Below are 288,358 nucleotides of genomic sequence, written 5' to 3'. Positions count from 1 at the left end.
GTGTGTGACTCTGCAGATACCCTTTGCTTACTAATCCAGTCTTGGGTTTTTTTGTGACAGCTTTTGTGTGATAGAGACAGTCTTCAAATTTCTTCCATGGTATATAAATACGTTTCCATGTGTTAACATATTGTACTTTCTTTAAAAGCATTATGCCAATTATCTTTCAGTGTTTCATGCAATGCTGTATGCCTTAAGTATATTCACTATCAGTAACCATAGCAACCATTTGTTCTCCTTCTTGGATTGCAGTTTCAAGGACATTTAACACTGCTAATATTTCTGACTTTTTTAGCACAGTAAGAGTTAGCTGTAGAAGCATTCATTGTATGTCATTGGTAGAAACCCTGGCCAGTGTTATATAATTTATTTTCATCCTCCCATCATGAAGCCTTTCCAAAAAAATAACCTTCATAAGTATTCTGCCAAGGTTTGCATTTCCTTTCTAATTCTCACTGTCCATAATTATATTTTGTACTTCTAAAATGATTGAATTATGTTTCAAAGGATACCTTTCTGTGTCAAAGATGCTATATGTTAAGCTGATTTTGGGTTAGATATGTAAGGCATCTGAGTTTCCTGAAAAAATATTTTTTTAGAGCAGAATGAGATCTTCATATCTACATCAGGGATGTCAAACTCAAGGCCCATGGGTCAGATCCAACCTGTGGGGTGGTTAGATCTGGCCCGCGGACCTGCTCTGAAAACAGCAAAGGACTGGCCCACGGTACCTCTGCCAGTAAAAATGGAGCTCAGGAGGACCATGTGCAGTCCTCCTGGGCTCCATTTTTGGCCTTGACAGCCTGCTGAAACACTCTGCCAGTGAAAATGGAGCTTAGGGAGGCTGTGTGTGGCCTCCCCAAGCTCCGTTTTTTTGGCAGGAGCCAATTCCGGCAAAAAACAGAGCCTGGGCAGGCCATCATGGCCAAAAGTAGAGCCTTGATGAGTGATGTAGAGCTGGCCATGCCCACCCTGGCCACACAACCCGACCCTCAGAGGTCAAACACAACCTGATGTGGCCCTCAATGAAATCAAGTTTGACACCCCTGATCTATCTGAATATCTCCCCCAGTAGCGTCCAAAGCAATGCAAGGACTCTTCGATTTATGATTTTCAAACTAATCCTCAACTCTGTATTCAGTATTAATTTCAAAATATGAATGTCCTTAAATTGCTTTTCTCATTTGCCAAGCTCTTTCTACTGAATCCCTAAACAAGCCTGGCTTTGACTTCCCATCTGGTGTGGGGATTAATTCAAATCCTGATTATTAAATGTTCCCCAAATGTCATCCAAATAAATTATCTGCTCTTCCCTCTCTTCCCCCATTTTTGCCTGTTGCCCAAAATCTTACCATGCAATTGTGAAGTTGAGGATTGTTTATCAACCTACTTCTGAAATCCTCCAGATAATCTCCCTTTCACAGAATTTCAAGTGCACCTGATTTCCAGATATATCATTATCACCTGGTCAGCTTCTTTCATTACATAAGAAGTTGTGAATGCTCCAACACTGGAGTTTTTAAGAAGAGTTTGGACAACCATTTGTCCAAAATGGTATATGGCTTCCTGCTGGTCTAGAAGACCTCCAAGGTCCCTTCCAACTCTGCCATTCTGTTATTCTGTTATAAATGATGCTGCATGGTGATTTGTAAAGCCAGGTCTACCCTAACAGAATTTTGGTGACTCCAGATTATCTGAGATGTGAAGTAATTTAGCTCTAATGATTGGAATTTCAGTATACATTACCCCCCTTATTTTCATTTTTCTTACATTGCCGTATACTAAATAGAAATTATTCCCCAAGTATATATTTATCCTCACAATTATCCTCACAGTGGATTCTAAAACCCCATGAACGGCTCACCAAGCAACCCAAAACTTTTTGCGGGGCTGGAAAGGTTTTCCATTGGTTGTTGTTGTTGTTCCTTTATATGGCTTACTTATTTTGATGGAATAATAGTATTCTTCATATGAACTTAAGAACATTAATCTAAAAGTGGCTACTTTTTGTCTTTTTGTTGTTTTATTCAATTGTAGTAGGCCACCTAGAACTGCTTGTGTGTGATGGGCAGCCATATAAAATATGTGTATGAGACAGACAGACAGACAGACAGACAGACAGACAGACAGAGACAGAGAGAGAAAATCTCACTTCTTCATGTGATTCTCTGCATGTTCTACTCATATTAAGGCATCTTGACAGGCTGACAAAGTTTGGAATTGTTCTGATAATTGTAGCAGAAGAACCTTTTTCTCCATTAATTTTCTATTTGTTGTTTAGCAGCCTGTAATTTACCTCCTGACTAATTCAAGGTAGCAGCTAAGAGAGAAACCAAATTGGCTTCCTTATTTCTAGACTACTTGAATTTTAAATAGTCAACAATTCTTTCTTTAGCTTCAATGAGAGTTTGCATTTGCTCCACCCATTTGAAAATTATTGCCCCATTTGAAAATTATTGCTCCAGTCATGCATTGATCTCCTGGTTGACACTGACATGGAGGAAAAAGATCAAAAGATATAAGCAGCCGGGCACTTTGATATATGGAAATCAAGACAACTAGCTAAGCAAGAGTTAATTATTTTGGGAGAATATATTTTTTTGCAGACTTGCTCAGCATATGACTTCTTCTAGTCGTGTTGGAATATTGAGTTCATAAACAACATGATAAATAGTCTAATGAAGTACATGTAATCTCTCTAAAAGCCTATGTCCATGGAAATAGAACAGCATGGCATGACAGACTAAATGTGCCAAAGACCAGAAGAAGATCAAAATATGATCTTTCACAGTTATTATTCATAACTGATGGATAAAAAGTAACCAAGACAAGAGCTTCCATGATCAAGAACTGCTCCAAAACAGTAGACTCCCTTCCTGATCTACATTCTAAATTGTAATTATATCCCATCAAAAGATTGAATCCAAAACCTGAGATAATTTAAATAATATCTCTGCTTTCATTTATTGGGGAAAGTGTATTTACCTGTGATGTGTATCTCTAATTAGTTTTCTGAAACTGAAAAATTTACTAAAAGAATAATAGTATGCAGGCTTTGATTCAAGAAACAGGTGCAATTTTTGTATTGCCTACTATTACTACAGGAAGCAGTAGTAATACCCACTAGAGACAAGGATCTGAGATGGAAGAATAAAAGTTTTCTGTGTTTTCTCATTCTGAAGAGTCACTGACATGTCTGATGACTTCTCTTTTGGCCTGTAACCACCCTCATTTCTCATAGGACACCTTACTTGTCCAGACTAAAAAAATCTACTGAATTATAGTGTGACCACGGCCTGCATCCTTCAGTATTAAATGATACATCTCACTTGCAGTCAATCAGTGTTCCTTGTACCTTCTGTTGAGGCTTCACAGCTGAGGAATGGCTGAGTGGATGACCTGAAATTTTGGTGATTGCTTGCTTATGCAAACACACACCTTTCAAGAAAACAGGAGCATTTTGGACACATGAATGACTTACAGTCAATGACAGAGGACACGCTGTTAACTCCTAGCTTTATTCATTACAATGCAGCAACCGTTTGCTTCCTCACATGAGCATATGCACATATGTCCCTTTCAGTCCTATATACTCATCACACTCCACCAGAATAACTCATCAAGATATCTATGGGGAGCAAAGAGGTTAGGTCACTATCCAGATGGCTGTTACTACAAGCGCACCAGTGTGCCTACCGTCCCTGTCCTATTGTTTCTTTTTATTCATACCCATTTCATGAATTAATATCCATGTTTATACTTATACCTGTTATCTAATAATTGCTTGACAAATAAAATAAATAAAAATAAATAAACGGGATGTTTTCCAATCAGATGCTTATCCGCTCTTATTTTCTTTAGCACTTCTTTCACTCTCCACCTCAGTTATGTTCTTATTAGCTACTTGGTATGTAATTTTCATTAAGAAGCCAGCTTCTAGTCTGGTCTGGTTTCAGATGGAGTCACTCACTGGTTTTTGCCTATCTGAGACTGTATCCTTAGATTGGGTGATTGCTTTGTTTGCTTTCTTGCCTTGTTTATTGTTTTTCTCAGGCCATTGCCTAAATGCCATGCTATTAAATTCAGAAGTCCGTACATTTTACAACAGATTCATAGTTGAGGTGCAGGGGAACTGTTGCTATCTTATTAGACAAATATTCTGGTTTGCTACCCTAGGAAATCTTCAAACTAATTATATATTGTTTGAATATATCACCTTTCCTAAGCAAAATATGTGGTGCATCTGTTTTAGGCTATACAAAGCAAATTCCCTTTCCTTTTTCTTTCCCTTCCCTTCCCTTCCACCAAACAGTATCTTGCAAGTTTGCTTTCAGTTAATTAACAGCTATAGCTCCAGAAAAGATCAAACAAGTCAAAAACAAAACAAAACCTTAATTTATGGTAATTGTATGTTCGAGTTCCAGCTACAAACGCTAAAGAATTACTTTGTGAAAATTGATTTCCTACATTTTCTTTCCATAGGTTTTTAGATGTTTCCTAATCTGGGAGTGGACAGATTATTTTTTTCCTAACTAAGAGAGACTGGCCAGGAGGAAGAGTCACATGGAGAATTAGTCCGGAATCCCTACAAAAGTGGGCACAAGACAGCAAAATTTGACTTGCTCTTGAACATTATCTAGTCTTACCCAGTGCAAACTGTCAGTCTAAGGAGATTCCAGTTAAAACAGCTAATTGATCTCTTCCCCTGTGGATCTGGTTGTTGGTGCTTGACAGATCCCTTTTCATGCTGTACTTTTGCATTGTATTTAATTTTTGTACCTTATTTTAAATTGGAAAAAATATGTTGAAACCTTTAAGATCAAAGAGAAAACAAGTTTTACAGGTTTTATTACTAATGCTTATAGTGAGATTCTCCTCACAGACAGTTTCAAGACACCTTAAGTAGCTTAATATGTTAAATGGATTCATATACAAAGAAGCCAATGCTCCAAAAGAGATATTCACTTTGGTGTCTCCACGAAGAATATAGATAGGCTCAGCACTGGAAATTCTGGATAAGAATGAAATCATGGTTCACTTGCTTTGGCTTATTTAGGGCACCCAGATTTTCCAATAAGGCTCTTGAAGAAATCAGTGATGAATCTGTAAGAAGAACAACAAAGATGATTAGAGGACTGGAAGCCAAAACATGGGAAGAATGGTTGTAGGAATTGGGTGTGTCTAGTTTAATGAAAAGAAGGACTGGGGTGACATGATTACAGTGTTCCAATATCTAAGGGGCTGCCATAAAGAAGAAGGGGACAACCTATTTTCCAAAGCACCTGCAGGCAGGACAAGAAGCAATGGATGGAAACTAATAAAGGAGAGTATCAACCTAGAACTAAGTAAAATATCCTGTCAGAACAATTAATCACTGGCACAACTTGCTTCCAGGAGTTGTGAGTGTTCCAATCCTGGAGGTTTTTAAGAAGAGATTGGACAACCATTTGCCTGAAATGATATAGGGTTTCCTGCATGAGCAGAGGGTTGGACTAGAAGACCTCCAAGGTCCCTTCCAACTCTATTATTCTGTTATTCCCTGGAGGTTAGGATAACAGAGCCTGATCATTCATGAAAACATTTGATGATTTTGACCAGGTTATGTGCTCTGTAAAATATACTACTGGTTGCCTACATCAAAGCTCCTGTGAGTGAATGAAATAGATCAATGAAACTCTCCACACTCACTCTGAGTATATTAAAGAAATCATAAACAGTTTTTTCAGTTTTTTGAAAGCTGGCCCTAGCTTTAGCAGCTCAGTCTCCAAAGGACAAAATCAAATTGTCTCCTTCTCCTTGGAGAAGAACCATATCATCTCATTTAATCACTGGGTTTACATCTTCACAATAGCTGGAATCCATCTGTGACTGAAAAGCCCCAACTTTAGTTCTTGGCTGTTCTATTTTAAAAGCAATTCAGGGCACAGAAATGGAAAGATTTTTACCTCAGACTCAGGAGATCCACTGCCAGTGAAAAACCAAGTGTCATTCAGTATTAAGCTACTTTATATGCTTTTAAGTCTATTCACAGCCCCAAATTTGTTCTTTTGTGCTGAATAATCCATTGCACCATCTTTAAAGTAATATATAATGTACCATATGAAAATCCACAGTAATTTTTTATGTGGTAAATCAAATGCACAGGAGATTGACCTATGAAAAAAATAAAACTTTCTTGCTCATACAACTGAATGGAGCCCTGGATATCCGACCTAAAATCCTACCCTGACCTTAAGTTGAAAATACATTCGCTATGGTAGACTAGAGCATGGGAACAATACATGATATTCATTTTTAAAAAGCTATTTATTTTCCATCCGTTGTGGGGATTAAATTTTCCTTTTACCAATGCACTATAGATGAATGTTAGGCAAAACAGCAATGGAGTGAAAAATTAATATTTCTAACTGTGCATTGGCTGCTTACAATGAGATTAGTTTCTATATCCACATCTTTGGGGCATCTTTTATCCTGTACCAGGAAAAAAAACACCTGCCTGCAAAAACAGCTGCTTTTTCCCATAGGATTGGGCACGGAATAAGCATATATAAATGTTCCATTGCAATGCTTTCCACCCTTCCAGTTCATGCATGCATGAATTTAAGTGGTATCAACTCTGCCAGGAACAAAATAAGTCAGAGCAGGCAAGAAAATAAAATTGGTTTGGGGGTTGAGCAGAGCCATTGTTTAAACTCTCAGAGAAGCCTAACTCTCTGAAGACCTTACTAGACCGCTAAGTGCTTAGTTTATGTTGGCTCCTACTTAACATGACATCCCTGCATTTCAGTGTGGATTTTTAAGTGATGGAAAAATTAATCCATTAAAAAAATAGAGGTGAAACTATTAATGCAAGGAGGTTTTTTTCTTAGCCCCTTTGGGTAGTTTGAATTTGTTTCTCCAGCTCTTGTTCCTTTCGAAGCCAAATAAAGCTCAATGTGAGATGGCCGTAGTAGCCAATGATTTATATCACTAGCAGTAAAATAAAGAAAATTAAAAACAAACAGCTAACCAATTTAAAACTATTTAGAGAAAAAATATCAGCGTTGCAACTGTCACAATCAATTTCACCATGCCCATATTGAATGAACATTGCATGTTTCTTAAATGGTAAACAAGTAAATAAGCTCACCACACAAGCTCTAAACAACAGGGAATTCACCTTAGAGCATGTTTACTAAGTGGACACACCGTGCAACCTCTACTAGAGAAATCCAAAAACGATTTTTACAGGTCAGTATTTCTCCAGTTATTTGAATGGGAGAACAAAAAGGCATACAGAAATTCAGCTAAACTGCTTCATCCTACATGGGGTCAACATATTTGTTGTCCCATTTATGTGGCATTGTCATGGGGTAGGTTTCATCACAATAATATGCATGGACATCATTGATGCACTGGCTTTGGCAAGATCGGATGTTTATTTTATTTATTTATTTATTTATTTTGATTTGTCAATCGCTTACAAGATAATAGGTATGAGTATAAACATAGTTATGAATACATGAAATGGGTACATATAAGAAAAATAAAAGAAACAATAGGACAGGGATGGTAGGCATGTTGGTGCACTCATGCACACACCCTCCTTTCTTGGGAAAGAGGTGAGGTCAATAGTAGACAGTCTAAGGTTAAAGTTTTTGAGGTTTCGGGAAGAAACCACAGAGTCAGGTAGACTGTTCCAGACATTGACCACTCTGTTGTGAAGTCGTATTTCCTGCAATCAAGTTTGGTGCGGTTAACCTTGAGTTTGTATCTATTGTGTGCTCTTGTGTTATTATGGTTGAAGATAAAGTATTCATTGACAGGTAAATCATTGAAATGTATGATTTTATATACCATATTTAGATCAGATCGAAGACGGCGTAATTCAAGGTTTTCTAGGTCTAGAATTTCAAGTCTGGTGGCATAAGGTATTCTGCCACAAGTAGAGGAGTGGAAAACTCTTCTTGTGAAATATTTCTGGACTTTCTCAACTGTGCTAATATCAGATACGTAATGTGGGTTCCAGACTGATGAGTTGTATTCAAGTATTGCTGTAGCAAATGTTTTGTATGCCCTAGTTAGTAGTGTGATATTACCTGAGAAAAAGCTACATAGGATTAGGTTAATAACTGTTAATGCCATTTTGGCTATATAGTTACAGTGGGCTCTAGCACTTAGATCGTTAGAGATGAGTATTCCAAGGTCCTTTACAGAGCTTGGATCTTCAACAAGGTCTTGACTATTCAGCTTGTATTTTATTTTCTGATTTTTTTTCTCTGATATGTAAGACAGAGCATTCATTTGTTGAGATTTGAAGTTGCCATTTGCTCCATCCAGTCACATGAGCACCAAGCCACACCCACCACCCAAGCCACACCCACAGAACTGGTTGTTAAAAAATTTGAATCCCACCCCTGGAGAGGGAGAGGGATAAAGGGAGAGATAAGGATATGAGTAGAGGTAGAGGAAGAAGTAGAGGAAGAAGTAGAGGAAGAGGTAAAAGTAGACATAAAGCTAGAGATGGGGAGAAGGAGAGGGATAAAGGGAGAGGGAAAGAGATAGAGAGATAAAGACAGAAGCAGATTGAAATGTATTGGTCCAGAGTGTTCAGACAAACTCTAGCAAATATTTGTTCTGTTCCTGCTATTTCCCAATAGTTTTTGAAAGTTATTCTAATTTCCAGTTTAATTTACATTCATCACAGTCCCTGCATCCAGATTAGAGCAAGCACACAGACTGCATATACACATAATAACCTGATGTTTTACGTCAAACAATATCAAAACATTAACTGGCAAAGACAGGAGAAAAGGTAGGCAAAAGACAGGAAAGAAGAGATAAACAAGAGGAAAAACATAAAAAGAGCGGAGGACTCAATATCCACAAATGGCATCTTCAATATGTCCTTATCAAAAATGCACAGAACATTGCAGAGTATTGGAAACAATATTCTCACTAATGAAATTCCTTTTACTCTAACCCTTTCGTATATGAAACAGTAGCAGAAGAGAGATTTACTACAGGCAGTTGTTTATTTATTATATAATTTCATTCTTACTTTTCAGTATCTGCCTAATTTTTATATTCATGTCCAGTCGCCTTTTCATGGGTTTTTTTTTTTTCATGTTTTGCCTTTCTTGTTCAAATATTTTCCTAATTTCCAGTTGCACTTTTCTCCCCTGTTATCAGACCTTAATTTTCATTATGATTATTTTTCTGTGGAACGTCTTCTCTAGAGCACACAGCTATTTGGTTTCTCAAATATGTCACTCTTTTTGGTTAAGAGATAAGTGTAGATATATTTCAAACAAACATTATAAAGTAGCTTTTCCTTGCTTCATTTTGATTGGCATGGGATCACAAAAAGGAAAAATAAATTCCAACATTTAGCTGACTTGTTTGGATTCAAGCCCAGATTTTTTTTTCTTTTGCTGTAAAACAATAGTCATATTTTGATTCTATTACTTTGTCCTTTGCAAGGAATGTTGGTTGAATGTCGGACAAACTTTCAATCCAATTGCTAAGTCCTTATCCATTATTTTCTTAATAAGAAGCTCATCTGTGTGGCCAACTCTTTTGTGTCGCTTTGTATTATTATTCCTGCATCCTTCTGTCCAGTGGTGGAATTCAATTTTTTTTGCTACCGGTTCTGTGGGCGTGGCATGGCTTGGCGGGCATGGCATGACTTAGTGGGCATGGCAGGGGAAGGTTGCTGCAAAATCCCATTCCTTCCCCACCCCACTAACCTGCTTTCCAGCTCTGTTCTCTTGTGCAAGACAACAAAAGAAAACCCAGCCAGATCAACTGGGACTCTGTAGGCAGAGAATAGATGGGGGTGGGACCAGTCAAAGGTGGTATTTGCCGGTTCTCCAAACTACTCAAAATTTCCGCTACCGGTTCTCCAGAAATGATCAGAACCTGCTGAATACCACCTCTGCTTCTATCCTGTTTGCTTTAGGTTGGACAAAATCCATTGTGTTTTCCTTTCAACATGACTTCTTTCGTAACAGCATAAATTTAAACAGACCTTCACACCCTCTTAATATACATTTATGTAATTTCCATCCTTTTCAGGTACATAGTATGCTGCTTAAAATGAAAAGTATTTTTAGTTTCATGATGATTTAGCTGTTGTTTCATCTTAATATTGCTCTTTCAGCATGCAATATCAATATTCCCTGTGCTAACTATTCCTTGGTAAGATTCTGCTTACCAGGCTTATAATCCAATACTTTGACTCAAGGGGCCACTGGCTGTTCAGCAAAAATTGGGTTTTCCTTTCAGGATCATGTTCAAGGATTTTATTTTTCTCTGTACAAGCTTCATTTTTCTTTTAGATTATTTAATTTTGTTAACTGTTTCTACTGTATAGGTTTTAACTTCATAAAATCTTCATTGTCATTTAACATTTCCCATTCCATTACAGTAGTAACAGTCTAAATTTTTCCTTTTTAAAGGATCCCCTTCAACTGTATGTTTAAAATGTCTCCAGTCTGGCAGTTACATTTTGAAAAGAAATGTTGTCATAAAGTTTGATTGTCTTACTATATAAGCTTTCTTGTACTGATCTTAACAACAATTCCTGGATGAAATTATCAGAAAGGTTCATAGAGGCTCGTTTTTGGGTCTCCTAAATTAGACAAATATTTGGACTTCTCTACTTAGTTTCATTAAACTTCCATTTCAGATTTGCTTGTTTTCTGAACATTAAAATATTATTGCTCATACCTACATATGTCTGTCTCAATTCATCCCAGATCTCCTGCCCTGAAGTACTGTTTTGAATCAATTTATAGATTCTTGAATTTAACATTACTTCAGAATGAAGTAATCTATATTTTTTCATCCAAGACATCCCAGCTGGATACGTGTTCTCACAAACATTGGAGAGGGACAGCTTTTCAAAGAATGCCTCCATGTTCCAGATCCTATGTTTTCCATCTTCAAGCATAAGAATATCACTGCCATTTTCACAATGTGTTTACTCTGAATTCGATTACTTATTTAATCTAGTGCTTGGAAATAAATTGTGTTTGGGTGCTTTAGGAATGCTATGAAATGTTCAGTGTTTAGTGTTGATTTTCTGCTGAGCCCATAACTTTTGGGGGATCTTTGGTGTTCATTGAGTTGGATTATTTTCTTGCAGACATTTGATTACTATACTAGGTAACATCTTCAGTAATAGAAAGAGTGGGTTTGCTCTTTTTTTATATACTAGTGGTTTGCACTATCAGTGTTGGGGAATGGGTTCTTGGTGGTTCTTTGATTAGACTGTTGTTTACTTTTGTTTTTTGTTGTTTGTTTGTCTGTCTGAGCTGCTACTTCCCTGATCGGGGTATTGTTTACTTCTTGATTGTTTGTTTAATGTTAATCTTGGTGTTAATCTCTGCTCATCTGAATGTTGATTGCTGGTGAGGAGTTGCTTAGTCTTTTTCTTTCCTTCAAGTTTGTTTCCAGTTTAGTTTTTACCCAATTAAAATAGCACTCTATTACCAAAACTTCAAGGTGAACCAGGAAATGTGACTTTTATTCTAAAATTCTAGTAACAGACTATTTCCCCGCTGCCTCTTAATGGGAACTAGAGAGAGGTCTGAGTCATTTATTCACATTATATTCTTGCCCTTTTATCTAACTATTGCCTTGATGGCAGCTTTTTCCCTGTCCCTCAAAGTTATTCCCTCTTTCTTCCACCTCTATATTCACATCAGAACAAAACATGTATCACTGCTAGCAAAAATATGGCTTAAGTTTTATTAAATATAAGAAAACGCTGAAGCAATTGATTAAAAATGGAATTAAAAAAATTAAAAACAGGGATTTAAGGGACATAAATGACAGACAATAATTTGCATTATTTACAGCTACCAAAATGCACAGATCTGTCCACAACCACTGCAAAAAAATACTATGTATAATTAGCATATCCCAAGGAGTTGCCTTTGATTGTTTGGGGTTTAATCCTTTTTATATACATAGCAGTAGCAAAATAGAAATGGAAAGTAAGATAGAAGGTGATCCTTCTTCTATTGTGCAGGAGGAAAGGAAAAAAATTCATGGATCTTGTTTATGTATTCCATATATATATTTCTGAAATATTTTTATTTGAGACTGAGATTTTTATTTTCTTGCTTTCTTTGCTATATTTTATAGTTTCTTATATGACAAATTTCCTGCCTGAAAAGGACACGAGAATATTCTGTCTCCCATTCATAAACAGAAATTTTCAGGAATATCTTAGTAAAATAAGAGTTAATACAACACACAAGATGCTGCTCTGTTCCCTAAGGCAGTCATCACGTTATGCTTAACTATCATCAGTTAAATGTCATTATTTATGTACGTACATATGTATTTATTTCTTTATACATCAAATTTATATGGCTGCCTATTGCACAAAAAGTGACTCTGGGAAATATACAAGTAATAAAACAAATATATAAAAACAATTATTATAAAAATATTTTTAAAAACTCAAAGTATAAGAAAGACTGAATGTTAACCACAGCAATGGTGCTGATAACCGCAAGTTATCACCAGTCCCCCCTGGGACCCTTAGGCTTGATGACATAGCCAGGTTTTAAGGGACTTTCAGAACATTAATAGGAATGAAGCTAACCATCTGGGAGAATGTCCCGGATGGTGGGTAAAGAAGGCCCGCTTCTTGGGACCCACCAAGCATAGGTTTCTAATTGACAGGACCTTAAGCATGCCCTCTCTGCCATTGTCTCTTGGTTTGTTTGTGGTCTAAGGCAGTGGTGGGATTCAAAAACTTTTATCACCAGTTTGGTGGGTGTGGCTTGGTGGGCGCACTTTGCATGCATGCACACACTTTGCGTGTACGCGTGCGCCAAACATGCACTTTGTGCAGGTGCAGAGGCGTTTGCACAGGCACAGAGCCATTCCAACTCACCTCCTGCGAGTCTGCACTCTCCCAGTTGCTTTATCAGCTGCTGCGCAGCACTCTTCTTTGCCACGCAAAGCAACTGTGCTTCAAAAGCAGAAGATAAAGGTGAGTATGGAAGCCCAGGCAGGTGGGTGAGCCCAACAGCAGAGTGGCGGAGAGAACCGGTTCGGTCTCTGCTGCTCATTGCCGCTACAGGCTCGGCAAAACCAGCCAGAACCAGTAACATACCACCACTGGTCTAAGGGTCTTTCAGCACAAACAGCTCAGAAGCCATTTATGGCCTCACAAGGTTTTGAAAGGAGATATTAGGACCAACTGAATGGAATTTTTCTATAGAGAAGAGAGGAGAGGAGAGGAGAGGAGAGGAGAGGAGAGAAGAGAAGAGAAGAGAAGAGAAGAGAAGAGAAGAGAAGAGAAGAGAAGAGAAGAGAAGAGAAGAGAAGAGAAGAGAAGGATGGATGAATGAGAAACTTTCAAAATCCAGTGAAGTGTTACTTATCTCAACCCAAACAACAGGAGAAATACCACGTTTATAGTATGTGTGAGAGAGAACTAACTTATTAAAAATGATAGAACTACACACACACCCCACCCCAGGATATTGTAAATATTTTATAATGCCACAAATAAAGTATTATATTGTCTGAGGAAAAGCTGAATACTTTTCAGCATAGAATGACGCAAGACAAAAAAAGTATCAATATTATATTAAGAAGCCAATCTGGTGACACTCATTGAGTCAGACAGAAATCTTAAACCTGACCTATCTAACAAACTACTTGCAAGGCTGATGTCTAAGGACAGGGACAGAAGGTCCTCGTATTAAGCCATTGCTGATTGATATGTTGCATGCCAATTAGCTTTTGTTAGCAAAGCCAACCAAGCTTTATGACCATGCAAGAAATCAAATAAATGTATCTATCATGGTCAACATAGGATGCTGAATATTCAACACACAAGAATGTGGACAAACAAATGCTGACATTTTCAGACCCAGAAATTTTGTAGAGGTATATGAATGTCACCTTTCATAAAAATATTAGCACCTATAATAATTGCTCCTAAATAGATTAATAGTTTTTTTCTTCATTCTGCCCGTCTAAAAAGCTATGGGCTGTTTGAAGAAAGTATTCTAAAAGAGCTAAAAAGAAATTATGAGGCAGAAATTTAAAAATGGTTCCTTCCACATTAAACGGAAAAAAAAGTGAAGCCATGAAAATCTCCACTGCATTAGTTTCAATGTAGTTAAGCCATAACAGCATATTTAATATGCTTCAAGACCCAGAAAAAAAAATAAGTTGTGTGAAGTGTACACAGATGTCATCTTCTGTGTAGAAAGCATCTTCTTTCTCCTTCTTCTTTCTACCTGAACAAATTACTTGGATTAGTAATTTGCTGTCATTTCTCTTCTGTTTTCTGTCAAAACATTACTCAGTTGTTATTCAATTTATTCTGTATGCATGTTTGATGTCCTTATACTTCCTTCCTTTCCTTCTATTAGCTTGGGCTATCCTGAACATCTTAACTTCACAGCTGATTAAATGTAGTTGAAAAAGCATAATCATCATACTGGAAGACATAAGTAGAACGTATGTCATGACACTTCAAGGAAGTAATGCATTATTTTTGACACTCTAAACAGTCTGCATATGCTAGCATGATTAATCATAGTGTCCCTTCAGTGAAAATGGGCATCACCCTTTCTCTCTTTCATTAGCTAATGTTGTTGATTTATGTACACACTGTACTTCACATTTTGACGTAAATCCACACATTAATTACCTAAGCTTTGGTGTGTGAAAGAGAGGAAAGCAGGTTTCTTAGGTTTGGAAAAATCTCATTTTCCATGAAATACAAAGATTAAAGAAAGCAGAAATAGATTCTGGAAAAAATTACTTTTCTCATCATATGCCTCTGAAACTAACATCAAATATAATTTTCATATTAATTATAAAAATGTATTCTACCTTTTCATTCCAATAAAATATGCAGCTCAGTAATGCTATAAACTAGCTGTAAACAAAAAATCTACTAACCAGTGAAACCAAACAGAAATTTTTAAAATACAAAAATCACAGTGTAAGCATAGGTTTCTGTGGAAAACTTAGTTCCATTGACTTCAGTGAAGTTAATTGGACTGAAGATCCAGGAAAATAAAAAGCAAAGTTAAAAGCACACACAGTGAGGAACTGAATACAAACAAGTTTTAAATATAGGGATACTTTCTGGAAAACTATATTTTAGGTGAATATGGGAAGATATTCCCAGATTGATTAATTTTCAAAAGACAATGTTTCACTTATATCTCCAGAATATCTCTTAACAGCAGGATGTTTGCAATGTAGGAATCATAAGTAGCTGAGGGGAACTACATTTATTCAATTGCAGAATGGAAAAATCTCTTGAAAGTCATTTTTTAAGAGTATGGGAGAGTAACCAAAGAACTTCAGTGAAAGATAGAAGTCAAGAGGCTCCATTTGATTCAAATTGTTGATGGTGATTTGTTCCCATTATGTTTCAACACTTAATTGCAACATATTCAATCAGGCTAAAATGTACAGTTTTAAAGAAATTTACCTATGAATAAACACTGATGAGATTTTACTTCTAAATTAATATGCATCATATGGTGTTTTGTAGGCAATAAACACTACTTGTGTCATATGTCCAGAAATACATTAGCCAGAGTAAAATGGATCAAATGGCAGTGTAATATGTTCTGGAAAACTTATACAAGATTTAGTTAATAGCTAATGGCTAATTATTCCAATCTTTAAATCAGCCCCATACAAATTCTGAAATAATGAACTAATCCAAATATATGTAAGGAATTATTAACCTTGGCCATATATATCTTCTACAGAAATGCAAATAGCCTTTGAAACTAATCACAGAATTTGTTCCCCCCCCCCCAAGATATTCTAAAATTTCATATGAAATGTTATTTTAAGAAGCCCCTAAACTGCCTCACTTAGTACCTGATTGCCTACATTCAGGAAGAGCAGATTATTATATGCTCTGAAAAGCTTCTCCGGAGTGGCAAATCTACAAACTAATCAAGCTATCAACAAAATTTCATATTGTAAAAGTCAAGATGTTCCATTTGATTCAAAATGAGGCCAGAAACTACACAAAGTAAGGATTTCTCAGCTTCATCCAAAATGTTAGCTCATTGCACTAAGCCATAATTCATGAAGAAAACCACACTTGATACTTGAGTTGATACTAACCTTAAGTCATGGTTTACAGTCCACCATGATGAGATTCACACACATCAGATTATCAAAGCCAAATCAGTCAATTTATCCCAAACTTTTTGTTCCTGTGGCTTCAGTTAGGCTAAAAAAAAATTATCTCTCTCCTTGAGAAGACTTGAGGAATCTAATTTGGACACTCTTTGACTTGGAGTCTAGCACACTATTGTTGCCTCTTTAGTCTCTATCTGTTCTTTGCCTGAATACATACTGGAGAATTTGGAAAACATGACTCCCAGAGGGATATAGCCCAGAGGGCAGGGATTCAGTTTTTTTAACAACTGGTTCTGTGGGCGTGGCTTGGTTGGTGGGTGTGGCTTGGTGGTCATGTGACTGGGTGGGCATGGCCAACTCGACATCACTCATGTCAAGGGGGGCTTCTCCTCACCTGGCCTCTCATGACTGTGGGGATGCTGCAACAGTCATAAGTGTGAAAAATGGTCATAAGTCACTTTTCTCAGTGCCATTGTAACTTTGAATGGTCACTAAATGAACTGTTGTAAGTCAAGGATTACCTGTACAAAAATACAAAAAGCTTCTTTGCTTGCAAAAAGCTGCCCTAAATACCAATCATTAGATTAAAAATACCTGCAAGCCAGAGTTACAAATCAGGCAGGGTGCCAGAGCACCTTGAGGAATGAAAACAATTAAAATGCAGTGATAACTATCAAGCAGCCATCTCTTGATCATAAAGTGAAACCCTTTAGCAGAGAGGTCATTTAAGCTCTCCAGAAAAAGCCACACCCAGGAAAAGCAGTCCTTAGATCTATTTGCACCACTTAAAGATACCAGTTGGTCTCACTCACCTCACAAGATATCCTAAGGAAAGCATCCAGATTTAAGGAAAGGTCACATGCCCCCCAGAAAGGCAGTAAAAAAAAAAAAAACAGTGCCAAGCTTGCATCCTGCCTCTTGGAAGTATTCCCCAAAAGGACAGTGCCAGATACCAGTAAAGCAATGAAGGAACACCCGCTCCCCAGATAGAAAAAGAAACCATGAGGCAGGAAAAAAATTCAAACGCAATACAAATAATTAAATCACAACAGTAGCTGTTGCTTGTTGAAGCTGAATAGGGAAAATTATCCCATCAATAAATACAGGATTAAACATCACCAAGCACAGAATTAACCTTCACCAAAAACCAGTTTTAGACCAAAACTCAGAAAGGGTATGTAAACTCACGTTTGAATGTCAATCCTTCTAGCTAGCCAAGATGCCTTGCTGAATGTCACTCATCTTGGTTCCCTGTCACTAAAAGCTTTGCTTCATTATTCAATTACTATTTCTTCAAAGTGCTGATTGTCCAGGGAAGTATTTCCTCCCAACAGCAGTGTAAAAATCTTAAAACAACTCTTCCCCTTTAAGAAAGCCAAGCCTTGGAAGCTCCAGAGACAGGAAGTCTAGGCATTCTGGCAAGAATGTAATAAGGGTGGAAAAAAACCGAAAGGAGATTGCTTCTATCTACCGGCTCTCCAAACCGCTTAGAAAGTTAACAAGGGGTTCTATAGAACTGGATAGAACCGGTAGAATCCCACCTCTGCTTTAGGGTATTGTTTCTGGGGTTCTAGTGTGGGAGATGCTCGGCTCAAGCTGAAATGCTCTACTCCACCTTACATAGCTGTGGGTTTAGCAGCTTCAGAAGATATAAGAGATTTCTCCTTTTTGCACCAATTACAAAGGATACAATTTCTGGCTCCTATCCTTAAAAATGTACATATAAACGTACACTTGGAATAGATTGGAGCCTACTTGCAGACATGAATTTTGAATAGAAAATATTTTTTCATATATTCTTAATTGATGAGATAGGTCAGCATTTTCTACTGGTATAACTGAATCTGGATACTTAAGTAAATGGAAAGAAGTTTCTAAATTCAGACACTAGTTGCTTCTAAAGTGTTGGATCTGTGCCATCAGTGGATAGTTGCAAATTGTTACTTACAAAATGGATCTTTGAATTCCTTATTACAGAGAGCCAGAAATGAATGATGGTTGACATCTTCAATCCATAATAGCCCAGAGGTACTATGCATGCTACTCATAAAAAAAGTCTTTGTAACCTCCAGAGAATAAGTACAAGACCAGGTATAATGAACCTGAAATGGACAGACCAATGCTATGTTTCTCATTAGGGATTGACTGGTTCCTTTTGCCGTATATATGCAACCATTTAGATTGATATTGATTTTCCCTAAGTGCACATTTTCAAAGAGATGAATGTAATTGCTTAGCAACTTTAACATTAGCCCTAGTGCTTTAAAGAAAAGGAGAGTGGAAGAGAGAAAGAGAAGGGGAAAGCAGAGAACCAGAACTCACTAAGGGTCATTATAACCTTTAAAACTAATCATCTCTCATACCCCATACACAGAGAGACAAAGTTTCTCAAGTTTTCAAAAAAGAACCAGCAAGGAAATGTAATTAAATTGTTCCTGGGGATATGCTGCATTTAGAAAGAGCCCTCCTGCCCAAGTAAACCCTCCCCCTAGAACCAGGAAACATTAGGTATTGTATGCAGATAATACAGAATCTATTCTTTACTGTATCTGAATATGGGGAGGGGAGTCTTTGTGATATTGATCTCTCATTCCTTTGTTGTATGCCTTACCTATTGCTTGGAAGACAGTGTATGGAAGGTTTATCAAAATAAATCTCTATGGCCTTCAGCATAAGGTGGCCAACTTTTTTACAATGAAAAGGAGTACGCAAATAAATTGAAGAAAAAAACACAAAGCCACTTGTGCGCGGCACACTCTTGCATGCAAGTACTCTTGCGCGTGCCGCACTCTTGTGCATGGCACACTCTTGTGCACGGTGTACTCTTGCACATGGCACACTCTCTAAAAACAATAATTCTCCTGTGTGGAGCGCATGCATTTCATAATCGCGTCTTGCCGCACTGTACTGAGCCTTGACAAATCGTCATGTCAAATACAAATACGTCACATCACACACAATGGATCGGATCACCATCGATCAAATACGGAGATTTACAGATTAGTCTTCAAATACCAAAAAGGAGGACATGTAGGAGGACACTTTTTGAGGGAGGACAGAACTTACAAAAGGAGGACTGTCCTCCCTAAAGGAGGATAGTTGGTCACCTTACTTCAGCATAAAAAATTCTTACATGCACATGATACATTCAGCCTGCAGGCCATGAGTTTCACACCCCTGTCTTACATGTTCCAAAGGACTCTTATCTTTCAAGAAGGCTGTGAAGAACTGGCTCCCCGCAGCCCCTGAGCATTAGGTGAGGATGGGAGTTGAAACCAGAAAATGTAGAGTTTGTGTGATGATGTTAAGGCACGATGGTGAGAAGTCTGATGTTTTTTGTACAGTGTGGGGTCATGTTTTAAAGTATTTACATTTTTATAGGTTTTTATTATGAGATACTCAGTTATTGGTAGCCATACAGTAATACAATAGTTAGCAGATAGATAGATGTATAGACAAGTTGGTAGATGATAGATAGATAGATAGATAGATAGATAGATAGATAGATAGATAGATAGATAGATAGATAGATAGAGGATGGATAGATAGGTAGATAGATAGATGATAGATAGACAGATTAAAATATTTAATATCCAGAAAACAATTTCTCAAAGAATCAATTACCAGCCAATTGTAGCTCAATACACAATTTTGAAATTTGCATTTCCATCATATCTAGAAAATGCCAGGCTAGGGGAAAAAAATGAACTACATTTTATTTCCCTTTTTCCTTCTTAGCAGCTAACCACAAATTTCCCTTTCTTTCACAGTTTTTCTTTGATATGAAAAGTTTTCTCCTAATAGGAGTTAAACTGATCAACTGCAGTGCAAGACATGATTTCCCTCATCTTATTTTTTATTCCTAATGAACCCTGAAATAAAGCAAGCCTTCTCAGTTATCCTGCTGTAATAAGGAGATACTTCATCATGTAACTGGGTTCTCACATTCATTTAGGCCAAAACTAGACAAGCCACATTATGATTCATTGCAACACAACCTTTCATTCATACAAAAGTTTCAGTGAAGTCCATGAATCAAAATTAAAAGCTGGAATTTGTTTTTCATCACTTTGGAATGTCTTGCCTAGAAAACACTGATTTACTCCCTTTTTACTGAATGTTAGGAACTAGAAATAGTTATTAAGCAAATTTGCTGTTGCTTCAAATTATTTTTATTTAGGCTTTAATGCTCCCATGTTTAGATTTTTAAAAAATATTTTTAAACATTAATTACTTTTATCTTACTTTAAAAAATTAAGGTAATTATGAAAATGGAATATTTCAAAAGAAGGCCAGATTAACATATTAGAGGCTTTGAATGAACAAAAATTCAAGTACAGTCTGTAATCATCTGCCCTTTTTGCTTTGGCCTCTGAGATCCATCCATTTTGCTTCATTGACTGGTGTGACCATCATTTCATTTATTTTCTAAATGGAAAAGTCCTCCCCACCCCTGGCAATTATAGAAGAATTAGCAAGTTATCTGGGTTCAAGTCTGTAAATAGGCCAAAAAGGTTTCAGAGTTATAACAACATATAATAAAAAGCAATGCCCTGTCTTTCTCTCTCTCATTTATATAACTTTCTAATGCTATTTCTAATGAAATATATAATCTAAAGTGTTTTTCCAGCACATGAAAACACACACGTTAACTTTCTAATGACATTGCTTAAATCCACTTATAAGTGGATTTAAAACCTAAAATCCATTATCTGCCCAAGAATTGATGTAGATTATTATCCTTAAAATAGCACTGGTTGAGATGAATAAAAAGTGAGATATAATATTAAAACTGTTAGCGTGCAAAAACAAATGAGTATTTTGCCTCATTAACATTTAAAGCATAATTTTATTCTCATTTGTGCTAGAGGAATTAAAAAAGAAAAGCAGTAACTGTCATTCCCCATATCTCATAAATTAAATCGTTAAAAACAGTAGTTGCTAAAAGGAATTATAAACACTCTTTTTCATTATTCCTATGTAATATGAAATGATGGAGAAATTTTAATTAGCCAACAGGAACGTGCTGTTCTTTTCATGATGTTATTTTGAAAAATGAAGTTCAAGTTTGTTTGGAGATTTTTTTGAGAATTACTCATGAATTTTCTTCAACATGGGAGACAAATAATATGGAAAACAGATGCACGGGAAGTTAGCAGTGACACCACTTTTAAGGACTATAATTATAAACTTTGCCCATTGAACTTATAAATGACTTTAGTCCCAATGTGATTTGTCTTCTGCAAGCTGGGTATGATTTTTTTTTCTTCTGTAATGGCAAAATAACATTGCACACATAAGTTGACAGATGGAAAAGCAAGGCAGAACTATTTCTCATCCATCTTCTCTTGCCTGAGAAAGCTTTCTGTAATGTCTCGGAGACATGTCAAAGACTGAGGCATCATTATTCAGTGCCAAGCACTATCTTACACTTAGGATAACCTACATTTGGACAACTCAGTGAATCAAATCTTCCATACCAGATTGTTTTAACAACTACCAGTACTTATAAATCACCCTAAGTCTCCAATCTTATAGCTCCTACAAGAACATCTCAAAGGACACAGAAGAGAAGAGCTCTTCCATTTTAAGCCTTGAGATTGCTCCCCTTCAGAAAACTTTAAGAGGTTCCAGGAGGTACCTTCATAAAATGGCTGAAATATTTGACATTGCTGAAAACAGTAAAAAGATGGAAAGCTGGGACAAATCAGGAGTAGGTTTGAGTGAATGGTCCATCCTTGGAAAGTATACCAGCTTTAGAACTATCATAAGAAATTCTATGTGGAAAAGCAGAGAAAAATTTGATGAGAACATGAAAATGGGAGAAGGTTAGAAAGTGTCTCTTTTCCTATATCATCCATATGAGTGGCATATAAACATATAATTTCTCCTTCCTTCCCTGTTCCTTGGAAGTGCTTAATTTTGGCTAGGCATTACATTGATGTTTTTCTTTACTTGGTAAATAAATAGCAGACCAGTCCTCCTATTCTCCATCAAGCACACTTCATGTATCCCGTTCAGCCAAGCCCTGCTGGGTAAGATACAGTGATCTAAAAACACAAAATTCAGCAAAAAAAAACAACCTATCCTGGTATCCATGACAGTGCATTACAGAACACTTATTCATCACAGGCAGTGTGGCTGTGCTGAGGAAGAGCTATGTAGAAAACACAAAATGGATGCACTAAAGCTGCTCAGATATTACAGAGAAACTGCTGCTGAAACTATATGGTGACATCAGGATCAGCCCCACTTTTAGGCACAGCCCCTTAAATGCTGTTTCTCAGCCCTGCTTCCCCCAACACACACACACACACACACACACACCAATTGTTCCTCTCAACTAAAACACAGAGCTGTAAGTACCATAAGGTCTATCTAGATCTACCTAAGTAGATCAACTACCTCCAATACAGTGGAAGATATTGATTGTGCTTTCTCCAGTGATGAATTAATCCAATCTAATCAGCTTCTCCCCATAGATGGCAACACAAAGTCCCAGATGCTCCAGTGCTAGCAATGGCATACGCATATTGTAGAAATGTCATAGAAATACTGTGGCAATAATCTCTGCTAGACAGGTACAGCATGGGAACAGCCACCTTGCAGATTACACTCACCTGTAATCATTATTGCCTTCTTCAGTTCCACATACACAAAACATGCCAAGCTTGCCTGATATACTCATTCCCTAACTTTATACACAATCTGGGCCAACAATTATACATTACAGTCTCACACATTTACACATTCTCATAGGATGATTGCACTTCCATGAAAGAGAGAGAGAAAATAGAATATATGAAAATCAGGAGTTTTCTCTCTTTCTCACCAATCACCAGGTACTGAAAGGCATGATGAAAATCTCCTCCCCCAAAGATAAACAAAATGTTTGCAGATATATTTTCCTTGTTCTACCCATTCTGAATTTCCAAGCTTAGTATTATTATCTACAGTGTAATCTGCTATCTTCAAACAGGAAAATATGCTGCCCGAGGAATGAAAATAATCTGTCTTTTTTTCTAATATGTAAGTGCCATGTTTAATCAAAGGATCAGGATTATGCAGTAAATTGCATTTCAGAAGATTTATTGTTGAAGCCTATACACAAGAATCTAGTCAACTAAATGTTAGCACTAAATTGTAAATAAGTGTCAATGGAATTCAAGAAGGATTGGGCTTGGACTATTTGTGGCAATATAACAACCCTAAATTGATGATTTGCTTAACTCCCAGCTCTGCCTCCTCTTCTCCTACACTCAGTACCAGTGGTGGGATTCAACTTTTTTTACTACCGGTTCTATGGGTGTGGCAGGGGAAGGATACTGTAAAATCTCCAGTCAGAGGTGGTATTTGAAGATTCTCCAAACTACTCAAAATTTCCACTACCAATTTTCCAGAACTGTCAGAACCTGCTGAATACCACCTCTGGTCAGTACCTACAGAGAAAAATATAAGCTGTGCCATCAAAAAGCTCATTTGGTAGGAAACTGCAGCAGAAATATATGGTCTTCTTTGAAACAAGAGTTTAAGGCCCACTGGGGAAAGACAACCCTTCCCCCCACCCAAAAAATCCCAGTTTTTCCAAAAGTTAAAACATAAAAATAAACTTTAAAAAAGGGAGACTATAACTACCACACATGCTAATAGAGGCAGCTCTGGATAAAACCACCTAAATAATGGCCAGACGATTAATTATTGAAAAAGTAAATTCAAAACGATCCCCTCAAAAAAAAGCCTACCTGTTAAGTTTGAGCAATGAGAGGCTGAACCAGAGCATGAGTGCAACAGTACTTTATTTTACAAATAAAGGGCTGACCGTGCTTGCCAAGCCTGGAACTGGCTCGCAGCAATCAGCAACCAGTTGGACCCCGCAGCCTGCTTTTATAGCTGGCTGCTGGGGAGCACCAACCAATGGGAATGGGGGAATATCGCCCACACAAAGTGAGTGGACCTGAGTGAGAACTCCTTAAGTCCTCAGGACATAACACCCCTTCCCCCCAGATGCGAACACGCATAGTCCTTGAGGTAGATGGGGGGTTTGTGTTGGCGCCCGGAGCGGCGCAACTCGGGAACATTGTCTGACTGTTCGGTATCAGTCTGTGACGGTTGAGCTGGCATAGTGTCGCCAACACTCTCTCTGGACTGGGCATCCTCGGAAACCACCGGGTTGGTTTCTGGGGTCAAGCTCTCGTGGGTTGGATCCGGTTGGTCAACTCTCTGGGCGCTGTTGTCCGAGTTTGGGCTGACCGGAACGACCGCTGGCGCAGACTGGTCACTGGGTGCGGTGTGGCTGGGTGGCGGATGAGACGGTTCCCCTTCGACTGGAGACTCTGGATTCTTGTTTGCGAGGTTGCTGAGGCACCTTCTGAGTTGGTCTATGTGTCTCCTCCAGACGCGACCATCCTCCAGCCTGACTCTATACGATCTCGGCCCGGTGACGGCGATGACCTCGCCCGGAATCCAAAGTGGGTCCCCAGCGAAATTCCTTGCGAATATCGGCTCCTGTAACATAAAATGTCTAACCCCGAAGTGGAAGCGAGGGGAGAGTCAGGGCAGTATTGTGGGTGCAGTCTATCTAATACAGTCCTCAGGCGCCGGCCCATCAGAAGTTCCGCTGGGGACTTATTGGTGACTGCACAGGGGTTGAGTGCTGGCTCATCAGGAACCGTGAGAGTTTGTGGTGCCAGTCATCTCTGCCAAACCTAGCGAGGGCCTCTTTGGTGGTCCTGACGGCCCTTTCAGCCAACCCATTACTCGCAGGGTGGAATGGGGCTGTTAAAATGTGGCGAATGCCTAGGTTGGCTGCAAAACGGCTGAATTCTACTGATGCGAACTGTGGGCCATTATCGGAGACCAAGGAGTCGGGTAGTCCATGTGTAACGAACAGGCGCGTTAACACGTTGGTGATTGCTAGTGTGGTGGTCGTGGATAGCTGCGCCACGTCTATCCATTTGGAATAAGCGTCCACGACCACTAGGAACATCTTTCCATGCACGGGCCGGCCAGATCGATATGGATTCTAGACCAAGGGCGCTGGCGCTCTCCCATCTGGTAGGGGTGGCGATGGGGGAGCAGGACGGGATTCCTGGCAAATGCTGCAGGAACTTACCCAATTGACAATGTCCTCGTCTAGACCCGGCCACCACACGTGGCTGCGTGCCAACGCCTTCATTCTCACAATGCCGGGTGTCCCTCGTGCAACGCCTCCAGGACTCGGTGCACGCAGCGAGGTCGGAATGACCACTCGAGTGCCCCACAGTAGACAACCCTGCAAACTGGACAGCTCCTGCATGCGAGTCTTAAAGGGTGCGAATTTGTTATCAACATTGCCTCCCGGCCACCCCTCCTCACCCAGTCGAGCACCTGGGCGGCGTTTGGTCTGCCTTGGTTTTGGCGGCGATGTCAAGGGCGGTGATGGGCAGGTCCAACTGGGTGATTTCAAAAATGGCATTGACAGGAGCTGGGTCTTCAGCCGGAGCGGGTAAGGGGCAGCGACTGAGCGCGTCAGCGTGGGATAGAGTTTTGCCCGGGCGGTGGATAAGTTTGTATGAGTAGGCCGCTAGGAAAAGTGTCCACCTTGTCATCCGAGGAGAGGACTTGAGGTGTCTGTTTGTCGCCGGCCAGTAGGCCCAGGAGGGGCTTATGGTCGGTGACCAGTTCAAGAAGTGGCCAAAAGGAATTCGTGAAACTTTTTCACGGCTGCAACAGCTGCTAGGGCTTCCTTGTCTATTTGGCTGTAATTTCGCTCCGTGGCCGAGAGCGTCCTGGAGAAAAAGGCGATGGGGGGCCTCGGCGCCATTGGCGAGTCGGTGACTAAGGACCTCCCCAATTCCAAAAGGGGATGCATCTGCTGCCAGTACTAAAGGAAGGTTGGGGTCGAATTGGATGAGCACTGCCTCTGGCGTAAGTAGTGATTTGACGGCGTTAAACGCCTGGTCTTCTTTGTGCCCCCAGTGCCACGGTGACTTTTTGTCTAGTAATCTGTGTAGGGGTTCGGCTACTGAGGCTTTATGGGGCAAAAAGGATGCATAAAAGTTTAGGAGCCCCAAGAAAGCTTGTAGCTCCGTTTTGGAGGTCGGTGTGGGAGCTTCGTGGATCGCCCTGACCTTGGACTCCAGGGGTGAATGCCAGAGGCGTCAATTTTATAACCCAGAAAGTCCACCTGTCTAGTGGCAATGGCGCATTTTTTTTTTTAACTTGAGGCCATGCTGTCTGAACCTCTCTAACACTGCTCGCACTCTCTGGAAGAGTTGGGGTCTGTCCCTGGCCGAGACCAAGATGTCGTCAGTAGGGTACTACACCAGGGAGGCCCTGTAAAATCCGCTCCATGAGGGATTGAAAAATACCCGGGGCAACACTTACGCCAAATTGGAGACGCTTGCATCGGAAGGCACCCTGTGAGTGACGATGGTCTGAAGTTCCGCTGTTTGGTTATCAACAGGGAACTGTTGATATGCTTGAGACATGTCCAATTTAGCAAAAATACTGCCCGGTTCGAATGTGTGCAATAAGTGCTGAATGACGGGCACGGGGTAGGCGCTAACTTGTAAATATTTATTGATTGTTGTCTTGTAGTCCGAGCAAATTCTCAGGCTACCATCTTTTTGAGGGTGTGACAATGGGCGTCTCCCACTTGGCGAAATCTGTTGGCTCAATGACCCCTTGTTTTAGTAGTTTATCCAATTCAGCGTCTAGTTTTGGTCGAATAGCAAATGGAACTCTACGTGGTTTTAATCTGATTGGGACTGCCTGGGGGTCAACGGTGAACGAGATGGGGGTTCCATTATAACACCCCAGCTCCTCGCTGAACACATCTGCGTAGTCAGCGAATAAGGAGTCAGTGTCTGAGGTTGAGACAGCATGGACTCCTATTAACCCTAGGCCGAGGTGGGGAAACCAATCGAGCCCCAATAAGGTGGGTAGATTGCCGTTAACTACCACTAGAGGTAGGTGGCCTTTAAAAGCTCTAAAACTGACAAAGAACTTGCCTCTGCCGATCACGGGAATGGCCTTCCCCTGGTAGTCCTTCAGACCGAACTGGCATCTCTGAAGCCGGGTAGTAGATAGGCTGGGGTGGAGTCTCTTGAGGGTGTTCCACGAGATTATTGAGAGCGCTGACCCTGTGTCCACCTCCATGTGGCACGGTTTACCTTCTAGGGAAACGGAGAGAGAAATTTTACTAACAGTGTGGCAAGTACGCCTGGCAAGGCGGTGCGTGCGACAGTTTAATACTTGCCTCTGTGGTCCCGAGTGCGAGGACGGGGTCTGTGTGCCGCGCTTTGGGGGCTTGGCAGACTCTCGCAATGTGCCCCCTCTTATGGCAGTTGTTGCAAACGGCTCCTTTAAACTTGCAGGTGGCCCTTTGATGTGATCCCCCACAGGCTAGGCACAGCGTGATGTGCTTGGGTGGACCGGTGTATTCTTGTTTGGCCCCTACCTGCGACCGTCTGTCATTGGTGAGGCGATGGACATCGTTCTCATCATTGTGGGCTTCCTCCGCTTCCACCTCTTCGGAATGGACTGGGAACGATGCTAGCTTGGCACTTGGGCCCTGAATTTCGGTGGCTGAGTTCGTTGCTAGCTGGGCTGCTAGGGCCTCCTCTACCGCTTGCGCAAGGTTGAGGTCTTTTTTGGCTAGCAGTCGCCTCTGTAGGTTGAGATCCTTGACCCCACAAACTAATTGATCGAGGAGCATGTCCTCCAGGTATGTTCCAAACCCGCAGTGCAGGGCTGCTGTTCTGAGGGCGGCCATATATTGATTGATGGTCTCCTTACTTGATTGCTTCCTCATACGGAACGTGAACCTCCTGGCGATTTGTGAAGGCCTGGGAGCGTAGTGGTTAGTGAGGATCTCAAGCAACTCGGACCACGGAACGTTTTTCAATTCTCTTGGCGCTACGAGTGCTGCGGCGGTATCGTAAACGGTGGCTCCGCAGTAGATTAGGAAATAGGATTTTTTCCGATGCTCTCCCGCATCCGCCAGGCCGACCGCATCGATGTAATGATTGAAATGGTTCTTATACGATTCCCACTTCTCTTCGTCTGGTTTAAACGCTGGGAATACTGGGTTGGAACTCATGGTGCTGGAAAGGCTGGGCTACCTGCGGAAAAAATCTCTCTGGGACTACGAGCGCTCGTGAGTTACTAGTGATATCAGCTCTGGAGAGGTTTTTTGCTAACCTCTCTTTCTCTCTCTGGGTTACCACGTTGGCTGCTAGCCGTTGGAGGTGTCTAGAATCGCGCCAAAAAGTGGGCGTTAGTGACTCTCTACAGCGCTGTGCTGTGATTCCTACTGGTTCGAAATTCAAATGACACCCGTTTGAATTTCGCGCCAAATCAGAGCGGCTGCGGCTCGCAGCGCTTCACTTTCCCGTAGCGGGGCTAACAAGCGGCTACAGACGCTTCTAACTTTTGACTCAGACCGCTTTCTCTGGCTGCGGATCTGCGTTTGCTCTTTTTGATCGCTCGTTTAGTTAGCTGACCGCTCTCTCTGGCTGCGGATCAGCGTTCCCCTTATCGCCAGCCGATCGCTCTCTCTGGGCTGCGGATCGGTGGCTAGTGACTCAGCGGTTGCAAGGTGCATCTGGTAGCCATCCCATCCTCGTCGCCAGTGTTAAGTTTGAGCAATGAGAGGCTGAACCAGAGCATGAGTGCAACAGTACTTTATTTTACAAATAAAGGGCTGACCGTGCTTGCCAAGCCTGGAACTGGCTCGCAGCAATCAGCAACCAGTTGGACCCCGCAGCCTGCTTTTATAGCTGGCTGCTGGGGAGCACCAACCAATGGGAATGGGGGAATATCGCCCACACAAAGTGAGTGGACCTGAGTGAGAACTCCTTAAGTCCTCAGGACATAACACTACCAGTTTTGCCAAAAGTAAGATAAATATGCAAAACAGGAAACTATAGCTAGTGCTAAGAGAAGCAGCTCTGGATCAAAACCTACTAAATATAGCATGAAGTTTTAAATGGGTATCTTCCTTCACTGGGTTTGAAGGTAGTAGTTACACGTTTTAAAATTTGTCGCCTTTCAAGACAACTTGGAAGTTCATTGTGAAACAAACTTGGAATCAATGAGTCATAGAGTTGAAAAGGAACTTAGAGGCCACCTTCTTAGTTAAGATCCACTGCAGTAGGGGTGTCAAACTCACATCATCACAGTGGTGTCACATGATGACACTTTTTCCCACTTCCCTAAACCAGGCGTGGGCATGGCCAGCACATGACGCATCCAGCCCACAGGCTACGAGTTTGACAGCCCTGCACTATAGCATCCCTGGTGGATATATGTTTATTTTGGTTTGAACACTCCAGCAAAGGAAAAGTCATGTATCAGCTTGTTTCACTGGCTGACAGCTCATACAGGAAGTAAAATATTCCTGACATCAAGTTTGAACTTCCTTGTACTTTTAACCCATAGCTTCTGGTTTGCCCACTTCCTATTTTTGTTTGTTTAGATTCTTTTGTGTTTAAAAATTTTGTTGATCCCACAAACTTTCAACTGTGTGTGTGTGTGTGTGTGCGTGTGCACGCACGCATGTATGTGTGTGTGTGTGTTTAATTGGCTTACAGCCAATTTAATTGAGTTTTACATGTCATTGTTAATCAGTTCTTTCCATACAGCAAAATTCCCACCCTGAGTTGCCTTCTGTTGAGAGAGTTGCAGTTTTAAAAACTCCTTTAAAAAAAAACAGCTTGATTGCTTCTGTATCTTGAAGTGGTTCAAATTGCAGGTCTTAAGTGTGAATGTCAGTGGCAGATATTATCACTTGCTAATGGCTGCACATTAAGCTAGACAGAAGCTGCTCTATTAGAGGCCTCATAGATTAACAGAAAAAAGACATTCCTGAAGATAAAAACCTTGATTTATTCAGAGCAAGATTTAGAGGCAGAAGTCTGGGTTTCTTCTTAGCAGAATAAACACAAAAATGCCCAGTTGCAACAGAGCTGCCTTTTGAAGTGAGTGAAGAAATACACATTGCAGCCTCCCTCATAAGAGTAGACTCTAGCATCACTTCAGTTTCCAAATGAAAGAAAAAATAGGTTGGAGAGGTCTTTAGTCCTTCTAGTATTATTCACAGTGACAGGTTGCAGTTCTTCAAGGATGTGGACAGATCTTTTTTTTTTCAATTCTTCATTTTTCCAAGAATTGAAACTTATCCCTGCGGCAAAGTATAGGCTTAGCCACTAAGCTATTGCACTACAGAAAAAAAATGTACACTATATCTCAAACCTGGCTAGAGTCTGAATTCTTTGTAAACCACCAATATGGTGTCAGATTCCATACCAAAAGGACAGTCAATCCAACTAATCTTTTCAAATGAAATTTTGTGCCACACAGCTTCCTGTCTACATCAGGACTTCAATTACCCATAAATCCACAAATAATATGGGAAAGTCATTTTCTCGGCCTCAAAGAGCCGTAACCAAGGTCAAAAATAGATAATCATATCTTTCCTAAGTATAGTCAGGCTCACAGTGTAATCTCATAAACAGGCAAAACAAAACAATACACTACAACAGCTCCAAAGCCAGAGGTTGAAACCTTCCTTATTTTCTCTAGTTTTCTGATTTTACACAGCCTTAGCTAGCACTATGCACTTTCGAACTCAACAGGCCTTAGATCTGAGTAGATACTGTAAGCACAAACTTTACTATAACTTGCCCACATTGCCAAGTTTGGGTTGGTTGATTGTTTTATTTAATATATATCCTATAGTTCCTTTGGTTCTAATATTCAAGGGGGTTATAAAAATAAAAATTTAAAAATACAGAGGATAAAACATAGCAACGATGCAATTAGAAGTAAAATCAATTATTAAAATAAATTGCAAAAGAACACTGTTTTGACATCTTTCTAAAATACTGGAGGAGTCAGCTGAATGCTTATCCTTAGAAAGCACATTTCATTTCCTGGGGATTAAGCAGGAGAGGGCCTTTTCCTTTATACCAGCTTGTTGAGCCTCTATAGCCAGAGTCATTTTCTTAAGGGCTTTTCCCATTGATCTACAGTAAGTAACCAGAACAGATGATCCAGCAGATAAAAAGAACTTCATTTAGAACTTCAAAAGTCAATATTATCATCTTAATTTGTGTCTAGTAGGCAAGTGACAGGGAGTACAGGTATCATATGATCCATCAGTCAGCAGCCTGGCTGAAGCATTCCCACCAATTGAGTTTCTGCTGTTTTTCAAAGAGAGTTTCACATAAATCTCACTATAATGATCAAGATAGGTTAAAGCCAAGACTGGAAAGATTGCAGTTTGCACACTAGCCATAACTGGGCAACCATGCACCTCACTACAGTTGCTGCATACAGATCCACTGACAAGCTCATAACAGGTAGTCCTCAAGTTATGACCCCAATTGAGCTCAAAATTTATGTTGGTAAGTGAGATAGTTGTTAAGTGAGTTTTGCCCCATTTTACTTTCTTTCCACAGCTGTTAAGTGAATTGTTGCAGTTGTTAAGTTAGTAACATGGTTACTAAATGAATCTGGCTTCCCCATTGATTTTGCTTGTCAGAAAGTCATAAAAGGTGATGACATGACCCCAGGACACTGCAACGCCATAAATATGCAACAGTTGCCAAGCTTCTGAATTTTGATCATGAGACTATGGGGATGCTGCAATGGTCATAAGTGTGAAAAACAGTCATAAGTCACTTTTTTTCAGTGTCGTTGTAACTTTGAACAGTTGCAAGTTGAGGAGTACCTATATTTGTCAATCATGTGGTTAAAAAAATCTTTGACCCTGGAGGTGCAATAAAATAAATCAATGAATTTTAGTTGAATTTTGCATTCATTGTGAGATTGCACAGGTATTAAGATAACTATGATTTTAACTACAAGTTGCACAAGCGTTATCATAATATCAGATATATTAACTGTAGATTCACGAAAATATCCATTTTCAAAGTTCAGCAAGAACTATAGAGGCACTTTTAGTTCACAGCTAAGACAAATCATCCATAGAAGGATGAAGAGAAAATAAACTTTGTACTTTGGAAGAAGGGAGTTAGATTGCAGCTTTTTCTAGAATACTAACTGGGTCTATCATGCTTTACAAAATTGTTGGGATGAATCCAGAGTAATCACTCTTTAGGATTTCCAAATGATTTATTTCAATGGACATGGAATTCAAGAAATAGAAACATATTTTTGTTTTGACTTCTGGAGGGAAAACACATCAAGTGTGGTTTTACTATCTGCTACAAAACTATAAATAGAAAATACTTGGTGCAGCAAGAAGTATTTGTTTGTGTTCTTTTTTCTTTTTTGCTCAAATGTTGAAATGGCAGAGTTTAATCTAGAGAAATGCCTCATTTTTATTCTGATGCAGAGAAGTGTACAACTAGTCCTTCTCTAGAGAATGGGACATAACATGAAAGCTGTTCAATGAGCCCGGTTTGGTGCATGTGCAATCCAAAGGGGTTGGACATGCTCAGTGCAAATTAAGCTTCAGTCTGGGTAGCTGAATGACTCCACATTTAATTTTCTGGGGCCAGAATCTGGAGCCAGAAAAATGCCAGTTCATGCACAATGAAAACGGTCAAAAATATAAGCTATTTTGGCTTCTGTCTGACAAAAGCTTTACTAAGTGTTCAAGAGGTATCCTCAGACTCTCGGAAAACTTCACCCTGCTAATCACTGATGGTGAATGATAGTTGGAGAAGTTTCCTTCCCCGTGCAAGCTCCTAGGAAGAGCAAGAACACCTTGTTATTCAGAATGGCATTTTTCTGTGGAACAACCTTCCACAAAAAAATCTCGACACTCCACCCCCTGTGACCCTTGCCCTTAGCCTTAAAACCCTTTTAGCTTGACTGAACTGATTAGTGTAACATTGAATAATAATGAATTGAATAATCAAATAATCTTCCCATGGGGAGGGATAGATTTGTTTTTAATTGCATTGTTATTAACCCAATTTATGGAGGTTAAGACACACATTACTTCATGGTGTTAGCAGCTGAAATGGCCTTGTAAAAGCCTAGTAAAATAAATAAATATTCAAAAGAACATATATTTAAGATATGTTATTGGTAGGCCTAGAAATACTATAATTTCTGGTTAAAATTTATGAAAGGTTTTGACATTATTTCTCTCCTATTCTGCTTTTCTGTCATTTTTTTTTTATTGTACCCTGCCATGAATCTTTATGGAGCGTGGAATATAAAACTAAAGTTAATAAATCAGTCAACCATCCAATCAATCAATCAACCCACCATCAACCAATAACAGCCAGCCCCTCACACAAAGTGATACCAGTCCAAATACTGAGGCTTGAATTATGTTATTAGCTACAGTAATCTGACAAAAAACTATGCATGAATCCTGATAATATTAGTTATTATAGGACCAAAGTGTTTTTCTATGGAACAAAAAAACCTGTTTTTTTCCTTTGGTTCAGCTGTGCCTAATAAAAGAAAAATAACTTATTTTTAAAATGTCCTTCACTTCCAAGTAATTGGTTTCTTTATTCTGTGGTGATACTTAACCACATTATGATTTTTTTTTCCATTGCGAGTGACAATTATATGTGCCCTGAGCCAAGTGGAAAAAACAGGCTTTGTTCTGCCTTTGCATCTGTTTCCCTGGCAGCTGTTTTTATGGCTGATTGTAGAGCTAAATCTGCTACCTTTCTTACTCTTAGAGATTGTTTAAATTAATTGTCCTCCTGCTGGTGGTTGTGGTTGTTGTTGTTATGTTTGTCATACAGTCGGCCAGATGTTCAGACTGGATTTGGCATTTTTGTCTACTTATCCAGTCCTTTCTAAGGACCTGGGATAGACAGATTTCAATGTTGAACGTGTTACTGGTATCACTGCAGAATGTAAGCTGTTCTCAGTAAAGCTATAACTAATATTATCAGGATTCATGCATAGTTTTTTGCAATTGACTGGTGGTGAATTTGTCAAATCCATTTTTTATTTATTTTATTTTATTTATTTATCAGAAAAAAGATGGGATATCTAATCTCCATATAAATACAAAGCCTTATCTTTGTGTAATGTATTTCTGGATTTTTTTCCCCTAACATTAAGTTTGTTTATCTATATCATGGGTATATTTTTTGAGGAAACTATCTCATCCTAGATGGCCTCTCTGTGAATAATCAAATATTTTAGATTCAAGATACAGAAAATCAGTATGAAGGAGTTCAATAACATACAGTATTATATCATCACAACTGTGATGAGAAAAACATGCATTTAAAAATAATGATAATTACAAAACATGAGGATCAGAGAAAGATACTGTATTATGTGCATAGAAAGAAAAAGATAGTTGCAAATAGAGTAGTCAAGAAAGTAAGGTATGGTTGGTTTTAATAGGCAGCACCTGGAACAATTGTGATGAAAATGTTTTTAAAAGTTGAATTGAAAATAGGTTAAAAGGCTAAACAAGGAGGTTCCAGCAATAGAATCAGTTTAAGAGCAGTTGGGAGTATATTTGGATAGTGTTTGTTTTCATTATTGTAAAACCTCATGCTCTTTCTTTTAGGATTATGGTAAAACGGATACAGAATATTATTTTATTAATCCACTGCAGATGTTTTAACAACAAATAAAAGATTTATAAATTCACTTCTTGTCCTCATTCAAAGATTAATTTAAATTAAATATTAAATCATTCCTGGTGGATATTTCTAAATTCTCTTGATATGCTGGAAATTTGGGAAAGATGGCAAAGTCATGAAATTGAAATAATATTATGTACTGGTGTCCAAGACCTGAAAAGGAACCTCATTCCTGTTCTAAAGAATTAAAACTGTATGGATAAGGATTATGGAAAGCTGTGACCTTCTAAACTTTACAGAAATTCCACCAGTTGGGAAACAAGAAGATCTAGAAAGTCCATGACTCTGAAATTGAAATTCTCATTTTTTCCTTGTTTCATTCAAGTTCTATAATATTCTATACATTCTAGTGGTGCATTGTCTATGATATTGTTCAGATGGTTTTGGGAGGAGATCTTAATTCTCTTCAGGAAGTCAGTTGAATTAGTTGCCATTTTTAAACTAAGAACAAGGCAAGATAAAAAAAATATTCTCCATTTTATGTCCAGAGGTTATTTTACATTTACTGCTTTTTTGTTACTCAAGCACTTTTGAATTGTTTAATTAAAACCTAATATATTTAATGAAAAACTATTTATTCTATGGTTCTTGTTACTATTGTAATTGCCTAGTGACTCAAATCACCTCTTCAATAAAATTATAACAGAAACATGGATGGACGTAGCCTGACAAATGCTGGACAATGTGGAAATGCAAAGGATGAGAAAAGGACAGATTCACGTTGTAGCTGTACTGATTGTGAAAATCCTTTGAAACATGTACAAAAGGGGAAGATGTGCATAATAATGACATGATGATCAGACTGACTATGTGACATCCTGATTTTTCTACTGTAACTTATTGTCCTAAAATCTATTTATCCAAAACCTATCTATCTATCTATCTATCTATCTATCTATCTATCTATCTATCTATCTATCTTTCTTTCTTTCTTTCTTTCTTTCTTTCTTCTTTCTTTCATCAAGCTCAGAACTAAAATGATACGCAGTGATTCTCCCAAGCTGAGTTTATTGTTTCATACTGATAGATCAAATTTTGCCAGATTCAGCACTCTATTATCTACATCTACAATACACTCTGTCAACTCTTAGAAAGGGGCTGTCTTTATCACCTTTCTCTTACACATAAATTCTAAACTGAGTTGCTTTTTAGTCCTCTAGAATGCATTTCCTCCCTCCTAGAAATCCACCTCCTTATTATATCCTTCCCTCCCTCCCTCCTTCTTTCTTTTTTTTCTTTCCTTTTCTCCTTCCTTCTTTACTTCTCTTCAGGACTACAAACGTCTGATGTTCTCATTCTGATTGGTCACCTTCTATAGTCATTTGACATTTCTGGTGTTTGAATGGTCCTTCACTTTTAATCATGCTTCCCTATTTGACCTTCCTTTCCAGATATCCATGTCCTCCTTTGCCTTCAAATATCTGATAATCCTAATCTTCCATTACTTTCCTTCTCTTCTTCCTGGCTGAATGTGTGGTGTATGCTGCTGACTACATAAGCAAAAGAGAGACTGGGTTTACCTACTTCCTATCTCAGCATTGCAGTAGATGAGAGAATTCATTACTAAAGCATCAGGGGCTTTGAAGCATACATAAAAAGAATTTAAAATGTATTGCATTTTCTTACCACTTACAGTACTTAAGCCATTCAAACCTAGAAAATCAAAATGGTTAGCTAAAGTAAACTTCCTCACTGCCTTGTGACTCTGAATGCAGAAGAGTTAGTTAATGGGTTTGTTTGTTTGTTTGTTTGCTCAAATTGAATTCCTGAAACAGGCTTCAGAAAAGTGAAGAGGCAGCCTTAAAGTTCTGTGGAAAAATTCCCTAATGAATTGGATTAAAATTCCCATCGTTCCACCCAGAACAGCCTTTTCTCCAAGGATGTGTTACTCTTCAGAGAATGTATTCAGAGAATTGTAATGCCCTGGATTATAAACACATACATCTGGAAAGCACCGGGTTGGAGAAAGCTGCTGTATCAAAGTTTTAAACAACTGATAGTGGCAAAACAGATAACTTGTAAACAAATATTATGTATTAGCTGTCCCTTTCTTTGTAAATGCAGGAGGTTTTCATGTCACATACATTTGAGAAAGTTTTTACTTTATTATAATTGTGCTTTGAAAATCCAAGAAACCATTCCCAAGGCTCCTACCACAAAGATTACACTTTTCATGGTGGCTGTATGGTGACCTGAGGGCTTTGGAGGAACCAGCTTCCTTGGCTACAAGAATAGAAAAAATGTTGACATAAAACAGAAATTGGAGAAAACAGTTCAGAGCAAGCTATGTCGCCATCTTGTTGCAGAATGTTTGGAGGAAATTCACTGGAACAGCATTGCCAAAAAGGCTTTAAGAGTTATTGACTTTATTTTGTGAAGCTTCTTCTCTGACAACATTGAATTGTTAACTAGAGCAGCAGTCACATAAGAAAATTTTGGTGGGCTGCAGAGAAATCTCACCCCCAGAGCGCCCCCCAAAGCAATTAATCCAGGCTACACAGAAACACAAGGCTGCGCCACTCACATGGCCCATGAGAACCCTCCCTGCCCATTCATTCCTTACCTGGCAAACCTGCCTGCTAATTTGCTATTTTTCTTTTTTCCAACCATCATCTGTTCTGCAGTGCCGGGAGATTTAGATTAGCTAGGAAACAGAAAATGGTTGGATTTCTTGTTTTCTAGATAGTCTTTAGATCTTCGGCTCTGCTTTTAAGCACAGCCAAACCTCCCTTAGGACTGAAGGTTCTATTATTCAGTGCAGACTCACGGCAAGCAAATTTTATGTGACAGACTGAGCTAGCTGATGGCAGATAGATAGATCACTGAATGATTCTATGAGCAACTCAATCTGCCTACCTGCTTTGCCTGATTTTAGGTAAAAATTGCTCTTTTTTGTATAAAAAAATTCAACATTTATATACATGGTGTGTTGTGAGTTAATTTTGTGAGTTTCTTTGCTAGCAAATTTTATAAGTTTGCTTGCAAGCAAAATTTATGTGACAGAATGAGCTAGCTGATGGCAGATAGATAGATCACCAAATGATTCTGTGAGCAACTCAGTCTGCCTACCTGCTTTGCCTGATTTTGGATAAAAGTTGCTGTTTTTTAATAAAAACAATCAATATTTATATAAATATTTATGATATTTACATACAAGCCATGCCCAGCCAGTCACATGATCACCAAGCCACACCCACAAATTAGGCCACACCCACACAATCAGTTAGTGATCCCTGGGATTTAAAATTATGAGTTTGGTGGTCCCTGAGGTCCAAAAAGTTGGCGACCCCTGTTCTAGAGCATACAAAACCTTTCCCAGACCAATTTTCAAATACAGCTTATCTGCCTGGAAGCCACGCTGTATATCAGACATTAACACAATTGAGTGGGTTCAGAGGTATTTCTCAAGAAAAGGACTCTACTCCTCCACTCACAATAGAATTTCCTATGCCTCCAGGCTCAAAATTTTGGGCCTGCACATTCTAGAACTGAGCCGTCTGCAGTCCGATCTAATCATAGTTCACAAAATTGTCTGCTATAACATATTGCCTATCAACGACTTCTTCAGCTTCAGTCACAATAATACATGGGCAAACAACCAAGATAAACTCAAGGTAAACTGTTCCAAACTCGATTGCAGAAAATACGACTTCAGCAACAGAGTGGTCAACGCCTGGAATGCCTTACCTGACTCCATTGTTACAGCCTCAACCCCTCACAGCTTCAACCTCAAACTGTCTACCATGGACCTCACCCCATTCCAAAGAGGTCCTTAAAGGGGACATGAATAAGCGCACCAGTGTACTTACCGTGCCTGTCTTACTGTCCCCATTTATCTGTAGTTACTTCCTTTGTTCTTGTTTATGTTCATACTTATACTTGTTATCTTGTACATGTTTGACAAACAAGTAAATAAATAAATGTAAGGAATAAGGGTAAACCTAAAGCACGCTACAATATAGGGATTCCAATGAAAATAATAGTCATTGTATCTATTGTGGAGAGGGGAGATTTTTCATATCAGAAATCTTGATCAAGCACTGTCACACCAAAAGATATTCATTCTAAGGCACTGTCCAGAATTGAACCAAAGATGCTTTTTGTTTGCTATTTAGGAGTTCTAACACACTTAGCCACTGATGACTCTTAGTTTGTTCCTGCCAGAAGACAAGACAGCATGCTGCTTTAAATCCAATTCACAACACAAACTTGGAATTTCAATGGCTTTCTTTCCCATTTCATGGAATAAGGAAAAGCTTCCAACCTCCCCAGAATGAGAGGCAAATTGCCACAACATGACTCAGAACACTAGTACCAAAGCAAACCCAGTACATGTTTATGGGGCAGATACTTCAGCTTAGTGTCATTGCCTTAGGTATGTTGCCTGACATATTTATAACTTCAAGTTGGGCTAAATTGGCATGATAGGAACATACACCACTTTGTCCTGGGAGTAAAAGTAAAGCTTTTCCTCTGGCGCTGGGACTCCAGCAACCTAGATATTTATCTGAATCCTAGTATAAACACTGAACTTTTATGCTTTTCTTTCCTTCCCTGGTGAGCAATCAGATGTGTTCAGTAAACTGAAGAGACCCACAGTCAGATCCTCAGAAACCAAAGAAATATCCCCTAAGTCACTCTTGGGGATCAAACTCAGAATCTCCTGTTTAGCAGTCAAGCATGTTAACTGTCTAGGGAATATTGTCAGTTGTGGCACCGGTGATGTGGAAAGATAAGACACCAACTGATGGCATCAATGTTACTGAGGTAAAAAAATTCTCTTTTTAGAATGATTGTGAAGGAGGGGCGGTGTTGGCACCCTAAGGTTTGGTGCCCTCGGCCAGAGCCTACTCAGCTTTAGGCTAAAGGCAGTCCTACATACATATACAGGTGAAACTCAAAAAATTAGAATATTGTGCAAAAGTTCATTTATTTCAGTAATGCAACTTAAAAGGTGAAACTAATATATGAGATAGACTCATTACATGCAAAGCAAGATAGTTCAAGCCATAATCATTAAGATGATTATCGCTTACAGCTCATGAAAACCCCAAATCCACAATCTCAGAAAATTAGAATATTGTGAAAAGGTTCAGCATTCTAGGCTCAAAGGGTCCCACTCTAATCAGCTAATTAAGCCATAATACCTGCAAAGGGTTCCTGAGCATTAAAATAGTCTCTCAGTCTGGTTCAGTAGGAATCACAATCATGGGAAAGACTGCTGACCTGACAGTTGTGCAGAAAACCATCATTGACACCCTCCATAAGGAGGGAAAGCCTCAAAAGGTAATTGCAAATGAAGTTGGATGTTCCCAAAGTGCTGTATCAAAGCATGTTAATAGAAAGTTATGTGGAAGGGGAAAGTGTGGAAGAAAAAGGTACACAAGCAGCAGGGATGACCGCAGCCTGGAGAGGACTGTCAGGAAAAGGCCATTCAAAAGTGTTGGGGACTTTCACAAGGAGTGGACTGAGGCTGGAGTCAGTGCATCAAGAGCCACCACACACAGACAGATCCTGGACATGGGCTTCAAATGTCGTATTCCTCTTGTCAAGTCGCTCCTGAACAACAAACGTCAGAGGCGTCTTACCTGGGCTAAAGAAAAACAGACCTGGTCTGTTGCTCAGTTGTCTAAAGTCCTCTTTTCTGATGAGAGCAACTTTTGCATCTCATTTGGAAACCAAGGACCTAGAGTCTGGAGGAAGAATGGAGAGGCACACGCTGCAAGATGCTTGAAGTCCAGTGTGAAGTTTCTATAGTCTGTGTTGATATGGGGAGCCATGTCATCTGCTGGTGTTGGTCCACTGTGCTTCATTAAGTCCAGGGTCAACGCAGCCATCTACCAGGAGATTTTGGAGCACTTCATGCTTCCTTCCACAGACAAGCTTTATGGGGATGCTGACTTCATTTTCCAGCAGGACTTGGCACCTGCCCACACTGCCAAAAGCATCAAAACCTGGTTCAATGACCATGGGATTACTGTGCTTGATTGGTCAACAAACTTGCCTGACCTGAACCCCATTGAGAATCTAGGGGGCATTGCCAAGAGAAAGATGAGAGACATGAGACCAAACAATGCAGAAGAGCTGAAGCATCTTGGTCTTCCATAACACCTCAGCGGTGCCACAGGCTGATAGCTTCCATGCCATGCCGCATTGCCCCGCTGCAAAAGGGGTCCCAACCAAGTACTGGGTACATCTGCATGCTTATACTTTTCAGAGGTCCGATATTGTTCTAAGTACAATCCTTGTTTTATTCATTGCATGTAACATTCTCATTTTCTGAGATTGTGGATTTGGGGTTTTCATGAGCTATAATCCATAATCATCTCAGTTATAACAAATCATGGCTTGAACTATCTTGCTTTGCATGTAACGAGTCTATCTCATATATTAGGTTCACCTTTTAAGTTGCATTACTGAAATAAATGAACTTTTGCACGATATTCTAATTTTTCGAATTTCACCTGTATACATACCTTTCAGTATTGGTGGTGTATATATAGCCTTCAAAGCAACGAAATATCATGCTTGGATTGTTAGTGTATTAATATGGCTCTTGCTTTTGATATGAAAAACTATAGCCATAATCATCAGAAAGATATCTTGTATCTGGCAGAGCTGAATTAATAAATCTAGCCATCCTTGACATCTGCAAACTAATTAGAGAGATGTGCTCCCTACCCAGGCCCAGCTATGATTGTAAAATTATGGGATGGTGGTTAAAGGTCTTCATTGCCTCTGCCTTTGAACTTCATTCAAAATTCTAATCTCAATTACGATATAAAATCAGAATGTTAATCATGTTTTCTTTCTGCTTTGGAATAATAAAAAGACGTAGGTGTGCCCTGTTCAGCTGTATCCATCTTTTTAGCATCAAAAGATTTTGTTTCCAAGGCACCACTGGGGATCGAACCCAGGATCTCCTGTTTACTAGACAGGTGCTTTAGCCAACTTAGCCATGGTGCCTCACACTATAATTTAGGCCACTCACTCTAAAGATAGGAGAAAGATGCTGCATTAGCAAAGTATGTTACATTTCAGGGCAAAAGTTCTTAAGACTGGCTGACAAAAAAAATTCTTAATATAGCAATGTGCTGTTTGCCTCGCAAGCATGATTCAACTTTGGAATATAAGAAGTCTTGGGTTCAAAGCCCAGTCCACTGAAGGAAGGATTCAGTTCTTTTTGATTTCTAAGAGATTTGCTCTTATTTTCCATCTGAAAATTATTTGGGGGGAAGGTGAAGCACTTCCTTCAGCCTCTAAATAGATAAACAAGGCATCATCTGCAACCTAACTCAAGATGTCGTCTCTATGGAGATTCAAGATGTCCTGTCTATGGAGATGAAAAAAGCACCTTTGGGTCAAGATCAGGGGTGTGATTCTGCCAGTTTGCACCTATTCACTAGATTCAGTTGTTAACATTCTAAGCAGTTCGGAGAACCAGTTGTTAGAAGAAATTACTGGCCTAATCCTGTAAGGAAGGCAGGAAGGAAACATTCTGGTGTTACTTACAGAAACTGCCTCTCTGTTAACCCTTATTGCATTCTTAGAAGGACTAGACTTCCTCTCTCAGGAACTTCTCTGGAGTTTTTTCCCCTCCTTTGCTGGTACTTTGCTTGTGTGGAGTGACCATTCAAAGTTACAATAGCACTGAAAAAAGTGACTTATGACCATTTTTCACACTTATGACTGTTGCAACATCCCCACAGTCATGATAGGCCAGCGAGGAGATGCGTGTCCCGATGTGAGTTATATTGGGTTGGCCACACCCAGCCAATAACATGACCACCAAGCCACAGTCACCACCTAAGCCATGCCCACAGAACCAGTTGTTAAAAAAATTGAATCCCACCCCTGGTCAAGATATCCTGCTTATAATTTACTCAGCCCAGCTAAGCTGTAGTTCTGTTGTTTTACAGCCTTTCTGTGGCCTATGGATCAGCAGCACAGTTTCAAGCTAGAAGTGATAGCATGTGTAGGAAGAAATGTCCATCTGGGTTCAGTTCCAAGTAGACACTGGAAACATGGAAGTTTGGAAGGATGGTTTAATGGTGAACAGGACCACATAGGTTGGAAGTCCTGGGTAGCTGACCACATGAATGAGAGAGAGAGATTTATACCCTCTCTTGGGCCTTGCCTTTGAGCTTCCTGTTCCTGTGGCAAGGGCAGATATTCTACTGGTTGCTGTAGGGGCCGTGTGCAAATCCTAGGAGTTTGTCTGAGATAAGTCTGGATGAACTATGCTGGGTGATATAATATTCCCAGCTGCCTTGTGGTGAGCTTTGCTGCTAGAGGATTAGAGAGCTAATCCTATTATGTCCTGAGGGTCATGTCTTAATCCCATCAGCCTGGAGCTGAATGTCTAATTGTCTGGTAGATAGGCTGGCCCAGTCTTAATGTGCACCAAATATCTGCTGGGGGCTGGGAACTGCTCTTTGTCTTTAAAAATCTGTTTCTCCTTTTCTCATCCAGGGAAATATAATATTCTGCCTTTTTAATATTTCCTAAAATATTTCATTCTTCTAAGAGGGGTGGGTGCTAACTCTCTTCACATGTTTAACTATGTTTGTTAAGTCCACAACATACCTGACTTGAATTTGAACCTCAGAATGAACCACCCATTTTTTTAATAGATTTATTTCTTCTTTCAAGAAATGACAACCAGCTCTCTGGGAACTTTAGAAATGTGCACCAAATTATTGAAGTCAGACTGGCTCCCCCTCCAGATATCAAGGTCCAATGGCTTTGTGCAACAGCTGGATCAGCATTATCCACCCATCTTTCAACTGGCAGAAAATCTCTGCTCCCATGAAATTTGATGTGCTTGTTTCAGATCTCAATCCTGTTTCCATTGGTTCTAAGCCATTATAGGGTCCCAACTTACCCCCAGAATAGTCAACGACAAAGGTCAAACAGATTTTATACACCTTGAGGTTTGGTTTAGACAGTATTAAGGATGAGGAAGAAAATACTACTTTAACATCAATACAGCTAAAGATAACTTGAAGTCATCTTATTGTGAGATCAAAATATAAATCCTTATACAGTTGAGTGGTCTTACAAATTTAATAAAATAATGTCATAAGAAAAGGGAATGCCAGGGCACATTTGTGCCATGGTTAGGAAAGACCCAAATCCTAGCTTGTTCCTTGCTTTGTCCATATGGCAAAACCTGCCCATTCCTTGCAGGTACAACCATTTGGCACTTTTTTTCTGAAAAAGAAGCTTGCTGGTAAATTCCATTGAACCAAGAAATCTATAGTCTGAATTTCTGGTATAGATTAGGAGTTTGGAAATTATAACCCTTGGGATGTTACTAAATTGCAGTTGCCAGCAATGCCCCAAATTTATATTGCAATAATATCTGGAGCCTTTCCCCAGACTTGTCATCCTCTAGAATTGTCAGCAACAGCCGCACTGCCTGAGGAGTCTGGGATTTGAAATCCACACATTGGAAGGGTATCTAATTTGGGGAAGGATCCTTGGTGCTCTCTGAGCAAATGTTTCATTACCCTAACTAGGTAACATCATCAGCACTAGCAAGATGTTACCTAGTTAGGGTAATAAAACATCTGCAAGAAAACAACCAAGCTCAGAGAGCACCAAGTTCCCCTCATTTCAACCCTGAGCTACAAATATTCTCCTGTATTGGGGAAGGGCTTTGAAGATCACAAATCCTAACTCCTGAACTGCATATATGATTCCCACTTAGGATGATTTGATTTCTTGCATCCTAAACTAAGTTTGTTCCCACTGTAGGAAGAATATTTTGCTTCATGACGAGGCTCATATTTTCCAGTACAAATATAGCAAAGTGTTGTTGTTTTTTAACTAATAACAGAAAGAAGCACAAGTGGGGAAAAAAAGAACCAGGCTCTGAGATTTTTGAGATCAGCTGTATTATCAAACTGGTTATCCATGTTGCTCATCTAACAGGCTCTGGCCAATTCCCACTAGAACTGTAAGGAAGAGCTGTTTGGAGCAAAGCAGAGCTAGCCAGCCATGATCGTATAGTGGTTAGTACTCTGCGTTGTGGCCGCAGCAACCTCGGTTCAAATCCGAGTCATGGCATCAAAGGGCAAGTGCATGAATTTTTTAAAATCTATTTCAGGAAAAAGCTAAAGACTTTCTGCAAGCTGTATTCATATGTAGCCACGTTACTGGAACCTAAAGCATAAGTTCTGAATACATTGGTTTGAGATTGTATCATTACATTAAAAACATTTATATGTTGCTTTTCTGCTCATTATTCTGGCAGCAGAGAAGTTGAAGAATAGTTCTTTATTTGCACATCATCCTACATCTTTACCAGTGTGTAATGTACACATGTAACAGTACACAGTTTTAAAATTCATATAAAAAGTTGTCAAGTCATTAATATACCATATTCAACTACAAAATATACTTAATATAGATTGAGTTTATATATATGTAAAATGGCAGTTAACAGTAATAACCAATGTTATTGAGCTTTTAAATTACAGAAATATGCCTTAACCATATCAGTGGTGGGATTCAATTTTTTTTTTACTACCAGTTCTGTGGGCATGGCTTGGTGGGTGTAGTGTGGCTTGGTGGGTGTGGCAGGGAAGGATACTGCAAAATCTCCATTCCCTCCCCACCCTACTAACCTGCTTTCCAGCTCCGTTCTCCTGTGCAGGGCAACCAAAGAAGACCCAGCCACTCAGGAGGCAGAGAATAGATGGGGGTGGGGCTAGTCAGAGGTGGTATTTGCTGGTTCTCTGAACTACTCAAAATTTCCGCTACCAGTTCTCCAGAACTGGTCAGAACCTGCTGAATACCATCTCTGAACCATATCTATTATTCCAACCACTTGTGATTAGTTCAACCACTTATTCCAAAGCATCTTCTTTTCTTTATAAATTAATGTTCCATTCAGTGTGCAAATTGTCAAATACACATTTTTTGCATTTGCATGACTTTTCCAAAGTCATTGCATTCTTCATTTTTCATCTATGTTCCCAAAGAATTTTTTTTTTTTAAAAAAAATCACTTACGGCATATTTTTGTAGAGATGCAATTTGATTTTCCAGTACAGGTAGCCCTCAACTTACAACAGTTCATTTAGTGACTGTTCAAAGTTACAAGGGCACTAAAAAAGTGACTTATGAGCACTTTTTACGACCATTGCAGTATCCCAATGAATCAAAATTCAGACACTCAGCAACTGATTTATCTTTATGATGGTTGCAGTATTCTCGTGTCATGTGATCCCCTTTTGCAACGTTTAGACCAGCGAATATTTGAAATATTTGAAACCAGATTCACTTAACAAATATGTTACTAACTTAATAACTTCTGTTAGTGTTTGGGGATAAACCCCCAAGCAGAGTATGCAGCAGCAGTCAAGCCAGGCAGGCAAATGAGAGAGAGAGTGGGCCCAAGAGTATACACACACTGGAGACAAAAACACTGTTTGTGGTTTTAAAATAGTTATTTAATTCACACAGAGATTAAGAAGTGTCATTCAGTCCATATATCATTATCCAGTATATCCATCCAGTTATCAAGTCCATTAACAGTAAATACAATGTCTTTATCTGCTTGTAAATCTTCTCCTCCCGATACCTTTCTCTCAAAGACAACGCTGAATCCTCAGCTCACCAAGCAAACAGTCTTTGTGTTCAGTTGAAATGGTATCTGGCACAGTAGCCTCCAAAATAAGCAGACAGACGTTCCAACACAGCAGGCAGCAGACCAGGAACAGAACCAGGTGCATCCAGAAGCAGGGTCTATTACGTTTCCCTTCCTACCTATATTACTGCCTGCAACCGCACCCACAATGACATTGCAGTTTCTTGTGCTTAAAGCTACAAGACACTTAATCCTAGGTTTACATATTTATTCAACCCAAACCTGGTTGGTGTATCCATATACCCAACATTCTCCCCTTTTGGGTGATATAAATATGTAATGCCTTTACATTCTAAACCCATATTTTTCACAACTCTCTAGATGCTTAATAGCACCTTGGGCTTTAGTAAAATGATCAGCTACATTGTCCTCCGACATGCAGTACTCCAGCTGTATCAATTTACTCTGTACAGATTGTCTTACATTAAGATACCTCAAATCTGTATGTTTACTTCTCGTTTTAACTGCAATATTAGTGGCCATTTGAATTGCTGCCTGATTATCTTCATGTACAACTATAGGGTAATTTACAGTTATACCCATATCCTTCAACATTTGTTTGTACATAATCAACTCGGTACACAATAAAGATAAACAGGAGAATTCTGCCTCCATAGTAGACAAACTTATATGCTGTTGCCTTATTGACTTCCAGCCTATTAATGTCTTACCCAGCATTATGGCTGTTCCTGAAGTCGACTTTCTAGTATCTCTTTCTGCTGCAAAACTAGCATCTGCATAAGCACTCAATATGAGATCACTTTTTGGTTCTAAATACAGTGTATAGTGTAATGTTCCTTTAAGATATCTTAGGATTCTTTTCAATGCTATCCAGTGACATTGAAGCGGATCATTATTGTGTCATGCCAGCTGATTAATACTAAAAGCAATATCTGGCCTTGACCAATTGCTAATATATGATAAGCTACCAATCAAAGATTGATATAATGCCTTATCACATTTGGGACTTTGTGTATCCATTTTGCAAATATCCTGACTCATTGGAGTCTTTGCAGGCTTACAAAGTTCCATCTTATAATCTATTAGCAATTTAGATTTCTTATCTTCCTGAGATATCTTAAAACCTTTCTGTGTTCTCAGTATATTCAATCCTAGATATCTCTTTATCTCCCCTAATTGCTTGATTTTTATTTTCTTGGCTAATGATGCAATTATTTCATTTGCTTCATCATTAGTCTTAGTTATCAGAGCAATATCATCAGTAAACAACAATAATAATGATATCTTCCCATTTTTTTCTCTCTTAAATAGACATGGGTCGGCTAAACCAGCTTTAAACCCTATATTGGTCAGTTCCTTTACAATATACTGGTTCCATTCATAGCCCGATTGTTTAAGACCATAAAGGCTCTTCTTTAATAACCAACAATCATTATCATTATTATTGTCTCCTTTAATTCCATTAGGCCTTTTCATATACACAGTATGTCTTAGTGGAGCATGCAAGTAAGCAGTTTCCACATCTAAATGGTTAACTATATATTTCTTGCTTGCTGCCCACACTAATGCTGCCCTTAAAGTTGCTGCTTTCAGACTAGGTGCAAATACTTCATCATAGTCTTTTGCACTTTGTCTAAAGCCTTGGGCTACTAACCTTGCCTTATGGATTGTGTTTCCATCCTTATCTGTTTTTATTTTAAAAATCCATTTGCAGCCAATGGGTTTTTCATTACTAGGTAATCTCACGTTTTCATATACTTGCATATCCTTCAAAGATTTCAATTCCTTATTAATAGCTGCATACCAATTTTCTTTCTCTTTAGAAGGATATCTTTTAATCTCATCCATAGTACTTGGGATTCTATTTTCCTGACACACTGTATTAGCCTGGTATCTATCAGGCGGTCTAGAAATACGTGTAGTCCTTCTGGGTATTACTGGGCTTGGTTGAGTTACTACCTGTTCCTCATCCTCAGCTATTTCTTCCTCTAGGGGCTGTACTTCTTCCTGTACTTCTTCCTTTACATTATTTTTAAAGTTACAGGGATACTTAATGGGATTTCTATAGGATTCAATAATCACTTCTTTATTGTTATCCTGCTCTAACTTATCCCATCCTACGTGCTCTAGAAATTGGGCATTGGCACTACATAACACCTTAGATGTGCCTTTCTCCCAAAATCTATATGCCCTATGGTTAGCTTGGTAACCAACGAAGAAAAATTGTTTAGCTCTGTGTTGCCCTTTACGCCTGAGTTGTGTAGGGATATGCACCCATGCTGGTGCACCAAATGTGTGCAGGTAACTCAAATCAGGCTTCCTGCCATGCCACATGGTGAATGGTATTTCACCAGTGGTTGAGTTAACCACGTTATTTAATAAATGATTAGCACACATTGTGGCCTCCCCCCACAAAGAATCAGGTAACCCAGAATCAGTTAACATAGTACGGGTCATCGCCTTTCAATAAATGCATTGTGCTGTGGTCTGTATGGTGCAGATGTCTTATGAGCTATTCCAGCTGCCTTTAATCTATTCTGGAATTTGCTATTAACAAATTCCATGCCATTATCTGTCACCAGGGTTATAATTTGCCGTTTGGTTTTTCTTTCAGCAAACCTTAACCAATTGAAGAAATGTTGATATGTTTCAGTTTTGCTTTTCATTAGGTAGCAAAACCCATATCTAGAGTAATGGTCCATAATGCTCAGTATATATCGAGCACCCCCCATACTGGGTTTCTTTGGACCTATAATGTCTGCAAATACTACTTCTAAAGGTTCTTTAGTTTTGAAACCATTTAGCCTATTTGCAGGCAATATTTTACTCTTATCTTCACAACAGACATTACAACGCAAATACTTATCACAGGGTTTTAACCTTATTCCTTCAGATAACTCTACTGTACGTTTTAGCATTTTAAAATTTACATGCCCCAAACGCCTATGCAATAAATGGATACATTCATCATGAGGCTTGATATTGTTAAATACAGTTTGTGCCTCCCCTTTCTTACTGTCATGTAAGACATATAATGTTCCATTTAAAGCTGCAGTTACCTTTTTGTTATCTCTTTCCAGTATGCACTTATTATTCTTAAATGTAACTACATATCCTAGTTTATCTAATACTCTTACAGAAAGTAAGTTCATCTTTAACTGTGGTACATATAACATTTTTATATTCTGGTTTAAACATGGACAATAAGCAATACCTTCACCCTTGGCCTTGAGGTGCCAACCATTGGCAAGTGATATACGTTGAGAGCTTGTAGACATTTTTATAAACTTTGTCTTATCTCTCGTGATGCAGTGGGATGCTCCACTGTCCACCACCCATAAATCATTCTTCATATCACAATTTCCAAACATGGCCAGTTCAAAGGATTTCTTTGGCTTCTTTAAATTCTGGCTTTTTACTTTTCTGCAGAATCTTGCCAAATGTCCTCTGCCTCCACAATTAAAACACTTTTTAATTGTGTATGCCGTTGAAGATAACTTCTCTTCTTCCGGGTGCTTTACTTTACACAGCTGGTTTCTTTCCAGCCTTGAAGATAATTTCTCTTCTTTATTAGGCTTATTTTCTCTCAGCTGGTCACGTTCAAACCTTCTTCTGGCTTCTTCTAATAGCCTGCCGGTAATCTCAGTTACTGATAAACTGTCTTTTGGCAACACCTCTAATGCAGTCACAAAATCATCATAGCTTCGATCCAAAGAAGACAATATGATGTATACTTGTTGCAACTCATTAAATATAAGCTCTTTTTCTTGCAATTCTTGAAAAATGCTTTTCATACAGTTTAAATGAGTTAACATGTCTCCATTTATCTCAAGATGTGTTCTAAACAGCTTCCGTGTAAGATTGATATAAGCTCCTACACTGTCTCGAACATAAATCCTTTTGAGATTCTCCCAGCAGTCTGCAGCATTTTCCACTCCACGGATATGAATGAGTTGCTGGTCAGACAGGGTGAGACCTATGATGCACAAAGCCTGTTCATTCTTTTGTTCATAATCCTGTATCAGTTTATAATCCTCTTCATCATTGGGATTTAAATTAGATACATCTGGTGGGTTTGTTATTATGTTCCACAAACCTTCTCTTCGTAGAAGTAAACTACATTTCATTGACCATGAAACATAGTTTGTTCCATCTAGTCTGGCTATCATGGACAGACTTGGCAAATTTACTTGTGCCATTGCTCTTGTGAAAAATAACTATTTAACAAACAGTTTGTATTTACAGTAATGTGCAACTCACACCAGCTCTCACTGCTATATCCTGGTTAGTTAGACTGTGCACTCTGCTGGGCCCATAACCAATGTTAGTGTTTGGGGATAAACCCCCAAGCAGAGTATGCAGCAGCAGTCAAGCCAGGCAGGCAAATGAGAGAGAGAGTGGGCCCAAGAGTATACACACACTGGAGACAAAAACACTGTTTGTGGTTTTAAAATAGTTATTTAATTCACACAGAGATTAAGAAGTGTCATTCAGTCCATATATCATTATCCAGTATATCCATCCAGTTATCAAGTCCATTAACAGTAAATACAATGTCTTTATCTGCTTGTAAATCTTCTCCTCCCGATACCTTTCTCTCAAAGACAACGCTGAATCCTCAGCTCACCAAGCAAACAGTCTTTGTGTTCAGTTGAAATGGTATCTGGCACAGTAGCCTCCAAAATAAGCAGACAGACGTTCCAACACAGCAGGCAGCAGACCAGGAACAGAACCAGGTGCATCCAGAAGCAGGGTCTATTACGTTTCCCTTCCTACCTATATTACTGCCTGCAACCGCACCCACAATGACATTGCAGTTTCTTGTGCTTAAAGCTACAAGACACTTAATCCTAGGTTTACATATTTATTCAACCCAAACCTGGTTGGTGTATCCATATACCCAACAACTTCAATGAGTCACTTTACAAATGTATCAAGAAAGGTCATAAAATGGGGCAAAACTTACTTAACAAATGTCTCACTTATCAACAGAAATTTTGGGCTCAATTGTGGTCATAATCCAAGGATCACCTGTATTAACTTGCGGCTTCTTTGAGTCTTCCTTCTCTTGGAAGAGGGCTCATTCCCACACAACAGGAGGGGAATTGGTTGACATGCTATTCCTACCAGATTCCCATGGTCACCACCATGCATTCTGAACGAATTTCTTTCACTTTTCCATGAAGCTGTAACAATCTTTCCACATTTATCCAGATTACAGGATTGTTGCTTTAAGAGGCAGCCAGAATGGTGAATTTTGGATTAAGTAAAGCTAATTCATCCCCGTACTGTTTCATTGACACTGCTGCTTTAGAGAGAAGTGACATTGAATTCCCGTAGGAAAAGATGTAACTTTGCAATGATTCTCTCTACATCATTTTCATCAAGTTGTAGACCAGGGCCATGAAACATATCATGGATACATTGGAAAAATTTGTCCTTGTTTAGAATTGCAAATGTAGTCCTCAAATGTTTTTTAAAAGTCTTTTTCCCATAATATATTTTTTTAATCTCACCCCTTTCCTAAGTGAGCTCCCCCTTTCCTAAGTGACTTCACCCCTTTCCTAAGAGGTCTGTAGGGGGCATGCATAAGCGCACCAATGTGCCTACCATCCCTGTCCTATTGTTTCTTTTATTTTTCTTATATGTACCCATTTCATGTATTCATAACTACGTATATACTTATACCTATTTTCTTGTAAGTGATTGACAAATCAAAATAAGTAAAATAATATAATAAAATAAATCTGTTCCAATTCTCCAACCTGTGTTCTGATGAATAGAAATATATTCCCCAAAGCACCTGAAGGCAGGACAAGAAGCAATGGATAGAAACTAATCAAAGAAGGGGCCAACCTAGAACCAAGGATAAATTTTCTGACAATTAGAACAATTAATCAGTGGAACGGCTTGCCTCCAGAAGTTTAAAACACTGAAGGCTTTAAGAAGAGATTGGATAACCATTTGTCTGAAATGATATAAGGTTTCCTGCCTGAGCAGGAGGTTGGATTAGAAGACCTCCAAGGTATCTTCTAACTCTGTATTCTGTTATTTCTAAAAATCCTCTATCCCAATTCAGTTCTATTGGGAAGGAACAAAATTCATTGGCTATGCCAACACGCGCCACACATGTGAATTTATTGAAGCCTGGTATTCTACCAAAGGAGCAAAGAATAAGCATATTGAACTAAGTCCAGCATATGAATATGTAAGAAATCAAATTGTTCGAATGACCAATCAACAAGAAAACCAATCAGCTGCTCAGAATTTAAATGTAGCTGCAAATGAACAGCCGATCACATGACCAGCTGGCCACACTGGCACACAAGACATTTATAAACTAAGGAGAATAGGAAAATCCTGGTGATGATGTTACCTACTCTGGTAAGAAAACATTCAGAAACTAAATTGAAAAAAGCTTGGAGAGCAAACCACTGCCAAAAGAAAAAGTATCCTCTATTGTTTATTTCTTTTTGTTTCCCTCAGGATATTCATCCTAATCTGTCTATTGCCTCTAGTTATTATTATCTAGTTATGTGAAGTGTCCAATCACACTTGGCCAATAAAGTATTCTATTCTATTCTATTCTTTTTCTCCCTTGATTGGCGTGATTATGCCACATCTCTCCAAGAGGACAGTTTTCTTGTTCTAACCCAGAAAGACATATGTATCATCTGCGTATTCTAATGACTTAAATTAACCAGAGCTCCTGGTGTGTCTTTTTAATCTTCCTCCATTTTCTTTAAGTCACTGGGATGTAAAAGAAGGACACAAATCCTTTGATCTTATATTTTCATTCAACTGAGGCTTCAGTTCCAAAATGAGCAGGGGTCACTCTTTTAGAGCCCGGGGAATATCTCAGTGATCTTTCTTCTTCTGGAAGTTATAAGTATGTCCATTTTTTCCTAACCCTCCAATTTTAATTCTATTCTATTAAACTTAGAAGTTTTTTTCTGTTTCTGCTCTTTTTCTTGCCCCTTGTCTTCTCTGTATCCATTCATTATCAATGTCCCTTTGTCACTGTTTTTATATGATTTTTTCTTTTCCATTCTGCCTTGACTTTGTTAATAATGAGCTTTTAAACAAATACCCCACTTTTTCTGTTATTAGCTACATTTCCTACATTAAAGTAATACTGTGTTAATTCTAATGAATAGCTTAAGAAATCAAGAGGTGACTGTTTAATAGGTTGTCAATTTATTTCTGTGCATTCAGCTGACTGTAGTCTGAGCTATTTTCAATTATTTTTTCAAACTTCTTTCTGTAATCTGAACAGCTACTCACAGGAAAGTCAATCCAATCATGGTTGCACAGTAGTTAGTATTCTGTACCATGGCTTCAGCAACTTTGATTCAAATCTTAGTTGCTGCACAGACTGTTTTTCCTGCATAAAGACTTTTTCTCTCATCTATGGAGATTCTCAGTTATCCAGGTTGTGGTTGTCCCAAATGTGCTTTTTTCAAGAGGCAACTGGACTTTTTTTTTTCCCTTTGAAGACATTTTGCTTCTCAACCAAGAAGTTTCTTCAGCTCTGACTGGATGGTGGAGAAAGGTAGGATTTATACTCCTTGCAGACAGCTGGTCATTTGCATTCTTTTAGAGAGTTGTTGGACCCACCTGGAGGCTTATCTGTGTCATATTTTGGACAGAGAGGACTGTGGTTTGAAACAGGAGTCAAAGCGGCCATCTATGTCAAAACTGAACATGCCTCTCTCAACAGAGGGAGAGGCATACGACATCTTCTATCTCCAGTCTATAACAGAGTCCTTTCAACAGTTCCCAGAAGGCTCCACACCCATTTTCACTACTCAAGTGACCCATACAGATAAACCTCCAGGTGGCCTCAACAACATGCTAAAATGACCAGCTGTCTGCAAGGAGTATAAATCCTTCCATTCCCCACAATCCAGTCAGTGCTGAAGAAGCTTCTTGAACAAGAAGTGAAATGTCTTCAAAGAAAAACCAGACAATACAGTTGTCTCTTGAAAAAGGACCTTTGGGGTGACTTTTTCTCTCATACAACTTTATGTTCCTGGGACACAATGATCTTGTTCTGTGTTTGCCATATTCAGTAATTTTTTTAAAAAAAATAACATTATTTTTACTCAGTTCTGTAGAATGAATATTTTTAAAACTTTTCTTTTAAAAAATTAAGCACAGAGGAACTTCACAGTTGGTTCATAAAGACAAGAATAGTGTTAGAGGTACAGTTTAAAGGCAAATCTACCCCACGGATGGACATTTTCTTCTATTCATTGTCATCCCTTTGAAAATTCAAAATCTGTCCATTTTGTTCTATTTCAAGTCGAAAGTAAAGTGTTCAAGTCAAAAGTAAAGTGCTTGTGCCAGCTCTCAGTTGTCCAATATGCCTGCTGGACTTAAGTTTCTTCTCAGCAAAGCCCTGCACTCTGGTTACTGTGCACAGCCAGGAAAGGGAAAAAAGATCATACTTGAAAAACTTTGCTGGGTTTCAAAATAGGAATATTCTTCATATTAAGCAAGAGTTAAAATCACCACTGAGAAAAACCTGTGCTAAAGGTTGCAACAGGCTACTTGAGGAAAAGCAGGGAACATGCAAAAGAGGAATGTTTATTTAAAGCTAAATTTTTTATCTACACACATATGTATTTTCATGCTTTAATGTGTATATATGCCTTATGAGAAAAAACTTCTTAATCTCAATTTTAGACAGTAAAACCAAATAGCTGACTTGAAGTTTTATTGATTTGCAGCCATAGACTTTTCTGAACAGAAGTCAGAATTTATGTGCAAACAAGAGTATATCACTGATTACATATGTCATCTTGCTGCTTACCTTATTAGGAACAGGCAATGGTTAACTCAGGAAAAGGACAGCTTTGTCCTTGATCCACATAGTTATTTCTAACTTGTTTCTTTCCCTAAGGATTTGACAAAAACCCAAATGAACAAAGAGAAATTGCTTCTAATGTATGTGTGACCTGTGCTCCTTATTACATCTTCCCAACCCATCCACATTTTATTTCTGTGTCTCAAAACTGCTATAGCACTTAGACTTATATACCACTTCACAGCCCTCTCTAAGTGGTTTACAGAGTCAGCATATTGCCCCCAACAATCTGGATCCTCATTTAAGCAATCTCAGAAGGATGAAAAACTAAGTCAACCTTGAGCTGGTCAGGATTGAACTGCTGACAGAAGAATTAGCCTGCAATACTACATTCTAACCATTGCGTCACCAGGGCTATGGTGATGACATGTAGCTGATTCTGTTATGTACTCTATGAGTTTTAGTCCTGCAGGCTGATTTGCATGTAATGCAAATTTATCTAATTCTAGACAACCTCTGGCCCATTGGGGAATTCTTTCAGAGATATTTCCTTATCTAAATAGAGAAACAAAACCACTACAGGCAGTGTGCTATAATTTGGGTTTTTAAATTAAAGAAGAAAATATCCATGTGATTGTATTTGAGTGCTGCATGAGTCTGGAAAGGCACATGGTTATGTGCAAGAGATATGTGAGTTAGGGAGGGCACATAAACAGGCAGTATGAGTCAGGAAGGGTCCATGGAGTATGTGTGAGAGGTGGGTGCTGTGTGGGTAAGGGTAGAACACACCTGGGAGTAGCATGGATCAAAAAAGGTGTATGGGAGTTAAGGAAAATTATAAGAGGAGCTGCATGGGTTAGTTAGGGCATGCAAGTGGCAGTGAAAATCATAAATGGTGTGGGAGGGGTTGTGGCAGAGGATGCGTGGTACCATGCTAGTGGGAGGAGGTCACATAGGGGGTGGGTGTAGGTGAGGAAGGGTGCCTGGGGATGCTTGGAGGTGCATGAGAGTTGATGTGCAAGTCAGGGATGATGTCTTTCCCATTCCTTTTGTGAATCAATGAAAATTATTGAAGAGTAAGTACTGAAGAATTGCTTTTTAAGCACTTATAGACCCACAGTCATATACTGCTCTTTCCTCATTATTTAAAAGGGATTCATTGCATAGTATAACTTCCTTCTGCTTATATATGTTGTATTGTAGTTTGTGCAATAAATCCGAATTGCCTCCATTTTGATGAATTGTCCCATTTGTTTGTTTTGGCAAGGATCCACGAAACAAATTTGAATAAATTTGGTTCACTGGTTGGGATCTGACATTAAATATCTGAGGTAATGATGGATTTGCCCTTGAAAAATCACAGAAAGATTTCCTCCATTGTTTGTTGGAAGGAATATTTTGGCACCAAAAACCATCATTTGGAAGACGCAGTTGTATTGTCTGATGTTCTTCCTGAACCCATTTGCATTAAGTTAATCACTGCTATAAAAACTGAGTTCTTTAGGTAAAGGTTGCAAATTGTCTATATTGACATTTTCCATTCGTGCAGCAAAAATTGGTGGTTTCTTCGGGAAATAGGGGTGCATGAAGGTGACATCAGATTTTGGTCCTGGAACAAACATCAGCAGAAACATTACATTCTACAAGTCATACATTTTGCTTCACTCTTTCTCTTTCAGGTCATGCTGTTGAAAGTGGTATCGTCATGCTAAGGAACTCTCACAATAATTAATGTTTTCCACATGTTCTCAAGTTGATCTTCTCTACCCTCCTCCATCTTTCCTTGTATCCTCATTCTATACTTTTTCTTCTGAATCTGGTAAGATGCAGCCCTTTCATCTTCCATTTCTTCATCTCTTCTCTTTGCCACAACCTAAAGATGTTTGGTGTCATCTCCTGACCACGATGCCCCCTCTCCTCTGTTTCTATATGGCATAATAATGCTGATGGTATTTTAATTTAATTACTTTTTTTCTATCACAATGTTGCACATTGCCATTCTCACCTCAGAACAGTTTAGAATCCATGCCAGCCTCGTTGAGACAATTTAAAAGTAGAATCATGAGACCTACTGAGGCCTAGGATCGAACCAGTCTACTGAATTCTGGTAGCCAAAGCTGCTTCATTTTCAAAACGTTAAACATTCTTGAGGAGAGGAAGGACTCGGTTCCCAACTCTAAGCAGAACACTTGTCTTAGCCATTTTCAAGCAGTGGTGAGCTCAATTTTTATTGTGAGTTCAAATCCTAGGCAAATCCTATCCACAGTGGTGGGAGGAAAGCAAAGAACAACTTCAATTGTCTAGTAAAACTCATCTAGGGAAGTTCTTTGAACAACTGAGTCATGATGACACAAATAACTACAAGCCCTATCTGATAGATACTGCATTGTAATAGCAACTTTAATTTGAGTTTGAATCACAATTTCTCAGGTTTTTCCTCCTGGAATTCATTCTGCTAGGACATGGGTATCAAACTCGCCACATCACATTGCCATCACATGATGTTTTACAACGTTTTTCCCATTCACGGAGCTGGGGTGACTGTGGCCTCCGCATAACTTATTTATGCTACTGGAAGTCTAGGTCTCTTTCCAGAAAGAAATAAGGAAGAAATATCTGTGTTTCTAGATCACCTCCACTCACACAAACAACTCACCAGAATATAAACTGATAGCAAACAGCACTCCTTACCAGGACTGATGATGTTTAACTTACCTAGCTAGGATAATGAAATATCTGCAAAAAAACAAGCAAGTTCAGAGAGCACCAAGAACTCCTCATTTCATTTTTGGGAAGAAACAAAACATCTGTTTTCCTGCTTTAATAACTATCAACTGTTGCAACTATGCAACACAGGCATTTGCATCAAAGCCACAGTGACCTGAAGAATGGCATTCCTCTTCATCAGAATAAACTCTGTATCATAATTATATGCGCAGTCTATGTAAAATGCTGTGAGGTAGAACTCTATGCTTTAACCACGATTCATGTGATTTGAGTTCATACGAATAATTATCGTTAAAAATGGTCATCATGGGTAATAAGGGTAATCAGGGGTAATGAAGGGTAATGAGGGGAAATCATTATAAATATCGAGTCCCAGGAAACTCGGGTTAGATTCAACTTTATTTTGTTTGCTTAGCTATTACCTCGGACTCCTTGAGGAGGAAGGAATAAACAATAAGCTTTTGTGTTACGAAGCGAAGAGTGTCTCATTTTCTCCCTGCATTTGTGCCAAAGAGTAGCTGAGAGGAAAGTTGGATCTCTTACATCCTATAATATTTTGTTACCTGTGATATTATAGCTGAAGGTACTGCTGTTGATGGAGGTTTTGAGGACATTTCGGAGGTGGATGTGGATAATGCTGTTGCAAGGGTTGGCGTGGTGCCTGAGCAGCCATCAATTCAGTTGGATGATAATGTGGTGTCTTTGGAAAGTGGACAAACAGATAATGCGAGATGTGAAGAGGATCCTCAGCCTGTGGTAAGGCCGAAAATCTGGAAGAACGGAAAGCAGGATTGGAGTTGAGAGACAATATGAGGGGAAAAGTTTCACAAGGGAAACCTCCTACTTTTATGCTGCTGACCTCCGGAACGTTTGAGAAGTGGAGAAAATGACGGATTGCTGATGAAGATGAATGTAGTACTTCTACGACCAGTTTAAATGCTAGTACATTAGAACTGCTCCGTGTCAAGTATGGTGACTTAAACATTTGTGGCTCTACTCCCCCGACTGTTTGGGAAAGTCCAGGAAGGGGATTTAAATGGAAGACACATCTTTCTTTAGTTCAAGTGCCAGAGGTAGCAGGGAGATGAGTAGGAGGAAGTCAAAGGGAGCATTTTCTATGGAAGTAGATGAATCATTAGCAGATGTAGTAGGAGTATCAGGAACTCGGAGTAAAACCTCTAAACCAGCCCCAGGTTCCAGGGTTGAATTTAGGGAGGCGCAAATGGGGAATAGACAAACAATTCACTCCTGGGGTCCATCAGGCACATCTGGATATTGGCCCCAAAGAATGATTTGGGGTGGTCCTCCTCCTATAAACACTTCCTTTGATGGGAACCCTGATAGATTAGCATTATTTTTAAGCCAAATTGTGAACCACCTAGAATTATATTCAAATTGCTATCCTTCTCAATGGTCTATTATAGTTGTGATAACTATAGTGTTAACAGGTGATGCTGCTGATTGGACTGAAGAGTTGTATAGTGTGCATGCAAAGGAATTGATTGATGTTGTTTTGTTTTTGGATGCACTCAAAGTTCAATTTGAAGATAGGTCAAGGATACATCAATATGAAGAAGCATTAATGTCATTGAAGCAGGATGGGAGGCCTGCTGTGGAGTATGTCAGAGAATTTCAGAAATTAGCAACTAGGTTGCACACCTGGCCAGAAAAACTATTGATTAGAGAATTTAGATCTGGTTTAGATAGAGGATTGAGGCAGGCTTGTCTTTATAGGGGGGTTCCCCAGAAACTAGGGGAATGGTATAAAACAGTTGTGGAGTTGGATGAGGGACTGAGGGAGTTCTGTCCTACGTTTGGAGTTGCCCAGCAGTAACAGATATTCAGTAATCTGGACTATTATAGACTTATTTTCAAAACAAGCTCACTTTATACCATGTAAAGGATTACCTTCGGCAACAAAATTAGCCAACCTGTTTATAAAACATGTATATAGATTACATGGCACACCTAGAAGGATAATTTCAGATAGAGGTGTGCAATTCACAGCACAATTTTGGAGAGTGTTTGTACACCTTTTAGGATGCTCTCAAGGTCTTAGCTCTGCATACCATCCCAGTATCAATGGCGCTGCTAAAAGAGCTAATGCGATGGTTGAAAGGTATTTGAGATCATATACATCTTATCAACAGCGAGAATGGGCTGATTTACTTCCATTTGCTGAACTAGCATATAATAATGCTATACATGTAAGCACAGGATATAGCCCATTCCAAGTAGTAAATGGGATAGAATTTGTGCCAATCCATGATTTACAATGTGATGAACAACAACCCATAAATGTCCAAATGTGGTCGAAAAAAGTTCAGGATAGTTGGGATAAAGTAAAAGAGACTCTCAATAAAACAGACTAGAATATAAACATCAAGCAGACAAGAAAAGAGTATAAAGCATTCAAACCTGGAGCTCATGTTTACCTATCAACTAAATATATAAAATTACACCTAAATAGTCAAAAATTGGGACCAAAATATATTAGACCTTTCCAAATTATGAAGGTGATAAATCCCGTAACTGTAAAATGTAAATTGCCACCACGGTTACATCGAATACATCCTGTATTTAATGCTAGTTTACTTAAGCCTGTAGAACACATTGATATACCTCAACTTGAGGAATCTGTAAAAGCTAAAGATGTAATCCATGCTGAAATTGATAAAATTCTAGACTCGTGGATATGTAGAAAAGTGTTACAATACTTAGTGAGATGGAAAGGATATCCTGAAACAGAAGCAACCTGGGTGAAAGTAGCAGATGTGTGTGCAAATAGACTGATAAGGCAATTTCATACCAAATATCCTGATAAACCTGGACCACAAGTAGAGACATAATTAGTGATATAACGTATATTGTTTTATAGACTGGTTCCTGGTAGAGGGGGATGCATATCGTGACTATGCAACGCATGCGTTTGCATCGAAGCCACAGCGACCTGAAGGATAGCATTCCTCTTCATCAGAATAAACTCTGTATCATAATTATATGCGCGGTCTGTGTAAAATGCTGTGAGGTGAAACTCTATGCATTAACCATGATTCGTGTGATTGAGTTCATACGAATAATTGTCATTAAAAACGGTAATCATGGGTAATAAGGATAATCAGGGGTAATGAAGGGTAATGAGGCGAAATCATTATAAATATCGAGTCCCAGGAAACTAGGGTTAGATCCAACTTTATTTTGTTTGCTTAGCTATTATTTTGGACTCCTTGCAGAGGAAGGAATAAACAATAAGCTTTTGTGTTACGAAATACTGAAGCGAAGAGTGTCTTATTTTCTCCCTGCATTTGTGCCAAAGAGTAGCTGAGATCAACTTTTCTATTACCATAAGAAGTACCTCCTATACGTGAGAGGGACATCAGTCACTTTATAGCTCTCTTGGGTTCTTTTAAAAAGGTATTCACTATGAGAGTACCCTGACCTCATTAAACCTCATCTTTGCTAACAATATTGTCCTCTTCATACCAATATACATATCATATGAAAATCTACAAGGAAGAATGCCTGTATACAGTACATGTAGTTTGGTTTCTATGGGAGTAAGATGCCTGCCCTGTCAGGAATTTGTTCCAGGAACCTGGTCATATGTATTTACAATTACAGGTTAGAAGGCTTTTCCTCTGCAAAAATCTGTGCTATTCACATAAATGTCCTCAGTGGCTAAGAAAATTTGAGTGACTTGATGTAAGGTGGGGCTAATTGAAAATACTCAATAAATGTTATTTTGTGAGTGCCTTAATATGTTCATTCCTTGATGAAAGCATATAGACATTCATAATGTAGTCCATATTTTTGTGTAAACATTACATTACGAAGTAATGCTGCACATTTTACTGAGCTAATACCCTTAACAGACTTGAAGGCTTTCTTGCTTCCATAAAAATACAGCTTTTTTAACTATACAGTTTAAGGTAGTTGTAATTACTTAATATTTGTGCAGTCAGCTGTATGGTGTACAGAATAGAAGTGAAGTAATGTTTTGATTATCATATTCCAATTATTTGTGTGATGGAATAGGGCTTAATTTTGGCTATATTTTGATGTGCATCACACCCATTACAACAGATTCAAGCAAAGAAGTATTCATAATAGTGCTTGCATAGCTGAAATAATGGCTTCTGTTTTCAGAAAATAAATCTTCCACCCATTTGTCTTTTTACCAAATTGCATTGTACTTAATTGTAAAGTGCTTCATAATAAAAATAAACCAGAACACTATAATTGTATGCAGTTTATATAATAGTTAGTCAAAGGGAAGGGGTGGTGCATTTATTTTGTAAATTAGGAGAAATCACCATGTAATAGAATAATAATACTACACTTTATATTAGCCCAAAGGCTGAGAAGTAATTAAAAGAATAAAGCAAAGTTAATCTGGTTGCCTCTAAAGGAAGTAGGTTAGATCCTAAATGGGACTGTGAAATATTGAAACCATGTGGGCATTCTTGGTTTTTGGGATGAGCTTGCCCAATCACTAAATTATTGCCATGGGGAACACAATAAGAAATATAATAAGATATTAGAATATTATCTGCCAGCTCTACTAAACCACCTTTCTGCAGTATAAGCAACATTTCAGGCAAAACACTGGGCTGTAGTTACTCAACCTCCATCTTGCCTAGGAAAGGCTAAATAGCCTGATCATCATTATCATCAACACTTGATTTTGCAGGTTCTCAATTTTTATTTTCAAACAATCAAAGCTCAAAGTGATGTGCTATGTGTTTTGCATACATCAAAGAGGGCAGTATCAAATGTTCCACTCCTTGGATTTACCAGGATGATAAAGAGTTTAAGGGACTTGGTTGCAAAGAAGGCATCGAGGCACTGTCACCCAAATGAACCAAGTAGGTACATTATTTGGCTAGTCTTAGAAGGAAAACAATTCATTGCACTTGCATTACTTCTGAATATTTTGGATTGCTAATAGAGGCCATTGTCACCATGGCTTTAAGCAGATAAGTATTGCTTTGATAGATATTTAGAACTCTGGTTTATTCTAATCTCTTTATTTTTAGACTTGATGCTTGAAGCTAAAGAAAAATATTCTTACTGATGTATCTCTTTTAATTATTATATTGAATTGAGAATTAACTATTATATTGCATTGAGAAACTATATATCTTCCACTATTTTCTCCAATGTGATTTTAAAAAAATCATTTATAATTATGTCTTCCAGACAAAAGGAATAAGCTGTTTCCCAGAAAAAGACAAATACCATCAGTAAAATAATTATTATTTTAGCTATTTGAACTTACGAGATGGGTTTATATAGTACAATTAATCCAAAATCTTGGTTAACAAAATATAATTGTTATTTTCACACATGTTCCCAATGAAATAAATATATTATGAATCAACGTAATGGCCCAATTCACATAAAATGTTAATATTTGTTGGGTTCCCATAGCTTATCAATCTAACTGTATTTTAACCTAGTCTAGCAGAAATCTAGCTAGGGAGTAACATCAACCAGAAGGTAGAAATGCTTTCTGACATTGGCCTGTCTGGGCCTAGACTCACAGTATTTCCACTATATTTTGCCTAAAATTATGGTTGAAGGTGATGAGGATGAGATTGTTGGTTACTTCATCATTATTAGAGATTTTAGAGATTCCAGAGCTCTATACAAATAGAGTAATTCAGTTTAATTAAATTACCTAAATAACACCACACTCAGACTTTATACTTCTGAAGAAACTGTGAAGCGTAGAGAAAGACAATGAAACTTAGAGAAAGTAAGCGAGAAATTGCAGCTAACTGTTGATGTCTGGTCAATGGTTCTGCAAAAAATGAACATGGTGCTGATTTCTGGAATTTTTCGAATCTTCCTGCCTACTTGAGTGAATCTCTCTTTTTTTCAATATTTATTTTATTCAAAAGATTAAAACACAAAATCTAAAAGAAAAAATAAAACAGAGACAAAACTAGACAAAAACATTTTAAAAAACAAAAGACAAAATGGGCTTGGGGTGGTTGAATCATACCACAAAGAACAGAGAGCAAAAAATATATCAGTAAGAAATGGAGATATTTTCATTTGTATCAGGATTTCTGTGAGAAGTTCAAGCATCAATGCCATGTGATTTGGTGCAAGAGACAGCAAGAGAGAGTAAATATGAGGCAAATGATTGTCTATGTGATGTGCCATATTATTGCATACATATGTCATGCTAGATCTTTCTTCTCCAGTAGTCTCTAGTTGTTCTGCCCAAAGCAAAATGCCAAGCATAAAAATATAAGTTATCTACATAAAACATCTTGGTAATTATGACAAGAATTCTCTTTCAATCTAACCTATTTTACAAGGTTGTGTGTGTGTGTGCAAGGAGTTCATAAAAATCTGTTTTTGTTGTAATATTTAAAGCAACTTCGCATTACAAGAACTACATCCTTGAGGCATTGTACAACATTGAGATACATGTCGAACTTTCATCACAATGTGCTATACCTTGGTTAGCAAACACCTTGGTTAGCAACAATTCACAGTTACAATGGTGTTGAAAAAGTAACTTTGCAACCAATCCTCACATTTATGACATTCACAGGTCTGTAAAGTTAAAAAAGCTGAAGTACAGGCATAAGCACAGTTGCAGTTTCATTTAACAACTGCTTCACTAAATATCCAAGTTGCCGGTCCCCATTGTGGTTGCTAAACAAGGACTACCTATACAATATTGCTTTCATAAATGTAACCCCCTTGTCTCCCAATGCTGCTGGTGGTATTTTTCTCTGTACAGTGATGATATCTCATTATTCTCAATGGTTAGTCTTAATGACTAACTTTTAACATGTTGAAGCAGAGCCAAGGATATGTTTATATCTCCCATCCCTTAAATAAATTAGAAGAATAATGGCTGGCTTAACTACTGCGGTTTTGTAGAACTGCAGATGCTTGTCCAGTGTACAATTTTTCAATATATCAGGATCAAGTGTCCTGAAGTGATAGCAAATCCCTGTTTGCTTCTCTATGATTATTTTCTCTGTGATGTCCTCTGCAGATTGAATTGTGTGGAAGCCAGGCCAAATTAGTCCTGCTTAATATGGGATAGATTCTATAAAAAATTATAAGTCTCGTTCTTCAAAAGGAGACACGAAGGACAAAAGATTTATTTCTAAGGGGGAGAAAGGATGCTGATCAACAGAAAAATGCTATGAAATAATAACCAAATAAATACATTCAGAATATACTTTAAAATATGAGAATTAGCCTAGCTTGGAGTAAATTAACAATAAGCAACAAACTGAACAATGAGTAGGCCTGAACCCAACAAATTATCATTCTTTTATCAATTTTTCAACTAAATTGTGCTTCACATTTTCACCATAAAACTGAGGTTAAGTATCTATTTGGATCAAATAATTGTGACTTGATATTATCCCTTTTCTAAGGACAAACCTCCATTTCTTTCTGTGAATTAATCCCTAATGGATAAAATCATGCTCGGGCTTATTACATTCATCCTGAAGATTGAAATGAAATTCAACTTATCTGAATCAAATTTTATTGTATTTGATTTTGTTATTTCTTTATGTCCCGTCTTTATTGTTTTCCCAATCAAATAAATTGCTTAGGGTTAAAATCTAGCAATTCTAAACTTTATAGCTGCTTTAATTTCTTTGACAATTTAAAAAAAAATAATATTACAGAGTTAACAGCTAAGGTCTTTTAAGGTCTGTTCTCCATAAAAAGGCACAAAAGCACAAAGAATGAATTATAAATGCTGGAAGTTAATTGTTAATCCTTATCAAACATGATCAAAAATCAAATGTCATGCAATGTAATTTGATGGATGTTGAATATTGTCTCTCAAAATAGCTTAAGTATCTATTATTAACCATTATCCAATACTGTAAAAATAAAGGCTTTGTTACAGTGGATTCAAATTTTTTTACTACTGGTTCTGTGGGTGTGGCTTGGTGGGCATGGCAGGGGAAGGGTAGTGTAAAATCTCCAGTCATAGGTGATATTTGCTGGTTCTCTGAACTACTCAAAATTTCCACTTCCAGTTCTCCAGAACTGGTCAGAACCTGCTGAATACCACCTCTGCTCTGTTAAGTCTGGGGCATAAATAATGACACCACTAATGTACTGATATCATACAAACTTTATCCTTTCTGTATGTGTACCATGATATCACACACTCACATCAAAGGAATGGTGCTTGCATCACAATGATGCAATGCTGAGTTAATCACTTAGTTGAAAGGGTTGGATCCTGTGGATATCTCTGCTGTCAAAGGTCATATTTTCCTAAAATAAAATAATGAAAAATAGTAAATCTATTCATAGTAAAGAAATACTAAATAGTAAATCTATTTCTAAAGTTAGACACGATTATATCAGAATACCAGATGTCCAATGAATTTTAAGGAAAGCAAATTTATTACCAGGACATTCTTACCAGTCCTTAGATGGGAAGAATAGGTCCATTATATTGGCTTCTTTTCCATAGACATGGTCAATCATTCCTTAGTTGTCATCTAATAGAATACTCATTTACATGTCATTATATTCCGAATACTGTAGAGTGACATAGTGGCCTAGAGGTAAAGTTGCTTGCCTCATACTTAGGAGGTTGAGACTTCAATCCTAGGCAGTGACCGATGTTTTTCTCTCTCTGGGTGCAAAGAGAAAATATGTTGGACTACAACTTCCAATTCTCTCTCTATGAAATGACAATTCAGTTGTAAGGGGGCTGTTAAAACCAATCTTCATCCTTCTCCATAGAATATGGTGCCACCATGAATTTTAAAATATGCCTATTAGATGATATTAAATCATATAATACTTCTAAGCCTTTGAAGGTTGGAACTAGGTAAAGTTTTTTTATACTGTATTTTACTGATGTTATGGTGATATTATTCTAACCACTTTGTCATACTGTTTATTTCTTCTTTTGTCTTTTTTTAAAATCAATAAATGTGTTAAAAAGAGGCTCACAGAGTTCTCTTATATCCTAGGCTTACCCATATTGAACAGCAGCATCAGTTGCATAGCCTTGGCTAGATTCATCAGTCTCATTCCTTTTTTCAGTATGTGACATGATTATAATAAATCGTCAGGAAAAGAGTTTTCTGTGGTACTAGTTTTCCTTTTTAATCCCAGTGGTTTAAGGCAATCAGTAAAGTGCAAACTGATTTAAGTAAGCAAAAGCTCTAACTCAGAAAAGTGCTTCAGTAATGGTCAATAGCCTTTCAATAAAGTCTTAAATGGAGTCTGAACTCTAGATTTTTAGTCAGATATTTCATTCTGTGAATGGATTTACACTTTAAAACAAATAATGTGTTTAAGTACAACCCTGCCTTGGGTGATTTAAACTCAACTGAATCTCTATTTTTGCATGGATTATTTTCACTGATGCATTATTCATAGCTAAAAATATGCATAGCAATAGCCTTAATAATCAATTAACATTTTCTACCCTTGCTTTTTCTATAAATGCTGACAGAGAATACAAATAGCATTTCATGTATTTGTCCCTTGGGGAAAAATACTTTGCATTATCATAAGTTTTAGCACCCTTTTTCCTTGTTATCCATACTACATAATTAAATTAACCTCAAATAATGAGATCTAGGGCTTAGATCAGAATGCAGAAGAACCACATTGTCCTTAGTTCAGATTATTCATGACTGGAAAAATATATAACATCAGTGAGCTAGTATGGTTTATTCTGAAGATACTTACATTTGATTCAGAATTCTCAACATACCGGCTAAGGAAACCTGAGTAGTGAAGTTCACACATCTGGAGGCTGTCCAGGCTGAAGGATGAAATAGAAGATTAGATTCAGAACAGAGAACAAAAATTCAAGTTATATGAGCTTCATGTATTGCCTGTAGCTTCCTTATCTGAGTCATGCTAAAAGTACAGGCTCCTTCAACACAGGGTAGAAAAGAAATATGATAAATAAATATATTATTGCATGTCACTGGGAAGGAATTTTGGTATATGTAAAATACAGTTTAAAAATGTATTCCCCTTCAGATGTTACTGAATTACAATTCACAATTTTACCTACTCTTAACTATGCTAGCTGGGACTCCTGGAAGCTGTGATTTCAGCATCTTTGGAAAGCCATGAATGGTGAGGCACCACAGCTCTGAAATCTTGGCATCCATTATTCAATATTCTGGTCTCAAAATAACTGTCATTCTTTAATACAAAATTAAGGATACATTTAATGGCAGTCTTCAAAACTAAGATCAATTCCTCAGTCTAAACGAAGCCATTTTTTTAAAAAAAAATAATTGGCAAAAAAACCCATGTCTTACATTATTATCATTTTGGCCTCAAATTAAATATCAGGGAGATGTTAAAAATCCAAATTCACTTTTACTCTCAAGGGCAATCTAAAGCACTCTAATGTATCTGCAATCATTTTTCAGCTTTTAAATAGATGTATCAAACCCAAAGTGCTAGGGGAAATACTAATTAAAATTTTGCTTCATTACGCATTTTTCCCCTTGGAAAAAATCAGATTTGGTTCATATTTTGAAGAGAAAACAAACTAGAATGGAAAATATTAAAGGACCTTTCAATATTCCTTGTTCAAGATTAAAGTTTCATGTCTGGTTGTGAATTAGGGTATTTTTCTTATTGGTTTTAATTTAAACTATTTTTCAGATTAACACTTTAAATGATTGCATAGATTTTTCAGCTGAATCTGTTGTTAAATTTCAGATCAAAATATATTTATTTAACTGTTTATCCCATTTTATTGTCACGCAAATAGCCTTGGGGATCTTTTCTCAAACAAAAGTTTAGAAATCTTTGAAACAAATAGCATAGCATTTAAAAATATAGCTTGATTCTTACTTCTGTGTGCATTGAGCATTTTACACCTGAAAACTATCATATGTTGCATTTTAATTCTCAAATTCTCATCTTCGGTACATGTGAGGATAGTACTCCTTAAGCCGCTACTCATGCAATTATTTGTGAACCATTGTTGTCTCTCTTGAAATCACCAAAATACAGTTGTGAATTCCATGCTCTCTTCCCTATGATCAACAATAGCATGGTGGTAATCACAAGTCTCCATTTTATGAACTATCAAATTGAATATAGTGGAATGTTTTCATTATGTATTAAAAATCACCAGCTGCTTTGGAGACTAATACTCAACTTTAAGAAAGAAAGCAATATTAAAGTCAACCTGTTGATGACCTAATTATAGTAAAGTGATCTCCTGATAGAAATCCAGTGGAAAGATATCAGCTTGTCGAGGTAGTCCAAATAACAAACACTAATCATGAGTATTACCATTACTTTTGTTGTAAAGTAACAGTAGCAGAATCTCATGAATCTGAAATCTCTCCCCACTTACCTTTACAGTCCAAGAAACGGGGTAGAGGGCATCTTCCAAGACAGTTGTCATATTGTCAGGATAATGATTTAAGAGCTGACCAGCTGTTACAATGATGTAATAGTGGGAATGAATCAGCAAGGTTTTGAGGCTGATATCACTTTAAGAGCCTGTAATAAGAAGAGGCCCTGTTGGGTTGTATCTCTGTGTGTATGTGTGCTTCTGTGCTGTAATTGCTGATTGCTATTTGTTTGAGGTCTGACTAAATAGCAATAGCAATAGCACTTAGACTTATATACTGCTTTATAGTTCTTTACAGCCCTCTCAAAACAGTTTACAGAGTGTCAGCCTGTTGCCCCCAACAATTTGGGTCCTCATTTTACCCACCTTGGAAGGATGGAAGGCTGAGTCAACCTTAAGCCTGGTGGGATTTGATCTGCCAAATTGCAGTGGGAGTACCTTGCAGTACTGCATTCTAACCACCACCAAGGCTCCATAAAGTATATGTATGTATATATTCCTTGTAAATAAAACCACAATTTAAAATACAAACCTCTGTTTACAGTATTTGTTCCTGGGTTGTCTCACATAGTCATACTGTGTGCACTCTGGCACATATCCTCATTTCTTCTATGGCTTAAACTGCCTCTTCCTGACTCTTGCCTAGTCTGCAGCTGCTCCTCCTCCTCTTCCTGTCTCTCAAGGAGTTTTTTTACTGAGCAATTACAATGCTAGTAGAGTCTTTAAATCATAGAAGTTAGAAGAATCATTCTGATACTCTTTCTAACATTTTCTTTGTTTCACAGGTTAAAAATATGTTGTTATAAGCATCTCTACATAATCTCTCCAAGACATCATCACACCATGCTTCTCACATCACTATTTGCTATGCATTCATAAACAAAATAGGATGTGAGTTCCTATGCCTTCTCTCAATCATCTATTAAGACATAGACCCAGTGGTGGGATTCAACCAGTTCACACCACTTCGGCCAAACTGGTTGTTAAATTGCTGGCTGGCCCCTCCCTGCTCCAACCCACCCCTTCCAGTCTCCCCGCACCCCAAATCATGCTCGATTTTCTTCCTCTTTGCTATTGTTTCAGAATGCACTATCCTTAATTTCTTTTTCAAGAAGTTCCAATGGCTTGCCTTCAAGATTGTCTTCCCATGACATTTTCCTTACTATTGCTCGATTGGTTAAAATCCGTTTTTCTAAACTTTATGGTTTCTGTTTGACTGAGTTTTTTTAACCAAGCTTTTTGCTAAAATTAAAAACTCTTAACAACTCTTAACAACCCAAAGTTCCCACCAATTTAATATATTTAATCAATCCTTCCCTGTAAGTAAGGACCAAATCCAAAGTAGCAAATCATCTAGTACCATTCTCAATATTTTGAAAGGAGAAATGATCACTAACATAATTCAAAAATGTATCTGACATAGTAAGCTTAGCAAGATTAGTCTTCAACAAATACTCAAATTATTGAAATTTCCACTGCAATTGTTTCAGCCTTCAGTTATCTGTTTTCAAAAATTTTCTACATAATTTGCTGGTCTATAGCAGATTCCTGGCAAGGCATTTTTTTTGCCAGCTTGCTGCTTTATCTGAACTCACATGACTATTTGTGTTATCATCAGTTCAATGGATCTCTATGTATCTGCTCAGTTCATTTTTAATGTGCAGTTATCTCCTCTATTGACTTCACTCTTTCTTTGAAACAAGGGGTACCTATCAATCTCATTGTTCCACTGGTTGATTCATCCCACTATTTCTGTAACCCCTATTATAACTTATTTGACTTGGTGCCTCATGACATCCAGCTCATGTTGCTTTATGGTACGTAGAACGCCTGAGACATTTGCCATGCCCTCATTCCTTCTGTGGCCTAATTTGCTTCTTATCAACTGCTACCTAGTCGTGTCCTCCTCCCCTTCCTCCTCCTCCTCCTCCTCCTCCTCCTGCTCCTGTCTTTAATGTGTGGGAAGTAGTGTCGAGATGTTTAATATGAAGGATTAGATTCCCTGTGTTCTATCTACTGTTTCTTCTACTCAATTCTAATTGTTAGGTTAAAAGTGAACTGCAAGAAAGAATGTTGCTTCAATACTACACAGAGTTCCTACATAGTTCATTGGAGTCAGTACAATGATCCATTTTATCATTCAGGGTAACTCATAAGCTTGGCAGAGGAGAGTCAGTCCTCCCTTACTACTCCCTGAAAACTAGAACTTGAGATACATACATTCTCCTGTGTCCATGTCAGTGGTGGGATTCATTTTTCTTTTTACTGTCGGTTCTGTGGGCATGGCTTGGTGGGAATGGTGTGGCTTAGTGGGCATGGCTTGGTGGGCATGGCAGGGGAAGGATACTGAAAAATCTCCATTCCCTCCCCACTCCCGGGGGAAGGTTGCTGCAAAATCCCATTTCCTCCCCATCACACTAACCTGCTTTCCAGCTCCATTCTCCTGTACAGGGCAATAAAAGAAGATCCAGCTGATCAACTTGGACACAGGAAGTGGAGAATTGATCGGGGCAGGGCCAGTCAGAGGTGGTATTCCGAACTAATCAAAATTTCCACTACTGCTTCTCCAGAAGTGGTCAGCACCTGCTGAATACCACCTCTGGTCCATGTGTTCTGCCAGTTTGGTCTGCTGGTTAAAGCACCAGATTAGAAAGCAGGAGACTGTGAATTCAAATCCTACCTGAGCCATGAAAGCCAGCTGGGTGACCAGTTACTTTCTCTCAACCCAGCCAACTCACCTAGTTGTTGTGGAGAAAATACAGTAGGAGGAGGAAGCTCTGAAAAGAAAAATAGGTAGCCATCCTAAAAAGGAAGGGAAAGCAATGTTCATAACTCAGTTGTTTTTAGTTCCTTTAAGTACACATAAGGAATAGAAGTACACATTAGTACTAATTAATACATAGCACACATTAAAGGGGAGGTATGGCAATTGCTAATACACATCTCTTCCCTGGTAACATCAAATCAAAGAAGATGTTCCTATCCTCATTTTACTTGTCTGTGGTGCATTTTCTTTCACAAGATAGTAACAAGAGTTCTGTGGGGAATCCTATCTTCTCTGAGACGCTTAGTTTGAATCTTGATTAACAAGTTCTAAAAATTGGTTGTGCTAACCAATACTCTGTTATGTTTAGAGAGGGGAGGGTTGACACAAAATTGGATATTTTTAGACATAAACAAACTAGTCAAGGATATTTTTTGAGGGGGCAAGCACCAAGCACCTTTGCTTAATATCTTGGCTCATAGTTATTATTATTAAAGTAGGAATCTAGGGGTAAACTTTGCAGGTCATCACCTGTTGGGGGCTCCAGGGCTCTAAAGGGGCTGCTGTTAGGCCCCATTTTTGTACCCCTGCTCTAGAAAAAGATCGAGCAAAAGAGGAGAAACAAATTGGTCAAATTAGAAGGATGTTTTCTTTAATTATATATTGCCAGGAGAGAAAGAAATAGTGAAAGCAAAATACTTCTGAATATTTTAAAAGTTTCACAGTTATGTTTTTGCCCCCTGTAGTTTTGTTTTTCCCAACACAAACGTTGTGAATATAAGCACTCAGGGCAGCTGCAGAAGAATTAAAAAACAAAAGAAAACAAAATGGATTATGGGAAAGTACAAAATTGAAGGCAAATGTCAAGATACTGTGTTTATTCAAACCAGCTCTGACCTTAGATTTAAAGCTACTTTTCTCAAAGCTTCAAAGAAAACCATCATCCAAGGATCTGCAGATCTGCCAATTTTTGAAGAAAAGCATGTTGATTCTGTCCCTGTACTGAATTCTCTTTCCTCCACCACCCTGAGCATCAGCTTCTAAAATGGGATAGAATAATAATAATAAAAAATAATAATCATTAGAAGATCTTCAAAAAATACTATTTGCCTGCAAGCAAGAACTGGTGGGGCCATGAAATAAAGAAAGTAATATAAAATGAAGAAGTTAAATTACTCTGGGACTTCAAGCAAACAGACACCTGCCAAATAACACCCCAGACTGAACAATTGTCGATAAGAAAAACAAAAGTGTTTGGATTGTGGACAGGACAGTGCCTGCAGAATAGAAGAGAAAGAACTGGAGAAGATAAGAAAAGACAAAGGCCTCAAATATAAATATTATTGGGAAAAAGGCAAGGGTTGTACCTATAGTAATAGGTGCCTTGGGTGCAATCTCAAAATAACCGGAGCACCACTTGAACACCATCAGCATTGACAAATTCACCATCAGTCAGTTGCAAAAAGAAGTGTTATCAAAAACACCATCAAACATCAATCTCTAGCTAACCCAGGTCCTTGGAAACAACTCAATCGATGAACAAGAATGCCAAATCCAGGCTGAACATCTGGCTGTACAACAAACAATAACAATAATCCCTGATGTGTTCACATCTGTATTTGTGCAGGTAAATAGAGACAGAGGAAAGACAGCAGAGATAGATAAATCCTCATATGTCCTTGATTCCAACTAGCCTTCTTCTTAATAGGCAAATAATAAAAATAACACACTCCATCCTCAAAAACCAGTCAACGCTTGAAGAGATATTGAGGTGTGAATCAACACCTGGGTCACGGTCATCAGGCAGTTACTGACCTGATCCTGATTTTCACACAATATCAGGATTCACACATATGCTAAGCCACATTATGATTTCTTTAATTATGGTTTAGTTTGTAATGAGATGAGAACCCAGATGGTTGGGTTTTATTCAAGTGGTTTGGTCAAATTGTGGTTTATCACTAACCCAGCATAAGGATGTTTTGTTTCAATCAAGCAGGAAAAAAAATAAGCAGTCAAAGTTTTAAAACTGCACTGAATTCCCATTTTCCTTTGTTTATCCTTCTCATTTCTAGATTCCAATCATTTTCCCTGTTCCTCTTTCCCTTTCACCCAGCCCCCAGCTATTGTTTTATCTGTATTTTCCTGAAAATAAGACCTGGTCTTATCATTTTTTTGTCGCCAAGGTAAACACCACTTATTTGGGGGGTAGGTCCTATTTTCAGGGAAACACAGTAATTATTTTCTCCAAAAGACACATTAACACTTATTTTCTGGTTGGGTCTTATTTTGGGGGAAATGTGGTACTAGAGGCATCCGTCTGGCTGATTATCCTAACTGGGGCTTATTTGGAGGGATAGGGTTTATATTACAAGCATCCTGAAAAACCATGCTAGGCCTTATTTTCTGTTTGGGTCTTATTTTCGGGAAAACACAGTAATTACAATCTTAGTTTAACTTATCTATATATCTAAGAAACCTTACTTGTCAGGTCCTGGGCCTTTTGCCAATCCCTACTATGCTTGACCTGTCATACTTACATAATTGGGATGGACCATGGGTGACTACTTCTCTCATCAACATAGTTACTGGTGAGAAATGATGGGAGTTGAGTGACTGTTCAACAAAAAAGAGTCTCAGAAGAACCCACAAATGGAAACTCTCTGGTTGCAAACAATTCTGAAACACAATGTCCTTTCCTCATTTGTTGCCCTTTCATTGTGCCCTCATCTTCTTCCAAAGCATGTGTTAAGCTGACCCATTAGCTCCTTCTGCTGCTTTCAGATCAGATTCAAACAACAATGCATGCAATTTGTCAAGTTTGGTCTTGATATTTAATCTTCATCCCATGTTTTCCACTGTTCTCTTTGACTTTTATTGCAATAACTTGTAAATCGTTCACGTTTTCAGCCATCGGAGCAATGGCACCAACGCTACCATCATTTATTGATGTTTCTTCCTTACAGTTTAAAAATTGCACTCATCATCTTCTGATCTGGCTTCTCTCAATAAATAATCAGCATAAAGTTTGCATTAATAAGGAAAAAGTATAGAGCCTTCTCCTTTGCCAAGCAGGAAACATGGTCTGTTTCCAACTCTGGCTTCCTGACCTGTGAATACAGATCATACATGGAGATGTTCTAGGGTTCCCATTTTTCTGAGTACCCTCCCCAGCTTGTATGAATGACATAATTAAAGGCCTTCCTATAAATCAATAAAGTACTCATTAACTTCTTTTTGGTATTATTTGGCTCCCTCAGCTATCTAGCATACAACAGTCTTGCGTTCTTTGATTTTTCCTAGAATCATTCTGTTTATAACAGAGTTGGAAGGGACCTTGGAAGTCTTCTAGTCCAACCCCTGCTCAGACAGGAAACCCTATATCATTCCAGATAAATGGTTGTCCAATCTCTTCTTAAAAACCTCCAGTGTTGGATCACCCACAATTTCTGGAGGCAAGTCATTCCACTGATCAATTGTTTTAACTGTCAGGAAAATTCTCCTTAGTCCTAGGTTGCTTCTCTACTTGATTAATTTCCATTCATTTCTTCTTGTCCTGCCTTCAGATGCTTTGGAGAATAGATTGACTCCCGTCTTCTTTGTGGCAGCCCCTTGAATATTGGAACATTGCTAACCCCAGCTTGATTTGAACAACATAATTAAAGGCCTTCCTATATTAATCAATAAAATACATGTTAACTTCTTCTTGGTATTATTTGGATCCCTCAGTTATCCAGCACACAACAATCCTGTGTTCTTTGAACTTTCCTAAAACCATTCTGAGTATCTCTAATAACCCATAGACAGACTTACCTTCTGCTTTGCAAGGCAAGGTATTTTAACAGTCAAAAACATATTTCCTCCCCTGTGAAAGTTTTTTTTACTCTGCCCAAAGCTCTTTTGTACACATATTTTTGAAGAAGACTATACAATTATGCTGAAATGGGAGACAGACATAGCATTAGCAATTTCTCTCAAATCAATATGGTTAACACTGCCCCAGTTGCACTGGGCATAAAAAAAAAAACACATAAGCAAATGAAACCAGCAACTGCCTTGATACGTCCTTTAAAAGCATATAAAATCCACTGAATATCTGCTGTAGGGAATAAGGAGACGTGAGGCACTAAAGCTACCCTTTTATTTATATGAAGAAGAAAGCTGTGAGGCATGCAATGAAAGCCATCTATTTTCCTTATTTTTGAAGAACACGTACATCTCCACCTTACAAACAGAACGGAGAAAACATTTTTTTAAAACCAAGTTTAAAAAACCCTCACAAGATAGGAATGGCATTATATTAGCGATGTTACAGCTGTTAACTTTTAGGTCTTTTTACAGCTCAACCAAAATTTTAATGTACTCTACTGTCACAGTAGGAATCAGTTTGCCCCTATTCAACGTTTTACTATTGCTGATTGTATTGTTTTTCATCATAATTTTTATTAAGAATTTTGATCATACTAATACAATCTAACATAAATTTGAAGAAGATGGACAGGAGTAAAAAATGCCGAGAAAAAGAAAGAAAAAAGAAAAAGAAGGGAGAGAAAAGTAAGAATATAATAACAAAAGAGAAAATAAATAACAATAGCACTTAAACTTTTATACCACTACCTAGTCTTTTACATCACACCTGTCTGCTGTGATCTGTCACCTAGGCAAAAAAAGGAAAATCAGGCAAAGAACGAGCCAGAACGCCATGCCTATGATGACATCATACGAAGAGATGACTTGGCCTCACAGAGAAGTAACAGAGAACTATCACTAAGGTGTGGAAGGTTAGACTTAGCAGCCAGCGGTGTGTACAAATTCAGTGACAAGCCAGGCAGAGAATACCTACTATGGAAGTCTATTTTCACAAGCACCGCCCAAATTGAACAGTTGCTTCCCGGTGAAGGACTTAAATTTCTGTTGGCATGGCTAGGACCACGATCTAGCTACATGGTGAAAAACATTTACACAGACTTATTTAACGACCCAGACACTGCTCTAAAATGAGCGTGGGATGCTTTGAACCGGAAATATGGGAAAGACACATTGATGGAATACTCGCTCCTAGAACAACTTTACAGTTTCCCATGTATCGCCATCCATGAAACCCGAAAACTCGAGGACTTGTCCAACATCCTTACAGAGCTGCAAACAGCCAAAGAATGTTCTGACTTACCAGGACTGGCTTGCCTTGATCTCTTCATAACACAAGAAGCAATCATCGCCAAACTCCAAAAAGAAATATTAGAATGATGGATTGTTTTGTCCGACGCCTTTCTGCAAGCCGCAGACGAGACCCACCCTTTGCCTTTCTCCAAGAATTTGTCTTCCTGCAAACAGAGTCCTGCAACAGCTTCAGAAATCTTCGCCTCAGACGCAGAGTTTACCAACCTAACAGAGACCGCTACCGCAATTCTGGACCTCTCCAGCCTCTACTGCACATCTCTACAGATCATCACCGAAGGTCAACACATAACACAGGAGACGTGACCTCATCCGTACACAGTGCAGGAGAGACCTCATCAGATACAACCCGATTTAGATCTACTACTTCAACAAGAAACCAGTTTTGTCCTATGCACTACACTCGTCACTCGCTGAACAACTGTAATGGGTTTGCAGCGAAATCGATGACCCAACAAAAAGAATTGCTAAGAGAGTACCAATACTGCTACAAGTGTTGCAAATCCAAACATTTGCCCAAATACTGCACAACCAAAGTGCAATGTCAATGTGCAAAAGTGACCAGCATCCGACCGCACTTCATCCAGACACCGAGCCACTACGGTAGATACCTCGTAACCCTTCTTCAGACAAGGAGCCGCAACATAACACAGAAGCATTCAGGGATCCTTGACTGACTGACAAACTGCAAACAAAACCAAGCGTGAGTGTCAACTGTACAGCACTGTGTGCTGACTCGCCACACCCTCATTCGTGTCTTCCCATCTGCTTAGCCAAAGTGTACCTTGAAGGAATTCTGAAACCGCTGTGAAAATGTATGTGCGGGTAGACACTCAAAGCACCTGCACCGTGGCCAAACTGCATTTTTGACCTCTTTGAGGTGCAACAGAACAAACTTCCTTTCACTGTATCAATGGGTCATGGACCAAGAAGCATGGCGGGGAGGAGAGATACTGGACTCTACATAGAGTCATTGGATGGAAGTTCCCGATTCCCACTACCGCCCGTATTTGAATGCGATGGGGTACCGAACAACTGCAGTCAGATCACGACACCTGAGGTCATAAATAGCATGCCTCACCTACAGCACCTGGCTCATCACTAGATCTGGAGGCTGATATCCTACTCTTGCTGGGGAATAATGCCCCATGCACCTTTCTCTTCTCCGAGTCAGTCAGCGGCCCTGTAGATGGCCCAGTGGCCATCAAATCTCCACTAGGATGGGGGAATCGTAGGAATTGTCAGTGACACTCAGATGCAGGCTCCAACCCAGGCAAATGCCTTAGCACCATCCATTCCAACAGCCTTTCGACGCCCTTTAGCACCATCGAAAACCAGAATGCCGTTACAGACTAAACAGCTGCCAGCAATCAGTACATTTTCACCAGGACACCCTAAATGGCCACCAGCAACCACCAGACATCCACTAAGATGCTCTACACAACTATATGCCTCCGCAACACCCTTTCCAACAGCTTCCCGATGCCCTTTGACACCGTGGAAGCAAGAGTACCATTCCAATCCTAAAAGACCACCAGAAGCGACCACTAGGCTTTCACCTTTGCCTCCAAGAGTTCCTGAACACCCTAAAAGGCCACCAGAGGTGACCAGCAGAGTTGCACCAAGAGGCCGAACTTGAAGTTTGAACCTCAAGCTTTGCATGCTTTGCTTTGTTTGATGCTTTTTTAACGTTCACTGTTTTTCTCTTAGTTATATAGCTAACTGTTTATCTTAGTTGTATAGTGATATGCTATTCAGTTAGTATTACTGTCTACTGATTATAGTTAATTTTTTTCTCTTCTTTTAATAGTGGAATTTATAATTCCAGGTGGGGAGTGTGCTGTCCTAGCCAGTTTACGGGAATTGGATAGTTACTTAGGAATTATGAGCTGTCCCCTTAAGGGAATGCATCATGATAAATGTAGTTAAAGGTATTCTGGGAAATGTAGTTCATGTCACATGGCCACATCTGTAATCCTGATTGGTCACTAAATTGACCCTCGAGGGGTTGGGGGAGGTTTCCCTCCATTCTTGCCTGGACTCATGAACTGATAGTAGCTTTTTCTACTTCTACGAAATGGGTTAGGAGATAAGCATCTTTTACTGCAAGGCTGATATACAAAGGATTGGTCATTATAGAAGAACTTCATCACAAATGTGAGTCATGAAGATACCTGATGACCCAATAAATGTTCTTTGTTATGGACATCTTGTTGAGTTATCTATCTGCATCTGTATAGTTTATGAATCCACCTCTGTACGAGATACAAAAAAAATCAGTTTGGTGTCAATGTGATATGATGTGAATGCCACTGCTCTCATATACACCAAACTGATATATAGTCAAGAGAATGGTACCTGAAAGTCACCTTTTAGCACAAAATTGCGTTGGAGTAAGCAAAACGGTAACACCAACCTTCAGGTAACAAAATTAGTTTCAAAGTACAGAGATGCAAAATCTTGCTGACATAAGCATTGGATTAACAGGTATGAAGGTGAATCCTTTGACAGTCAATAACTTGAATGTGACCCTGTGTTCTGACTTAAATTTATGTGTAAATTTTAATGTACACTGTTGACATTATATAAGTAAAACTATTCAACTCTTTTTTTCATTCTGAGTTACCTCTAGTAACAGTGCTATCCTTCTTTCTTTCCTTTCTTCCTTTCCTTTCCCTTTGCTTCTTTTTTCTTCCCTTTCTTTCTTTTCTTTCTTTCCTTCTTTCTTTCATTTCTTCTTCATGCCTGCTTATAAACTGGCTTTGCACAATACAGAAGCACACAACTACTTAAGAAGTGTTTCCAGCAAATATGCCAAACACTTTATTCCTTAATAGCTGAGTCAACTGGAGGAAAGGGCATGAACACCAGGCACATTGCTTAATTTTCTGGTCTTTAAAAGAAATATTTAGATTTTAGGTTCCCTAGAAACTTGCAATGCTACAGACGAATAAATGCAAAAAAAATGAGTTTCGTGGCATAGCATAGGTTGGGAAGTTTCTTTCGGTGATATGCCCTAATGACTGAGCTATCTGGAAGAAAACCTACTACATTACTGATTAGAAATTTATAGTGTCACCAGCCATCGCTATGGCAATAAATCATAGATACAGACAAGCTTTATATCATCATGGATAGGTGGTGATAAATCATTAGTCAAGAAGAGTCATGCATCAAATCAAAAAACAATCCCGAGAATAGAGATTTCTGGGCCAGCACTATCAGGTCTCAAAAATGTTGAAAGCTCGTGACAGGTAATTTTTGAAAGGTGGGGAAAGGAGGCAAAAGATTTGAATACCTTCCCCTATTTGCACCTGCTTAACAACAAGAAGCTTAAACATTGCATCACATGCTCCTTCTCACCATATTTTAGTTAACTCAGATTTCAGCATGGTACTAATTAATGATAAGTGTCAGCCCAAGGCATTTGAGTTAGTGTCCAAATGCCATCCTTTGCATAACCGGGCAATATTTCTTCTCTTCGTTCTGTGTTTCTCTTCATGCCTGAAGCAGTTTCTTCCAACTTGTTCAGCTGTGAAGCTGGAATTTAGTGATAAAAGATCTGAATAACTTACAGTTTTTATATTTCCAAAGCAAGAACAGTTATTACTGTACTCATTAATCCCAGCAGGCCTTTCTACAAAGTAAAATCTTTCCTTTTTTTTTCTTTTTTCTTTATCTGACATACAATTGAATGAATTTGCCCTCTGAAGTAAATTTTATTGAGTTCAATAGGCCTCTATCTAAGTGTTCAATCCTCAGTATTGGAGCATCCATCTGTATCTTTTCTTTTCCATTTTTAATCATACAAGCTGCAGCATTGGGTTTTCAGTCGCAATTCAGCAACAACTTCTCACAATAGCATTGACTCAGAGAATGTATCATCCTAATAACCTTTCTTTTAGTTTCCTCTGACCTCTATCAGTTTGTTCAAGGCCCATCAAATAACCACAGACTTCTGTTTATATTGATAGCTGGCCTGTGAGAAATGTTCCAGCTGTTTAGGTCAGGAGATGGAAGCTAGTGTGTACTTAAAATTCAGTACATTTCCCCTCTCCTTGATAAATGAAAGCCCATCTCTAAAGGTTTACATTTATTTTGTACGCAAGTTACTGTGCACTGATTTTTAAGAAAACATGGTATTTAATTATTATAGACAACACTGCTTGGACCTGCTCATAAGAGGTCATAGCAATGTCCAGGAGTGGAAACCACAAACATCTAAGACTGGATTCCTCCTCTCTGCTATCCTTCAAAATTAGCTCTTTCCAAAATTAGGGAACCCAAACTTAAAAAGACACTGAGGGAAATACTATATGGGACAAAACAACCAGACTTGAGGATCCAATAGATTCTAATTCTCCAGGATCTGAAGCATCAATATAATTTAGGTTCCTTCAGGGATTCCCTTTATATTGAAAAATGATTTATCATAGAAGAAAACAAATTTTAGAAGTTCCTTTCCAACCTCCTACTCTCCAATTAAATATTACCAAGCCTTACATTCCCACAGAGTATATTGAATTAGAGCAGCATTGGTAACTCCTGTAAGGATACTTTATGATTCCTATAGGAAATTATGCATATTTCCTATGAGGAAGAATGGATAATTAGCCTGTGGGAATATCTTTCAATGTCTAAATTTGTATTTCAAAAGTAAACCTGACACAAAATTTAATTCAATTTGGAAAGCATTTTTGGACTTTAATATATGGGTTTGCACCGCTTCCCAAAAAATGACTTTCTCTCAACTTAAAGTCTTTCATTGTTCAAATAGAAATTATTGTTATGCTTCATCTTATTTTATGATATATACTGGTTGACTTATGGCTGTTGATATTCATATATTGCTTTGTTTTCCATTAGAATAATTGGTAGCTCATATAACATTGTAGTTTATACAGCTATCTAAACCAATTAATGAAATTTTGAAAATGTTAATGTAATTTCATGATGGTGCAAACTTGTTTATTTACTTTATGTTTCTTCTCGTCTTCTACTTCCTCACCTCCTTCCTCCCCCATCTATTTCTTCTCCAACCCCTTCCCTTTTTAAAAAGATCTGCTTTTATTTCCCTTTCCTCCATTTTTTAAAAAAATGATTAATTAAAAATAAAATCAAAATACATGTAAAATAATCACTGTGGGAAGGATTTTCAAAAGATAGATATAGAAGAAGCACAGCAAACACTTCCCAGGAGGATCTTTAACTCTGTCAGTCAAGACCTGTTGCTAGCCCAGTGAAGAAAAACTTCCAAACAGAAGAGGCGGCTGCTCTTCCAATTAATTGCAGTCTGCAATTTCAAAAAGTTATTTGGAAAGGCATTTTTGGAGAGTAATAATGTGCATAAAAAAAGTCTTTGATAGAAGTTGTTTTTCCATGTGGATATTCCCAGGGCCTATGACCAGCATCTACTCTGGATTTTAATTTATATTTTCATCTGCCACAGTTAAAATGTGAAATTGCTTTTTCTGCTCCTATACCCAAGCAAATCCCTAAGCTTATGTGAAAGGAAGGAAAATGTTTCTTTTTAATATTTTGAGATATGTTTTTGTGAACAGATGTTTGAATTATTATCTTGCAGAGATAATTGCGAGATGGCACTTGGGAATGAAGCCATATGGACTAAAGGACATCCATGTTGCCAGAATTTTTTTTTAATTTTAATTATCTAGTTAGACTTTGTTAATCTGCAAGTAAGCAAAGATCAAAGTATTTTAACAGTGTCTCATTAACACTTTGACATGCTTGTTTTTGTTCCTACAGTTTTCTTTAATCCATTACCTTTTGTCCTTCAAATTTAAACCTAAGAATCTATTTAATCATAACAGCAAATTAGCACAGTAAAAGCCCAGGACTGGCTGGTTTTTTGTATCATTTCATACAAATATCAGAATCCAGAACTGATATCCAGTGTTCACTCATCTTTTTTTTTAATTGACAATCCAGAGACTATTGGAAATCTGCACCACAATATTATTTTCTGAGGGATCTCTGATGCTCTCTGAGCTTGCTTGTTTTCTTATAGATGTTTCATTAGGTAACATCATCAGTGTACTGATGAGGTTACCTAGGTTGGGTAATGAAACATGTGCAAAAAGAAGAGAGCACCAAGGACCCCTCATTTCAACCCTGAGTTACAAATATTCTCCTGTATTGGTAATGTTATTTTCTGTCTTTATATTTCAGAGCATGATTTTTATATACCTTTTTAGATAGAACACTACTGCAGTGTCAGCTTGTCAAATGTACACTAACAAACATTATAGAGAGCGGGAAGAACAGAATAATGTAGAAGCTTCATCACCATGAATTAAAATATTCCTCTCTGCTTGCTGTTGAGGGTGACAGTTGTTATCATTATATTTTCAAAAATGCTCCTTAAATAGCATCTTAATTGCTGTCATTTCCTGTTTCTACAGATAGGAATAAATAATTGCTTCCTTAATGCGAAAGAACGTTCTATGGCCATGACATTTTGGCTAGAGAGATGAGCATGATATAATGGGAATGGACTTGAGAGACAGGACAAAAAGACACAGCCAAGAGAATGGTCAGATAACTTAGCCCAAAGCAAGAATTTGGATGGGGCAAGAAACTCAGAAGTGACTTTCTCTAGTCTCTTGAACTATAAAGGGCTGGAGGGAAACAACACTTTCAAATTGGCAAGATTCTGTTAATGTAATCATGCAATAAAGTAGGATTAGCTCATCTGGCCATGTTTCCTTCTGATCTATCACACCAGGTCATCAGTCTTGCAAGTCTGAAAATATATCCCTCCCTCCACTCCCTTTATAGCCCAAGAAACTTGTGAGGGTCCTATTTTGCCAAGTGTCAAGTAGAAGCCAGATGCCAGAAAATGGTTGTTTGGAGGGTCCAGAGACAATCAAGGAGAGAAGCAACTTAGAACTAAGGAGAAATTTCCTGACAATTTTAGAAGTGGAAAATCAGCGGAACAACTTATCTCCAGAAGTTGTGAATGCTCCAACACTGGAAGTATTTAAAAAGATGTTGGATAACCATTTATCTGAAGTGGTATAGGGTTTCCTGCCTAAGCAGGGGGTTGGACTAGAAGACCTCCAGGGGTAGGATTCTACCAGTTCGCACCTATTCACTAGAACTGGTTGTTAACATTCTAAGCAGTTCAGAGAACCGTTTGTTAGAAGAAATTATTGGCCTAATCCTGTAAGGAAGGCAGGAAGGAAACATTCTGGTGTTGCTTACAGAAACTGCCTCTCCTTTAACCCTTATTACATTCTGTCTTCCTGTCTTCCTACTTCCTGTCTCAGGAACTTCTCTGGAGTTTTTTTTCCCTTCTTTGCTGGTATTTTGCTTGTGTGGAGTAACCATTCAAAGTTACAATGGCCCTGAAAAAAGTGACTTAGGACCATTTTTCACACTTACGACTGTTGCAGCATCCCCATAGTCATGAGAGGCCAGGCAAAGAGATGCGTGGCTCGATGTAAGTAATATTGAGTTGGCCACACCCAGCCAATAACATGACCACCAAGCCATGTCCACCCAGTCACATGACCACCAAGCTATGCCCACCAACTAAGCCACGCCCACGAACCAGTTGTTAAAAAATTTGAATCCCACCCGTTTATTATTCTATTCTATTCAACAGACACACTAATGAGTAAGGAGAATTTTAAGCATTATTGTTTCATTATAACAAGTAAATTAATCAGAAACATGAAAAAGCAACATACCAAACAAGAAGCTCTCCCTTTGCTAGGAGTCTTATTTCATGAATCTTCATATCAGAGATATTCCAAAGCCATTGATGCACAGCACTGAGCACTCAAGATTGTGCAAGGGCTCCATCTTAATAAGCAATTTTCAGGGCTTTTCTTAAAAGTTGGTATCAAGGTTTCATGGCCTGCCTTCCCTTATCACAAGATTGCAAGATGTGACCATAGCTAGATAACTCTGGAATGAGATCGAAAGCTTATGTGAAGATTCTCCCCCTTTTTAGCAAGAGTGGAAGAAAACAAACGGGTTCAGAATAAATTAGTGCTATTTTTTTTCCTAAAATGAAGGGAAGTCAAAATATGTTACTAACTTCTCAAAACAGAATGATCTTCTGCAATGTCAGTAGAAGTCACTTTTGAGGCACTTGTCCTAGCCACGTTCTTGCCGCAGGCGAAGTTAGGTTTTACTTGACCATTCCCTTGCCTGTGTCTCCTTGCCCTTCTCCCAAGGTCATTCGCATATGCCATTACATGCTGCCTGATAAAACAGTGCTGTATCAAGTGCTATCATTGTAATTCCATTTCTTAGTGAAAAAAGAAATGCAACACACGTTTGTGTATAGGAAGGAAGGAAGGAAGGAAGGAAGGAAGGAAGGAAGGAAGGAAGGAAGGAAGGAAGGAAGGAGGGAGGGAGGGAGGGAGGGAGGGAGGGAGGGAGGAAGGAAGGAAGGAAGGAAGGAAGGAAGGAAGGAAGGAAGGGAGGGAGGGAGGGAGGGAGGAAGGGAGGAAAGTAGGAGAGAGGGAGGGAGGAATGAGGAAGGGAAGAAGAAAGGAAAAGAAGATATACAGAAAATTTCAACTCCAAAATGAAGCAAGCCTATTCCTTTCCCAATATCAGTCTTTTATCTGACAACTACGGTAAATGCCATCCAAGTGAGCTAAATATTCAAATGCCATTGCAATTGTACACAATCAAATAAGTAATAAATAATTCCATCTGGAATTAATTTTTACAAGCAACATGCTTACAAAACTAATGTTGTGAAACTAGTATGTGAGAATTTGACTCCAAAAATAACTGTGAAATTGAGAGCAATACTGGAGATTAAGAAACTGGCTGGACAGTAGAAATAAATAACAACAGAAAGGGAGATGACACAAGAGGAAACAAAGATAGGAAGAATGACTATTGAAATATTCATATATCATTGCTTTATATTGTTTCATATTGTACCCTATCCAGGGGCATGAAGGAGTTGGGCAACCTATAATTTTTTTTTTAAATGCATAAATAAAGCACATTTAGGGGGTGGGGGGGAGTTACAAATCCCTACTCAATGTATGGGAAAACTAACTTCCTTATATGACACAATTGAAGTTGGTAAGATATACATTGGGAAAAAAATTGATAAAGTGTTATTTGAGGGAGATTTTGGATTTAAACCAAGCCATATCATTCAGAAATCATTACAATATAAGTGAGGCACATATCTATGCTTAGAAGTAGACCTTGTATCAAATAAACAATTTGGTACTCTCCATATGTTTGGATTTCAACTCATATCAGACGTTCGGTTATCATAATTGGGCACAATCCATTGGGGGCAGAAAGACCACGTGACTTCCATTGGATTGGGCCCAATGAGAGGGGGTATTCAGCAGGTTCTGACCAGTTTTGGAGAGCCAGTAGCGGAAATTTTGAGTAGTTCGGAGAACCAGCAAATACGACTTCTGACTGGCCCCACCCCCATTTATTCTCTGCCTCCTGAATCCCAGCTGATTTCCTGGATCTTCTTTTGTTGCTCTACACAGGAGAATGGACCTGGAAAGCAGGTTAGTGGGGTGGGGAGGGAATGGGATTTTGCAGTAACTTTCCCCCAGGAGTGGGATGGAAATGGAGATTTTACAGTATCCTTCCCCTGCCATACTCACCAAGCCATGCCCACCAAGCCACGCCACACCCACCAAGCCACACCCACAGAACTGGTAGTAAAAAAAAATTGAATCCCCGCCCAATTATGATTTACGGACGTATTAGAATTTCAAGTAACTGATTAAGCAGTTGTTTCCACACTAAGTTTTTATTATGCGGATGCCTCACCTCATTTGTGTAATTTTATGATTTTGGGGGCCAAATATGAAATCTTCCAAGTGCAAAAATATTCTGCTTTCCAATCATTTCTTCTATGCTTTTCTTTCTAAACTCACTCCCTGGCAAAGCTGATTTACAAGAAAGAGACAAGATAAAGACACAGTGCCCATCTTTGATAATCTACAGAATCTCTCTGGAAATCACCTACTTTTTAATTTATTTATCTATCAATTTAGTTGTTAGCTTGAGCAGCGGAAAAAGTTCAGTTGGAGACATTTTTCAAATAAGCCAGGAACTGACGTTTTTCCTGAAGCTGTTGAAAAGCTATGCGGAGAAAAGAAATAAATATTATTATTATTATTATTATTATTATTATTATTATTATTATTATTATTATTATTATCATCATCATCATCAAATTTATGTGCTGCCCATCTTGCAGTTCAAGGTGACTCTGAGCAGGCTTACAGCAAGATCAAACATGCAAACATCAGACAATTGTAAATATAAAAACAGACTAAAGTTATAAAAATTAAAATAAGCTTTGAAAAAACCCCAAGAATTTGCAAGGGAGAGGTGGGGTGCCTTCTCTGTTACTTGCACCAACTACCTCCAGCCAACAGCTTCTCCTTTGTGACCCTGTGCAAGCAAGTTTTAAAACTTTTCCTGAAATGAGTCTAAACGGTAAAGAATAATTAGTTCTAGAATCGTACATGTTGGGAGATTGTTTATACTAGGTTTAAATCAGTGGCATTAAAAAATGAAAACCTAAGTACAAACTAATAAATCTCTGTAGAGATGACTGATTGATTTCGGCTCACAAACTGGCCAACTGGAATTTTTCCATACTAGCCTGTCCAGAAGAGCAGAAGGGCAATTATGAATTTCTGAAAATCTCTTTCCCCCACTACAGTAATAATTCTGCTGACAAAATTAATGTCTGTGCAGAGCTGGAATAAAGCTTACAGAAAGATTGTTTAGGTTCTGGGCAGGAACGAAAAAATGCAGTTCTATTTTTCCAAACAAAAGAGAAAAAATGACAAAGCTAATATAAGCCCAGAGTCAGAGAAGGTTGGAAAGCTAACCAGCTGCCTAGAGAGGTCTGTGTTATTCTTCCTGATGAGCAGATAAAATATTTTTATTCAGGCAACCCTTCAATGCCTGGGCTGTTTTGCTGGCTGATGTTACTTGTTTTGTTAATGAGTTGCTTTAAATTTTGTTTTTAACTGTGCTTTTTAAAAAAAAAAATTCATTCAATTGTTGATGGCTTTGAATGCCATTTGTTAGACTAAAAGCAAACTATTAAATCAAACAGACGTAAGCCAGTGGGATCAGGAAGAGCATTGCTGGATGCCACAGATGGCAGTGCTTTTGAAGAGAAAGCATGTCAATATTTAGTTCTATTCCAGACTGGCCAACCTCCATGTTATAATTCCCCAAATACAACATCCAATACTGAACATCACATGTGGAGAAATTTATCTCGCCAGTTTTCTTTTCATTAGAAAGGGCAATCGCCTATGGCATTAACCACACTTTCTCTCACGCACATAATCATGGACATGTTTCCTTAGGGAATTAATAACTCAGTTCTCAGGAAGAAATGGCCCCATTTCCATCAGGAGGTTCATTCAGTCTGTTAATAGCAAGTAACTTGATAGTGGCCTGCTGGCCAGTCTTAGCTGTGATTGGAACTGCAACAAGAAGACTATCTGCCCTTAGTATTGGACTAACAGCTGCTTCCTGTGACAAAGCTTTCATGTAGGGGGGAAAAAAACGCATGAAACTGCTTCAGGGTTGCTGCTAGTCAAACAGCCATCTGTTTTTAAGTGGGTTGTGCAGAACTAGGAAATCATTCAGTTTCACTTTCTACCATATTCATTGCCTAATTAAATTCATTCTGATCTACGTGCAAACATTCTGGTAACTGCTGTTCAAAACAATAAACTAACCCAAATTCTTCTCCATCTGGACTGATCAATTAGGTACTTATTTCCTTCAGGAAGAATATCAAGGGACCTATCCTTACTATGCAGCATCTTGTTAGGGAAAAGAAAGAATGCTCTTCCAATCCAATATTACAACTCAATACAGATTCTATTCAGCCTTTAGAAGTTAAACAGGCAATCTACCTGGAGAGACACATTGCAAAAAAGAAGTTGAGACTTTGGAAAAAGTGCAGAGAAAACCAATTGGGATGATTAAAGTCCTGGGGACTAAAACATATGAAGAATGGTTGCAGGAACTGGTTATGAGAACTGGTCTGGAGAAAAGAAGGACTAGGGATGACATGATAGCAGTATTCCAGTATTTGAGGGGCCGCCACAAAGAGGACGGGGCCAATTTATCTTCCAAAGCACCAGAGGTCTGGACAAGAAACAATGGATAGAAAATAATCAAGGAGAGAAGCAACCTGGAATTAAGAAGAAACTTCCTAACAGTGAAAATAGTTAACCAGTGGAACAGCTTGCCTCCAGAAATCATGGGTGCTCCATTACTAGAGGTTTTTAAGAAGAGACTGGACAATTTGAATAGAATCTCCTGCTTGAGCAGGGGATTGGATTGGAAGACCCAGAAAACTATATAGGAAACTATAGACCAATCAGCCTAACATCAATACCTGGGAAGATACTGGAAAAGATAATAAAAAAACAGATCTGCCAACATCTAGAAACAAGTAAAGTAATAACTAGCAGTCAGCACGGGTTTGTTAAAAACAGATCATGCCAAACCAATCTTATTTCATTCTTCAACACAGTGACTAAATTAGTAGACCAGCAAAATACTGTGGATATAATATATTTAGATTTCAGCAAGGCATTCGACAAAGTAGACCACTACCTACTTCTTACTAAGCTAGAATAAAGTGGAATAGATAGTACCACCACCAGATGGACTCGTAACTGGATGGCAAACTGTACTCAACAAGTAGTCCTTAATGGGTCTAAGTCTACATGGAGGGAAGTAAGCAGTGGGGTGCCACAAGGTTCCGTCTTAGGCCCAGTACAATATCTTCATTTAAATGAGGGAATAGAAGGGGAACTTACCAAATTTGCAGATAATACTAAGCTGGCAGGAATAGCTAACACCCAAGAAGATAGGCTCAAGATACAGATGGATGTTGACAGACTAGAACACTGGGTCGTATCTAACAAAATGAAATTCAATGTAGGGAAATGTAAAGTCCTAACCTTAGGCAAGAAAAACCAAAAGTACGCAAACAGACTGGGTGAAACCAGGCTCAATAGCAGTAACTGTGAGAGGGATCTTGGAGTCCTAGTGGACAACCAGCTAAATATGAGCCAGCAGTGTGCAGCAGCAACCAAAAAAGCTAATGCAATCCTAAATTGGATTAACAGAGGGATACAATCAAGATCAAGGGAAGTACTAATACCACTCTATAAAGCCTTAATAAGACCACACCTAGAGTACTGCATCCAGTTTTGGTCACCACATTATAAAAAAGATGTTGAGACTCTAGAAAAAGTACAGAGAAGAGCAACCAGGATGATTAGGGGAATGGAAGCTAAAACATACAACGAATGGTTGCAGAAACTGGGCTTGGCTAGTCTAGTAAAGAGAAGGACCAGGGGAGACATGATAGCGGTCTTCCAATATTTGAGGGGCTGCCACAGGGAGGAAGGGGTCAAGCTATTTTCTAAAGCGCCTGTAGGCCAGACAAGGAATAATGGATAGAAACTGAACAAGGAGAAATTTAACCTGGAAATAAGGAGAAACTTTCTGACAGTGAGAACAATCAACCAATGGAACAGCTTGCCCTCAGAAAATGTGGGAGCGCCATCACTTGAGACTTTCAAGAAGAGATTGGACCGCCATTTGTCAGAAATGGTGTACGGTTTCCCATTTGGGTGGGGGGTTGGACTAGATGACCTACAAGGTCCCTTCCAACTCTGATTATCTGTAAGATCTCCAAGGTCCCTTCCAGCTCTGGATTGATTGATTGTGTTAAGTTTGAGCAATGAGAGGCTGAACCAGAGCATGAGTGCAACAGTACTTTATTTACAAATAAAGGGCTGACCGTGCTTGCCAAGCCTGGAACTGGCTCGCAGCAATCAGCAGTCAGTTGGACCCCGCAGCCTGCTTTTATAGCTGGCTGCTGGGGAGAACTGACCAATGGGAATGGGGGAAATAACGCCCACACAAGTGAGTGGACCTGAGTGAGAACTCCTTGAGTCCTCAGGACATAACACCCCTTCCTCCCAGATGCGAACACGCATAGTCCTTGAGGTAGATGGGGGGTTTGTGTTGGCGCCCGGAGCGGCGCAACTCGGGAACATTGTCTGACTGTTCGGCATCAGTCTGTGACGGTTGAGCTGGCATAGTGTCACCAACACTCTCTCTGGACTGGGCACCCTCGGAAACCACCGGTGGGTTGGATCCGGTTGATCAACTCTCTGGGCGCTGTTGTCCGGGTTTGGGCTGACCGGAACGACCGCTGGCGCAGACTGGTCACTGGGTGCGATGTGGCTGGGTGGTGGATGGGACGGTTCCCCTTCGACTGGAGACTCTGGATCCTTGTTTGCGAGGTTGCTGAGGCGCCTTCTGAGTTGGTCTATGTGTCTCCTCCAGACGCGACCGTCCTCCAGCCTGACTCTATATGATCTCGGCCCGGTGACGGCGATGACTTCGCCCGGAATCCAAAGTGGGTCCCCAGCGAAATTCCTGGCGAATATCGGCTCCTGTAACATAAAATGTCTAACCCCCGAAGTGGAAGCGAGGGGAGAGTCAGGGCAGTATTGTGGGTGCAGTCTATCCAATACAGTCCTCAGGCGTCGGCCCATCAGAAGTTCCGCTGGGGACTTATTGGTGACTGCACAGGGGGTTGAGTGCTGGCTCATCAGGAACCGTGAGAGTTTGTGGTGCCAGTCATCTCTGCCAAACCTAGCGAGGGCCTCTTTGGTGGTCCTGACGGCCCTTTCAGCCAACCCATTACTCGCAGGGTGGAATGGGGCTGTTAAAATGTGGCGAATGCCTAGGTTGGCTGCAAAACGGCTGAATTCTACTGATGCGAACTGTGGGCCATTATCGGAGACCAAGGAGTCGGGTAGTCCATGTGTAACGAACAGGCGCGGTAACACGTTGGTGATTGCTAGTGTGGTTGTCGTGGATAGCTGCGCCACGTCTATCCACTTGGAATAAGCGTCCACGACCACTAGGAACATCTTTCCATGCACGGGCCGCCAGATCGATATGGATTCTAGACCAGGGCGCTGGCGCTCTCCCATCTGGTAGGGGTGGCGATGGGGGAGCAGGACGGGATTCCTGGCAAATGCTGCAGGAACTTACCCAATTGACAATGTCCTCGCCTAGACCCGGCCACCATACGTAGCTGCGTGCCAACGCCTTCATTCTCACAATGCCGGGTGTCCTCGTGCAACGCTCCAGGACTCAGGTACGCAGCGAGGTCGGAATGATCACCGAGTGCCCCACAGTAGACAACCCTGCAAACTGGACAGCTCCTGCATGCGAGTCTTAAAGGGTGCGAATTTGTTATCAACATTGCCTCCCGGCCACCCCTCCTCACCCAGTCGAGCACCTGGGCGAGCGTTTGGTCTGCCTTGGTTTTGGCGGCGGTGTCAAGGGCGGTGATGGGCAGGTCCAACTGGGTGATTTCAAAAATGGCATTGACAGGAGCTGGGTCTTCAGCCGGAGCGGTAAGGGGCAGCGACTGAGTGCGTCAGCGTGGGATAGAGTTTTGCCCGGGCGGTGGATAAGTTTGTATGAGTAGGCCGCTAGAAAAAGCGTCCACCGTGTCATCCGAGGGGAGAGGACTTGAGGTGTCTGTTTGTCGCCGGCCAGTAGGCCCAGGAGGGGTTTATGGTCGGTGACCAGTTCGAAGAAGTGGCCAAAAAGGAATTCGTGAAACTTTTTCATGGCTGCAACAGCTGCTAGGGCTTCCTTGTCTATTTGGCTGTAATTTCGCTCCGTGGCCGAGAGCGTCCTGGAGAAAAAGGCGATGGGGGCCTCGGCGCCATTGGCGAGTCGGTGACTAAGGACCGCCCCAATTCCAAAAGGGGATGCGTCTGCTGCCAGTACTAAAGGAAGGTTGGGGTCGAATTGGATGAGCACTGCCTCTGACGTAAGTAGTGATTTGACGGCGTTAAACGCCTGGTCTTCTTTGTGCCCCAGTGCCACGGTGACTTTTTGTCTAGTAATCTGTGTAGGGGTTCGGCTACTGAGGCTTTATGGGGCAAGAAGGATGCATAAAAGTTTAGGAGTCCCAAGAAAGCTTGTAGCTCCGTTTTGGAGGTTGGTGTGGGAGCTTCGTGGATCGCCCTGACCTTGGACTCCAGGGGGTGAATGCCAGAGGCGTCAATTTTATAACCCAGAAAGTCCACCTGTCTAGTGGCAATGGCGCATTTTTCTTTTTTTAACTTGAGGCCATGCTGTCTGAACCTCTCTAACACTGCTCGCACTCTCTGGAAGAGTTGGGGTCTGTCCCTGGCCGAGACCAAGATGTCGTCGAAGTAGGGTACTACACCAGGGAGGCCCTGTAAAATCCGCTCCATGAGGGATTGAAAAATGCCGGGGGCAACACTTACGCCAAATTGGAGACGCTTGCATCGGAAGGCACCCCTGTGAGTGACGATGGTCTGAAGTTCCGCTGTTTGGTCATCAACAGGGAACTGTTGATATGCTTGAGACATGTCCAATTTAGCAAAAATACTGCCCGGTTCGAATGTATGCAATAAATGCTGAATGACGGGCACGGGATAGGCGCTAACTTGTAAATATTTATTGATTGTTGTCTTGTAGTCCGAGCAAATTCTCAGGCTACCATCTTTTTTAGGGTGTGACAATGGGCGTCTCCCACTTGGCGAAATCTGTTGGCTCAATGACCCCTTGTTTTAGTAGTTTATCCAATTCAGCGTCTAGTTTTGGCCGAATAGCAAATGGAACTCTACGTGGTTTTAATCTGATTGGGGCTGCCTGGGGGTCAACGGTGAACGAGATGGGGGTTCCATTATAACACCCCAGCTCCTCGCTGAACACATCTGCGTAGTCAGCAAATAAGGAGTCAGTGTCTGAGGTTGAGACAGCATGGACTCCTGTTAACCCTAGGCCGAGGTGGGGAAACCAATCGAGCCCCAATAAGGTGGGTAGGTTGCCGTTAACTACCACTAGAGGTAGGTGGCCTTTAAAAGCTCTAAAACTGACAAAGAACTTGCCTCTGCCGATCACGGGAATGGCCTTCCCTGGTAGTCCTTCAGACCGAACTGGCATCTCTGAAGCCGGGTAGTAGATAGGCTGGGGTGGAGTCTCTTGAGGGTGTTCCACGAGATTATTGAGAGCGCGGACCCTGTGTCAACCTCCATGTGGCACGGTTTACCTTCTAGGGAAACGGAGAGAGAAATTTTACTAACAGAGTGGCAAGTACGCCTGGCAAGGCGGTGCGTGCGACAGTTTAATACTTGCCTCTGTGGTCCCGAGTGCGAGGACAGGGGTCTTTGTGCAGCGCTTTGGGGGCTTGGCAGACTCTCGCAATGTGCCCCTCTTATGGCAGTTGTTGCAAACGGCTCCTTTAAACTTGCAGGTGGCCCTTTGATGTGATCCCCCACAGGCTAGGCACAGGGTGATGTGCTTGGGTGGACCGGTGTATTCTTGTTTAGCCCCTACCTGCGACCGTCTGTCATTGGTGAGGCGATGGACATCGTTCTCATCGTTGTGGCCTTCCTCCGCTTCCACCTCTTCGGAATGGACTGGGAACGCTGCTAGCTTGGCGCTTGGGCCCTGAATTTCGGTGGCTGAGTTCATAGCTAGCTCGGCTGCTAGGGCCTCCTCTACCGCTTGCGCGAGGTTGAGGTCTTTCTTAGCTAGCAGTCGCCTCTGTAGGTTGAGATCCTTGACCCCACAAACCAATTGATCGAGGAGCATGTCCTCTAGGTATGTTCCAAACCCGCAGTGCAGGGCTGCTGTTCTGAGGGCGGCCATATATTGGTTGATGGTCTCCTTACTTGATTGCTTCCTCATTCGGAACGTGAACCTCCTGGCGATTTGTGAAGGTCTGGGAGCGTAGTGGTTTGTGAGGATCTCAAGCAACTCGGACCACGGAACGTTTTTTAATTCTCTCGGCGCCACGAGTGCTGCAGCGGTATCGTAAACGGTGGCTCCGCAGTAGATTAGGAAATAGGATTTTTTCCGATGCTCTCCCGCATCCGACAGGCCGACCGCATCGATGTAATGATTGAAACGGTTCTTATACGATTCCCACTTCTCTTCGTCTGGTTTAAACGCCGGGAATACTGGATTGGAACTCATGGTGCTGGAACGGCTGGGCTACCTGCGGGAGAAATCTCTCTGGGACTACGAACGCTCGTGAGTTACAAGTGATATCAGCTCTGGAGAGGTTTTTGCTACCCTCTCTTTCTCTCTCTCTGGGTTACCACGTTGGCTGCTAGCCGTTGGAGGTGTCTTGATTCGCGCCAAAAAGTGGGCGTTAGTGACTCTCTACAGCGCTGTGCTGTGATTCTACTGGCCCGAAATTCAAATGACACCCGCTTGAATTTCGCCCAAATGCAGAGCGGCTGCGGCTCGCAGCGCTTCACTTTCCCCGTAGCGAGGCTAACAAGCGGCTACAGACGCTTCTAACTATTTGACTCAGACCGCTTTCTCTGGCTGCGGATCTGCGTTTGCTCTTTTGATCGCTCGTTTCGCTAGCTGACCGCTCTCTCTGGCTGCGGATCAGCGTTTCCTTGTTGCCAACCGATCGCTCTCTCTGGGCTGTAGATTGGTGGCTAGTGACTCAGCGGTTGCAAGGTGCTTCTGGTAGCCATCCCATCCTCGTCGCCAGTGTTAAGTTTGAGCAATGAGAGGCTGAACCAGAGCATGAGTGCAACAGTACTTTATTTACAAATAAAGGGCTGACCGTGCTTGCCAAGCCTGGAACTGGCTCGCAGCAATCAGCAGCCAGTTGGACCCCGCAGCCTGCTTTTATAGCTGGCTGCTGGGGAGAACTGACCAATGGGAATGGGGGAAATAACGCCCACACAAGTGAGTGGACCTGAGTGAGAACTCCTTGAGTCCTCAGGACATAACAGATTGATTGATTGATTGAGACATTAATTTCTTCTGCATCTATAATCCCACCAGGCATGACTCTCCTTAGTGTCCATGTTACCAAGAGAGAATGGGAGACATACACTTGGACATTTAGAAAGTCTACATTCTACATAGTGACTGTATGATCACAATGTTTCTTCCAGAAATCCCCAAACCACACACTTATAACTGTTTTAAGTCATTCTGTGAATGTTTTTCATATCCATCAGGATTTCATAAGCAAAATCTGGAATCATATAGCATCCTCGAGTGAAAGCCTACCATATAAATGTCCCCAGCATTGTATACCTGAGGGATTGCCTTGTCTTCTACCTGATTTCAATTATTACATTTGAAAAGGATGGCCTTTTAATAATTCACTGAGTAAGCAAAAAGAGAAAGCTAATTTTGTCAGCAGAGGAATCCTAAAAGCTTTGTGCTTAACTAAGTTGAGACACCTGAGGTGGAAGCAAGAGGTAGGATGTTTCTGCTGATGGTGCCATGAAAACCAAAATAAAAATGAATGGGCAGAAGCTTGCAGTTGTGGCCTGTAATGCTGTGTCATGTTTGTGTTCCTTCCAAGAACAATCTGCATATAGTTTGCATCAGTTCTTGAAGAAAAGGCCAAAGGAGATACACTTTATGAGATAGAGAATGAAGATTGACCAGATAAAGAAAAGAGGTTCTATATTAAAAACTGAAATTATTGATCATAAGGAAGATAATGAAAGAAACCAGTGAACAAGATATTTTGCCTTGAATAATTTTCAGGCTCTTGCATATAAAATAGTATCTAAGCCGGGCTCCCCAAACTTGGCAACTTTAAGACTTGTGGACTTCAACACATAGCTGGCTGAAGAATTCTGGGAGTGTCTACAAGTCTTAAAGTTGCCAAGTTTGGAGACCTCTGATCTAAGCCTTTTGGGGGGATTTATGGGTGACAGGTTGTGGAACCATGGGCAGGATGGGAGAAGAAAGGAAGAAGAATATGACTATGCCAGGCAAAAATTTGGGATTCACTATAAAGAACTGAGGAAAATGAAAGGTTACCAACTGACCTATCAACTAATGAAGTATGCTATTTACTAGCAGTAAAGTTCATTATAGATTTAATTTATCCCCAGTAAGACAAATTCCTTTCTGTTAATATATGTGGGAACAAATGATACTGCCAAAAAAAAGAAACATTGCAAACATATCAGCATGGACTTTAAAGACCTAAGGAGGAAGTTTAGGGAATTCAAATAGTAGTTCATCCATCCTTTTAGTGCATGGAAAAAGCCTGAAAAGAAGAATGTTCCACATAAATAACTGTCTGGGGAAATGTAGCTAAAAGAGATTTAATTTTCAGAACTATGGTCTGAATTACCCATGTGATAAACCTCTGACGGGTTGCAGCTCACAAGGACTGGTAAAAAAAAAATTATGTCTGGTTGAAGCATGAAGAGTTTGAGTAGAAGGGTTTTAAATTGAATCCTAGGGGTAGGAAATATAAATCCTAAAGTAAAGATCTCAGATAAGGATGTATGTACCATAGAAAGACATGGGAATGTCACAGTATACTTTGGCCTACTAATCTGCTAATTGAAAAAAATCAGAAAAAGCTTTGGCTTAAAAGTTCATGACCTTCATAACTATACACCATCTCAGAGCACAGGAAACAATTGAAATCAGCTTGAACTTTTACAGGAAAGCAAACATGATTTCATAGATAAAAGAGTCTTAATGGGATGAATTCCATAACTGGAATACAACAGTTGAAGAAGACACTGTAATTTGTTCAGCAGAAACACAGAACAGGGAAGAGGACTTCCATTGGATGTTAAAAGTGTCCATTGTCAGCTGATAGGTTCAGGGAATGAACTTGGAATTTTTATAAGGACATAAAATACAATAGAACCTCTGATCATGAATGTTTCTGACCATGACCAAATAGGGTTCTGACCAAAAAATTCACTTTTTTTTTACAGCCGATTTCCCCTTTTGCGCCATTTTTGTGTGTGTGTGTGTGAGTGCCAAATTTCCAAAATTAGGTTCAGGTCACAACCAAATTGGGTTGGAACCAAAGTTATGGAATGAATTATGGTCATGACCAGAGGTTCTACTGAAAGTGGAAGAACAAATTCAGGTATCCCTCAACTTACAACAATTCATTTAATGGCCGTTCAAAGTTACAACAACACTGAAAAAAGTGACTTCTCTCCGTTTTTCACGGTTATGACCTTTGCAGCATCCTCATGTGATCAAAATTCAAGATGCTTGGCAAATGGTTCATATTTATGACTGTTGCTGTGTCCTCAAAGTCCTGTGATCCCCTTTTGCGACCTTCTGACAAACGAAGTCAATGGGGAAGCGAGATTCAACTGGGTTGAAAGATAACAACTGGGTTACTAACATACCAACTTCAATGATTCGCCTAACTGTGGCAAGAAAAGTCGTAAAATGGGGTAAAACTCATTTAACAAATGTCTCAGTTAACAACAGAAATTTTGGGCTCATTTGTGGTCGAGGACTACCTGCAAAATTAATATGGTACGTTTTATTGCCTGAATGATAAGGAAAAAATGTGGTGGTGCCTTCCAGAATACAGATCTATCAAAGAGGAAAGGGGAAATTTAGGGGAAATTTAACCTAACATCTATTGGGAAGAAAACCTTGCTAAGCATGGTCCGACCAGAAAATTCCCAACTTATCTTACATGCAATTTTCTCTGTAGAAGTTCTTTTTATAAGGAACAAGAAGATCAGCTATCCCTGAGCTGGAACCTAGGGATAGGGAAGGCTTGACTGAGGAAATGTAACCAGCAGAAAATTAAGGGGAACTGACCATTTATTTTAAGGGGAACTAAAGCTGAATTTTTTTATTGTTCAGTCACTCAATCACGTCTGACTTTTCATGACCCAATGGACGTCATTTCAATAGAACTGTCTGTCAAGAATTGCATCTTTGAACTTTTGTAACCTTAAGCTTATGTCGTTTGTGACAGTGTCTAGCCACCCTGGCATCTTTTTCAATGGCTGCATTTACTCAAACACATATCATCACTTTCAAATAATAATAAAAAAAATAGCCTAGATTCCAAAAAACTTTAAGACCAAAGAAAAGCGGATTGTCTGGCAAGAATATTTGCCAGAGAAAACAGCTGAAGAAGGGTAGAAATTCTTTTTTAAAAAGACATCAAAGCCACTATTGCAACAATTCCAAAGAAGAAAGAACAAAAAAGAACAGTGGAAGCTGAATAGAATAGAATAGAATAGAATAGAATAGAATAGAATAGAATAGAATAGAATTCTTTATTGGCGAGGTGTGATTGGACACACAGGGAATTTGTCTTTGGTGCGTATGCTCTGGGTGTAACTACAGAAAAAATAAAATACATTCATCAAGGAGCATAAGATACAACATTTAGTGAGTCATAAGTTATTAATAAGCAATCAAATCATACTAGGAAATAAATAAGACAATATAAATTGTAAAGATACAAGCAGCATGGTTATACTCATAAGTGGGAAGAGATAGTAATACAGTCTTAGTAAATAATTTGACAGTGTTGCGGAAATTAGTTGTTTAGCAGAGTGATGGCATGTGGGGAAAAACTTTCCTTGTGTCTAGTTGTTCTGGTGTGCAGTGCTCTATAGCGTCATTTTAAGGGTAGAAATTGAAACAATTTATGTCCATGATGTGAGGGCTCGGTAGATATTTTCACAGCTCTCTTTTTGACTCATGCAGTATACAGGTCCTCAGTGGAAGGCAGGTTGGTAGCAATTGTTTTTTTTTTTAATTATCCATTGAAGTCTGTGTCTGTCTTGTTTGGTTGCGGAGCCAAACCAGACAGTTACAGAGATGCAGAAGGCTGAGACAATAATTCCTCTGTAGAATTGAATCAGCAGCTCTTTGGGGCAGTTTGAACTTTCTGACTTGGCACAGAAAGAACATTCTTTGTTGTGCTTTTTGATGACGTTTTTGATATTGGGTATCCATTTTAAGTCTTGAGATAGGATCGAACCTAGAAACTTGAAGGTCTCTACTGTTGATAATGTGTTGTCTGTGGTGGTAGTATAGTAGGATTTCTCCTAAAATCTACAATCATTTCTATGGTTTTGAGAGTATTTAGTTCAAGATTGTTCTGGTTGCACCACAAGGCTAGTTGTTCAACCTCCCATCTGTATGCAGATTCACTGTTGTTCAAATGAAACCAATTATTGGTCTCCAATGAGACAAACCTCAAATGAGACCAATCACCAGTATGGTTATAGTTGAGATCACTGCAAATCTGAAGATTAAAGAGGGACATGGAAAGATAATCAAAGAAGAATATATACAGATACCCCAGAAATATGGGTAGAGTGTATAAATTCAGAAATACAAAAAAGGAGAATAACAATAAGGATTTGATAGCTATTAGGGTATCCGCAGCCAGGCTATAAAAATTCAGTCAACCCCTTGATAGCAGCAAATACTTCTAAATACACATAGGTCTTAAACTATGACTACAATAAGAACCAGAACTTCCATCACTAAGTGATGTGATTGGTGAGCCATGCCTGATTTTACAACTTTTTTTTGCTATGATTGTCTTTGCTTGTCAGAAAAACTCGGAGAAGGTTTCAAATGGAGATTATGTGACCCTTGGAACTGTAACAGTTACAGGTACCGGTCATAAGTCCCTCTTTTTTGGCATTCAACTTTGAATGGTTGTTAAATGAATGGTTGTAAGTCAAGGACTACCAGTACAGGAAAGAAGGGAAAGGAAAGAAAAATATACTAGCTACTCAATAAAAATGGGGGGGGGGGCGGAATGCTAATAACAACAAAAAAGACAGAACCATTTGATTTTTATTTTGGTTCAATCTTCTTCAATGCGAAAATATTGTTGCAGTAGGAAATTGTGTAAAACGGGATAAAAAGATGGGTTTGAAGCTTTAATTAATAAAATGTATATAACTTATATATAACAATTTTTGAATAAGTTGGATCTTGAGATAGAGGTAAATTGCATTATAGGAAATCAAATGAATTAGCTGATGGTCTGGTCAATATTTTAAGGAACCTGGAGACTAACTGAGAGCCAAATAACTGAAGAGGTGCAGATGTTGCCCTTTTCTTTGGTGGTGGGTAGAATTACAAGAAATTAGAGAGCAGTCAGTCTACTATTGATATCTGGGAGATTTTATTGTATAACAAAAAGTAGTTAATCTGTAATTACTTTGAAAAAAAAAAACCCAATGCAGTAATTACTAGACGTCAATGTGGATTTGTCAAGAAAAGATTTTTGTGAGACTAATCTTGTCTATAGCATTTTTGTTCAATAACTTCCTTAGCAGATTGTGAAAATGCTCTGGATATGATATATCTTCATTTCAACAAAGCATTTGACAAAGCACTTCATGACATTCCAATTAAGCTGAACTGAAGGGCATGACAATGAATGGGATACATCTTACTTCACAAAAACCCTTACCACAAGAGTTGTTTGATGGACTGGAATAAGGTATGTACTGAATTTACTGCTGCAAGGTTCAGTTTGGGATTCTTTACACTTCAATATTTTTATTAATGATTTGGAGGAACAGCTAGGGCAAATCATGTCAATCAAATTTGCAGATAGCACAAAAGTAGGGTAATATTGACAGGTTTTAGAGAATTCAAGTACCAAAATAATAAAATTTGACAATGTTAACAGAAACAAAGATACAAGCTAAAATAAACAAGAACTAATATATGGTGGAAAAACAGCTTACTAATAATAATGGGGAAAGATAACTTGAAATAGTAATTGAATGGAAACTGAATATGAGTCAAGACTGTAATGGGGCAGCAAAAAGGCAGCACAAATTTAGGCTAAGTTAGTAAAAGTATAATTTCAAAACCACAGTAAACAATTATTGCATCTTATTATGTTTTAGTGAGATCGGAGTAACACACCATAAAAAAGTTTCAGAGAAATTGGAACAAGTTCAGAGGAAAATAGCAAAAATTATCAGGAAACTTACAAATTAAGTCCTGTGAAGAGAGATGGAAGAAGCTGGCCCATAAAGAGTTGAGAAACTCTTCTCAGAAAGGATAGCACTTTTATAATACAAGAAAGATGTTACAGAGAAGTAATGATTTGTCCCTTTGTTGGAAGTTAAAACCCACCCCCTCTTAGAAAAATGAAATATTTTAGGATATACTAAAAAGGCAGAAACTCAGCCCCTCTCACCTTTGTTAGTCCAGTCTATTCTACATAACAAAGATCTACCTCCTTCAGACAGAGCCATTTAATTGTCCTTCATTGCACCACCCACCAAACTTAGCACACAGACAATCTACAAAGCTAGCTTTAACCTCTGTCAGCAACCAATCAGGATACTCTTCCTGTGCCCCAGGAAGTTCAAAGCCCAGAGAGGGCAAAAAAACCCACAGACTCTCAGCATTTCCTCTCTTTTCAGCCAGGATCTCCAAGCCATGTGGTCCTGTTCATCAATAAACCATCTTTCCAAGCAGATTCTATGTGTCCAGTGTCTTTTTTTCCCCACTTGGAAATGAACCCAGAAAGATATTTCTTCCAACACCTTGTTGCAGAATTCAGGTCACAGTATAATGGAATGTATACAAGAAAGCAGAAGTGTATTTGTAGCACAGGGTTGAACTGTGGGGTCCTTGGTGCTGTCTGAGCTTGGTTATTTTTCTTCTAACACTGATGATGTTACTTAATTTGATAATGAAACTACCAAAGACCTCACAATTACAGTAAGATATATTGCACTCAGTAGAGTGTTCAGAAAGTCCAGTTGCCTCTTTGCACCAACCATGACCTGGATAGTTGAGCATCTCCATAGACATTCCACTCAATAGTTGAAAAAAATTTTCTCGGTAGGTAGGTGGAGTAACCCATCAGATTGGTAGTCTCCTTTTCGCTGCATCTGCTCAAGCAGAGACTAGCAATCTATCAGGGATGATTCAATATATATATTTGTCTTGAGCAAGTAGTAGCTCTTTTCAACTCTGATTTTGTATATAAAACCTTGAACAGAGCTAGTCAAATTATAAGTACCCTTCTCTGCTTCATAACCACTTCCATCTTGCAGCTTGCTCTTGAGTAACACTTTTATTGAATACTTTTCTTGTTTTATTCATCAAATTTAAAAAGGACTCCAGACAGCTCTTCTATGTCTTTTAGCATTATTCCTATCAATTAAAAAACAGATAAGAAATGGATGAAACAGTTGTACTAAGTTTTTTTTGTTGGTGGTACTAAGATTTACCTACCTGGAAGAATCCTTGGAAATCAATCAAATTCAGAAACATTATATTTTTCCAGAATCACTACAAAACATAATTTTTAAAACACTAAAGGAAGTTTTTATGTAGTACTTTATATGGAAATGTGTTTATTATTGGACTATAAAACAGAAACTAACATCATCTTATTGTATGTATGTCTAATATACATCGATATTATTATATTTGTTTGGTGTATAATTTTTTGTCATTGTTAATTTGTTTTGTTATTCCCTTTTCTCTTTGTTTGTATTTTAATGTTTGATGCTGTAATCTAATAAAATTTTATTTTAAAAATAAAAAACAGAAGAACTTTAAAAAAAGCTTTTTTAGTGAAAAATAAGCGCAATCATACCACTTGTCCTGCTTTTAAAAAGTCTCTCCAGAAAAAATTAAATTGTATGGCTTGCAGGGCAAATAAAAATGATTCTCCATAACCATAATCATAAATTGTTAAACATGCCAATTATATAGAAAAGAAAGCAGCTCTGCAGACAGTCTGTCTAATAGGTTTACTCCAGTCAATATACATGTAGCCACACAAAATTTTGTTTTTATTTTCATTTGGGTATTAGCTACATCCATTAAAAGAAAACATTCACAGAATATCTACTATGTTCATGATCTCAACAATGCAAATATAATAACTGAATATTGACTATCTGCCCTCAAGTGCTTAGCTGGAATGACATTAATCTCATTTTCATTTCTGTGCATATGAAGGTTAACATTAGAGTGCAGGGAGCTTTATATTATTCATAGCTTCTACTGCACTGTGAATACAAAAATCTTCTATCAAGCATTTTAAGCTTGGCCCACCATTAAGGAAGAAGTTGTTGTTTGCCGACAGAGGAATAAGTAGCAAAGTATATCAGTATGTTTACTCATACCAAAACTCTGAATAGGTTTGCCAGATGTTGCTGAAGCAATTAATCAGCACTGAAAGGATATTTACCATCTATCTTAGAGACAAAAACAACAGTTTCTTCTAACCAGATAAGCAATTATCTGAAGCAACATCTTGGTTAAAACCGGAAAACCAAAGTTAATTCCACCTTTACACTCCAGAATCAACTATTGGAAGATACTCAGTTTGTCTTTTGCAAGCTACCTTTATCTTTTTAAAACAGAGTAACAGCTGACTTAGCATTTGTAACCCACAGGGCCTCCAAATATGTTGCAAAACCCCATGTTAGGACAGGCTGAGTGAGCTAGATAAGTTAGTAGATCAAAATCCTAAAGCTGGATTCCTGTCAGGCACCCAGAACCATAAATACGGTTATAGATGCTCTTTTGATACCCATCAGTCTCCTCTGTATATTAAAAGGATTTTTTTTAAATGGGAAGCTGCCATGCTGCAAACCAGCAGCATCTTCTGTGTAAGTTTCAAGCGGATTCTATTCAATAAACTTCCTTAAAACTTCTTTTTTAAATAAGGGCATTTGCATCTCATATAGTCCTAGAAAAAAAAAAGACAAAAGTGATCTGAAGTATAAGGTCATGTACTTTAGAAGAGGAAATCAGATGGGGCAACCGATCTCCTTTGATCCCAAGTCATTTTGCCAGAAGACCCATAGGATGATTTTACAAGTACAAACTTGTTCAAAATTAATGTATTAATGACCAAGGTATTAATGCCTGTCTGAAGGGCTTTTTTCCCCACCCACCCCCAATCTAGATGGGTACAATTGGCAGACCAAACATATTTGTAGAAGACCAGCTTTTTGAGCAGAGGTTGCAAGTCCAAAAAGCCCTCCAAATTTTGCACTGGTCCCAGAGGTAAAAATGCAAGCCCATTCAGCACTTTAAGGTGAAAATAACCTGAGTCCCCAGTTCCTGGTATAAAGACCCACAGCCACTGCATTTAATGTACATATGTTGTAAAATTGCAATCTAAACTGAGTACTGAACACTATCTATACTGCTTAAAAGTTGTCCAATTAGAGGATAGAGCTCTTTAAATGAAGTATATAATTTTAGATGATCCATCCCACACGTGGCAAATTGTTGGAATCGCTATGCAGAATAATCCAGCTAGTTGGAATAACCCTGGGATAAGTAACCCAATAAATCTTGAGCATTTTGTGATTGAGATTTCTTATATTATTGCACAGAAGGGAAAAGTTGTTTTCAGTCAATAAGCTCTTCATCACCTGATAGATACCATTGTACATTTATGCTTAAAGAGTATTATCTGTGATAGTATCTGGCCATCTTGTCTTTTATCTCCCTCTTTTGCAATTGTCTTGTATTTTTTTCAAGCATCAAGATCTTCTCCAGTCACTCCTGACCTCAGAATACTACACTTAAGCATTATTTTCATTATTAGTCAGCAATCTACTTTATCTAAAACTGAACAATTTGTTCTTTTTGCAGTTCAAGCCATCTAACCAGTTCAAATCAGTTCAGTTCATAATGCTATGTGGTTGTTAAATTATTCTGCCACATCTTTAAAAGTAACAGTGATCATTTCCTTCTTATGCAGAGAATGAAAGCAGGCACCCAACTACCTTCCAATTGCATCCTACCATCACTGAATTCAGGAAGTGATGAACATTTCCTTTATTATGTATCATGTAAAGTATTGCCTACCTTTCTTGGCCTAAATATTAACTTTAATTTTGGTAAACAATGCCAATAAATTCTTGTTGGTTTTGTTGATGTTCAACTGTTGTCATATTCTGAGTACAGAAATTTTTTTGCCTGTGTTCGTGTTGGCCAAGAAAAATGGATTGTTAGTTATTCCCTCCTTTCCTCATTAAAAAAAATGGCATGTTTATATCAGATTTCCAGCAAACCTGCAATAGTACTTCTTGGCTTGAGTTGTGTTTTCATCACTCGGCAAGTGACGTACGGCTCTACAGCTCTATTTCTCCTTGTATTCAGAAACAAGACTGCAGTTGTGAAGAACTAGTATCCAGTTATGGTAATGGAAAGAATGAAGGCTAGCAAGCTGAAAATATGTTTGCTCAGGCATCCTATGAGTTCTATGGAACATATTCACAATCAGGTTTCTATGGGCGTCTGCATCAACTAGCAATTGTACATATAAATCATGGAGAGAAATAAGGTACTTGTTTTCCTTCTTTGAATTTGTTCAAGAGGAATAACTTTTTTAAAAAAAAGTTGCAGTTTTTTCAACTCTATGGAACCAAGTTTCACCAAAACAGGAGAACCTTGTCTCAAATATGTTATTAAGCTTAAAGTACTAAACTAACTAATATTTAAGAAGAGAATTTCAAAAACAAGATGCACCCATTTTGGCTCTTCCTTAAAGTGATTTCAGTTCCAGCCACAAATTTTCATCTAGCCCAACTGAACATAGCAGCTGGTTAAAGTTGGAATTAAGAGGACTGTTCAATAAATGAAGGAAGATATTTTCTTGATAAATCCAAGTATTTTTAGCCCCTTTGTAAAAGCCGGTATCAGTGCTATATATTTCAACCAAAAAGATACAAATAAAAGCTTGTAATTATAGACTGATAAACCATCAGATGGATTCGTGTTGATTATAACTTTATATCACTTTTTTAAAAAAAGGCCAACTATAATAAATATTTGCAGCAGCATTTCAGCCTCATATGATCCTTTCAAAAAAAAAAACCAACTAGGAATGATATGCAGAACTAATTTAGATGAGGATGTTGTAACATCTTATAATATAATCCTTCAAATAAATGAAAATTAAATACAAAATAAATTAGTCCCTGTCATAAATGCTGGATGAGAGATACCTCAAACTAACAATACTTTAAGAGTTCTGCCAGTTTCTATAGATTATCAATTTCTAATACATTATAACCATCTTTTGTACATTTGTAAAATTTCTGGGTTACCTCAAAGCAACACAAGGTTTAAACTTTATAATAATTTATAAATTTAAAGCATTATACTAAGAGGACAAAAATACCCTTTAAATTTAAAAAAAGAAGAGCAGAACTAACCTCTCTGGAAAACTCAAAGAACAAACCAGCTGAAAACTAAATATATAAATTTTCATCCAGTTTTACTTCCAATACATTGCCCTCCTGAATCCTTCTGATATTGGAATATACAAATGGGCCTCATAACATTGACAAGTATACACATGTACTCTTTCAGGTATTTTGCCCTCCTATCATTTCAGTCTTTATTGGTAAAAACAAAGGTTTTGAATTTTATCTAGGATAAAATCCAAGATAAATTAGTCTTGATCCAAGACTAATATAATACAGTCAGTAAAATACTATCAGAAAGCAATATGGCCACCGCATATCATTTGGAGTTTCCAAATTTTTTCAAGGGCAGATTCACCTCATAATAACCACATATCTATCAGAGTTTGGGTGGGAACACACATCTCTCTGAGAAATAGTCTAACAAAAGAAATACTTGTGTGGCCAGCTATTTAAGCGGCAGAGACAAGAAGGTAGCTTCTGCGCTATCTGTTAGGAGGAACACTCTATTCAACCTGTCCTGAGAGCAAGACCAGAATGAAACAGAAGCAAGTGTCTGGTATTTATCATCCAGACAGCAAATGAATTCTGATTTTTTTTTAATTGCTTCAATCTGTTCTTTGCAAATTGCTTTGAAAAAAATCACTGCACTGAAAGGTGTAATATAAATATCAATCTTTACTATATATTACACCTGATTTTACACACAGTAGTTTCATTTTTATAAGCTGGTAAAAATATTTCAGAAATGCACAGCTGTTATGCTTATAACTTCTCTTTAGCATTTGTATAACTTTCAGGACAAGGCTTCACCTTGTTCTAAAAAAGCATGGTGAAATTAGGCTGAAATCTGAGACTATGCAGTAGTCCAATTTGGACAATTATATTGCAGTTTAAATAAACCAAAAATATTCAGGAAATGTTTGCCAAAACTACTAACCCTTCCCCCTTCAATATGCTTGGAAGAAATCATGGTTTGTTAGAACTGGTGCTGGAAGTTCTAGTTATCAATGTTACAAGTCATCAGCATACACTAAAGTTTGGGTTCAAATCCTGCTTTTCTCCATACCTGATAAAATATTTTCCCAAAGTAGACAAAAACTGTGAACCATGATTAAACAATGGGTTTCTGCAACTTGTTTAAAACAAAAAGGGTCCAACAACCATCTCAACAGACTAAGCCAAGAAACAATAATTCAATGTAGCAAGTGAAGAGAGAATAAATATGAAATCAGACATTTCCCAGATCCAAATCTAGTGTTCACTATAGTTTTTATGTCTCATATTTCTCTCATACAACCTGTTCTATCATTACACAAGAGAACCATCCCATAGTAACCCTGATTGTTTCTGTATTTAACTTTCTATGGTATGCTACAGCATTATTGTTAAACAGCTGAATTATTATTCTAGTTTCTAAAAAATGCAACAAAGGCTTAGCTGCAAAGTTTTCTAAGATTTCCTATTTAAGACATTTAAATGTAGGCACAGCCTGCCACAGTTCTCCCATTCCTAACCACATAGACACAAATCAAAGGTGAGTATGTAGCACCACCTTCTGTTCGATACAGGACAAGCACATATTTACTGAGGAAAACAGCAATTCTAAGCCACTGAAAATCAAGAAAGTAATCTTTGTTGTCTTATAACTTTCAAGCTGCTAAAAAATAAGTTATAATGGCCAGCTGTTCCAAGCATTAAAACAGGGGTCCCCAAACCTGGCAACTTTAAGACATTGCTGGCTGAGAAATTCTGGGGGTTGAAGTCCACGAGTCTTAAAGTTACCAAGTTTTGAGACCTCTGCATTAAAAGATAAGTTGGAGCATGAAGGAGAAAAGGGTGTACGATTTCCCAGCATTAAAAAAAGGGATCAATTAATATAAATTGGGCCTTAGTGGTCTACTCCCATTAGCAGAGAATAATTTTCAATATTTATAAAAATAAAACATACAATACATAAAAATAGAATCACTAACCATTAATTAGCTAAGCTGGTTGTGCAAATTGTTCTATGATAACCTCGTTATGCCTTCTTTCAATTCAACCATTCAACTAATAAGTCCAAGAAAACTTTCCAATAGGAAGGGCCAGGACAAAAACTAGATTTGGTTACATCTAATTTAATTCACGTACAGTGAATTTCATTACTCCCCAAATATTGAACAGTTTTTCTCATCTGTCACATTAAAAAAAATATTGTAATTTACAGGCATTTTAGAAGCTGCGGTCAGGACTTCACATGTCCCTCAGCTGCGTATTATTAAATTAAAGATGGAGAACACCTGGCCCATTTACAAAAGCCCTTTTAAGCAGCTGCTCAACCCAGCTGTAACAGCTTACCCACCCTAACAAATGTCAGTAAAAACACATTAAAGAGTGAATAAAGATAAAATGGGTGGTGTTCAAAACAATTATCAGTACTACAAAATTTTGGGGAATGTATAAATAACTGGAAATAAACTATAAAAGGAAGAGAGAACTATAAGGCGGGGGCAGGGATCCTTGGTGCTCTCTGAACTTGGTTGTTTTCTTGCAGATATTTCGTTACCAAACTAGCACTGATGATGTTACCTAGTTTCGTAATGAAACATCCACAAGAAAACAGCCAAGCTCTGAAAACACTAAGGACCCTTCATTTGAACCCTGAGCTACAAATATTCTATCAGAGAAACATAAATCTAAAAAATAAATATATACAATAAGCGAAGGATTTTGAAGCAACAGTCAGTTTGGCCTGCTTGGTTGTGGTGAGGGGAAATGTCAAAATCTGCAAAATGGCAGGTGCAGTGATACAATCTGCATCCTGCCTGTTTTGTACCTGTGCCGATATCATGTAAGTGTAAAACAGGGATAGAGTTGAGATCACAATGCCATGCCTACCATTTTAGTTCTTGAATCTTACTCCTTGCAGGTGCCAACGAACATAATAAATTATTTCATAATGCTGACACCTTTGTTGCCATCTTGCCCCACAACTAATAACTTATAATACAATTTCAAGAAAGTTTTCTATGACCTGTGTTACAGAATTTGTTCTTAACAAATGAGCATAGCTATCAATTGTTCCTGTCACAAGCATATAAACATTATCAGAAACAGGGTGATAATTATCAATTGTTCAAAATGTATTTTGAAAGGAGCAACTCTCTCTCTCTCTCTCTGTTTGTGTGTGTGTGTGTGAGTGTGTGTGTTCTCTAACCTTGTGGGTTGGTTTCTGAATATTTTGCTACCAGGCTAGGTAACATCTTCAGTGGAGTTTAGGGGATGTTAGTGTTCTTCTGTTTAGAAGGGCTTCAGGTGCGGGTGTGTCAAGTGAGGGTCTTGTGATGGGCCAGCTGTGAGTCATCAGTGAGACTTGGGACGGGTCTTGTGATAGGGAAGTTACATCAGATCAGGACCATTGGGAGGTGAACTGCTGGTGGGAAGGGGGGTTGCATGGGTTGGTTGAGGGTTGGTGCCATCTCTGGTTGGCTGTGCTGTTGATTTGGATTCTGAGGGGTTCGTAGGCTGGTGATAGGTCCATGTGTCTGTTGATGGGAATTGCTTGTGGAGTGCCATCACAAGACTCACTGATGACTCACGCTGACGCATCACAAGACCCTCACTTGACACACCCACACCTGAAGCCCTTCTAAACAGAAGAACACCGACATCCCCTAAACTCCGCTGAAGATGTTACCTAGGCTGGTAACAAAACTCTCGGAAGCAAAAATTACAGTCAAAACTGACAGATATAGCAGCAAAGCCTGTTGCAGCCATTGTCTCAGCAACACTGCCATACTTTAAGGAACTTGCTCAACAATAAGCCGTCACGCAAAAGGTGGAAAAAAGAGAGCTTCCTGCCATAAGGAAAAGGAAAGCAACTTTGGCTGGTCTTAACACCAGAAAAATAAGGCAGGATGTATGCAGTAAATCTCCCCATTTCTAGAACCAGAACTACTAAAGAACATTCCCAGCCAAAGGATTAGCAGTTCTGAACAAGATACTTTTGCATTAAGAAAGAGTAGACATTTTCAAAATGAGATTTAAACAACACAAAAAAATTGCTGCTGGGAGTTTTCAGTATGAATCCTGATAATGAAATTAGAAATCCCATCTACACTACCTTCAATATTATTCATAAAGCTTTCATCTGCAGACTCAAACATAAATATTGGAATATTAATTTTAGAACCATACTGAAGTGCCCAGTGATTTATAACTTACAGAGTCACACGCCTAGTAAAGCACACACAGAACCAGTAGGTTGTTAATTTATGCATGTACTAGTAATGAGAAGTTGCCTTTATTTTATCCCATTTGATCAGTTTTTATGAATTGGTACTTTTTTCAAACAGTAACGCATTCTAATATTGCCTTTTCTCAAAACTAGGATTTCTTTAAAGTTTACAGTCATGATCCTCAACAACTAAGATTTTAAGTCTTGGTACAAAATGAAAAAAAAAGAATATCCATAATTTCTTTTTAATGAAAAGTTTCATTAAATGTAATATTTGTTACAGGAGGTATATAATTTATACTTTGGCTGAAATGTAAGTAACTATTCAAATTACGGTTCATTAAAAGAGACTGAACAGTCCACGAACAGAAAAAAAGGAACAAAATTTAGTCTTCTTTTTTTTTTTCCTTTAGGTCCATTATAAAATAAATGTTTTAGTTTGATCTTCAAGGGCTGCTTTTCTGTGGCTGAACAGAGCCAAAAATTAAATAAACGAAGAAGGATCAAGCTGAGCTAGTGCAATACCATGCTTCAGCTACAGCAGTTTGCCATCTGATTACGGGGACAGCCTTCAAACAAGACGCCTTCAAAAAGAGAGGAGGGTTTTGTGGATAATTTCAATGCACTCTCTAATCTCGTCTTCCTTGATCACTAGTGGGGGAGCCAACCGGATTATATCTCCATGTGTCGGCTTGGCCAGCAGTCCATTGTCACGGAGTCTCAGGCACACTTTCCAGGCGTCCCAATCTTCAGAAAGATTAAAAAGAAAAAGATGGACCATTTTTCATTAGAATCCAAATCTAACACAATATGAAGCACACAACAAATACTGTGTTTCCCCGAAAATAAGATCCTGTCATATGGCCTGAGAGTGGACCGTGGACCGGGGGTTGGGCACCCCTGCTTTAACATAATGTGATGAAGGTGTGAGGGTAGTGGGAGAAAACCATCTTGTCAACACCCTGATTCCCATCCAAGAAAGATGGAAGGACTCAGTGAATATTTGGGTGTTGCTTTAGAACTGGTCCTGCAAATCTTCCTTGAGAGAATGATGAGATGGATTTTTTTTATCGCAGTGAAGTAAGGTAGCACAATATAATGATCATTTTACCTTTAGTTTCCCGAATAACAATAGCATTCAACAATCCTTTCCCTCTGACTTGAGTGACAATATCTGATGGAGTCTTCATCAGCTCATTTCTCAATATGCTGCCCATGATGTCTGCATTTTTAACCAATTCTTCTTCTTCAATGACCTAAAACAATTTTAAAATAGTTGAAAAGGATGAACACTGAGGATATCATAATGATTTCAATACGAAGTTTAATATGGAACGGCGCTATAATAGGCAATCAAGAGATTTCCAAAATTATGCATGTCTTCTTTCAAAAGATATAAAACAAACTATGTAGAATTACTCTGCAGCATTTGTTACTGTCTCAAAATCTGCAGGTTTCTAGTTACCTAAATATTCCAGCATATTAACAGATGTTTTCATGAAAGCCTCAAACCCTTACTTGCATACCTCAAGTGCTGCCATGGCAACTCGGCAGGCCAGTGGGTTCCCTCCATATGTAGAGCCATGTTCACCAGGTTTTATAGTGAGCATAATTTCATCATCACACAGAACGGCTGACACCTATGAAAGTAGCATGATTGAAAAAAATTTTTTAGAAATGAAACGTTACTTTGCTTTCCAACATCCTTTCAAAATATTTTGATGTCTACCACCTAAACACCTACTGTATACAGCTAAAGGTAGCAACATAGAGCAGTTCCTTTCTTATGTTAATTCAATGTTTTGTTGCCATATTGCTTCCTGTAAAATGCTAATGCTGCATCTGCTTTTAGCAATATCTTGGAAAAGTGTCTTGGATCAGCAGTGCTAAAAGTTTCTCCAATTATTTCTGCTGCATCCCTAGCCAGTGCCAGCCCAAGCCAGCCACTATTTATTTACGTTTTCAATTTTTATATGCTACCCATCTCAAATCCATGCTTAGCACAACAGTGTTAAAAGAAAATCTGAAAAAACAGTCAGACACGTCATAGAAACAGCAGCTGAAGTAAAAACAGTCTCATAAATCACCAGTCAACATAACCAAAGTACGGGTTCAGCCCCACCTCATGTCCTTCAATTCTTTAAGATTTTATGAAAGGCCACCAGGGTCAGAGACAATCTAATCTCTCAGGGAATGATATTCCAAAGGGCAGGAGCCATGACAGAAAAGAATCTCTTCCTGGCCTCCACCAGACAGCATTCCTTAGCAGATGGATCATAAAGAATGTTCCATCATTTCAATCCCTCCTGTTCAACTCAAGGCTGTAGTTCATTTCCAAGTTACCCTTGGAAGCCCAAATGATTCACCAAGCAAGATTTTGATTTAATGCTAGGCTTGGAACTAAGTCCCATTGAGTTCAAGGAAGCTTCTCCTCATGGATTTGTCTCAGAAGTTACAACCCTTCACACAGGTTCCCGCTCTTTTTGAATTCAGATGTATGTATCTATTTTGCCACAAATGCACGTCCATCAAGGATAACAGACTATCTCAGTCCCTATAAAACTAAAGACATACTTAAAATTCTTTTCTAATAAATTTGATCTTATTTAAATCCATGAAACTTGTAAGCTCCCTATTCATGTTTTCTTTCTCTCTCTCTCTCTCTTTTTGCCTTTTTCTTTGTTCATCTTTCTTTTCTTTCTTTTTCCTTTCTAAAAAGTGTTTCATGAAAATAAAAAATATATAATTCTTTAAAAGCTACCTTTGTATATACTGAAGCTCTTTCTCAGTATATAGGAAAGATTTGTGAAAGTCCTGCCATGCTATAACAACTTCAGGGTAATGTAGTTCAGCATTCTACAAATTATTCTTGTTATAATTAATCTTTTCAAAAATTCAAAAACAAATTCAGAGTACGTAAAAAAAAAACAGTACTTACAGGATAAACACCTCCAGACAGTGCCTTTCCAAGCAAAACAAGATCGGGTCTAACGTTTTCATGATCAACAGCTAACATTTCCCCTGTTCTGGCTAATCCAGTCTGAATTTCATCAGCAATAAAGAGCACCTGTTAATTATAAAGAGAATAAAACAATAGACTCCTTTAGAAATTAAAGAATTAATATTTCTTCAACAAGCAAGTTTACTTTAATATTCCAAACAACTCTATTTCAAGAAGCTAATACAATCATATCACAAAGAAATATATCTGTATTGCATAATTTTTAGTGAGGGGAGGCATCCTGGAATCACCACCTTCAATATTCAATTTTGTTTCTGTCTGTCAGTTAATCAATACAACTACCGATGGCTATAGACCATATTCTATTGATTTATAGGGTTAAATTAATACTATTAGAGCTGTACAGTGGTTCAGATTTGTGAGGGGAAAGGTGGTTTGGAGGTTGCATTTGTCTGCCTGTTATACCTGTTGGCAACTGCTTAAGAAAACTGCATCTTTTATGTGGCTCACATGGCAGCAGTCGTGACCACTTGCACCAAATCATTTTTTATCTTTCAAAAACTGCCACATGGCCTAACATCTGCTGGTTAAAATCATATATTTCAAAATAACATATCCCGTTTATAAATTTAACTGATCCCATCTGTATACTGTATACAGACCATTCCCCTAACAGCAGAAAGAGCAAAAACATGATGGAAGCAGAGAAAGGAACAGAGGATGAAAAAGGGAAAACAATACCCAGATGGATAGGGGAGGGGAAGGAAGGAAGGAAAGAAGGGGGGGAGGGAGGGAGGGAGGGACCTAAAAGACTAATCTTCAAAAATACTTATGCATTTCATTAGAAATAGTGTGAAGTCCTTTATAGCTCCCGCTAACCCTTTGTTTTAACTGTATAGAAGTTGATAATATGTGCAAATTTTTATCTGAGCCACTATTATGCAGCTAAATCTAAGAAACCTATTTAATATAAAAATGCCAGTAACATTCAACCATGCTATAACCAAAAGTAAACAAGTTGTTAAAATAGCCCTGTCAACAAAATGAGTTAGTACAGGCAGTTTACTAGTTGATTAGAAATGGGTTAAACTCCAAGCTTAACACATAAAGCATACTCTTCTGTCTGCTTCAGATAGGCACAGAGCAGATAAGATAGTAGAGTTGAGTAATGTTTCACCTTTGAGAAAAAGATTCCAACAGAACAACACAAACATCACTACTGAGAAAAGGGAACACTGTTTTTTTTTTTCAGAATGTGTTATACTATTAACTCCAAGGCATTTTGTTTGTTATTTTATACCTAAAAATGTAAAATTTTTATACTTTAAGGCCTCAGAAGCTTTAGGGGAAAGTTTTTAAAAGTTGCCATCAAATTATTAACTCTGATTAAAAGAAAAAGGGGAGATTATAAAATACATAGGGAATACTGTATTAATGGTATTTAATCAAAGGTTCTGTCAATTTAAACACCCCGAAATTAAATTAAAACCAATTTTAGTTTTATGTTCTCACCCTATCCACGTTTATATCCTACCTTTACCTAGTTTTGAGAATGCATCCTCCAGCCCAGAAATAGCTATGTTGTAGCCCAGTAATGGGCTTTTAACTCTGAATATAATAACAAAATCCAAAAAATATATCATTTTAGATATCACGGAGTACTGCCAGGCGATATTCAAATGTAATAGCAATAGAGAATTCCTTCTGCTCTAAAAGAAATTATGGTGTTGGTTAATTAAAAAGCTTGGCCACTTCCTAAGTTTTAAGTATTCTCATTTTAGAACATCTGACAAAGTGAATTGTTAGTTCATGGAAGTTTATGACTTTTTATGAAACTTGCTAGTCTGAAAAGATGTTACCAGATCTCTTCTGATTTTTGGCTACCATAGACCGACATGCTCTCTTACAATGCCTTTTTGGTACAATCACTTACGTTGTGCTTTGTGCAAAGTTCTCGCACTCCTGTGAGATAACCTTTATCAGGAACAACCACACCAGCTTCACCTTGAATCGGTTCTACCATAAAAGCTGCAACATTTGGATCTTGAAGTGCACGCTAAAAGGACAAACACATTTGTAGAGTAATCAGAATCATTAAACACAACTCAGAAGAAGGGAGATTCTAGTCTTGGATAAGAGCTGCAACCAAGACATACTGAATCTTATTTCTGAATAGCTGAATTCTGAACAGCTCATACCAGATTCTTTTAAATGCAGATTTCATTCAGTGCAAACACACAAGCATATGTCATCATCCATGTAAAGAATTTGATTTTGTGGCACTTTAAATTAACAACAGGTTGAAATGTTCTCAATGTGAGAAATGCAAAGAATAGCTTTATAAAATGAAATGCTCTTGGGGGTGGGGGGGGAACTGCATTAGTTTAAACAATACCTGAAAAATACTGTATATGCCAATGGATAGCCCTTAACATCCTTCTTCTCCAGTTCTCAGTAGTAAATTTTTGAAAGGCACATTTCTCCCTATACTAACTTTACCAAAAGTTGAAATTTTAGTTAGGAACAAGTGAAACTTGTAATAAAAAGGTGGCCCTTCACTTTTGCCTCTCTTTTTCCTCAATCTCTGTTTCATGTACTTTTTGTATCTGCTTTGCCTTATTTTCATTTTGCTTTACTCTCCTTTGTGCTGGTATTATTCATCCTCCCTGCCTTCTCCCCAAGTTGAGAGCCAGCATCTCAGTCCCTCACCATGAATCACATTCAAATTGGCGTAGGTTTTCATCGCCCTGTCAGCTAGGCAGCATCGAGTTTCTACACCCTGAAGCCCAACACTGACCATATTCACATTGTTCAACAGGTTGCACCTCATCCTCACATCCTTTCCTTCTTTCAACCTATATTATGTATACCCAGTTCACCTTTACAATTCTGAAGTGCTTGCTTCCATTTTTAAACATTTTACTGAATTCTACAGTACATACCAATATAGCAGAATCCTTTTTGTCATATTTGGCTCCAAAGCAACTGGTGTAGGAACTATTTGGATCGTAGAGAGATTTTTCTCATTTGATAGGCAGGAAGGGTGGAGTTTTGTGCATAACTCTTATTACAGAGTATTATAAAACTATTTTCTGTAACTAAGCCATGTGCTTTTATACGGAAGCAATTAAATTCTATTGCCAGTCCATGAGAAAATTCATTCATATGCAAGTCCACATCTTATAAGCAGGATCACAGGGCTGTCAATCTCCCAGCCCGTGGGCTGGATGTGTCAGGTGCTAGCCACACCCACACCCAGTTTAGTGAAGGGGAAAAAAGTCCCAATACATCACGTGACGCCGCTGTGATATATTTGACACCCCTGGCTCAAAGGAACCTCCATGTGTACTCAAAACCAGTTCTGTAAAAGTTATTCCAGTCTTCCAGGACAGCTTCCATAAAACAAAAGTACATTTAGCTAAAAATCTTGCAATACAGATTGGGAAATTGTGAGGTACCTCAAGAGCAGGCAAATCATTGTAGGGAATTACTTCAAAACCTGGCATAAATGGTCCAAACCCATCATAGCTGGAAGGATCTGTAGAGCTTGAAATTGCTGATAATGTTCTTCCCCAGAAATTACCAGCTAGTAGAGTGAAAAATAGAAGAGTACACTAAGAGAAGTATCTATATTTACTGTTGAGTTATGTTTATGCAGATAAGGAAAGATATGAGTAACTATTTGTTCAAAAACACATTGTCACCTTTATTGTGGATAAATATAGATCAAGTTCCTCCATCTTGATTTCCGTCAGAATTTTACTATATTTGTTTTAATACCATGCTACATCTAACACTATTTAACCTACATTTTTTGTTTCCAACTATAACAGAATGCTACTATCTAATATAGACTCATAAGAAGGGGCAATCACCTTTACCTTATAAACACCTTGCAATATAATAACACCAAGGTCATGAATGGCAAACGATAGCAGCTAAAAGTTGATGGTGACTGAATGCATTCAGTAACAACCTAACTTGAGCAGATCCCAAAGCAGCCTTGACCATTGTTTTACATATTATAATTTTGAACTTTAAATTATAGGTCCATCATAAACCTCCAGCACTACTATTATTATAAAAGAGAATTCTTCTGATTTGTTAACCATACATGCTTCTTAAGAATTTCAGCCAACATATTGATTCTAGTTGGCTAGCATATAATACAATTCTCAATGTTAATATAAAGTCCCAATAAATATGAAGTTTTTCCTCTTCCAATTAGTTTAGTTAATTTTGAGTTTAGTTTACTTTTATTGACATTGCACCTCGTACAGGAAATTAAATGCCATCTTCAGTGTACATTATAACTATAAAAATAAAACACAAACACACATTGCATTCTATATAATCTATATACAACTGCGGTTTCAGCATGACAGCAACTTAAAGCAAGATTTGACTTAGTGCCACAGAAACTTATAGATAAAAGCTAACATATTCATTAAAAATGCTATTTTATAATAGTAACAGGTAACTCACTGCATATTCTTTGACACAGTATGACACATTAAGATGTCATGCTTGATTTTTAACTAAAACACCCAGAATCTCTTCTTAAATGCAAAAGTGTTCTTCGTCTGATGTTTTGCTCTAGTTTCATTTGCTGTCTTTTGAATGTGTTTGCTTTACTATTGCTTTTCATAATCTGTAATTGGATTACTCACCTGCAAAAACAATCTTTGCTTTGTATTTCGGAATACCTTTCACTGTGTAAGCCCATTTACGAGCCAGCTTGCATGCTGTTTCTCCAGCCTCCACACCTAAGACAAAGAACACATATATAACAGATGGCAAGGAAAACAGGAAATGAACATTGTGGAGTCCATGGTGATCTCTGAACTTTTGCTTTCAGACATTTCATTAACTGACTTTAAGAGACAATAGCTTGCCTTGCCAGTGTTGGTGGGGGTATAGGTTTCTTCTTGGTAGTTCCTTGATTGTGGTACTGCTTTCTACTTGCTTGTTTATCAGGTGCTAATCCCTGTTTATTGGGTTGTTGGCTGCTGGAGAGGATATGTTCTAGTCACATGGACACAAAGAGACATTTATGTACCATTCAAAAGAAGCAATAAAAAAGCTCAGAAGGAAACAAAAAGACCAGTCCATTCTATTTATGGAACTCTCCCTTGCTCAATTACAGGATGGTCTTTCTCTTGTAAGTACTATAAGATTCTTATTTCTTTATCCAGCCTCTGGTATATCTGTGCTGCTGTCACTACTGTGATGTTGTTGGAAGTCTATATAGCAGCTTCACGGCTGACCCTGTTTGGGCTCAGAAGCAAGGACTCACTTGAGTAGCTCTTGGATAGGAGTCCAACAGATAATACCAGAGTTACAGACTAAGGGAAGAGTTTTAAAGATAACTCAAACAAACCACTGGAAAACCATATCCACATTACTGGGGAAAAAGAAAAGTGTATTTTTCAGGCTTGTTCGGGAGTCAGGCATTATCATAGGATTTTCCCACAATATCCAAAGCATCCAATATATGGATTAAACATATTTTTTAAAAAAAAATATTAAAGCTTTAATCATTTTCTTTTCAATATTTTTGATCTATAAGTGCCATCTAGTGGTTTCACAGATGGTATGGTGTCTGAGGCAGTCCAACTGTCAAATATATTTATTTAACCTATGTATGTGGCAGCTCAACTGGCAAATTATGACTTTTGGGTAACTAATTTAGGATTTTAAAAAAATGAAAATTGTAAACCAGTAAGGTAGAAATAACAATAGGACACATAAATTCCACGTTACTGAGATCCAGAAAAAGGGAGTAGGAGGGTCACAGCTCTAAGGGGTAAAACTTAAAAACAGAGGTAGCACCTGATTCTTGATAAATAAATAAATAATACAGTAGTGTTAATTGTACTTCTCTTCTCAAGGGAACATGTGAGAGGTTGATCCCCCACAGGAAGAGCATCCTAGTTGGGATATGGAGGAGTCAGCACCACGGAATTACTGCTATGTATTTCAATTTTTTTAATGTTTGTAATTGTTTTAACTTTATTTTAATTCTCTTCCAGCCAGAATCACTTGTTGCGAGGAGCAGCTATATAAATTGAATGAGCGACTGAACCAAGGAACAAGGCATGATTTCTCTTAATGGGGTCACAACAGACTCAGAATGCTGTGTCCAACCAGATTTCCATGGTGCCGGGAACTAAGTTCATGTTTTAGAATTTGCAGCTTGCTTCTGTCACACAGATGTTACCCAGGTGCTTATTACCATTCTGACTGGAGGAGAGGTCAACAAATGTTACCTGTGTTCATTGGAAGCACTTTGTTGTATTTGAACATTTTCGTGATGTATTCTTCATATTCACCAAGCACGTCATTATAAAATGCTCTTGAGGTAAGAGTAAGTTTTTCACACTGGGATTTCAAAGAGGCTATAATCTTTGGGTGACAATGGCCTTGATTGACAGCGCTGTAAGAACTTAAGAAATCAAAATATTTTTTGCCTTCTACGTCCCATAAATAAACACCTAGAAAGGAATTAAAACAAGCAACATTTAGTTATTTCAAGATGCTCTATCCGCATGAAAAAAAAATAAGCAGCTATCAATTGACAGGTGACAAATAAGTACAAGTAGTCCATGTAGTGACTGTTACAACAGCTTTGAAAAAGTGACTTATGACCATTTTTCATACTTATGGCCATTGCAGCATCCCCATGGCCATGTGATTTACATTCAGATGCTTGTCAACTGGTTCATATTTATGACAATTTGAGATCACCTTTTCTCACTTTATGACAAGAAAAGTCAATGGGGAAGTCAGACTTACTTAACAACCGTATTCCTAATTTAACAACTGCAGTTGATTTACTTAACAACTGTAGCAAAAAAAAATCATAAAATGGACTAAAGGTCACTTAACAAGTTCCTTACTTAGCAACATAAATTTTGGGCTCAATTGTGGTCGTACGTTGAGGACTACCTGTACTGCTGGAAGTTGAAATCACATTCTCGATTATCTGGAATCCGCCTGAACAAAATGAGATTTACCTTTAAGTAGTTGTGCAGAGGCTGCATTTGAAAGTCATTTATCTGGTAAATCTATAGCTACATAATCAAGATTTCTAAAGTCATCTTTCAGCACTTTATAAATAAAATTATTTTGTTTAGCAAAACTTAATCAGAACGACAATAGTACAGCATCTTTTCTCATTTCTGGTAAGGTTTGAACACAAAAAATAGAAGTTTATCTTGTATAGCCTGGGTTGCATTCATATAAAATTTACTCAGTGGGTAGAGTGAAAACATAATATAAATGAAGCCGTGCTGTGACAAATATTCCACTGATACTTAGACCACGATGAAGTCTGAAAGTTCAAGTTGATAAAACGAAATACCAAGAATGATGTTCTTCCTTTGAAAATGACTGTGTACATACTTTTGCTAAGAAAAACCTTCTCATCAGAGTGAACTGCCAGGTTTCTTCGATCCTGGTCTATGATAATCTGGCAGGGTCAAGCATAGACGGCATTCTATATTTTAGTTACGAGACAGTATCACTAATTGATACAAACATCAAGTTTCAAAAAATCCATTCCAAAAACAATAATTAATCCTTGGTTGAAACACCAGCTTCTAAATGATTCAAAAATCAGGAAAACAGGAGGGCATAATTTCTTCAAGGGGTATGAGAAATCTAGATTTCCCTACATCCGATGTGTCAAACATGCAGCCCATGGGCCACTTCAGGCCCATGATAGGCCCAGAGTTGTCCCGCGGTGCTGTCCTAGATAGCGAGGGACCACCCATGCTGCCCTGGCCCCAGCCCACCCTGGCTGGGCCCACCCAGTCGGCCATGATGACCAGGCCACATCTACTCCACCCCCCTAAGGGCAAACAAAATCCAGATACGGCCTGCAATGGGATTGAGTTTGACACCCATACCCTACATATCTTGATGATTTGTCCTATATTTCATCCTTACCCCTTTTTTAATTCATTGTCTAAAGTGTAGTTTCTAACCAACTCTGACATAGCTCTTTCTGTTATTGGAAAGTTCATAATACACTTAAATGCAATTTCTAACCAAATTTAATATAGAGTAGATCTTTGTGTTATAGGAAAGCTCACAATAGGTTTATATGTGAATATCTTGCATGAGCTGATACAATGGCACCAAGGGAAGGTTGTTTATTTTCACATTTGCAAAGTAAGCAGAAGACTAAGCATTTCTCTCCCAGAATAATATGCTTCAGCAGGCTGCAAGATACCAAGACAAACAATTGTGTACTTGTCCTTAAGGAAGCACGTTACTTGTTATTTATCTAGTTGCCAAGCACACTGTCAGTGAGACAATATTATTCCACAAACCTGCTAATGTGCAGCTGTATACCAGTAAAAGAGTTGACCTACAAACAGTTTCCAGCTGCTTGTGTTGTACAACAAGCTTTAATCTAACCTTATGAGGCTATAGAGTAGCAAGAAAATAGTTAGACTTTGACACCTTTTAAGCTTCTAATTAATCCAATGATAACATTCTCAGAAAGTAGTGAAGCTTGCTAAAAAGCAGAGACACCATGGATGAGGCGATAAGTGTTGCAAATTATTGGTATCCTAAATCCTGGGCAGTCTTTAAAATGTGCTCTGTCTTTGTAGAAAGACCCTGTAATTTTTACAACAGGAAACAGGAGGAAGAGAGAGATGAGAGGAAAAGAATCAGATATTAAAATTCTGTTCCTGTTGACAGAATTGAATCTGAACATAAATCTCAATTGAAACTGTTATGCTAGTTTTATTTACTTTTTAGTATTTTATTCAGGTTATTCAGTGGACTAATACAAGGAGAAATGTTAGTGTTCCAACAGCCACAAATACAAAAATAGATGGGGAAAAGGCATCTGTACCACCAAGAAACATTAACAGTTTTTCAGACAACTAGTATATTTCCAATAGGAAGGAGGCACCGGCTAGAGAGATTTTCCGAAGCTTAAGCAGCATTCAAGACAAGAATCTCGGTCAGAACTGTCTCTTTCCATCCTTTTCTTATTTACGGATGAAGCTGTAGCAATAGTCTCAGCTTAACTTCAAGAAGTCATTTCTACAGCTGAATGGTCTTGCCCAGCTCTTCTTATTTGTGACTCACTTTCTGATGGGTTTTCAAAATTCTTATGTTCTTCTTTAAACATGGTATGCTTTTGCAATAGCAGCCTACAGGGATCAGCAATTCTGCTGGTAATAGAAAAATCACAAGATCATAGTGATTTATGAGAGCAGTTGTAGTCATTAACTGAATTGCACGTGGTCATTAAGTACATCACATGATTTGACTTCCTGTTAGCTTCCCCACTGTCTTTCCTGTAGGGGCCCCAACTCTTTCCTGTAGGGACCAGTTCTGTGGAGAGAGGTGTTTTCCCTGGACCGGAGTGGGTGTGGTTTCATATGCTGCCTGCATCCTATGAATGGGGCTTTGCTTGTTTGTGCAGCCCGGTTTCTGGCATGCCGTGGGTTAGATCAGGGTTTGGGAACCCCTGCCTTATTGTGCTTGTCAGAAACTAACAGTGTAGCAAATGGTGATCAGCTGACCGCAGGACACTACAATCGTAGCAATTACATGTTGGTTGGGACTAAGATTGCCTAATCATGATCTAATCATTATGGAGACACTGGGGTAGTCACAACTATGGTTATAAGTCTCCTCATTCAGCACCAAGTCATACAAGTGGTTGCCAAGCAAGTATTAATTGTGCAGCCAACTTCCTTAGTATATACATATACCTCATTTTTTCTCAGTCTCATGCTCTCTAAATAAATGAGGCTATAATAGCCACAAATCCAGGGAACGTGACTAATAACATCATACAAGTAACTGTGTAAGAAATATGCCAGGGGTCCAGGTAAATCAAGTTTTAAATTTACATTTTCTCCCCACTGTGTTCTATTAAGAGCATTTGTCAGGTGGATCATCAGCTCAGCAGCAATGAGCTTACAGGGGAAAGAAAACTTTGGGTATTCATGCAAATATCTGGAACAGGCCTTCAGTAAAATAAGGAAAAATGTGTGCTGTGCTCTTTAGCGTGCATTCGTCCAGTTATAGACACAGGTTTCTCTCATGACACACAAAAATAGCTGATTAAATACCGGCTAATATTCTGATGGAGAAAATACTGCCATGGAAATTGAAATTTGGCAATTTTCTAAAAGAGTTTATGACATAAAAATTATCATAAAACAAAATGCCATAAGTGTTTTTTGTGTTGATGTTTGACCTTAATGTTTTCAAGGCAGATGCACTCTGAATGGATCCCAAGATCCGTTAAGAACATTTTTCCAGTTTGCTAAACTGTGTGGCAAGTTTTTTTTCCCATGGAGCTTTTACAGGCAATTCACTGTAATTGCTCTACAACCCTAACCATATGACCACTCCAACAGAGAGAGAAAGTTTACAAGAGACTTACTCTGTTTAATTGCCTACAATTTCATAAAAATAAGGTTATTTTTTCCTTCCTCAAAATAACATTGGCAGCATTTCAGGAAGCGAGCATACTTTATACATGAAGTAAAACCTTTTGCTTAGCTCTGAAAGCAGAGATAGATCTCTCTCTCCTTCTCTCTCTCCCTCACTCCCTCCCTCTCTCCTCCTGTCCCAACCTTGATTTTTCATATGCACAGTCTATTACAATATTATCAAGAGAAGATCACTCATACTGCAATTAGGATTTTTTGTGGGGAGGGAAGATTAGTTTATTGGGACTTTTGAAATTTTGAAAAGATACTGTGATTCTGTAGTTGGTTCACTGGAAGAGAAATTTGTCTGCATCTTCCTCAATTATCATGAGGATGTTCCTTGCTACTCAGTGTGTTTTGGGTTCTTTCCCCCCAGACAGATGAGAACTGCTGCAAATAATTATGTTTTCCCTTATAGGCCTATGTGGAATCCAAGTCATATTTGTATATGTCATAAGCATTTCCTGTGCTGGAAGTTTGTGTGTGTGTGTGTGCGTGTCTGTAACTTTTCAGAATAGTTTTTCAACTACATGGCCTTCTATAAATAGTTTTATTTTGGTTGTTGGCTCATCATATTAAACTTTTCTGTGCTGGTGTTGGACCGTGACATTTTCAATGCAGATACATCTCTGAATGGATCTCAACTTTTCCAATGAAGACAGTATATTTTCTGTCATTGTCAGTATAGTTCTGCCATTGTTGGACACATCACTGTTGAAGCTATATCAGAATCTGGTAAAGAACCAACAGGTCACCGGGTTTTCTAGTATCAAATACAGGTGGTCCTCAACTTATGGCCACAACTGAGCCCAAAATTGATGTTGCTGAGTGAGAAATTTGTTAAGTGAGCTTTGCCCCATTTTACAACTTTTCTTGCCACATTTGTTAAGTGAATCGCAGCAGTTGTTAAAATTAGTAATACGGCTGTAAAGTGAATCTGGTTTTCCCATTGATTTTGCTTCTCTGAAGGTTGCAAAAAGGGACCACATGACCCAGGGACATGCCACCGTCATAAATAGGAGTCAGTAGCCAAACATCTGAATTTTGATCACGTGTATTGCACGGGGATGCTGCAACGGTCGTTAAGTGTGAAAAATGCACATATGTCACTTTTTTCAGTGCCGTTGTAAGTTTGAACAGCCACTAAGCGAATTGTTGTAAGTCGAGGATTACCTGCAAGGCCCAATGTGAATATAACACTTGTTTCTAATAAATACTGTCTTTTCCCTTTTTTAGTTACTTATGAAATAAGGGATCACTCCTAGTTTTCCATGCATTGGAGAAAAATATCTGATCGATAAGACAGGTATCCTCTTCTGTATTGTAGCTGTCAACCATGTCAGAAGCTGTTAAGAGGTACGGAATACTTCTAATTTTCTCCAAAGAAGACAAACAACATTATTTTTGCATATTCTTAGCATATATCAAATTACTTTGGCATGAAACGTTGAAAATAATGGTCAATTATTGAAGTACCAATGTTTAAAATCTATAGTAGGTTGCAAATTTGTGCTACGGCATGCTTATTGAATAAAAATATTAAATGTCAATAAATGTCAAATTAGTAGTAAAAGAATTTTTAGTACTAACTGGTCGTATCTGCCAGAAACAAAGTCGTTTACAACAATTCTCTTTAGTGTGAAAACAGAGGTAGGCCACAGAAATCACACAGTAAAATATGAGTTGCTTTCCAGGATTAAGCTATCGAAATGTGGCATTTACATGTTTTCCCAGGTTTAAAAGTGTTGATGCTGTTTCCACTAAGGTGGTTGCAAATGCCAAGTCCTAGTTAGAAGGACAGAAATAGAGAACGAGCTACGCACTTGTTTCAATCAGTGATGTTGATAGCCTATTTCCTATAACATAAATATAAATGTATGCCAAATTTCATTGAAAAAGAAAAGATAGCAACCCCAGGCAAAATCAACGTTTCCGTGCTAGATATACGAATTATACAAGCCATAGTCCAAAACGACTCTGTATCTTGTACACACATGGGGGCTGAGAAGAAAATATATTAGATATGTGAATCTAACCAATTAATCAAAAGGAACTTAGAACACAAGTTGATATAACTATTTGCCCCATATGGCATGCTCCTATGTCCTATTTTTTTACTGATGTCAACTTCCTTCATCCTGAACTCCATTCTTTACCCTTCCTGAAACAGATATAAAATTCAGAGGAAGAATGTTATTCTTACTATAGCATCCCAGCTATCATTCCTCAAAAAGCAAATTAATGGCAAAATTACAATTCCAGGTCACTTAAAGAAGAATGCCTCTCTCCCAGGAACCTTGCAGTTCTTCCATCAAATTAATTTCTTAGCTAGAAAAAGCTGTGGGATATTTGTAATGCTTGGATCAGGAACCTTTGGGGCAGAGCACAGCCATTCTATCACTCATCCATATGCATAAATAAGCTGCTAATACAAGGCAACTGATGAGCAGAATGCTTCCGAACATGATACTCTCAAACTGCTCATCATACTTCTAGTCATACAGCTGCAATATATGTTATGAGAAAGGCATCTAGCTTCCTTATTTATTCAATTGTAAGGCTGCTTTTTATACAATAAAAGAGATCGGTCTTCTCGACAGACATCCCTGCGGTCCATTCCCCCTTGCTCCCTTGCCCTCTCCTATTGCACATGAACTTATTTCTTCTTGTTCTTTGTAGATCGAGATCCGTGGTGGTTAGAAGGCAGTATTGCAGGCTACTTCTGCCAAGTGCCAGCAGTTCAATCCTGACCAGCTCAAGGTTCATTCAGCCTTCTATCTTTCCAAGTTTGGTAAAATGAGGAGCCAGATTATTGACTCTGTATGCTGATGCCATAAATCTCTTAGAGAGGGCTGTAAAAGTACTATGAAGCAGTATATAAGTCTTATGTGTTGTGCTATTGTCAGATCTATCAGCTAGAAGAAGAAAAAAGAGGACTGTTCCTACAGTAAGTTCTCTCCTTCTTTGGAGGGCACATGGAGAAAGAGAGGAGAAACAGCTCATATGGCAGCTACAGAGATCTACTATTCCTAAACAGTCTCCCTGAGCATCATTATTTTAGTGTGTAAGCACCTGCCATTAAGAGGAAGAAAAGTGAAAGATAAAGACCAATTCAATATTATCTAAACCAGTAATGGCTAGAAACAAATCACATCAATTAGAAAGATGTACCTTTTCCTTTTTCAAGTGCCACAGGGAGTGGGTGATAATTATGTGCACCATATTTAGCTTCACGCTCAAATATGTAGTCTGAGGATGGTGGGCCTTGGACTGTTTTCTTTGTTGCAACTGATGTAGCTGAACTTGCTGAAGTACGGATACCCCGACGCAGAACCGCCAAGCATTGTGGGTGGGTCAATTTAGAAAGCATGATGGTAGTACAGTTGTAATCTGAAACCAACGGAAAATGGTAAGAAACCTGTAGATTCCCAGAGAGCCATAGTTTTATCAGAAAAAATATTTTTATACACAGAGAGAGAGAGAGAGAGAGACAGACAGACAGGCACACACATACACAAGCACTTAACATTAAATTCCAGATATAATAGTCAATAGATTAAGGAATTTGAACAGCTTATTAATATTTTTGAAGCATTTTAATATTGTTCAAGTAAACTTAAAGATATTGTTAAAACCTTTCCAAAACATTTGGCAAATTTCTAAAGCAGCAAATTTCTTTCCAAGTCTCCCACCCTCCAGATATCTTGGAATGAATCACAGAATTCACTGCAAGTGATCACTGGAGCATGCTGAAATAGGAAAATTGCCCTAGAAATAAATTGGACTATAAGGAACATGAATGACTTAGTCTCAGATTTCCATTCTCTACAATATCCGGAAACACTCTGAACAAATGGGGCTATCTGGTGGCTTCTATTCTTTGTGATTGTGGTGACATGCAGATATACACATATGTATACATGCCCTTTGTGTTCCGATCAGTGTATACTTGAGGACCGCTTGACAGCAGGACAGAATGCAATTAATGTTGCTAGTTTTTAGTTTAGTTTAGTTTAGTTTAGTTTAGTTTAGTTTAGTTTAGTTTAGTTTACTTTATTGTCATTGCACCTCATACAATGAAATCAAACACCATCTTCAGTGCACATCATGAACATGAAAATAAACACAAACACACATCCTTCACCCTTCACACATTGAACCGGAAACCCCCGACACCACACCAACACTGCACTATACAGCAGAATTCAAAAGAGCTACTGCCCTGGGATAGAAGCTGTTTTTCAGCCTATTTGTCCTTGTTTTTATTATTCTGTACTGTCTGCCAGATGGTAATGGTTCAAAAAAAGGGTTCCCAGGATGAGATGAATCTTTGAGAATGTTTTGAACTTTCTTAAGGCAGCGGGACCTATAAAGCTCTTCCAAAGAGGGGAAAGGGCAACCAATGATCTTCTGGCAATGACGTTAACCCTCTGGAGTGCTTTCCTATCTGCCACCATGCAATTGGCAAACCATTCAGAGGTGCAGTATATTAAAATGCTCTCTATGGTGCAGCAGTAGGTCACCAGCAGTTTTCCATTCAGTTGTTGTTTTCTGAGAAGTCTCAGGTAGTATAATCTCTGCTGAGCCCTTTTGACCAGGGCTGCAATGTGGACACCCCAGGTTATCAATCAGAACAGAGCTGGAAGAGACTTTGGAGGTCTTCTAGTCCAGGGGTCACCAACCTATTGGACCTTTTAAATCCCGTGGACCAGAGACCCTGGGAAAATCCCAAAAAAAGTCTGCAGGAAAATTCCCCCACCCCCATTTTCTTACCGACTGATCGTTCTTTATTTGGGATCGCAGGATACCGTCTCCAGCTCTGTTCTCAGGGGGAGAGAGAGAGAGACTTTTGGCTTCATGCAAGGAAAGCAGCAGAAGCAGCAGATGTCTTTCTTTCTCTTCCCCAAACTCTGCCAGAAATGAGTCTTTGTGAGACTTGTCATGCCGGCGCAGCCTCTTGGAGCAGGAAGCCTTGTAGGGTCCCAAAGACTCATTGCTGGCGGAGTTTGGGGGAGAGAAAGAAAGACGTTTGCTGCTTTCCTTGCGTGCAGTCAAAAGCAGAAGCAGAAAGAAGCGGAAAGAAGTAGCTCGGTGGCCAGGCCAGGCGTGTGGGGCAAGTTCCTCCCCTTTGCCCTTTCCCCTATCCCCTCACTACCTCATGTTGTTCGCAATGCAAACCACGCAAGCCTTATATTCCCGCACAGCCTGGATTAATTGCTTTGGGGGGTGCTTTGGGGTTGACATTTCTCTGCGGACCACCAAAGTTTTCTCGCAGACCACCAGTGGTCCCTGGCCCACTGGTTGGTGACCACTATTCTAGTCCAACTCCCTGCTGAAGCAGGAGACCCTACACCATTTCAGACAAGTGGCTGTTCAATATTTTCTTAAAAACCTCCAGTGATGAAGCACCCACAACCTCTGAAGGCAAGCTGTTTCACTAGTTAATAGTCCTCACTGTTTGGAAGTTTCTCCTTAATTCCAGGTTGAATCTCTCCTTGATTAGTTTCCATCCATTGTTTCTTGTCTTCTGGTGCTTTGGAAAATAGACCCCCTCTTCTTTGTGGCAGCCCCTCAGATATTCTATCATGCCCCCGCTAGTCCTTCTTTTCTCTAGACTAATCATATCCAATTTCTACAACTGTTCTTCATATGTTTTAGTCTCCAGGACTTTAATCACCTTACTTGCTCTTCTTTGCACTTTTTCCAAAGTCTCAACATCATTTTTGTAATGTGGTGACCAAAACTGAATGTACTATTCCAGGTGCGATGCTAAGGATTTAAAAAAGCAGTACTAATACTTCATGTAATTTTTATTCTATCTAGGCAAAATCTGTTTAATTTGTACATATTTTAATCTTGTATTTTATATTTTAAATTTTATGTCACATAGTATGCCTTATTTTAATTGTGATGGTCCTGACATGAATAGAGAAACATTCTCAATTTTCATCTAATAGATTACAGGCAGGTGTGTTTCTTAGTTTAGAGGAATGGCTACTTTTGTGTGTTTTTGTGTATGAAAAGGTCAGGAAGATGAAGATGGATAGACAGGGAAGAGGGAAATGATTGAAACTGAGTGTCAAAATACAGGTAGTCCTTGACCTTCAACTGTTCATTTAGTGACCATTCCAAGTTACAATGGCACTGAAAAAAGCGACTTATGACTGTTTTTCATAGTTACAACCTTTGCAGCTTCCCCATGGTCATGTGATCAAAATTCAGATTCTTACCAACTGGTTCACACTTATGACCATTGCACCATCCCTGGGTCATGTGACCCCCTTTTGCGACCTTCTGACAAGCAAAGTCAATGGGGAAACTAGATTCACTTAACAACTGTTTTACTAACTTATCAACTGCAGTGTTTCACTGAACAACTTGGACAAGAAATGTCATAAAACAGGGGGAAACTCACTTAACAAATGACTCACTTAGCAACAGAAATGTTGGGCTCAACTGTAGTCGTAAGTTGAGGACTACCTGTATACTACCTATTAGAAGATATGTAGCTTTTATCAGGGCTTCTTGATTTAGGTTTGTTTTTGTCAGCACAGTTCAATTTTCCCCTACCACTCAAAAATCATTTCACTTTGGAAAGCTAGCTATTTAAAATAACAGTTTTCACCCTCAATTTTGCTCTTGGCCCAAACAAAACAGCAACAAGTTTTTGCAGAACTCCCTGCTTGGCTTTCACAAGCCTGATCAGCTCGGAAAAAGGTTTTGCAACCTCCCCACCACCACATGACTTTCCTGAAGGGTTGCTAAGCCACAATTTCCTAATCCCTGACTTACCAATGTGCATGAATCTAACTAATTATGGTTTATTCAAAAACCCTAAGATTAAACAAAGCATGGTTTAACACAAGTCTGAGCAACATGCTTTGGTTTGCTCCAGTATTATTTTCATATCCTTCGAGGGTGAGTGGCAAAGCAGTACAGCTATGCCACTGGAGTGACAGTGTTGGCATTCTAGGCCTCAGCTGAATGGCGAATATACAAATATATATAGAACAAAATACATGCATTAATCTATGATACCTTGAATCTCAAAAAAAAGTACAATAAAAATTGTTATTGTACTATTGAATTTTGGCAGAATGATGTTAGTGGGCTCTGGGAGGGCGCCACAGGATGTACATATGGATTACTGTCCGCTAGGTAGACCAGATCAGGATATCAACTTGACAAACAAACTAAAACTGTTATTTATTGAGATAAGTTATAACAACATAATCTTGCAAGTCTGGTTGTGTGGTACCTCCTCCTTCCTATTGTTCAATGAATGAGGGAGGTGACTGAGCCACTTCTGAACATTATCTGAACATGATCTTGAAATTCTTGACTTAAAAAAATGTTTTGGCCCCTATTGGCTTGGTAATGGAGTCTTCATATCTCCATCAAATCATCATCCTTAATCATCTTCACTTTGGGTGGCCATCCCAATGTTTGTACAATATGTAAACATAGTATAAAACATTTGTTTTAACCTTAAATTATGAGCAGAAGCATCCTGAGTGTCACAATTCTCCCATAGATATCACATGATTCAGCACATTTACCTTGAACAAATATCCATTGTCTGTACTTTTAATCTTTGGTATCATTCTAAGTAAAAAAAAACACGTCAGTAACATACCATAAATCTATTCTAAATAAATAAGACTACCCTTGGAATTTCTCAGCAAGTATTGCAAGAGAGAGGAAAATCACCGTGTTTTGCTGAAATACTTTAGTTTTTATCTACATGTTCAAAGCTTCAGTTCAAATATGTTTGACAGGTCACAAGTGGATTACCTGATCAAATATTAGCTAAATATATCTGCTGTTAAGCGTCACTGTTTGGCAGGGCCTAGAGACCTGCAAAGGGGTAACATGATAGAATCATTCTATAAATTTTCCCCTGTCCACAATTACTACTGCATATTTAAAAACCCTTTATAGATGAAAAAGGAAGATCAGACAGTATCTGGAATATCAACAATGACACCTACTTATTTATTTCTGTTATGCTTGATACATGATTATTTCCTTGATACATCTATCCATATATTACTAAAACTCTCAGGCCTATAAACTTTAACAGATGAAATGATGCATCATAGGGCAATGATTTTTGAAACAAGATACTTCAAATGCGCTAATTTATGGAATGTGTCCAAAATCTGGGTCCCATGCCTCCTGTGGAATTAAAATTTGGCAAATTTTATAAAATACTTTATGACATAATACAAAATGTCATAAAATATTTCCTGTACCGATGTGTAACTGCTATATAGTTCGATGTGGGCTATTTTCAAGGCAGATACAGCTTTGAACATATGCCAATTTTTCCAGTGAAGACAGTACATTAGAAGTTCCGTCACTATTGAGAGCACTGAGGTATCTATTAAGGAAATATCCCTGAAAGGATGGTCCAGTGGGTCACAAGTTGCTTAGTTAAACATGAAATATTTTTTTAAAAATGCTAGAGAAAGGATGCTATTTTTTTAAAAAAGGATACATTTCAAATGACTCTCCAAACCAGCCACTTGTGTTCAAAAGATCCTAAATGTCTCAACTTGATGGATATTTAGCTAAATATGAATTATAAGGCTCCTTGGAAAGATGCAGTATTTTTGCAGTATTTCTGGATCAGCTAAAATGTATTTAAAATTCTTCTAGTAATATGTTAATGCAAGATGACTACATATAAGAACAATATCCTTCTCCATTGGTTTCCATATTTCTATATTCCTGGATAGTGCTAAATATCTTCCAAAGTAATTATATAACTATTCTAGTTGTTCGGGATGTATCAGGACACTAACACACTTCAAATATCTAGAGACTTCAAGGAAAAAGATCACATAAGATCTGGATGAGACCCAGGCTTAACACTGCATAATTCAAAGTTGCATCAGTCGGAATGTAATAGGACTATAGAAGTCTGGCCATTCACACTTCTTCATATTAGTTTGTTTTGTAAGAAAGGTGACACTAAGATTTGTTTTAATATTAAATTTTGACACACACACACACACACACACACACACACTGAAAATTATGGTCACATTTTAAATACAGAAAGCAAAAGAGCTTTTTTTAAAACTTCCATTATAAAAACCAAATTTCCCCTTGCTTTAAGAAAAATCAAAACATGTAGCATATATACTATTTTTATTCCTCTTTACCTGGAAGGTTGAAAAGGCATTTTCAATATAAAGTAAAACCACTAAAAGTGGTTCCCTAAAAATCCTTTGTCATAGTTAATCCTTTACTATTTGGCACCAAGATATGTCCATTAATAGGGTTGAATAATTAAACCCTTTTAATAGACATACCTTGGTGCCAAATAGTTATACAAGATATACAATTTGCCTCCAATACTAAAGGAAAGAAATGATGTTGATTTTGCAAAAGAAGTAATATTTTTATGGTTCAAAACCTAGCCCCGGGCATATCAGCCCGCATAGGACATATGTGGTGGAACAAAACAAATACCATTGTTTCTTGGAAAACTGGAAAACGGAATGGAAAATTTGTTTAAGATTTGTATCTCCCTTGCACTTTTTAGACAGTTGGTGTAATATCTCAAAAAGCATCAAAAGCCTGTCTATCACGGGACAAAAATGGGCATATATGTTTCAGACCTAATTAAATCAAATTGCTCCTGGGATATTGGAATGGCTTGCCTCGGAAGAAGAGATTGCCATATCTAATAACCACAGTTAGTGAAACCCCTATTCTTAGGTAAATATTATTGTGTTTAACAGATCCTTGGTAGATTTGTACGGAGTGCAACCAATCTCCAGCATAGCCATGCTTGGAGACCTTTGATTTTTTGCTAAAAATTACAAAGACCCGGGCAATGCAGAGGATTGAAGGATGCTGTTATGCGGGTATTTTTATTTTAGTGAAGACCGACTGCAGCTGACTATAACAGAAGCCTTTTCCCTCTTAGTTATAGCCCTTGTATGCACCAATACTCCTGGCATGCTCAGGATATTTTTATTTATTTTATTTTGTCAAGTGATTATAAGATAACAGGTATAAGAATAAACAAAGTTATGAATACATGAAATGGATACATGTAAGAAAAATAAAAAGAAACAACAGACCACCAATCAATCAATCCATCAATCAGAATAGAGCTGGAAAGGAAGAGTGACCAGGGTGGCATTGAATTCAACAGGAAGGCTCGGGAGGAAGTTATGCAGCTAACGAGGCAAAAACTGAGACGGACTTTGCAGGATCCCCCAAGAGGAACAAGCTCTACCCGGATCTCGTCCAAGTACCAGCCTTTTTTTTTTCTCACCACCCAGAAACTCCCGGGAAATGGACTTTTGGGGAAAGTCAGCATCCTCTCCCTTCCCCTGATCCCAAACCGGAGCCTAACCGACGCCCGATCCCTCCGCGGTACCTCCGAGATCTGGCTCCCTTTCTCAGGACTTTCACAACCTCTCGAGGAAACGTCAGCGCAGCTTGCCCCGGCGCCCGTCAGAGCGAAAAAGGCCGATCACGTCACAAACCTACGAACAAGACTTGCCTCCTGCGAGATGCCTCATTGGTTTCGCTTCCCCGATCACGCCAATCACGGCGCGGCTTTCTTGCCTGCCCCCTCTGCCTTCCGTTTTCTATTGGCTGGCTCCGCTGTCCTTGACCTTTTTAGATCTTAACTCCGCTCCTAACCAATCAGCTTGTGCCAGTTTAAGGGGGGAAAAATGCTGTGCCTTGAGTGAGATTCTTTGATAGGTTAGCAGGGTGTCCTCCTGTTTGGAACCCCTGGCATTTTTCCCCCGCTGTGAAGTAATCACAAGGTCGAGTCGCTTTGCGGGAGGGGAATGGCTTTCCTTTTTTGAAGTTAGAAAGGAATCTGGAAAGGGAAGAACTGAAGGACTAATCACTCGGGTGAAATGATAGCAGTGTTACAATATCTAAGGAGCTGCCACTAAAGAAGAACGAGTTAACGTTAACTTATTCTCCAAAGTAGGACAAGTAGCAATGGTTGGAAACCAATCAAGGAGAGAACCAATCTAGAAATGAAGAGAAATTTCCTGACAGTCCGAACAGTTAATCAGTGGAACGACTTGCCACAAGAAGTTGTGGGTGCTCCAACACGGGAGGTTTTTAAGAAGAGATTGGACAATACTTTGTCTGAAATGGTATAGGATTTCCTGGTTAAGCAAGGGGTTAGATTAAAAGACCTCTAAGGTCCCTTCCAACTCTGTTCTGAAGTGTGTGAAAGAAAGAGCTAAGCCATTCTTTCCAAATTTACTCCCTCCAAAAGATGTGGATGTGCCCACAATCCATTCTGGCTTAAGAGAACTGCAACATTACCTAAAGATTCAAGTGGGTCTTCCAGATCTGGGCTGTAAAACTCCAAAGCATCACTAGATGACAGCAGCGTTTGCCACTGCTGTTTGCCATGGTCTAATGGTTATCCTGTTTTCTGTAGCACAGATTAATATTTTATTTATATTTGTATAGCTGCCCCTTTCACATGACAATGACTCTGGGTGGCATAAACACTTTTTTTACAGATTCCTATTACTACTATTTTATTTTTATCCTACCTTTTTATATATAATTCAAGGCAGCAAAAATACCTAATACTCTTACATACTACTTTCCCCGTGTCAACTCTGAGGTGGGTTGAATCAGATATTTATTTAGCTATTTGATTTATATCCTGCTTTTATTTGTACAATTAAGTCATTTTGCCTAATTTTCCCACATCCTATTTTCTCTACAAAAACAATGCTTTGAGATGGGTTGATCTAAGAGATAGACATTGGCCCAAAGATATCTCAGCTAGTTTCTGTGCTTAAGGCAGGACCAGAACTCATGATCTCTTCCTTTCTAGGCCAGCAGCTTACATGAACCCATATTCCCTGTGCTGTCTTCCTGAAAATGTTCTCTGGAGCAATTTTTATAAAGTCTGTGCATAAATTAATAAAATTTGAGGACACCCGCTTCTCTTTCTCAAAGGTATAAATTGAAGACAGTAAGTAGCTATTAAGGAATGTAGAGGAACAATTGTATTCACTAATTTGTTCTTTGTCTCATTTGCCTCCCAAATCTGAGGGTTCCAAGTCAAAAGTTTCCATGGTTATCAATCAGGTGAAACTGGCAGCAAGTTGCAATCCTAACATATTGGAATACATACAGGTTGCAGTTTTTTCCTTTACAAAATTAGTCATGTTTTGGGATTATTTGTACTTTTTGTTACAGACTACTGCAAAACTAATTTATATTTTGTTTCCTCTTTTCTGAATACACCAATGTTCTCTGTTGAGTTAATACCAGCAATGTCATTCCTGTAAATATACTTTTTTATTTTATATGTAATGTTAAGGCAAAACAGATGCCTATTGCAGTTCATATAACATTCCATAGGGCATCACTCAATTATGTTGCAACAATACGATTTATTTGGCTTTAGCAGGTTTTGTAAAGTACTTAGCCTTAATATTTCATTTAACAGTGATATAGATTAGTTCATATAATGCCTAGAGGTTTTCACGAGAGACCCATTTGGGCATAAAAAAAAATATTTTCCTAATTTTTCCTTGCAGCAGTTTATTGAATACATATTTTCTGTCACTCAATTGCACTGTATATTCCCTTTTATCTATCTCTCTCCTTTGATTTTGTCCCTTCCCCCTTTGAGGTCTTGACCTTACCTGACTTCTTAGCATTTGCGTACTTAGTTTTTGCCAACCTGGCAATGTTTCATGGCTCAGAAATATATTGCAACACTAGGGACTTTGCTGATAAAATGTCCCTTTCCCTCAGATCTTCCCACCACCATGAAAATACTTTGGGAAACATCTGTGAAAAAACTCAAATACTGTAAATCTACTCTTGAGAACACAATACTGTATTGATAGCTGGGGAATGCAGTTTTCTTATCATAATATCTCTACCTTAAAAATTGAGCCTAAATCTTATCATCAAAAAGCAGTAGTTAACTGTGCCATTTAAGGAAAACATTCTCCACAAAAACGTGTTTCTGAAATATTGGTATAATTACTTATGAAGAAGTTTTAAATAGCACTGCCTTTTTGCAAAGTCCTATGGCCATTATCCAATAATAAACCCTCTGTATGCAGTGAAGCTTAATTCTGAGCGAACATGGGACATATTCAAAGGACTGAAATAATTGTGCAGTTAGAATGTTAATATGCAAGAATATGCAATGAGATCGCCAATATGCCTTCCTCTCCTTTAGTTGAAGAGACCTATACTGTGTTCAAACCAAAAAGATGTCTCCCAGCCATCTCCAAGATCTGAGAACAAATCTACAGTATTTTTATTTGTTCTGCTGAAACTTATGTTCCATTAGGTTATGCTACCTGGCCATAGTTCGACTGATCTTTCAAAGAATTACAGGTGAAATTTAAAGAGTAATATTTAAATGGGATAGTTCGGGGATTTCTTTTTTTTAAATTTCCCCTCCCCACTTCTTTCTTCATGTCATGTAGATGTCTTGTTTGAATTACCAATAAGTGAGCTCTTTGGAGCTGAAATATGGAGTAAGATGTTTAAATTGATTCAAAATAAGAAAAGGATAGCCCTGAGTTCCTGTCCCATTGCTGCTGCCCAGGTGTTCCCTTTAAACCTCAAAAGCTAGAAGGAACCAGGCTCTTGGTACATGAGAAAGTGGTATTGCTGAAGAGTACATGTGAGGACTAACCCTTAATTCATGGGTCATAAGCATTCGCCTTTACTTAAGCGGAAAATGAGGGTGCCCATGCTTGAATGATAGCACATTCACTCTCTATATCAGGGGTCTCCAACTTTGGCCACTTTAAGACTTGTGGACTTCAACTCCCAGAGCAAAGCTGGCTGAGGAACTGGGAGTTGAAGTCCACAAGTCTTAAGGCGGTCAAGGTTGGAGATCCCTGCTCTATAGTATTATTTAATAGTAAAACATACGGCAACAGACTTACTTCAGTGTAAATCACATGGTCAGTTTTAACAATATAATTAATAGCCTGGACAACTAGAGTATCATTAGATTTTGAAGAGGAGAAGGAGATTCAGTTCTTTCATTGTCCAGCTCTGTCCTTAATAACATATCTCTCTCCACACCTTCCCATTGCTATTTTTATTGACAAAACATCTAATATTTTAGAAGATTCCAGGCTTGGTGAATGTGGGGACTGTGAGAGAGAATGAAATTATGCTTGGGCTGTTTTGAAGAAAGATCATATATTTTTGTTTTAAAAACTATTATATTGATTTTCCATCAGATTTAAATATTAAATATAGGAAAGTAAGCAGCAGACTGCATGTGCATGAGTAATTATGGCTATTGATTGGAGAAATTTAGAGAATTAGTACCATAAAAACAATGACTAGAAATTATGTCTGGATACTACAAACCATGTAGGAAAAAGACTATATGTGGCTGTCCTTAATAATTACAGCCCCTTTGTGGTAACAGCTACTGAAATAAAAATATCAAAAAAAAATGTTTTTTAATTCATGCATCAGTTGCACAAGCTTCAAAGTATTGACCTGTATTTTATCATGACCATTCAACTCCATGGAAGTAAATTGACTTTTGGGTTAATGTTCAGACATTCTTGCACAAAAACTGTCAAATATTATTTGTGACATAGCTCCATAGACATAATCACACTGACATCAATAGGATGTTGCTTTTGTAAATAGGACATAGAAACTACCCCTGGTATCTGAGGTCTGACTTTGGCTGGTTGTTAGCTATACACTTGGTTATCTTATCTGTTTGTTTAAACATAGAGCATATATCCACGTCTGGAACAGTTCCAAACAAAATACAATATACTGGATTCTACAAAGTAAAGCACAAATGTATGAGACATTAGAAACTCTGGTTACATCAAGGTCTTCCAAAGAAATAAACTATTTTGCAAAAACCAATTGCTGCAGCTCCTGTCAGGAAGTCATCCTTTGTTCACAGAAGAATCTACAGCTATCGTTGAGACATTTTGTATCTGGATTTATAGAGACCAATCCAGAAGTAATGCTGAACAGTCAATGTAGAATAAACCTGAAGCAGTTGTGGAATCTTATAGCCAAAGCCAGAAAGTTTAATTTCTCAAGTGTTGGAGCCAATTGTAAAAGTACCATCATCTCTTTTCTATAAGCATTTTGTTCATCTAGGGAAAAAACATGACAGGCAAAAAAGAAAATATTCCTTGTTCATCAGAAGGGGTCATATTTTCTCTAACCATTATTGCACAAAAATAACTGAACAGCATGTTCCCTAACTATAGTTGAAGTGGTTAAAGAACCTGCCCATTTCTGTTATTCAACACAACAATTCCAAATTTCCAACTATTCTTCATCCTGGCAATTTAAAAAAAAAATTAAGAAGATGAATCCTTCATGTGGCTATCCAACACTAAAGTAGCATTCCAAATAATAATAGAGGATTTTTTTTCATAGCAGCTAGAATTGCTTTCCATTACTGTTCCTTCTCCTTACCTTATAAGCATGTGAGCCTTAGATACATACTGAACAGAAGGATGTAAATTAGGGACAACAAAAATTCCATTTAGTCTAAACTGAATTATATTAAACTAAAGGCAATGAAATTAAACCCTTAAAACATTAAAGAGACACATTTCAATTAAGAAAATGGCATTTCTTTGAAATGTCAATCAAAACATGCGACATTTTAATGTTAATAGAATTACATTGAAAAGAAATGGGATTTAAATTAAAATGAAATCGATGAAATTGAGTCTAGTATTAATTGCTACATACAATACTGGATTTGGTAAACAAAGTGAAGTTCATTGTCTTTAGAGAAAAGGGCTTAATACTCTTGGTTTTAAAATGTTTTAAAGTCTGAACATAAGAGGACAAATGCATAACCAAACTTAATTTTCCTTAGTAAAATAGCTTTTTTTTTAAAGGTTGATATTGCCATGTTTTCCATTAATTGAACAGGATGCTCATACTTGTCTTCAAAAGCATATACCACTGTCCTAACAAAAGAAAGGGCAGCTGATCATGAAAGACCCCCACAAGGGAACAGTATCAGTCAACTACTCACCAATAAGCTGCTTCCCACAATATGGAAAGTTCTATCAAGGCATTATAGCCATCAAGCTACAGGACCATATGGGTCAGTACATGGGTACAGCTCAGAAGGATTTTGGGAATAATACCAGAGGCTCAAAACCTCACTTGGTCATACAGTGGATAGAGTAGTCACCCATAACTCAAGGTCTAAGCAAATCAATCTGAGCACAGCCTGGATTGACTACAGGAAATCCTATGACTCAATGCTATATACGTGGATCTATGAATTCCTGAAGCTATACAAAATCAATAGAACACTAAGAACTTTGCTGAAGAACTCAATTGGAACTGTGAAAAATAACACTAGAAGTCAACTCAAGATAGCTCACACAACTAGCCATCAAGTGCAGCATAATAGGCTAATTGGTATTCTACACTTCAGCCATCTATTGGGTTGGATACCAGATAGATACCAGATCTATCAGATTCAGACACCAGAATGGATTGCAAGAGCTACAAAATTCACTCTTTGTCAAGGTTCCGACCAGTGCCCTAATGCAATTAAGAGTCTCAAGCCATCTGGCAATAAAAATCCAGCCTTTTATTAGGAGCACCATGTCAGCATTACCTAGGTGAAGCCAACACTGACTTCACCCCCTTTGTGCGTTGCCTCTGACCCTGTTTTCCACTTCCCGCAAAGTGTGTCACCAGTCACATTCTCCCATGGGGTAATTTCGCGGGTTGTGGAAGTCACTCCCTCCAAGGACTGCTGGTATCCAGTGAAGATGGCCTTGACTTGCTTAGTCAGACTGCATCCTTTTATGACTGAGAAGTAAATTCCTTGGTGCAGCTGCGAGGCGCGATTTCCCATCCTCCTGTCTATGGCACCTTGGGAGCGGGTCAGGGATGCTTCACGAGTTGACACTGTTACTTGGCATGTTTCTATTTTAAGATTCTGGAGAATAGACAATAAGATGATGATGCTTCTAAGTACAAATAACATAATAAAAAGGCAGAATGGGAAGACAGAATAAAAGATTTGTTCAGGAAAGGCTCAGGTTGAGTTATTTCATATAAGAAAGAAATCAGGAAGAGTAAAAAGGGAGACAACTTCTCAGAAAATGTATATCTCTATTAATAATAAGATTTCAAAATATAAGTAGGTTCATACATGGTAAGCGTGTTATGGTTAATGAATCAAGACCAGGTACCTTGAAATAAGATGGGTGGCCTATAAATTTAATAAATAAGCACCTTCAAATGTTATCTGACCAGCCAATGAGACAGAGTTCCTATTTCATATGAACCATCATGTAATGTGTTTGATTTTGGATTAATATGTTATATGTATAGACCTATTATGGGTTGTAAAGTATGATCTATGACCTAAGATACAGAGCTGTCGTACTAGGTCAGGCCTGGCTCATCTAGGCAGCCTTTCATACCATGATGTGGTGGAAACTGGAGAGCACCAGCTCGCCAGACGTGATTGCTACATTTTCTGGAATTTTGTACGTCAGATGAGAGAATGCCTAACACATTGGCCAGCTGTTGTGAAGTAGCAGTGGAGCCAGGAGAACCAGTTCTTAAAGATTAACCCACACACCACTTGCTTCCTTCTTGGGTGACCCACCAGGTTCATCAAGAAGTTTACAAACAGGAGATCAAAGCAGCCCTTTTCTCTTGTGCGTATATGTTGGTAGATTGCCCCAGGCCTGGAGGCAGCACCCAGCCATCAAGGTAATATAGCAATTGATAAGATCTGTTCTCTAGGAAGTTGTCTAGTCTTCTTTGAAGCCATTTTGAAAACTCAGCCAGGTGTGTGTGTGTGTGTGTGTGTGTGTGTGTGTGTGTGAGATTAGGTTAGATAAACTATTTCTGAGCATTTGGGAAAACATTATTCTAAAGCATGGGAATATAACAGTTAGCTAAAGTAATAGCCATTCCAAGAAAGAAACAATGATTAACTAGGAATCTTCCCATATGAAACAATTATGCAATTACTTAGCTTATTTGTAAAATTTGATGCAGTTGGATGAGTTAGAGACAATAACCCTTTCTTAGACACATCCTTCTCATATTTCCCATTTCTGCTTCTTCCCACTTTTTTTTTAAATGAGAAAAGAAAATTGCTCAGGCAGGAGGAAGATGAGGGCTGCAAGATACCCTTTGACTAGTAAAATCAGCACCACTCTATTCAGAAACACCTTAGATATAAGACTTTCTTTAGGATAGAATGCTAATTTGTCAAAGGACCATCCTCACCTGAAGTTTATAGAGCAACATAGTGTCCTGTCAGCGTTGTTCCCCTCGTGATTACATAACATTGGCCTTACCTCACCCCAACTCGTGATTTACAGTCTTATGCTACTTAAGATGTAGAAATAAAAATAGGTCTTTTCTCCACTCCTCCTCCACCACAGCAGTAAAAGGTGCAACAATAATTACAAGTTGTCACCATTATCTTGGAGTGGTCAAGTGAGAGAATGAGTGGAGGTATATTTGAGGAGTGCTAGGAAGCATAGGCTTTTCTTCCTCTTTGCTCACTAGTTAATCTCCATGGCTGCTATTCCTGTTCCAGGTCTCTGTGTTTCCTGAGTTCTTGTAACTCTCACTTCCTTGCCAAGATTTTCTGTAATTACCTCTAGAACACCAAATATTTATTTTACCCTAAACCAAAACCAAGGGCTTCCATCAATTTTCTTTCTTTGTTTTTTCTTGCTGAAAAGAAACAAAGAAAAAGATGCTATCTCCATTGAAGTTTACAATTGTCTTTGTTCTTATGCTCATTCCATAAAGGAAAAGTTTCTCTGTAGAGAAATATATTCTCTGTAGGTTTCTATCCCATATATAGGTATATATAGAGCTAAGTCAGACTGAGTCCCATCATAAAACAGACATAAACCAATTCATTACATGTAACTTCTATGCAATTTTCCCTACAAATCTATAATTTTGTGTCACTACCAGAATGATAGGCAACATAAGCCAGAAAAAGCTAACATATCAAATCATCCTTGTGGTTAAGTTAACATGTTTATAGAAAGCAAAGTATATAGAATTTGAAATCTTTCCTGGTTCTGGCAGAGAACTTCATTCTCACAAGACAATAATACTCTTCTAAGCTTTAGGCCCTGAAATTATATGAAAGGAGATGAAGTTGTCTCAAGTAGACATTCTGATACAATGCTTTTGTTCCATTCTATCCAATATAAGTGGATAAAGTGGATTAATAAATGGATTTCTCATGGTCTCATAAAATCTTCAGAACAGGACAAATAACACTGAGGTTGCCATGAGAATGTGTGTTCTCTCTGGAAAAAGGCAAAGTCCTTATGGCTTGAAATAAAATGCTGGAAGAGAAAAAAACTTTAGGTTTAAATAAGATTTATTTATTGTACTTATTTACTATGCTTCTATCCTGTCTTCTCTCCAAGGCATTTCAGTGGATATGCAAAACTCTTTCTTGTCCATTGTAACCTCATAACAATCCTGTGAAGTAAGCTAAAATAGTTACCCCAATCAGCTTCATGCTAGAGAGGCATTGTTGGGCAGGGCTTCCCACAATCTCATGTCACGTCTAACACCATGCTTCTGTTTCACAGGAAAAACTTCCAAATCACTAGCAAAGCATGGTAAAGTCTAGTAAGAATCCTCAAGTTTAACCCATCTTAAACTTGTTAGCCTTTTCAGATGCCATACATTTCTCATTTTATATATTGAAATACTCACAAATGAATATAGTCCAAAAATATTTATATACCTCCTTGAATAAATTTTAATTGGATCATATATTTTCCTGATAAATGTCAAAAGGTTTTGGTTAAAAGAAGAAATATCATAGGCAACTTAGGTTCGGCGATTTATTGAATTAAAATGTGAATGCATTATTGGACTACCCACTAGAGGGCATGGATTGCTTTTTAAAAGGCTCAGATAATTCAGTTTCTAGTTACAAACACAAAAAAACCCTCTATCATAGCAAAAACAGCAAATCTTTGGCAGTATAAAATTAACAGATATCTAAAGACTAACTGATAGATGATTGTACAGTTTATCAATATATCAAACCCATGAAATCTTATCCTTGATTAGTAAATAAAGATAGGAAGCTGTTTATGTGTGTGTGTGTGTGTGTGTGTGTGTGTGAGAGAGAGAGAGAGAGAGAGAGAGAGAGAGAGACAGAAAGAGAAACAAATAGAGACAGAGACAGAGAAGGTGGGGGGGCCTAGAGCATCAAAAAGTGAAGATTGCAGATTTGATCGTGTGAGCCTTGCCCCTTTTTTACATTCTTAGTATGCATAATGCCCATAAAAAAGATATGCGACTTCATTCTCAGCTTTGGTCTTTACTTTATGAAGATTGGGGAGGGATTCTTCTTAACCATGTAGAAGATGACAGATAACTTCGAGGCATTGCCTGCCTCGTTGATGCAATCATCCTATGGCTGGTTTTGCCTGTGTTCTAAAAATTTTAGGTGGACCATCAATTTGTAAATGAATACACTAAGGACTAAGTAATAAATAATATGCTGTGGTTGCTGGATGATATTGATGGATAGTTGTGGGTTCAATCTCTCTCCAAACTCGACGCTTTATTTCTTGGGCAAACCGGCGACTGGTTTGTGAAGGCAATATTGGAATATAGGAATACAGTACTGTAAAGAAGGAACAACCACTGTCTGTTAATAGCCTTATGCCACTTTGTTCCAATCCTTCTTGAAATAAGGTGTCCACTTGAGGTGAGCTCAGCTATTCATTTCTAATCAGAGGACTGCTTGGGAAACATTTGGATGATCTCAGGCTGCTGGGCCAATGCCTCTCTGGCCTTTGGAAGAAACATCTTCTTTCTCACCTTGTTTTCATTTTGTCTGGCCCTCTAATAAAACAACACATATGAGAAATCCAATTACTTTTTAAGTTGTAAACATCCCTTAGCTTAGACCCTACCCTGAAAAGGAAGTCCTCAGCCAACCAGTGGGGCGTAAATGGAAAAAAGAAAGGCTAGAACCATATTGTAATTCTGCAGGATCTCTTCTTGTAAAAGGTATATTGTTATGAATGGCAAATCTTTCCCAGATTCATCCAACCGAGCTGCAGAAATGAATGTGAGCACCAGTTGGGCTGTCATCAGACTTCTGTAAGCAGAGCTCAAGTCCAGAAAGCATAAGGAGTGATCCGGACCAGTCCTCTTACCCCAAAAATTCCAGCTCTGCCCAGGTAAGACCTTTTCATGAGTTTAGAGAATCTCATTAGTTTTGTGGGCACTGCATCAATGGGATGCAGTGGCTCAGTGACTAAAACGCTGAGCTTGTCAATCAGAAAGGTCGCCCATTTGGCAGTTCGAATCCCTTGCACCACATAACGGAGTGAGCTCCCATTACTTGTCCCAGCTTCTGCCAACCTAACAGTTTGAAAGCATGTAAAAATGCAAGTGGAAAAATAGGGACCACTTTGGTGGGAAGGTAACAGCATTCTGTGGACCTTCTGTGTTTAGTCATGCCAGCCACATGACCACAGAAATGTCTTCGGACAGTGCTGGCTCTTCGGCTTTGTAACAAAGATGAGCACCACCCGCTAGAGCTAGAAATGACTAGCATGAATGTGCAAGGGAAACCTTTACCTTTAGATTTGCGATTTGCAAACCATGCTTTACTATAACTTGAACAAACTCAGCCAGTGGCCTTATTCAATACTTTATTGTAAAAGCAATCCTTGCTTTGCACAATATGCAAGCAAATTAGCACTTACAATTATAATAAAGGACAAACCTGTACTATTCTCAGATAGCTACATTAGAATACTTAGTTATCACCATGGCTGGGTTTACACATTGCACTAAGCCAGGATTTTTAGCCAGTTGGGCAAGCACATGGCATTAAACTATAAAATATGTCTTATTAACTACAATGTTGTGATCGTAAAGGATAATCAGCATAAACCAAATTAAAAACATTTTCACTTAGTGCAGAGTGTTAATACAGTCACTTCACAGCGCAGACAGCAAAATTCCTAGATTATAAAGCTATGTTCACACAGCACATTAGTTTAAAAATAAAGTTGACTTGTTTGCATACTGTGCAAATTCAGGCAATTGGTAAACTTTATTAAACCATAAATTGATGTGTCATCTGAAAGCCAGACTTATTTTGTGAATTAACCTGTGTTGGATTATCCAGTTTTAACTCATTTTAATTACTCTACTTGAGATTTAGACGGCCTTTCGCCCACCACAAGAACAGATGCTTTAAAATATAAGAGAATATAGTACAATACACATTTTATTAAAATATTGCCTTCATTTCCAATCTACATTTTGCATATTCCACAATAACACATATCCTGTACTTTTTGGAATGACTTCAAAGTCAAGTAAAGTCATGCAGCAATGGCCCCTGGGAAAAACAGCTTGCTTTAGCATATAGCACATTTAACACAGGTGGGAACAAATGTTGCCTGGTTCAGTGCATCAGAGGACATTAAATTACAGGAGGAGAACTGGAACTGGACACTCTTGTTGACTATTAAATCCACAGGATCTGTGCCTTCTTTCATACTTGATAGATTAGGGATCAACAATCATATAAATACCAAATACTGAACGGTATAGCAGCTCTGGTTCCATTTTTTAAATAAATCCATACTCCTAAATTAAATTAATCTACTTCCAAAAGGATTTCATAGATTCAAACTGCAGTTGTGTGTTTTCTCAAAAAATGTTGGGGAGGGGGAGATTAGAGGAGCCTTCTTTTAATGTTTCCCCATCACAACACTCAAAACACCTAGAACTAGGTAATGGTGGCATCATCAAGTTAGTATTAGAAGAGATGAATGTATGTAAGAAGTAGAGAAAACATAACGTGGCAGATGTTCCCCCATCTAAGGGACCTTCCAGTTGTATCAACTCTATTCCCGTTATCCTCAGCCATTCTTGTAGGCTGTCCAATTGAGGAAGGCTGATCTGGGTGCTGATCCTTCTAGAGGTGAGGGTTATAAAATGGAGTCAGATAAGCAGGGCGAAGGAAGGAAGGGAAGGCCCCTCCTCCTGCTGCTGCTGCAGCAGCCACCAAGGGAAAGGAAGCTGCCGTTGGAAAGAGAAGATTGGCCGAGGCATAAGATGAGAAAGTCTGGTAGGCCAAGGAGCTAGGCCCTGGTGGGCTGGGACTGCTACTTCCTGCTGCTGGGGTCACAGCGTTGTTGTTTCCTGGTTGGATCAGGCCATCAATTCCGGGATTTTGTTTCTTCCACTTTGTCCTTCGGTTCTGAAACCAGATTTTGACCTGCGTCTCCGTCAAGCTGAGAGACAAAGCTAGGTTGAGGCGTTCACACACGGACAGGTATCGTGTAGCCCTGAACTTGTTCTCCAGAGCCACAAGCTGCTCGTAGGTAAAGGCTGTCCTGGCTCGTCGAGGCTTGGCACAGTTGGGCTCCACTCGGCGCCGTTTGGATAATCTTGGTGAGTTGGGTTCATCCAGGTCCGAGGAAGAGGAAGAGGGAGGGAAATCAAGGGAGTGGAGGGAAGCAGGTCTCCCCACCGGGGTGAGGTGGTTCCTCTCCCGGTCTGATTCTTCTTGTTCAGATGCCTCCAGGGTGGCTGTATCACTTTCTCCTCTTTCTCCATCAAAGTTTACATCTACAAAACATAAAACAGCATTGATGGCAATGATGGAGTCCTTGATTGCACCTGACCTGTCTAACTATTGCTTTCTGCCTATAGCTCAACATATGCGTCAGGTAGGAAGACTTTCCTTCATTATATATATATATATATATATATATATATATATATATATATATGAATATATGAATATATGAATATATGAATATATGAATATGTGGAACAGATGGTATAGATAATAGAATCAGATTCAAGCAGAGAAACATGGGTGGATAAGTAACAAGTCTGAAAAAAAACCAAATGAATAGATATTTATAATACATTTTCAGAAGATGATCAGAGTACTTTTCTATAAGTCTGAAATTCTGGAACATATGCCAGAAGAAGAAGGGCATTGACCTGAAGCATTAATATTAATTACACTCAGCAAAAATCAATGCTTCTGAACATATCCAGACCAAACTCAAAATTTGGCCAGTTCCCACATTTAGAAAAAGAAAGGTGCAGAGAAACTCAAGTAATGCACCTTCCAGCTTTGTTTCATCCCCCATCTCTCCCTCTCTTTCTCCTCCCTCTCTCTTACATTTCTGTCTCTCTCATCTCCCTTTCTTTCTTTCCTTCAACTCTTTCTCATCTCTTTCTCTCTCATCTCCCTCTCTCTCCCTCTCTCTCTCCCTCTCTCATCTCCCTCTCTTTCTCTCCCTCATCTCTCTCTCCCTCTCTCTCTCTCTCAATCTGACCAAAATTTGAAAGTAAAATATACATAAATCTACCTTTTTTAAGGTAAAGTTACAATCCCATCAAACTTACTGAAATTCTAGATAACTTTTTCCAATCAGAGAAATAAGAAAGCTAATTTGAGGAAATTGGGAGAAGATACAGTTAAATATTATTAACATTATTAAGTATTGGTCCAAAATGTTTTAAAAACTGAGTAAAGATGTGGGATTGTTGGTTTTTTTTTCCCTCCTTGCAAGAACAAGTGAATCCGGCTCTTAGGGCCCCCCCCCCCCCGCCGCACACACACACACACCTCCCTCTTTTTCTCTTCCCCGACCTAATAGAGTTTCAGATTTGTGAAGGGGCGGATCGATACATGTCATCTATTAAAGTTAAGTTTTAATCGAACAATATGAGGATCAGAGCAGGTCGGGAAAGAGATTTGAAGTCGGTACCTGCAAGCTGTGGGAAGGAGATACGCGGCAGTCGGTAATAGGATATCGATCAAGGGGGAGCGAAGACATCCTCTCGTGGGGGGAGACCGCAGGAACAATTATCTGGCTTGTCCTTTGCCGAGCGCGTCCTGATGCCAATCAGGCTCCGAGGGCCGCCTTTGCCTACCGGCCCGGGGAGGGTGAGGGGCTCTGAGAGCCTCAACTTTCGCTAACCGGTTCGCTGCTCGGCCTTCTCTCGCGGTCTCTTAAAGGAGACCGCAGTCCGGGCCCAAGGCTGGGTCGCGCGCGTTCCCCGAGATGCGGCAAAGGGCTCTGCTTCGCCAGGCGGCCGATGAGGCTGGGAGCTCCGCAGCAGCTCCAACTCAGCAAAGTACAGTAGACCCGGCAGGGGCCGCTAAGAAGAGCAGGGCAGAAGAAGGCGATTTTTTAAGTGTGTGTGTGGTATGTATGTATGTATGTATGTATGTATGTATGTATGTATGTAACTTCTGAGTGGAGCGGATTTTCCACGCCCCGTTGAATCCCGTGATCTCCTTTCAGCTAAAGCTAAGCTGGCGAGCAACACTTAAACCGGCTTCCTTTATAAAAAGAGCCATTGAGGTCGACCGGTTCTTATTTAATTTGTTACGGGCGATCTTTCTCCCCCCTCCCCCCCCCATTAATTCAATTTTAGCCGCTGCCTGTCGGGAAGAAATCCACAGTGCTGTCAAAAATCCTGCTGGATTACCTCGTGGCATGCTGTCCAGCTTCCAGTCTCTCTCCCTCCCTCTCTCCCCGCTCTCCCCCCCTTTTCTTAACTTCATTCAAACCCCGCTTATATTTTCTTACGGAAAATAGGTCACTGGCGCAGGACTTCAATTCCTATCACGCCCCCCACCCCACCCCCCAGTCAGCCCCGCTGGCTGCGGAGATGGGGCTTGTAGTCCGAGGGCGTCAGGTTAGTTGCGGGGGGTGGGGGAGGCAGTCTAATATCCGAAGGACAGGCTAAGCAAAAGCGACCTGCCGGTTCCAAAGTGCGTCTGAGAAGGGGACGAGGCGGCTGCCTGCGCTCCTCCAGCATCTCCAGCAGGCAGCCGGATCGCATACACCCCGCCACCGCGGCCGCAGTCGCCATCGTGAGGTCCTGCTGTCAGGAAGCGATCCCGGGAAAGACGATCGCGGGAGGCGGGCGACAGTCCCTGAACAGACGAAAGGTTTGACCTTTTGGGGGGGTGGGGGTGAGGGTGGAGGGGTCTGGCCAGCCTCTGTGGCCTTTGCTACGGCGCCTTGGGAAAGCTGCAGGCCTTGGATGTCCAATGGACCTTTGGCAGCCCCGTTTGATGCTTTCCTGGGACGGAAGAACTCGGGACGGCAAGGGAGAAGGGAAAGGGAAAGCGAAAGGAAAGAGAGGAAAGGAGCCGGGATCTCATTGAAACCGAGGAACGCGGCACCTACCCTGCGAAGAAGCTTCGACCTTGCTCCTTCGGCGCTCGGGTTCCAGTTCAACTCTTCCCAAACTTTTCCCCCGGTCTCCCCGCGCCCGTGGCTCGTTCTCCCGCCCCCCAGCCGCCGACGGGCTTTTCCGGTTGAATTTCTGCGGATCCAGGATGTCGAGGATGGAAAAGGAGATTTTCGAAGGGAGAGGGGGCCCTTTGGCCCCGCTGTCCGGACAGTCCGGCATTCCCCCTCCGAGCTCCGAGGATGGCTGCGGTGGCCCAGGACGCACGGCTGGATTCCGGGGAGGAGGCTGGCCATAAGAGGCCGGGGGTCGCCTTCGGGTGAGGCGAGCGAGCCTGGACTTAGAAGATGCTCGTCTATAAGGAAGAAGGGGAATCTCTGTCGCGGCGGGGCGGGGGGGGAAGAGTGGTGGGAGGAGGAGGAGGGACGGAGGAGGAGGGTCCATCCTGGACAAGGGAACGGGGCTGCGATTGGAGGGAGGGTCTGCCTGCCTAATTGCCTCGTTCATAGTAGTAGGTAGGTGTTGTGGTTACTATTATTTTCCGTGTCTGCCCAAGCTCGTAGAGAAAAGCACGCCGGTTCTTGGGGACAGACTGCAGCTTCTTTTCTCCCCCCCCCGTGTGAAACGATAGGAAAATTTCATGGTGCAATTCTCTATGGGAACTAAATCCAGCTGAATTCAGCAAGGTTTACTCCCAGGTAGATTATATAAAATTCCAGCCCAGCCCAAATCATTTAAAGTTTCCCCCCCCCCCCCCAAGAATTGTTGATCTCTTTCTCTAGGATAAAGCGGGAGGGATGGAGAATTCTAACCTGGTCTAACTACTGCTGGGTTGTGAACAAAAGACAAGTGCTTTGACTTAGTTGGTTTCGAAGAGTTTTACAGCGTATGCAGATTTTTTTAACGGGTAAAATGGGCAAGAAAAAAGCTATGAGCTAAAAATGGATGCTTCATGAAAACTTTTAGGCTGATGATTTGGGGGCACATCGATGTACCCAGCATTGTGACTTTTATGTGAATTCACTTAATCGTGAGATGAACACTGTCAAACTATTTACTAAGTCTGCATTACTATTAATCTTCCCATCCCTCCTTTCACCCATCTCCTCCCACTTATGACTGTATGACTATAACTTGGTTGCTTGTATCCTTACAATTTTTTAAATTAACTGTTTCCTAGTATGATTTGAGTCCTTATTGTACCCTATGACTATTATTAAGTGTTGTACCTTATGATTCTCGACTCTTGATGAATGTATCTTTTCTTTTATGTACACTGAGAACATTTGCACCAAAGCAAATTCCTTATGTCCAATCACAGTTGGCCAATAAATACTTCTATTCTATTCTATTCTATTCTATTCTATGAAACGAATAAATATATAATCTGTCTCTCCAGTTATTCAGATTATTGTGTATCCAGACACTGTAATGTTATGCTCCTAGAGCAAGCCCAGCTGAAATTGAGAGCAGGTACTTCTCAAAAGACATACAGGTGTGTATTCTCAGTCCTACTGAAATCTTCCAAAATTGTTCCAAAATTAACATGCAGAAGTTCAAACTGTGAGCCCTAGGATGCTTTCAGGTGAGGTTTTTTTTCATGCAGTTTGCTTTACCTTGTTCGCAAAGGTCCAGGCGATCTTACCTCCCTCTCTCTTTTTCCACCTGTTTTTCTTCTTAATAAAAAATGAATAAGATTAGTTTGCATATTACAATAAGTCATGATGTTATTTATTTATTTTGGCAACTTAGTATGATGTATTTAGGCAGACAAATTACTAAACTTACAGTTTAGGATAGTATTTTTCAACCTTAGCAACTTTAAGATGTGTGGACTTCAACTCCCAGAATTCCCCAGCCACCCATGCTGCTGTAGGATTCTGGGAGTTGAAGTTCACAAATCTTAAAGTTTTTAAGGCTGAGAAACGCAGACTTAGGACAATGTGTGAATCCAGCCAATTACTACCATCATTTCCTTGATAGCATTGAAAGTAGGGGAGACACACAAATGTGTCCCACAGCTAAGAGAATAAGAGCAATTTTTTTTTTGTCAAGCAATTGTTAGATAATTGTTAGATAACAGATATAAGTTAGTTGGTTATGAATAAATGAAATGGATACGAATAAGAAAAAAAAGAAACAATAGGACAGAGAAGGTAGGCACGTTAGTGCGCTTATGCACGTCCCCTTTTTCTCAGGACTGATGCCAATAAGTTTGGTACACTAAATTATTTCAAAAAATTTCAAAAATTAAAGCATTATTTTAAGATAAATGTGTCATGGGTTAACACAGGTTTTAGTTAGGCAAAACACAAAAAAGTCTAAGCAGTATTATTTTTAAAAGGCCTCTGTCAGTGAGCGGTGTGAGACTCTAAATTTCAAAGGGATGGTAAAAGTACCCCCACACTGAAAGATTATAACAAGATTAATTTTTTTTAAAAAAAAGATTGCAGTACACATCTGTGAATATACACTAATAATGGTTTATCAGTTTCAAGTGAACGTTCGATCTGCTTCCACTATAATCTTTGAAGTGATGTGAGGTCAGGAAAAAACGGTCTATTTGTGGTTTGTGCCTAACAGGGCTATCAAATATGTACATCGATATGAGGCCTACATGATGTTTTTATAGCCGAAGTTCTGAATACAGCCCGACATAACTTGATTCTGGAAAATTGTTTCCTATGCTAGATTTCCATGCTTAAGCTATCGTGCGGAGTATATCAAAAAGTTTTTTTTTAAAAAAAATCACATTTAAACCAGTGCCGTACTACAGATCGCAGCCTCCATTAGGAGGAGTGAAGAACTTGTGACCCTTTAAAGGAAGTGCATGTCCTACACATCTCTACACATTTATTCTATGAAGGAAATCCCACAGAAATATTAGCATCTCACTGAATTCTATGAAAACCTATCGCATAGAATAAATGTGTATACTGCAGCGTATTTATCATTTCCTGTGGTAAAAGCATTTATGGTCCCTGATTTATTTTTAAAGAATAGTTCATGATTCTTAATCATTGTACAAAAAGGATGGGCAATCGGCAACAACTAAATCTTTTATAACTCTTGGATACCTGCACTCCCCAGGAGTATTATGAAATTACAGTTTTCTATCATTCTGAGGCAGGAAATATATTCACACTGACTGTAGCCTAAGACAAGGGGCTTTTTTTTTTAAAGAAAGGACTGATTATTTAAGAGGACTGATTCCTCTGAAAAGGAATACATATACAAGATTCTGGGTTAACACTTCACATCCCCTAACCTCCCATCTCTCCCTCCAATGGAAAAAGAAAGATTAACGCAAATTTTAGAATAAATTCATCTTTAAAAGATTCAAAGAGTCAGAATTATAATCATTAAAATCAGTGCAAGGTATGTATTTTGATCAGCAAGGCGAAAAAGAGGCAAAATTTCTAACTAGTTCTTGAAAACAGAGCCACTTTTTTAGACCATATTGGCTCCTACTATTGCTCAATTATTTATGATTCCTGGATAAAAGAAAATTCTCTTTTCACTTACATTGAAAAGGAAAGGAAAGAAGTTAGCCATTATTCTACATAGTAAGTGGTAAATCATTTTTTTTTCAGTCATTCATTCCAGGTTAATTGATGCTGAGTTTAATAGAGCCAAAGTTGAAATTAGGGACATATCCTACTGTTGATAGTGAAGATATAGAGTTCGTCTTCCTCTTGGTTTTCCAAAAGGTTACAGGCCTGCCTGTTGTCTACCAACCTGTTTAAATGAAAAAGAGAACTAATTTCAAAACTGTGGTAGAATAGCTTCGGCAGTAAAATAATTTTTTTTACAAATGCAGATGCAAGCTGTAGTTGGGAAACCTTGGTGGGCTAAGACATTCAGAATTTGAAAGAAAAAAAAAGGAATTTCAAAGCACTCCTCTGATCTAGAGAAACAACTAAGGAGCATGAAAATCTCTTGCATCGTCTCCACCCACCCACATCTTCCATTACAATGCAGTGTCATAATGTGGTACTGGCAGCTCATGCTCGGTCATTTTTCAAAAGATAGAAGGTTTTCAAAACTTAAATGTTTCATTCAAAAATTGCACTGGGAGGCCAATAATTTCTCATTTCTTCTTCACCACGGGACAATAGAGCATTGTTAGCAGGTATGGAATAAATTTAGGAGGAGAAAATTACCAACTTGGAGTTTTAGGTCTGTCAGCCCTCACTTGATGAGTCATTAAAAAGAGGGTATTCCTTTAGTTCCTACTCTCCTCAAACTGTAACATGGTTTGTTGGTTCTGGCATTATATAATGTATGAATCCAACTAAATTTGTCTCCTTTCTTAATCTGAAACTTTGCCAAACACTCGTGTTTGGAAATAATGTTTTATTTAGGACATTTTGTCCCTTCATTAGAGCATGGCAAGTATTTACGGAAGCAGAACAAATTTGTCATGATGGAAGAAACATTCTGCAGATCTTGAATTTAGCTAAATGTGATCCATTATAGTCATGCAGCTTTGATTATAATTGATAAATATTATGAATGTTCCAATTTTTTTCAGTGTGATGGTTGTATTTTATAATATCCTTTGCAATTACAAGTTGTAGAAATTTTAGAACACACATTCATGTCCAAAACATCAAATTCTCTCTGATAAGTTTGCTGAAAATGTGGAACACCACATACACACACACGCACACGCACACACACACACAGAGAGAGTCCCTCAGTGTACTGAACCCTTTCTTCTTCTTTTCCACAAGATCACAGGATCTTGTGAATGGTATCTTATTACATATTTTGGACACTTTAAAGAATATTGCAAATATTCTAATTAGCAAAACTAAAATTAATTTAGCAGATGTTGATGGGAAGAGGACAGGAGCAGCTGGCCTCTCAAAAGAATATGCCACATTCATTCCCATTGTTATGTAAATTATACAGATACCCCCCTACATATTCTGATGTTTTACTTTCAGAGAAACTAACCTTTGGTCCCCATAAGATAGGGATGGGAAAACATCAGCTTTTGGAATCTCCTTTGTTTAAAAAGAAAGAAAGATGAAATCCATGAGTGGAGCCTACTGAACAGGGATCAAGTCTGACCCCAAGAATTTCTTTTGACTATCAGTACTAAACTGAAAACACAGTTCTTCCACTTGAAAAACTATTCCTGAAAACATCCAGAAATCAGTTGCTGAATTCTGTAATCCCCACTACTATGCATACATTGCATGTTACTGCATTAAACTCATTAGGATCAAATTTGAAACATGGTATGAATGAAATCAAAATAACTATTATTTAATACACAATGAATGGAGTAAATCAGCTAATATGAGATGTGTATTCACCATTGTACAACTTCAGCCAATAGTATTTATTCAGTAAGCCCTGATCCAGCACATTGGATTCGTACATCTGCCCTTTTTAAAATTTCAGATTGGTTCTATGTATGCTTGCATATGTCTAAGGCCACTGAAAGTAATGGTCAAAGAAGGTTGCCTAATTATTATCTCAATGTTAATAATGTATAAAGAAATAATTTTGCTTAAAGAATAAATGAAGTACTTAATTTCAACAGGTAGGAAATTTATTTTACTTTATCTTGGAAAATCTAATTCGCCACCTATTTGCACACGGCGATTCTAGGAGGCTTATAAGAAATAAAAACACAATATAAAAGGATAATGATCATCATCATCTTCGGCAACAACACACACTCATATCAGTCATTCAATGGGTTCCATCCCACTCTGGGTTCCCCAGGCCCACTGGCAAAACCACATCTTCAAGATGTTCTGAAAGAGTGTCACAGTGAGGGCCAGTCTAATTTCCAGAGGGAAGACATTCCAGAGGGGGGGAGCCACCATGGAAAAGACCGTTCTTTTGGGCCCTGCAAGATGTACCTCCCTAGGAGAAGGGACCTGCAACATTCCTTGCCTCTCCGCTCTAGTGAGTCAGGTGGATGTGACTGGCAAGAGATGGTCCCTCAGATAATCTGGTCCCAAGCCATGAAGAGCTTCAAAGGTGACAACCAGCACCTTGAATTGCACTAGGAAGCAGGAGAGGTGACATGTACACAAGGAAGTCTGTACAAAACCATGTGGGCCACTGCATTTTGAATCAACTGGAGCTTCCAGATGCTTTTCAAGGGTAGCCCAGAGTAGGGTAGCCCAGGGTATTCAGCAGGTTCTGATCAGTTCTGGAGAACCGGTAGTGGAATTTTGAGTAGTTTGGAGAACCGGCAAATACCACCTCTGACTGGAGATTTTACAGTATCTTTCCCCTGCCATGCCCACCAGCCACACCCACAGAACCGGTGGTAAAAAATTCCACCACTGGGGGGATTTGAATCCCACCTCTGGGGCAGCCCCGTGTAGAGCACGTTGCAATAGTCTAGGAAATGCTTTTCCAGTGAAGATCAAGTATTTTAACCAACTTCTTTGCTGTTTCATGAATATTATTACTGATGCAACCATTTCATTTTGTTTACTTTATCATGCTTTTTTACTCAGGGGCATCTGTAAGAGGAAGTGATGTACTCTAATAAGAGGCAAAGTTTTGATTGTGCACATGTAACCACTAACTTGCCTTTTTGGACTATCCTACAGAACCCCTTTATTTACAGCTATATGTTTACACTAGCAAGATGCAAATTTCAGATTCAATTCTACTATTAATACTGAAAGTGCCAAAACTGATATATAATTATTTGTTCCAATCTGAAGATCTTTGTAAGAATAACAATTTAATGCTTTCTTTTTTTTCTTTTAATAGTTTGTAATCATTTATGTAATTTTTATGTTTTGTAAATCCTTGATATACTGTATTTTCCCCTCTTTTTTCTTCTTTCTTTTTTGTTTGGCTCCTTGCAATGCAACCTTTAGAAAAAGATGTAAAGTAATGAACACTAGTCCTTATTTGGCATTCCTTACAACAGGCACAAACAAATGCAGGGGGAATGCATGATGCATATTGTAAAACAGAAATAAAGGCAAATAACTGAAATGAAAGATGAGCAGGGCAGGGCGGGGGGGAATTAACTTTAAAAAAATACACCCTGTACCTCACTGGGCACTAGGTAAAATGATTTACTGATGAATGATTTCAGGAGATGACATAAATATTGTCTGTATGGGAATAATCACATGAGCCATTATTTATCTGGCAATCTATCTTAATCTTTTCCCTGAGGTAGATTCTACCACTATTACTCATCTTAAGAAGTACCTTACATGGCAGTAGATCCCATTGAAATGAATTATAGTATTGCTAGGGACACAGATAGCTATGCTTTTATGACAAGATCGAGAGATAAAAGCTGTATATATTTACCTAAGAACAGGACTCATTTAATCAATTCATTGAGCCATTTTGATTAAACTTATCTAGAATTACAGAGGAAATATATATTTATGGATACTTTCTGGAAAAAAGTCAGAAAAAATATAACTTTGTCACACAAGATGAACATTTCAGAAAATTGGTCTAAATAAGAGTAATTATCACAAAATCTAGATAACACAGGTACAAAAATCTATATAAAACCTATCTATACCATTCTATGAGTCCATAAAACATCAGGCACCAAACATAACCGATTGCTCTACAAATTAAGTAGCTCTCGTTGTATTTTAGAATGCTCCTACAACATCACCTTCATTTAAAAATAACAAGATATATGACCATTTGTCTGGATTCTCCTTTCTTTCTCAGTATTACCTATTTTATCATATACATTATCATGATAAAGAAAAAATATGGCCATATGTTCATCCAGAATATGTTCCAGTGAATATATGAAAGTTATTGATTAGTTTTTAATACAGTATAATCCATGGATTTTTGGGGCTAAAGAGCTTTAAAACAATATAGTCAACAATATGCAGGCACACATTGGCAAAGCCTGAGCTGTTTTGTTTTTCAGCTCAGGCAGACATTAAGATTCTGTTGAAGTAGTCTTTAAATTGCTTTGAAGCTAGGTAGGTGTCAACCCTGACCTGTCCCGCCGGCAAGTGATGGCTCTTACAAGCTCTGGATCAATATTCATAGCGGGTGTCCTGAACTGATAACACTATCCAAGACAATATCCCATATCAGTGTGGACAGCTGAGATATTGTACCATTAGTGGTGTTGTTTTAAATAACCTGATCCATTTCACAGTCTATATAATGAATTTTACCATTTAGATACTATCTTTAAGAAGAAGTGACTTGGAGCACTGAACAAATCAATGATTCAAAGACTCTTTGGCTTTTCTTAAAGCAGGCTATTAATTCCAACACTGCCTCTTACATATTTTCAAATTGCAGCAGGACAGAGATTGCAGTAGTAATAAACAAACCCCTGTACTTTACCAACAGTGAAAAAAATCCCCATTATCATTTAAGTTTGAACATACATGATTAAATCTCTGTTGTAGCTGTTCAAGATATGGCTCAGTCTACTTTGTTCTTTCAGTGACAAACTAATTAGGTATTGTTATTTGTATAAATGGAGGCCTGTATTAAATGAGAAAATCCACCTGTAGCCTAATTAAAACCACCATGCTTTGCATACTTATGGCAGAGCTTACCTCAAGGGTTACACATGAGTTTGATTCATTTTGCCTGTATTCCTTCTTTTACTTAAGTTTGATTAAGTGACATGACATATGAACCTAGCCAAAGTTTAGGATACTGCAAACATTATGTTTTGACTTAGAGTCTTAGCCAATGTAGCTTTTTAAACTGATTAATGGCTCAAGATTTTTATGATTCAATAAATCATTGTTAATGATTACTTAGCATGATACATAACCTAATCTGCATGGTACTTGTACCTGTGTGGGTTTGCAATATTGCAAAATCAAAGACCATACAAAACTGCCCAAATGTCACCCATCTAAGAGTGACAATTGTGTCATGATGTCATTGCCCATACGTGATTTGGGTTTTATTGCAGATGTATGAAACTGATAGAGTTACTGACACTTAAGGCTGGACAGGTTGAGAAAGTGTTATTTCTCACCTTCGTTAGCCCAGCAGGTAAGACAGAACAGTTAGTTGGACCAGCTATGGATCAGTGTTACGTTAGGCAAAAAATAAGTTTTCACATTACACAAGCCATACTGTCACTGTAAAGCATGTCTATGGAGATTCTCAATCATCCAGGTCATAGTTGTCACAAAGATGCTTTTTAAAAAGGTAACCGAATTTTTTTTCCCCTTAAAGATATTTTGCTTCTTATCCAAGAAGCTTCTTCAGTTCTGAAGCTTCTTGGATGAGAAGAAAAACATCTTCTAGCAAGCAAAAAAAAAAAAAAAAAAAAGCCTGGTTGCCTTATGAAAAAGCAAGTTGGGGCATTATATAAAAAGTGGTTTCAGCTTAAACATATTTGAGTCCAGTCATCGTGGCTTACTTAACAAACCATGATTATGACAAACTGTGGTTTAGCACACTGTTTGAGCCTAAAGCTATTATTTTCTATTGGTTGACTTGGAGTGAGTTTCCTTCTTTGTGGTCCCAACAGTACCATGTCCTGGCCATCATGATTAGTAAGGAGTAGTACCTCGGCTTCACTTCCAGTCCATTTGCTGAAAGTCTGTAGAGATTCTCAGTCATCCAAGTCATGATTGTCCCAAAGGTGCTTTTTCAGGAGGCAACTGAACTTTCTTGTTTTTTCTTTTGAAGACGTTTTGCTTCTCATCCAAGAAGCTTCTTCAGTTCTAACAGGACAGTGGGGAATGGAAGGATTTATATTCCTTGCAGACAGCTGGTCATTTGCATCCTTTTGAAGAGACGTTGAAAAACTTGAAGGCTTATTTGTGTGCTCAGGGTCACCCAAATAGTGCTCCTGGTTCCTGTAGTCTGCAATTCCTCTGGAAATCCATTCCTATTCCCACACTATCCTCAAAATGGATTCAAATGACCAGCTGTCTGCAAGGAGTATAAATCCTTCCATTCCTCCACTGTCCTGTCAGAGCTGAAGAAGCTTCTTGAATGAGAAGCGAAACGTCTTCAAAAGAAAAAACAACAAAGTCCAGTTGCCTCCTGAAAAAGCACCTGTGGGACAGTCCCATTCCCTGGTTGGTCTCTGCTTCTCTTCGGCCGAAGGGGCGCCGGAGGAGCACAAAGAAGGCAGCCTTGCCGGCCAAGGAAGTCGGAGGGCTTCGGCTCGCTTGCGATCGACCGCCCAAAGGTGAACGCCCGACGGGATGAGGCCGTTGCAGTTTTTGAGGGAAGAAACCCCGCATCTGGGACAGATCCCCCGCCCTCTCCTTTGCAGCGATGCCCAAGAGCGGGAGAGGAGCATCTCCGGGGCTCTGAAAAGAAGATCTGAGCTGTCCGGAGAAGCGAAGAAGATGGATATCTCCCCCAAAAGGCGCATTGCCGACTCTCCTCCACAGAACCCGGGTTGCCAATCGACCGAGCGGCCCCTCATTTCACTTCGCCCATCGTAAGACTACCGAGAAGCCAACCATTATAACCACAGTACAAGTAAGTGCCGCAGGCATTGCAACCTGAGGGCCCGCCCGGCTTGAGCGATAACTACATTTCCCAGGAGCCTTCACAGTCAGGAAGAACGGGCGGGGCCTCTGGGGGCGGGGCAGGTGTGTGTCTGTAAGCAAGGCTCTAGCCGAGCTGGGGGCGGGGCTTGTCCGGTATGGCTGATGCAGTCTTAGCGGGCGCAGAGGGAGTTCTATTAGATATTAGTGGGGTGCTTTACGACAGCGGAGGCGACGGAGGCGGAGTCCCCATTCCTGGATCTAGAGAAGCTGTAAGAAAGTAAGTGGGAGGCCTGCAAGCCACTGGCTGCGAGGCTTTTTGTGGTGCAAGAAAAACCAACTCTTTCCCGCTATCGACCTAGCGGGTCCTGCTGGTGGTACCGGCTTGGGTGGACTTCTTGGGAGAAGTCCGCTCTTTCAGAAACGGCGTGTGTGCGTGGTTTCCGCACAAACCCATACAACCAGTTGCAGATGCCGATCTGTTAACTATAATTCAGTAAACCAGGGGTGGTTGGGGTTCAGCCAACTGTTAGCACCAAGCTGCACACCGTGGACTCCAAACCACACGGGAGGATGTCTGTGGAGACTCTCAATTATCCAGATCATGGTTATCTCAGACTCAAAGGTGCTTTTTTTTCCACAAGAGGCAACTGAACTTTCTGGTTTTGCTTTGAAGACGTTTTGCTTCTCATCCAAGAAGCTGCTTCAGGTCTGACAGGATAGTAGGGAGATAGTGGGGATCTTGTCAGAGCTGAAGAAGCTTCTTGGATGAGAAGCAAAACGTCTTCAAAGCAAAACCAGGAAAGCCAGTTGCCTCTTGGAAAAAAAATGCTCTTTTGGGACACAGGATAGTTTACATAGCATTTAAATCCAGTCTATTCCATACTATGCTGTGGGAATACAGGTTTTTTTTATCCCCTGCAATTAAGCCTTCCTTGTGGTGTTGGTACTTTGATGTGACAGAGTGACAGTGAACTATGATTCTATGGAGTGCTTTTATTAATCTGATTTATATCCTGGTACAGGCAAAACAGACCCCTTAGTGGCTCACTGTAACAAAACATGGTAAATACCCCTCTCTCCCTAGCAAATGATAATTACATTAAAAATATTAGTCTGGAATCCTGCACATGTTGATTTGGAGATACCTCTAGTTCCTTTCACTGGGAACCTATTTTGCTCTGATCAAATAATATATATTTTTGTGCTACATGGCAAAGAAGATAATGCAGTTACATGTAGCCCTTGACTTATGACCACAATTGAGCACAAAAGTTAAGTGTCCCATTTTATGATCTTTCTTGCCACAGTTGTTAAGTGAATCACTGCAGTTGATAAGTTAATAATCGGTTGTTAAGTGAATTGGGCTTCCCCATTGACTTTGCTTGTCAGGAGGTTTAAGGGGTTAATGTGACCCTGGGACACAGCAATGGTCATAAGTATGAATCAGTTGCCAAGCATCTGAATTTTGATCACATGATCAGAGGGATGCTACAAATGTGATAACTGCGAAAAATTGTCATACTTTTTTCAGTGCCATTGTAACTTTGTAACAGTCACTAAATGAACAATTGTAATTAGAGAACTACTTGTATTAAAATAGTAATATTCTTTTAGATAATGACTATAAGGAAAGGAAAGTTCTGTGTGTGCGTCTCTCCCTGACTTTTTTAAAAAATAAATTATTTTTTGCTATACGTCAAAGCATACACCATCGAAGTTGCAACACCTACAAGATTAATGAGTTTAAGGTGGTATTATTGCTGCCCTCCATATAGATAAAAGTCTATAGAGATTCTCAGTCATCCAGGTTATGGTTGTCCCAAAGATGCTTTTTAGGAGGCTTTTTTAGGAGACTGTTTTTTCTTTGAAGACGTTTTGCTTCTCACCCAAGAAGTTTCTTCAGCTCTGACAGGAGTTGAACCAACCAGTCTTTCCATTCCCCACTATCTGTCAGAGCTAAAGAAACTTCTTGGATGAGAAGCAAAACGTCTTCAAATAAATAAATAAAAAGTTCAGTTGCCTCTTGAAAAAGCACCCTTGGGATTCCATGTGGATACTGCAGGATCTTCTGATGGGCAATGTTTGCCCATTTACACAACGGGACTTGGTTTTGAGTAAATAACAAGATAGAGTTGTTTTTATCCAGTTCTTCTCAATTATTTTATTAAACACTGAACATTGGAAATACCTGTATTTTTCCCCTATTAATTTTGTTTGTGTGTGCGCATACATGTTCAGGAGGAAAGGAAAGATGGATATTTCTTCTTCGCTCTGTATGTATGATGGAGAGGCATAGAATGGAGGACTCAGCAGTATTTTGAATCAACTCTGTATTGGCTCCTCCTCCCGCCCTCCTCCCCACCAGGCCTTTAGTGAGGCCTTAACAGAATTTGGGAAATTTCTAGCCAGATTCTTTGGATCCTGCCCTGATTAAATGCAAAGAGTGATTATACTAACAGATAAATTGAGTCCTGACCCCTTTACACATTTCTTTTCCAACATCTGATGGGTTGGAAAGAGTAACGCTTATACTTTATTTATTTATTTTATTTATTTTGATTTGTCAATCGCTTACAAGATAATAGGTATAAGTATACTTATAAATATTGTAGTTTTTCTTTTGCTTTCTTGTACAGTAGCTGCTTTTATTTAATTAAGTTGATGCCCTCTGGACACATTGGCTAAAAGAATGCTACCTAATAGTTACAGAAACCATGCTGGAATCCACATAACAATATATTGTCTCCCCATACCTCCCTCCTGTTCATATTGTTATCTAGGAATGGACTACTGACTTTTTTTTTAAACAGGGAAGAACAATATATTCCTGTTTTATCACTAAAATAAAAAGACTGTCGAATACTCATGAAATATATCAAGAACAATTATGTTTGTCCCTTTTTATTATTTGTTTATTGGGTGTAATGGGGTATAATCTGCAAATACTAGACAAATGTTACAAGTTATCTAAATGTTACAAGTTATCCAAACCAAATTGACTGTTCTAGCATTGTACCTTTTTAGAAGTCTTTTTGTTCACATAGTTCTTTAATTTTTCCCCTCAATATTTTGAAAACAAGATATTGCTTATTGTTTGTGCTGTATGTACTACATTTTATAGTACAGATATTAAAATAAAGTCATACTTTACAGATAAATTTAAAAACAAAAGTAGTGTAAGTTATGTTGATTCAAATGTTACTAGGTTAGAGTCTTTAAGTGAAATGCAAGATGTTGAAATTCTGAAAATTAGCTAATCTGAATTCTTTATTTTGGATTAATATTTATTAAACAATTTGGATTATACACTTATTTGACCCCAGAGAAGAAAAGAAGAATACATGTTATTGCTTCTTTAGAATCTGCTTTGACATGCTAACTAATAATTAACTTCCTAGTCCCTGGAAGTTAAATCAGGAAACAGTAAAAATCTTATGGGTTAAATCTGCATTGGTAGAATTGGAGCTGACATCTACTTAAAGCCTTCTCAATATTTTTCCAATATGCCAATTATCTGGGAGATGCTAATAGTTTAAATAAGAAAACATGAATATCAGAATTGCTAATGGAATTTGTTCAGCCAGAACAATCAAAACAAGCTTTGGGAAGTTTTGTTCTCTTGAATGTACTGTATGTCTGGCTAATTTTGTTAAAAATGCCTGCATTTTATTGTCTTTCCACTGAAAGCATCACTGTTAATAACTTTGTATCAAAAAGTGTGTGTTGAGATATGTAAGCCATATATACTATAACTATACTTTATGTTAGTGGAAGTCATTTATCTTAACTTTTTTTCTTAACATTGAGGGGAAAATACTGTATAATTTATGGTTACATGAATCCACATGTAATTTTCCCCCTCTGCCTCATAAAAAGCTATTTTTATGAAAAGAGCTATATAAAAGAAAAATCTTTCAATAAGTGTATTGTAAATTAAAATGTATAATTGGCATATTATTCAGTAGTAGCTTATTCATCTACTTAAAGCCCATTGTATAAAACATATTTTTAAAAAATTAGGAAAAAAACCCTATGACTAAAATAATTCCTTTCTTACTTTTTCTGCTTGCTTTGTGTTCAAATAAGCTTCCATGGAAATCTTCTCCTTCTTCCTAGCATCATTCCTGCACTATGGCAGGATCCACTTTAAGCTTCCATGAAAGTAATCTTCACTAAACCTCTTGGGACATGGATAAGAAAGTATTTAGTATGTATTTGATTTGTCAATCACTTACAAGATACAGGTATAAGAATAAATATAGTTTTGAATACATGAGATAGATACTTATAAGAAAAATAAAAAGAAGCAATAGGACAGGGATGGTAAGCACGATTGGTGCGCTTATGTACATCCCCTACAGGCCTCTTAGGAAGGGGGTGAGGTCAATAGTAGACAATCTAAGGTTAAAGTTTTTGGGGTTTGGGGAAGAAACTACAGAGTCAGGTAGAGTATTCCAAACATTGACCACTCTGTTGCTGAAGTTGTATTTTCTGCAGTCAAGTTTGGTGTGGTTAACCTTGAGTTTGTATCTATTGTGTGCTCTTGTATTGTTATGATTAAAGCTGAAGTATTCATTTGCAGGTAGGACATTGCAATGTATGATTTTATATACTATATTTAGATGGGACCAGAGGCGGCGTAGTTCTAGGTTTTCTAGGTCTAGAGTTTCAAGTCTGGTGGCATAAGGTATTCTGCAATGAATAGAGGAGCGGAGAACTCTTCTTGTGAAATATTTCTGGACTTTTTCAGTTGTGTTAATATCAGATACATGATATGGGTTCCAGACTGATGAGCTGTATTCAAGTATAGGTCTAGCAAATGTTTTGTATGCTCTAGTTAGTAGTGTGATATTACCAGAGAAGAAGCTACGTAGGATTAGATTAACAACTCTTAATGCCTTTTTGGCTATGTAGTTACAGTGGGCTTTAAAATCGGATTGAAGTAGACTTTTAAGCAACTGCAAAAATGTAGTGATTTGTGCTGAAAAGAGAAATCAGAGTGGAAGTTGTTATAAGGCTTTTCTCTTTATAATTGATCATAAGAGAAATAATCTTTTTAATATGCACTTATTTTTCATGATTTAAATCCTAATAGAATGCATGTAGTTGTGAGAATAATCAGAGTCAGTTGCTGAATTTTTAATAGTAAGTTTGATTATGGATAGTTTACAAAGATAAACTAGTTATTTTTTTAAAGCAGCTGATCTTCAGCTTAATTGTCGAGAATGTAATACTTTGTGGCAAACATATATTGATTTATTTGAGGGAAAGTCCTGTTTAAATTAAAAGAGCTTTCTTTTTGCTTGATACTAACAGAGTTTCCCTCATTATTTTCATACCTTCCAAAGTAGGTAATATAAAAAATAAATTTCAGTATCTAAGCTGCTACAGGACATCTTTATTTTTTTCTTTGGAGCATATAATGATTGTGTTAGCTTTCAATAATTTGTTATGAAGTGTGGCCACACTCTGTCTCCTTTGCTCTTACTAGCAGTTAATTGTATGGACATTTTAGGGTGACAGTCACAAGAATCCTAGCAAGACTCTTGAGTTGAAAGCCTCAATTTAATCAGCCACAGCATCTCCTCTGTTCTGTGCCATTATTGCTCTGATTGGTTTACACAGCCTCAAGATGAAGTAAGCAATTTGCTTTTCATGTTGGAACCAGTGAGGAGTTGCCCAGTTGCAATACAGAAGGTGGTTAAACAGCAATAAAAATACCCTGCTTCAGACTTGTTATTTGCATTTATAGCTCTGTGCTGATAGCATACCTATTAGCATATACATTTGAAAAGCCCGCAGCAGTTGGACATTTACAACATCCTGTTGTTTGACCCTCATATGGCATCTGTTGGCCCAACTTTCAACAGAACTCTTTAGAAGGAGAACGGAAATCTAGAGCCACCATGACATGGTAGAGCAGCTGGATGGTCAGGTTAGAATAAGATGCCTGCAGAGTTTTACAAGGGCAGGATTGCAAAAAGAGGTAGTCCAATTGCAATTGTAAAACAATTTAAACCACTTGGGGTAGGGAAAGGGGGAGAAATAACCTCATGGGGAAGATATGAATAGTCTTGGAAACCTCTTTATAAAGATACTCCTGTGAATGGACGGGTTGGAAATAGTTGACATGTTAAAAAATAATGACGTTGCTTTGTTATATTTCTTATTTACATGTGTTTACATTGCCAATGTCCAAACATTTATTTCCAAACTCTACCCTACTAGGGATGAAGCCTAATTTTTTCTGTTAACCCAAGTGTTTAATGTGTGCTCGGAAGTAAAACAAATCCAGTCAAATATTGAATAACAGCTACATGGCAGAAATATATGTGTTAAAGGAAGAGAAGAAAAACCAAAGCAGGGGATTAGTCAAGATAGTAATGCATTTCAAGATAAGAAGCAGCCTTCAGTATTCTTTTTTAAACATTTTCCTATTTTAGAAAAAGCAGTAGAATTGTGATTATGTAGAACACAATAATAATGATAATTTATTTGAATAGATTTGACCATTTTGTAACATACCTTGCTGGGGTATCACAGAATTTTGAATATCAAAATTATTAAACATGTTAGTATTCTCTAGGCTTAACTACTACAATGGCCTTGTGAGTAGCAAACCTGGTAAAAACTACTACTGGTAAAAATGGATATATATTTTTTGCCAAGGAAGTTGACCAAATAACACAGCAAAATAAATAATAATTACAATATGCAGTTCTTACTTATTATGTTCATTGTCAGTTACTCCAAGGTAAATGGTCATATCATTGAATGATAGCCTTGCTATTCTAATATTTCTTGCCTGAGAGTTTCCTGTGGATGAATCCTGTTGTGGAGTCTCATAAAAAGGCACCTTTTCCCCAGTCAAGCAGTTATTATGATCTTTTATTTAAAATGCATCACAATAATTGTCAATTACACCTGCCAAGAGAGTCATCTCAGTTCTTCCACAATTGGGATAGAGTTAACCATCCTGATTTGTTCTTTGTTGTCCTTGCAGTAATTTGTAAATTAGCCATTAGCTCTTGGGTACAAAAACATATTTCAGAGTTATGGCTGCATTATAATCAATCAACCTATCCCTGTAATATTATTATATCTTTTTTTAAAAACTATGTATCAGCTCCCTGTCCTTTTCTTACTATAAGTTTAGCATAGTTTGAATGTGGCTGAGCATATAATTTTAATCTGGTCCCTTGTATCCTGTCATCATCTACACACATGTTGAGTTAATAGGAAAAAAACTAGGATCGGTATTGTGTAACTCTGCCATGTCTGTTCAGATACTTGTCCCCAACACCAGGAACTTTGCATGCTACAAGGCCTTCCATAGAAATCAGTGGTTTCAGAGATCTGTGTCAGCACACCTTAATTTTCATAATTGTAAGAATTGTTTCTGAATACTTAATCTGAGGACAACCTGGGTCATATAGTACATTCATCATGCAAATAGTGCCTCAGGGGGAGGCGTTGTTGAAATGTGGGTAACACTTCAATACTGAATTTCAGGCAGATATCAGTAGTGAACCAGGAAGAAGCAGTGTGTTAGGAAATCTGCCTTGGGACTCACATATCAGAAATAGGCAGATTGTTTAGTTCAGATAAAATCTTGGCCCAATGATAACTCTTCAAAGTAGTCCAAATGTGACCCTGAATATGTGGGATTCACATCAGAGTCTGACAATGCTCTGAGAGCAGCTGGATATTTTTTAATACCAGAAAGATGTTTCAAGCTATATTTCAAATCATCATTTGGAGACTACAGGTAAAAAGATCAGGGTTGGGTTCTCAATAGCTTCTGATGGGGAAGCATAATCCTTTTCTACATAAAACTAATAAAGTCTACAGGATATGACTACAGGATCATGATTCTAGTTCTGTGTTCAGGACACAAGAAACAAATAATTGCTATATTTACCAAAAGAAAAACTATGTTTCCCCTGAAAATTTATCTTTAAAATTGGAATGCAAGAGGTCCCATGTTCCCGTCTTACATTTGCTAGCAATGAGGTAATTCTGTTCTTCCTTTTGGGGTAAAGGATTGTCTTCAATTCAAAGTTGCTTTCTTTTCATGTAGCCATAGTATGAATGGGAATTGGAAAGGAGCAGTATCTTTTTTGGTGCATACTTAAAACAGTTGAGCAGATTAACTCAAAATTGAGAGTGCACTACAGGCACTTGAGAATGAGCTGTGCCAACTTTAACACAGAAAGGATGACACCATGAGCAGTTTAGATTTTGATCAATGTCTCCCTTAAGTTTGCATCTTTGTGTTAGGGTTAGACCTTTTTTTAAAAAAACTGTAGATTCTTTTGGATTGAACTTTGTTAGTAGTTTTCTCAGTTTCTAACATAGAGTTTACAGATGGTGTTTCATGTTGTTCAACAGGAAAGTCTATTATGTGCTTTGCATTACAGTGTGATGTTTACTGTTTTTTATTAAAAAGGCAAGTGCATGACTCAGGTACGAGAATCAGTTTGATGTAGAGATGAAGGCAATAGGCCTTGAAACCAAGAGACTGTGAGTTCTCGTCCGACCTTAGTCCAGCAAGGTGACCTTGGGCCAGTCACTCTCTTTCAGCCCTGGGAAGTAGGCAATGGCAAAACACTTCTGAAATCTTACCAAGAAAACTGAAAGGAATTGCCATGCAGTCACCAGAAATCAAGATTGACCTGAAGACATCCATATATACCCAATTTATAATTTGTGGTGGTTTGGGTATGGCACGTGCTCAGTTTGATTCTGTCTTGAATTTCAGGAGTTCAATTATGTCAATTATATCAGCTCTCATGGGTTTTGTTGTTGTTGTTATTGTTAACAGTAGTAATTGGTGGGGGCAAAATTGGTGGTTGCCAAAGCCAAGGAAATTAGGTGAACCATTCTACCACTCTATTCCAGTGAAAAAGCCTATAGAAACAATTCTATACCACATACACAAGTTACAGAAAATAAAGTCCCTTAATGGCATGATCCTTAGCTATAGTTACCTGATATTTTAGAGCACCAAAATAACTTAAAGGAATGTCTCAGACCACAAAAGCCATGCTGGAAAAAACAGGTCTCGGTTATTCTTTGAAAATTTTCAAGATTGGGAGTTGATCTGATCTCCAGAAGAATGCTATTCAAGAAAATGGGGCAATGACTGAAAAGGCCCTACTGTCTGGTTCCTGCAGAGGGCACTTCCTTGGGATCAGTATCCAGAAAGAGTGCCTTCTTCCCGAATGTAATAGATTGGCAGAGTGCCCCTGGGAATAGATGATTTTGAAGCCACTCATATTCCAATCCCTGAAAGACTTTAAAGAAGACAACCCTTGAAGTACATCCAAAAGCAAGCTGGTAATAGTATTGTTTCAAAAGGAATAAACACAGAAAATAATAGATTGTCTAATTGTGGTAATCTCTGGGTTAAAATGAACTAGAGTTGATTGAATCTTTCTCTATTTTCTGTTGGGAGGCATTAGCTAAGTGATGATTTAAAATGGGGCAAAGAATTGCTTCCTTTCTGTTAGGCCCTAGTTAATTGTTTATCAACAGATGCTCTTTATATACAAAGTATAATAATGATTTCACAGTGGAAGTGTTGTATTGAATTCAACTGGCTTTTATAGATTATAATTAGCGACTTCAAAGGCAAACAGTTAGCAATCCATCAGTATGAAACAAAGGCCAGTGTAACACGATTACTGGATTATATTATCCATAAAAATGTGATTAAGACAGCTTATAATAGTAGTAATGACAGATTCATTTCCTGTGCTGCTCACACAAAATAATAGCTCAACTGTTAAGGATCATAGAGAAAAACAAGGAAAGACTTTCTGGGTTGTATGACTGCAAAAATAAGCTCTTGCATAAAATTTACACCTAAATCCTCATAATTATACTGGACATTCAAAGATCAGGGGACTAGTTGGTGATCTTTTCATCATTATTTGCTTGCACCTAACAGATAATAAACCCCAATAAAACTAGACAACTGGGCAACTATTTTCATGCTTTAAATTAGAATAATAGGATCAAAGGAACAGTTTGTGCATCCTTGTCAAAATTAATCTGTGGGTTTTCCAGTTGCCACAACCTACGCTTGTTAATATAAACTATTTGTAGAATTAGTTTCTACCTCACGCTTTAATTGCAGTGGTGGGCTGATACCAGTTCGGACCTGTTCTAGCAAACTGGTAGTTCCGGTGAGCAGTTGCCCCGCCCCCGCCCCTGCCCTTTCTTGTCCTGTATTTCCTTGTTTTTTAGCTCAGCTGATTCGCACGGCACCACTGCTGACATAGAACATAAGTTTTTAAGCTTAAAATGGGTGGTTTTTGAATGTTGCGCATGGGGACAAAGCACACACTCACCGAACCAGTTATTAAACCAGTTGCAGCATACCACTATGTAATTGGCTCCTTCCTAAGAGGGTTGTTGATTATTATTGGTTTCTAAACAACCGTGGATGGATGTTTAGATGTCAGCTTTGCATAAGCATGAAAAACTAGAATATAATACCTAAAATATATTTTATTTTCATCCCTAATATTTCTCTTGGCTAGTGTTTGGGTCTACTTCAGTAACAGAACGCATACTTTAAATTAAGGGTGTACACATTGTTTTGGGCTAATGGTCACCCGGGAGAACTGTGCAATCTCATAATCATGAGAGTAGGACAAAAAGAAAATTTGATTTAATTTCATTAAAATGTAATTAAAAATCAAATGAATTATAGTGTTAATATAATTGTGCCCCCATGTATTTAATTTTTCCCTTCTGTCACCAATTATACATTGGTAATTGGGAAATAATTGGCAATCTAATAACTACAATTTGGTGACCACTTTAGAAGGCATTCAGAGAGCCTATAAGGCCTTAAAAACCACAAATCCTGGTCCAGATTAAAGGCCTAAATAGTCTGACATCCTTTCTTGTTATAATAACCAGCCTGTTTCCAAGGCAGGAATTGTGAAAGTGGTATTGCTTTCTTGTTATAATATAGGTAGTCCTCTTACTTACGACCATAACTGAGCCCAAAAATTTCTATTGCTAAGTGAGATATTTGTTAAGTGAATTTTGTTCCATTTTAACACTTTTCTTGCCGTAGTTGTTAAGTGAATCATTGCAGTTATTAAGTTAGTGACATGGTTGTTAACTGAAACTGGTTCCCCATTGGCTTTGCTTGTCAGAAGGTTGCAGAAAGTAATCTTATGACCATGGAAATGCTGCAACAATCATAAATGTGAAAAATGATCATAAGACACTTTTTTCAGTGCTGTTGTAACATCGAACAGTCACTATGCAAACTGTTGTAAGTCAAGGACTACTATATACTTTCATAACATTACTGTCCTAGATTCCTTTCTTTCATTGTGGATGTGGAAAGTTGGGGACAATGATAATGTAGTCATTGTGCAATGGTGCAAGCATTCCTCCCCTTTTCAATTGTTCCAGATCTCACCAGTTCATGAGCATTTTAGCATTATTATCCTGAAAAATCTCTCAGATGCTGAACGTTTGTACAGTTTCAGCAATCTTATTAAAGTTAAAAATTAAAAATTTGGGGCCTGCACAGATGCCACGTCAGAATGTCATGGACATAATGGGAATCAGAACCAGCCTTCTGAGTGTGGAACTCTCATTCCACTGATCTCCAAATGTATTTCTCTTCCATCTGATTTTCTCATATTTGGCTGGCTGAAGAGTTATTGACATCAACACAAGACTATTGTTACTACAAGAGAAACATTTACCTCTAGCAGAGTATTATATTCCCGGATGTATTTGTTTTTAACCTGGCAGGATTTTGCTGTCTTCTGTGATGACCCAGAGTATATCAGAAGTATAACAAAACTCAAAACGTAACTAAAAGTCCTTTAATGCCTTCAACTTGGCTTCACTGTTTAATTATTCACAGTGGAGGAGTAAACTATTTTCAAAATAACATTTCAAAGGAAAGAAACACAGTTCAAATTCAAAGAGCCAATAACGAAGCAAAAACTAAAATCAAACCGCACTGAATAAAGTTCCCCGACAGACCAGGATAGATAATTGCCAACTTCAGGAAGATAACCAGGGACAGTCTGTTGGAAGAATGCCAAACAAGATTGTTAAGTTTGGGTAATGAGAGGCTGAACCAGAGCATGAGTGCAACAAATACTTTATTATAACAATAAAGGACTGACCGTGCTTGCCAAGCCTGGAACTGGCTCGCAGCGAGCAGCAACTGGTTGGACCCCGCAGCCTGCTTTTATAGCTGGCTGCTGGGGAGAACTAACCAATGAGCGAGGGGGAAAACCGCCCGCAACATGAACGGACCTGAGTGGGAACTCCTAGAGTTCCAAGGACATAACACCCCTTCCCCCCAGATGCGAACACGCATAGTCTTTGAGGTAGGCAGGAGGTTTATGCTGGCGCCCAGAACGGCGCAGCTCTGGTGGGTTGTCTGTCAGTTCAGAGTCTGTAGGGGAAGGCAGGATCAGTAGGGAGTCACTAATGCGCCCCTCGGTTCGGGTTGGCTCGGGACTCGTAGGGCTGGTCACTGGGGACGTGCTCCCGTTGACTGGTTCGGACTGGTCAGCCATCTGGACGTCGCTGTCCGTGTTCGGATTCCCTGGATCGGCCACTGGTGTAAGCAGGTCACCGGAACTGGTGCTGATGTGGGGTTGATGCTGTGGCCTCGCCCCGGTTTGTACTTCAGAGTCACTGCTGACGAGGGTGCTGTGACGCCTTCGCAGCTGGTCCAGGTGCCTTCTCCATACTCGGCCGTCCTCCAGTCTGACCCGATATGACCTGGGTCCGGTGATGGCCACGATCTCGCCCGGGATCCACAGAGGGTCTCCAGCGAAGTTCCTCGCGAATACGGGTTCCTGTAAGATAAAATGCCTAACCCCCGATGTGGAAGCGAGGGGAGAGTCAGGGCAGTAATGTGGGTGAAGTCTGTCCAATACAGTCCTCAGGCGTCTGCCCATTAGGAGCTCAGCTGGGGACTTGTTAGTGACTGAGCACGGAGTTGAGTGCTGGCTCATCAGGAAACGCGAGAGTTTGTGGTGCCAGTCATCCTTGCTGAACCTAGCTAGGGCTTCTTTAGTGGTCCTAACGGCTCTTTCAGCCAATCCATTACTGGCAGGATGAAATGGGGCCGTGAAGATGTGGCGGATGCCCAGGTTGGCAGCGAAACGGCTGAACTCGGCTGATGCGAACTGTGGGCCATTGTCGGAAACAATGGAGTCAGGCAGCCCGTGTGTTACAAACAGGCGAGTTAATACCTTGGTAATCGCTAGTGTGGTAGTCGTGGATAGTTGTGCCACGTCAATCCATTTAGAGTAGGAGTCCACGACCACTAGGAACATTTTCCCGTGCAATGGGCCGGCTAGGTCGATGTGAATTCTGGACCACGGAGCGCTGGCGCTTTCCCACTTAGTAGGGGTGGCAATAGGAGGAGCTGGACGGGATTCCTGGCAGGGATTGCAGGAGCTTACCCATCTGATGATGTCCTCGTCGAGGCCCGGCCACCATACGTAGCTGCGTGCTAATGCCTTCATTCTGACGATGCCAGGGTGCCCCTCGTGCAACGCCTCCAGAACTCGGGTACGCAGTGAGGTTGGGATGACCACTCGAGTGCCCCACAGCAGACAGCCCTGCAAACTGGATAATTCCTGCAGGCGGGTCTTGAAAGGTGTAAATTTGTTTTCAACATCACCGCCCGGCCACCCCCTCCTCACCCAGTCCAGTACCTGGGCGATCGTTGTGTCAGTCTTGGATTTGGCCGCAATGTCAAGGGCAGTGATGGGGAGGTCCAATTGGGTGACCTCAAAGATAGCGTGGACCGGAGCAGGGTCTTCAGCTGGAGCCGTAGGGGCAGCGGCTGAGAGCGTCTGCGTGGGACAATGTTTTACCTGGGCGGTGTATGAGTCTATACGAGTATGCTGCTAGGAAAAGGGTCCATCTCGTCATTCTAGGAGAGAGGACTTGAGGGGTCTGTTTGTCCCCAGCTAGTAGACCCAGGAGAGGCTTATGATCCGTGACCAGCTCGAAAAGTGGCCAAAGAGAAATTCGTGAAATTTCTTCATTGCTGCAACAGCTGCTAGAGCTTCCTTATCGATCTGGCTATAATTGCGCTCTGTTGCAGAGAGCGTCCTGGAGAAAAAGCGATGGGAGCCTCGGAGCCATTGGGGAGCCTGTGGCTTAATACTGCCCCAATTCCAAAAGGGGATGCGTCTGCTGCTAGCACTAATGGAAGGTTGGGGTCGAACTGAATAAGGACCGCCTCTGACGTGAGTAGTGATTTGACGGCACGAAAAGCGGAGTCTTCCTTGTGACCCCAGTGCCAAGGCGATTTTTATCCAACAGTCTGTGCAGGGGTTCTGCCACTGATGCTTTATGGGGCAGGAAGGACGCAGTAAAAGTTCAATAGCCCCAAGAAGGCCTGCAGTTCAGTTTTGGAGGTTGGAGTGGGTGCCTCGTGAATTGCCTTAACCTTGGACTCCAGGGGGTGAATGCCTGAGGCGTCAATTTTATAACCCAGAAAGTCCACCTGTCTAGTGGCAATGGCACATTTTTCTTTTTTTAATTTGAGGCCATGCTGTCTGAACCTCTCTAACACTGCTCGAACTCTCTGGAAGAGTTGGGGTCTGTCCCTGGCCGAGACTAAGATGTCGTTGAAGTAGGGTACTACACCAGGGAGGCCCTGCAAAATCCGGCTCCATGAGGGATTGAAAATGCCTGGGGCAACACTTACGCCAAATTGGAGACGCTTGCACCGGAAAGCACCCCTGTGGGTGACAATGGTCTGGAGTTCCGCTTGTTTGGCTGTCAACAGGGAACTGTTGATACGCTTGAGACATGTCCAATTTGGCAAAAATGCTGCCAGGTTCAAAAGTGTGTAATAAATGCTGAATGACGGGCACTGGGTAAGCGCTAACTTGTAAAAACTTATTAATTGTGGTCTTGTAGTCCGAGCAAATTCTCAGGCTACTGTCTTTTTTGAGGGGTGTGACAATGGGCGTCTCCCATTTGGCGAAATCTGTTGGCTCAATGACCCCTTGTTTTAATAATTTATCCAATTCTGCATCTAGTTTTGGCCGAATAGCGAATGGGACTCTACGCGGTTTTAGCCTGATTGGGACTGCCTGGGGGTCGACTGAGAATGAGATAGGGGTACCGTTATAACACCCCAGCTCATCGCTGAATACATCTGAGTAATCAGCGAATAAGGAGTCAGTGTCAGAGGTTGAGACAGCATGGACTCCTGTTAGCCCTAGGCCGAGATGGGGAAACCAATCGAGCCCCAAGAGTGTGGGGAGATTGCCGTTAACTACCACTAGAGGTAGGTGACCTTGAAAGCTTTAAAATTGACAAGGAACTTGCCTCTGCCGATTACAGGAATGACCTTCCCCTGGTAGTCCTTCAGGCTAAACTGGCACTTCTGGAGCCGGCTTGTTGATAGACTGGGCTGTAGCCTCTTGAGGGTGCTCCACGAGATAATTGAGAGCGCTGACCCTGTGTCAACCTCCATGCGACACGGTTTACCTTCTAACAAAACGGAGAGAGAGATTTTACTAATGGTATGGCAAGTGTGCTTGGCATGGTGGTGAGTGCGACAGTTCAATACTTGCCTCTGAGGTCCAGAATGTGAGAAGGAAGGGTGCCTTTGTGCCGAGTTTTGAGAGGCTTGACAGACTCTCGCGATGTGCCCCCTTTTGTGGCAGGTGTTGCAGGTGGCTCCTTTGAATTTGCAGGCGGCCCTTGGATGAGATCCACCACAGGATAGGCACAGGGTGATGTGCTTGGGTGGACTGATGCTTTCTTGCTTGGCTCCTACCTGCGGATGCCTGGCGTTGGTGAGGCGGTGGATGTCGGTTTCATCACTAGGGGCTTCCTCTAATACCACCTCCTCGGAGTGGACTGGAACTGTCGTTAGCTTGGAAGTTGGACCATGGATTTCGGTGGCTGAGTGTGCTGCCAGTTCTGCTGCCAGGGCCTCCTCGACGGCTTGTGCGAGGTTGAGGTCCTTCTTAGCGAGTAGGCGCCTTTGGAGGTGGAGATCCTTGACCCCGCAGACTAGTTGATCGAGGAGCATGTCCTCCAGGTAGGTTCCAAACCCACAATGGAGTGCTGCGGTCCTGAGGGCGGCCATGTACTGGTTGATGGTCTCTTTGTCTGATTGCTTCCTCATACGGAAGGTGAATCGCCTGGCAATCTGTGAAGGTCTGGGAGAATAGTGGTTAGTAAGGATTTCTAACAGTTCAGACCATGGAACTTTTTTAACTCACGTGGAGCCATGAGTGCTGTGGCAGTGTCAAAGACGATGGCTCCACAATAGATCAGGAAATATGATTTTTTCCGGTGCTCCCCTGCATCAGCCAGCCCAATTGCGTCGATGTAATGGTTAAAGCGGTTCTTGTATGACTCCCACTTCTCCTCATCCGGTTTGAACGCTGGGAAGACTGGATTGGAATTCATAGTGAGGAAATCGGTTGTACAATCTGTGGAAAAAATCTCTCTGGGGCAGCAGCAGAAGGTTTCTAGTGCCTGTGGCAGGCAAGTGATTTCAGCTCTGGAGAGGCTTTTTCACAATCCTCTCTCTCTCTCTGGGCTAAACACGAGATTAGGCTGCCAGCCGTTGGCAGCGTTTTGAAATTCGCGCCTGCGTGGGCGTCAGTGACTTGGCTTACAGCACCGCGCTGTACTTTTTAGGTTTGAAATTCAAATGACAGCCGTTTGAATTTCGCGCCTAAAGAAACGAGCGGCTGCGGCTCGCAGCGCTTCACTTTTCCTGTAGCTAGGCTAACAAGCGGCTACAGACGCTTCTCACTTTCGTTGCTGGCTGACCGCTTTCTCTGGCTGCGGATCAGCGTTCGCTTCTCGTTGCTTGCTGACCGCTCTCTCTGGCTGCGGATCAGCGTTGCTCTTATCGCCGGCCGATCGTTCTCTCTGGCTGCGGATCGGCGGCTAGTGATTCAGCGGTTGCATTGTGCTTCTGGTAGCCATCCCACCCTCGTCGCCAGTGTTAAGTTTGGGTAATGAGAGGCTGAACCAGAGCATGAGTGCAACAAATACTTTATTATAACAATAAAGGACTGACCGTGCTTGCCAAGCCTGGAACTGGCTCGCAGCGATCAGCAACTGGTTGGACCCCGCAGCCTGCTTTTATAGCTGGCTGCTGGGGAGAACCAACCAATGAGCGAGGGGGAAAACCGCCCCCGCAACGTGAACGGACCTGAGTGGGAACTCCTAGAATAAAACACTAATTTGTCTCCAGTGTCGGTCCAAATTCTTATGCAGATCTCACACCTGCGACCTATGAAGAGGATCATGGCCCTCTCCTCCTGAGTAGACCACGTTTTACCCTGATCCTCTCCTCCCTGCGTGCCCTAGGATGGATAGGGGATGGGCCTGGGTCTTCCTCTGACTGCTCAGCCAGCCTCTGCCCTTCCCCAGCCTCCTCCACCACCTCTGGAGCCACACTTCCACTCCCTGTTGGCTGTTCCTCCTCTTCCTCAGAGTCAGTCTTCACCAGAGGCATGACATCTTCCAGCAATTTATGCTATTTGCTTATTTTATTTATTATTTATTAGATTTAGTAAATACAAAACTAATGATTCCAACACAGAGGTACAAGAAAATTTTGAAGCATAAAACTGTATAAAATTATAAGCAAAGCAAAATCATAGTTTAGAATATCAGAAACATGGTCCATGATAGAATGTGAAACATCTCCTGAAGCTGCAACAGAGATTCAATTGGGGGAAAAAAGCCTTTTCAGCTGGTGTAAGAGCAAAATGGCCAAATCAAATGTGGTTGGTTTCATTTGCATGCTTCAGACATGATAAATAAGTTATTTGTTTATATTGTCATGGCTATATCCAAACTCTGGCTTAGCTTTTTCTGGCTGCTTTTGTAAATGTGTGTGTTGTTTAGTGACATCATTCTAGAAGGATTCGGGTGATAACTGCATAATGAAGATTAATACATAAAAATCAGGACCCTTCTCTATTTTTTGAGAGAGAGGGAGGGAGAGGGAGAGTGAGAGGGGGAGAATGAATGAGAATGGCTCTTTTGGCTTAACATTTTTTGGTTAACTTCCCAATTTATATGGAACTATATATGGAATTATATATATTTATATAGCATCCTGAATCACTCAAAAATTCTGATAATTGAAGAACGTACTTTGCAAGTTTGCTACACTTTTTTAAAAAAACTAATAAGATCTCCTGGGAGGTCAAAACTTTAGGAAACGTTTCTATAAACTGTAAACTTTCAGAAATCTTTATACAGTAATACATACTGTATGCTATGCTATATTGCAGTGTGTAGTAATTATTACTACTACTATAGTTTGCCTTCAGCTCAAGCTTGGAAAACTAGTGGATTGGGTTTCTATATTTAAGGAGGGTATCTGCACAACTGTCATGGAATCCTGAGTGCTGGGTTTCGCTGAATGTCTGTCACATGCAAGCTAATAGCATATGAGAGGGAATATCAGACTTTGAGTAATGCATATGCACCTAGGATAGCGATTTTTAAAATAAGCAAATAAATGGAAAGTGGAGGTAGTGAGATTCCTTTTAACCAAAAGTACCTCTCTATTTGAAAGTCTGCTTCCTAATCCCAATATCTTATTCTGAATTCCTTAAGGAAAAGGTAGCTTATCAAGAAGAAAATGGAAGTGTCTCGGTTCAGAGAGTAAATGGAGAGATTAGTTAAAAGCAAAACATTTGCAAGCAACATTGAAAACAATAGATAAAGCTATTGCAAAATCACTTAACTTCTTCCAAGCACAATTTCCACCAGTAAGAGAGGCCCCAGTTTTGATTTCCTTAATGTTTTGGGATGGGCATGAAGGAGATATATGAAAATATTTTAAATTTCAGCGAGGAGCTGCCTCTGATGTTTTACCAGTTCTTTGAACTGACCTTTACCTCATCCTGACAGAACAGGACAAGAATCTGAGTGACAGTGTCCCACAATGCAATTACTGTGCGTCAGATGAGCTGGTCCCTTACAAATCACCTCGAACTTTACACATCTGCTGGCTGTCAGCATCTGCCAGGTTCATTCACCCGAAAATAATGAAAAAAAAACTCTCATTATTGTGCCATAACAGGTAAAGTGTTAGGACAATTATTGGACATCCTCAGTGACCTTGCACAGTCTAAGCCAACTGCCCTTGCCAACATTTTTGGGGGGTCAGCTTATAGGCATGTTAAATATGAACCCTGTTTTTGCCCTCTCATGCTGCATGATATAAAGGTTGTGACAAAAATTGGCAGATGGGGAAGAGAGATAGCAAAGGATCATGTTAAAGCACTGTCGCTTTCTAAATTGCTGCTGTTGCTCCTTTGCCAAAGCAAGATGAAAAGATTTAGACTTAACAGCTAAGGTGAATTTATTTGGAAATTTGAAGACTGAATATTAGAGTTTGTGTTCATATTAGCATGACAAATTGTGTTTATTTCATTTGCCTTCATTTCCCTGTGGCTGAACAAATAAATACTAAGCCATGGTTTGTATTGCCATAATTTGCTTAAATTGGCTACTTTCATAACACATGAAGGATAAAACATTGTGTATGCATTGAGGGTGTTCACAAAATAGATTTAAAAAATCAATTATAGCTTATTATGATATGTGACCCTAGCCTATGCACATCTTTGGTCTTAAAAGCACTTAGACTTACTGTGTAGTAAGTGCTTTACAGCATTCTCTAAGGCAGAGGTCTGCAAAGCTGGCTGAGGAACTCTGGGAGTTGAAGTCCACAAGTCTTAAAGTTGCCAAGGTTGGAGACCCCTGCTCTAAGGGGTTTACCAAGTCATCATATTGTCCCCAACAATCTGAGTCTTTATTTTACAGACCTTGGGAGGATGGAAAGCTGAGTCAACCTTGAACCGGTGAGGATCAAACTCCTGGCTGTGGGCAGAGTCAACATGCAATACTGCATTCTAACCATTTCACCACCATGGCTCAACTAAAACAATAATAGGATCAGGACTGCCCTTATAATGGATGTCCTTGATTGAGTCCTGGGTTGCTTTTTTGTCAGTTCATTCCTAGTTTTACAAAAGATTAAAAAGGTGCAAGAAGTCCTAAATAATACACAACAGCCTGAGATGAAAAAGTATATTGAAAGCTTAAAAATGCATGTAAGAATAGCGATAAAAACATTGAGCAGACTATATTTGAACTAAAGGTTTGGAGGGATTCAACGTGCAATTTTCAGCCCTACTCTTCTTATCTGAAATAAAATGGGAGTTTTCTACCTGAGACAGCAAATTATCAGGGTAATTCAACCAATGGAGACATATCATCTGACAAGATTGCATTTGGCCCAAGTTTCTTTGTACTCACTTAAGTTTAAAAAATAATCAGGTGACCATAGAATCCAGGCAAAATTTCACATACAGTATTTTTTCCCCAATATATGAAAATCTAATTTGTTTTTTATGTGAGGTTGAGAAGTACTTTGAACTGCATATAATTCCACTTAGCACCTTTGTTTTGTTTGTGAGTATGTGTGAGGCTGGGCATGTATGTGTATGTTGATTGTGCATATATTCCAGTTTACACTATATTTGGAATAACAGATGTGAAGTCCTGTCATTTTAACTGTTGCTCCAATTGTTCATTGTTCTGAGAAGGTCACATCATAATTCATTAACAATAATTATTCCCTGGGTACACGTTATCCTTCTTTATTCAATTGCTTCATTAGCTCATGACTAATTCTCACATTCGTTGCTCCAATCAGTGAACATATATTTATAATATACAAGTAGATGCTATTAGTTATAATATATTAACTGCCTAATTTAAAATAGAATAGTTATCTTTATGAAGGGCAATTAAACCACTAACTGTAATGGATAATTCACATACCTGTGATTAGGAAAGACAAATAATACAAAAAGAAGGAATCTGGAGATGACATGTTTTAGTATTTTAAATGACCATCAACTGTTTTTTTTCTACTGTGGAGCTACATTTTTAAAGAAGTACTTGTGGAGGGTTGATTTGGAAAGTATCGCAGATAGTATAAAATCATAATAACCCACAAATATGGTTTAATGTATATTTTGATTTATTTGATAGAGTGTATAATATCATTTTATTTTCTTAGTGCTTTTTTGAAACAGGTCCCTAGTAGCACAAATATATATTTAAAATTATTTTAAAGAAATAAAACAAGAATAATATCCAGATGTATTAGACCAGGGGTGCCAAACTCGGCCCGGATGTATCATGTGGTGGTCATGCCCACTCTCATTTTAGCAAAGGGGAAAAAAGGTCGCAATACATCATGTGATGACTCTGTGGTGACATGAATTTGACACACCTGTATTAGACCATAACTTTTATAATTATATCATTGGATAAATCCAGCTTTGATGAAAGGAGTTATGATCGAAAGCATTTGGTGGGAACTCGATAGTCTTACTTTGAAATGCAAATTTAACCATAATTAAATTAAATAGGATATGGATTCTGATTGCCATTTTTGTCTCATGCCTTTGACTATCGAGTTCTTTTAGGATTACTGTTGCCTAAATTGTATTTGTGTGTATGAATATATGGCCAACTGGAAGGAGTTCCTAAATTGAAGATGGATAGCATTTGGGATTTACATATCTGTCTGGCAATATGATACTATTCTGGAAAACAGAATGTTGCTTTATGTTCAGCAATTTCAGTAATACAGAAAAGAATAGATGTATTTGCACTTATTTCTCGGGGTGGGGTGGGGTGGAGATTCCATTATAAGTCCTTGAGGCATCGCAGAATAAAATGAAATTAAAAAATTACAAATGGTGCTGTTTGAATTGGAGTCTTCAAATTGTAAACATATTAAAATACTTAATTTATTAGAAAAAAAATAAGTAAATGGAATTAATGAGGTTGTTTTTGTTTTTAAAATTTGACATCTTACTACTTAAGTGGTATTATTAATTATAGTGTTTGTACTGAAACACATTTTTTCTTGAACTCTAACTATTGGTGACAGACAATCAACATATATTGCATTATAAATATGTTAATCTTGTTTTATAATTATAAAACATAAATGTAAATTACTCATGGTATTGTGATTTACATTTCATGTAATTCTTTTCAACATACACTTATAACTATAAGCTTTGACAGAAATATTCATTTAAATCCTACATTCTGTATAACTAATTAGCTTAATAATATACCATTTTACTGTCACAGGATCAAGGCATCTGGTCTAAAGCTGCAGTTTTGCACTAATGAAACTCAAGCTACGAGGGACAAATTTGTAAAAAAGTTGCAGCATTTGGGGTTTGACATTGCGGTAAATGAAGTCACTGCTCCAGCACCTGCAGTATGTCGAATTCTGAAGGAGCGCAAACTGAGACCTCATCTTCTTGTGCATGATGGTTTGCTAATATTTAAAATTTTACATATAAAGTAGACTGCAATTAAGTAATTTCAACCTAATATAAGTTCACTTTAGATGTGTATAATTCAGGAATGAAATGTGTTAGTTTCACAGACTAAATTAGTTTTGGATGAATGATTAGATTAAGACAACTGGAAGTCAAAAGAAAACAAAAATCCCAAATTATTAATGAAAGTGAGCAGATGAGGTGGTAACTGGATAATAAAATGGCCCAATTAGGATGAACATCTGATCTTTTATAATCTGAAGTTTTCTGAAGTCATGAAGCTGAGTATAGGGTGAACGTTCCTACCTCCCATCTTGTGCCAACTTTTCATTGAAAATCTTGGCATGTGTTCCAATTTCTTGGTTTGTTAATTTAACTGAACTAAGTAATTTGCATTTTGGTTTAATGTCTTCTAAAATCTTCGTGAATGTGCTAGCACAGGATAGGAGTAAAATTGCTTACCTGATCATAGTATCTTCACACTAAAACTGATACACAACATAAACAATCTACTGCCATACCTGACACTTGTTTCCAGATTCATAAAATATGCCCTTTTCCTTTTTTTATTTCAAACAAATGTGGAAGCAATCCTAAGGTTGTTTTCTTTTCTTTCCTACTGGGAAACAATGAAAATAAAACCTTCACCAGATTTCTTGTAATTTACAAGCAATTTTATTCTGCTTAGTCTTGGACAATGTTAGCATTCTAAGAAAATCTTTCAAAATGTTTTTTACTTGAAATATTTTTTTAAAAACTCAGGCTTCTTTTTAGGCTTCCAGGCACTATCAATTCTGCGTAGTTCACATGCAACTAGTTATCTTGAAGTTCAGAAACATGACCTGAGGGAGTAGATGTATCCTCTTCTTGGTTTAAGCTTCATTCTTGTCATGTTGAACTGCAACCACAAGATATCAGGCTGACATTAAAAGACAGTTGTCTCCTTAACCATCTCTTAGACACATTTATTTGATTTCCAAGCTATCAAAGCCATTTTCAAAATGCTTCTGGATTCTGGGCAAGATTTTTGGAAATGGCAATGTTAGGTGCAAGAAGTCAGGATAGAATCCAAAAAAGTATGAATGGTTTAATTTATGCTACCTATTTACAAGAATCTGCACTGCTAATATTCCAGGAGAATTGGCACCAGATAAGAGTCAATGGACTTAGATCTCCAGGGGCATAGAAATTTCAACCTGATGATGAGTTTGACTCCTCCCTCAGGCTCATCCTGGTCATCTCCGATAGACAAAGTATTCAGGATGGAGATACATTGCATGCATTTTTCATTTCTTATCAATTAGCCTGTATTTAGACCCTGCTGAACATGCTCTCTCTACTCTTTCTATACATTTGTTTTACATTTATTTATAAAAAAAAATTAGATTGTCTGAGGCCTGTTAATAACTCTTTTATGGATGTGGACGATACTGTATTGGCTATACTGGACAAAATCAAGTGAGGTTTTGATTTATAAAGTAACATTTATACAGTAGCATTTGAAGGTGAGAATATGCAGTTCTGGTAATGTTTGAGCTGCTTTAGCTCAATAGGCCTAGGTTAATATGAACTTGGAAATAAGGATAAGTTGTCATGAAATACATAAATATATGTTTATTACTCCTTAGATCTCATTCCTGAATTTGCCGATATCGATAAAACAAATCCTAACTGTGTAGTAATTGGGGATGCAGCAGACAACTTTTCTTACAAAAATCTGAATGATGCTTTCCAAATTCTCATAAGCCTGGAAAATCCAGTTCTGCTGTCTTTGGGAAGAGGGTAAGTTAATAAGTAGAGCTCTGAAAATCTTTTTTAAAAATAGTAATGTTTGCTTGATGTCCATAATTTTTTCAAATCCTAACTGCCTTCTTGCAAGTTTGTAAGGTGGTCCAAGGATATCTCTCAACTGCCCAACAGTTTTGGTGCTGAAGACAGATGTAAAGGATAAATTGACTTTCTCTTTCTTTAGTCAGTTTTGACATCTGTATGTCAATCAAGAGAGCACTAGAAAAGAATTTTGTCCCAGGCTTCCCATCTTTCTGAACGGTTGGTTCATGGTGTCCAATAGTAGGGCAACTCATGCTGTCCTTGTGTCAAACTAAAAGAAGGGCTAGTAAGATAAAACAAATAGTGGTATAATCTCCTTTGCCAATTTTCTTTTCTGAACCTATTTAAAGTATTTTTTATTATGAATGTTAATGTTCTTTGTCATATTTTCCTCAACATCTTTTTTCTTCCTCTTTTTTTATTGTGCGCCTATATTTCTTTTGTCAATGTACAGGTAGTCCTCGACTTACAACTGGCCACTTAATAACTGTTTGAAGTTATGACAGACATCCCCCCTAAAAACTATTTGTGACCCAATTTAAAAGTTTTGACAGATGCGCATTCCCCCCCCACCAGTCAAACACTCTTAAACTTGGTAGGATTTCTGAGTAAGATGTACAATATATTAAATCTCACTGATGTTCTTACAACTTTCTTCATGTTAACTGTACCATATAACAGCTGTACTTCTACTAATTGCTTCATACAGAGATGTAAGAAGAAAGTAGGGATCATGTTTGCATTAACTATGTGAAGCATACTAAGTGGAATATATTTAATAATGGGCATCAGCTTCCTCTTGTAAGATCTTATACAGATCACAACTGTAATCTGTCTTAGACTTGTGAGTGTTGATGGTGTGGATTTTGCCTTCTATTTCATGCCTTTTCAGCCACTTTTCTCATGAGTTACTAATATTATGTAAAGTATAACAGTGTTAATAATGTTCATTTCTTTAACTTTCTTTAGGAAAAAAGAAACAGAATTTTTTCCTCTAAAGTTTTAGTGTATGCTCTTGAAAGCTAGAACATTAGAATGACTGAAGCAGAATGCTGTCCTTGTGAAAAGGGAGTGATTTACATTTAGCATCTGTTTTGGGTTGAGAGTGGGAATTGGCTTTGTAATTTCCTCTGTCATGCCACTGTCAGAAAATTAAGCTGTTTACGCTAGACTATAGAAGGTTAATGGCTGTTCTAGCAAAGGTCAAGTGGTCATTTTAAAGAGAGGCTGTGCTGATTAATCGAAAATGGCAGAAGGATATAGCATAAAATCTTATGTGACTGCCCATCCTATACATTTTTGCTCCTTACCTATTTGTTTAGGAATGTTAAAAAAAACACTTGAATTGTACAGTTCTTTCTTTTTATTGTTCTAATAAAAAGAAAGAAAGAGATCTACTGAATCATATTTTGAATGTTTGCTTAAAAAAAAAGTCAGCTGCTGAGCTTCTTCACCAAACATAGTTATTTGGAATAAATTCCCCCTTAGCATTTCCAAAGAAATTGGGATTAGAATGAGCCTGCCATCTTAGGTAGTGAGTCCAAGATGTTTTGCAATACTGGTTTGATTCTGTCAGTGATATGTGCTATGATCAAAGCCATTTATAAAAAAGAGAAGATAATATTGCTAAGAATATGTATTAGTAGCAGCAAATTTGGAAAAAATGCTAACTCTCTGGACTACACCCCAACTTCTATAAAAATATGTGTGCCATAGAGGTCAGTTGGATAAGACAACATAGATCTATCATCAAGAAAAATTAATCAATCTTTTTTAATTTGTGATGCAGGAAAAATAATATTTGCCTAGTTGAAGTAGTAAGTTAACTAAGTGAATGAGTACTATTATCATTGATTTTAATAATTAAGGTTACTTTAATTGAAAAGCATACTGGTTTATTTTATGTTTAATCTATTTTCCATAGATTACTGTAAATAATAAATAAAATAAAGATGGCCCTTCATCCATAATAAGTGATAACTTTCATTATCTAATTTTTTTCTTTAGTAATTTAAAAGCAAAAATATTTAACAAACATGGTAAAACAAATATATTTCATTAATAAAGCATAATGAATAATTTGATAGCTTATCACAATTAAGGTAATGAATAATGTGTTGTTTTGGTTACATACATACATATTTATTCTATTCAGCATTTTGTCACATTTATCTATTAAGATTTTGTTTATGTTCTATTTAAAGCTATGTATTTATTGCTAAACCTATTGCATTTGGGGGCAGAGAGCAAAAGCAGAATGTTATATGGATCAAAAGATCAAAAGATTGGAAATACTGCATTTTAAAGCTGCATATTTTCAATTTCAGACGCTATTATAAAGAAACAGATGGACTAAAACTTGATGTTGGAGCATATATGAAAGCACTGGAGGTATTTTATTGTTTTAGTATTAGTATGTTCTTTATTCCAGCAAAAGGGTCACTCATATATTAGTTTATTTTATTAAAACATTTATATACCATTAAACATTTGCCTATTGCAAAATATATTACCAAATTACCATATGACACAGGACCTAGTCAGAAAAAAGAGATAAGATCTTTTCTTTTTAAACCAATATTTTTCAACTAATTCAAAACGTGGCAATTTTTTTTTTTGCCAAGATGAGTCTTTGGCAGACTATCTCATGGTCTTAATCATCTTCCTTTGTGGGATGTGTGTAGCCAACCACAGTTCAGAGGGCTGATGTTTACAGTGAAATTCTGCATAGCAGACTATCCAACTTTTTTCCAAGTGGGTTTGGTTGTGTACATACAATATGAACAGGGCATCTGGAGCTTATGACCCCAATTGGGACTGGAACTTTGATGCTTAATTTGAAATATTAAAATGGCTCTACTTGTTCCCAAAGTTGTTCTCCTGGTCTTCTGTTTAGACCAAGGTTGTTGAACATACTAGGCTATATAAAAAAACAGCAGAACTTTCCCCCCTCTAATAAATTCCCTATGCACTTCTGTGGAACCCATCTTGTATCTTCAAAAGCACACCTTTAAAAACTGGACATAAGCCCTGAAGATTATTCTTGATATTTCTACAAAAAGTATTCTTACTTTAAGCTATGGTTTAGCATGTTACCGTCATTTGAATGTCGATAACTAGGAAGCAAGCAGTGTGTATAAATCAGACACTTTTGTTTTGAAAGTTAACAGTGTTATTTTTGTCCTATTGCCTAGTATGCCTGTGATATTCAAGCTGAGGTGGTGGGAAAACCGGCCAAAATGTTTTTCCGATCAGCTTTGACAGAAATGGGCATTGAACCTCACCAGGTAAGATTTCCGAACATTGTCAGAGTTGATTTTACCAGCTTTCTCAGGATGGAAATGGGAGGATGAAAGAATTCATTGGGGAAGAAATATGAAAGCAATTCAGTTGCACAAAAATGTATTGGACTTTGAATTTGCAGGAAACAGCTGTTCTTTCTCTTTGAAAATAAAACCTGCTTCAGTTCATTTCTCTTATGTTAAATTGTTCATATAAGCCGATAATAACATGTAGAAAGGTTTCTAAAGATTTCCAATTGGCACTGGAATGTTATGTGGAACTGAATTCTTTGTTCCAACCGATGGCCAGAGGTAAAATTAATGCTCAGTGATACAGTAGTTATAATGAAAAGTTATACACTATTTCCCAACAAGCAGGAATAATTTACTTGATGAACATTTTGAAGAGTGTTCCTGCCAAAACTACTGAATATAGTTATTTGGTAGCATGTACATTCATTTAAATTATTATTAAGTAATAAATTAAAGAGACATCTTAAAATAAGCAATAATCTTAGGAGATTTATTATTTTTCTTTTTGTTTTTATCGTCTATTTTATATTGTAAAAAAACCCAAAGAGATATCTTTAAATAAGTAATAATCTAAGGAGATTTATTATTTTTCTTTCTGTTTTTATTGTCCTTTATTTCATAATGTAAGTTGTTCAGAGTTGTCTGGAATTGGGCAGCCTCCAAATTTAATCATGAATCCTGAAGCTAAATTAATCTTCAAGTATTTACTTCGAATATCAGATTAGTGCTGACTCTTTGTGACCACATGCATGGCTTCTCTCCACTAAGCCTTTTAAGTATCTCAGATTTCATTGCTGCTGTAGTCAAATTTATCCGTCTTTCCATTGATCATTCTCTTTCTCTTTCTCCTTCAACATTTTGGATTTGGCATAATGCAATAGATGCCCATCTATTACAATATAATACACTGCTCAAAAAATTAAGGGAACACAAAAATAAGACATCCTAGATCTGAATGAATGAAATATTCTTTTTAAATACATTGTTCATTACATAATTGAATGTGCTGACAACAAAATAACACAAAAATTATCAATGGAAATCAAATTTAGCAACCCATGGAGGTCTGGATTTAGAGTTACACTCAAAATTAAAGTGGAAAAAAACACTACAGGCTGACCCAACTTTGATGTAACATCCTTAAAACAAGTCAAAATGAGGCTCAGTAGTGTGTGTGGCCTCCACCTGCCTGTATGACCTCCCTACAATGCCTGGGCATGCTCCTGATGAGGTGGTGGATGGTCTCCTGAGGGATCTCCTCCCACACCTGGACTAAAGCATCCCCCAACTCCTGGACAGTCTGTGGTGCAACATTGGTGGATGGAGTGAGACATGATGTCCCAGATGTGCTCAATTGGATTCAGGTCTGGGGAACAGGTGGGCCAGTCCATAGCATCAATGCCTTCGTCTTGCAGGAACTGCTGACACACTCCAGCCATATGAGGTCTAGCATTGTCTTGCATTAGGAAGAACCCAGGGCCAACCGCACCATCATATGGTCTCACAAGGGATCTGAGGATCTCATCCCAGTACCTAATGGCAGTCAGGCTACCTCTGGCAAGCACATGGAGGGTTGTGTGGCCCCCTAAAGAAATGCCATCCCACACCATTGCTGACCCACTGCCAAACTGGTCATGCTGGAGATGTTGCAGGTAGCAGAATGTTCTCCATGGTGTCTCCAGACCCTGTCACATCTGTCACGTGCTCAGTGTGAACCTGCTGTCGAATTTGCCAATCTTGGTGTTCTCTGGCAAATGCCAAACGTCCTGCACGGTGTTGGGCTGTAAGCACAATACCCACCTGTGGATGTCGGGCCCTCATACCACCCTCATGGAGTCTGTTTCTGACCATTTGAGCAGCCACATGAACATTTGTGGCCTGCTGGAGGTCATTTTGCAGGGCTCTGGCAGTGCTCCTCCTGTCCCTCCTTGCACAAAGGCAGAGGTAGCGATCCTGATGCTGGTTGTTGCCCTCCTACTGCCTCCTCCACGTCTCCCGGTAGTGCCTCCATGCTCTGGACACTACGCTGACAGACACAGCAAACCTTCTTGCTACAGCTCCGCATTGATGTGCCATCCTGGATGAGCTGCACTACCTGAGCCACTTGTGTGGGTTGTAGACTCTGTCTCATGCTACCACTAGAGTGAAAGCACTGCCAGCATTCAAAAGTGACCAAACCATCAGCCAGAAAGCATAGGAACTAAGAAGTGGTCTGTGGTCACCACCTGCAGAACCACTCCTGTATTGGGGATGTCTTGCTAACTGCTTATGCTTTCCACCTGTTGTCTATTCCATTTGCACAACAGCATGTGAAATTGATGGTCAATCAGTGTTGCTACCTAAGTGGACAGTTTGATTTCACAGAAGTATGATTGACTTGGAGTTACATTGTGTTGTTTAAGTGTTCCCTTTATTTTTTTGAGCAGTGTAGTTGAAGTCTCATTAATGATCTCAGGGAGATTCCTGGGTTGAGTTCTTCTAGAAGCCAGTTGCTGGCTTTCCTGGCCATCCATGGTACCCTTCAAAGTCTTCCATAGTGCCATAACATTGGTAATATTTGTGTCCTGTTTCTTCCATATCTAGCTTTTCAATCCATAGAGTTTTATGGGGATTGTGGGGTGTTTTTTTTGCCTGAATCTAATTAAAGCCAACATTGTAAGTCAAGAAAAAAATTTTGTGTCAGAGATTGTCTATGTGGCATAATATGTGGCAACACGATTTGCCAATGGGGTTGAGAAGCTCATTGTCTTGACCTCACCAGATTGCAAGAAATCTTAAGGTGTGTTTCAAATTATAAGTTCAGTTCACATCACACAGACAGCTACTAGAGCATGTCATATAGCTTTTTCTTAAAAATACCCCCAGGGGTTCTTTTTAGGTACTGATACAACTTAGCATCTTTTTCTGACAGTAAGTTTAATTAGACTCTTTAAACAATCTAGATATCTGTAAATTTTGTCAAATGACATTCTTCTTGAAAATGGCACTTGTTCTATGATATTTTCAACAAGTCAGCTATTTGAAGACCACTCTCTTGTTCTTTCTTTCTAGCTATCTCTCAGCTAAGCTATTTGTTTTGCTTTTTATAATCTTTCTTCTCAGTTCAATCCTTCAACATTCTTAACAGTTTTTGTTGTGCTTCTCTAGACATTTTCCAATTTGTTGCTATCTTTCTGGCAATGAGTTGGCTAAGTCTGAACACAGTTTCCACTTGTACTAATCCATTAATCCCAACTCTGAAAACCTGACAAGACAAAATCTTTTTTTTAAAAAAAATCAGTAAAATGTATTTGTTAAAAAAAAAAGTGGGAAGATTTTGAAAAATTCTGTACATTGATTGCTTCAAAAAGCATATAATTGAGAAACTATGCAAGAAAGCCAGAATGTAGACATGGTAAAGATATAGAAAGGAAGATCTAACATACCATTATTGCTTCTGTTGGATTCTTGCCTTCACAAGAACGGACTGTCTTTTCTGTGCTTGGCTTCCAGGATTCAGAAGCAAGGTTTGTTTCAGGGTGTTTTTACTGATGCTAACTTGATGGAATGACTTACAAGTTAAATAAAATGTACGTGTTCAAACTTCAAGCCAGCTGTGTGTGCCTGCACTGCCTGAAGCCTGATGTGGGTTTTATTTTTATTTTTATTTTTATTTTCCAATTGAAATTTGTTGAACTGGGGAGATTGGGATGGTGTAATTCTGTAGGTTCTCTATCTTAAAATGTTTTTGTATCTATGTATGTCTTAGAATTTATTAGAAATTACAGATAACTGCTGCTTGTTCAAGGGTGTGGGGAATCATGGGTGTGTGTAACAGATGCCACGTGGGTCAAGTAGAGGGCTCAGTTTTGGCACAGGTCAATAAGAATGCATGGAGATTGCAGGGGTGTGTGAGATATACCATGCTGAGCAGGGATGCTATGCAGGGACGTGGTATGACTTGGGAAGGGTGCTTGGGGGTGTACACGAAGGTCAGAGATGGCTCATAGGGGGCAGCACAGATCAGGGATATGCAAGAAGTGCTTTGTGATTTGGGAAAGGTATTGGGAGATGGGTTGGGGAAGCTGTGTGGCTGGGAGCAGCATAGGTAGGTGAAGTATGCTAGATAGTGTCATTTCCGGAAGGCAGGTAAGTGGCTCTACTGAGTGAGTAAGGGATTGCAAGACTGGCTTGGAAACTGTCAGAGAATATTGATAATAACATAATGAAGATAATATGATCACAGCAGCAGCCCAGTAGCACTGAAGCAGCCAAAACATCCCCAAATGTCATTCCCTTGGGTCATGGGTCCCAGATTTTGGACACTTCTGTTAATTGGCCTGTTAAAGATATTTTTTTGTATTTGAAATACAGAAAAGAGCCCTATGATACACTGTTTTGACAGTTAAACGTACATATTGACTTCTCTGGATTTTGGATAACAATGGGGTTTTAAAAGCTTTTTATGTGTTCATCTAAAATGTTATATATATATATATTTTAAGTCAATACAGCTTTTCCAGTTAGAGTCCAAAATAAATGGAGCGCAGAAGGTTGATAATGTCTACTTTATATCACTATGGTCATTATCTGTTAAAGGGTTTTTTACAAGTTTAGATCAAAATTAATATATTTGATGTTTCATATCAAATGTTTAAATGCTCACTTTTTGAGTGCTTGGGTACCATTTATTTATAGTTCCTACTAACTTTGGGGATCTGGACTTTGTAGCTCTCTTTCTCTCCAATCTATATAGCATCTCCTCTCTTAAAATCAAAAAGTATATCTTTACCCTCCCCCTGATTTAGTTACACCATTCCAACCTACTTATTATGAACAATACAATTCAGCCTGTGAAAGCACAAATACCATTGTGCTCATTTGGATCCAGGTAGTGCTGGATCCAAACATGGCCTGGGGAAAATGGCCAGGGGAACATGGCCTGCCCACAGTTTCTGCTGAGTTTCTGAGTTGCAGTGGGATAGATGGCTTTTTTTTTTTTTTCAATACACCAAAGCCAGAAACAAATTGGTTGAACTGCCAAAGACAGATAGTACCACGATATCATAAAGGTGGACGGCAGTTTCTGGAAAAGTGTATCTGAGTGACACTTGGAAAAGACACTTTATGTGCACGTCTGTCCCTGCCTAGGGTAATAAAATGAAGACTAGAGTGATGACTTTCTTCATAAAATGTTCAGATCCATTTATATGTTGCACTTAAATATGACATTAACTGCATCATTAAATCACTGTAAATCTCCATCTGTGCTTTGTTAAACTTGTAATAGTCTTCATCTGTCTTCATTTTGCCCCTACATCATCTTCAATTGTCTTGCCTGTATAGTGGGTAAAGTTTGAAATTTTTGGAATTACTTTAATCAATAAAGTTATCAGCAATCATTCCCCTTGATAACTGCTTTGTAAAGTGATCCTGCCTTTGCTTGCTTCAGTTGAGATGTTTTCAATCGACTCTTGGAATGGAAGGGACTCCCTAAAGACCAATTTTCATTTTAACCTTTTCTGAATAACTTTAGGGGGGAAAGATTTCTGGAATTACTTTAATAGGAAATTTAAAACTCTTAAAGGTAACCAGGCTCTTCTTATGATTCAGTAATATGACAAAGAATAATCCACCATTAAAAGATTACAGAAATAGCCTAATACTGATTATTTTTAAAGTTGTTGTTAACAGTGATTTTTACTGAATTACAATAATACCAAAATAACGTTAAGGTTCCAATAGCTTAATACAATATCATAATAAATAGAGTCTGTTGGTTGTAAATTGCCCCATCCTAATGAGAGTTATAAAAGTTTACAAGTATGTGCTTGCATCTATTGGTAGTTGCAAATTTCTGATAGTGCCAAAAATAGATAAGAAAATGTAAGAATACAGGTACAGTAGTAATGAAGGTAATTCACGTTGTCCTAATGTCACTGTGCTAAATTGAAATCAAGAATGTAACTCGCATTGTCTGAGCAATCTGTTTGACACAACACATCCTGAATCTTCTAAACAACAGGGAATTCATTTGTGCATTTGTGAGACTCTAGGAGTCCTAACTGAGCAGGAGTAGAGTGCTTCTAGCATCTGGGTTAACTAGCGAGGAAGGGAATCCAAATTTGGTTCTGAAGATCTTCCATACCACCAATAGTTCTACTCTCTAATTCCTCAAAAGCAATTTACCACTCCCAGCCTCAGATTACTGAAGACAATACAAGCCAAGGACTCTCCTTCTTTTCAGCAAACCCATTGAGAAGTAAGAAAGAATGCCAGTCATGCATTGTCCCACTTTTATCCATCTCTTTCATTTACTTCACCTTGGCTCATTGATTTCCAAAAATAAGGATGAACAAAAAAGAAGTGGTGATTTTGAGGAATGATGCAAAGCAGCGATATCACTACTTCTCTTCTGATCTCAAGACCAGAGAATGAAGATGATGGACAAGGTCTGCCCGCAGGTTCTGCTCAGTTTCTGAGTTGCAGTGGGATAGATTGCTTTTTTTTTTCAATACAGCAAAACCAGAAACAAATTGGTTGAACTGCCAAAGACAGATAGTACCATGAAATCATAAAGATGGACGGCAGTTTCTTGATAAGTGCTTAGACTCCATGTAAAAGTGCCCTCTAATTCTGGAATGTTGCCTCTCCCTCGTGAAATGATATCATCCCATATTTTACTTCTTGTTTTTTCCCCATTAAAAACAAAGCAGCTGATTTTTAACTCTTGAATTTAAACTTCTTTAAAAAAGCACTTTTCTGAGAAATTGCTACAACTACAATTGCATAAAGGATAATAGAAAGCAGCCCAAGAGAAAAGGAATTTGTGTTTTGCCATTGATCCATCCATCTTTTTATTGTTTCTCTGCTTTTGCAGACTAATTTTGTGCGATTTTGTAGAGAACTTCTTTCGCACTAGATCATAACAAGGTGTTGGACTGAGCTTAAGAATTGTATATAAAGCATGTGCTGTGGTTGTGAGCTCACATTTTTTTCTCTTGTTGTCTCAAAATGTAGCCTCTTTAAAATTCTGTCATAACCATTAGATCCATTGACCTAATCTGTGACAGATTATGTTAGGGTTCATTCATGCACAGGCAGATAAGGAAAAGTGTTTCAGAGCAAAATAGAGGGAAGAAAACAATATTCCATGTATAATACATAAAACAGCTCTGCTGCTTGAGCATTGATATGACCAAATTTTAGCATATCTCTGCATGTTACAGTTTGGGCTAGAGCATGGGAAACTCACCTTGACAACACAGTGTAGCAATATAGCTCTTAATGTTCTTTCTTCCATATCTTATATTTATCCTTTCTCACAGAACAATTGTGATGATGAAAGTCATTTTCAGTCACCTTGGATAAAGCTTGAGACTTAATTGTCACAGAAAATAAATATTGCATCACAATAATTGAAGGATAAAAAATGATCAACTTATACCCCTCCACTTCTCCAGCTGGGCAACCATTTTTCATACACAAAAATGGAGCTCTTCTACATTGTTAAACTGTTTAGCATTTGAGATGTTAAAGAAAATGCCGTAGAATATTTTTTTCCCATTCTTATTTCCCTCCTGAGGTATTTTCTTAATTGAAATTTTACAATTGCTGCTAAATTTGGAGTAGTGTTTAAGGCATCAGGTTAGAAATCAGTAATCCATGAGTTCTAGTTCTGCTTTGAGCATGAAAACCTTTTTCTCAGCCCTGGGAAGAAGGCATTGGCAAACCTCTTTCAAAATCTTGCCAAGAAAATTGCAAGGATTTATCCAGACAGTTGCCAAGGGTCGACATTGATTCAGAGGAACTATAATGTGTACATAAAAGAGCCTAGGAAAGTGTGCTTAGCTAAGCAATAGTAAGGTTTTGAACAACATATAATTTTTAACTGCTTATTCCAGTCTTCCTTCCTTCCTTCCTTCCTTCCTTCCTCCCTCCCTCCCTCCCTCCCAATTCAAGGCAGTGAACATATTTATTTATTTATTAGATTTATATTGCCACCTACAAGAATATAAAAACATCATATAAAAAACAATAAAACTAATAAAATAGAGAATCATATCTAATAAAATAACCCACCCACCCCCCGCCCTGGCAACAACACATCATACAAGCTATTTAATGGGCTCCATCCTGCTCTGTGTTCCCCAGGCACACTGGCAAAACCAGGTCTTCAGTACTTTCCGGAAATGGTAGAGTGAGGGCCATTCTAATCTCTGAGGGAATGATGTTCCAGAGAAAGGGAGCCACTACAGAGAAGGCCCTTCTTCTGGATCCTACCAGGTGTATCTCCCTAGGCTCTAGGGATGAGACCCGCAACATTTCTTGCCTCCCCACTCTGGTGGGTCGGATAGATGTGACAGGCAAGAGACGGTCCCTCAGATCCAACATACTGTCTTCCTTCTATTTCTCCACAACAACAACCCTCTGAAGTGGTTTGGGCTGAGAAAGTGTGACTGGCCCAAGGTCACCTAGCTGGCTTTCATGGTTAAGGCAAGACTTTTAACTCATGATCTCTCACTTTGTAGCCTGGTACCTTAATCACTAGACCAAACCTACTGATTTTATCAGTCAGCATACGTTTGGTCTCACCCATTGGTGAAAAAGGTTTGTAATTTCAGAAATGAATAGTCTGAGGACTGCTTTTTTCACCTTCTTCCTTTATCTAAATGAGACTATTTTGGTGTAAAAAGAAAAAAGAAAAATAAGAATCTAGTGATTTTACAATGACCACAGTCTTAAAGATAATGCATGTCTGTGTTTTAGAGTTCAATCTTACATATATGTCCCAGTGAACTCAGGGAGACTTACTTTTGAGTATGTAGACGCATATAGTTGTGTTATTTGTTTTATAATTCACCTTTTAGTTCTTCAGTTTTCAGTACAATTTTCCTCACAATAACAGAGGTTATAAATTATTTCTTTACCGCTATCATTGATTAGCACACATTCCACTTTTTCATAATTTCATAATTAATAAGTTTGTCAGAAATCTCTGTTGTCTCTGTATAAAATGTGTTGACAGAGTTGAATTTTTGCCTTCAGCAAGTAGGTGACCTTTTCAGTTTTATCTTTTCTGTTTCTCCTTCCTTCCTTTCTCTTCTTTTTGCTTCCTATCTTGCTGCCAGAGAAGAAGTTAAACCTAGGTTTGACAGGTAGAGTTTTTTTATTTCCCCTGACAGTGCACCTCTTGACCTCTATCTTCTTGGCAATGATTTTTTTAAATCCTAAATGATTTGGGAATAATTGCTCCTCCTTTAGTGATTATTGCCCTTCACCGATAGTAAATCTGTGAAATCCCAGGAGGCTGGAGGACATTTTTGTATGCGTCTACCACAAGCTGGCTTGGATAGGCTCTACTGCTCAAGTGCAGCCGCACTTTCAGTGTGGATGGCCTTCTTACACGAAAACTTCTCTATAAACAAAATGAAACATTTTACTCTTATGCTTGCACCTTCTTAACTGCAGCATGAAAGACTTGATTCCTCTAGAAGCCTCCTTATCTGCTTTCCTGTCTCATATTAATCTTCCACAGGGGTTTTATAAATTAGAAGAAAACTATTTCTATAAACCCTTAATAGAAAAGCCATAAAGGAATATTAGCAGATCCTCCTAAGTCAATTCAGCAGACCACACAAATCTAACTTGGCTTCCAGAATTAATTGAATTTGAAATGTCTGTACTGCAGCTTCAACAGATTTATCTACTTAGATGTTGGTTTCCTTAAGCAGCCAGCACAGTGGACAATGAAAAAAAGGAACTTGCTGAAACTATTTATGTTTTAGAGATCTGTTATTTTTCAAGTAACTTTAAAATCTGCTCCAAGAAATCAAATTAATACAGGCAGTCCTCGACTTACAACTAATCATTTAAACTTACAACAGCACTAAATAAAAGGACTTACAACTAGTCCTCATACTTACAACTGTTGCAGCATCCCATAATTTATCTCAGGGCTGCCAAACTCGTGATGACACGTCATCACCTGATGTATCACATCTTTTCTCCCCTTCGCTAAACTGGGTGTGGCCAGTGCATGACAGATTTGGCCCATGGGCTGTGAGTTTGACATTCCTGGTTTATGTGGTCCAAAATCTGGATGCCTGACAATCAGTTGTAGTGTCCCAGAGTCATGTAATTGCTATTTGCAACCTTCCCTGCTAGCTTCCAACAAGCAAAGTCAATGGAGGAAACTGGTTTTGCTTAACAACAGCACGATTCACTTAACTGCAGTGATTTGCTTAACGAATGTGGCAAAAAAGATGGCAAAATCACTTAACCACTATCTTGCTTAGCAGTGGAAATTCTAGTCCTAATTATCATAAGTTGAGGACTACATGTAGGTAGCTTAAATATCTATTGATTTAAGATGGTTATCTATATGAAAGACCTTTAGTTACTTTCCATGTCTAGTTTTTGTAAATATAATGATGATAAAATAAGTTATGTGAAACATGATAGGGTAGACTAATCTGCATTTAGTTGCCAGGCTGATGTCCTTGTTTTTTCATACTCAATTCATGCTCATTTTTTCTCTGTAACCCAGTGCAATTTGACATTTTGGACTGTAATCCCTGTTTTGATCAGTCTGCAAGTGAACTGCAGAACTTGGAAAATGACGTTGTACGTATTCAGTTTCTTCACCATCAATTGTTATAGTATTTCCATTCCTTGCAGTGTTTAGGAAGAGGCCAAATTTCTCATTAACTTCTTTAATTCTTTTGACAAGATGTTTGAGGCTTTCTTTGGTTTCTGAGAGGAGAATTATGTCATCAGCATATCAAAAATTGTTGATGTTTCTGCCTCCAATCTCTACTCCAGTTTTGATTCTTCAAGTTCCACTTCCTCGAGATCACTCCAGCATATGGTTGAATAAGAATGGTGAAAGAATGCAACCTTGCCACACTCCTTTCTGTATCTTGAACCAATCAGTGTCTCCATATGATGCTCACACAGTGTCTACCTTATTTGTGTACAGCAACTACACCAACTTGATTAGGTGTGTTGGCATCTATAGAGTTCTACATAGCTTGTCATGATTGACAGAATCAAAAGTTTCCTTGTAGTCAATAAAGCACTATGGATAATCTTTTATATTCTTGAGATTTGTCCATGATCCAGCATAGATTTGCAGTATGGTCACGAGTGCCATGTCCCTTTCTGAAGCCAGCTTGAACATCTGATAAGTCTCTTATGATGGTTGGTACCAAATGTTATTGTATGAGCATGTGTAGAAATTGGAGCAATCCCTGATGTTGTCCTTTTTTGGAAAGGGATTGAACACTGATTGTTTCCAATCCTGTGGTCATTTATTTGTTTCCCAAATTTTCTGGTACAAGGCTGTGATGGTTGTGTACCTGTGCTGGTGGTACAGCCCTCAACATTTCTGCAGCAACAGTGTGGGGCCTTGTTTGGTAGTTGGATCATCGCACACACAACTTCTTCCTGAAAGATGGCTGGTTGTATTTTTGCTTCCCCTTCTTCATCATCTTGAGGAGTATGGCTAGCATGGCCGGCATGGCTATATGCCGAAGGCATATGTAATGCTGTTGATTTTCCCACCATAATGGTACCTGTTAATCTACTCATGTTTGCATGCTTTTGAATTGCTAGATGGGCAGGAGTTGGGCCAGAAATGGGAGCTCACCCCATTGCGTGATGCTTGGGGCTAGAACCTGGGCTGTCATCTTTCCAGCTGACAAGTTCAGCATCTTTAACCACTGAGCCATCCCACCTACAGGAACCTATAAGAATTGGTGGTACAGGAATAGAGATTAAAGGAGAGGATAGAGGAAAGGGAAGAAATGAATTACAGTAAGTTATGGGATTTACCCTTTATAGTTTGCAATGGAGGAATTGTCTTGAAGTATTAACTTCCCCCTTTGCAATGTGTCAAAAAACAAAAAAACAACTATTGAGTTTTTCTGATGGCTTTCAGACCGCTTGAAATATCAGTGCTCAACTCTATAGCTTTGTGGGTAGAGAATGAAGTATAATTATGTGGATTAACTTTAAATCAGTACTTTGACAATAGCAACTTGTTTAATTTGTATGATAGCTCTATTAAATATCAAGTCAAGCAGTTTATTATGTCAAGGAAGATGAAGTAGGGTGGGACTCAAATGCATTTGACTTCATGTCTGTTTGTATTTCATTGCTGTGACAGGCCATCATGATTGGAGACGATATTGTAAACGATGTAGGAGGAGCCCAGCAATGTGGAATGAGAGCTGTACAAGTACGGACAGGAAAATACAGGTCAGTGCATATTAAATAAGCTTTATATCTCCCATAGTTAGCAATTTGTTTCCCTTACTCTTTTTCTTTATGGCTCTATAGTGTAACTATGATTTGTAATGAAAAAATAAATTTTATTTTTTTTATCTAGCAGAGTTGTGGAATACATGGCAGCTTGAATTTTGTCCTAGGACTCAGCTTGTACATGGCCCATGTGTTCACCATGAAGCTCATCTTTAATAATGATGCACTACTTTATTAATCCTGGTAATTTTTAGGGCATACATTTATTCATTTATAGAGAAAGTGCATCAAAGGCCAATTTCATTCTTTAGGCAGTTTGCGCTTAAAATAAAAGGGAACCTTTACACAGCGTGAAAAATATGAAGTGCCGTGGATGATTTACATTATTTGAAATCCAAGCTGGTCTCTGTGTTTTAGTGAATGACTGCAGAAAGTGCTGCCTTTGAAACAAGACATGTGTATTACATTCTACTTCCCTTAGATGGTGCCATTTGTACAGTTACTGCTGCTCTGACTGATCTCTCTTGGCTGTTTTAGCAGATTTGCCAATCACTGTTACCTCGGAAGAAACTTGTCAGTATAATTTATCTTTTTCAGATCCTTTACTTATTATTAGATGCTTCAATGTTTCTGAACTTATTTCAGATCAAATAAACTTTTGGCACCTTTCAGTGGTCTTTTGAATGCTTTTTAACACTGCAGAACCCTTCTAGCTAGGCATGTAAAAAGGTTTGTAATGCATATAGGTCACAATACCTAAAGTGTTTTGAAAGAATTGAGGCATGAAACAGTTATTTAGTAGAAACCTAGAAATGAAGTGATGAAGAAAAAGAAGTGTATATATCAAGGACAGGGAGCCTAGATTACACTTTTGGATTACAATGCTTAAAAAAATGGCCAGATTGGCTGGAGCCAATAGAATTTGGAATTCAGTATTTGAAGGATCAAGATATTTCCACTCTGATTTATAGAGAAAAACAAAGTGAATATAACTGCATAGGAGCTGTAAATTCAGGAACAACATGAAGGAACCTAAGGGATTGTATGAAATAAATCTATAGGAACCAGGCAAATATTCCCAATGTGACAAGATCTGTATTTTTTTTTTTAAAGGAAGGGGTTAGGAATTGTACAACAAACCTGCTATCAGATATATTTCTTAACAGAATAATTTCCCTGGTGGGCTAAAACTTTCTGGAGTACAGTCTCTACCTCCCTATCCATCAGTAGCTGTGAGTCCAGGATAACTTCCAAATCACATATCTGCTCCTTCAAGGTCAGTGCCACTCCATCAAGGGACACAATTACAAATGTCAGGGTCCTGCAATGAATGAACATAATTTTGGTCTTGTTTGGGGTTCAGGCTCTTCTATCTCACCCAGAGCTGCATAGTCTTCAGTCAAGATGTGGAGAACATCACCTATGTGGCTTAAGGTAGCACTGTACAATTAGGTAACACCAGCATATTGCTGATACTGAACCCCAAACTACCTCATCAAGAAGCTTCAGGTGGATGTTAAAAAATGGGAAAGGAAAGCCCGAGTCTTGTAGCACCTCACAAACAAGGGACTGTCTGGCTGACCTCCCGTACCCATTGTTACCTCCAGCTCCCAACTGACACAGATTGCCCAGAAAAATATCCCATGGTTTGGGAGATTATAGTTATTTATGGATAATATCATGTCCCCATTGAAGCCAGAATCTGTGGAAGAAGACGAGCTGGAGCCAAAGCCGAGGAAGAGTTGCTAGCAGGGAGAAACAGGGGCAGGATGACCAAGAGAGGGCAAGCAGTGGAAATGAAGAGAGATGTTGCTCAGGGGATGATCAAGGACCGCCCTCTCCTGATCCACAAGCACGGAGAGTGGAGAGGAGGTGGGAACAGTGCAGGCCGACCTGATGACTTGGGACTAGAGTGCCATGCCCCTCTTCTTAAGGCACACCTGGGGACTGAGATTTAAGGATATGCTGTGGGGAGGCGCGTTTGTCAGGAACAAATGCTAAATTCATGGAGTTTTGTGTGCTGTTGCCAACGTTGGAGTTTCCTGGACTTCTTGCTTTATTTCTTGTTCCCTGGATTAATTGCCTTGTTTCTTTGCTTCCTGGACTCATTGACTTATTCCCTTGCCTTGCTGGATTTCTTGCTTTGCAGTCATTGTGCTCACAGCACTTGGAAGAACCATCATTTTTATGATACTCTATTGACTTCCACAATTTATCAGATATTCCATATATTCTGATATTGTCATTCTCTCCCTCCCTCCCTTCCTCCCTCCCTCCATGTGTGTGTGTATGTGTGTGTGTATTCATTTCTTGTCCACGGTGAAACAGTTTCTCTATGTCATGTTGAGACTGAAATTTTTGCTTTAGTTACTCACACAAGTGACTTAAGTTCCTGGGGAGCTTAAAATATCTAGTATAAAGTCTGAAAAGACCTGTGATGGTGGATTTTTATTTCATATTTTATTTTTGATTTCATATAGGAAATCTGAACTGAATAAAGCTTGGTCCGGGAGTGAATCTTTATAGGAAAATATGGTCAGTTGAAGACCTATTACTGGGCTTAGAATGTAGCCAACCATCCTCCTTAAATTCTGGGCTTTCCCCCCACCCCCACCCCACATAAACACAAAATGACAGCCAAAATGTATAAAAATACTCTAAGGCTAAGCCTTTGCTGTCATCTGGTGGTTGGCTGGATTTTTTTCAGCCCAGATCAAGTTGTCCTAGTTTATTTTCTTATAGTCATAACAAGCATAATAGCAAAAACACTTTTTTAAAAGCAGCTTTAGCAGCTTTAGTTGCTCATTCTGGCAAACCTCTCATTGAGGTTTTGTTTTTGTTTGTTGGCGAGATTGGTTAAAGACAAATTACTACATTCTTCTCTTTAACCTTTTCTTTTCTATCACCCTGAAGAATGGCAGCTGAACATAATGCTTCCATTTAAAAATTTGTGCATGATATTTTAAATGCAAGTCCTTGTTTATCCGGAAAATGCAGTTTGTAGACAGTGGAATCATACCGCGAAACTAAGTGAGGCAGCTGCTTTGAGTGCTGTAACCTGTTATAAAGTGAATCTTTGTTCACCACTGTGAAAGACATATTGTGGTTGAAGAACATTAACTTTTGCTAAACCATAGGCCAGTGTTTTTCAGCCTTGGCAACTTTAAGATGTATTGGACTTCAACTCCCAGAATTCCCCAGCCAGCTCAGCCAACTTCATACATCTTAAAGTTGCCAACGTTGAAAAACACTACCATAGGCTGCAGCGGCTAGGATTAAATCTAAAAATAGGAGGATGTTTAAAAAGTCTATCTAGCTCTGACATTAAAAAAAATTCTAGATGTAACCAATCTTAACATTTGCCTGCCGATTACATCATCTGGATGGGAATTTGGAAAAGCTTCCACAATTATGCTTTTCTTAAACAGTGCTTAACCAGTTATGTCAGGTGATAATCGTGTAATGTTCCTGTGGTTGGCAGTATTTTTAAGCATAAGGATGCAAGAAAAAACTGCTAGGGAGTAAGGAACTTGTCTTATTTTTTAAGTAGAAACTGCTTGCATGGGATTCATAATCACAGATTTGTATCTTACACGTTCCACAAAGCATAAATTTCTAGGAAATAAAAGGAATAAAACTTAATAGGGTTTCCTAAAATGGTTCTTGAGATAAGGAAGAGGAATCGGTTTGAGCTAGAGTAGCTTCATTAGAATACATTTATTATTCTATTACATTGAAGATTTTGAAATGATCCAGAAAGAAAAGAATCAATTTCTCCTAATCTTTTTGGGTTCTCAAAAGTTCTTCAATTACATTCCTTCATTTTGTTTTCCCATGCATATTGCAAGGAAGTGAATGTTTGTTCCCTTTCAAACTAAGCAACTATTTATTTAAATAATTTATCTGGCCATCAATCTCATAAAAGTGATTCCAGGCTGGGAATAAAGATTTAAAACAGGGGTTCCCAAACTTGGCAACTTTAAGACTTGTGGACTGGCTAAAGAATTCTGGGAGTTGAAGTCCACAAGTCTTAAAGTTGCCAAGTTTGGAGACCTCTGATTTAAAACAACAGCTAATATATAAATCACACTATGTAAGTCCCTTCCTTTCCCAATTATTAAAAGCGGATGTAGTAGACAACTTTTTTTGCGCACAGAGGATGCATGATTTAGAAAGATTTTATTCACCTTCAAGATCTGTAGGATGGATCATAGGGTTATCACCCAATAGTATAGGGCAGAACTTTCAATTTTAAAAGACTTGAATCATTGCTAAACAATATGTTAAGGTACTAGAAACTCAGAACCTACCTGTTTCAATATTTGCACAAATGCATGCATGCACTTAGTAAATTCAATTTGTTCAACTAAGAATCGGTAATTTGCTATGAAATATCAATGATGCAATTTTACAGAGTTTCCAGGAACAAGAACAGTAGATCTGAGCATTGTACACCTCTTTGTTAAAGGCTAGGTCCCGAGTGAGTTGTTTTTGTATGTTATTATTTTATTTCAAGCTCATCTTAATGAGTGATCTTGTCACAAGACAAGTCAACAGAGCCTTCCATTTTTATCAGAAGTACATTTCAGTTTGTTGGCTTCTATTTCCCTATAATTACTCACATGTTTTATTATGCTACAGTAGCTGCTTGCAACGACATAAATATAGGACTTTATGTCAAATAATAACATTGATCTCTACAGTACAGCATTGTCTTTACTGAGTGGCTATAATCCTCCAGGGCCTCAGATAGAGGTCATTTTCTGCTTGACCAGAAATTGATTGCTTATAATTTGCATAGGTTTGCCACCTAACTATTAGACATTGGATGGAGAAATTAAATTGAATTTTGGAGTTTCGGCATAAAGGCCCTGAGTTTTATTGTAAAGCAATGTCTCTTCTGAAAGGCTGATATTATTAAATTGGTACACTTTTGTCGGCTTCTGTTATCTGCCAAATTTTAGGATTAAGCAGCACATAATATAGGTGGTATACTTAATAAGCACTGCTTTGTAAACGGAACGACATTACAGAAAAGGAAACTTTCCATTCCAAAGAAAATCAGTGATATACAGTAATCTGTATGGTATATAACATGTGTCTACCCTCTTATTCCAGGAATACTTAAAAGAACTTCTCTTGTGAAATGGTGAAGGTAAAATTACAATGTAAAACCTGATTTAAACCTTGCCAGCATACACGATGTAAGGATCTGATCTTCAGAACAAATCCTTCCTTAGAAAAATTCAATTAGCATAAAGTGGTGTACAATTAATTCCATTCCAGTATTAAAAAACAGGATAAAACATGTTCGCTTTGCCATGAAATTCACTAATGGACTAGGATAAAACTGCCATATTTCTATCTGTAGCCTTATGTATTTTAAAAGCTAGCAATTATAATCCTGTAATTATTACTATAATCAATCTACTATTCCCTTTATTCATAACAGACAAGTAATAGCTATAGTCCAACTCATTTGAAAGATTAGAAGTTGGTATCTCATAGAGTAATAATTTTCAGAGGGCTACCCTGATATTATACTTGGCTGGAACATAATCTTGTGAACCTTTCTCCAGGCAGTCCTTTTTGTACTTTGTTCCCAATTATCATGATAGGAAGAGGAATTGGCTTTGATTTCTTTGAAATGGCAGATGTTAGGCAAGAGGCGCTGCTAAATTAGGAGCCATGGTGGTGCAGTAGTTAGAATGTGGTACTGCAGGCTACTTCTGCTGACTGCCAGTTGCCTGCAATTTGGCAGTTCTAATCTCACCAGGCTGCTTAGCCTTCCATCTTTCTGAGGTCAGTAAAATGAGGACCCAGATTGTTGGGGGCAATACGCTGACTCTGTAAACCGCTTAGAGAGGGCTATAAAGCACTGTGAAGCAATATATAAGTCTAAGTGCTATTGCTAAATTAAGAATATATGCTCCTTTGTCAGTAAAAGAAATAACAAACCCCATTCTCTTCCTTGGACCAATGTAAATATATTGATAAGTTTCCATATAAAATATATTTGGCTAATTACCATATGAACATATTTTCTTTATTTCAATATAACATAATAGGTAGGTGTAATTATTGCTGCTAATGCCCACACATGTTTTGGAGATGGTAGATAGATAGGACTTAAGAAGTGATTGTGGTTTGTTTGAGTACAGTATTCAGAGAACAATTCGCACACTTCGAGTTAGTGTGAGAGTTTGATCAGAGTCCTTTGGAACTAATGCAAAATGGCCAATTTTGAAAGTATGAATGGATGAGTCTGGGACTCATTCTTTGGTTTTCAGGAGATACCAGTCGTTGCCCATGGAGACTACATATGACTGCTGTCACCTTTTCTGATCTCTGAAGCTTTCAGGAGCTGTTCTCATTTTTCTTCTTTCACAACAGATTGGCCATCAGCTGCCAATAGGGGTGGAGGGGATTAATTCCCACTACTCTGTTCAAGACTGCTGTCTTCTTATATTAATACCAATAAAGAAACAGTGATCTACATAGGATCTTTGAGACAGGAATGAGGGAATGAAGTCGGGAAAAGTAGCTGCAGCCAGCCAGAAATACCATTTTCCTCATGTATTTCTTCATGCACTCATACCCTGGTGGAAATCTTCCCTGGAGCTCCGAGTTCGTCTTGAGCAAATAGCAGAGGAATCACCAGTGTAAAACAGCATCTCATCTCAACTAATGTAAGAGCTTTTGGAAGGAGGCAACAGTTGTATTCCACTTTATAGACTAATAGATATTTGCTTGAACTAAGGATTAAAGGACTCCCTTTAATACTTACTGAAGGACTGAATATTAAAGATATATTTACAGGACAACATGACCTTGAAAATATATGCTATCATCTGGTAAACTTACAAGATTAGTTTTTCTCGCCATGTACATGTATACATGCAAACTAGACCATGTTGTTTCTCTGTTCTATATAATATATTTGGGTATGTGCATAATTTCGTATTTATTTGTCATGGTTATGTAGTGTATGTTGGAGATGATGACCCTTTGAGAGCTATATATAATGAAATTCATTTTAATGTATGCCATTAGTGTACATTCAAAATGACAATAAAGTTACTAAAGTTTAAGGTAAAAATCTCAGAAAGGCAAAGGGGCACCGGCCCATTGTTGGGGAAGTTATGTGCTGAAACCAGAAGAGCAGCTCCCCAGAGCACATGCACGGGCCAGCCAGCTGCTTTTTGCACATGCATGCACTTTAAAAACAGCAAGACCAGGTGGATGGCATGCATGCATACACCGGGAAGTGCTCCCACGCGCACACATCGGGAAGCTGCTTTTCTGGTTTCTGGCACATGCACTTGGTGCCGAAAAGGTTAACTACCGCTGCTCTATACAGTGTCCACCCTAAATGAATCTGTGCAACATTAACCTGCTCATTGTGGGGCAAGCAAATAATAGTAAGCAAGATGTTTTGGATCTTTTCTGGATCAAATATAGAGTTGGGAGAAAGCTGAGAGAGCTAGTCTGTTGGTTTAAGGCTAGAAGCAGGAGACTGTGAGTCCTGCCTTAGACATGAAAGCCGTCTGGGTGTCTTCGGGCTAGTCACTCACTCTCTCTCAGCTCAACTTACCTCACAGGATTGTTGTTGTGGGGGAAAATAGGAGGGAGGAGTATTAGGTTTGTCTGTTGCCATGAATTATTTATAAAAAATAATAGTAAAGGCAGAATACACAATGCAAAATGTTAGAAATGTTTCCCCTTAATAATGCCTAAAAGGAACAATTCTGGCTTCAATTCTATTTGATATTTTGTAATTTCGTACAACCATTTGTGTATTTTAATCCAGTACTTTTTAACTTCAGGGCATAGCCACCATGAGTGAAAGAAGGTATCTTGTCCCTGTTTGCATTTCCAACAACTTGGGTTCAGATTTCGGTACATTTTTGCCAACCTTGTTGGGGCCAAATGCCAATGATAAAACAACTTATATTGATTTTCCTTGTATGCAGCGGACTTTGTTATTGAATAGTTTTTATTCCATTTTTTTCCCCAATCTTCAAGCTCAATGTGTCTGAAATTTTTGGCCCATGCTATCATGGGTCCTTTTACTATTTCCTCTTCCATGTTGAATTTTAGTAAATAGTTATATATACTTGATACTAATTTATCTTCTCAGCTTACCAAAATTTTATCTAGTTGTTTTAATTTGGTATCAAATCCATATTCCTCTGCATCTTTTTTATATCATGATTATAGCTGAAGATATGACCACCAATCTATAATTATTCCCTGATCTTTTAATTCATGATTGGTTTTTAATGTTCCTTGATTATCTAAAATTTCATTATATCTAGCCATTTTATCTACATCTAGTGTATTGGGATGGATCATCAATTAAGGGGAAATATAATAAAAATATAAAATCCATGATCTTGCATATAACCACAGCAGCGAGAATGGCACTCGCACAACATTGGAAAAAGGATACTATACCATCAGAAGGTCTAGTAATCCAAAAGATCTTTGATTGTGCAGAAATGGAAAAACTCACCCTAGAGTTAAAAGGCAAGGAAGACTCGGAGTATTATATGGTTTGGGAAAATTGATATGAATGAATGGACAATGGGAATAAGAATTGTAGAGATTAGAAGAAGATATAGAAATGTGTTATGTCCCACCTTCCAAAATAAACAGATAAGGCTGAAAGCAGCAGTCCTCACAAATAAAGGCAGCAAACAGGAATCTTCACTGATAACAGCTGTAGATAGCCTCCACAAGATAGTTCAAGTTAATAGTTCCAACGAAATAAATCCAAGTTCCAACAAGATATTTCAGGTTTAAATCCTCCAAGCCAAAATCTTCGGTTCTCCTTGCAAACAAACACTTTGTTCCGGACAAAGTGCAAAGTCATCTCTCTCCCTTTATAGAGCAGCAGCTAATTAGTCTAATTACTGATCTGCCCTCCTCCTGTGCTCCCGTTGGTTTCTTCTCATAAGGAGACGCCTGCTTCTGACATCCACCCAGCAATCATCTAAATTATTATCTTCACCTGAAGTCTCCATAAGTTCCTCATTGTCAGCCGTTCCCAGCTGATAACCTGATTGAGAAGCAGAGGAGGTTGAAGGTTCAGGCCGGTCCTGCAAATCAAATGTGTCCTCATTCAAAATATTTATTATCACTGCTGACAGGAACTGTTAGGACTCCTCTTCGAAATTCAAACAGACAGAGCTCTTTGCAGTAACGTCCTCATTCAAAACTGCAGGCAAAACTGTTAGGACTCCTCTTCGAAATTCAAACAGACAGAGCTCTTTGCAGTAACGTCCTCATTCAAAACTGCAGGCAAAACTGTTAGGACTCCCCTTTGAAATTCAAACAGACAGAGCTCTTTGCAGTAACGTCCTCATTCAAAACTGCAAGCAAAACTGTTAGGACTCCCCTTTGAAATTCAAACAGACAGAGCTCTTTGCTGTAACGTGCTAATTAACTGGCTTGCCCATCAGATTAACGTTTCCTGGTTCTGACGTCAATCCACGATCTAACAGTCATCAGATTCAAAGTTCCTAACAGGATTGGTCCTTCCAATCACAACAGAAATGTATATATAATTAGAAATGTATGGAAATGTGTGTATGTAACAAAGATGCCTCAGTACTGTTAAAGATGATTGAGATTTGTAAAAAGAAAAAAGTACAATAAAAATAGTTTTTTTAAAAAATGTTAGAAATGGTTTGATGTAGAGATGGAAATGGCGGGGGCAATTTATGTCAATTTAACATACAGCACTGACCATCACCAAGAGTGGTGAATCCACTTCCAGACCATGCTTTTTCCCGCATAACCAGTATGCCCAGTGGTGCATTTTCCTGGTATATGCAAAGTAATTTTTGCTATAGAGAAACAGTTGGACACAAAGATGAAGAGGCATTGTGGAGCTTTGTTATGTAGTGTATGCTTCAAACTTCATGTATATTTGGCACTAATTCATTTTGTATTGATGAACCTCTGATAAGCCTCACAATTTCAAGGATTCCTTCAGAATATGTTTAAAACTGCTGCCTTGAAAGAGTAGGTTCGATTATTCCTGCTACCATAGGTACCAGATTGAATATTCTAAAATATTTTAAAACAGCCTGAAGTCAGCCAGAGCTAAATACTGGAGCTTAGTGAATTACTGTCAGTTCAGTTATGGGCTGCAGATGCCACATGAATCTTGCTTTTACAACAGAAGGAAAGGGGAGTTTAGGCATTATTTCACCTTTTATTGCTCACTAACTTTTGTTAGGGTACCATTTCATGAGTAATTGTGTGAACAGTATGGATGCAAACTTTTGTGAATGAAATAAATCTACTTTTTAATACCAGCAACACAAAGCAGCTCAGCCATAGGTCAACTGTGCTGTTGTAAGTTCACCATTTCCTGGAGCATTTACATTTACAGGTCTGACAGAAATAATAAACTTTCCACCATATAGATGTAGCAGGCCATTGTGAATATAGTTTGATACTTTTCCAAGTCGTCATCTCCTCCTCCTCCTCCTCCTCTTCTTCCTCCCTTCCCCTTTTCCTTCCCCTCCTACCTCCTCATCCTCACCCCTTTCTGAATCATTCAATCCACCTCTTAGAATTTTTGACAGCATTAGACTTCTCCTATCAGTCTCACGGGTTTCTATTTTTTCATAGTATTGTTTTCAAAATAAATACTTTTAAATGGTATGTTTTTATTTCCATTTTTTACTTTCTTAGTATGCATTCTCTTTCTCTTGTACGACCCTTTCAGATGTATGAGTATCTCTTAGTAAACACTTCTTTCTGTTTGCTTTATTTTCTTTTTCTGGTTAATGGCACTAGATCTCAGGAATAGCCAGTTTTCTGTTTTATACATTAATAAAGGGATTACAGATAGTCCTCATATTACAGTTGGTCATTTAATCACCATTTTGAGTTATGATAGCTTCAGAAAGGGTGCTTTATGGCCTATAAAGCATTCCAGCTGTTGAAAAATCTCTCTTTTTCCTTCCCTCCCTCCTTCTCTCCCCCCCTCTCTCAAACCCCCCCCCCCCAGTCATTTAGGAGAATGGATTCGGACTGTCAACCAGATGATGACCATCATGTGATTCAATGACCAGATTAATGACCATGTGATTCAAATTACAAATGTATGATTTAGGTAACCTTAAAAATAGATGTAGATTGGGTCTAGTCATGAGAGGGTCTTTACCTATGACCTAAATTCCGGTTCCAGTTGCAGATGAGGAATATCTGTATGCTATACAGGTAGTCCCCGACTTATAGCATTAATGGAGTCCTACCCATTCATGTCAGAAGTTGGGGACTATGTTAAATGAAGCACCTAACTAATGACTTCCCTGTCCCTTTCCCCCCCAATGCATTCGTTAAACGAATGCACAGGTCGTTAGGGAGAGCATGGGCTGACTCAGGGATGGGAGAAACCGAGGGAGGCCTAGTATAGAAAAATGTTACCAACATAATATAAGGTTTACTTAAAGTTAAGTAATTAAAGTTTTTCTAAGTTAAAAAAAAAAAGAGATGGTAGTATATTTTTAGGAATCAAGTGCAAATGAACATTAAATCACCAGGAGCAGATTGAGTGTTCTCCAGAAAATGTCCCTATGGAAAAACATGCCTAGCAACAATTTGCAGCTGTGTATAAATTATGTCCTGTACTTAAAAAATGTATTTGCATACTTGACATTTCTGCTAAACTTATAACACAAGCTTTTTTGTCTATAAAAAAAACCCAAGCCCGATAAACAAGCCAGTTGGATACAGGATTATGGCATTAGAATTTTTCAGTGCAGAACCAAAAAAAAACACACCCCACTTTCTCTCCCCCAGATCATTCTAAATAGTACTCTCAAGTCTTGCTTCCAGTGTGTTTATAAGTAAGGAGAGATTTCTTTGATTCTTTCTCTCACAGAGAAAATGATAAATTGGATTATAACATGGATTTATTTAATTAAGGTTAATATATATGTTACTATTTCTGGTAGCTCTTAATAGACTTTTGCTGATTAATACTAAATGATAAGTTTCTGCAATTTGATGATTGAGAAGAGTTGAGAAATGGTTTTATAAAGGTGTTATGTTACTAATGCTTATACTTGCCTGGAAATAGGGAGGTAATATTTTAAATATCTTTTTTCTTAATTGTTAATTTTGTTTTTTCTATTTCTTTGCTCTTCTCTGTTTATTTTCTTATTAATATTTTCCTTAATTATTTTCCTGTATTAGTTTTTTTTTTGTAAAGTTTAATAAAATAATTATGTTGTCTGGGTTGATAAACTAAGTAGTTTTTCAGAGAAAACCTGAACTGTAATCATCTAGGCCAGCAAACTACACTCCTTTCTATCAAAGCACTGACAGTGTTAATTAGTTTGGTGGTAAAATGTTTGCAAGAAGACAAGCCAGCTCAGCAAATACCAAGATCCCAATATTTCAATTCTGAGTCACACATATTTGTCACTTGTAGTAAAAAATAAGGGGGGGGAAAGTCCTAGCAATGAGAAACCACTAACATATTATTGCCAAAATAAATAGTATCGCCATTCTGTTTCTGAGATTCTAACATGCCCATATCCCCAACAGAACCTTTCTTTGAAAAACCAACAGTGTCCTTCATTGTAATTTGTAGTGACACAGGATCTATTTTACAGTAATTATCCTGTTGAATGTTGTCCCCAATATTCTATAATTGCTGAACAAGTTTTAACAGAAAGTATCTTTATGTTGGAAAGTTTTGTGGTTATATATCATATGCCCATTAGGTGGCATTATTTACAAAGTGAGATTTATCAAGAATTGGGGACTTTCCGGTGAAGTAGACAGCATAGCATGACATGAATTTGCTTTTCATAGTAGCATTATTAAGACAGAAATTGGTACCAAGAAATAAGAGGTACATACTTTTCTGCTGCACCAATTGCTGTTAAAAACTTATAATTGGGTGATAGAAATAAACCTGTTGGTGTTATTTTCTTGCCTAGAATAATTTAACCCTAGTCTTTTCACCACATTTTTGTTAGCATAATTTCCTATCAGGAGTAGAAAAAATTAGTTTCCACTATCCCCAGAATACCTATCAGAAGTTGTTCATTTTATTACTGGATTTGTAAAATGAAAGATTTCTTCCAGTGCAAGGATAAAGAACGTTGCTGGTGCTAATTTAAAGAAGGTAGTTGCTGACTTTGAAATTTAAGGCCCTAGAAAAATTGGGGATAAAAGGGTCAAACAAGATTTCCACAACTTTCAGAATATTATATTATTATAATATTATATGTGCATGCTAGTTACCACAGAGCTTCCTCTCGCCTTCCTCTTTCTGGACTTTTCCTCCTGCACAGCAAGATTGGGTTACTTTAGCCTCATGCCATCATTTTATAGTGTTTTAATAAATTGAATAGAGCACCCTTGGTGATTTGCATTAGCCCTGGGTGGGAAACTTAGATTTAAGAACCACACCTAATAAATTAAGGAAACGGACTGCTCTTTTTTATATGCTCTTTTTTATTTTCTCCAGTTAATCAGCTGGAAGATACAATGATAGTATCAGTATACAATGATAGATGACCTTGGTATTTGAGTGTTGACAGCAATGAGGGTAACCATAGATTAGCCTAAAATAGTTTGTGAAGTTTAAGTGGTGAGAATGGTGCCATTATAGGACTTATGATTTTTATAATACTTCTCTAGGTGCCTTGGATTTTGTCAATTGGAGGGAATGGACTCTTAGCTCTGGCCAGTGCCATGATATAGAAAGGATGCTTTTATTCGATGTTACCATTCAAGGAACTCCAGAGAAGCTCATAATAACACACTTCCATAGCTATAAACATGTCTTAGAGCACCCTCTCTAATTAGGGTTAGAAGCCTAAGTACGTCTGAAGAAAGAAAAAATGTGAAATCAATTACTGAAATAAAGAGAAAAGTATAACGGGCTTAAGGTATCTTCCTTAATGTTCAGGTCTAAATTGTTTGATGATCCCTGGATCCCTGCTATGCAGAATGCCTGGAAGCCCGTTCATGGCTTCATGCTATATGTGATGACCCTGAGGTCAAGGGTTAAACTGTGGATATTTCAGTAATAACAACAAGCAAATTTAACTGTGCAAGCTGACTGAAAGCAGTATTCATCTTGGGACAAGCTTTTTTGAAATGGCATCTTTTCCCTTCCCTTTCAAGGAGATGTTTTTCTTCACAGCTGGATGCAATGGACTTAAGCCTTAAAGCAGCAGGTCTCCATCCTGCCTCCCTAACCCTGAATGGGCAGAAGCCTGAATAAACCTAACATGTTTTTTTTAAAGAAAGAAATCTAGAGTGAGTCAGTACAGCTATGATTTTTGAGGGAGAAGTAGCTGTTTGCTACAGCGTGTCGATCTTTCAGTGGTTTGTTCATGTTTTTCATAAAGGAAAATAGGAAACAAGTAATAATATCACGTGTCCAGGGTATAAGAAGGCAAAAGCAAAACATGAAAGGGAATTGTGAGACAGTAGCCCAAGTCCACTACAGGTGGTTCTTGCCTTACAACGGTTACAGGAACTGGGCTTGGCTAGTCTAGTAAAGAGAAGAACCAGGGGAGACATGATAGCAGTCTTCCAATATTTGAGGGGCTTCCACAGAGAGGAAGGGGTCAAGCTATTTTCTAAAGCGCCTGTAGGCTAGACAAGGAATAATGGATGGAAACTGAACAAGGCAAGATTTAACCTGGAAATAAAGAGAAACTTTCTGACTGTGAGAACAATCAACCAATGGAACAGCTTGCCCTTGGAAGTTGTGGGAGCACCATCACTTGAGACTTTCAAGAAGAGATTGGACTGCCATTTGTCAGAAATGGTGTAGGGTCTCCCGCTTGGGCAGGAGGTTGGACTAGATGAACTACAAGGTCCCTTTCAACTCTGATTATCTGTTATCCGTTAACCACAATTGAGCCCAAAAGTTATGTTGATAAAGTGAGACATTTGTTAAGTGAGTTTACAACCTTTCTTGTCATAGTTGTTAAATGAATCATTGCCATTTTTAAATTATTAACATGGTTGTTAAGTAAAGCTGGCTTCCCCATTGACTTTGCTTGTCAGAGGGTTGCAAGCTGATCATATGACCCCTGGACACTATAGCTGTCTTAAATATGGATTAGTTGCCCAGCATCTGAATTTTGTTCATGTGACAATAGGAATGCAACAGCGGTCGTAAGTGTGGATAATGGTCATACGTCACTTTTTTCAGAGCTGTTGTACTTTGAATGGTCACTAAATGAACTGTTGCAAGTCAAGGACTGCCTGTATTCATTTCTGCTGGGGTTGGTAGTGATAAGATCCCACCACCACCAAGCCGGCCGGCAGAGGGTTGGTTCTGGGCTACAATCACAGAACAGAAGGGGAAGAACTAGGGATGACAAGATAGCAGTCTTCCAATACTTGAGAGGCTGTCACAGAGAACAGGAGGTTGACTTATTCTTCAAAACACCTGAGGGAAGGACAAGAAATAACAGATGGAAGCTTATCAAAGAGAGATCCAACCTAGAATTAAGGAGAAATTTCCTGTCAGGGAGAACAATTTCTCCAGAATGGTAATAAGGTCTCCTGCTTGAGGAAGCAGTTAGACTAGATCAGGGGTCTCCAATCTTGGCAATTTTAAGCCTGGCAGACTTCAACTCCCAGAATTCCCCAGCCAGTAAGCTTAAAGTTGCCAAGGTTAGAGACCCCTGGACTAGAAGACCTCCAAGGTATCCATCAACTCTGTTATTCTGTATTCTGTTCTGTATTATAAGAGGAATTAACCAATTATTGTAGAGAATCTGACATCTGGCTATAGAGATTATCAGAGGGATTTGATTTGTGCAATCCTTCATGGATCATTACCAGACTGGAGGTTCTCACAGAACTGTGACAGAATACTTTGTTCTTTCTGTCCAAGGATTTTGGGAATTTCTATTTGGCAACAGAATTACCAGCTATTTTCTGAACAAATCCTATGTAATAACATAGCAAGTGTATTATTTGGGGGAGGGTACTATAAAATCCCAAGCAATGAAATGGGATAGTGAGATTCTGGTCCTTCTTTAAAAAATCCTTTATATTACTGTCGCTGAATGGATAATTAAAATTATAATTTGTATTTTCAAGTAGCACAATATGTTCATTTATTCTTACTTATTAAAATCTCAGGCAGGAATTTAGAAGTTTCTACATATTGTTAAGGTAACAAATAATAGCTGTGAATAAGATAAATTCTAACAGTAGTACAATATTTTATGTGTTTATTCTGGGTTCTGTAGGAATAGCTCCAAAATAGATTTGCATAGAAGTACAATTTAAAAGATAGAAAATGTATAATATGTCACAAAAAAAAAAAGAACTTTTATCTGGTGAGAAGGGTAATATTTTCAATACACATACTAGTTGTGATGGTGTAATTTGGCCTTGTGAAAAAAAGAGTGACTGGGGATTGGGGTTAATAATTATGTTAAATCATTATGTATCTACTTTAAAAGATGTGGAGAACAGAAAGCAATGAAATATGCAGGACTAAAGAGTTAGGTTTGGCAGGAGGGCATTAAGAAGTAACATGTGTAATGTGTTTGTTTAAGAGCATAGATTGGAAAACAGGATTAAGTAATAAGTATGTCAAGATGACAAAGACAACCCAGGGAATAGTCATATGGAACATTTTGCTTGTGTTTGTTCTTAGGACAAAAAAAAGGTCAGGATCTTAGAATACCCTTGAGGTTCTTGAAACACATGAGAAATTTTCAGTGTCCGTACAAGAAAGCATGGAAGCAATTTCCAAGTTTCAGATCCTGTTTTTGTCAATCTGTTTCTTGCTGATGGGGAGTACAGGCTTTAAAATATTTAGAAACTGTCAAGTTCATATTGTTTGCCTTGAGAACTTCTTCACTGGGAGGCTTAAACATATCTCTAAATTAAAGATATGGAAGAGACTAGACACAACTAGAAGCAATTGCTGCTCCAATCCATAGCAACCTGGGGAAGGGAGGATTGTGTAAGAGAAAGATGGAATAAAAATTGTGAGATGGTTTGGAATCAATTCTGTCTCTAAATACAATCTAATAGGACTAAGCAGTGTTTTCAAACATAATTTAGAAAAGATATTCTACAACATGACTATAGTATCTGTCCTCAGCTCTTTAAAGCAAGTGCATTTCCCCAAAATCATATAGCTGTCCTCCGAAACAGCCATATGATTATACAAAAAATGTGGCTGGACTAAAGAATTACAAAGATGCTGCAAAGTACTTATCCTAAATCCAAAATATTGCACAGCCATGCAATCAACATTTGTCATAGAAGTAAGCCCCATTATATTTAAGGGGTTTCTTCTGTTGAGAAAGTAGGTTTAGGACTTTAGACTTCACGTCCGTATACTGTTGATCATCAAGTAATCAAATTCCTTAACAACTTTGATATAGGCTAAAGAAATATTGCTAATACTAGTAAGGCCCAACTATTATATAGAACAGAACATTTTGTTCTGTAAAGGGAGTAGGAAAATAACTGAAATTAAATCAGTAATTATGCCTTTAGTCTTTGAAACATAGCAAAATAAATTATTAGGAGAAAAAAGATTTATTTGTTCATGATTTTAGAGATGTATGTCAGGTCCTCCATTGCCGCTCTTTATGTGATAAAGACTCCCTAGTGTACTATTACTTACATACACTTCCACATACAATGTTTATAGCTTTAGTTATCTATTTGGCTATACTATTTGAGTTATGTGCTTCCTGTTTTACTGTTATTGCTGTTTCTTGCTAATCTTGGATATTTTATGGTTTAGCACAGTGTTTTTCAACTTGGTCATTTTAAGTGTGGACTTCAACTCCCAGAATTCTCTAGCAAATATGCTGCCTGGGAAATTTGGGAATTCACCAATCTTAAAATGGCCAAAATTGAAAAACACTGGTTTAGAATTTTTCTATATATTGAAATCAAGCTACAGTGCAGGTTTGAAGCTGAGTTAGCTCTTGCAGTTTACCTTGAAATAGGGCCTACAAAATTGTAAAATAAATAAAAATATGGGTACAAAAGTTCAATTCCCATGCATATTTATTTGGGAATAAATCTTACAGAATTTGGTGGGATTTATCTCTGCATAAGCAAGCATGAACCAGGCTGCAGTACTCCTAAGAGCAAATTCCACTGAAGTAACTCAGATACTCAAATCAAGATGCATAATTTATCAACATTCCATGCAATGGTATTTGTTCAGGACTGAAACTAGGAAAATGTAAACTCAAAAGGCAGGCAGGCTTTTTTTTTTCTTAAAAGAACACTGTCAGTATTTTGTAACATATTACTTACATAATGGGCTTTGTCTATGCCTGATCTTTCACCTAGAGCTAATTGCTTCCTTTACCTATATACCCATCTACATATTCTTGTTCTGTCTTTGACAATGTAAAGATACTTTTGCGCATAAGGAATTCAATACGACCTGTTTTCCCTCCAATTCTCAACTTTATCAAAAAGTTCAATTTATTAAAATATATAGAATGTGCTTACTTAAAAAAGAATTTCACTCTCCATAATATAATTGGTATAAACTACCTGGAACATTTGAAAAATATTTTAAATTAACTTGAAATTGTAAGCTTAAACCAAGAGCGCACTAGCTCTGTAGTTTATCTGAAGTTTTATGGACTTCAAATTGCTGTTACATATGATTATTATATATACAAAATAAACTAACCTTAGCATGGTTAGATGCATTGGAAACATATGGGCAAGTACCTGAGTACCTTGGCTTTCTAGCTTCTCAAAGCTAGAACAATTTCAAGACTTTCAGTTCCTTTTCATGTTTTTATTTTCAACAATTTAACTGAATTATACTTACATATAGAAGATACAAATCATAGCTGCTGTAAAAAGGGATCAGTTTTCCCAGCCAGAAATAGTCTTTAATTCCCAGTAGATCCTTAATCAGTCTTTGCTGAAAATTCTAAAAACTAAACTTCACAAATTTGGAGAATTCAGTAAGGAAGGCTGAATGTGTGCCTACAAACGAAAGTGTTATGTCCCTGGGACTCTCCACAGTCCCCACTCAGGTCCGCTCAAGTTGTGGGGGGCGTTATTGCCTCCCCATTGGCTGACCACCCCAGCAGCCGGCTATATAAGCAGGCTGCGGGGTTCGGTTAGCTGCTGGTTGTTGCGAGCCCGTTCCAGGCTGGCGAGCTCAATCAGCCCTTTATTTCTGACAATAAAGTATTCGTTGCTTAAATGCCCTGGTTAAGCCTCTCATTCCTCCGAACTTAACACTGGCGACGAGGGTGGGATCGTTTCCAGAGGCATAACGCGACCGCTGAGTCACTAGCCGCTGATCCCAGCCAGAGAGAGAGAGCGATCAGCCGGCAACGAAAGCGAACTAGTGAAAGTGAGAGAAACGCCTGTAGCCGTTTTGCTAGCCTGCAGCGAACGCTGAGCCGCAGCCAGAGAGAAAGCGGTCAGCGAACTAGTGAAAGTGAGAGAAACGCCTGTAGCCGTTTTGCTAGCCTGCTACAGAAGGAAGTGTAGCACTGCGAGCCGCAGCCGCTCATACTAAAAGGCGCGAAATTCAAACGGCTGTCAGTTGAATTTCCCGTCTAGTAACAGCGCGGTGCTATATGCTGAAATCACTAACGCCCACACAGGCGCGAAATTCAAAAACGCTGCCAACGGCCGTTGTAGCCAAAACACCAGCAGTCCCAGAGAGAGAATTGAGAGTTGTAAAAACACCTCTCCAGAGCTGAAGTCACTTGCCTATCGCTGACACAAAAACCTTCCTGCTGCTACCCAGAGAGATTTTCTCAACAGGTCATCTAACGAGGATTTCGCCATGAACTCCCACCCAGCCTTCCCATCGTTCAAACCGGATGAGGAGAAGTGGGAGTCATATAAGAACCGTTTTAATCATTACATCGACGCCATAGGGCTGGCTGATGCTGGGGAGCACCGGAAAAAATCATTTTTTCTGAGCTATTGCGGGGCCATCGTCTTCGACACTGCCACAGCCCTGGTAGCTCCACGTGAGTTAAAAAACGTCCCCTGGACCGAACTATTAGAAATCCTCACTAACCATTATTCTCCTAGACCTTCACAGATTGCCAGGAGGTTCACCTTCCGCATGAGGAAGCAGACTGAAAAAAAGTCTATCAACCAATACATGGCTGCCTTGTGGACTGCAGCACTCCATTGCGGGTTCGGGAGCTACCTTGATGACATGCTCCTCGATCAGCTCGTTTGCGGGGTCAAAGACCTCCATCTCCAAAGACGTCTATTGGCAAAGAAGGACCTCAACCTCGCCCAAGCCGTCGAGGAAGCCTTGGCAACAGAGTTGGCTACCCAATCAGCCACGGAAATCCAAGGCCCCGTGCACAAACAACCCGCTGCCACCATCCATTCAGAAGAGGTGGTCAACACAGAGGATTCCAGCGACCAGGCTGACATCCACCGCCTTGCTCAGGCCAGACAACCGCAGGTAGGAGCCAGGCAAGAAAGCAGCCATCTGCCTAAGCACATCACCCTGTGCCTGTCCTGTGGCGGATCTCATCCGAGGGCCACCTGCAAGTTCAAGGGAGCCACCTGCAACAATTGCCACAAAAAGGGGCACATCGCCAGAGTCTGCCTAGCTGCTCGCTGTCCCATGCACGGGGGCCCCTCATCCTTTTCACAATCTGGTCCACAAAGGCAAGTACTAAACTGTCGCACTCGCCATTTTGCTAAACATACCTGCAATGCCATTAGTAAAATCTCGCTCTCTGTCCTATTAGAAGGTAAACCATGTCGTTTGGAGGTTGACACGGGGTCAGCGCTCTCAATTATTTCTTGGAACACCCTCAAGAAGCTACAGCCCAAGCTATCCAGGAACCAACTCCAGAAGTGCCAGCTCTCCTTGAGGGACTACCAGGGGAAGGACATTCCGGTACTTGGCAAAGGCAAGTTCCATGTTAATTTTAAAGCTTTCAAAGGTTACCTGCCTCTAATGGTAGTTAGTGGCAATCTCCCCTCTCTATTGGGGCTTGATTGGTTTCCCCATCTCGGCCTGGGGTTAACAGGAGTCCATGCTGTCTCCACCTCTGACACTGACTCCTTATTCGCTGACTACTCAGACGTATTCAGCAATGAGCTGGGATGCTATAACGGTACCCCCATCTCATTCGCAGTAGACCCCCAGGCAGTTCCAATTAGACTAAAACCCCGCAGAGTCCCATTCGCCATCCGGCCTAAACTGGATGCGGAGCTGGACAAGTTATTGAAGCAAGGGGTCATTGAACCAACAGACTTCGCCAAGTGGGAGACGCCAATCGTCACCCCCCTCAAGAAGGATGGCAGTCTGAGAATTTGCTCGGACTATAAAACCACAATCAACAAATTTTTACAAGTTAGCGCTTACCCAGTCCCTGTCATTCAGCATCTATTGCACACTTTTGAACCCGGCAACATTTTCGCCAAGTTGGACATGTCTCAAGCGTATCAACAGTTCCCTGTTGACAATCAAACAGCCGAACTGCAAACCATCGTCACCCACAGGGGTGCCTTCCGCTGCAAGTGTCTCCAATTTGGCGTAAGCGTTGCCCCGGGCATTTTCCAATCCCTCATGGAGCGCATACTTCAGGGTCTCCCTGGCGTAGTACCCTACTTCGACGACATTTTAATCTCGGCCAGGGACAGACCCCAACTCTTCCAGAGAGTTCGAGCAGTGTTAGATAGGTTTAGACAGCATGGGCTCAAATTAAAAAGGGAGAAATGTGCCATTGCCACTAGACAGGTGGACTTTCTGGTCTATAAAATTGACGCCTCAGGTATTCACCCCCTGGAGTCCAAGGTTAAGGCAATCCATGAAGCACCCACACCATCAACCAAAGCAGAGTTACAAGCCTTCTTAGGGTTATTGAACTTTTACGCATCATTCCTGCCCCATAAAGCTTCAGTAGCTGAGCCTCTCCACAGGCTCTTAGATAAAAACTCTCCTTGGCACTGGGGTCACAAGGAAGACACTGCTTTTCACGCAGTCAAATCGTTACTCACTTCTAACGCAGTACTTATTCAGTTTGACCCCCATCTTCCACTAGTGTTGGCAGCTGACGCATCCCCTTTCGGGATTGGAGCTGTTTTAAGCCACAGACTACCAAATGGCTCCGAGGCACCAATCGCCTTCTTTTCTAGAACCCTCTCGTCAACAGAGCGAAACTATAGCCAGATAGACAAGGAGGCTTTAGCTGCCATAGCAGCAGTTAAGAAATTTCATGAATTCCTGTTCGGCCACTCTTTCGAACTAGTCACGGATCATAAGCCTCTCCTGGGTCTCCTGGCCGGCGACAAACAAACCCCACAAGTGTTGTCCCCAAGAATGACGAGGTGGACCCTATTCTTGGCAGCCTATTCATATAAACTCATACACCGCCCAGGAAAAACCTTAAGCCACGCAGACGCTCTCAGCCGCTGCCCCCTGCCTGCTCCAGCTGAAGACCCGGCCCCGGTCCACACTATCTTTGAGGTCACCCAGCTCGACCTTCCTGTCACTGCCCTCGACATCGCCACCAAATCCAAAAAGGACAAAACGGTTGCCCAGGTACTGGACTGGGTGAGGAGGGGGTGGCCGGGCACGAGTATTTCTAACGAATTCACACCCTTTAAAATACGCCAACAAGAATTATCTAGTTTGCAGGGCTGTTTGCTGTGGGGCACCAGAGTGGTCATCCCGGCCCAACTGCGCACCCGAGTCTTGGAAGCACTACACGAGGGCCACCCTGGCATCGTCAGGATGAAGGCGTTGGCACGAAGCTACGTGTGGTGGCCTGGCCTCGATGACGACATCAACAAATGGGTAAGCTCGTGTCAACCCTGCCAGGAGTCTAGACCATCCCCTCCAATCACCACCCCCACAAAGTGGGAAAGCGCCAACGCACCCTGGTCCAGACTGCACATTGACTTAGCGGGTCCAGTTCACGGCAGAATGTTCTTGGTGGTGGTGGACTCATACTCTAAGTGGATTGATGTGGCCCAACTATCCACCACCACCACTCAAGCCGTCACCAAGGTATTGACCCGCCTGTTCGTGACCCACGGGCTTCCAGACTCCATAGTTTCTGACAACGGCCCCCAGTTTGCCTCAACAGAGTTCAGCCGTTTCGCCGCAAACCTGGGCATCCGTCACATCTTCACGGCTCCCTTTCACCCCGCCAGCAACGGGTTGGCGGAGAGAGCCGTTAGAACCACGAAGGAAGCATTGGCCAGATTCGGCAAAGAAGACTGGCACCATAGACTATCCCGTTTCTTGCTGGGTCAACACGCAACCCCGTGCACAGTCACTAATAAATCCCCAGCCGAACTACTGATGGGCAGACGCCTAAGAACTGTGTTAGATAGACTTCACCCTAATTACTGCCCCGACTCACCCCTCGCTTCTTCAGCGGGGAGCAGAGGTTTTGTTTTGCAGGAGAGTGTCTTCGCGAGGAACTATGCGGGAGACCCACTTTGGATCCCTGGAGTGGTCATTGCCATCACCGGTCCCAGGTCATACAAAGTCCAGTTAGATGACGGCCGCATCTGGAAGAGACACCTGGACCAGCTTCGTAAGCGCCTAGTCACTACGCCCTGCGCAGAGCCATGGGCACAGCCTAGCACACAGGCACCAAGCCAGACTCCCTTCAACTTCAGCCCGGAAGACACTCCACCACCTCCACGTGAGTCACTGAGCGAGGAGTCTGACAGAGACCACGCAGAGGGTATGTCACCCGAACCAACGGACGAGGACACACCGTTACCAGTCGGCTGTTCTACCCCCAGACCAACGCAGTCCGCTGAGCATGCCCGCGTCTCCTCACCAGTTCATCCATCTCCCTCGGGCTCTGGGCCAGTGGTCAACGCACCCGAGCTACGTCGCTCAGAGCGCTAGCACAGACCTCCGGCTTATTTGAACGATTACTCATGTTCTCATCTGGGGGGAAGGGGTGTTATGTCCCTGGGACTCTCCACAGTCCCCACTCAGGTCCGCTCAAGTTGTGGGGGGCGTTACTGCCTCCCCATTGGCTGACCACCCCAGCAGCCGGCTATATAAGCAGGCTGCGGGGTTCGGTTAGCTGCTGGTTGTTGCGAGCCCGTTCCAGGCTGGCGAGCTCAATCAGCCCTTTATTTCTGACAATAAAGTATTCGTTGCTTAAATGCCCTGGTTAAGCCTCTCATTCCTCCGAACTTAACAGAAAGCATGTAAGGAAAGTCTATTATACTTCCATTGATTCTTTTTCAGATATTTCATATATGAAACCATCCTTTGATAGGGTAAAATCTAACGTATCAATTCAAATTCATTTATGTTGATACATTGATATGTTAACTGTTGATATATTGATACATTATCTGTTCTTTATTGGTAAAAAAGTTATGTTACTTTTTAGAGGAAACTTCCAAGAAAATTTATTACTATGTTTCATATTTTTGTAATGCCTGAGGATTTTTTCCTATGTGTCTTCTTTTAGGACAAAAACTTCTTGTCTCACAGTCACAAGGAGTCCCACTATAATAAATGTTCTTGAGTAAGACAGGCTAAGTCTGATTCTTCATGGATTTAAGAATAAATGAATGAATAAATAAATTATCTCTCTTGGCCTAAGCAATTCGCCATTTATAGTAATGTAGCAGGCTCTTATAGTTCGATTTTCTTAGAGCAACTGCCATCTGGGAGATTTTAAAAATCTTTTAAATTGACTTGCAATTGTAAGCTTAGTCCCAGAGCAAAAGCAATTCATATGCTAAAAAGGACTCCATTCTTTTCCTGAAGCTTTATGGACTTACACACACTTTAAGTTGCCTTGTCACATATTTCTATGGTAATTATCCTGCTCATAAAACCGATTTGTACATATGCCTACAGGCTTCACCAGTGTAACTGGTATGCAAGTAATCTCGTCATACTGATTCTCATGAGCATGTTGCCATCAACCATACTCGTTATGAAATGTTTGAGAATATGTCTACCCAACAATATATTGAATATGGAAATCAAATACGGTAGATACACACTAATTACATTTGGGTAATATTTTTGTTTCCCTGTACAAAGAAATGGGGAATTAGCATTAGGATTATGGTTAAGTAACATGCAGATAGTTTATAACAAATTTATTTTAGAATAGAAATGGTCAAAATGTTATAAGTGAGATATAGAGATATAAAAGTTAATTTACATCTACTCTGTTTCTTTGAGAAAGCTCAGTAGTGTGGAAAAATATTTTGGAGGAGTATATTTTATTACCTTTTCAACATATTTTAGGGATAGAAAAAGTAGCTCCCATTTAGTTATCTGTAAAATGAAAGTATGAAAACTTAAGATGTAACGGCCTGCATATTAACTAGGAGAATAATTACTATCTTAATTACTATCTTAAAGTAGTGTTTTTCTCCGGTGATGTATAATTCAATTATTATTCATCAGCTTAATTTGTATGAAACATCCTAACAAATGTGTAGGTTTCAATGAAATATATAACTTGACATGATTTACCTATTAAAGACCATCTCTTAATTTTTGTGATTAATACTTTTGATATGCTATTAGAGATATAATCGTCCTGCAAGATAGTTTTCTGTTATATTTTCAGAACCTTATCAGATTGCATGCCTCAGAATAGGAGGTGATTGAAAGTATTCAATGTGGGTGATTGAAAGTATTCAGTGCCAGAAAGCAGACACGGGCTGCAACTTAATGAAAACCATGACATTGCTGCACTAGAGCAAATCTATGCGTGAGAAGCTCATTAAAAATGTACGAGCTGTAAGGGGAATCAGCAATGGATGAAGTCATGGAATTTGTTTGCCCTTGGCTATAGTTCTCCAAGACTAGATGTTGGCTACACTTCTTCCAGGTAGGCAATTTTCTGGAGTAGAGCACAAGTTAATTAAGAACTGCAACTTTCCTCACTGAGGGAGACCTATGCCAGTGTAAATATAAGAATTTAATGAGTGCCAGCCTATATTGGAAGAATTATGAAAACCCCTCTTTAATTTGCAGGTGTTTTTAATAATTAATCAAAACTCTGATGCTTTGAATAACAATTTACTAGTGCAAAATCCGTAATTGCATTTGTTTCTTCCTTAATAGTTCCAGAAGTTACGCAGATAAGTATTAAGTTAAGTATAAGTATTAAGAAAAGACTTCAGCAGACTCTCGCTCTTTGAACCATCCCCAGTTTTCTTTCCATCTCTACCTGTGTGTGTATCCTAGCCATATCCTCTGTTTATTAATCCTTCAAGTGACATTTTATGCAGAGGCCTTTACAAACCAAAGGAGATACAGCCTTTGACCTTGCCCAGATTCCTGTTGTCGTCTACTTAACAGTGCTTGTCTCAGCATGACTGCCTCCCAGTTTCTTCTGTTGAGACTGGCCATGTCGTGTTCTTATCCTTGGATTATATCTGCTTCTTAAAACAATGTGTTTTTTCTCCTTCAAGGCATTTGGCAATAGAATGAGAATACGATTGCACATTAATATGCACATTAATTGCCTATGATGCTACAAAATTCTGCTTCTCTTTTTATTAGGCAAGGATATGCATTGAAAATATTTAAGCACTGCAAGCTCTTGAGAAAAGATTGGATCAGGCTGATAAAACCATGACTCCATCATTTAATTAGTCAGCCCTCTAATAGAGCAGGCCATGGATTGATAATGTTCTGCTTAGATTATGGTTGTTGGAGAATACAGGTAGTCCTTCACTTACAACAATTCATTTAGTGACCGTTTCAAAGTTACAACAACGCTGAAAAAAGTGACTGGTGACCGGTTTTCAAATTTACAACCATTACACCATCCCGATGGTCACATGATCAAAATTCAGATGCTTGGCAACTGACTCATATTTATGACGGCGGATGTGTCCCAAGGTGATGTGATCATCTTTTGTGAACTTCTGACAAGCAAAGTGAATGGAAAAGCCAGATTCACTTAACAACCATGTTACTAACTTAATAACTGTAGTGATTCACTTAACAACAGTGGCAAGAAAAGTTGTGAAATGGGACAAAATTCATTTAATAAATGTTTCACTTAGCAAGTTAAATGTTGGGCTCAATTGTGGCCATAAATCAAGGACTAGCTATACTGTAATCATTTTATCCCAATGTTACATCACTTATTTTATCCTAATGTTGTATCCAATGCCAGTTCAGATGTATAGTGTATACTGTTCTCTAGGCCCCAATAATTAATAGCATCACCTTCAACCGATATAAACATTTGCATTTTTAGAATGATTGGAAGGAAGGGTGACATTTGCATCCATGAGTTTTGGCACCCTAGGCCCGTGCCAATTTGGCTGACTCTCTGTATCATTTCTGGTACCATCTAGTAGTTCATTAAAAATACTGATTTTCATCCTACAAAAGCCATTATGTGCAAAAACTTCCTTTGTTGATATATTTTTATCCTTAGCTAGAATTAATCAAGTAACATCCTGCTCTAGTCCCATTTGTATTCAGGATCAGTAGAAACTAATCGTGCATGCACCTTTTCTAAATCACAGGAGTCAAACTCGTGGTGTCACATTGTTGTCCAGTGACATGTTGCAACGTTTTTCCCTTCATGGAGCTGAGGTGGCTGTAGCCTGTGCAGGTGTTTTATGGAACTAAACAAGATAACATTGAATTTCATTTGGCAGGGGAAAAAAGCTAGGATTAACGTAAAAGCCCTACAAGATTTGAAAAGCAGAGGAGGGTTAGCCTTGCCAAACTGGGAAATATACCATACGGCAGCCACCTTACTATGGATAAAGGATTGGGTAAACCTAACCAACAAAAGAACACTAGTATTAGAAGGCCACGATATGCAGAAAGGATGGCATGCCTTTCTGTGGGAATCAGGGAAACCCAGGCAATCATATTTCCATAGGCATCTTATTAGGGACGCTTTATTAACTAATTGGAAAAAAGTACGTAAAAAACTTTATCTAAAAATACCGATTTGGCTGTCTCCAATGGAAGCGATAGTACACCCTAATAATTTGGATATAACCAAAATGATTAAGTATGAAAATTTATTAGACCTACAAGGAAAGTTAAAAACACGACAAGAATTACAAGAACGAGGATTTATAATTGATCAGTGGGTGTACCTTCAAATTCATAGTAAATACAAACAAGACATTAAAGAATTTGGAATCTACAATAAATTACAGACTCTAGACAAAATTCTATTAGGACCAAGTAAAAAAATATATCTAAATTTTACAAATATTTATTAGAAACAGAACTGGAACAAGAAATTGTCAAGGGAAATATGATTGCGTGGAGCAGAAATGTGGGTCGGAGCATTACCCTAGCAGAATGGGAAAAGGTCTGGAACAGGAACATTAAGATCACGAAATCAGCAGCTTATAAAGAAAACTTATATAAAATGTTTTATAGATGGCACCTGCCTCCTTCGAGATTGGCCAAGATGCACCCCAACACGAGCCCCAAGTGTTGGAAATGTCAAAACATAGAAGGTACCTTCTTCCACATGTGGTGGTCATGCAAGGAAACCCAGAAGTATTGGCAAAAAATTAGGCACTGGCTAGAGGAAATAACCATGGAACAGATTGAGTACAAACCGGAGTCCTTCCTTCTAGGAATTTTTGATAAACGAATATCCAAAAAATCAAAGTATATTACAATCCATATCTTAACCGCGCCAGACTGGCATTTGCCCAGTGCTGGAAGCTACCTTCCATCCCCACTGAACTTATGGTCATTCAGAAAATTTTACAATGTGCAGAAATGGACAATCTAACCCAAGCATTAAAAAATAAAGAATCTTCAATTTATTCTAGCAATTGGAATCCTTTGTATATTTGGCTTAATCAAAGATAGTTCACCGCTAAGAAGACTAAGGCCGACGATAGCTTTGAAGAAGAAAAGACCTTACTGACAGTCACAAAATATGGTTTTATTATAATTGTCTTTCCTACCTTTGTTTTCCCCACTTTTCCCCCCTTCTCTTCCCTTTCCCTCTTTCCTCTCTCAAACTTTCCTTTCTTTCCCTCTTGGCTTACGCCAAGACTGGTGCGTCTCTTTGTTGTATATAATTTATAGCTGTGTTGTTGTCTTTTTTTTAAAAAAAGTAAAATTAATAAAGTTTATTTAAAAAAAAAAAAGAAACTAATCGTGCATGCACCTTTTCTAAATCACAGGAGTCAAACTCGTGGTGTCACATTGTTGTCCAGTGACATGTTGCAACGTTTTTCCCTTCATGGAGCTGAGGTGGCTGTAGCCTGTGCATGACACAACTGGCCCACAGGCCACCAATTTGACACCCCTGTCCTAGATGAATCCATTGATACTATCAGTCTTGGGGTGTCATGAGATTTGAATGCTTATTTTTAAACAAAAGCTTATTATTTTTTTTTAAATTCCAAATCAATGCTATAATTTAAAGTAGACTAATTCTGGATTGTTTGGTTGGTTATTTTTTGCTTTTAGAATGTCATAATTTTTATATCTTCATTTAGTTTATCCATTTATTATTGTTGTGATTGGTTTGGTCTATAACACAGCTTGCCTTAAAATGCTTTGGTAACATAAATGAAGTAAGTTTTAATATTTGACCAGTTCCTTTATTGAATAATAGATCACATTAAAGCTATGGCATTAGGTTATGGTTACAGAAGCAAATAAATTCATCTAAAAATAAGAGTAGAAGAATTATATTAATGTTATTGTGGAATTGCCCTCACTTTAATAAATGCAGTTAGACCATTTATGTATTCTTGTAGCCATTGTAATTCTATATATGTATGGCATTTCTTACATGTTAGCTAGCTTGTGGCAGACAACCAACGTACAATGTTCTGTGTAAATTCTCAGTTATAGTCCTTTAGCCTCAAACTCAAAATCAATTATCAAACATCGGGTCTCAAGAGTAATTTTTTCTTTTAATAGAGAAATAGGCTCTATCAGGGGTCCCCAACCCCAGGATTGTATCCCACTGTCAGGCCATGACCCATTTGGAACCGGGCCACAGAAGTGGTGGGTGAGCATGCACACAGCTCCACTTGCATGAACAATGGGCAAATGTGAAGCTCCATTTTCTTGAGTAGCAGGTGCGCGTATCTACCACTCACACTAATGGAGCTTCACACGTGCCCATTGTTCATGTAAGTGGAGCTGTGTGCATGCTCACTCCCCCACTGCTTGCACTCACCTACCGCTCACCTCCCTCTGGTATGCCAAGCTGGAAAAATTGGGGACTGCTGGGCTATATACAACACTTGGCCAAGAGAAACTTCATTCGTTCCCCTTAATTCTATCAAGGTCTGCAGATTTTAATTGAGAACTGAGAATATTGTTTCAGTTATCTTGATCTGTAGATTATTTTTGGTCTCTGTGGTTATAGGCAGCTTCCTTGAGCCACAATTAGTTGAATGGGTTATTGTTTCCATTTCCCAAATATTCTATTCTCCCCCCCCCCCCCGCTACAGCTTAAAATTGAGATAATAGAAAGCTTCTGTTGGGGATGACTCCAATGTTATGTGACATGCCATTAATCTTGGGAAATCTTATAATTAACCATTTCATTTCTATTCTCTTCATATATTTTTTAACCTATTGCCACGATCTAACGCAATAACACCTCAAACGAAGAAAACAAGAGCAAAAACCTCTTGCAGAACAGAACTAAAGAGCACAGCCTATAGCAGAGGTCTCCAATCTTTTAGAAATTGAAGTCCGCCAGGCTTATAGTTGCCAAGGTTGGAGACCCCTGGCCTATAGGATATACAGAATTGTAGATCATTGGTTTTCTCTGTGTCATCTGTTTGTATTTATGAAGCAGTCTCTTTCCTGCTGCCACCCCCCAGTAGTTATCTTAAAATCTGCAAATACTTTTCTCCAGAATACAAACGACCCAGTCATTTCCTTTGCCTTCCATAACTTTAGGAGAAATTAGATTTCTTCTTCTGAATGTAGAATAAAGAGAATTAATTTGCCTAGAAGTGTGAACTATATAAAGACATGCATGTTCACTCTTCTTGCTACTTGGTTAATGCTTGTTAATCCTGACTTATCTTTATTTTCCTCTCGCCCCCCCGCCCCAACTCCTCCAATTATTTTTTACAACTCAAAATGGCATACATGATGTTCTTGCTTCCTGTTTTCTCCACCAAAACAACCTTATGAGGTCCAGTTGGACTGACAGAAAGAGAGAGTGATTGGCCTAAAACAACCTAGACATTTCATGCTTGATTCCTAGGACTGGAGCATTCTTTTTCTGATTAGGATTATTATGTTTAGAATAAGTTTAGCAATAAAATGCATAATTCCTTTCTGACCACTAGCAAAGCATAGGTAGTCTTTGTGGTTATAGCTGAGAATGGATGGTTTATCTACTTTTGTATTTTTCAATAACTTTTTTGAATGCAAAAATTATATTTCCCATTAAAGCATGACAACTAAGCCAATACTTAGTTACTGTTACCTTCCCACCAAAGGGTCCCTATTTTTCTACTTGCATTTTTACATGTTTTTGAACTGCTAGGTTGGCAGAAGCTGGGACAAGTAACAGGAGCCCACTCTGTTACGTAACACTAGGGACTCAAACCACCGAACTGCCAACCTTTCTGATCGACAAGCTCAGCATCTTAGCCACTGAGCCACCATGTCCTTTGCAGAAGACCTTACCATCATATTAAAACAGTTTAGTGGGCTTGGGTTGCAAATACTAAAAACATGGTCAGCAGGAGGTTAATGAGCAATTATTATCCATATTTCAATTAATATAATTATACTTATAAATCTAATGCAATCCAAAGATCACTCAGTCATTAGTTAACTAAGTCAGTCCCAATTAACATTAAAACAGTCTTTTAATTGCCTCCATGTTCTTTCATCTGGTCCCCATAGAGGATGACAAAAAGAAGTGAAGTCATGCTATTTACGTGCTTCCATATATAACTAGATAAACCAGTTTCTGAATCAGGGTTTCACATTTGGATCAGCTGAATCAAACATATTCAAATACAGATTTTGTGGCAGGCACTCTAATACTTACGAGTTCAGTTACTTTGTCTAACAATTGTGCTGGTTTCAAAAAGAAAATACACAATGATAATGGGTGAATAAAAACATTGCATCCTATTTAAGTTGACTGATTCATATGTAGCATTTAAATGTGTTTAAAATTTCATGCTTGTATTCTGCGCATACTTTCATACAAGCTGTGCCTTAAGAAAACAAGCTTGAATGTAAGATTGACTTGCTTTCTTAAACCAACTTTCCCCAGTCTGATGGATATTTTTTAATGGAGCTTAGTAGCTGGTCCACATTGACCGTGTTATCTTATGGTGTTGCTTTCTAGTTTTGCTATTTGTGGTATTGGGCCTGAATGGAGCTTTGGAATGGCCTATTTCCCCATTTATGGGAGGACTAACGTTATCATTCTTCTTGCATTTTGAACTCCTAGAGATCTAGTGTGGTATTTGCCAACTTTGGCAATGTTAAGAGGTGTGGATTGGCTGGGGAATTTTGGAAGTTGAAGTTCAGATATCTTAGTTTCCTGGATTGGGAAACATTGGTGTAGTAGATTTCACAAACAATGATATCAGAAACTTGATCTTAATCCTACTAGTTAGTATCTAATCGGTTTCACAATGTTTAAAAACAAAAACATCAGATTTGATTGTCCCAGCATGTATAAGTGGCCTGCTCTGAACTCTTGTTTTGTACACCTGCCATCTCTTTAATTCAAGTCATCCATTATTTTCTGTCCACGTATATGTACACACAGACATACATAATTTATTGCCACCTACCAACATTCAGTACCATGGCATTATTTCAGGATTTTATGGAATTTGTGTTCAGAAGGAATGAGATTTTGATGGTGTACTGAAAACACAGGGGCAGTGGGGAGTGGCACTAACAATTTTCTTTTTCTTTTGTCCAGCGTGGCTGAAGGGGTGTTACTTCAGGAGTTACAAATGAGTTCAGGAGGTTGCCAGTGACCGATGTTGATTTTTGCACTTTCTTTTTGGTTGGTTGAAAATAGTTTATGGTTGGCTCATGGTATTCCCTGACTTTTTTTAACGTTTTGAAGTCAGCAGGAGTGAAGATAATGAAGATGAATTTCAGAATTGTAGAGAGATTGCGAAAGCTAGATAATATCTTGTGTAAGTTTCCATTGTCCAATGCTTTTGGAAGGGATGTGGTTGGGAGAGGATGGTCTAACTCAGAGGTTGGCTGGCTCAGGAATTCTGGGAGTTGAAGTTCACAGGTCATGAAGAGGCCACAGTCAGCCACCACCCAGTCTAACTCATAGATAACACTGACCACAATTTGTTGGGGTTTAGACCTAAATATAAAATAAAAAATGCACTTGAAAACAGTTGTGGGAACTTGTAATTTCCTTGTAAATACCTCAGCAGTTAAGACACAAGGCTTGTCTGTTGTTAGTGGTTAGTGAGAATTAATTCCATTTTCTTTCATATTGATTTATTATCATGGATACTTTATTGTATTACTGTATGTTGTATTTATTTTTATTTGTATACTTTGTATATTTTTATTATTTGGAGGGTACCTTGTAAACTGCCGAGAATTTCTCGATTGCAGCATAGAGCAGTCTTAATCAATGAGTCCATCAGTTCTATAGGATATCTCTTTGTAGGCTAATCATCTTTTTAAATGTTTGCACAGTGGCATAAATATAGAGAAAGCAGACGAGGCAAATGCCATAGTGCTCACAAGCACAAAGGACCCATCTGGTTCTCCCATATAGTTGACTCCTTGTTTAGCAGTTTAGCAACTTGATACGTACCTTTGAGCTGGCATTGGATACAACATTGGGATAAAATGATTAGAGTATAGCTAGTCCTCCATTTATGATCACAATTGAGCCCAGTTGATAAGTGAAACATTTGTTAAATGAATTTTGTCCCATTTTACAAGTTTTCTTGCCACAGTTGTTAAGTGAATCACTACAGTTATTAAGTAAGTAACATGGTTGTTAAGTGAATCTGGTTTTTCCATTCACTTTGTTTATCAGAAGGTCACAAAAGATGATCACGTGACCTTGGGACACATCCATCGTCATAAATATGAGTCAGTTGCCAAAGCATCCCAATTTTGATCATGTGACCATGGGGATGCTGCAATGCTTGTAAGTGCGAAAACCGGTCACCAGTCACTTTTTTCAGTGTTGTTGTAACTTTGAACGGTGACTAAATGAACTGATGTAAGTGGAGGACTACCTGTATTCTCCAACAACCATAATCGAAGCAGGACATTATCAATCCATGGCCTGCTCTTTTAGAGAATTGACTAATTAAATGATGGAGTCATGGATTTATCAGCCTGATCCAATCTTTTCTCAAGAGCTTGCAGTGCTTAAATATTTTCAATGCATCTCCTTGCCTAATAAAAAGAGAAGCAGAATTGTGTAGCATCATACGCTACTATTAATGTGGAATCGTATTCTCATTCTATTGCCAAATGCCTTGAAGGAGATTGTTTTAAGAAGCAGATATAATCCAAGGATAAGAACACGACATGGCCAGTCTCAACAGAAGAAACTGGGAGGCAGTCATGCTGAGACAAGCACTCTTAAGTAGATGACAACAGGAATCTGGGCAAGGTCAAAGGCTGTATCTCCTTTGGTTTGTAAAGGCCTCTTTGCATAAAATGTCACTTGAAGGATTAATAAACAGAGGATATGGCTAGGATACACACACAGGTAGAGAAGGAAAGAAAACTGGGGATGGTTCAAAGAGCGAGAGTCTGCTGAAGTCTTTTCTTTTTTCTTTTTGTGCCTAGATATATATGGAAAGTATAGCTGTATATTGTTTATATAGCAATAAAAAAATAGTTGGAGATGGGGCTGGTCTTATGACACAACATTGCTTTTATCAGACAGATACAATGGACACACACGCATATGTAACTTCCATCCCCAAGGCTGCTCTACAGTATTTATGAGCAAATAGTAACACTAATAACAATAATAATAATAATTGCTATTGCAATACCAGGTGATGCAAGAGAAGAGAAGAGAAACAACTAGAAAAAATATTGAAATGCCACGATCTGCAAATTGAAGTTAAGTGACTGTGAAGGAAGAAACTAATGGTTGTACCAATAGTAATAGGGGGCATTGGAGCAGTACCCAAAGGACTGCCTAGATCAGGGGTCACCAACCTTTCGGATCTCAGGGACCACTAAATTCATAATTTTAAATCCAGCAGACCACTAATATGAGCTGCCTAATGACTGGCTGGATGGGCATGGCTAGGTGGTCATGTGACTGGGTAGGTGTGGCCAACTCAATGTCACTTATGTTGTGGGGCACCTTACCAGCCTCTACGTAAGCTTTCCAAGCAGAAGGAAGATCTGCGGGAGTGCAAGGCCAGGTACCGTAATTTGAGGACCCCTGATTTAGTGCAATGTAAAAAATGCAAATAATTTTTCTGTGGACCACCCAAATTTTCTCACAGACCATTAGTTGGTGACTGCTGGAATAGAGTGTACCCTGAGTCTGTACAAAACTAGTTGAACACTAGATGGTAGCAAGTGGTATTTTCTGTATCCTTCCATTGAAAGGAGCTATAGCAGGGAGTGACACGGAGCAAGTAAGGAGAAGCTGATACAAAACAAGTATATGAATTTAGACCCACTCTAGGTTAAGATACTTGATTTATGGCTTCATAATTAGCCCCTGGAAAAGAGCAGGAATCCCCACTGTTGTAGAACAGTTTCTTCCTCACCCCTGGCTATTCTAGTATTTCTGTCTCTTATTTCCTACGTGACAGCCCTACTTGCAAAAAGAAGTATCTCTTGTAAAAGAAAAAGATACTTGTTCTGACGTGTAAAAAAAAGCCAGAAAATTTTGGATTCAAATACATATGCTAATATAAAGAATTATAAAGACCGATGTTTAAGTGAAACCAGAACTTTTCTTACTGCGACTAATGGACGAAGAGTTATGGACAAAAGATTCATGGATGATTGTTCTCGTACATGGTAACAGTCACAAGATTACTATATGCATAAAGTTGAAGATACTGGCGGAACCTGGTGGCAGAGCTGAAAGAGAGATCAGCCTAGAATCCCTCCGTAGTCACAAGTGGACTAAGTCCAACCCCCAGTGACCCTTATCCATTGACCCTTATCTAGCTTCAAGCAGATTCCTATGCATAGCTTTTAATCAATTAATCTGTTTAATTGGACCTTTACTTAGATTCAGACTTTCCCACTTCCCTCAAGGTACAAAATACATAATACTCCCTCCTGTATTTTTCCCCCCTCATATAAAATATAAACATATTAATGTTGCTGTTAACTATATTCCAAGGCTAGTTTTAAACTACTTTCTTCTTTAAATAAATACATTTTAATATTTTCTCTAGAAACACATGCACTAACCACTTTTGGTCATTAATTCAAAATTGAATTGGTCTTTCTGAGGCTAGGTTTTGATTTGGAATTTGCAGAGGTTGGCCCTGGAAAGCTAAGATCAGTGTCTTAAGGAAGCAAAAATAAATTAAAGCTGAAAATATTTTTGCGAAGTATTTTCTTAGGCATTTGCAGGAGACTTAGATTGTCTGCCAAATGTGATTCCAGAAGAAACCTGAAAGAGATGTTGAATTGTGATCTGTCTTTTGTTCACTTCTTCCTTCAGGAAGGAAATGTTATAAATATAACAGAACATTGGATCCATTTTCATAAACTGGATAAATTATTCAAATACATACTTTGGCTAGTACCATGTTTAAAGTTTCTCTTTTAACTTAATAGTTCCTTGTGCATCACTTCTCAAAGTCTTTGTTAAATCATAACGTTCAGAAGTCTGTAAATTGAAATGAACTGAAATGTTCTAGCAACAATTATAGACTAAATCATTTATAGGAATACGTGGTATTATCAACATACTTGATTATGGGTTGAACTGTCACTAAGAAAACATCATAAAGTATCAAAAGTTACTCAGAGAAAGCCTTTCTTTGAGTATATATGCTACATCACCATATCTAAATTATTTTGCAGAAGTCTATAATGGATTAATTGTTACTAGGCTTTAGGACAGTGATTCTAACATACTAGGATCATTTTTTGTTGTTCAAATAATGGAATCTATTTTGGGGATATATGTTCACACAGTAACAGAGTATATGAATTTGTATTTGTTTCATTGTTGACCTAAGTAGAAATGTTAAGATTAAGGCTAATGTGTAGTATCAGAAAAATTAATACCATTATTGAGAATTGTTAGGGACTTTAATTATTAACATGTTTAATAGAAATCTATTGTCCTGCATCTAGGATACTATGTACAGCAGGACTGTCCAATCTTGGCAACTTTCAGATTTGTGGATTTTAACTCACAGAATTTATGCTGGCTAAGGGATTCTGGGAATTGAAGTCCACATGTCTTAAAGTTGCCAAGATTAGACACCCCTGATGTACAGTTTTCATAATTATGTTCTCAGAGGTAGATTGTTGAATGGTAGCCATTTTGCCCTATGTCTAACTTATTTTATAGGATCCTTGTGCTCTCTGAGCTTGGTTGTTTTCTTGTAGATGTTTCACTATCCATGTAGGTAACATCATCAGTGCACAGATGGTTGGGTAATGAAACGTCTGCAAGAAAATAACCAAGCTCAGAAAGTATCAAGATCTCCACAATTTAACCCTGAGCTGCAAATATTTTTTCTTCTATTGCTAACTTGTTAACAATTTTAATACATCCGTTTACTCTTTATAACTGTATTTAAATCCATTTAAATGTAAGTGCAATTGTTTATTAAAATTAATTAAACATAATTAAATGGGAAGCTGACATGTCACATTTAGCATCACTTGCATCACTTTCTACAAGAGTGCTTGTTAACCTGTGATCACTTCCATAGACCTTCTTAGAAAAAAGGAAATAGTGTCTCAAAGAAAAGATAAGATTGTAGAGAGAGTTCATAAGGGTAGGAGATCAGATAGTCTAGAACAATTGTATCTATTTTTTTCTGGATAAATACGTATCCTGTGACTTACTAGAGCAATGATATGAATGCTCATACCTCATAGATGCTCACTTCTCTTGAAAGGTATCTTACCTTTGCTGTACAAATGGAAAAGATTCAGGAAATGGCAGCAAAATAATTAAGATTGTTGAAGCACAATATTTATAAAAGCACTCAGCATTTTAAAATGAAAAAAAAAAGTTATAATAGATACAAATGCTATTATTTATATTATGGGGAAAGTACATCTTTTCACTTTTATAAGGAAACAGTTTTTCCCCATTAAATTGATTGGCAGTGGCTCTAGGATAAATAAAAGGAAACAACATGTCATAGAGTACATAAACTGAAAGAATTTCGAGTATACTATAAGCTGAAAGAATTGCTTATTGCATTCCTTGGCAACGATGATAGCTACTAGTTTATATAACTTTAAAAGGGGATTAGACAAATTTATTGAGGATTACAGACATATTATGATGGACCAGTTTTTTTTTTTAAAGTGTAAGGCATTTATTTTCAGAAAAAAATTGCTCTTAAATTAAAACATTCTTTTATTATGATAACATAATAATTATTTTATAATTTTATAAATACAGAGTTGACAGTACTTACCATCAGCTGATCAAATCCGAACTAGTTGACATGCACAGGGGAACAATACTTACTAGTTGCCTTAAGGGCAGATGGCTTTTACAGACCTGTTTGTAGCACGAAGAATTGTATTATACCAATAGTTCATTCATGTTAAAATACTTTCTGTTTAATTACCCTTGTGTTGAAGGATTTGTTTTTAATCATTATACAGAATCATGCCTCAAGACAGTCTTTAGTTTAATTGATATCAACTCCCCCCACCCAAAAAAAAAAAGTTATACATGTGTTTCCTCCTCGGGAAAACATACTTGTAAAATACTTGAAAATGTGCCTAATGTTATAAATTACAGTGGGACTTTTTATTACCATCTAGTGGTAATCCAGATTTTTCCAGGTTAGTTCTAGTACCATATAAAAAAGAATTATATTTCATTTAAGGTTTTACTATCAAATAGAAGTAGTAAAGTCTCAAACTTATTTATTTATTTATTTAAAACATGTATATATTTCTTTATATATTAAAACTTCTAACAGGTAATACCTCTAATTTACTTACATTCACATGTTTGCCACTTTTTCATGGAGATTTATATGACACATTACTGGGAAATTGATTGTTAAAGTGCGGATCTGTATATTGGTAGGCAAACTCACTGTCCTATCCTATTTATTGGTAAAAAACTGAAATTATTAAAGCATGTAGAAAAACTATATACGTAACAATGTGTGAATGGCCTTCAAAGAGCTGTTGCCTAGTTGCTGCAATCAGTAAAAAGAGGCAGGAGAAGCCCCAAGTGACTTAACAGTCAGAGAAACAAACTTAGGAAGGACTTATCCTAAGGCAGTGATGGCTAACCTTTTCATCTCGCACCTGCACGCATGCCTGCACCCATAATGCAATGCGTGCATGACACCCACCCCACCCCCCTGCGCATGCGTGCATGATACGCTGCATGCACTATGTGCCTCTGTGCATGTGTGCACGTCTTTCCCGTGCGCCCCGCACAGATACCCAACAATCGGCTGGCAGGAGGCAGGTGCGCATGCACATTGGATCTGTTCCATGTGACGGCTTGCATGCCAGCAGAAATGGCTCTGTGTGCCACTTCTGGCACACGTGCCATAGGTTCACCATCACAGCCCTAAGGGATCAAGCACTTAAAGGTGATGGGTAGAGATTTGTAATTTCAGACTTGTATGATTCTTTGTTCATTTAGTCCTTTTTCCTATCTATAAGCTGACACTATATGAGTGCAATAAAATGGAAGTTGTGTATCTTGAAGATTCACAATGGCATGTTACTTACTTATTCACACCATCCAGCCTAGAGGTCAGCTTTAACTACTCTGTCTCAATTTCTTTTGTCTTTTGTTGTTGATGATGCTTTTAGGTCCTCTTACCCAGTTTACAAAATTCAGACAACCTTTAGATGGCAATGAAGAGATACAGAAACATCTAACTTTTTGCTTCCACCTAGTGGTCATCTAATTCTTTGCTGCACAAACTTCTGCCTGTTCGCATGCTGTGTCTCAAGCAATAAATTATACAGAAATAACATATGTGTGCAACAGTTGTGGTACTAGTGTCCCATTGGAATAACCCAGATGTTTTGAAGATAAAAATATTGAGACACTTATTATGTTTCCATCCCAAAGCAGCTAAATAACTATCAGATATCTTTGTTGTTATAAGCCAACATGAAATATGGTCCTGCAAGATGACCATGCTTTTGAAAGAATGAGGTTCAGTGAACAAATATGATTGGGTTTGAAAGGGTTCATCCCAATGGAATGAATTCCATTCATCTAGTTTCTGTATTCAAACGCTGATAGTGTGAGACGTAGACAATAGATCACAACTTCTCTATTGCTGCTGACCAATAAGAATGGATGTAATATCCTGAATGGAATACATTTTTAGACGAAGAATTTGTAATTTATCCCAAAGGTGCTTTTTCAGGAGTCAGCTGGACTTCCTTGTTTTTTTCTTTCTTTCTTTTGAAGATGTTTCACTTCTCATCCAAGAAGCTTCTTCAGCTCTGACAGAATAATGGAGAATGGAAGGATTTATATTCCTGGCAGACAGCTGGTAATCTGCATCCTTTTAGACTTAGAGGGTCGTTGAAGCACTTGCCTTCAGGGTCACCTGAGTAGTGCTCCTGGTTCCTGTAATTTGCAATTTTTTCCTCTGGAAATCCATTCCTACTCCCACACTGTTCAAGGATGGTCATCCCAAATTGTATAGCTAAAGTCTGTAGAGATTCCCAGCCATCCAAGTCATGGTTGTCCCAAAGGTGCTTTTTCAGGAGGCAACTGGACTTTCTTGTGGGTTTTTTCCCCAGTTGATTTTTTTTTTCATTCCAGTTGTCTCCTGAAAAAGCACCTTTGGGAAAACCATGACCTGGATGACTGAGAATCTCTACAGACAACTTGCAGTTTACTTGGCAGAGCCAGAAAATACATGTTCTTCCTTGAGCAACATCAAATTACTATGTAGGTATTGTCATTATATATGTATTCTGGATCATGTACAGCTGTATAGTCCATAGGAGTTCCTGGGAATTCTACTCTGCAAGTCGTTGCTGACTATAGGGCCCAGTGCTCATCTCCGTTTCAAGACCATTGAGGTAATGCTATCTAAAAACATTTCCACGGTCATAAAGTCAGCATCACAACACAAAACACTATTCCCAGTCCCATTCCCATTTATCTACTAGCATTTGCATGCTTTCCAACTGCAAGGTTGGCTGGAGCTAGGGTAAGGATGGGAGCTCATCCCATTGTGTGGTGCTCGGGTCTCAAACCTGGGCTGCTGGCTCTTCAGCTGACAAGCCCAGCATCTCAAACGCTGAGCCATTATGCTGCCTTGTATACTACATAGTTCATAAAAATATTTTTTGTGGGAACAAAGAACAATGTGATGAAATGTTGATGACTGTATTTCATAGATCTTGAATCAGGCCAAGGCATCTTGCTGAACCTCAGAATGTTAAGGGGGGGAGTTGTCTGTGTCACTAACATTTCCCTTGTGACTTTACAAAACAGATGGCTGATATGAACATGCTAATGTGCCAGTCCCATCTGTTTTATCTGGTTATAACTCTGGCGGTAATAAACTTCAACTAAACAGTTTCTAGGCAGCAAAATGGAAAGAGGCAAGTCACTTTTCTAATTCAGGTGTTTTATCCTTTTTACTAAACATGTGTTCCACATCATGTGCTTTCAATGCAAATATAGCTCAAGGGCTTCCAAACAAAGCTATCAGACTAAATTGGCTACATGTTAAATATTCATGCCTTGCCTTTGTAAGAAGGGGACTCTTTCTTTCACCATACAAATTACCATTCAGTCAAATAGCCCATTGCACTAATTTTCTTAAAGATTTTCGTTCAGAAATCTTGTGTTTAGCACATCCTGCCTTACATATCCATGGAGTTGCTTTTGTGGAATTTATTTAGAGATGAATACTTAAGTCACATCTATTATAGTCCTGCACTCTAAATCTACTCTTATTTTTCTGGACACTGAACATATGTTAGCATAAAATGCAGATGCATGCATTTTCTCTAAAATATACATCTTTATCTCTAATGTATGCTTTTTAAAGTTGTGTCTTTTTCATGCTCTTATGATTGCAAATCATATCCATTTGACATAAAATGATAACCAAGCAGTTTTGAAAATCCCTTGTCTTACCAGGTGGAGTTAAACAGGTGCGTAAAGGTGAAATAATTAGAGGAAGGATACATAGACTGTTCATGTTGTTTTTTGATGTGCTTCCCTTGACTACCTTCAGACTATAGCCAGGAGCAGTAGATGGTGAAAGGATTTAGCAAATATAGTAATTTCCATAGATGTTAAGAGGCATTATGGAGAATGCTGCAGAATGGAGTCAATGAGGCTATAAATGAATATTGAAATTTATGTTCTACTCCACTGGGTATTTTTGATCCTTCAATTCTGAACTTATAATTTTAATTTTATGGCACAACTAACTTTAATTTGTTTTGAAATGGGTTTTTTCTTTTTTTCTGCATAACAATGTTATAAAAAGCAGATAACGTTTTTATTACAACTAGTAATTGACTTGGCCTCTAAAAGCAGTGGCTATTATATCTTGAAACTATCATTCGAGAATCTCAAAATTATTCTTCTTTCAAGAAAAGTACTTCTATTATTCATATTTTGAGTTATTATATGGGAATTTGACTTCACCCATTATATTTCATTAACTCCCAGACTAATTCTTTTCTTTCTTCAAAAATAGCAATAGCAATTAGACATATATACTGCACCATGGTGCTTTACAGCACTCTCTGGACAGTATACAATATCAGCATATTAGCCCCAACATTCTGGGTTTTCATTTTACCAACCTCAGAAGAATGAAAGGCAGAGTCAACCTTGAGCAGATCAGGATTGAATTCCTGGCTGTGGGCAGGATTAGCCTGCAATACTGCATTCTAACCACTGCGGCACCAGTGGTCCATGATGTGAATGTCCTCTTACTGCTTACTAGTGTAGAAAAGGCAACTATACTTAGGCAGAAAACTGCACCTCTGTTTCTTTTAAAAAAAAATTAAAATCCTACCACCATACTTGCCCTCTGGAAGAGTATTTCCCTTGAGATCCACCTTGTCCCAATTCTGCAATCCTTTTTGAAGGCCTTAAAAATCTTGTTCCCCTAGCAGGAGTCAATGGACATGGTTTCTAAATGTAATATGGTATTTTAAATTTCAGTTTTTATCTTTTCCTAGATAGAAGAGATCCCTATGGAGTCTCTTACTGTTTTAATATTACTTCAATAATCTATATTTATTCAGTTCTTTGCAAGTCTGCTTGAATCAATTGGGCAGCCCCATAAATTGATTTAAATGAACATATAATTAAATAAATTGTGGAAAGGAATATATATGTTTGTCATTAACTAGCTACAGTAGCATCCATTGTTCATTCCAGGTTTTCTTTATTCGTGTCAGAAGCATTATAAGCTTATGTTCAACACTGAGCAAATAAAACAGGCATAAAATAGATCACAAAAATATAGCATGTTTAAAAGTATATAAAATAAATAAGATTAACACTAAATGACATTTTTCCAATATGAGGCCATGTTAGCAGCATTTTCTCTTGCAAACATGAGGTCTTCATTCATATATGCTGAAGGAAATGCACAGTAGCATATGCGAGATGGATTGCCCCAAAGGCCCTTTTTCAATAAGCAACTGGACTTTCTTTTCTTTTCCTTGAAGAAGTTTCATTTCTCATCCAAGAAGCTTCTTCAGTTCTAAAGATTCAGAAGATTCAGAAGTGAAGAAGCTTCTTGGATGAGAAGAGAAACATCTTCAAGGAAAAACAAAGAAAGTTCAGTTGCCTCTTGAAAAAGCACCTTTGGGACAGCCATGATCTAGATGACTGAGAGTCTCCATAGATATGTGAGATGGATTATTTTTCTCCACAATCACACACATTAATTCCAGATAATATTCCTGTAACATTTTCATATGAGAATATTTCCATTTAAGATATGTCAACATTGTTCTCTTTAAATAACTTTAAAACAAATTTTGGAGAAAAATCAAAATTATTTGTAATTCTAACTGTGGAAAGAACTGGGCTGTTTTAGAAATGTCGTGTTCTTGTAGGAATTTCTAGAGTTCATAAGTACAAAATATTTCTCCTCAGAATGGCATTTCAGGAAGTTAATAGAATTCTTTTTATCTCTCATAATATTCTGAAGTGCTGTCTTGAGCAACTTTGTTGAAAATAGCTCAGTACTTAAACCTTGACAGACTTTGATTAAGTGTTCATTGATTACATCTAGAGATGTATGGGAATTTGTATATATTTATTGGACAAAAAGATAAATGTGAATTGTAAATGCTTGCTGAAATGTACACTTTCCCATAATTTTCCAATTGTGTTTCAAAAAAGAAAAGTAAAACAAAAAAGATTTTGAGAAAGGAAAACACAGTATAAAACTGTGTTTTAGTATTTAAAGTTGTTTATTGAATGCATGCACAACAATTATGTATGTATTTATAAATATTTAATCCTCTTTTCAAGGTTAAAAAAACAAACCCTCCAACTTTAGGAAAGATGCCCTGAAAACTTTTGAGAAGTGTTACCTTTTTTTCACAGCAGAATACATAAATAAGCCCAAACTGTCTCGTCAGTAAAATAAAGAATTTTGTCCAAAAGAGAAAATGGCAAAATCCCCATTCTTAAGCTATTTTTTAATTCTTATCAAAGCAGCTACAGGAAGTTGAAACCTATCTGTTTAAAATGTTTATGTTTCTCTTCCATTAGTTACAGTGATAGAAGTGAGACCAGAAAAGGTAAGCACAGTTTGAATACCTGCAAATCTCATTGAGACCTGTACCTTCCATGTTTTCATCTTACAAATCCAAACAAAATTATTTACACAGATGTTCTTTCAGAGCACATCAATCAGTCTCTTGTGAAATATGCAAGGCTTGGTTTCCAAATAGCTAGGTTCATCACAACTGTTTCAGGATGTCTGTTTTCTGTCTTATTACCTTTCTTTTTTCCAAAGCTTCTTTGAAGATAGAACTATGTGATAGCTGACTTGTGGCTCATATGTTCTATCCTCCATCTGTTCTATTTCCTCACAGGAATTCTTTTTATAAGTCATCTTTTTTTCTATATAAGAACATCAAATGAAATAAAATTCATCATTACAGTCACAGATCAGGATATATGAACATCGATTAACATTTAAGTCATTGTGATTTTCTCTGGAGAAATCATAAATATTCGTCCTGAGAAATACTATTTTAAAATGTTCAGTTTTTTTAAAAAAAAACATATTGTGTCTCCGGGTTTTAAAAGTGATATAATTCCTTTAGAGATGGAGTGTATAACAAAATATGCATTGAGAATTTTAGCAAAAATATCCACAAGAGCTTTGAAAAATAAGCTATTAGTAACTATGAAGTTATGATGAAGCTATATTTTACCTCCAGTAGAGAATTTGCTGTTTACATTTGGTATAGTAGACTTTCGCTGTTGTAGCACCTGCACTTTGGATACCTCCTCAGATTTATTTGATCCCAACCCTGCTGGCATTTCAGAAATCCTTGAAGACCTGGATGTTCCCCCAAATATGAGGCCTACAAGATGGATGAGCCCATCATGTAATTTTGTTAGCACGACTGCGGTTATGTGTCTGACTTAATTTCCCTCAAGTGCTGCGTTGTTGTTATTGTGTTATTGCTGTTTATTCATTAGCTTTGTTTTGTTAGCTCTTATGTTTGCTGCCGAGGCTTGCAATTGCAAAATCATCTTTATCATATAACAACATAACAAATAAATAGTAAAGTATATCTTACACAAAAGAAAAAGGAGAAATATTAAAAACTTGAATAGGACAAATGTCCACAAATGTCAATCCTTGGAGGCTAGATTCCATAGGGACTGTTAAAACTCTACTATATTGACGCAGGGTGTAATAATAGAATCTTGAAAGGCTGATCTTGTTTTTCTCTCCCCATCTTATGTGAAGTACCACAAAGGCAGGCAGTTCCTCCTTCCTGTTGGGTTTGCCTAATGGCTAGTGAACTACTTCTTTAAGGATATCTCTGTATTCATCTACAGCAGGGATGTCAAACTGGCCCGTGGGCCAGTTGCATCATACGCAGGCTATGCCCACCCAGCTCCGCAAAAAACTTCACGTGGTGCGGCAAGTTTGACACCTGTGGTGTACAACAAATTAAGTATTGTAGTCAAAGATTATTTCTACTAGGGAACAAGATTTCAGTAAAAGCACAGATAATTATCAGATTACAACTATTTGTTCAGCAATTATTCAAAATTACAAAGGCACAGAATGAATGGTAGTTATAACTAGTCCTTGATGTTCTAGCCATTGTAGCATTCCAACAGTCATGGGATCAAAATGTGGGCACTTGGGGAACTGCCCTGTCACAGAATCCCATAGTCACATTCTGCCTGTGCTTCGATTCCTTTCTTGCCTATCTACATCATCTTTCCCTTTTAGATTGACTTACACTTCACCTCCAACCTCTTCTGCTTTCCCATCCCCATCTCACCTTACCTTTTTCCTCCTGATGCTGGCAGGCCAGGTCTTCAGGAGCACACTGGAAACTTCTAGCCTTTCTGGAGAATTTGCAGGAGGAAGTCTGGGCCAGTTGAATAGAGGGAACTGGGGTTGTCCCCAACCCTTGCTGAAGTCCACAGGCCAGTTCTCCTTAGTACTTCCAACATGAGCTGCAGAGTGTGCTGTACTGCCAGGATTCTTCTCATCCCTCTCACAGAGCTTCCACCTTCACCCAGGAGCTACATTGCTTGTCCCAGAGACATAGTTCACTGTGCCTTGCTGTCCTTCTGTGCTCTATAAGTTCTGCAGACTACTGTACTGCTCCTCGTCCCAGCAGTGGAAGATGAGCTTCTCTGCCCTTTCCTCCAACTCCCTCTTTCCCAGCAGGGCTCAGCAAACTTCCTTCAGCAGACGAAGTTCTTCCATCCTGCCACCCTCCCTCCACATATCCCAGGATTACATCCCAACCTAGTAACCAGACCACTACGGTGGCAGCAGGAGAAAGAAGACAGTGACAATCAGCTGCTGATGGCAGCAAGGCAGAGGATGACAGAGATAGGTGTTGGATTGCAGGACAAGCCAGAAGGGCAGCTGTGGTGAGGGCAATGGGCAAAGAGAGTGAAAGGGAGCTCAGCAATACTTACAATACTAGACAACACAGTCTCAACAGTAGAGACTTTCAAATTTTTAAGTTATATCATATCTCAAGACCTAAAATGGACACCTAACATCAAAAATGTCATCAAAAAAAGCACAACAAAGAATGTTCTTTCTGTGCCAACTCAGAAAGCTCAAACTGCCCAAGGAGCTGCTGATCCAGTTCTACAGAGGAATTATTGAGTCTGTCATCTGCGCCTCTATAACTGTCTGCTTCGGTTCTGCAACCCCGCAGGACAGACACAGACTTCAACGGATAATTAGAACTGCAGAAAAAATAATTGCTACCAAGCTGCCTTCAATCGAGCACTTGGATAATGCACGAGGCAAAAAGAGGGCTGTGAAAATATTTATGGACCCCTCACATCCTGGAAATAAACTGTTTTAACTCCTACCCTCAAAATGACGGTATAAAGCATTGCACACCAGAACAACTAGAAACAGGAACAGTTTTTTCCCGAACACCATCACAGTGCTAAACAAATAATTTCCTCAACATTTCAAACTAATTACTAAGTCTGCATTACTATTACTATTAATCTTCTTATCCTTCCTGTCACCCATCTCCTCTCATAACTGTATGAATGAACTTTGTTGCTTGTATCCTTAAAATTATTATTGTTGTTATTATTACTATTATTGTCGTTATTATTGTTATTGTTATTATTTTATTGACTGTTTCCTAATATGATTTATATGTTTTATATGTTTCCTATATATATGTTTCCTAGTATGATTTATAGTACCCTATGACTACTTCTAAGTATTATAACTATGATTCTTGATGTATGTATCTTGAGAGTATATGCACCAAAGCAAATTCCTTGTGTGTTCAATCACACTTGGCCAATAAAGAATTTTAGCAAGGCAAGAGGATCATGAAGTCCTTGCTAACAACAATGCAATCATGATTTAGACTGCTGGGACTACTGTCACTAAGAAGGTTAGTCATGTGATTTTTGCTTAATGATTGCTTCCCTTAATGATAGAAATTCCAATTAGGATTGTAACTCAAGGACTACTTGTACATCTAATTATATGAAGGTTGCCTTTCAGTTCCCACTGTGACTGTTCTCCTTATTCCCAGAAGAAAATCTAATAGCATAGGTGGCCTCACTTCTCATAATACTTAAGTGTTCTGCAATTTCTTTACCTTATACATCTATTACCTCAACTTCCCTGTTTCTCCTTTAAAACCAGTTTTAAAAGACTGAGGCCAGGTGATTAGAAAAATAATTAAACTATCTTTCAGAAAGATTACTGCTAAAAATAATGTTCAAGCTATTGAACATTTACAATTTTCTTGCACACTTGTAAGATAATACTTAAGATTTTGCAGTCCAAACTTCAATAAAACATGCAACAAAGGCATATGCTACAGTAGAAGTACCAGCTGGTTTAAAAACGACAGTAAGGCACACAGGATCAGACTGCAGATTTCTAGGAGGTAGTGAAAAAGGCACAAAGTCTTTTAAAAATACATTTAGTTTTGCTTTATTTCTTATTTATTGCTAAATGAAGCTCTTGATTCCAGAGATCAACTTTAGATGGCTAGCAGTTAAAGATATGAGCATACCTAGCCGCTTCATCTGCATATTGAAGTTTTTGCATCTTGAAAACAAGCAGAAGGGAATATGGGACCACTTGGTGGTTCACAAGTAGGAAAGGAGTTGCATACTGTCTTCTTGTGCATTTATTTATTCTATTTTTATCCTGCCTCAAGCATGGACTCACAGAGCATATCATTAGAAATTTATTAATTTATTTGCTTGCTAGCTTACTTAGATTTTATATTATTGTACGTGGAGTTGCTTACGATAGATAGATAGATGATAGATAGATAGATAGATAGATAGATAGATAGATAGATAGATAGATAGATAGATAGATAGATATGATGGGATGGGTAGATAGATGTGTGGAGGGGGGAGAAAATAGATTCAGGAATTAAAATTGCTGAAGAAAAGATTGACAATCTCTGATATGCTAATAATGGCACTTCAGTGGCTGGAAGTGAGAAAGAGTTAGGGAATCTCTTGATGAAGGTGAAGTACAAGGGTAACAGTCATTCCGATTCTTAATTATTATTTTTTTAAGATGTCAGCTGCTAGTGGTAACTGAATGCAAATAGATGAAGAGGTAATGGAAATAGTAACAGACTTTATGTTCCTAGGCTCAAAACTCCACAGGGACGTTGCCTGTAATTTTGACATAAATAGACATCTGCTTCTCTGGGGAAAAGCTTGTAGCAAATCTCAACAAAATAGTAAAGTTACAGAAATATCTGGCTTCAGGAAAGGCATGGATAGGGAAGGCAATGGTGTTCCTAGTTATAATGTAAATGCTGGCTCGCCAGAAAAGATGCCCAGAGAAAAATCAGTGTTTTTGAACTGTGGTGTGGAAAATGTATTTAAATACCCTGGATAGCAAAAAGAAGAAATCATTCAGTAATTGTTGTTGTAAAATCAGAGTGCTCATTGGAAATGCTAATAACTAAGTACTAAGAATTATAAGATTTAATAATGGCTATTATAATGGGGAACCAACAGTCTTTTTAGAGATTACTAAGGCTTGAAAAAAATCAAAGGCAATAGATAAGATAACTAGTCAGCCTCACTGATTTCATGAGCTTTAGCTTACAACTGAGTTCAAAAGAGGGAGCTATTGGCAAACCCTTGTCCATTAAGTGTCAAAAGTGATTGAATGAAAAGAACAATTTAAAAGAGTAAGGGACAATTTTCCCCCTTTTCCTAATGAAATCCAGGCCAATTATTTCTTTCTTGTAGCAGCATTCCCTTATAACCCAGACTTTGTTTAACTTCTTAAATCTGCATTGAAGACAACAAAATTAGAAAATTCTGAAATTATGTTCAGTTGACTTTACTGTCAGCTTTATTGTCTTTGGAGAAATGCTATCTGTACTTGAAAAGAACTAGCACAGATGTTTGTTAACTGGACAATGCTTGGAAGAGATGAATTATCAGGTTTGCAATTTCAAAGATTGCTTTGAATTCCAAGGAGGAAAGTATTGAAGAAAGCAAGCAAAGGGACCAAGTGGAGGAAGCAGCTGTGCAGATGGAGATAAAAATCAATCCCCCATCCACCCATAGCCCACCACTTTGTATGAACTACACAAAGCACCATTGCAAGTTGGATAAAAACATAAATTATGATGCGAAAAATATTGGACTCCGCAAAGTATTTCCAGGCATACATTATGATAGAATCCCTTATGCATTCACACTTTTTGAAATTATCTACTATTCAAAAGTTGTCGATCACATTTTTAATATTAAGCCACCTGTGTTATGACTGATCTTTGTGAAAAATTATGTCTTCTAATCTCATGCTGAATACAGCCAATCCAATAAAGCAAATCCAACATTACCAAATATGTATAATAACTAACCATTTTTAACACACTTAAGAACTCTAAATCCTATGTTGATGATTTCCATAACAAGGAGATGTTCAATTCATTCTCTTGCTTTCATTTCATTCAAGCTAAGTCAATGAAAAACATTGTCAGATTCAAGACTATTTGTGTTTAGTAGACTGCCTCTATGTAGCAGCAGAAAGAGCAGCGTGAAAGCAAATTTAACTCATGGAAATGGTAATTAAAAATGATAGAAAGAGCAGAGTGGTATGCTCCTGTCATCTCAAATCTATCCACACTGCGGTGTATCATGTGATCATCCATACCGAAGTATGGCTATAGACACATAGGTATTCTCCTAAGTCTAGCCCAGTGGTTCCCAAACTTTTTCAGTCCACCCCCCCCCCTTGGTGCTACAAACTCATCCTCAATGCCCCCACCCAAGGGTGGGATTCAAATTTCTGTGAGTGTGGCCTAATTTGAGGGTGTGGTTTGCTGGTAACATGATTGGGTGGGCGTAGCTTGCTGGTCACGTGACTGGTGGCGTGGCTTGCTGGTCACGTGACTGGGTGAGCGTGGTTTCATGACTGGCAAATACAATACAAGTGGTCCTCACTTAATGGTCAGTTACTTAGCAAGTGTTCTAATTTATGACTGGCCTCCCCAGAACTACTTGACCTGTTTTTGGAGTTTTGACAGCCATGCACACACATATACACAGACTCCCTTCTAACCCTGCTGGAGCAGGTCATTGGACTAGAATCAGCAAAGCATCTCTGATTAGATTCTAAAATCTAATCAGAGATGCTTTGCCGATTTTTGTTGATTTGTTTTATTTGTGTTTCTTTTATTTTATGTTGCTGAATTGCATTGACATGTGTATCCCTTCTTGTGCACAACCCAGAAGCTTTTGTGATTCTTTGCAGCAAAAATTACTGACCTCTGGCTTTGCTCTACTTTTCAAACGTGCTGGCACTGCCGTGTTCTAGGTGCCAGCCCCGCAGGTCCACCCCACTGAGCCCATTGGAGGGGGGAGGGGGAGATAGGGAGAAGGAGAGAGAGAGACAGAGAGAGAGAGAGACAGAGACAGAGACAGAGACCAGATGCATCAGACTGAAATGAGGCCTAGTTTAAAGTCCCTTTTCCACATTGAAACATCTTTGCCAGCATCTTTGCCAGCACACTGAAAATCTCTGGCTTCTATTAATGAAAGGTTTTGTGGATGAAACATGGCCAAGACTATCAGGAAGCTCTCACATTTTGTTGAGGCTTTAAACAGGATCCATTGGACCAGATCTCCACCCTAAAAAATTACTTTTCCCCAATGTATTACAGTGCCAGTTCTGAAGAAGGCAAAACCAAAATGTATTGGTAAATTACAAGGAGAACACACACACACACACACACACACTCCCTTCTAACCCTGCTGGAGCAGGTGATTGGACTAGAATAGATATCTCATTATCTTTCTCCTCCCTCCCTCCTTTATTTCTTTTTCTTCTGTCTCTTCCTTCCATCCTCCCTCTTTCTTTGTCCCTTTTTCTTTCTTTCCCTTTTCTCTCTCTCTTCTTCCTTCTCTCTCTCTCTCTCTCTCTTTCCTCTTTCTTTCCCTCTCTCAGGCTCACCCCATTGACTTTGTGCACCGCTCTGTTTGGAATTGCTTGGGCAGGTGCCTCCAGTGCAAGGGGCTCAATGGGGTGGAACATGGCAGCGGAGGCCCCGCCGCTCCAACATGGTGGTGGCAGGATGTTCCCAATACTGCATTTGGGGTGAAGCCCCGCCACCCCGAACATGGTGGTGGCGGGATGTTTGCTCTCCTATTCCCAATGCTGCATTCGGGGTGGAGCTCCTTGCACCAGAGCATGCAAGTCAATGGGATGATCCTGCAGGGCTTTGCCTCGAATGCGGCGGTAGTGGGATTTTTTCTCACCCCTGAATTGTGCCCTGCTGCTCACCTCCAGAACCCCACTGCTGGCTCTTAGCTCCCCCTTAAGGTATCTCACTGCCCACTTTGGGAACCACTGGTCTAGCCGTATGATGAAAAACGGGGGAGGGGAAATAAGTCCAGGATACTTTCAGTTTTATTGAGGCAGGAAAGGGTTTATTTCCATCACTCAAAACAATCTCATCTTGAATTTGGGCAATCACATCCTTTAGAGGATGTTTATACATGCTGACATTCTGATCCTTGTTTTCCAGTCATTTCAAGATTGTTCATCATGATTCAGAGGCAGTGAGCCAATCGGTAACTAAACTGCCTCATCCTGTGCATCTACAGAAAATGTCCATTTGCTAAGTATAACAGCACTATTAGTAGCTTTTAATGTAAGGGTCTGAAATAATACCAGAGCACTGCTGACAGGGGATCATGTCCCTCTTTCTTCAGTTATTCTTGCACAGTATGACTCAGTGTTCTTATTAAACGGGTACATTAACACAACTATGTTGTTGCTTCAGGTAATTGTCATTCTGGATTTGTTTAAATAAACTGAAACACGCTTCCTTTCCTTTTCCTTGAGCTTCAGGCTTGCTTTCTACGCAATCAAAAATCAACTTCATTTTTTTAAGATGGGTTTTCAGCTTTGTTTGCTAGCATTTGGAAAGCATTTCATAGCTAATGATTTCTGTACTCCTCTAAAGTTAAAACAGAAGAAAGCATGGACAAAACGTTTTTGACATCAGGTAATACACAAAAATTGGGATGTATCGGTTCCTGCAATAGTTGAATGCTTCAAGAACGATGTAGATGCCATGCCAAAAAAAAAATCCACTTTAGCTTCAATCAGTATTATATGGAATTGGTAGTTCTTTATTTTTTTCCTGTCCAGTTTGTTTATTCACATGTTGCTTTCAGCTAGATCCATAGCCAATAACTGAAGACAATTTTTTTCCCTGGAGGCTTGGAAGAAATATTTTGGCTCGCCAAAATATAAAGGAAAGTATTATTTTTTCCTTACATAGATAGGAGACAATCCCATGAGGATGTTCTAATTTGTAATAAACTATAAAAATAGCTGTGCCCCAGTTAAGGCTCTTAATGGTAAGAGCATTTATAAATATATTCTTCTATAGAGAAAAAAATCTGAAGAACAATGATTGTTAAAAAAAGGATTTGAAAATTCTCTTTCATTCTCTTTCTCCATCTTCCTCTCTCTCCCAGATATGCACAAGCTCTTATAATTTTAAAAGCAATCTATTTGTATTTTTACTGCAGAAAATGGATTCTCTTTTCTTGTACTTTGCAGCGATACTAATCCCATAGGAACATGGAGCCACATTTCCACTTCTCCCAAGGATTAGGATAGAAGAGGCAGAATTCCTTTGCTGTCCACTTGGTATATCAACTTCTTTATGCTTACCTGGAGAAAGATGTTGCCATCAAGTCTCTTTCTGCTAAAGTCACATTGAAAGTTGTGCTGTAGGACAGAGTTCCTGAAATGAGGGGAAGTAGAGTGGGATGTCTCCTGTAATTTGACCCTATATTAAGTGAAGGCAGTGAGAAATGTTCCAATAATTTCAGTCTGGTGATAGTTCATTTACTTCAAGTCAACTCATAAAGCATTCCTATGTCTGTTTTAGAGTTGCCATCTGGATTGAATCCATTCATTATAGATGCTCTGCATATAAAGGATTTGTTTTTGAAAAGGGACATTTGAAAATAAATTTTGCTTTCAATAATTAGATATTTTACTACACAGTGTAGCAGAGACTTATATCTTAAAGGGTATCTGGTAAGACTGAATAAATAACCTATCCTATTAATTTATGAGAAACAAATGGAGCCCATTGTTGTCACTACCAGGTTTCACTCAATACTCCTTTACAATAACACATCAGGATATTATATCAAAATTGTAGTATAGTTACTAGCTTTTCTCTTATGATCGCTACCCATGTGTTTTAATCAGGGCTAAGTAACCACAAAAATACCCACTGCATCTCATTTTAGGGATTTCATTATTACTACATGGAGTGTCAGCCAATATTGCCCTGTGGGAAGGTTATTTTGAAGCATCTGGAATAATTGAGTTTGGAGCTCAGTCCTTACAAGATTATGGAAGTACTTTTACCCCTTCATTTTCATAAAGCCCTGTGACTGAATTTAGGACAGAGCATAGTGCTTTATGTAATGAATGAACTTTATTGAAAATGAAAGTCTGAAAATATAGCCATTACTTTGTAAATTCCAGAGCCATTACTCTTTACATTAATAAAACCTCTAAAGAAATTTGATTTATTTTAATAGAATAACTCTGCAGCTTTATCAACATTAAAAGAGTGCATAACTGTGTTTGCACATTACAGAAAGCCAGAACATATTCCATATATGAGGTGACTGGACTCACATAAAATCATTAAGCCAAAATAAAAACAAAACCATATTATAACAACATATTAACTCAATCAAAGTCCTTCATTAGCTAGATCATACAAAGCATGTATCAAAAGAACCAGGAAGACTTGTGATTTGATTTTTTTGTTTATATATTTGGTAGAGTTACAAGTGCACATATAGCATTCCTTCTTGCAGCCCTCCCCCTCCCCAGAATAACAACCGTATTGTTGGAGGGAGAGAGAGAGAGAGAGAGAGAGAGAGAGAGAGGGTGAATCACCCAAGTCATCCAGTCTAGGCCTGATTGTGACCTTGGACCTGAAAAATGCTAGTCCCAGTCCAAAACCTTTACCATGATACCACACTGGATCTATATTTCATGTAAAAATATAAGGTTGGCACCTTTGTTAACTTTCCAAAGATTGAGTGTTTGAAATACATGTTTTACTCAGCTTTTAATTTCTGCTTCTTTTACTTCCTTTTCTGAGGTGTCCTTCTGATCCTTTCAATGCCAAAGTAAAGAACATGTTCTCCATTTACCTATGGCTGCTAATTATTTCCACTCGTGACCTCCCTATATAAGTCTGGATCAAGCAAAATTGTAAACTCTACTCAAAATGAATGTGGTATGTGAATTGGGTTCTTAATTTTTATGAAGGAGTGTTAACTGTGTTTAGTTAGATCACATGAATATAGACTTTTTCCATATTTTATCCATGCTTACATTTTTTTATAAAACCCGAGCAAGGTTTACTTCCATGTGGCTCTTTTGAACTTGCCTTTCTAAACACATTCCTCATCATAGATTTAAAAATTGTTAGTCTTGAAAATGCTGTTTTTTTTTCAGAGCCTGTCTTCAACCATTCAGGGCATCAGTAAATCCTAACTTTTGTGCTATACTGTTTAATTTCATTGTGTTTCTTAACTGTTTAATGATCTTTGCTATAAAAAAGCCTATTTACTTCATAACTTCATTGACCTATGTATGAAATAGCTAGACTAAGAAAAGTGATTAACAATAGTTGGCTAGAGATCCATCAGATTTTTTTCCTTATGTAAGTAGAGATACTATTTTGCCAAAAAGTACATTGTGTAAACCTTTTTTTCTGAATCGGCTTTCAAGTATAATTCCTATGTTGCCTAAAGAGGTTTCTTTTCTCTTACTCTTTTTATTCTCTCAGTAAATGCATTCCTGAGTAAAAGCTTTTGCTTTTATATCCTAAGAAAATTAGGCAGCAAGACAATGCTGAAATCTTTTCTTACATTGAAAGGAGCCGTTGCTGTATGACAGTAATTTATATTAATGTAAACAAAGTTTTATATTTCATTTAGTTAGCGATTTGAATGTATACAATACAATTCAATAGCATCACATTACAATATGAGTCCACTGGAGTTTGATGGCCAATAAATTTAAATTAATCATTATCACCATTTGAAAAATATTTGCAAAACACTTTAAAGCTGATTTGTAATATTTCATCCACGTTTATTCCAATCAAGATGGGTTCTGCCTGATAGAAGTGTCTAGTACAACTGTAATACTGTAGTACTTAGGCTCAGTCCAGGCATATTTCTTCTACCTTAATCTAATACGTTTTTTATTTATTTGAAAGGTTCAAATAAGCATTGTAAGCTTGTATTCCTGATACACATAGAAGGAGGGCTGATGCTTGCAAAAAGAAATTCTAGCAAGAAGTTAAGTCTCTGAAAAGGCTAGCGTGAAAAGCTATGGCTTCCACTTTCAGCACCATCAAAGCTTTTACATATTCTTCTTGGGAACATTCTATGACTTTTCTAAGAAAAACCAGCTAAATATGTATTAAGCTTCACCATAGTAGCAGAGGAAGAGAAAGTACAAAGGTTACAGAAAACAAAACATTAATTTTCTTAACCAGCTGCATTGGAAGCAAAATGCAGTTTGTTTATAACCATGGCATGTTGTTCATAAATCTAGTCTTTTCTTCTGTTAATGAGAACTATTAAATGTTTTCATGTTATATTCATCTGATTTCTTTGTTTTTGTGTTTGCTTTTTTTGGGGGGGGGAAACCACTCCTGGTGGTTTTTTTTCATGGAAGATTTTTGTACGGACAAGACCAAAAAGCCACTTTGCAAATCTTTAGCATAACTTTGTGGTAAAGAGAAAAGCAGCTTGTAAATTACTCATAATTTCTCCCCACCCACTTCATGTTGCCATAAACCTACCCCTGGATTGGTCAAACTTGAAAGTTCTTGAGGCTAATTTAATGATACATTAATAAGTAAAGTGATGTGTGTGAATGAGAACCATGGAAACCGGTTGATAACAAGTGCAGAGCTTATTTTGATAAAACCAGAGCAAATCCCTGCCAACCACAGTTGTAACCTTACTCAGATTTTACATGTTGCAACCTGATCGCCTGTTTGCAGCCGGTTTTGAGGTTTCTAAGTTTGCCCTAACCCTCAAATATAATACTAGACCAGTTTGAAATGTCATATTGCTATAGGATGAGGGGAAGGAATTGGTTCAGATATAATCAAACTGTTGCCCTTTTGTGATCTAGGTTTTGGCGACTGGCATAAATTCTTCGAACATGCTAAAACTGCTCAATAAACACACCTGTTTGTTTGCTCATTATTATTATTTTAACAAATAACTTGAGGCAGTGAACTTATCCAACACACCTTCCTCCTTCTATTTTCCTGACAACCACAAACTTGTGAGGTGAATTGGGATGAGTGTGACTTGGCCAAGGTCACCCAGCTGGCTTTCATGACTAAGGCAACACTCAAATTAACAGTCTCCTGCTTTCTAGGCTGATGTCTTAACCACTAAAGTGTAGAATTTGGGGCATTCTGAATCAAAAATAAATGCAGAGGAGGGACCAGGGAGCTGTGCAAATGTACAGTATAACATATTTCCAGAGATCCCCCTCAACTCACTGTAGTTCCATATCCTCATCAGACAATAATGCCATGGTCATTGTTATGTATTTAAACATCCATGCCTGTGAGAGGTAGAAAGGTTTGATGTTCAGACTATAAGTTGCAACTTGCACTCTATACATATTTTCAAACTTATATAAATACACAATTCTTACTGCTGCCATGTTTGGACTGGCCAAGGCAACTAAATTCATTACTATCAGCAGCTCCTTTAAATTAAATTAAACTTCATTCCTCTTCCTTTTGTTGTTGGAGCAATATCCTATGTTCAGTTAAGGTATTATCATTTTGTTCTAAGGGCTTCTGTGGCACTGAACTATGTCTGCTTCTTCCTAGATTTGTTAGTACTCATCTCTGTTCTGCTTCAGTTGGGCTTTCCAGTTTTCATGTCTTTATTCTGAGGTTTTTGACCCAACTGGCAGTTATTCAAAATGATGCTTTAGTTGTGTCACTCCATGGCAGCTTACACACACAATAGATTGTAGTGCCATATGTACACAGTTCTGTATATTGCTCACAGTGGAATCTATATGGCATTTGCAATCCATGCCTCATATTCTGCTTGGAAGGTATTCAAGAGATCAGCTCATTTTCCAAGGAAGAATATAATGATTTATCCAGTCTTTGCACTTTATGCAGCAACTTTTGACAGGAAAAAATCATTTAGCAATGAAATAACCCTAAGAAAGCTACAATTGTCCGGCTCTCTACCAGATTTCAAGAGGAGGAGGGGGAGGGGAAGGGGAAGTAATATTCAGTTGCTATCCAGTTCCCAATAAATACTATCCCTTTGTCAAATGCATGTTAGTGCATTGAAATTTGGGGCTGCTGGTTGATTTATTTGACAAGATTTTCAAAAAAGCACTAATGAAACCCTTTTTAAAACCCTTTTTAATGCCCAGAAGCTTGCCTTTTTTTTTTCAACTGCTGAACAGAAGTGCTGGATTCAGAGATTGCAAAGACCTTATGTTTCCTTTTTCTCTGCCAGAGGTATTTAATAATGCAATTGTTTATTCATCATGTGTCTGTAGAAAGTGCTAAAATTCTACCATTTCACATTATTTTACTTTTATGATAGGGAACGTGCCAATATTTCATTCTACTCCAGCACATTAAATGTATCAATTCATATGAAACCAGATTCTGCCCTCTATTTATTCTGGCTTTGCTTACAGTTTTCTTGCATTTACTTCTTTGGGGCTATAGCACATTTATAACTCTTTAATCTAAACTGAAAATATTGTATTGCTGTAGATGTCATAGGCGTGCAACTCTTCTTGATTTAAATGGCTGTTCTGAATAAATTTATTATTCTTAGCCTTTTGAATCATAGTTGCTTTATGATATCCCTGTTTGAGGTTGTCTGTGAGCCAACTCAAGTAATTTAATTTCCAAGGCCCAAGATTTTCAATGAAACTTCTTTTTAATCCAGAAAATAAGGGCAGTAGTCAGTGGAGCTTCATTGTTGAAAGTCCTAAGAGAATCCCTACAGAAAAAGTTAATCCTTTGAGAAGCGATGATTTGATTACAGCACTTTAAAAAGGCAATTATAATTTATTTCTTTATTTACAGTCTAAGGACTTACATATTGCATTTTTAAAATTAAAATATTCCTTCCTTTATAAGGATAGCATTTTCCATCAGGGCCATAAAAGAGTATTCTGTGACAAACAGAAGGAAGATGTCCCAATGATTGGGAATTGGTCATAAGCATGGATTATATAACATGCTTGTTTACTTGCCTGCCTGCCTATTTACTTATTTGATTTCTTTGCCTCGCATCTCATTTCAAACTACTCTAGGTGGCTTACAACATAATCTATAATAATAAAACAATAACAACAAATTAACAACTAAAGCTTCCAAAATTGGGGGGGACCATAATGCCAACTTACCTCAGATTTATTTCAGAAAAATTCTGTTTTTACTCATTCCTGGAAGGCCAATTAGGGTGGGCATTAGGGTAACAACATTGTCTGAGCTCCTTTCTTCTTGACATTTCAAGAAATTTTTTCCCAGTTTAGTTTTAGACAAAACAATGTATTATAGGAGCTTATTATAGGAAAAACCTAAACAAAAATAGAATAACCATACAGTTTATTTTACCCTTGTAGATTTATCAGATAAATGTACTTATTATGGGTTTTATTTACCCCTAAATTGCATTTTTTTCTTCATATTTTTTTCTACGGAGCTGCCTTTAGAGGTTTCTGAAAAATTCTTGTGACAAAGCAGTGGTGGATTTTTTTTATTGCATTTTAGCAACGTCATTAATTTAGTTACTATCATTATCAAGGCAAAAAAGGTAAAATCATAGAAGACAATAAAAGCAAGAAATGAACCAAGGCTCAGGCAGGTTAAAGGGAGAATATGTGAGGTAGAAAGAGGAATGGAACATTTCAAACAAAACATGAAAGTGTTGATAGAAACGCCAGGGCTGGACCAATCCTAGAACTAGTTATCACCTCAAGAAGCCTAATCTTATTGAATACAGTACTGTATATCAGAAAAAGAAAGCCTATAATTTATTTTTTTGTGGTCCAAGGCACCCCTAAATTGCATTTAAAAACAAAACCTGAGCTTAGTTTAAAATGGCCCTTAAGATTACTGTGCCACTGAAGTTTAGAGTTGTCAGCATTTCCACACAACCCCCTAATTTTCAGGTTAGTGATTTAACCAAACTATGTGGTTCCGCTAGAAATGTAAATGATAGAAGATCAGCTGCAGGTTTCATGCTTGAGTTCTCTTAAACAATTAACGCCTTATGTAATTCTTCTTTCTTAATAGTTAATTTCAAACATTTTTTGGTTTTTAGGCCTTCTCAAAGATACTGAGATGGCATTACCTGGAAATGAGTGTTTTCCATAAGCCATGTAACAAAGGAAGCCCATGCTCCTTGAAGAGTAATTTCTACTTGAATCCTGGGTATATTAGAGGAGCTTAAACAAATTGGGGCAGGATTAGAGATAACAGTAAATTATACTCCACAATAAACTACACTGTCAATTAAATCTATTATGCTGCCAGTGTGAGACATCCATGATGCCCTCCATGAATTTAAGAGCTGAATTCCTGATGCATAGTTGGATGGAGTCCTATATAACCATGAAACAATTTACAATTACCCAAGCCCACTAACAACGTATGAAACCTGAAACAAAATATAAACAAAACCACGAAGCAAAGAGAAGCAAATTTTAAATAAAAGCTAGCACCATGGGCAATTTAGATTTTTACATCAGGGGAAAAGTGAGGTCTCAAATTTGAAATCTTCTTTTCCCTTATGATACCCCTCTTTATTGTACTACAACACTGTTCATCGTGCTGATATTCCTGTTTATTGCACTTTATGTTTATCAGCTACCTTTAAGGAGACTGTATAATTCCGATTCAATAGTAATAGCTGCACATAAAAGAGATCAAAATTTCCCAGATATTTTACCAGGTGGGGAGTTATAAAATGAATCCGTGATTCCTTATATAGGGTACAATATAACAGGACATGAGTTGTAGTTTCAAAGGTTCATCACCTACAGGGGCACAATCTCAGCTCATATCGGACTTTTTTGTATTTAGAATCTGTTATATAAGCTTCTTGCTGGTTTATGGAAGGAGTTATCTACCCAATTCTTGTGACATCCTCATCCTCTTATTCTACCTTCTACCCCTGAGAACAATGTCACATTTAAAACCAGCCAAATTAACAACTTTTCTTTCTAAAAAATATTGCAAACATGCTCTTCCTTGGAACTTTGTGCATTTCACCTTATTAATACAGTTTAACCAGTGTCAGAGCCTTCACTATCAAATTGCAACATAAAACAATATCAATCACCTAGTCAATTTAAAAGTAATGCAGGCATATAGCTTAGTCCTTATTCACATCATGTATTACATTTTTTAAAAAATTTGGTCTTCATGAATTTCAGGTTAGCATATGCATTCTTTCATCCATTTTCCCTTTTATCCTCATGACATCATAGTGATGAGCAAGTACTGTAGATTTGAATCTGGCTTGGATTAGACAATAGTTGAATTTGGCTTTTACTGCTCTTAACTGAAGAGTTAATCAGCCTTTCCCAAATTTAAATTGTGTAGATAGATAGGGACTAGAATTCACTGTTCTATCTAGGATTTACAATCCTGGATATTTGGAAGTCTCAGGTGAGTAGGTTTGCTCTGAACAGATCACCATAGTAGCTATCCTGGGAGGCTTGAAATGTTCAGCAATACTTCTTTTCAACAATTGATCAGAAGTTGCATTTTAATATTTATTTTTCTTCATATACTTTCTGCATTTTAATTTTAGTTTTATTTCAGTTTAAATATTGACTCTTTTCTCAAAGATGACTTAGGTCCAAAAGCCACACAAGAATTATGTATCCAGTAAATGTAGTTTTCAACATTAGTGCAAATCCATACTTGGAAAATCTTTATTGGGCCAAGTTAACAATATTTAGCTAAGATTTTTTAAAATGCACTTTTCAGAATGAGTTAGAAAGGATACAGGCAAGAAAAAAAATCATTTTTTCAGTTCTGCTGTTTCCTGTTTATCTTCTAACGATATTTGTATTGGATCAATAAACTGGAACTACTGTTGAAAACAGTGCTTATTTTCAGAAACCCCCATAATATGCTAAGGTAGTTTGTAAAAAAGAAGCCAGTTTTTTCATTTATGAGATTCTTACAAAATTGTGGATCATGGGGACTACATTGATGCACAATTTTCTTATTTCAACATTTTTTTCATTTTAATAATTTGTGTTGATACACAAATTCTTTGTGTGTCCAATCACAATTGGCCAATAAAGAATTCTGTATCTTTCTGTCTGTCTGTGTGTCTGTCTGTCTATCTGTCTACCTACCTACCTACCTACCTACCTACCTACCTACCTACTATTATCTTTGACAAGGCCCTTCATCAGTGATTCTCCAGAAACAAGAAACTATATTGGCATCAAAAGAAGTACCCTTTAAGAGATTAGCATTTGGTTAAGAAATTAAACAAAATAAATAGTTAATACAGGAAAAAGTAATTAGTGGAGTTCTCTATCTATACTGAGTTTTACTCAATCTTTTTTCTTCTTCCATTCATTCATGTCCTTCTTGGAGTCTTCAATTTTCATAGTTATTTCTAAAGTTTCAAGGTATTTCTAAAGTGGCTTGCCATTGCATCCTTCTTAGGGGTAAGAGAAAGTCCAAAGTCATTTAACTGGTTTTGTGCTGAGATTACAACTCACTGTCTTCCGGCTTCCAGTATGACGTATTACTATGCCAAATTTGCTCTTTAAAATGCACTACTCAACTAGAAATGAAAGAGAGGGAAGAACTTACAGAAATTTGAATTGGATAACTCACTCTTCCAGTTAACACAAAGGTGCTTTTTCAAAAGGCCACTGGACTTAGTTTTTTCCTTGAAAACTTTTCACTTCTCATCCAAGATGCTTCTTCATTCTTAATGTCTATGAAGATTCTCAGTCATCAAGGTCATGTTGTTCCAAAGGTGCTTTTCCAAGAGGCAATTGGACTTTCTTCATTTTGCCTTGCAGACATTTCACTTCTCATCCAAGAGCGTCTTCAAGGAAAAAATGAAGTCTAGTTGCCTTTTGAAAAAGCACCTTTGGGACAACTATGACCTGGATGACTGAGAATCTCCATCCAGTTAACTTCAAAGTAGACCATAGAAACCTTCAGAAAGCTCTTATAATAACAAAATGCATTGTTAAGTAGGAAATTATGAACATTAACTAGAACTGAATCTTTTCATGGCTGTAACCCACAACTGGGCACAATTGAGGACTAGAAGAGTCTTTTTTGTGCTGTGCACTATAGTAGCCATTGAATTATGAACAAGATGCAGTCTTGACTGAAAGAGCTGAAGTAAGAGCTGGGATAGTGTTTAATAAAAGCTGTTAAATAAATAAAGGCCAACTGTTTAAAAATGGAGTTGTGGTAACGTTGCTGGTTATTAATTGAGGAACCAGGAATCCCATTTTCTTAAAACAAGAGATGCAATTGGGTTTTCCAGGTGATCTTACAACTGTAGTTGCAACATAACACATCTGTGGTTGGGTGGAACTTTCCAGTCAGTCCATTTCCTGGTTCTGGTCTCATGAGTTAGAATAATATGGATCGTCCAGCGTGACCACTTGGGCAAGTCTGATCCTGCATGTTATCCTTTGCTTTTAAGATAGTCTCTATACTGTTGCCACTAATTGTTTTGGTTTTGTTTAATTTTATCTGGCAACTCTTAATTAGTTTATTTTGCTGAGGTGGTGGTGTTCCTGCATCTGCAATACACATCAGTAAAGGTCAGTACAAGCATACAAAGGCATGGAAGGAAATGGACAGCTTGCAAATGTCAGACTGGGGCACTGACAGTGGTTTGATTTATTCACAATGACCTGTCTTGCTTGAGTGACCAGGTTAATTGCAGCCCAATGTATTACCCTCCACATTATCCAAGCAGCCCTCCTGATATGCAGTTTTTATGACTGCAGAGGAAAATAAATGGGAAGGGACTTGGCATGGGGTCCTCTTGACAGGACGAAAAATTTGAAATAGTCAACAGTCAGATTGTTATATTTCACAGCAAGCCACAATTTTTCCTTGGACTTAGATAAAATATGTGCTTTGTGAACTTTGACCTCTTTGCTCAATTTGTAACGCATTCAATGAGCCCTGTTCCCATCTACTGCTTGTTTACTTTTGCAATTTCTATGTTTTGAAAATAAAGAATGGATCTTGTGTTTTTCCACTGCCAATGGTGGTAGAGGGACCTATGCTACTTAAAACCATACATGGAACTAATGGTTTAAGTATAGTTCCATAGCTCAATATTAAATAAATAAAATCCTTCACATAGAAAATGCTAAGTCAGGCATTATTGTTTTCTTCCTGCTAAATTAATATAACCTTCTCCCTGCTAACTAATAAACTAGTCTATGTAGAAATATTTTTTAGAATTTAAAATGACATGAATTCTTACCAACAGTGTAAAATGATATAAACAAGTCGTAGATGCAACCTATTCATTCAGTGGATGGAAAAAAATAATATTTGAAGCAGAATGCAGAATGTTAGTTCTAATTGTCAAATTGGAAAATAATATTAATATAACAATTAATGTAGGATAGTGGCTAAAGTGGAGGAATGAATCAAATATCTATATAGCCCTGGGACAAAAGGATGTACTACAGCTATTAAATACTCTGTGTTTTTCTTATTGTTCATAGCTACTAGTCTACAAGTTGGGACATGCCAGAAGTTGGGGCCAGGCTTAGTTTTCTGCTGCACACCACTTCCTCTTGGCTGTAGTCTCCTGACCTTCACCTCAATCTTGCACTGCAAACAGTATTTCCAGAAACAAATAGAAGTAAATTAAGATACCATTGCATTGGAAAAAGAAGCAGAATTATATTCCACATGTAGTTTTACATCACATGTCTCAAAAACGCTGAACCTTCTCTGTTTGCTTCCTTTACCTCCCATGGTTTTTATGAAGTTAAGTGAAGGAGAAGGTCATAGTATCAAACCATATTTAAGAAGAATGATATTAGTAAAAATAATGTTCTATAAAGATAAATACTAGGGTACATGAATAAAAAAGAATCTTATTAACAGTGAACAATTGTTGAGAATTGGGGTTCAGTAGTTAAAGAGTTTTCTGTAGCTATGGGAGGAACTAGATAGATTCAGAGATAAATAGTGTCTGGAGATGATTGTGTAAATCACAAGCGGATGATTAACGCAGCTGATAACTCAAAATAGAACATACAGGATGTAAGTATTTCACTTTTTAGGAGTGACTGGTAAATAATGCCATGGTTTCAAGGAAAATAGAGATCAAGCTTTTTTCCTGTTAAATTATTAAGACCAGGAGACTAAAACATATGAAGAATGGTTTCAAGAATTGGGCATGGCTAGTCTAGTGAAGAGAAGGACCAGAAGTGACATGATTGCAGCATTCCAATATTTGAGGGGCTGTCACAGAGAGGAACGGGACAGCCTATTTTCCAAAGCACCTGAAAGCCAGATAAGGAACAGTGAATGGAAACTGATCAAGGAGAGATTCAACCTAGAAATAAGAAAAAATTGTTTGACAGTGAGAACAATTAACCAGTGCCTTCAGAAGATGTGGGTGCTTCATCACTGGAGACTTTCAAGAAGAGACTGGACAGCCACTTGTCAGAAATGGTATAGAGTCTCCTGCTTGAGCAGTGGGTTGGCCTAGATGACTTACAAGGTCCCTTCCAACTCTGTTGCTCTATAAGGGTGATATAGCATTTTATACCATTGTTTGCTTAATTAAATCACATTGCATGGTTAGCCAAAACCCAAAAAAGTCCATTACGGCCTAATGTGTTCTATGAAGCAACTCTGAAATTAGGGGTGGGTTTCTTCTGAAGCATGGAGTGCACATTTTTTTCTTGAGAAATGACAAGGCTAATTTAAAACTTGCAAGCAAATGTATTTATGCCTCCACTGACTTGAAATACCACTTTGCCTTTAACTCTAAAGCACTCCACAACCCTATAAATTAATTCTCCTCTGTGCGGCTTTGAAAGGATGCATTGCTTTTATTGCTTAACTATGACTTCTCCAAATTTGTTGCATGCTTGACAATGCATTTATATGTAATACTTCAATGTTTGATTTGCTTTTATGGAAAAGCAAAACAACCATTGATTCCAACTCGGAATAAGCCAGTTAAATTGATTGATGGTTGGTTTCTTTTTATAAAGTTTGCAAAAATTATCATTAAAGCAGAGCAAAGTTTGGAATGAATCCATCCACTCAGATTTTCTCTGAAAGCGAAAAGAAAAAAAAATCTGAGTTATGCTCAGTTTTCTTTTTTTGTTTCCTGACACAGGACAGTTCTCAGTTCATAATTAGTTCAAAAAAATTCCATGAATATTCAGAGGTGTTGAGATTTTCACCTTTTAAAGCAATAGAAAATTGGAAGATATTGTGCATTAAGACCTGAGAAAGTTTTCAGAGGCCTGGATGTAAACATGGCTTGTTTCAGTTATATGTAATATATCCTCTCCAAGTTTTTGTGAAAACCAGACACACAGAAATCTACAAGTGAAGAAAACCAGGTGGGGATTTTATTTTATTTTTGCTTTATGCTCCTTTTCTGTTCAAACCTTTTTATCTTCAAACTGCTTCCAGAAGTTTTCTCTTAACAAGAATAAAGCAATTCAAGTTATTTTTCTTTGAGGAAGAAGTAAATCAATAAATAATGATTAAAAAAAGAATGTTGTTCTCTCTTCTCTTACTGTTTTTAAATTTAAATTTCCATTTAAATACGGAATGTGCATTGTATATAATATGTAGCTTGCCTCAGAGAAATTAAACATTGGTGGAGTCCAATAAGCTAAGAAGTCCATCATCTAAATCAGGGGTGTTCAAGGCTTAGGGACTGGATCTGGCCCGCAGGGTACTTAAATCTGGCCCATGAGGCTGCCCTGGAAACAGCAAAGGACTGGCCCATGGAGCCTCTGCCAGCGAAAACGGAGGGTTTCAGGAGACAATCACGGCTGAAAATGGAGATTGGGAGCCTGTTTTCACTGGCAGAGCACTTGGGCCACCATAGGCACCCCCATCACTAGTGATGTGAAGCTGGCCATGCTCACCCTGGCCACACCCACCTCGAGCGCCCATGGTCAAATACAACCCTGATGTTGCCCTCAAATGAAATCAAATATGATACTGCTGATCTAAATGGCTATATTTAAATGTGCTGCTACTGCTAAATCTGAATGGATCCTAAGATATGTTTAGTTTGTTTGTTTGAATACTGAAACTATATTAGGTTGTAAACAGTCTTTATTCTTGACACAAGGTTTTCTCTAACTTTACAAGAGTTTACCTCTAGGTTCACTAGGTTTGCTGTATGTTTCCTTAGATGCTCCACAGATCTTTTTGAGTTTTGTATAAAAACAGGGCTAGGCAGTCCAGCTCTGTAATTTGTAAAGGATAAGAGGAGAGAATTGCTTCAAGCTTGCTTAACAGGGAAGTAAAACATTTTTTTTGCAAAGAAAGTCCTGGTGGAGGGTCTGAAAGTAAGTTAAATATTTTTAAAGAAAGTTTTAAATATGTGCATAGAACATGCTCATTAATCCATCTTCTGTCTTTACTCTGGTCAGCATAATTCCTAAATTGCTATTTTTAAAATGGTTTCTTGTTTTCTTAAGCCAAGTATTTTTTTTATCTAAGCCTATCTTTAATCTTTCCAGAGCTGCAGATGTGTAAAAAATTTTATTACTATTATTATTTGCTATGAATTTTCTGCTATTTGAATCACGTACAGTAGGTTCCACTTGACTTGGGGTGGATATGATGACAGAATGTTTCAGTTTACTCTGTGTTTCATTGATGGAATTGGAATAAAGTTGCATTCATGCTTTTCTTCTCCTTTCTCCTTCCCCTTGGGATTCAAATTTTTTTACTACTGATTCTGTGGGCATGGCTTGGTGGGCGTGGCAGGGGAAGATTACTGTAAAATCTCCAGTCTGAAGTAGTATTTGCTGGTTCTCTGAACTACTCAAAATTTCCATTACCGGTTCTCCAGAACTGGTCAGAACCTGCTGAATACCACCTCTGGTTCCTACATTCTGATTGAAGTCTAATACACTTAGTTGATCCATCCAAAACAAGGATCTGTGGTTTAATGGTAGTTTACAAGCGAGGAACCTAAGCAACATTATAAGCCACATTAAATAATGATGAAGTAGGAAAGTGAAGCAGCATTCAGCCTCAGCATATTAGTAAATCAGGAATTGAGCTTATGAACCAGTCCCATGGGTGAAACTGGAAGAAAAATTTAACATTTTCACTGTGGAATGAAAGTATGCAAGCACAGCTGTCTACTGTTTGCACTGCAAGAAGAGAACAAGGTCATATCTAGCCACCTTTCCTCATTATATTGAGTCCAGAACTTTATGACTGAATCCATGGATATTTCTACTACTAATTGTTTTCCTGGTTCTGAGCAACTGCACCAAAGGGATGTGTAACTGTTCAGGATATAATGGCCTGAGAAATGTTGCCTTTATGAGAGGAAAAGTCAATCTTAGAAGGCTGTAAGCCTGCAAGAATGCTATATATCAAGGAGGGCACTTGGATGAGCCTAAAAACAATTTCAAAAATGCTGAACACTATCCCTCTTTCTATTGTTCCATTATTATGGAATGTATAGAGCCATATATTTATTTTATTTAATTTATTTTTATTCCACCTTTATCATTGTTTTGTAAATAACTCAAGATAGTGAACATATCTAATATTCTTTCCTCCTACTGTTTTCCTCACAGCAACACAACCCTGTGAAGTGGGTTGAGTTCAGAGTGATTGGCCCCAAGTCTCCCAACCATCTTTCATGCATAAGACAGGACTAGAACTTACTGTCTCCTGGTTCCTAAGTCAGCACCTTAACCATTAGACCAACTATGTCTTTTAATTTATTTTTTATTTATTTTATTTTATTTTATTTGTCAATTGTTTACAAGATAATAAGTATAAGTGTATACATAGTTATGAATACATGAAATGGGTACATATAAGAAAAATAAAAGAAAAATAAAAGAAACAATAGGACAGGGACGGTAGGCACGTTGGTGCGCTTATGCACGCCCCCTGTCTCAAGCGTGCTTGAATTTTCTTGTTAATTTTATTTGTCACTCAGGTTTTTGATTCACTTATTTTTTTAACATGCTGTGAGCCTAGCAAACCCTGCAGTTTCTACATGAGATTAATTATCATGGCTAAAGCTGCAGGCCACAAATAGACACTTAACTGATCTCAATGCTGGATACATAACTGAGAATTGCGGGTGGCAAAATTTCCTTTCTTGCTATGCATGTTGCTTCCAAGTAGATTAGAAAAATTAAAGCATTTTTATTTTAATAGAATGAATTACTAATATTAACTTTAATCATGGATTTATCTAGAATTGTATTACATAACTTCTTAAAATCTATCTCTTTAAAAGCTTTACATGCAAGTGCTGGGCAAGTTAAATATAAAGATTCAGAAAAGAAATCTCTTTTGTTCTTTATACATGAGAGTTGCTTAAAATATATATTTGTATTTACTGCATTTGGCATCTGCCCTCATTACAAAACATTTATGAGAGAGATGAAACCTTAAATGAATGGGGACATTAGTATGTTGGTCTGTGTTCACTATTTATATAGAGAGAGAATTTATCCACAACTGAGAGGATTTTTTGACTCAGTTAAGCACTTCAGTTTATTAGATGCAAACTTCAAGTATTAGCACCCTAGAAATAGAGAAGGTTCCTTACCATATAACTATTTCCTCACCAAAACTGTTTCTTTTCTATATTCTTGTTTCACCCAATCTTCTAACCATAACAGAAGTAGACATAACCATGGAGACATCCAAGGTGGGAAGAAGACTTTTGTTTAAAGTATAGACATATATATGAGCATGAAACTGAAATTATTTTGAAGACCTTTAATAAGTGAAAATAAGCATTAAAACTGATTGTGAAACTATAAGATTGTCTGCTTAATCACTTTTGTAATGACTCTTTTCATGCTGGATATGCTATATGTAAACAGGTAATTATATTGGCCTCTTTTGACCCTCACCCAAGATAATAGAAAGACAATGCATATTTCTTAATTTTATTCAGGCCAGTCCCATTACAGGAGACGTATCCCAGATATTCGAACTATGTGTCAAATTGTTGTACATGCAATGTATCTTACAGCTCTTCCTTCGGGGTTTTATAATAGAGATGTAGTCTTTAGAAGCACTGTGGCCAGGATATTTATGATGATTACATCCTTCCTATTCAAAATTAAGGAAGAACGCAAGGAGTTGAGCAATGGCAAAAACAAGCCTCAGCAAAAGAATAGTAAAACAAAACAAGCAAAAGTTAAATTAAAAATTAAATGCAATGGCATATGAAAATAAGCAAAACTTAACTGTTTTACGTAAAATGGACAACTTTTTGAGGTACTGAATACCATTGGGGAGTCTTGCATAAAGGCAATCCTTCTAGTATACAAAATCTTTCAAAGTTGTCGTATCTTAGAAAATATCAATGTCCTCACCTTTGAGATCTTGCCATTTGCATCTTGAAACTTAGAAAATATTGGAATTCTTGTATAATGAACTTTGAGGGCAATGGCCAGCATTTTGGTTTATAGATTAGATTGATCTCCATTATCCTTCAATAAAAACATACCAATGTTGTAGGCTGCTTAGGGTTTCAATGAAGCAACAATGAGCTTCTTAAAGCAACGGCAACTGCTAATAAATCCTCCTTTATGTAACAGGCATACCTGTGGTGGACATTGATGTACACAAAACCTGTCTATTGTTTATGTAGTAACCTACCATATCCAAAACTGACTGTTGTCTAAGTAATCAGGAGTACCTTTGTCTACTCAGGATTACATTTGTTAGGCTAGTTCCAATTCCAAATGTTGAGCAAGTTTTTATTCTTTCATTCAATCAGTCAGTTAATCGGTCAATCAATTTACATGGCTGCTCATCTAACCACAATTTTTTAAAAAATCAAAGCATGAAAAAAGACATACAAGTTGAATACTGTTGATGAGTGCTTCTCAGCCTTGACAATTTTAAGATGTGTGGACTTCAACTCCCAAAATTGTATTCCAGTATTATATTTTTCTTCTTATCATTGCTGACCAAGCAATATTGAAACATTAGAAGTATGTAGAATTGGGTTTCCTGAAGCAGGTGTTCAACACATGCTTGAGTATGTTAAATTTAACCTTTGTAATTTAGAAAAACAGTGGAAACATCAAACAGGGAGTCAGATAAATGTGGAAAAATGCTTTACTGAGTTATCCTTCTCACTCATGAGCAAGAAGGATTTTCTGTGTCAGTGAAGCTCTATAATTAACTTGCCAGAGCTGTGTCATCTCTCAACCACAGGAATAGAATCAGATTTCATTTTTACATCTTATATTTTACTGAAAGGTCATAAAAGTAATAACAAGAGGTAGATCGCATGATAAGCCAATTGTTTCTGTTTCTTTGAAGTTGTGGTGTAATTAACTCTACATAAATGCCTGGGTTTGTATGGTTTTCCTACAAAGGAATGGATACACAGTATATATTCTATCTCTATTATCCGTGTATAAAAGACATTTGCAGCTTTTACTTTTCCTGTTTGCTAGGTTGACCCTTTCGCATCAGTGGAGGGAGACATCAATGTTTGTTTTCAGTCTTGGTGGGCAGATTGAACCTACCATCCTCAATGACCATTAAAGTTCCTGTAGTGTGTTAGCAGCAAATTATTATATAGGAAGTAATGCTTTGTTTGTAGAAGTATTATTACCAACCCACGTGTTTCTAAAGAAAACTTACCTTTTTAAAAGATGTTATTTTCTGAGACTACTATCTAATAGGTGTTCATTAATATTGCTTCAGATAAATTGCCCTTTTAGATTATAAAAATGGAGAGGATTAGCATCTCTAACTAAAAGCCAAATTGAATTTGTTTGGCCTAGTAGTTAAGACACTAGACTAGAAACTAGGAGACTGTGATTTCTAGTCCTGACTTAGGCACAAAAACTGGATGGGTGACTTTGGGCCAGTTACTCTCTCAGCCCAACCCACCTCACAGGGCTGTTTTTGCAGGGAAAATAAGAGGTGGAAGGCGTATTAGGTATGTTTCCTGCCTTGAGTTATTTGTAAAAATAATAAAGGTAGAATATAAATAAATAACCAAATTTTTACTTGAGACAGATTAAATGATATTTTGGTGGGATTGTGCTTTGAGTTAATAGGGTTGCCTGATGTGTAAGGATTGCCTTCCTAAATGATTATTAGCATATTTAATATACAGACTTGTAACAGCATTGCTCAACATTGTTAGAAGTCAAAATACTGGATTCCAGTCTTGAGAGAGACAAAAAAGTTAACATCTCAAATACAGTGAATTAATAAATACTCCATGTACAATTATGTAGCTTAATTTCTGGTTCCTTTTTTTATATTTGGAAGCCTGTTTTTTCCATGAAAGATTACTTTTCATGATACTATCTAATTACCATGATACAGAACAGGCCACTTTGGGGAGGAATCAACAATGTAGCTCAGAATTAATAAAATCAAATTACAGGGATATTAACCCAGTTTTTAATCATTGAACTGAAAGCTCTTTTCACAATTATCTCAATAAATTGGTGCAAGGGGATAAAATGGGAATGGTTACTATTTGAGGGGAGGAAAAAGAGGCCCCATTTTATTGAAGGCAGCTGTGCTACACCCAAAAAACAGTTTTGCTTAGTGTATGTATGTATATTATTAGATATATTACTACAAGTAGTATATATTAGAGGGGTTGTATAATTGTGTGTGTGTGTGTGTGTATATATATATATATATATATATATATGTATGTTTTCTTAAGTTTTCACGGGTACTTACATGTATGGTATTCAGCTTTGTTTGGGTATTTCCCCCCGTCATTATAGTTGTGCTTTTAAAGTTGTAGCAATGTTTCGGCAGAATCTCATCTGCCATCATCAGGCTTCTGTATTGTGTTTGTCAGACGAACACAATACAGAAGCCTGATGATGGCAGATGAGATTCTGCCGAAACATTGCTACAACTTTAAAAGCACAACTATAATGACGGGGGAAAATACCCAAACAAAGCTGAATACCATACATATATGTATGTTTGTATATATGATGTATACACACACACACACACACATACATACATACACTGTAGGCTTAGAGGTGTAATGGAAATTTTATACACACACACACATTTCCATTACACCTCTAAGCCTACTGTCCTATCATTCCTTTCCATATGATAATTTAGCATCAATATATTCCCCAAATAAGTGACTTATTAACCCAGAAAAATTTTAAAAATTGAGTTAGCAGGTGAACGAAAAGAAAGAAAAGAGTACATAACTATTACTACCAAAAGGGTGGAGCTTGTTACTGAAAAGCGAAGTAGCAAGTTTCAGATATCCCCAGGATTAAAGAAAACCACTAGAGGGTATTGTAGCATTTTCATTCTTTCCAGCCAAGGAGTTCTTTGATATTGAAGTACCCATTCTGAGGATTGCCCACAGCAGCTGGCAAGAGTGTCTCCCAGCACAGATAAGCAGACCAAGCTTTTCCCGCAGTCAGAGGTTACCAGGCCTTAAGCAATATATAATGTGAATGTATTGGTAGGCAATGTTCAGCGCTTCATTTACGGCATGATGTGAAAGGGTTCCTTGTTCCCTTTTAATTATGTAATAACAAAAATTGTGCCTTTATATATTATTTATACAAAGCACACATCAAATGCACATCAATCAAATGCATTTACAAAGCTGGGGAATGTGACAACACTTTTCTGTCTTCCATTTTTTGATTTTGCACAAAATTTGCATACCGGAGGCAATGCAGAAACAAGTATTAAGGACATGATAAGAACTGTGCATTAAATGAACCGTTTTAGGAGGAATGTGCACAAAATGCAACTTCTTGTGACAGAATGTGGAAACTTAGCGTTGAACTTGCGACCAGGAAAATGAGTAATTGAGTGAAAATCGATGAATGAATCTATAACTAGTTGAAACAGGAAATAGCATGAAGGAAGCTTATCTTCCTTTTACTATCATGCATATTCTTACCATAATTGCTGTTTTAAAAGGAAGGAGAAATGTGATGAAACTAATAACTTTGCAGGGGGAACATTTCAATTAAAATAAAGTCTAAAAGGTTGGTGTTGGAACACATGCTTTGCATACATTTGATCCAGATTTAATCCCTGTCATATTTAATTAGCAGTGAGAAAGACCTCTATTCAAAGTCCTAGAGAGTTACTAGGCTGAAATGATTAACAGATGTTTCTGTGGCAATGTCTTGAGCAGTACAAATTGCTCTGGGAAAGGGAAAGGCCAGTGATTTAAAAAAAAAAACCTTTTAAACCATATAGAGAGGACTATTGATTCATATTCACAAAGAAAATGAATATCGTTTAAGAATTCCATCCATATAATTAACAGTTTTATGGAATGGAAAGCTGGGGCAATATCTGTTGCACTTCTTCTTTTCAAATCCCCATCACTGGTTGGGGAGAAAATTTATAAAGAGAAATAAATATGTTCTAAATGTATGCATCTCACCAAGACACACATAGTTCTGTAGATCAGTTTTGTGTGGTTGTGAGGCTTTGACCCTTGTGGTGATTGGTTTGATTGAGGATGTGATTAGATGACATTTGCAAATTACCACATGTTAAAAAACCATAGCTCACCAGGTTAATTGTGATCACAATGTAAGTCTGAGCATTAATGAGAATAATTACAGGGCTGACAGCAATTCACCTCCTGGAATGGGGGAATTTGTTCCATAAGGCAAAAAGGATTGTGTGAATCTCCCTCGGGATTTATAGAATAATGATTTTTCCTCCTAGGTACCCTTACATTTTGTAAAATGTTATGTTGTTTGGACTTACGATAAATGCTAGTGGCATGTGTTATTTTAGGGATGTTGAAATTTATTCAAAATAATAAAAATAAACTTTATTTCATCTGTGAGAGGCATTGAATAGTTTTAAGAGATTTATTCTCTCTTTTGTGCGAATATATATTTACTGTCCTTGGGGATGTATTTAACTGAAATTCTTTGAAGCTGAATAGTTAAAAGCACCCGCTAAACAGATATTATCGCAATTAAAATTACTGTTTAACTGTAATTATATATTGTTTTGCTCTTACTGTATATCACTGTATTTTGTTGTTATACATTATAGCTGTTGCTTCTATAAACTATAGAGTTTCTTTGAAGTAGTTTATAAATGCATAGAAAATACGTATTTCTAAAGAAAAACTTAATTTAATATGATGATAGGTTAACACTGTATAATTATTTATATAAAAGTAAATTTTATAGCATTGATCTCAGTGAAAATTATGTGTATAAGATAGTATATTACCTCAAAGAAGTGGCAAAACTGAAAATTTGCTTTTGCTTCATATGATTGAAGCAACATATAATCTCTGGTATTTATTTATTTATACACACACACACACACACACACACACACAGATATATATATATATATGTAAAAACATGTATGTGTATATATGTATATGTGTGTGTGTGTGTGTGTGTGTGTGTAATGGAAAAGAGATCAAAACACAAACGACCCAGGAGATTACAACGCAGGACCTAGGATAACACAACAGAAGAACTCGCAAGGCCATCACACAACCCATTACCCAAACCATTAAAACACGGGAGGCTAATGGAAAAAAAGATCACTACAAAACAAATGATCCAGGAGATTACAGCACAAGATCCAGGATATCACCACAACAAAACTCACAAGGCCATCACACAGCCCATTATACCAATATCAACTCCATCAACCAATCAAGAGGCAGCAGTGCAGCCAACCAGCCCAGCACATCAGCCCCCCCACCACCAGCATTTATAGACAGACAACAGCTCCGATCACACACTGTTTGCACTGGCACAAAGCCGAAAGCACCAGCCTGAGGATGGCAAGTGGGACCTTGCTGAAACGTCACCAAGATACTCTTAATCTTACACGGGAAAAGACCCGAACGCACCTAGACCTACATATCTGTACCCGTGAAAATCTACGAAAACATTGTTTTATTTATTTATATGTATGTATGTATGTATGTATGTATGTATGTATGGCATTCAGCTTTGCTCGGGTATTTTCCCACGTCATTGTAGTTGTGCTTTTAAAGTTGTAGCAACGTTTCGGCAGAATCACATCTGCCATCTTCAGGCTTCTGTATAGTGTTCATCAGATGAACACTATATAGAAGCCTGAAGATGGCAGATGAGATTCTGCCGAAACGTTGCTACAACTTTAAAAGCACAACTACAATGACGTGGGAAAATACCCGAGCAAAGCTGAATGCCATACATGTAAGTACCGCAAAAACTCGAGAATATATATGTGTGTGTGTGTGTGTGTGTGTGTGTGTGTATCTTTGGTTATTCGGGTTTTCTCCCGCGTAAAATTGGAAGTATCTTGGCAATGTTTCGATGAAATCTCATTTGTCATCTTCAGGCTTGTGTCTGATATCCTGAGAAGAGACTGAAAGTATTTATCAACTAGTGCAACATACAATTAAAATCAGTGAACAAGGGTTTCCAGATTACATTTTTGACAGTAGATTAGCTAATGCATTATCTATTTGCTGCCTTCTTATTTCATCTTGAGAGCCAGAGGTGTTTAGAAAGCAGAAATGCCTCAAGAGCAGCTATTGTAATGTTTGACAGACATTGATACAATTAAGATGCCTAATGCTCATAAGAAGCAGATTAGAGTTGGAAGAACTGCTTAATGTGAAACTTGTTTATTCTGGAACTAGAATCTTATTTTCATCAATAATTCTTGCCTGACAGAAAGCAGACTGCAGTCATGTTTGGGCCAGAAGTGGTTGAGAAAGTAGATTGTAAAATACTCTTGGTTTTCAATCAGTTGCACAGTCGGTGATCATTTTCACAGTGTGAGTTCTTTCAATCTTATTTTCCCTCCCACGGTATTTTTGGTTTTGTTTTGTTTATCATTTCTCTTTCTTAACTATACATATTTGTCTTTAGAAGTGTGTTGTGGAATACATGTAAATGAATGCAAATCTGCAGTGAGTTACTCTTACTAATGTAACTCCAACATTTTAATACTAGATTTTAGTTTATTCTACAACAGTGATTCTCAATCTTGGCAATTTTGCGATGTGTGGACTTCAGCTCCCAGAATTCCCCAACTCAGTGCTGGCTAGGAAATTCTGGGAGTTGAATTCATGCCAAGTCTGAGAAACACTGCTCTGAAACTTTATTTTAATCAAATCACTGAAATTTGCTCTTCAGCAACAGAGGAAAAGCATCAAAAAATTAAAAACCTGAATACTAACATAAAACAGACAGGCTTCCCACTATCTTTATTCATTTCTATTCAATATGCGCTCTTATCCTATGACATTTAATGGGATTTGCCCACTAAATATGGATGCGTGGACCTGTATCTTTAGTAACAATGCTAAGATGATGTAGGAAAAGAAGAACCTGATAAGTTGGCTTTTGCACTACGAAGTTGTGTGTATTTATTCTGTAGCACATGGGATTGCTTTGGAATAACTGAAAATTGTAGTTGTTGCAGGAAACTGGCTTTGCTCCAGGGCAACAGAATAGCTTTTGAAAAATCATGTTATGCTTCCATTTTCTACATACCAAAGTTGAGCAGGAATTCTTCCCAAGTGATCTTTATCTTCACTTTGTTAGCTTTCTTCTCTGTTCATCATGTTAATTATTTAGCCAAGTTATTAATAGTCATCTGACAATTGTGAGCCACAACAAAGGATGGGAACAAGTCAGTTCTCTCTGATTCTGCCCCTAATGCTTCCTTCCAAATCTTCACAGCATCTTCATTTTGAACATGCAGTATTTTACAGTACCAACCTAAGATCTTCAAGCATCGAGGAATTGAAGAGGAGGAAAAAGCATGAGGTTCCTATATCAAAATATAAACTTATGGGTCTCTAAGGTAAATCTCCTTGACCAACTCTTTTACTTTATCAACATGAAGACTTGCTGGAAAAAAAACAGTAGCAGGAAACATAAGCACAAGACTGATGTTTCCTGACATTATTCAATTTACCTATTTATTTATGCAAATAATTATTTTACTTTCCTGATTATGTCCACTCTTCATCTTCCTAGCCTTATTCTTGCACAATGCCAGGGTTTGTTGTGGTTAGCCGGCAGCAGGTACAGATGGCTGAGGAGAGCAAAGACTCAGATTGGGGCCAGGACCATTAGGGAGTGAACTGCTGCCTTCAGAGATTGTGGGGGCTGGCAGCAGCGATGAAGAGGTTCCCAAGGAGCCTATGCCAAGTGTGCATGCATGCAGGGCTGCTCATAGGAAAGAGCAGGTGCAGTAGCACAGACAACTTGGGAGTAAGGCTGTATGGTAATGGCCCCTCCTTCAAGAACATAAAAGCCAGCTGTGAATCGGACGTTCTTTGCAGGAAGCAAAGACGTTTTGAAACTCCAGCCTCGTGGACATTGCAGTATTTTAGTTGGTATTTGAAGACTCTTGTGTTGTAAAATATTTCTAGGTAACCTTATCTGTTATTTTTGGCAGCCTCACACAGTTTTGGCCTATCAAAGTTAATTAGTTTGCAGCAGCAGTTAATTAGTTTGCAGGGATTTGTAAGAATCATTAAAAGGTTTCTGTTACCTTTGGTTCATGTTTGTTTTATTGGACAAGGGTTTGGGTCAGAACAGGGTTTGTTTATTCCCGCTATGGCAGGATCCTTCCTGTGCAGTGAAGAAAAATATAATATATGGTCTGTTATCTGGTCTGTCCATAATAAATAACATTAACACGATGAGCTTTTACATGATGGGCTCTAATGTTTTTATTTTACTCCCTCCCTCCTTATTAAATGTGCAGGGAATAATTTCATTAGCCAAATTTAGTTGCCTTTTTAAGTATTGTACTTTGCACCTCTGCTTTAGATAGAATTTAGAAATTAAAAGAGAACACATAATTTTGATCAAATAAAAGAAATAAATGGCAGGGACCCCTCCTGATTTATGTGCTTTAAATTAAATTGAAATTTAGAATAAAAACAAAATGTTCAATTTAAAAGAACTTGATTCTTGGCTCTGAATAAATAATACAACCCTAGCCACGGAAAAAAGATGGGTGGCTGCAGCTAATATCTCTGAAAGTCAAAGAACAAAACTATTTAAACTTTAAAAACAAACCATGGTTTTGTATAACAGTGTCTTCTGTGCAGGCAACTTCTAAGTCCTATCTTTGTACATGAGGCTAGATTAAGATAATCAAGTACTGATCACTTGTTATTCAGACTTATTTGGAAATGGAATCAATTAGTCTGAGTGGGCATGGTTGCCATAAGATTTATGGCTTAGCATGAGATGTGAACAAAGTCGTTGTCTGAGTTCCCACATCACAGTAAGCCATAGTTCACAAAGACCAAAGCTGTAGGGGACTCAGCCCATTATGTGAATACTATGCGTGTATTGTTGCAATATACATCTTTCTGTAATATAGTGTCTCTATATGTGTGTATATTCATTTAGATATTTTTTATCCAATGTACACAAAGAATTGGGAATTATCAGCCCATCTTAAAATACTGATTGATTTGACATTAGGATATTGGGGGGAGTGTATGCTTAAATCTTGATTCCAACATGGAATATATGATGGAACATATTTCAGAGATACAATAGCATGTGCTTATACTTTGATTGAGTCTTATTTAATTAATTTCAAGTATCTTGTCTTTTAAGATACAAATCCGTCTTAAGTAACATCATTAATAATAAATACAATTTATATTATTTTTAAAACAATGGCATACTTTTGAAATTTCCCCCCAAAAGCAGTTTCTGCTAATATCAAGCAAGAGTTGAGGAAGACAAATTTGCAATAAATGTTTAGGATGATTTTTATTTGCTGACCTTCATTCTTCCCTATAATATTCTCAATGCAAAGAAACTCAATTGAATGTATTCATTGCAGAGATCTCCATGTGTGGAGTTAAGCAGTTTGCTTACTTGTAAAGGTATTTTGCTACCACATATATTTCTGTATATAACTGTCTTGTAGATAAACCACCACTGTTAAATGTTTACGTCTCTGTGTTCTGTATTTTGCTCCTGGGTTGTCTTATAATAGCAGTCATGCTGCAAGCAAACTTATGAGAAGGTCACAAAAGGTGATCAAACGAGACCAGGACATTGCAACTGTCATAAATATGAGTCAGTTTCCTAGCATCTGAATTTTGATCAAGTAACCATGCTGTAACAGTTGTAAGCATGAAAAATGGTCCTTAGTCAATTTTTCAGTGCCATTGTAACTTTGAATGGTTGCTCAGTGAGCTGCTGTAAGTTGAAGACTACTTAGACCTGTGGTCCAGCATTTTAGATACACAAATCTTGCATGTTATCAACAACAAGTACAGTTCTGCTATTTAAATTAATACTGAACTGATAAATGTAATTGCCTAGGGAAGTTAAAAACAACAGTCATCTTGTCTTCACATTATGGACAGATGAGCAAAAGAAGAACCATCCATTGTGATACTTTACAGTATGGACTGTTGGTCTGAGCTCTGAGCTTGGCAATTTGGTTACAAAGGTTTCATCACCATTTGAGGAGAGATCATCAGTGCGCATTGAAGTGTGCTTGTCTGTCAGAGCATTAGTCTTTAATTACCTTTTTATGTGATGCAAATTATGTGGATGTTGTTTGGCTACTTTGATTGGCTGGCTGTTGTGCTCTGACAGACGAGCACAATTCAAAGCGCACTGAGGATGTCTCCTTGAATGGTGATGAAATGTTTGCAACCAAATTGCCAAGCTCGGAGCTCAAACCAACAGCCTAACTACCAACCCAAGCTACTTATATTCAAATACATTTCATATTTTACAGTATGTAATGGGCATAATTTGCATTGTGATGTCATGGCACACTTTGTCATCATTTTGACAAAATCTTGGCTTGCTTATGTCTGGACCACATAAAAGTCACAATATTCCAAAATCATCTAACAGTGAATCAAATATTTGTCTTTATCCGCATTAGCCAAATGTATACCAGCATGTAACTTTTCATTTTGGAATGGTCAAAAATCTGCATGTATTTCCAACCTAGCCATTCTCACAGTATGCTAAATAATATTTCATTGATTTGGCTAGAAAAATTCACTGCAAATAAATAGCTAAATCATGTGTCTTATTAATACTCTCTTGAAAGTCCATATTCCTATAATACATTTCAATTTAATAGCCAACGTCCTTAACAGCATATTAAATTGAAATGTTATTTTTTAAATTCTTATATTAAATTTTCTCTTCAGCTAAGCGGCCCTATTGAAAAATGTGTGCACCTTACATATGCTCAAAACAAATTGTAAAAAAAAATACCATTTGAAAATTTTATTGGGAAAATATGAAACATTTTCAAAATCAGCGTCAAGGCTTGAATTTCTCCTGCTGTGAAAGAAAACTTTCCATGTCTCAGCAATAGCTTTCTTGTCTATTAAAAATCAAAGTTCATTAGCGTAAGAAGCATTTGCTCATAGATTCTGGCATTTCACTAAATACTCATGTGTGAAAGGAAAAGAAAACACATTCCTTTGAACATTGAACTTTATTTTTGAGCTCTACAAAGGAAATTGCAAACTAAACAGCAGATTACCAGATGGTCTGATGTATCAACAATAATAAAAATTTCTAAGCTCGATGTTACAAGATATTAGGATATGATTATCTGCTACAATGCCCTAACTCTGAAGTTACTGCTTTAATAAAGAAAGACAGCACTGTTTATAATTACAGTATACAGACTCAGAAAATGATGGGCATGTAATGCATACACCAAAAGCTTTAATTTTCTGCATTAAAGGATGCATTTTACACCATTCCTCATCTGAAAATATAGTTTACAAATATCATCAGTGAAACAATCCCTTCTTGCAGAAATTACAGATCTAAAAACGGAATGAAACAGGATTAGAAAGAATAGGAAAAACGTCGAATAAGAGCCAAGTGGCTTTCAATATCACAATCAGCAACTCAAAGAGGTGGATCTGCCCATAAAAAAAGCTGTTATATTCAATTACTCATGTGGCCTTGGGCACAGTGAGTGGCTGCAGAGAGAAAGGGTCCAGCTTTTACACCTATATATTTGTGTTTACCCAAAGAACAGGACATGGCAAATTGGACATAGTGTAACTGCATCAGTTCTATATATTGAAAACCTAGCACTACTTACAAGTTTTTTCACAGCCTTAAGTTTTAAAACCCTAAATGCTTTTAAATCAGTTATCTGCAGAGTAAAGCATTTCTCTTATTACGGGTAATAATTTCTCAGGATAATTTTTCAATTATCAAAAGATACAAAGGGACTGCCCTCCAGAGTTTAGAAGTAAGATTTTTTAAAAAAAGACTCTTCCCTTATTTGTGTAGCTGCCATTAGTCTCTGTATTCTTTGTCCATACAAGAATATCAAAAACATAATCTTATTTTAAGTATATCTTAATCATTTTAATTTTATAGTTTTTAAAATTTATTGCCAATAACTATACTTGAAAATGTCATTATGTTATTGATTTCTGCTGGTTGGTTTTTAATTCTTCTATATTGTGGTAGTTTTCACAAAAGTGAAATTCTCTGAATAAAAACAAGAAAGTTGTAATCTCATACACTGATCATGTGACAAATTAGAGAAGTTTGATCAGAGGACTACCAGTGAAGAGTGAATCCAAGCAGTATTAATGAGGACTTTCATCCATTTGAGAAACAAAGACAACTTCAAAGCATTATCAAAAGAGAAAAACTCCCTGGAAGCCTCACCCCAAACCATATAAATGATTTGTTCTGACAATCATGTGTTGAATAGCAATAGCACTTAGCAATGGCACTTAGACTTATATACTGCTTCACAGTGCTTTACAGCCCTCTCTAAGCGGTTTACAGAGTCACCATGTTGCTCCCAAACAATCTGGGTCCTCATTTTACTCACCTCAGAAGGATGGAAGGCTGAGTCAACCTTGAGCCTGGTGAGATTTGAACTGCCAAATTGCAGGTAGACGGGGGTCAGCAGAAGTAGCCTGCAGTATTGCACTCTAGCCATTACGCCACCAAGACTCATAAATCACAGTCATTGGTAGCTTTATCTTCACCAGAACCAAGATGATTTCTTAAGATGGTCTCAAGTTATCTGAATAAATCACCTTGAATCATTCCAAAAAGAAGAAACTCATTAAAGACTGTTGCTGCAGTCAAATCTGCCAAAATATATAGAATGTACCAAAAGTCAGACTCCATAAGCCAATAGATGATGTAAAGGACACCTTCACATTAGAATTCACATTAGAGGAAATGTAACTGTGTATTCATAGGTCATGAGTATCAGGCAGTATTTAGAACAAAATGGCAGCCAATTTGAACGTTTAATGTGATGTATTTAATAAATAAATCATGTTATACGGGACTATGGGACTAGCCCTCGTTCCAAGATGTTACAAATAAATATATGTGAAATTGAACACTGTTTTATAGTGCTTAAAAACAAGTGATTTAGTGTAATTACTAAGGGGAGCATTAGGCAAGTTTCTCTGCATACTTACCATGACCCATTCAATATAATGCGGGTCAAAGTAGGTTCCTCCTTTAATTTCCCAAGTATTAAGGTGGATGGATGTTTGGTTTTGTAATTTCATTGCTGGTACTGAACAACGTGTTCAAAACCTTAAATTTGCTTTGGTTAAGTAGGTAAATTAACTTACTCAACATAAAATTGGATAAAAAACAACTTAGTGGATAGAATTAGTGTCTCCTTTGTACAGGACAGAACAATCCATTTGTAGAAATGGTCCATAGTTTTTTGGTTTTGGTAAGGAGAAGGAAGGTGACAGTGACCAGTTTGATGACACAGTGGGGACAGGAGTAGCATCCTCTTTTTATCTCCTATTAAGGTGGATGATGGCCTGATTTTATAGTCTGTGGGTGTTAAAGTTTAAATTAAAATATAGGAATTTCAGGGATTCTTTGAACAATGTTTGGGGTTTCCTGTGTCAGAATGGTAGGAAAAGCCCATTACAGATTTTTAGGACTTGCACTATCAATATGTGGTAGTCTGTTTGGAAGTGGTTCCAGGGACTGCAAAAAAAAAAAAAGGAATTCAGGGCTGGAATTGCCTAATCCTGCTCAAAACCAAGTCTGTACAAGCAACCCTTATAATAATCAAGTGCATAGACAAATGCATCGCAATGCTGAGGTGGGAGTAGGGGAGAGATAAAGTACAAAACGTGCTGTGGGCCATGTTCATTATACCTTTGTTTAAACATTGACTCACAGCTAAAAGAGACAGAAGCCACCGTGTGAAGTAGCAGTAGGAAATTAGACTCTGAAGAGAGTGAAATGGTGTAATTTGCTATTGTTTGCATGCCCCAATTCATCCTCTTGCTGTTTTGTGCTTTTATCCCCTTTGCAGACCTTGTGATGAGCAACATCCAGAAGTCAAAGCTGACCTTTATGTGAACAATCTGGCAGAAGCTGTTGATATAATTCTCAAGTATTTTCATAAATAAAAATGCTGCAGGGGTCCACTTAAGGCAGATGTTAATGTAAGACCTTCGGTGTAGCTGCACATTTCTAGCAATGTTCAAACCTTCCTCCATTGTTTATGGACTAATTGGGAAGCAACTTACTAGTTTAATTTGCCATTGTATCCAGCTAAAGTGATATATTAACCACAATAAAAATAAAAACAAAGTTCAATGCATCCCTGTTAGTCTGCTCTAGGAATCATTTGAATCTTGTTTGTCTGATTTGGGGGGAAGGGGGGCTACTGCAACACATCACTGAATAAACCTCTGTGCCATGCATCACTCAACATGGGAACTGCTTTTTCTCTTGGCCATTTTTTATTATTGTCTTATTTCTTGCAAAAAAAAAAAGATCCTACAGAAAGCACTCACTGTAGATCATGATTCTAAAGAGTTTTGTGCAGAATTGCCTCAGAGGGCACAAGTAAGATCACGTCTTTGGATAATTTTTCTTTTTTATTGTCTCCACCCATTCAGTAGGAAGAAAGGAAGGCTCATGCTAAGCAATAAAGACAGATGTTTATACAACAGTTGGAATGTTGATTAGCATCCACACTACAGCCCAAATATTTCTTCCTCCTTCCTCTGGGCCGGGATGGATCTTCCAAGTTTGCATTAGAAGCTGGTTTTCCAGTGTTCTGAGGGTGGCATCCTCTAGCATCAAAACAATGCTTTCCCCACTCCCAGTCCCTGAAGCAATTTTGCTTTCTTTTAATCTGTTTTAACAAGAAGATGAATGAGTTACATAAACATAATGCAGAACATGTAGATGGTTTTAAGATGCATCCAAGCCTTCCTGAAATATTAAAGGAGAAACAGAAGATCCCCAACCAGCGTTTGAATCTCTGGTAGGCATACATCTGTTACTTTAGTTTCAAAGCTGGATTGAAAGATTCACATACAATTGGTGCTATATTTATGTTTATATATTACATTTCTCCTTTGAAACTTGAAAATTCTTACAGGTAGTCCTCAATTTACAACCGTTCATTTAATTCAAAGTTACAACAGCACTGAAAAAAATGACTTACGACTGTTTTTTTCTAGTAATCTGGCCTGTTCCTTGGTAGTTTCAAGAAATACTCGACCTTCAATTATTGTGATCTCCTGATGAAACCCAAATTGAGTAAAAGCTCATCAGTGTGATATTTTGTGTACGGGTAACCCCCAGGTTACGAGCGTTCCCTTAGTGAATGTTCAAAGTTACGTGATAAGTGCCCCCTAGTGTTTATGAACAAATCCCTAAACTACGAATCTTGCAGCATCATGGCAGTCATGACAAACAACTGCAGAGGCTCTGCAACATTCGTCCTGTGCTTTACCAGCCAAAACAGACTGTTGAAGGGGTAGGCCTGTACCTCCAACACTCTGTTTTGGCCTACACAGGCCTCACTCAGCACTTTGCTGGCCCAAATGGAGCTTTGGAGGGGTGGCTGGCTTAGGTGAGGTGGCTGAGCAAGGCCTGCACACATCAAAACAGAGCTGCAGAAGGTGCACAGCTGAGAGGCTGAAGAGGGAACAGCTTGCTAGATCTTTGCATGGTAAGTGAGCTGGCGCAGCAGGTTGGGGGGAAGCAATTGTGGGGAGCCTGAAGTATTTCAGTGGGTTGAGAAGGCTTTGGGTAGCCTTAAACAGGTGGCTTGTTCCATCACTAGCCCCCCCCCGGCCTTTCCCATACCTCTTGTGCACTTAACAAACCATGCATTCAATTAGTGAATGCATGGGCAAAAGGAGGGAGTGATCTCGTTCAAGGTACAAGATTCATTCCCATGAATCCTCAGGTTATGAATGGAATGGGCAGGATCCATTGCGTTCGTAACTTCAGGACTACCTATATATGCCATTCTGTGGATGTGAGGAGTTCTGTGACCTCCATCTTGAGAAATACGTACCTGTCTGTTCATTTTCATATCTTGCAAGTAACCTCGGCTCCCACAGTTGGGCTGTTTTTGT

At 38.4% G+C, this 288,358-nt stretch overlaps 3 protein-coding genes, 1 long non-coding RNA gene and 2 other non-coding genes across 10 annotated transcripts; 2 read left to right on the top strand and 4 right to left on the bottom strand.

The window, feature by feature from the left end:
• Nucleotides 1–41,607: 41,607 nt before the first annotated feature.
• On the bottom strand, nt 41,608–41,681 carry TRNAT-AGU (transfer RNA threonine (anticodon AGU)). The gene has a single exon. It is a non-coding gene; the product is annotated as a tRNA-Thr (tRNA).
• A 3,033-nt stretch (nt 41,682–44,714) lies between these two features.
• Nucleotides 44,715–44,786, top strand: TRNAH-GUG (transfer RNA histidin (anticodon GUG)). The gene has a single exon. It is a non-coding gene; the product is annotated as a tRNA-His (tRNA).
• Nucleotides 44,787–65,978: 21,192 nt separating this feature from the next.
• LOC148125792 (uncharacterized) lies at nt 65,979–67,656 on the bottom strand. The gene is made up of 3 exons (XR_015743468.1): nt 67,579–67,656; nt 66,452–66,508; nt 65,979–66,141 (listed from the first exon to the last, which is right to left on the bottom strand). It is a non-coding gene; the product is annotated as an uncharacterized LOC148125792 (long non-coding RNA).
• Nucleotides 67,657–111,656: 44,000 nt separating this feature from the next.
• Nucleotides 111,657–135,471, bottom strand: OAT (ornithine aminotransferase). Of its 2 annotated transcripts, XM_087932564.1 has the most exons (11): nt 135,256–135,346; nt 132,416–132,461; nt 128,028–128,246; nt 120,657–120,881; nt 119,058–119,153; nt 117,846–117,973; nt 116,321–116,443; nt 114,364–114,492; nt 112,952–113,065; nt 112,537–112,681; nt 111,657–112,172 (listed from the first exon to the last, which is right to left on the bottom strand). In XM_087932564.1, the coding sequence occupies exons 3-11, from the start codon at nt 128,224–128,226 to the stop codon at nt 112,012–112,014; spliced, it is 1,320 nt and encodes a 439-aa protein (XP_087788690.1). In that variant the 5' UTR covers nt 128,227–128,246; nt 132,416–132,461; nt 135,256–135,346; the 3' UTR covers nt 111,657–112,011. The 2 variants fall into 2 exon arrangements, with proteins under 2 accessions (XP_087788690.1, XP_026560717.1); XM_026704932.2 differs by lacking the exon at nt 132,416–132,461 and having other exon boundaries at nt 135,256–135,471.
• An 11,646-nt stretch (nt 135,472–147,117) lies between these two features.
• On the bottom strand, nt 147,118–151,461 carry NKX1-2 (NK1 homeobox 2). Its single transcript, XM_026704978.2, has 2 exons — nt 151,082–151,461; nt 147,118–148,487 (listed from the first exon to the last, which is right to left on the bottom strand). The coding sequence occupies exons 1-2, from the start codon at nt 151,305–151,307 to the stop codon at nt 147,832–147,834; spliced, it is 882 nt and encodes a 293-aa protein (XP_026560763.1). The 5' UTR covers nt 151,308–151,461; the 3' UTR covers nt 147,118–147,831.
• A 10,194-nt stretch (nt 151,462–161,655) lies between these two features.
• Nucleotides 161,656–286,581, top strand: LHPP (phospholysine phosphohistidine inorganic pyrophosphate phosphatase). Of its 4 annotated transcripts, none has more exons than XM_026704933.2 (7): nt 161,656–161,828; nt 183,749–183,936; nt 185,574–185,727; nt 188,103–188,166; nt 188,970–189,062; nt 201,238–201,329; nt 286,291–286,581. In XM_026704933.2, exons 1-7 carry the CDS (start codon nt 161,707–161,709, stop codon nt 286,385–286,387), a joined length of 810 nt encoding a protein of 269 aa, XP_026560718.1. In that variant the 5' UTR covers nt 161,656–161,706; the 3' UTR covers nt 286,388–286,581. The 4 variants fall into 4 exon arrangements, with proteins under 4 accessions (XP_026560718.1, XP_087788687.1, XP_087788688.1 ...); XM_087932561.1 differs by lacking the exon at nt 286,291–286,581 and adding an exon at nt 212,359–213,596 and having other exon boundaries at nt 161,679–161,828; XM_087932562.1 differs by lacking the exon at nt 286,291–286,581 and adding an exon at nt 201,814–202,001 and having other exon boundaries at nt 161,679–161,828.
• The last annotated feature ends 1,777 nt before the right edge of the window (nt 286,582–288,358 follow it).

The sequence above is a fragment of the Pseudonaja textilis genome, chromosome 4, assembly GCF_049901715.1.
Source record: "Pseudonaja textilis isolate UNSWEBS1 chromosome 4, rPseTex1.2, whole genome shotgun sequence".
NCBI classification, from domain to species: Eukaryota; Metazoa; Chordata; class Lepidosauria; order Squamata; family Elapidae; genus Pseudonaja; species Pseudonaja textilis.
This window is presented reverse-complemented; position numbering and strand designations above follow the sequence as displayed.

What these genes read in the sequence shown, in the direction of transcription:
- OAT (XM_026704932.2), bottom strand. Translation starts at nt 128,226, where the DNA reads ATGCTTTCTAAATTGACCCACCCACAATGCTTGGCGGTTCTGCGTCGG. An exon ending in AACTTTGCACAAAGCACAAC is followed by an intron (nt 114,493 to 116,320) that starts GTAAGTGATTGT and finishes TATAATTAACAG; the next exon opens with GTGCTCTTTATTGCTGATGA. An exon ending in TGTCTGGAGGTGTTTATCCT is followed by an intron (nt 113,066 to 114,363) that starts GTAAGTACTGTT and finishes CTACTTTCATAG; the next exon opens with GTGTCAGCCGTTCTGTGTGA.
- NKX1-2 (XM_026704978.2), bottom strand. Translation starts at nt 151,307, where the DNA reads ATGCCGGACTGTCCGGACAGCGGGGCCAAAGGGCCCCCTCTCCCTTCG. An exon ending in GGTCGAAGCTTCTTCGCAGG is followed by an intron (nt 148,488 to 151,081) that starts GTAGGTGCCGCG and finishes TATGTTTTGTAG; the next exon opens with ATGTAAACTTTGATGGAGAA.
- LHPP (XM_026704933.2), top strand. Translation starts at nt 161,707, where the DNA reads ATGGCTGATGCAGTCTTAGCGGGCGCAGAGGGAGTTCTATTAGATATT. An exon ending in TCATCTTCTTGTGCATGATG is followed by an intron (nt 183,937 to 185,573) that starts GTTTGCTAATAT and finishes ATTACTCCTTAG; the next exon opens with ATCTCATTCCTGAATTTGCC. An exon ending in CATATATGAAAGCACTGGAG is followed by an intron (nt 188,167 to 188,969) that starts GTATTTTATTGT and finishes CCTATTGCCTAG; the next exon opens with TATGCCTGTGATATTCAAGC.